The following is a 288,358-nucleotide window of genomic DNA, read 5'->3' as shown; positions in this document are numbered from 1 at the left end:
AATAAATGAATTGGGTAATCTAAATTTTTTTTTTTTTAAAAGAAAAAAAAGTCCTGTTGAAATGTTGCAGTGTAGTAAATATGGCAACCACTTGCTGCACAGTGCGATCCCACAACCAGCGATGAGTTACCGTTGACTGTGGTACAGAGGAGAACTCCTGATCTTGGGGAAAGTGTACAATAGGGGTACAGCAGGGCCCCTCACCCCACCACGCCCCTCACCCCTCACCCCACCATGCCCTCTAACAGTGCGGCAAACCAACAGGTGGAGAGTAGGGAGCCTTTTGGATGATGTGACATGCTAGCCCCTGTGTCCGTGAATGGCCCACTGAAGAAGATCATTTTCCTGGCGTTGAGACTAGCCTGCATGCCACCTGATACCTCAGCCAGGGGCTGATGACTGGTGGGTGGCAGCGTGGAGTGGGGAGGGGGGGGGGGGGTACATCGCGGAGGTGAAAGTTCAAATGCCTGAAAAGAACTGAGGGCGAATGCACCCAAAAATGACTGTAAAACGTACGTCGTTATTGTCTTGTTTCTAAACATCTGAATTTTTTCAACAAGGAATTAACTCCTCCGCATGTCTCTCGGGCTCTTCCTTCATCCTCATTCCTTCGTCGCCTAACCCGCCCCATCTCGATTTTGGTTGCTTGTCACCCTCTCGGTGCCGCGGAGCGCCAATCGGTGCTTGCTGCCCCTTCTCTCTCTCTCTGTGTGTGTGCGTGTGTGCTGTCTATCCCCTATGTCCTCCCCTTCCTTGTCGGTGGCCTGCTCTCGTCACTTTGTCCCGCCGCCTCTTGTTTCGTCGCTGTGAAGCCAATAATACATGCTCCAATTTTTCCCCTTCCCTGACGACCGCAGCCTCCTCATCATTCATTGCGAGGACCAGATCTGACAGAGTATGAAAAGAGTTACGTGGTAAGAACTGATCCCTACCTGCATCGCAGAAGGCCCTGGCCGGGCCGTAGCACATCACAGCTTGAAAGCCAATGAGTTGAACTAATATCAGTAATTGGGGGTTTCAAGCTGGACTTGCGATGTGTTTAGAATGGTAGATGTTAGTGGTGAGGGTAATGACTCTGCGTTGGTTGGTTTGTCCACTGTGTTTGACCGGGTGCATGGAATTCTGAGCTTTGCCGTAAATAATGGTCTGGTAGCCTGCATGATTATTAATGGTGAACACTAACCTCTGCTTCTTTGTGCTACACTTTTTAATCCTGGAATTAAATCTGCGATTCTTCTATATCTTGCCTGTCTTTCCATGCTGACCTGTGGACTCATCTACACTCCGATTTCCTGGAACTCTGGTTAACCTGCTGGATCCTCGCGATGCGTGTGGAATGCTCTCCCCCCCCCCCCCCCCCCTTGCTTCTTTCTGACCCCTTTGCCCCTCGCTGCCCTCGGATGGCGCCGCTGACAGGAGGCGGTCTGTAATGAGATCATGAACATTGCAGAGAAGTCTGTCCATTACTGCAGTAACCTTTCCCACCCGCTTCACTCTCGACACAAGATGTCTCCTCATGACAGTAAACAATCTTTCATCATTTCCCAGCAACCTCGGGGCCAGCATCGAGGGACCAGCCAAGAGAGGACGCAGGCTGCCACTCTCCTGTGAGTACCTCATCCGATTGGATTCCAATTCACGGTCCTTCCTTTGTTTCTAAGTTTTCCCAATTAAGGGGCAATGTAGAACATAGAACAGTACAGCACAGAACAGGCCCTTCGGCCCTCAATGTTGTGCCGAGCCATGATCACCCTACTCAAACCCACGTATCCACCCTATACCCGTAACCCAACAACCCCCCCCTTAACCTTACTTTTTAGGTCACTACGGGCAATTTAGCATGGCCAATCCACCTAACCCGCACATCTTTGGACTGTGGGAGGAAACCGGAGCACCCGGAGGACACCCACGCACACGGGGAGGACGTGCAGACTCCGCACAGACAGTGACCCAGCCGGGAATCGAACCTGGGACCCTGGAGCTGTGAAGCATTTATGCTAACCACCATGCTACCCTGCTGCCCCTGGCCAATTTAGACTGGCCAATCCACCTAGCCTGCATATCTATGTGCAAACTCCACACGGACAGTGACCCGGGGCCGGGATCGAACCCGGGTCCTCAGCGCTGTGAGGCAGCAGTGCTAACCACTGCACCACCGTGCCGCGAATCCTTCCCTTTTTAAGGGTGGCACAGTGGTTAGCACTGCTGCCTCACAGCAGCAGACGTGGCGTTATGATAAATGTACAGAACTGTAAGAATTAATGTTTTGGGCAGCATGGTGGCATAGTGGTTAGCACTGTGGCTTCACAGCGCCAGGATCCCAGGTTCGATTCCGGCTTGGGTCACTGCCTGTGCGGAGTCTGCACGTTCTCCCCGTGTCTGTGTGGGTTTCCTCCGGGTGCTCCGGTTTCCTCCCACAGTCCAAAGACGTGCAGGTTAGGTGGATTGGCCACGATAAATTGTCCTTTGTGTCCAAAACAGGTTAGGACGGGTTATTAGGTTAGGGGGATAGGATGGAAGTGAGGGCTTAAGTGGGTCGGTGCAGACTCAATGGGCCGAACGGCCTCCTTCTGCACTGTATGTTCTATGTATGTAACTATGTCCAAATCAACCACCAGAGGGAGCTAGATGCAGAACTATATAAAGCATCGATGCTAAACATAGAACATAGAACATAACATAAGAACTAGGAGCAGCAGTAGGCCATCTGGCCCCTCGAGCCTGCTCCGCCATTTAATTAGATCATGGCTGATCTTTTGTGGACTCAGCTCCATTTTCTGGCCCGAGCACCATAACCCTTAATCCCTTTATTCTTCAAAAAACTATCTATCTTTACCTTAAAAACATGTAATGAAGGAGCCTCAACTGCTTCACTGGGTAAGGAATTCCATAGATTCACAACCCTTTGGGTGAAGAAGTTCCTCCTGAACTCAGTCCTAAATCTACTTCCCCTTATTTTGAGGCTATGCCCCCTAGTTCTGCTTTCACCCGCCAGTGGAAACAACCTGCCCGCATCTATCCGATCTATTCCCTTCATAATTTTAAATGTTTCTATAAAATCCCCCCTCATCCTTCTAAATTCCAATGAGTACAGTCCCAGTCTACTCAACCTCTCCTCATAATCCAACCCCTTCAGCACTGGGATTAACCTAGTGAATCTCCTCTGCACACCCTCCAGTGCCAGTACGTCCTTTCTCAAGTAAGGAGGTGTGGCCTCACTAACACCTTATACAATTGCAACATAACCTCCCTAGTCTTAAACTCCATCCCTCTAGCAATGAAGGACAAAATTCCATTTGCCTTCTTAATCACCTGTTGCACCTGTAAACCAACCTTCTGTGACTCATGCACTAGCACACCCAAGTCTCTCTGCACAGCGGCATGCTTTAATATGTTATCGTTTAAATAATAATCCCATTTGCTGTTATTCCTACCAAAATGGATAACCTCACATTTGTCAACATTGTATTCCATCTGCCAGACCCTAGCCCATTCACTTAACCTATCCAAATCCCTCTGCAGACTTCCAGTATCCTCTGCACTTTTCGCTTTACCACTCATCTTAGTGTCATCTGCAAACTTGGACACATTGCCCTTGGTCCCCAACTCCAAATCATCTATGTAAATTGTGAACAATTGTGGGCCCAACACGGATCCCTGAGGGATACCACTAGCTACTGATTGCCAACCAGAGAAACACCCATTAATCCCCACTCTTTGCTTTCTATTAATTAACCAATCCTCTATCCATGCTACTACTTTACCCTTAATGCCATGCATCTTTATCTTATGCAGCAACCTTTTGTGTGGCACCTTGTGTGGCTTTCTGGAAATCCAGATATACCACATCCATTGGCTCCCTGTTATCTACCGCACTGGTAATGTCCTCAAAAAATTCCACTAAATTAGTTAGGCATGACCTGCCCTTTATGAACCCATGCTGCGTCTGCCCAATGGGACAATTTCTATCCAGATGCCTCGCTATTTCTTCCTTGATGATAGATTCCAGCATCTTCCCTACTACCGAAGTTAAGCTCACTGGCCTATAATTTCCTGCTTTCTGCCTACCTCCTTTTTTAAACAGTGGCGTCACGTTTGCGAATTTCCAATCCACCGGGACCACCCCAGAGTCTAGTGAATTTCGGTAAATTATCACTAGTGCATCTGCAATTTCCCTAGCCATCTCTTTTAGCACTCTGGGACTGTAGAACTGTACAGCACAGAACAGGCCCTTCGGCCCTCGATGTTGTGCCGAGCAATGATCACCCTACTCAACCCACATATCCACCCTATACCCGTAACCCAACAACACCCCCCCCCACCTTAACCTTACGTTTTTAGGACACTACGGGCAATTTAGCATGGCCAATCTACCTAACCCGCGCATCTTTGGACTGTGGGAGGAAACCGGAGCACCCGGAGGAAACCCACGCACACACAGGGAGGATGTGCAGACTCCGCACAGACAGTGACCCAGCCAGGAATCAAGCCTGGGACCCTGGAGCTGTGAAGCATTTATGCTAACCACCATGCTACCGTGCTGCCCCTAAACCTTCTGGGAGAGTTGAGGAGAAGGCTAGACGACAGACTGTAGGAAAGATCGTGTGAGTGAGAGCAGATCATAGTTGTATTAGTGTAGAGATTAGTGGTAGCTGAATGTAGATTGCATGTTTACTATCAACTGTTTATTATATAGAAGTGTCTAATCCAATTAAGTAGTGGAAATAAATCTTTAGCTTTGTTTAATATAAAAGCTAGTTGTGGTCTTTGTGAACACTACGCCAACCATCCTAGGATCTGAATCGCATAGAACATCACACCAGGGTCCCAGGGTTCAATTCCCTCCTCGGGTCACTGTCTGTGTGGAGTCTGCACGTTCTCCCCGTGTCTGCGTGGGTTTCCTCCAGGTGCTCCGGTTTCCTCCCATGGCCCAAAGATGTGCCAGTTAGGTGGATTAGCCAGTATAAGTTGTCCCTTAGTGCCCAGGGATGTGTAGGTTAGGTGGGGTTAGGGGGATGGGGGTCTGGTAGGGGAGCAGAATCTGCAAAGGAGACACAGGGCAGAAATTATTCTCGTAATCCTACATCTCAAAAAACGTTGACATCACCGAAGTTATAGATTTTTTACAGCTTTTGATTTGAATTTTTCTCTCCTCCGCTTCCAGCTTCCAAGCCTTGTACAGTTACATCCCACAGAATGAAGACGAGTTGGAGCTTCGAGAAGGCGATATTGTGGATGTATTGGAAAAATGCGATGATGGTTGGTTTGTTGGTACGTATTGGATCATCACTGCCACAGAACAGTTTGTGAATGAAATAACGGGAGTGTTGGAGTGATGCCCTTGTCAGGTTCAGGAAACCCATCATAGCAAATAGTAATAATAATCATTATTGTCACAAGTAGGCTGACATTGACACTGCAATGAAGTTACTGTGAAACGCCCCTAGTCGCCACAATCCGGCGCCTGTTCGGGTACGCAGAGGGGGAATTCAGAATGTGCAAATTACCTAACAGCACGTCTTTCGGGACTTGTGGGAGGAAACCGGAGCACCCGGAGGAAACCCACGCAGACACGGGGAGAACGTGCAGACTCCGCCAAGGCAGTGGCCCAAGCCAGGAATTGAACCCGGGTCCCTGCCGCTGTGAAGCAACAGTGCTAACCACTGTGCCACCATAAAGATATAAAGAACCTGCATTCCTTTTTAGGCCTTCATGGGATGTGAGCGACGCTGGCAAGCCCAACATTTGTTGTCCATCTCTAAGTGCCCTTCAACTGAGTGGTTTGTAGAATCCGTTTCTCACGCCATTTCAGAGGGGTGGCACAGCGGCACAGACTGGCGTTGCTAAATTGCCCTCAGTGTCCAAATGAAAAATGAAAAAATGAAAATTGCTTATTGTCACAAGTATGATTCAAATGAAGTTACTGTGAAAAGCCGCTAGTCGCCACATTCCGGCACCTGTTTGGGGAGGCTGTTACGGGAATTGAACCGTGCTGCTGGCCTGCCTTGGTCGGCTTTCAAAGCCAGCGTTTTAGCCCTGTGCTAAACCAACCCCAGTGTCCAAAATTGCCCTTAGTGTTGGGTGGGCTTACTGGGTTATGGGGATAGGGTGGAGGTGTTGACCTTGGGTAGGGTGCTCTTTCCAAGAACCGGTGCAGACTCGATGGGCTGAATGGCCTCCTTCTGCACTGTAAATTCTATGATAATCTAAATCTCTATCTATGTAGCATCTTTCAGTAATCTAGGTGGGGAAATACAGAACGAGGTGAACGAGGGATGTGCAGTGAATGTCAGTCGGTGGTGTTGAGATACAGAGCAGTCAGGGCCTGACTGAGCAGGCCCATGGGCTAAATGGCCTCTCCCTGTTCCCAGTTTACAAACTGAGACATTATTGCAGGCAGCTTGGGAACAGCATCATCTGGAAGCTGTACACACGTGTCTGCTGCAAACCTCCAACCTGGGCAGAGGCAATCTCCACCGTGCTCCCTCGCATCCCCCCCCCCCCCCCCCCCACTCTGACTCCGCATCTCTCTGAGGCTGCAGGCCCCTCGATTGGACCCCCAGTCTCAGGGACCCACCCACCATCCTTACCTGGACAGCCGGCGCAGTCTGGACCCAAAGGAGGTCTCAACAGATGCTCAATATCCTGCCCCGTGACTCAATGACTCTTTGAGGCAATGTCGACCTGTTTAACAAACATGTCGCCGCTATTTTTCTGGCCTTTCTGTCCCTGTCACGTCTGTGGGATGTTCCAGTTTTTTTAAGTTGCTCATGGGACGTGGGTGCAGACTTGATTAGAGTTGCTCCCTGGGCCATTTCCTTCCCGAAAGAGCATTAGTGACCAGATGTGTTTTCACGACAATCGACGATGGTCGTTGTTGGATTTTTAATTCCAGATTTTTATTGAATTCAGCTTTCACCATCATGTTAGGGGATTCAACATCCTGGGGGTTACCATTGAAACTGAACTGAATTAGTCACATTAATACTGTGGCTACCAGAGCAGGTCAAAGGCTAGGAATCCTACGGCGAGTAACTCACCTCCTGAACCCCCCAAAGTCTGTCCACCATCTACAAGGCACAAGTCAGGAGTGCAATGGAATACTCTCCACTTGCCTGGATGAGCGCAGCTCCAACAACACTCAAGGGGCTGGTTTAGCTCACCAGGCTAAATCGCTGGCTTTTAAAGCAGGCCAGCAGCACGGTTCGATTCCCGTACCAGCCTCCCCGGACAGGCGCCGGAATGTGATGACTAGGGGCTTTTCACAGTAACTTCATTGAAGCCTACTCGTGACAATAAGCGATTTTCATTTCATTTCATTTCAAGAAGCTCGACACCATCCAGGATACAGCAACCTGGCTTGATTGCTCCTCCTTCCACAAACAGTCAAATCCTCCACCACCGATGCACAGTGGCAGCCGCGTGTACCATCTACAAGATGCCCTGCTGGAACTCATTGAGGTTCCTCCAGCAGAACCTCCCAAACACGCGGCCACTACCATCGAGAAGGGCAGCAGATACCTGGGAACCCCACCATCTGGAGGTTCTCTCTTCCCCCCCCCCCCCCCCCCCCCCCCCCCCCCCCCCGCCCCCCCAAGTCACTCACCATTCTGACTTGGAAATTTATCGGCTGTTCCTTCACTGTGGCTGGGGCAACATCCTGGAACTCCCTCCCTAACAGCACAGTGGGTGTACTTACAGCTGAAGGACTGCAGCGGTTCAAGAAGGCAGCTCACCACCACCTTCTGAAGGGCAGCTAGGGGCGGGCAATGAATGCTGACCAAACCAGCGACGCCCACATCCCGTAAATGAATTAAAAGGAAAACCCTGGTCCCCAGAACATCGGTCTGGGTTACAAGTCCAGTGACCATGCCAGAGAAGAACTGCCTTCCCTCCAACTCAATTTGACCAGGAGAGGCTTTGGTTTAGAAGATGCCATGTAGCATTGCCCAGGGAAGTGAAAACCCTGGATTGTCCCCTCTAGTTGCTGGTGTGAACCTTAAATCTTACTAACTGACTGAGCTGAACTGACATTTGAAGCTGAACGTATTCAGATTGATTCAGTTGTTTCCCCCTCGCCCAATGCAGGAACGTCCAGAAGATCTAAACAGTTTGGTACCTTTCCTGGAAACTATGTAAAGCCGCTGAATTTGTAGAACCTGAGGACCGATGTGGACTGCAGAGGAATAAACAGACGCCGCCCCTCAACTTTTGTGGAGGATCTTTTTGAGCTGTTGATTGGATGGACGGGACAGTAAATCGGAGTCTGTGGCTTGGCATAAACATTCTGCTGCTTACAATATGAAGTGTCTTTACTTTCACGACAACACACGGAACTGCGAGGAGCGAGAGAGAAAGTGCTGAGTGGTACGTGAGCTTTTAGGGTGTGGAGTTGCTGGACATGGAGAATGTACCGACCGTATTGGCTCCACTGCGGGTGGGCATGGGCACGTTCTGCCCACGCTTGGTGGGGGGGGGGGGGAGAAGACAAATAGCACTCGTGGCTTAAAGCCCAACTCTCCCCCCCCCCCCACCCCCAAATTTTTTTTTTACATTGAAGACCGCGCCCACGGATGAGAAGCCCTGCGTTGGCCAAGGTATACGGTATGGCGGAGACACGGGAAAGGAGGAGGTTTGGTGGACTGACGTTTGTGGTGGGTGGGTGGGGTGGGGAAAGGTGCGAGACCAGAAGGCGGGGCCGGCTGCTTGAACGAGCCCCGACCTTCTCCTGATGTGGAGAACGGGATGGAACTCCAAAACGCAGAAGAGTTTATAGCCACTGCTGTCCGTTTACTGGATAAAAGCAAATTACTGCGGATGTCGGGATCTGAAACCGAACGAGAAAATGCTGGAAACTCTCAGCAGGTCTGGCAGCATCTGGGGAGAGAAAAGAGTCCAGGTGACCCTTTGTCAAAGCTTTGACTCGAAACGTTGGCTCTTTTCTCTCCCTCCTGTCGCCGCCAGACCTGCTGAGATTTTCCAGCATTTTCTCCTTTGGCATCCGTTTACTGCCTGACGCAGCACTTGTCCTCTGATAGCCACCTTGTAACCTCTCCATTTGTACCGTCTGCTCTTTGGAACTGCTTCAGTTTAAACACAAACCGAACACGCAGACAGGAGACGAAGAAAGCCCACTTTCCCCCAGGTGAGGAAATGTCACCCCAAATATAACAAACATATCGCGACAATTTCTCGGGTTGGCGTTTAAATTATTTTACAGCAAGTTTCATGAATGGGTTTGTTAACCGTTGATAATATTCACTTCGAACCGCTGGTTTAGCTCACTCGGCTAAATCGCTGGCTTTTAAAGCAGGCCAGCAGCAAGGTTCGATTCCCGCACCAGCCTCCCCGGACAGGCGCCGGAATGTGGCGACTAGGGGCTTTTCACAGTAACTTCATTGAAGCCTGCTCGTGACAATAAGCGATTTTCGTTTTTTTCATTTCACACCTTTCACATTTTACAGCCTCACAGACAATATATTTATATGTAAAAGATTAGCACACTATTCCCCAAGGGGAAATCAACCCATTGCTGAGGTAAAGCTTTGTGTAAATATGTACATTTTGATTTTGTACAAAAACGTATACTTATCCTGTATAGAGAATAATTTAACAAAAAGCAATTTAAACGGCTGACTAGAAAGCAGAAGACAAAAGCACTCCCTCGGAGCTCTTTAATTTTACAATTCGCCTGAGAGAAGAGGGACCCTCAGTGTCGTTATCTGAGGGGAGTACTTGGCACCCAAATGCGGCATGTGCAAAAGTTGTGTGTTTCTGAAGAAGAAGATCACCACCCGCTGGGGAATTAGCCTGTGCGTGCAGGAGGTTGGACAGCGGAATCACTTTCTGTTTGACATACGGTTAATGTCCCCTTTAGCTGTCCCAGTTAGTCAGCGACTGACTTGCAGCATTACCGTTCTCACATCATCAAAACACTTCCATGCATTTTATTTAGCACTTTTCTGTGAGCTGCAAGTCTTTATAACCGGATGTTGCAGCCCACCTTCTGTTGAGCTATTTACTTTATTGCCGTGCTTTGTGATTTGATAATGAAGATAAGAGCCTCTATTTACTGCTGTGGTTGCAAAATGCAATATTTAATAAACTTTATTCAAGCCACTGATGTGCCTTGGAACATGTGTGTTCCTTGTTTTTATTTTTGCTAATATGATGGGGGCGTTGGCAACTGCATCTGTGCCATTCCTGCCAGCACGGTACTGGTGGCGGCCCTGAGAGTCTGGGGGCAATGGAGGAGACATGTGGGAGCAGAGGGAGCATCGGTCTGGTCCCCTAATCTGTAATAATCAACGGTTTGCCCCGGGAAGTATGGATGGGGGGGTTCCGGATATGGTGGAGAGCCGGGATTGAGAGGATGGGGGGATATGTTTATAGAGGGGAACTTTCCAAGTATGAGCTGGAGGAGAAGTTTGGGTTGGCGAGGGGAAACAAATTCAGGTACCTGCAGGTGCGGGACTTCCTACGTAAACAGGTGTCAACCTTCCCGCTCCTACCGCTAAGGGGGATTCAGGACAGGGTAGTTTCCAGAGGGTGGGTCGGAGAAGGGAGCATCTCGGACATTTACAAGGTACTTATGGGGTCAGAGGAGACACAGATCAAGGAGCTGAAGCGCAAGTGGGAGGAGGAGCTGGGAGGAGAGATAGAGGATGGTCTATGGGTGGACGCGTTGAGTAGAGTCAATGCGTCCGCAACATGTTCCAGGCTCAGCCTGATACAATTTAAGGTCGTTCATCGGGCTCACATGACAGTGGCCCGGATGAGCAGATTCTTTGGGGTGGAAGGCAAAATGTGCGGAGGACCAGCGAACCATGCCCACATGTTCTGGCCATGTCCGAAGCTTAGGGGATTTTGGCAGGGGTTTGCAGATGTCATGTCCACGGTGTTAAAAACAAGGGTGGCGCTGAGTCCAGAGGTGGCGATTTTCGGGATGTCGGAAGACCTAGGAATCCAGGAGGAGAAAGGGACAGACGTTCTGGCCTTTGCTTCCCTGGTATCCCGGAGACGGATACTATTAGCTTGGAGGGACTCAAAGCCCCCGAAGTCGGAGACCTGGCTATCGGACATGGCTAGCTTTCTCTGTTTGGAGAAAATCAAGTTTGCCCTGAGAGGGTCACTGTTAGGGTTCACCCGGAGGCGGCACCCGTTCGTCGACTTCTTTGCGGAAAATTAATCGTCAGCAGAAGGGGGGGGGGGGGTTAGTTTAGCTTAGAGTAGGGGGTTAATAAAGGTGGGACCTGTAAGGGGGGAGATGGCTTTTGCACTATGTTTATAGTTTCATGTACATTGTTTGTTAGGGTGTTGTTATAATACCTACAAATACCTCAATAAATGTTTATTTAAAAAAAAGATTTAAGGTAAGGGGCAGGAGGGTTCGAGGGGATGCGAGGAAGATCTTCTTTACCCAGAGGGTGGTGGGAGTTTGGAACTCGCTGCCTGAAAGGGTGGTGGAGGCAGAGACCCTCGTAACATTTAAGAAGTATTGGGATGTGCACTTCCTATCACAAGGAAACAAGGCCAAGTGCTGGGAAATGGGATTAGGATAGTTAGGGGGTTGTGTTTGACCAGCGCAGACGCAATGGGCCAAAGGACCTTTCCTGTGCTGTCCGACTGTGTGACAGCCCCCGCAATCCTGTTTACAGAATACCGCAGTACCCCAGAAATAATGTTTAAAAAAATAACATTTTCTTCACAAAACCTCTGCACTTTTCCCACAATCGTTCGCAATTTTCCCTTCAAGAATCTCTCAAATTGCCTATGGAAGGTTCCACCCTCACTGACGCCCCATTCCAAACACAACCTCTTAATGCGCAACATGTTTTTCCTCCCCCTCCCTTCCCGTTCTTTGTTCTTTCACGGGATGTGGGCGTCTCTGGCTGGGCCAGCATTTGTTGCCCACCCCTAATTGCCCTTGAACTGGACATCTCAGAGGACAGTTAAGAATTGCGACGTATGTGGAGACATTGAGTCGTTTAGGATTGTATTTGTTGGAGCTCAAAAAAAATGAGGGGATCCCCAAGAAACCTACAAAATTCTAACAAGACTAGACAGGGTAGATGCAGGAAGGATGTTCCCGATGGTGGGGGTGTCCAGAACCAGGGGTCACAGTCTGAGGATACGGGGCAGACCATTTAGGACTGAGATGAGGAGAAATCTCTCCGTCCAGAGAGTGGTCGGCCTGTGAATTTGTTACCACAGGAAGTAGTTGAGGCCAAAACACTGAAGTTTTTAAGGAGTAGTTAGATATAGCACTTAGGGCGAAGGGGATCAAAGGTTTTATGGGGAAGCGGGATTAGGCTATTGAGTTGGATGATCAGCCATGATCATCATGCATGATGGAGCAGGCTCGAAGGGCCTCCTCCTGCTTTTATTCTCCATGTTACCCCCCGGTACCATTCCGATAAATCTGTGCATCCTCTCCAAGGCCGTTACATCATTTTGAAAGTGTCAGGTCTACAATTGGACATAATGCTCCAGTCAAGGCCTAAGTTGCGGTTTGTTAAGAATTAGCATAACTTCCTTTGCTTTTTTTTTTACTCCATTCCTCTACCAATAAAGTCCCCATATGCATTTTTAACAACCTTCTCAAATTGTACCCACATTGTGACTTGGTCGATATGACCTCTCTTCATTCTTCCTATAAAATGTATCGCTTCACCCTTCCTGGTGTTACATTCCCGGTGTTACGTCCAAAGGTTAGATGAGGTTACAGGGATAGGGTAGAAAAGTGGGCCTGGATAGGGTGCTCTTTCGGATAGTCGGTGCAGCCTCGATGAGCTGAATGATCTTGGTACTGTAAGGATACTATGGATTCGACAAATTCTGAGTTTTGTGCCATCATTGAGCTTTGAAATGATGCCCCCTCTGCCATTATCCCGATCATCAATGTACAAAATCTGTTTGAACAAGCAAAGAATACAGCACAGGCCCTTCGGCCCTCCAAGCCTGTGCCGACCATGGTACCTGCCTCAACTAAAACCTACTGCACGTATGGAGTCCGTATCCTTCCATTCCCACCCTATTCATATATTTGTCTAGATGCCCCTTAAATGCCGCTATCGTACCTGCTTCCACCACCTCCCCAGGCAGCACGTTACCACCCTCTGTGTAAAAAAACGTGCCTCGCGCATCTGTTCTAAACTTTTCCCCCCCCACGCACTTTAAACCTATGTCCCCGAGTAAGTGACTCTCCTACCCTAGGAAAGAGCATCTGACTATCCACTCTGTCCATGCTCCTCATAATCTTGTAGACCTCTATCAGGCCGCCTCTCAACCTCCTTTGTTCCAGTGAGAACAGACCGAGTTTATCCAACCTCTCCTCATAGCTAATGCCCTCCATACCGGGCAACATCCTAGTAAACCACCACTGCACCCTCTCTAAAGTCTCCACATCCTTCTGGTAGTGTGGTGACCAGAATTACACAATATTCCAAATGAAGCCTGTGATATATATTATTATAAGAAAATCACAGTACTGCAGATGCTGGAATTCTGAAATAAAAATAGAAAATGCTGGATAAACCCAGCCTGTATGGCAGTATCTGTGGACGGAGAAACAGGGTTAATGTTTCGAGTCCATATGATTCTTCTGGGATATGTTGGAGTACTAGCAGGAGGCAGTGTGCACTGGAGGGATATAGAACCATAGAAAGGTTACAGCACAGAAGGAGGCCATTCGGCCCCTCTTGTCCATGCCAGCCCAAGGACACCCAGGCACCCTTTCTAATCCAACCTTCCTGTACCCAGTCCACAGCACTTAAGGTGCAGATCCAGGTACGGTTTAAAAGAGATTAGGGCCTCTGCCTCCACCACCAACTCAGGCAGCGAATTCCAGACACCTCTGCACAAAAAAAGATTAGGGGCTGGTTTAGCTCAGTGGCCTGGACAGCTGGTTTGTGATGCAGAACAAGGCCAGCAGCGCGGGTTCAATTCCCGTACCGGCTGAGAATTCTGAATTCTCCCTCCGTGTACCTGAACAGGTGCCGGAATGTGGCGACTAGGGGCTTTTCACAGTAACTTCATTGCAGTGTTAATGTTAGCCTCCTTGTGACAATTAAAAGATTATTATTATTATTCCTCATGCCTCTCTAATCCTTTTGCCGCTTATCTTGAATCGAAGTCCCCTGGCTCTAGAATTCTCCACCAAGGGAAACTATTTTATCCTGTCCACCCTATCTCTTCTCCTCATAATTTTGAACACCTCAATTAAGTCACCCCTCAGCCTTCTTGGTTCCGAGAAAAATAACCCCAACCTCTGCAATCACTCCTCGTAGCTACACTATTCCAGCCCTGGCAACATTCTTGTAAACCTCCTCTGCCCTCTCTCCACCCTCTCTCCAGAGCAATAACCTCCTTCCTGTAATGTGGTGACCAGAACTACGCACAATACTCCAGCTGTGGCCTCGCCAGTGTTTTATACAATTCCACAGGGCTAAATTGCTGGCTTTGAAAGCAGACCAAGCAGGCCAGCAGCACGGTTCGATTCCCGTAACAGCCTCCCCGGACAGGCGCCGGAATGTGGCGACTAGGGGCTTTTCACAGTAACTTCATTGAAGCCTACTCGTGACAATAAGCGATTTTCATTTCATTTTCATTTCATTATATCATCACTTTTATATTCTATACCTCTGCCAATGAAGGAGAGTGTTCCATCTGCTTTCTTTACAACCTGGTCTACTTGAACTGCTGCCTTTAGGGAACTGTGTACTTGCACGCCAAAACCTCTCCCTTCATCTACCTCTCGGTATATCCTCATTTATTGTGTATTCCCTAGAACTGTTTGACCTCCCTTAATGCATGACCTCACACTTCTCTGTGTTAAATTCCATCGGCCATTTTATCGCCCACTCCACCAACCCATCTGTATCATTTTTAAGATTATAGCTATCCTCTACACTGTCCACCACTCGGCCAATCCTTGGTCCATCTGCAAATTTCCCAATTGTGCCCCCAACGTTCACGCCCAAATCGTTAATATACAACACAAACAGTAAAAGTCCCAACACCGAGCCCTGTGGAACACCACTTGAAACAACTTTTGATTTGCAAGGGCAGCCATCGACCTTTGTTTCCTGTTACTAAGCCAACTTTTTATCCAGTTTGCCACATTGCCCTTTATCCCATGAGCTTTCACTTTCTTGACCAATCTGCCATGTGATACTTTGGCAAACATCTTGCTAAAATCCATGTACACCACATCCACTGCATTACCTTCATCAATCCTTCTTGTCACTTCCTCAAAGAATTTGATCAATTTTGTGAGGCAAGACCTTCCTTTAACAAATTCATGCTGAATATCCCTGTCTAGTCCATGCTTTTCTATGTAACAATTAGTTCCAGCCCTCAGAATTGATTCTCCTAATTAGTCCACCACGTAAGGCAACTGGTCTATAATTGTTCGGCATTTTCTTCGATCTCTTATTAAACAATGGAACCACGTTTGCATTTCTCCAGTCCTCTGGTACCTCCCCTGTATCTAGTGAGGATTGGAAAATCATTCTCAGAGCATTTGCTATCTCCTCCCTGACCTCCTTCAGTAGCCTCGGAAACAATCCATCTGGCCCTGGCGACTGATCAACTTTCAAGAATTTCAACCCTTCGAGTAGTTCCACTCTCTTTATGATTATTGATGTGGAGATGCCAGGGTTGGACTGGGGTGAGCACAGTAAGAAGTCTTACAACACCAGGTTGAAGTCCAACAGGTTTGTTTCAAACACGAGCTTTCGGAGCACTGCTCCTTCTTCAGGTGAATGGAGAGGTATGTTCCAGAAACATTTATATAGACAAAGTCAGAGATGCCAGACAATGCTTGGAAAGCGAGCATTTGCGGGTAATCAAATCATTACAGATCCAGAGATAGGGGGTGATCCCAGGTTAAAGAGGTGTGAATTGTCTCATGCCAGGACAGTTGGTAGGATTTTGCAAGTCCAGGCCAGATGGTGGGGGGTGAATGTAATGCGACATGAATCCCAGGTCCCGGTTGAGGCCGCACTCATGCGTGTGGAACTGAGCTATAAGTTTTTGCTCGGCAATTCTGCGTTGTCACGTGTCCTGATTATTCTGTTTATTATTATTCAGTGTTCCTCCTGGACTACTCTGTCTGCACCTTCCATTTCCTTTGTAAATACGGAGACAAAATATTCATTTAATACCCTTCCCACAGCCTCTGCATCTACACACAAGTTCCCTTCTTCATCTCTGTTTGTTCTCACTGGAATGACAGAGGTTGAGGGATGACCTATAGAAGTCTACAAAATTATGAGGGACATGGGCAGGGTGGATAGTCAGAAGCTTTTTCCCAGGGTGGTAAAGTCAAGGGGATATAGGTTTTTGGTGCAAGGGGCAAAGTTTAAAGGGCAAAGGACATTTTTTACACAGAGGGTAGTGGGTGCCTGAAACTCGCTGCCGGAGGAGGTGGTGGAAGCAGGGACGATGGTGATGTTTAAGAGGAGTCTTGACAAATACATGAATAGGATGGGAATAGAGGGACACGGACCCCGGAAGTGTAGAAGGTTTTAGGTTAGACGGGCAGCATGGTCGGCACAGGCTTGGAGGGCCTAAGGGCCTGTTCCTGTGCTGTACTTTTCTTTGTTCTTTGTTCGCTGATGGTCCCATTTTTTGCTTAACTGACCCTTTACCGTTAATATACAGGCAGCAGGTGGAGGAATTCACTTCGCTTCCCGCGAGGGGGGTGAGTGACAGGGTGCTTTCGGGGGTCTGTGTCGGAGAGGGGAAGATATCTGATATCTACAAGGTTATGCAGGAGGCGGAGGAGGTGTCAGTAGAGGATCTGAAAGCTAAGTGGGAGGGGGAACTGGGGGAACAGATCGAAGACGGGACATGGGCTGATGCCCTGGAGAGGGTTAATTGTTCCTCCTCGTGTGCGCGGCTTAGCCTCATCCAATTCAAGGTGCTGCACCGGGCCCACATGACTGGGACGAGGATGAGTAGGTTCTTTGGCGGTGAAGACAGGTGTGTCAGGTGCTCGGGGAGTCCAGCGAACCATGCCCATATGTTCTGGGCATGCCCGGCACTGGAGGAGTTCTGGAAGGGGGTGGCGAGGACGGTGTCGAGGGTAGTGGGATCCAGGGTCAAGCCAGGATGGGGACTCGCGATTTTTGGGGTTGGGGTGGAGCCGGGAGTGCAGGAGGCGAAAGAGGCCGGTGTGCAGGCCTTTGCGTCCCTAGTAGCCCGGCGAAGGATCTTGCTACAATGGAAGGATGCGAGGCCCCCAAGCGTGGAGACCTGGATCAATGACATGGCGGGTTTCATTAAGCTAGAGAAGGTCAAATTCGCCCTGAGAGGGTCGGTACAAGGGTTCTTTAGGCGGTGGCAACCTTTTCTCGACTTTCTGGCTCAACGATAGGGTACGGGGACAGTAGCAGCAGCAACCCGGGGGGGGGGGGGGGGGGTGGGGGGAGGGAAAAGGTGGGGGGAGGGAAAAGGTAGGGGGAGGGAAAAGGTGGGGGGAGGGAAAAGGTGGGGGGAGGGAAAAGGTGGGGGGGGGTGGCGGACGATGACTATGTTTGTTTATTTAATTTAAATTTATTTTTAAGTTCTTTTGTTGTTCATTGGGGCTGGGGGGGTGGGGGGTGGGGGATGGGATACATGCGTCGATACGGTCTGGGGGTGTTACAGTTATTATGGGTTATTTTGTTGCATTTCATAGAACATAGAACAGTACAGCACAGAACAGGCCCTTCGGCCCTCGATGTTGTGCCGAGCAATGATCACCCTACTCAAACCCACGTATCCACCCTATACCCGTAACCCAACAACCCCCCCCTTAACCTTACTTTTATTAGGACACTACGGGCAATTTAGCATGGCCAATCCACCTAACCCGCACATCTTTGGACTGTGGGAGGAAACCGGAGCACCCGGAGGAAACCCATGCACACACGGGGAGGACGTGCAGACTCCGCACAGACAGTGACCCATCCGGGAATCGAACCTGGGACCCTGGAGCTGTGAAGCAATTATGCTAACCACCATGCTACCGTGCTGTAGTGCTCTTTGTGCCTATCATACGCTTTCTTTTTCTGTTGAGCTTCCCCTGTATTCCTCTAGATAAACAAGGGGGTCTAGATTTGGCAGTACCACTCGTATTTTTGGACATGTGCTGTGACTATTTTCCCTGGGCCAGACATCCAGGGATCTACTTGGCCTGCCTCAAGCTGAGGTTCCAAGTTGTGCTTTTTGACTGAGGCCTGTGATCTAGGAGCACAGAGTTGCTGGACAGACAATCCAGTGAATGAGGTGAGGTGACATTTGAAGAGGAAAACGTTCAAGTGTTGGCTTTGGCTGGTACGTTAGGAGCTCACAGGTTAGTTTTTGCAAATCTTCACTCCCAACACAAACCTTTGACCAATGTCAATAATGGCGGCATTTTCCACCCTTCCCCAGGAAGGTGATCTTCATTCTCTGACTTATCTATGATCCTTGAGGAGTGGTTGAAATGTCCTGAATATCTCAGACACTTTTGAATGGTGAAAGCAATAGATACATTGAAAAATCTGAGAATATCTCTGCAATTCTACAAGCTTGGGAACCGAGAATTAAGAGCCACAGCGATCCAAAGCACAGAAAAGGCCCTTCGGCCCATTGGGCCTGCGCTGGTCAAAAACCTGACCAATCTAATCCCATTTTCCAGCACTATTCCCTTGGCTTTGTATTCCTTGGCATCGCAATACTTCTTAAATGTTATGAGGGTCTCTGCCTCCATCACTATTTCAGGCAGCGAGTTCCAGACTCCCACCACCCTCTGGGTGAAAGGTTTTCCACAAATCCCCTCTAAATCTCCTGCCCCTTACCTTAAATCTCTGCCCCCTGGTCATTGACCCCTCCCCCAAAGGGAAATGTTTCTTCCTGTCTATTCTATTGTCATGGTAGTGTCCCTTTAAGAAATGTTTTTGCCTCATCACATGGCTTCAGCTATGTCATTGTGTGGGTGGAGTTGAGCTGCGGATCTGTGAGTTTTTACTTTCATTTTGAGTTTGGACTGGCTGTTAACTGCACAGGTTAAAAGAACTCTCTCTCTGTCTTCATATTAAAAGCTGTTTTCAGACTGCCTCTTTAGAACAGGTCGTTATTACGAGGGAGGCAGTGTTAGAAAGCATTAAAGGTAGACAAATCCCCAGGGCCAGATGGCATCTATACTCGATTACTGAGGGAGGCAAGAGATGAAATCGCTGGGCCTCTGACAGAAATCTTTGTGTTGTCATTTGCCACAGGTGAGATCCCAGAGGATTGCAGGATAGCCAATGTTGTCCCGTTGTTTAAGATTGGATTGGATTGGATTGGATTTGTTTATTGTCACGTGTACCGAGGTACAGTGAAAAGTATTTTTCTGCGAGCAGCTCAACAGATCATTCAGTACATGGGAAGAAAAGGGAATTAAACAGAATTCAAGAAAATACATGAGAATACATAATAGGGCAACACAAGATATACAATGTAACTACATAAGCATTGGCATCGGTTGAAACATACAGGGGTGTAGTGTTAATGAGGTCAGTCAATAAGAGGGTCATTTAGGAGTCTGGTGACAGTGGGGAAGAAGCTGTTTTTGAGTCTGTTCGTGCGTGTTCTCAGACTTCTGAATCTCCTGCCCGATGGAGGAAGTTGGAAAAGTGAGTAAGCCGGGTGGGAGGGATCCTTGATTATGCTGCCCGCTTTCCCCAGGCAGCGGGAGGTGTAGATGGAATCAATGGATGGGAGGCAGGTTCGTGTGATGGTCTGGGCGGTATTCACGACTCTCTGAAGTTCCTTGCGGTCCTGGGCCGAGCAGTTGCCATACCAGGCTGTGATGCAGCCCGATAGGATGCTTTCTATAGTGCATCTGTAAAAGTTGGTAAGGGTTAATGTGGACATGCCGAATTTCCTTAGTTTCCTGAGGAAGTATAGGCGCTGTTGTGCTTTCTTGGTGATAGCGTCGACGTGAGTGGACCAGGATAGATTTTTGGTGATGTGCACCCCAAGGAATTTGAAACTGCTCACCATCTCCACCTCGGCTCCGTTGATGCTGACAGGGGTGTGTACAGTACTTTGCTTCCTGAAGTCGATGACCAGCTCTTTAGTTTTGCTGGCATTGAGGGAGAGATTGTTGTCGTTACACCACTCCACTAGGTTCTCTATCTCCCTCCTGTATTCGGACTCATCGTTATTCGAGATCCAGCCCACTATGGTCGTATCGTCAGCAAACTTGGTGGAGTTGGAACCAAGTTTTGCCATGCAGTCGTAAGTGTACAGGGAGTAGAGTAGGGGGCTAAGTACGCAGCCTTGCGGGGCACCGGTATTGAGGACTATTGTGGAGGAGGTGTTGGTGTTCATTCTTACTGATTGTGGTCTGTTGGTCAGAAAGTCAAGAAGGGTTGCAAGGGTAATCCAGGTAACTATAGGCCAGTGAACCTGACGTCACTGATCGTGAAATTGTTGGAAAAGATTCTCAGAGATAGGCTCTATGCACATTTGGAAGTGAATGGTCTTATTAGCGATAGGCAGCATGGTTTTGTGTGAGGGAGGTCACGTCTCACTCATTTGTTTGAATTTTTTGAAGAGGTGACAAAAATGATGTGATGAGGGAAGGGCTGTGGAGGTTGTCATGGACTTTAGTAAAGCATTTAATAATGTCCTCCATGGCAGCCTGGTGCAAAAGATTAGATCACATGGGATCAGGGGTGAACTAGCCGGCTTGGCTATAGAAGACAGAGGGTAACAGTGGAAGGGTGTTTTTCCGAATGGAGGTCTGTAACTAATGGTGTTCCACAGGGATCAGGTCTGGGACCTCTGCTCTTTGTAATATATATAAATGACTTGGAAGAAGACATAGCGGGTCTGATTAGCAAGTTTGAAGATGATACTAAAATTTCAGGAGTTGCGGATAGTGATGAAGATTGGTTCAGTGGAGATGTGCGGGCAAAGTTTTTTACACATAGGGTGGTGGTGGCCTGGAATACACTGCCAAGTGAGGTGGTTGAGGCAGATACGTTAGCGACCTTTAAGACTTATCTTGATAGGCACATGAACAGACGGGGTATAGAAGGATACAGGCAGTTGGTCTAGATAGGACATGTATTGGTGCAGGCTTGGTGGGCCGAAGGGCCTGTTCCTGTGCTGTATTGTTCTTTGTTCTTTGCTTGATAACATAAAAAAGATCATTTTTTTCTGGGAGGAATTCAAATCAGCTGTTGAAAAGGAGAACAAAGTATCACTAACAAGTCTTATAACAGTAAGGGTGCCGTGTGCTGGGCCACTCCCTTGAAAAGGGGTATCTGGTTTTACTTGGATTTTGTTATTGAATTGGAACAGTTAAGGGGGGAATTCATCAAGGGTTATACATAGCTGTGTGGGGTCTTTATGTTTGTAGTTGATAAACATTCTTACTGTGTGTGTTTATACAAATGTTAACTAACTTTGTAGAATGAAACTTGTTTCTTGATTAAAAGCGCTTACGAACTCTGTTGAATAACACCTGAAGGCAGGCTCTTGTGCTCACCCTAGCAAATTCAATAAACAGTTAGAGGTCAAATGAACTCCAGAATATATTTTGGAGTTTTCAAAACCCGGGCCCATAACACTATCTGTGCCCCTCATAATTCTCTACAACTCTCTTAATCATGTCCCCCCTCAGCCTCCTCTGCTCCAAGGAAAACAACCCCAGTCTATCCAATCTCTTCACAGCTAAAACTCTCCAGCCCAGGCAACATCCTGTTAAATCTCCTCGGCACCCGTTCCAGCGCTATCACATCCCTCCTATAATCTGGATTCTGGAACCGCACACAATACTCTCAGCGGCTCACTCGGCTAAATCGCTGGCTTTTAAAGCAGACCAAGGCAGGCCAGCAGCACGGTTCGATTCCCATACCAGCCTCCCCGGACAGGCGCCGGAATGTGGTGACTAGGGGCTTTTCACAGTAACTTCATTGAAGCCTACTCGTGACAATAAGCGATTTTCATTTTTCAAACCTATTAGGGAACAAGCACAGGAACTTCAGATTTGACTTCAGATTGTGTGGGACAGCTGTCCAGGACTGGAGTGGGGAGGCAGAAGGTACAAACGCTTGAGGGAGATAGACGTTGGAGGGTGAATTAGATCTGATGACTGCCTATCAGGATTGAAGCACGTTTCAGCACCTTTCCCACACATCCCTCTGTTTTCTTGAATGTTCTTTAACCGGTACTAACGGCGTCTCCTTCAGCAGCTATCGATAAAGTTATTTTTATCAAGCTCTTGATTGTCTGCAAGCCAGTTCCCTTCACAGGGAGTCTGTACCACATCACCACGCAATTGGGAAAATACTTTTCTGGGCTCCAAACTTGGTCAAGGCTTCTGGATTTTGTATTCCTGCCGTGTTATTGCTCCTTGTCTCTAGTTTAGTAACTGGTTTACTTTAGCCTTATCTGTCCACTTATCACCTTCCTCTCAGTCCTCTCCAACCAAAATAAATGCAGTCATCAAGCTTTTCTATCTAATTACATCTCTTGAGGCCTAGAAACATCCTGGTATCTCTTCCTGAACCTTATCTCGACATCCATTATGACTTAGGGTGGGTGAGTTGAAGATAACATTTCATAGAAACTCATTTCTTTGTCAAGCGGGCCAAGGGAGAATATCCAGCTTCTCAATTAGAATCATAGAATAGAATTACTACAGTGCAGAAGGAGGCCATTCGGCCCATCGAGTCTGCACCGGCCCCTTTAAAGAGCACTCTACCTCGTCCCATGCCCCCATCCTATCTCCGTAACCCAATCTTAGCTTTTGGACAATAAGGGGCAATTTAGCATGGCCAATCCATGTAATCTGCCCATCTTTGGACTGTGGGAGGAAACCAGAGCACCCGGAGGAAACTCACGCAGACACGGGGAGAACGTGCAGACTCCGCACAGTCACCCGAAACTGAACCTGGGTCCCTGGCGCTGTGAGGCAGCAGTGCTAACCACTGTGCCACCATGCCACCCAGTGGCCTGGCTACAGTATATAGACCAGTGATGGGTAACCTGGGCCAGTGAGTGAGCCTCATGAGTGACCCTCCCTCATCTCACTGGGCCGCAAGATTGAAATCGGTACGTTCACGGCCCGTGAATAAGATTAAATACATTTAATACACGCTGAATATTTCATAACGAGTTATAGAAAATGCTTTAAATCATTTATATATTTTTTTTATTATAAATTTAGCGTACCCAATTATTTTTTCCAATTAAGGGGCAATTTAGTTTGGCCAATCCACCTATCCTGCGGGTTGTGGGGGTGAAACCCACGCAGACACGGGGAGAACGTGCAAACTCCACACGGACAGTGACCCAGGGCCGGGATTCGAACCCGGGTCCTCAGCGCCGTAGGTAACAATGCTAACCACTGTGCCACCGTGCTGCCCTAAATCATTTATATATTAAGGGAACTGTCATCAATGACAAATGGTAAAACAAAATAAATATTTACCCTTTGGACACAGAGGGAGCGCACGGATCTCACACTCAATGTTGTGAGCGATCAGCTCGCTCCTCACTTCACTCTCCCTCGCTTGACATGCAAATCACTTCAGTCATCCCGGTCGGAATAAAATCTAGGTGGACGGGAATCAGCGGAATGTGGTGACCCTGCGCCTGGGCAACGGTCAACAAAACATTTTGTGGTCCGCACTCCGAACCCTGATGGACCACGTGTGGCCCCTAGGCCGTAGGTTACCCACCACACGTGTAGACCTTGACTAACATTCATCTGTGGGTGGAGTTCTCCGTTTGTGAGACTGCTGGGCTGGTTTAGCTCAGTGGGCTAGCCAGCTGGTTTGTGACGCAGAACAAGGCCAGCAGCGCGGGTTCAATTCCCGTACTGGCTGAGAATTCTGAATTCTCTCTCTGTGCGTACCTGAATGCGGCGACTAGGGGCTTGTCATAGTAACCTCAATCCAGTGTTAATGTAAGCCTATTTGTGACAATAAAAGATTATTATTATTATTATTATTAAGTGGTGGCTCCAACGGAGAACCCGTGGACTTTTGCGACAGAAACACATTCGATTGTGGAGCTGAATCCACAAAAGATCAGCCATGATGTCATTGAATGGTGGAGCAGGCTCGAGGGGCCAGATGGCCTACTCTTGCTCCTAGTTCTTATGTTCTTATGTTCAATGAGAAATGGTGCGGGATTGGCCAGGTCCGAGATTGACACTCGGGAGGCTGACAAGCTGCAGCCGCACATACACATTACACTCCCCACACACACTCATCCCAGCCCCACACACACATTACACTCCCCACACACAATCATCCCAGCCGCACACACACATTACACTCCCCACACACACTCATCCCAGCCGCACACACACATTACACTCCCCACACACACTCATCCCAGCCGCACACACACATTACACTCCCCACACACACTCATCCCAGCCACACACACACATTACACTCCCCACACACACTCATCCCAGCCACACACACACATTACACTCCCCACACACACTCATCCCAGCCACACACACACATTACACTCCCCACACACACTCATCCCAGCCACACACACACATTACACTCCCCACACACACTCATCCCAGCCACACACACACATTACACTCCCCACACACACTCATCCCAGCCACACACACACATTACACTCCCCACACACACTCATCCCAGCCGCACACACACATTACACTCCCCACACACACTCATCCCAGCCGCACACACACATTACACTCCCCACACACACTCATCCCAGCCGCACACACACATTACACTCCCCACACACACATTTATCGAAGCCAAAAAGGTGGCACTGATGGTGCTGGAGCATGCCCAAACAGCTGATGGGTCGGCTGGGGCCAGAGGGCACCTGGGGGGGTACCATGGGTGGACACCCATACGACCCCTGGCACTAAGTTTAAAGCGAGCTGTTAGCGGTGTGCTGTTAGCATTGCTGCCTTGCCGGCTGCAGTAATGGTGTTCCGTGTCCGTCTAACCTCAACCCCATAGCCTGGCTGCCCCCCACCAGTCCCCTCCCATTCCTGCTCACTTCGGGAGCAAAAGTTGTTTGTTTCTTTTTAAAAAGGTCTAATCAGTTCTTAACGATCTATCTGTGGTTCAGCAGCTCGGAGTCAGGAGGCTCAAGGCCCACTCCGGAGACATGACCACCTCTGCGGCCACCTCCAGTGCAGTGCAGAGGGAGTGCTGCACTGTCGACAGTGCAACCTCCAGTGCAGTGCAGAGGGAGCGCGGCACTGTCAACAGTGCAACCTCCAGTGCAGTGCAGAGGGAGTGCTGCACTGTCGACAGTGCAACCTCCAGTGCAGTGCAGAGGGAGCGCTGCACTGTCGACAGTGCAACCTCCAGTGCAGTGCAGAGTGAGCGCTGCACTGTCGACAGTGCAACCTCCAGTGCAGTGCAGAGTGAGCGCTGCACTGTCGACGGTGCAACCTCCAGTGCAGTGCAGAGGGAGCGCTGCACTGTCGACAGTGCAACCTCCAATGCAGTGCAGAGGGAGCGCTGCACTGTTGACGGTGCAACCTTTCTGACAAGCTGTTAAATTGAGGCCCTGCCTGCCCCCTCGGTAAAAGCTCTCATGGCGTTATTTCAAAGAAGGGCAAGTCGAACTTGCTGGTTATTTATTCCTCAGCCGCCATCATGGGAAGAGTTCTTCCGATAGTTACTTTATTCCTATTTGTTGGACCTTGCTGTAGACTAGTCAGCATCCCCACATCATACCACTTCAATAAAGTGTTTAATTGGCTGTGATGTGCCTTGGCCTATTCGGAGGTCAGGATAGGTGGTTTATAAATGGTCGTAAACTCTTTCTGTCGAATGCACAGCCCCTTGTCCACCCAGCGTTCAATTGGCCCCAAATGTTTTTTTCAGATAGCTGATTTGGGGGGTCAGCAAAACTGTGACTGGGGTCACGGGCTCCCCCCTGCTTCAAGGCCGCGCCCTACCCTGGCACCAAATCTCCAACTGTGCGCGACCCTATCTTTGCCCCACTTGTCTCTCTGCCTCCCCCTCTGTGCCACGCTCTCCTCCCTCCGTGGTTGCTTCACCAAGTCTTCTGTTGCCGGGGAACATGGAAAGCTCGGCTGGAATGCCAGTGGCCTGTGACGATCGGGCCTTTTTTTTTGTTCGGCCGTATTCCAGTTTCCTCGCAAAACTCCGACCTTGAAGGAGGCAACGCGGGTGCCTGAGCCCAACACTATCTTCCCAACATTGCGGAACAACCTGGGCTCCAACGTCAGTCACCTGAAGATCCTCAACCTGGGCTGCATTGCTTTGCGGCCCAGGACCATGAGTTGGAACAGATTCCGCACAGACAGTAACCCAAGCCGGGAATCGAACCTGGGACCCTGGAGCTGTGAAGCCACAGTGCTACCCACTGTGCTGCCGTGCTTGAGAAGCGCTATTCTATATGTTGTATGTGGTGAACCACTGTGTGCACCTGTATTAGGGGATGTAACGTAGGACCTGTACTACAGGTTCGCCGGTAGCCCCTGCCGGCTGGCTCCGCCCACTAGGAGTGGTATAAATATGGGTGTCCTCCATTGATCTGCCATTTCGCCAGCTGCAGTAGGAGGCCAGGCATCTGACTGCAATAAAGCCACAGTTGTACCCAATCTGAGTCTTTGTGCAATTGATTGTGCATCATTGTACACTGCTGCCATTGTGCATCAGTGATGGAGGTGAAGTTACAGCGCACAACGACATGCATTCCAAGCACCAGAATCACCATGTGATAGACAAAGTTAAGTGTTTCCACAACCAATGGATCAGATTGATGCTGTGCAGTCCTGCCACATCCAGTCATTCAATTCAACTACTACCTAGAGGAGGAGGCTCCACAAACATCCCCGTGCTCAATGCAGGGAGTGTCCAGCACACCAGCGCAAAAGGCCAAAGGATTTGTAACCACCTTCAGGACTCATTTCTAACCCATCATGTAGGGGAGCTCAGCAAGACGGGATTCACTACTGCATCGGTAATTGGGAATGACGCAAAGCAGTTAAGAGACGTAAAAGTAAGAAGATATTTCGTTAAAAAAAGAGCAATCAATTTCAATTATCAAGGAACATAACATTAGTGAGACCAAACCTCGGATATTGTGGGCAGTTTTGGTGCCCTTCTCTGAGGAAGGATGTTCCTGCTGTAGAGGGAGAGCAGCGAAGGTTCCCCAGACTGATTCCTGGGATGGCGGGACTGACGTGTGGATTTGGATCTGATTCATTGTTACGGGTACCGAGGTTCAGTGCAACGTATTGTTCTGTGTACAGTCCAGACAGATCACTCCAATGAAAAAGCCATAGGGCATACATAAATACAAGTATGAGGAGAGATTGAATCGGTTAGGATTGTATTTTACAAAATGATCAGAGGGTTAGATAGGGTGGACAGCGAGAGCCTTCTCCCGCGGATGGAGGTGGCTAGCACGAGGGGACATAGCCTTAAATTGAGGGGTAATAGATATAGGACAGAGGTCAGAGGTGGGTTTTTTACGCAAAGAGTGGTGAGGCCGTGGAATGCCCTACCTGCAACAGTAGTGAACTCGCCAACATTGAGGGCATTTAAAAATTTATTGGACAAGCATATGGATGATAAGGGCATAGTGTAGGTTAGATGGCCTTTAGTTTTTTTTTTCCATGTCGGTGCAACATCGAGGGCCGAAGGGCCTGTACTGCGCTGTATCGTTCTATGTTCTATGTTCTATTCGCTGGAGTTCAGAAGAATGAGGGAGGAATCTCATAGAAACCTATAAAATTATTATTTTTTTAATAAACATTTTATTGAGGTATTTTTGGTAATAAACAATGTACATGAAACTATGAACACAGTGTAAAAGCCGTCTCCCCCCTTACAGGTCCCACCTTTATTAACCCCCTACTCTAAGCTAAACTAACCCCCCCCCAACCTACTGCTGCCGATTAATTTTCCACGAAGAAGTCGACGAACGGCTGCCCCCTCCGGGCGAACCCTAACAGTGACCCTCTCAGGGCGAACTTGATTTTCTCCAAACAGAGAAAGCTAGCCATGTCCGATAGCCAGGTCTCCGACTTCGGGGGCTTTGAGTCCCTCCAAGCTAATAGTATCCGTCTCCGGGCTACCAGGGAAGCAAAGGCCAGAACGTCTGCCTCTTTCTCCTCCTGGATTCCCGGATCTTCCGACACCCCGAAAATAGCCACCTCTGGATTCGGGGCTACCCCTGTTTTTAACACCGTGGACATGACATCTGCAAACCCCTGCCAAAATCCCCTAGTAAGAAGTCTTACAACACCAGGTTAAAGTCCAACAGGTTTGATTCAAACACGAGCTTTCGGAGCGCAGCTCCTTCCTCAGGTGAATGGCGAGGTATGTTCCAGAAACATTTATATAGACAAAGTCAGAGATGCTGGACAATGCTTGGAATGCAGGCATTTGCAGGTAATCAAATCATTGCAGATCCAGGGAGAGGGATAATCACAGGTTAAAGAGGTGTAAATTGTCTCAAGCCCGAACAGTTGGTAGGGTTTTGCAAATCCCCTAAGCATCGGACATGTCCAGAACATGTGGACATGGTTCGCTGGCCCTCCCGCACATTTTGCACACCTTCTTCCACCTCAAAGAATCTGCTCATCCGGGCCACTGACATGTGGGCCCGATGAACGACCTTAAATTGTATCAGGCTGAGCCTGGAACATGTTGCGGACGCGTTGACTCTACTCAATGTGTCCACCCATAGACCATCCTCTAGCTCTCCTCCCAGCTCCTCCTCCCACTTGCGCTTCAGTTCCTCAATCTGTGACTCCTCTGACCCCATAAGTTCCTTGTAAATGTCCCAGACGCTCCCTTCTCCGACCCACCCTCTGGAAACTACCCTGTCCTGAATCCCCCTTAGCGGTAGGAGTGGGAAGGTTGACACCTGTTTACGTAGGAAGTCCCGCACCTGCTGATACTGAATTTGTTTATCCTTGCCAACCCAAACCTCTCCTCCAGCGCCCTGATACTCGGAAAGCTCCCCTCTATAAACATATCTCCCATCCTCTCAATCCCTGCTCTCCGCCATATCCGGAACCCCCCATCCGTACTTGCCGGGGCAAACCGGTGATTATTACAGATTAGGGGACCAGACCGATGCTCCCTCTGCTCCCACATGTCTCCTCCATTGGCCCCAGACTCTCAGGGCCGCCACCACCACGGGGTTGGTGGAGTACCGTACCGGCAGGAACGGCAGAGGCGCATTTACCAACGTCCCCAAACTGGTGCCCTTGCATGAAGCCGCCTCCATACGCTCCCATGCCGACCCCTCCCCCACCACCCACTTCCTGATCATGGCTATATTCGCTGCCCAGTAAGTTACTAAAATTTAGCAGCGCCAGCCCCCCCTCTCCCCGACTCCGCTCAAGCATTACCTTCCTTACCCGCGGGGTCTTGCCCGCCCAAACAAAGCCAGTGATCACTTTGTTGACCCGTTTAAAAAAGGCCCGCGGAATAAAGATGGGGAGACATTGAAACACAAACAGGAATCTCGGGAGGACCGTCATCTTCACCGTCTGCACCCTCCCAGCCAGTGACAACGGGAGCACGTCCCACCTCCGAAAATCGTCCTTCATTTGGTCTACTAGTCGGGCCAGATTTAATTTATGCAGCCGGTCCCATTCCCGCGCCACTTGAATGCTTCGGTACCTAAAGCTTCCCCCTACTAATCTAAACGGCAGCTCCCCCAATCGCCTCTCCTGTCCCCTCGCCTGGATCGCAAACATCTCACTTTTCCCCATATTTAGCTTCTACCCCGAAAACCGGCCAAATTCCCCCAGAATCCTCATGATTTCTTCCATCCCCTCTAATGGGCCCAATACATACAGAAGCACGTCGTCTGCATAGAGCAAGATTCTGTGCTCCCCCCCACCCCCCTCCCCGCCCCCCGACATTCTTCACTGAGTCCAAAATAAAAAACAGCAAAGTGTTGTTCAATAGCGTTGTCTTCCCGTAATAGCCTCCCCCAACAGGCGGCGGAATGTGGCGACTAGGGGGCTTTTCACAGTAACTTCATTTGAAGCCTACTCGTGACAATAAGCGATTTTCATTTCATTTCCACCCCCACTGCCGGCGAATGTTTGGTGCGTTTATGCTGAACTGAAGGATGCAACATCGGCCACCAGAGGGAGCTATAGTCAGCTTGAGCCACCTCCCTCTGGGCCCTGGTTGAAGCGTCTCCCGATTTCACCGCCCGACTGCAAGTCTGCATCCTCCGGAAAAGCCGGAGAAGCGAGGAATTGGTCAGCAGCTGCTGAAGTCTGGGCTTAGTTATTTCTGTTTGTTTGTTGTGACTGAGAGTGGAGGAGTAGAAATCTGGAGATCAGAAAGCCCCGAGTGACTTTGAGGGGGGGGGGGGAGAGCTGACTGGTGATGATTTAACCTGAGGGTCACCACACCTCAGGCGAGGGGCATTTAACTCACCTCAAAGCTCTTTACTGCAATAAACCCCACCGCCCGCCCGACAAAAAAATGTTAATTTTCAAGAACTAGGTTTTTCGAGATGAAAAAGCCTCACAAGACGATCAAATGGAACGCGACTGACCCCAGAGATATTTGGGAGCATTGCGGAGAAGCAGACATATTGGGCGGGATTCTCCGATTGCCGACTCCGGCGATTGGCCGGAGAATTTGTTTTTACGCCAAAATCGGGGGCGGCGACGTTTCTCGGACGCTCCCCCCCCCCCCCCCTCAAAAACGGCGCACTCGAGGAATACGCCGCGTGCCGTTGGGACGACCTCAGGACGTCGCCTGAGGCCCTCCCCCGATGCTCCGCCCCTGATGAGCGTCGGTCACGCGGCCTCTCAGTTTTACGAGGACCTCGCTTGGCGGCTGCGGTTCCGTCTCCGGCTGCAGGTCACCGCCGTGCGCCTGCGCGGCAATGGACCCGGCCATTCTGCAAGGAAAGCCGGGGGTCTCTGCGTGGCGCGGCTGCTCGCCTCCGTGCGGGGGCTCCGCCGACATTTCTGGCCGTAAGACCAGACGCTTCCTCCACAAAATAGAGGCAAAATCGGAGAATCCAGCTCATTAAATTACAATCAAAAGATTTGTTCTTTGAAAGAAATGTACTTTTGTATTTGGTGATTTAATAAACAATTGCTCATTTGTAAAGAAGCAAACAAATTGGGATATTGGTGCATTGGGTAAAAGTAAGTCAAGGTGAAGTCGCTACAGTCCATGGTCACCACAGGCTGCTTTCCCCTTTGAGGGGGGGGGGGGGGGCGGACTGGCGGTGATTTAACCTGAGGGCGAGGTTGAAAAGGCAGGGCCTTCATGGCTAACCTCAGCCGGTACGGGAATTGAACCCACACTGCTGGCCCCGCTCCACATCACAAACCAGCTGTCCAGCCACCAGAGCTAAACCAGCCCTTGGTGCCCAGGGTAATGAATCAGTTGTACCTGGAATAGAGGCCCAGAAAGGGCATCTGTGTGGGTGGAGAGCTTCAGAAAGGTTAGTGGAGATAGGAAGGGTCAGGGTCAGGATGGTGTCTGAGGCAGATTAACAGTATCCAGTCGTTAAGGCACCTCCTAGATCTAACACTCTTCAGTTCCCTTTACCTGACAGGAATTACTCGGTCTGGAAAAGTCAGCCAGTGAGTTAAAGTTAAGATGGTGGCTAATTCTAATGCTCGCAGCAATTATAAGACATCAATAACCTGCAAGTGGTTGGTTGTCCACGTCTGCCCCTATCGTGCTGTATGCTGCCGTTGCGACCGTTTTGTTTGATCTAAAGAAACTTCCGTTGACTTACCTTTGTGGGACTTCTGGGTCTCCATTGAAGCACAGTGCAAAGTTGGATTTGATGGAGTCTGAGACCTGGATGCAGAAATCCAGAAAGAGTAAGTTTGTTAGAATCAGTTTGTCAAACAGGGTCTTTGCAGGTGATGCAATGTATATGGTCTACAAATATCAAAGAGACTTTGCTAGTTAAGGGCACTCTTGGCCTAGTGGTATCATAGAACATAGAACAGTACAGCACAGAACAGGCCCTTCGGCCCTCGATGTTGTGCTGAGCAATGGTCACCCTACTCAAACCCACGTATCCACCCTATACCCGTAACCCAACAACCCCCCCAACCTTACTTTTTAGGACACTACGGGCAATTTAGCATGGCCAATCCACCTAACCCCGCACATCTTTGGACTGTGGGAGGAAACCGGAGCACCCGGAGGAAACCCACGCACACACGGGGAGGACGTGCAGACTCCGCACAGACAGTGACCCAGCCGGGAACTGAACCTGGGACCCTGGAGCTGTGAAGCATTTATGCTAACCACCATGCTACCGTGCTGCCCCTATCGTCGTGCGACTAGAGCGACCCAGGGTAAATGCTCTGAGGTCCTGGGTTCGAATCCCACCGGGATAGATGATGAAGCTGGAATTGAATATAAATCTGGATAGAAAAGTCTAATGATGACCATCAAACCATTGTCGATTGTCATAAAACCCCATCTGGTTCATTCCCTAATGCCCTTTTGGGAAGGAAATGTGCTGCCCTTACCTGCCACCCTTACCTGGTGTCCATACCCACACCAATGTGTTTGACTCCCTTCAAGGGCAATTAGGCATGGGCAATAAATCCCATGGAAGAGTAAAAACCTGAAGCTAGAAATCCACTGGTGGAGGTGAACAATTTGAGGGATCTGAAATCAAGTTACCATCCTAAATAAATCTCAACACCATGAGAGAGGACATGCCCCCGTCACACCAGAGGAATACCAGAGGGGCAAAGGAGGATCAATGGGAGACACTGGCCTCGTGGTATTGTTGCTGGACTAGTAATCCAGAGACCCAGGGTAATGTCTGGAGAACTGGGTTCGAATCGCACCACTGCAGATACTGGAATTTGAATTCAATACAAATCTGGAATTAAAAGTGACTATGGCGGCATTCCCGATCGCGGGAAGAAGTGCTTTTAAAAATGCCGGCCGTGACCGGCTTTCAGAATGCCGGCTGTCAGACAGCGTGCCCCCTCGGCAGTGCACAGGCCCGCAGCCCAAGGGTGCAGATCACCTCCTCCTGATGGTCAGCACACTGACCCAGGAGCAGATTATTTCTTAAAATCGATGGAGTCTCCTCTCCAGATGCAGCGGCAGAGAGCAGGTCACAAACCCCGGACACTGACGTCACGTGCTCTGGGCGCGAGAGAGATTCTTCCATTTTGTAGCTGTCGGCAGTGCTGGTGGGGGCTCCAGGGCCTCTGGTGAACAACCCATGAAGAGGAAGCTGAAAACAGGAACAAGGCAGGTAAAGATAAATACTTGCGGTGTGGGTTATTAATTGTGCCAGTGGAAATCAGGATGCAGAGTCCATGTGTGTTACATGCAGGGAAGCACTGGCAAAACCCTCAAAACTTCAAAGACATTTGAAAGCTAAGCATGGCAAGTTCGAGGACAACCCTCATGATTTTGACTTAAATCATCAGCTGAAGCCCTCATCAGAAGCGTAACATTGAATGACAAAGCAAATGAGATCATGAGGACCAAAAAAGCTCACCTATCACATTAACGATAAGCGCAAATGGTGGGTTGTGTATGTCGGCCACCGTGGGTTACTAAGGATGGCCGGTTGGTCAAATTGGGCCCCGGGTGATGCACTATCAATTACCACAAGGACGAGAGTAGTGGAGTAATCGAGGCTTTATTGAGCGAAGATGTTGTGCCTCCTGTAGCTGGAACCAGAATGGCTGCAGCACCGGCGAGCACACACATTTATACTCCGCCTACTGGGCGGAGCCAGCAGGCAGGGGTTTACCCATGTACCTCTACTATACGGGCCTTACCGTAATACATGTAATACTGTAGAAGTGGATTTCATTTGGAACTTAACTGATAGGGTTAATATAACAGTTCTGAAAAGCTCTGTGAAAGAGATGTCAACAGGTTATGGGATGGAATATAGGGAGTGTGGCATTGGTACTAATTAATGTTCTGACCCGTATCTGTAAAAGCAGAGAGGTCAAAAAGGCAAAGAATGGAATGAATGGGAACCGTTACTTTATTGCAGAGATAACATAATTAAGCTCGTTTGACCAGTTGGAACAAATAAACATTGAAATATAAGAGGGACTGTCTTTGGAGTGAGTTGACCCATATGGCCATGGGATACAAAAACCTTTGTATTAATATTGATAGTGACTTGTGCTAATGATTATGTCAAAAATAACCTCCCGACCTCGAAGAATAATTCCATATATGTACATGTTCTGGATCCTTGCCAAATCATAGGTGTATCTAGGAATTTAAAGGGACCACCCCTAAGCTGTAAGATGTATAAAGATACCGTCCTTATTCTGGGATTTTGGCACTTCTCGAAGGTGGTTACCCGACTGCTTAGAGATTTGTCCCGGCCGTAAATAAACGAATATTCGTTACTGACGTGTTCGAGTGTTTTACTTCTGGACTGACGATCAGATACGTGAAAGCGCAATTCACATTTGGAGGCACGGACGGGGTTGCCAGGACTGCTGGGGGCAGCCTGAGGAGCCGCCGTGATTCCAGGCAGCGTTCGCTGGAGTTACGGGCGGGGTTCTCAGGATTGCTAGGGGACGGTTAACGGGCTGTGGGCAGCCTGGGACTGCCGCCGTGATTCCAGGCAGCGTTCGCTGGAGTTACGGGCGGGGTTGCCAGGACTGCTAAAGGCAGCCTGAGGAGCCGCCGTGATTCCAGGCAGCGTTCGCTGGAGTTACGGGCGGGGTTCTCAGGATTGCTAGGGGACGGTTAACGGGCTGTGGGCTCTGGACGGGACTGCCGCCGTGATTCCAGGCAGCGTTCTCTGGAAGTTACGGGCGGGGTTCTCGGAGCCTATCCCCCGGTGTAACCCATACCTTCACTGAAGAATTTTACCTACTTACCCCTTAATAGCATTGGTGTCCTGGGTCCTGTGTTATTAAGGAAGTAAAGTAAGCTAATAACCACTTAAAATCTGGTCTTCTTGAGTTGAATTAGCTGTTTAAACTCGGCTGCTTTCCTTGTCTTTCTCCAGCAGGCTGTGTCTCTCTCTCTCTCTGTCTCTCTCTCTCCTGTTGCTGTTGCAGAGTGCTGCTGCTTCTGCTCCCTGGGTTTATATTCTCTTTCGAAGAGTTATTAAGTTTTAACGACTGTATTGTATATGGGCTTGTTTCACTTTGATAGTTTAAAAGTATCTTTGATGTAAACATCTTACTACAACTAATTATTCATTTCAGGCATATCGTCTCCTCTCAGATCTGATTTTAAAAAATGCTTTTGTTTCAATAGTTAACTTTTATTTCTGTGGTTTCAAATCGTTTAATTTTCCAATTGTCCCCAGTTCATAACTTTGCCTTTGATTTTGACTTAAATGATGTTTCTCGTAGCCAGGTCATCTCCAATTTTCTTTTAATTAACTTGATGTTCGTAGAATTTTACCCCTGAAATTGACACTAAATTCGACTGCGCATCTTCCATTCTTTCCAGCTGTTTACTAAGAGAGTTTATTTCAATTAAGGTGTGAAACTTTGCCCTTAGCTGTATGCTAAAATTTAACTTGGTTGTGACTTGAAAGACTTGCCTGTTTTAAACATTCATCACTTAATGCAATTGAAACTCTCATCCATGCTTTTTCAGATGCTTTCTGAGATAGTTACATTCCATGAAGGTGTGAGCCATTGTTTTAGCTTACCACATGAAGCCTGTGTGTCTGCTGAGGCCTGCTTGTGAGCAAGTATCTGCATTTTATAACCCTGCTCTTTGCAGCTGCTATTAACCTTTTGTGGGATCTTTCCCTGTACCCTCTCAAACCAGATATTGCCAGACTTTCATGTTTCAAATGACACATTTTTCTGTATTATCAAGAACCCACCGCAAAGAAATTAATTGCCTTGTGGAGGGAATACTGTCAGTTAATGAAAGATGCATCTATACTGGCTAGCTGGCAGGAAAATGCCTCAAAATTGGGTATTGGCCTCACAAAAGGGGGAATTGTTAAAACAGTAGAGGTCTTAAAAAGGGAATGTAAAGAATATAAGAAACGTAAGAATGCTAATCCTACCCTGGCGCCAGTCAGCAATGCGAAGCAAGGTTGGGAGGAGGGGGACGATGGGGATGAGGAACATCTGTTCAATTGCGGGGGACGTCAGAAGCCCCCACAGCCCCCACAGCCCCCACAGCCTCCACAGCCCCCACAGCCACCTCCGCCACCGCCCCTGGAATGTGATCAGTATTATGAGTAACTCAGTATGTTCAGAACTACATTGGTCTCAGAATAAACAGATAAAGAATTTGTGCTGGGCAGTTTCGAAACTGCTGCGTTGAAATTGACACTGCATGGCTCCGCAGGGTCCTAGTGCCCGCAGATCACAAACAGTCACTAGCAGAACCGCCTCAAGGAGGCACTCCTCCAGGCCCCTGCCCTTGGTCGACCCTTATATGATTGCCCTTTTCAGCTCTATTGCACAGTCCTTGCCGACTGCGCCACAGCTGTCCTGACCCAACGCCACGGCGACCGCTGTCGCCCGGTTGCATACTACTCCTCTAAACTCGATCCGGTGGCCCTTGGCTATCCTATCTGTACCCAAACTCTTGCAGCTATCTACAACAGCCTGCTATCGGCTGCTAATATTACCCTCCAATAAGATATCACTGTCTATAGTTCCCATTCTGTTACGGCCCTTTTGGGACAGCTACAGACTCAGCATCTCACGATGGCTCGTCAGAACAAATATGATATTGCTCTCCTTAATAACCCAAAGGTCCAGTTTGCCCACTGCACCACTATCAACCCTGCTAACTTTTTGACGCATCCTCCCACAGACATGCGCGACCCAACTCATGACTGTCTGCAACTGTTGCAGGAAGTCTCCTCGGTTCGAGACGACCTCTCCGATATACCCCTCCCAAGTGCAGATTGTTCCTTTTTCACCGATGGAAGTTCTTCCGTCGGCGAAAGGGGGGATAGACAATCTGGCTATGCAATCATCGATCAAGACGGTGACGTAGTAGAAGCAGCAGCATTTGAAGTTCCCTTTTCTGCCCAACAGGCAGAATTGTTTGCGTTAATACGAGCATGCATATTGGCACAGGGGAGGAAGGTTAATATTTATACAGATTCCCGATACGCCTTCGGGGTAGTACATGATTTCGGGCAATTATGGAAAAACAGAGGATTTCTAACCTCCGCTGGTACACCCATCTCACACCAGCAGTTAGTAACCCAGTTATTGCAGGCCCTTATGCTCCCAGACAAGATAGCGGTGATAAAATGCGCAGCGCATACAAAAGGCACAGGACTGGTGGAAACGGGCAACAGGAGAGCGGACGAGAAGGCAAAAGAAATTTCTAAATCTGGCAAACTAATGGTGCCTAGAATGATGAGGCAGACTAAAACCCCCTCGGGAAAGTCCCCCTCTGAAAAACCTATGCCAACCATTGCTGACATAATCCAAATGCAGGAGGACGCTCCTGCAACTGCTGTAAATATGTGGAAAAACTTAGGATGTATATATGATATCGAAAATAAGCTGTGGGTCACCCCGGTAGGACAAACATGTATGACCGATGCATTAGCAGCCTGGGTGACCGAATGTGTACACTTTGCAACTCACTGTGGAGCTCGTGCCACAGGGGACATATTGTTAAAAAGCTGGTGGCACCCACGACTGCAAGAAATGGCCCAACAAATTAGCAGTCGGTGCCTAATCTGTCAACAGCACAACCCCGGTAAGGCCGTCCCCTGTGATCCTGGCACAACCCCCTTACCTGAGGGTCCATTTGAGACCCTGCAAATGGATTACATTGAGTTGGAAAGATGTCAATGCTATAAATATGTGTTAGTCATTGTGGACACTTTTAGCAAATGGATCGAGGCCTACCCGACTACGGATAACAAGGCCTCGACAGTAGTTAAGGTGTTAATGCGAGAAATTGTTCCGCGATTTGGAATTCCAGCCCGGCTGAGCTCTGACAATGGTCCCCACTTCATAGGTCAAATCAATAAGGAATTCTGTGCTCTGCTAGGAATAAAGCAACAGTTTCATTGTGCCTACAGACCACAAGCCGCTGGAGTGGTGGAAAGGGCTAATCAGACTCTAAAGACTAAACTCGCTAAACTACAAGCAGACACTGGGGCCACTTGGCTCAAACTCCTGCCTTTAGCACTCTTCCAGCTACGTGCCACCCCCGCAGGAAAAACTCGCCTAAGCCCAGCGGAAATACTATATGGCAGACCCTTTCGAACGCCTTGGGACAGCAGTGTTCCACGGAATGTTCAATTCCATTACATGACTACCGAGATGGCTAATTATATATTAACACTAACTAGAATTTTGAAAGGATTACACTCCCGAGTTCGTGCCACCCAGGAAGAAGTCCCATCCATTACTCATGACGTCTCCATCAACCCTGGGGATTATGTCCTAATTCGAAATTGGACACGTAAAGGTTTGGAACCTCGATGGGAGGGTCCCCTACAGGTTCTACTCACTACCCCCACTGCAGTAAAAGTGGAGGGCCGGAACGCATGGGTACATATGCACCATTGTAAGTTAATTAAGTATCCATGATGTTCTAAACTTTTCCTTTAAGTCCTAGGAACACGAGTACCAGGATGAAGTCCCTCTTCACCGTCACAATACTCGCCACCCTGCTCTCTCTCGCTGCATCCGGAAGAAGGAGATGCCCGTATGGAAGCCGACGTCCACCCCTGTGCCGAGAAGGAACCCCACGATGTGGAACAACGACAGGTCTCCGATGGATCACCACCCCTATCAACACCTGCCCGACCACCGTTCATCCCGACGACCAGAAGCCCCGATTCCTGACTACGTACATGGTTCTGATCTACGATCGCCGCACATGCCGGTGGAACCACCGGTGCATTGATAAGGACAGGGTACAAATTTTACCATCAAGGACTACTCACCCCTACTCGCCTTCCAGAAGGAAGCGGGCAACGCACCATGTAACGGCAAATTCATTTCTGTTTATGTCCTATGTCTATGCTAAGAAAGTGGGTGTCTCCTCTTGCTGGGTATGTACACAGGTCCCGACCCATGCCCATGGAGGCGTTCCCTTGATATCTGTTCCTTTCTCGATCGAACAGACGGCTGCATGGGTTATATTCCAGACAGTTCAGAGAATATCACGCGTCTGGTAACCCATATCAGAGATGGAGTACAGCGCTTGCGACTCGCCGGTCAGGCTGACTGGTGGAGCTGGATGTGGTCCAATTCTTGGGCCACTTACCTATTCCATGGGCTCATTATCTTCGTTACCATCTGTTTGTTGCTCTGTATCATAGCTACTGGTGTGAAATGCCTATGCAACCGTTTGGGTGCCACTGCATTACCACAGATGCTTCAGAGATCCGCCCTAGATGAAAAAGAAACACTGGTTCCACCTACCCCTGACCTATATGAGGAAGTGGCATCCTGCCGGAGCCTAGTAGAGGAGGAGTACCTCCGCCTCGCTCTCATTTCCATCTAAAGTATCCTGAGTGTTATGTGATCAAGGAATGATCAAAGGGGGGAATGTAGAAGTGGATTTCATTTGGAACTTAACTGATAGGGTTAATATAACAGTTCTGAAAAGCTCTGTGAAAGAGATGTCAACAGGTTATGGGATGGAATATAGGGAGTGTGGCATTGGTACTAATTAATGTTCTGACCGTATCTGTAAAAGCAAAGATGTCAGAAGGTTATGGGATGGAATATAGGGAGTGTGGCATTGGTACTAATTAATGTTCTGACCCGTATCTGTAAAAGCAGAGAGGTCAAAAAGGCAAAGAATGGAATGAATGGGAACCGTTACTTTATTGCAGAGATAACATAATTAAGCTCGTTTGACCAGTTGGAACAAATAAACATTGAAATGTAAGAGGGACTGTCTTTGGAGTGAGTTGACCCATATGGCCATGGGATACAAAAACCTTTGTATTAATATTGATAGTGACTTGTGCTAATGATTATGTCAAAAATAACCTCCCGACCTCGAAGAATAATTCCATATATGTACATGTTCTGGATCCTTGCCAAATCATAGGTGTATCTAGGAATTTAAAGGGACCACCCCTAAGCTGTAAGATGTATAAAGATACCGTCCTTATTCTGGGATTTTGGCACTTCTCGAAGGTGGTTACCCGACTGCTTAGAGATTTGTCCCGGCCGTAAATAAACGAATATTCGTTACTGACGTGTTCGAGTGTTTTACTTCTGGACTGACGATCAGATACGTGAAAGCGCAATTCACAATACTACTTAGTGGTGACTACCAAAAAGTTTGAAAAACACGGCCAGAGGGGAGAGAGTCCCAGATTACCACTTTATGTGGAATAATTGTTTCCTGATTACACTGCTGAATGGCTTAGTTTCAATTTCAAATTATGTTTGTCAGATTCCCCACCCCCTTAATGACCCCCTTCACCACCCCTCCACCACCCCCTCGACCATATTTCAGTCAAGTTGTCTTTCTGGGCAGTGGACGAACTCGCACTTCCCCATGTTGTGTTCCATCTGACTTATTTCCTCTCGTTTCCTTAACTTGTGCTCGGAGGAGTTCTTGTGGCTCGCTCAGTGGTCGGCCCGACGTTCCGTGTTCGACTCCCACCCCAGGGCCTGGTGGTCGCAGAAGGAGCTTTCACAACGCGGTTCATAGTCAGCTGGGGAATCCTACCCACCACTTCCCCAATCCGGTCTCCGATTGGAGAAAAATCTATGTGTGGAAGTGCACTTAAAAAAAATGTGTGCTGATCGCATTATAGACTCTCACTCCCAGCTACTGTACGTGCTAACTCAGTGTCACCCACATACTATTCCTTCATCCAAGTCATCAATAAATAAAGGCCTCAATGCCTGGAATGCCTCATAAATCATGAGTCAAATTCTTAAAAATCAAGAGATTTGATTTAAAAATTATGAGTTGTTAATTTTTTCAATTGGAGCGAGTTAGATGGCCGAGGTAGAGTGCTCTTTCCGAGGGTCGGTGCAGACTCGCTGGGCCGAATGACCTCCTTCTGCAAATGAATTTGTACATATCTGTTGCTTACTTTACAAGTAAGGGGCAGCGTGGTGACACAGTGGTTAGCACTGTGCTCCGGTTTACTCCCACAGTCCAAAGATGAGGGAGCTTGTCAAAGGCCTTACTGAAGTCCATGTGGGTATCATCCATTGCCCTACCCTCATCAATCATCTTTGTCACTTCCTCGAAAATCTCAATCAAGTTGACCTCCCCTTCACAAAACCGTGTTGCCTCTCGCTAATACGTCCATTTGCTTCCAAATGGGAGTAAATCCTGTCTCGAAGAATTCTCACAGGTAATTTCCCTACCACGTAAGGCTCACCGGCCTGTAGTTCCCTGGATTATCCTTGCTACCCTTCTTAAATAAAGGAACAACATTAGCTATTCTCCAGCCCTCTGGGACCTCACCTGTAGTCAGTGAGGATACAAAGATTTCTGTCAAGGCCTCAGCAATTTCCTCCCTAGCCTCCTTCAGTATTCTGGGTTAGATCCCATCAGGCTCTGGGGACTTAGCCACCTTAATGTTTTTCAAGACGCCCAACACCTCCTCCTTTTTGATCTCAATGTGACCCAGACTATCTACACAACCTTCCCCAAACTTATCATCCACCAAGTCCTTTTCTTTGGTGAATACTGATGCAAAGTATTGTAAATTGGGAGAGGGGAGTGTGCAGCGGGACCTAGGTGTCCTTGTGCACCAGTCGCTGAAGGTAAGCATGCAGCAGGTGGTAAAGAGGCTAATGGTATATTGGCCTTCATTGCGAGACGTTTCGAGTATAGAAGCAGGGATGTGTTGCTGCAATTGTACAGGGCCTTGGTGAGGCCACACTTGGAGTATTGTGTTCAGTTCTGGTCTCCTTTTCTGAGGAAGGATGTTCTTGCTCTTGAGAGAGTGCAGCGAAGGTTTCCCAGACTGATTCCAGGGATGGCGGGACTGTCATATGAGGAGAGATCGATTAGGTTGGCATTGTTCTCGCTGGAGTTCAGGAGAATGAGGGGGGATCTCATAGAGACTTATAAAATTCTAACAGGACTAGACAGGGTAGATGCAGGGAAGATGTTGCCAATGATGGGTGTGTCCAGAACCAGGGGTCACAGCCTGAGGATTCAAGGTAAACCATTTCGGACAGAGATAAGGAGACATTTCTTCACACAAAGAGTGGTGAGCCTGTGGAATTCATTACCACAGGAAGTGGTTCATGCTAAAACTTTTAACATATTCAAGAGGCGGCTGGAATGACGCACTTGGGGTGAATGGGATCAAAGGCTATGGGGAGAAAGCAGGATTAGGCTATTGAGTTGGATGGTCAGCCATGATGGTGATGAATGGCGGAGCAGGCTCGAAGGGCAAAAAGGCCTCCGCCTGGTCCTATCTTCTATGTATGAAAATGAAAAATAAAAACCGCTTATTGTCACGAGTAGACTTCAATGAAGTTACTGTGAAAAGCCCCTAGTCGCTACATTCCGGTGCCTGTCCAGGGAGGCTGGTACAGGAATCGAACCATGCTGCTGGCCTGCTTGGTCTGTTTTAAAAGCCAGTGATTTAGCCTGGTGAGCTAAACCAGCCCCTTATGTATCCATCTATGTATCTAAAATGCTCATTCAGTATCACGCCCATTTCCTCTGGCTCCATACATAGGTTCCCTCCCCTGTCCATGAGTGGGCCAACCCTTTCTCTGCAGGTTAGGTGGATTGGCCATGCCAAGATTTCCCCTTAGTGTCCAAAAATGTGCAGGTTAGGTGAGGCTGCGGGGGTAGGGCGTGGGATTGGGCCTGGGTGGGGTGCTCTTTCAGAGGGTTCGGTGCAGACTCGATGGGCCGAATGGCCTCCTTCTGCACCGTCGCGATTCTATGACTCTACTCTGCATGTTTTTACCTGTGTGTGTCGTTTATAACTTGATCAGTGATCGGTCTGTCGGCTGTAAATGTAATTGTGTGAGACATTCTTCCCCAATCTTCTGCAGTTTAAACATTTCCTGTGGTGTGAGCGATGGCTTATTTGTCATCATTTCTCTTCACGATATCCGGACCACTTCCCTTTTTGACTTTCTCTCCTGAGGCAGCTGTGCAGACAGAAATTCCCCATCCCAGCCACCTGCCTTGGGAAAACGGCCTCTCAGTCACGACAGGGGGGTTATTACATGCAGGCTACTTGCCCCCTCCCCCCCCCCCCCCCCCCCCCCCTCCAACATCCGAAAACCCGTCGAAAGGCCACCCCGCAGGAGGAGAGGACCGATGTAAAAACTAAAGGACAAAATCGGGATGACAAACGCAAGGGCCGGGCACCAACACAAAAGATACGAGGCGTTTTGGACTGCAGGAGGCGCCACTGAAAGGGTGGGGGCGGGAAGCAGGACGGACCAGCGTACGCCTCGCTCGATATTAAGGGGCTGGTTTAGCTCACTGGGCTAAATCGCTGGCTTTTAAAGCAGACCAAGGCAGGCCAGCAGCACGGTTCGATTCCCGTACCAGCCTCCCCGGACAGGCGCCGGAATGTGGCGACTAGGGGCTTTTCACAGTAACTTCATTGAAGCCTACTCGTGACAATAAGCGATTTTCATTTTCATTTCATTTCACATTACGCCTGGCCCCGCACCTGCACCGGACACACACACAAAGGGCGAAGTCGCTACCGGTCTGACCCATCGACCCGAGGTAGTACCGGCACAGCGTGACGTCCGGCCACAGAGGGACTGGGTGGGGGGTGGGGGGTGGGGGGTGGGGGGGGGGGGGAGTCCAGCTCTGCACCTCGCACACCCCTAACGCCTGCCACACCGTCAGTTTACGAAAGAGCGGGGTGGGGTGGGGTGGGGGGGGGGGGGGGGGGGGGGGGGGGTTTACCCGTCCACCGAAAACGCTCAAGAAGCCGTCACTCCAAGATTTTGCGCACAAATTTGAGCACAAAACAGAGCCCCGTGAAGAACATCACAAGACTGGCATTCCCACCCGGAACGTCCAGTCAACACAACGTAAATGTCACACGCACATTAATTGTGTATTCTTAAGGAGTACGCGTCAAATCCGAATTAGTAGTGTTAATAAATTTATAGCTTTGTTTAAGTTAAAGCTACTTTGTGGTCTTTGTGAACACGACGCCAACCATCCTGAATTAGGCAACACAAAGATCACACACTGACCATCCAGTAGATATTGTTCACCTAATACAGAACTGGAGACTGCTAACTTGCCCCAACTCTCTGTCACTTGCATGACTGTTTTGGCCCCACAACTGGAACCTGGGACGGAATTCTCCAGGTCCGGCGTCAATCCCGCCCCCGCCGTGGCCCGAATGCTCCGCCACCCGGGAATCGGCGGGGGTGGGAATCGCGCCGCGCCGGTCGGCGGGCCCCCCCGCGGCGATTCTCCGGCCCGCGATGTGCCGATGTTCCGCCGCTGACAGGCCTCTCCCGCCGGCGGGAATCAAAACACCTACCTGACCGGCGGGAGCAGGCGGCGCGGGCGGGCTCCGGGGTCCTTTGGGGGGCGCGGGGCGATCTGACCCCGGGGGGTGCCCCCACGGTGGCCTGGCCCGCGATCGGGGCCCACCGATCGGCGGGCGGGCTTGTGCCGTGGGGGCACTCTTTTTCAGAGAATTCCGCACCTTTGGGGAGACCCGACGCCGGATTGGTTGACGCCACTCCGACACACCTGGACCCCCCGCCCTACCGGGTAGGGGAGAATCCCGGCACTGGTTTTCATTTCAACCTTGTGCGTAATTAAGAAGGATCGTAAAGCCTTAGGGAAAATCCAATAAAATGGCTTTTGTTATTAGAATATAATTCTTGCACGTGGCACATGTGGGCTCTCGTGCTTCAAGATCCATCTTTGTCCCAGCTGTGGTTTCGATCCGGCACATTCCGTGGGCGTCCACCACTCCCGTTCTGAAGGGGAATGCAGGCATTGTGGTCACACGGCCCACCAGAGCTGGAACAGGTGGCTGCAACCTAAGAACGGAGTGTTTTTCAATGCCTGTCCAAAATCCCGATATTTCAGGTCCCTCTGACGAGTGAGGAGTTGTGTCTCCCCCTCACAAACCTGCAGAGAGTTGGCACGTCTACGGTGCAGACCCCTGAGGAAGATCACTTGTCGTATTCCATCAACCACAGTACACACTCTCCGCTCTCCTACTCTCACCTTCCAACCAATTGCCTGTCCATGTCGCGAGGCTGGATGCGGTGGAAACTCAACTCATGCGTAGATATCGTGGGCGGGGATTCTCCACCGGCCGAGGCCGGAATCGGGAAACGCGATTGGGCGGAGAATTGGTTTTGATGCCAAAATCGTGGCGGTTTGGTCGATTGGCCGGGCTAAATTGCTCCTTAGTCAGTCCAAAGAAGTGCAGGTTAGGTGGGGTTTCGGGGAAGTGATAGGACCCCCTATTTTGGGGTGTCGGTGTAGATTTGATGGGCCGAATGGCCTCCATCTGCTCTGTAAGGATTCTAAAAGTACATGACAAAGCATTTTACAGCCAAAACAGCGTAGAAACTATTGCGTTGGCGGAAATGTGGCAGCCATTTTGCACAAAGTAAGATCCCACAAACAATGTTGGTTGAAGAATAAAGATTGGCATTGCGGGTTCCTCTGATCCTCTTCAAATTGTACCTTCTGGGTTCTTTTACATCGATGGGAGCGGGCGGAGCGTTTAATGTCTCATTTGAAACACAGCACCACCAACACTGCAGCACTCCCTCAGCACAGCACACCGGATCGTCAGCCTGCTTTATGTTCCCAGGTCTCTGGAGTGGGATTGGAATCCACAACAATTTGGCTTGGAGGCAAAAAAGTGCTACCCACAGAACCACTGCTGACACAGCCTTTGCAACAGATGGAAATAACTACGTTCGCCGCAACCTCAACGAAATACTTACTGGATAACAAAGTCATCTTAGGATGAAAGCAGAGAATTCTCTGTCAGTGATGTGACAAAGTGAAGAGTTTAATAACTTTCAGCTGTTGCTTGCGTTTGCTGCACAGTGGTGTGGAACCCTGATTCAGAACATTCTCGACACCCAATTATTCTCCACCGTTCATTTCAGCCTCGCTGTCCACCTCCAGGAATTAAAGTTTTAAGGTTGGGAAATCCTTTAGCTCGCCTTCAAAACTCCTTAACACTGATACTTGCAATGGTTCGACTAAGATATCTCAAGCTACCCTGACGCAGGGTTAGTGTTTTTTTATATATGTAAATTCTTTAAAAAATTATATTTTAATTTTTCCAATTAAGGGGCAATTTAGCGCGGCCAATCCACCAACCCTGCACATCTTTTGGGTTGTGGGGGTGAGGGTTATGCAGACACGGGGGAATGTGCAAACTCCACACGGACAGTGATCCGCGGCCATCAGCCGTAAGTGCTAACCACTGCGCCACCATGCCGCCCAGACAAGGATAGTGGGCGGCACAGTGGTTAGCATTGCTGCCTCACAGCGCCAGGGACCCGGGTTCGATTCCGACGTGGGATGACTGCCTGTGTGGAGTCTGCACTTTCTCCCCATGTCTGCGTGGGTTTCCTCCGGCTTCTTCCCACAATCCAAAGATGTGCAGGTTAGGTGAGCTGGCCATGGTAATATTCCCCAAAGGTTAGGTGGGGTCAAGGGGATAGGGGCGGGGGTTTGGGCCCAGCTCGTGTGCTCTATCGGAGCAAGGGCCGGTGCAGACCCGATGGGCCGAATGGCCTCTTCTGCTCTGTCGGGATTCTGTGACTACGATTCTATGAAGGACAATGGTGACGAGATAAACCCTTAAATGAAGAGGGAGATTGGAATCCGATCGCGTGGGTTTTGCGGTCAACGGGCGCATTGACCACTCTGCCCCTCATCTGAGCAAAAAAGGGATAGCAGCGCATCCTTGCCCATGTTGGATCTGTGAGAGGCAAAGTGGGCATTGGCGACCTGACACGAGAGGGTAGAACACCAGACTGACACTCCACCAGATTTGACTTGCCATTTTGCTACGAAAAAGGTGCTAAATAGATGCAAGATTTTTAAGTTCTTGTTGACTTCATTGGAGACTAAACTGGGTGAGGGGGCGACCGCTTTTCGAACCCAACTCTGTCGATACCTCGTCGAACAGGTTATGTTAGAATTAGTTGGCGAGTGCTAAAACCGCGTGGTGTCGGGCAACATGACTAATAGTTTTGCGGGTAGCTTGCAGCAATGTTTAATCAACACTTCCATTGTCCTGTGGCTCACTGGGAAACATTTGAGAAATGCTGAAATCAGGGAGCCGCGAATATAGACGAGCTTTCTGCTTAATTAATTGAGATGGAGACTAAACACAACAATCCCGAGGCGGTTGAGGTCATGTCGGCCGTACGCAAGGTCCCAGATCAATGGGAAAGAAAATGATGCAAATTCCTTTCTTATCAATGCAGCCCTTTCAGTTCAGGCTTTTGTTGAAAACGATCATTACAAAGCGGGAACGGTGGTATCTCAGACCCTTTAACAGCTTATCAGATTCAAAAGAATGCAAGAGATGGAGCAGACCGACTGACTGTAGCTTCTCAACGAGTTCATGAATCGATGCTGCCATTGATTGATCCTATAATGATGTCAGTAAATAGAAGGAGCATCTAACAAGGTCTCTGATTTTAAAAAAAATGCGTTATATTATGGAAAAAGATTTGAGCAACATCTCGGAACACATCACCAGGGACAATGCACAATCCAAAATAACAGAACATGTGAGCTAGGAGCAGGAGGACGCCATTCGGCCCCTTGGGTCTGCTTGGTCATTCAATAAGATCTCAGTTGATTGGGGCAGGATGGCAGCACAGTGGTTAGCACTGTGGCTTCACAGCTCCAGGGACCCAGGTTCGATTCCCGGCTTGGGTCACTGTCTGTGCGGAGTCTGCACGTTCTCCCCGTGTCTGCGTGGGTTTCCTCCGGGTGCTCCGGTTTCCTCCCACAGTCCAAGATGTGCAGGTTAGGTGGATTGGCCATGCTAAATTGCCCTTAGTGTCCAAAAAAAAAAGGTTAGAAGGGGTTATTGGGTTACGGGGATAGGGTGGAAGTGAGGGCTTAAAGTGGGTAGGTGCAGACTCGATGGGCCGAATGGCCTCCTTCTGCACTGTATGTTCTATGTCCACTAGTTTTGCACTTTTCCTCCTGTAGAAACACCTTCTCTCTAGTCACTATCAGACCCCTCATAACATTGACCAGTAATATTGAAGACATCAGGATTGTATCATAGAAACCCTACAGGGCATAATCATAGAATTTACAGTGCAGAAGGAGGCCATTCGGCCCACCGAGTCTGTACCAGCTCTTGGAAAGAGCACCCTATCTAGGCCCAACCCCCCCACCCTGTTCCCATAACCCCACCTAACCTTTGGACACTAAGGGGGAATTTAGTACGGCCAATCCACCTAACCTGCAAATCTTTAGGGCGGCACGGCGGCGCAGTGCTTAGCACTGTCGCTGCACGGCGCCGAGGACCCGGGATCGATCTCGGCCCTGGGTCACTGTCCGTGTGGAGTGTGCACACCCTCACAACCCAAAGGTGTGCAGGGTGGGTGGATTGGCCACATTAAATTGCCCCTTAATCAGAAAAATAAAAATTGGGCACTTTAAATTTCGGGGGAAAAAAAACAAGGATATCTTTGAGCTGTGGGAGGAAACCAGAGCATCCACGCAGATACGGCGAGAACGTGTAAACTCCACACAGACAGTTGCCTGAGGTCGGAATCACCTGGGTCCCTGTCGAAGTCAACTGTTTCCAGGCACACCTAATAGGTAGAGGATAGTTATTTAGGATAAATATTAAGTCCCAGTTTTACCCATTTTAAATTAAGGATTTCAACAATTTTATAACCTCAGGACATAACAGTTTACAAAACAGCACAGAAGAAGCATAATTCACTTTATTAGATTAAAACAAACACTTTAACTGATTTAATGAATACATTTTTCAAGACAGTGTCCAAGGACAGAGCAGGATCCATAGCAACAGCCATAGCAACAGGGTGGCACGGCAAGGTGACATGAAGGCTCTATTGTTATAACAGCTAAGCCAGCAAAAGGCCAGTTCAAACTGGCCTTGATAACAGCACACGATCTCATTCTTTAACATACACAAGTATGCAGATACGAAACAATTAGAACTAATGGTGTATGTTAAAGATGGACAGCTTGCCATCACATCATAGAACATAGAACATTACAGCGCAGTACGGGCCCTTCGGCCCTCGATGCTGCGCCGACCCTTGAAACCATCTGAAGCCTATCTGACCTACACTATTCAGATAGGCTTCAGATGGTTTCACGGGTCGGTGCAACATCGAGGGCATGTTTAAATCTAACCCAAACCAATTAGGATTATATTGGGGTGTGGTTAAATGCCTTAAGACAGATATGCAACAGTATAGCTGTAAGCTTCGTTCGGCCATTTTTAGTGTTTGAAGCTGGAGCTGGGCTGGATGATTAGCTGGATTTCTTTCTCTCTTTTTCTTGAATCATCTATACTTTGATCTGAACTATTCACTGTCTCCCTGTATTCATATTTCATTTTCAGACTTTGACTTTTAAAAGTCACTGCGAGCTGTTTGCCTGAGCAAGAAGATAATTTCCGTGATTCTTTGAAAGCTTCAAATTGTCTACGGATTGCCTTTTAAATGACTTTCAAATTGTAATCAATAGAAGACAAATAAAACAATTCCTATTTGCACCTGAGAAGTTTTCACTTAAATGTTTACTGAGTTCCAGTAATCGCAAAGTACTGCTGAAACCAAATGGTGAAATCTATCAGTCCCTGGCACTATGAGCAGCGCTAACCCGTTGTAAATGCTGAATGTTACTGACTGGGAGCTCAAGGTAACTGGGGAAAAGGTGAGCCGCTCAGACAGGTAATAGCAGCTCCCGATTACTGTAATTTGACAACCATTGAGGGTGTTGACATTCCAGAGTGGACAGCTCTGTGACTTGAAAAGAAAAGGAAAGTGCAAACACATTCAGACAAGTAGGAACTCGCGGCTTCTCAAGGAGCAAGTTACAAGGAGACATCCGTTTGCGTTGCAAATTTACGCCCGAGTCAAAAACCGGGGCTGGATACGCTTGGGGAATTGTACACCCTGCTCTGTACGGGGTGCGGGAGAGGACTGTAGCACTGAATCTCCCCAGTCACACCCCCTCATTTACCTTGCCCCCAATGCACGATAAATGTAATTCAAGAAGACAGCCCTTACAAGCTGCCAGCTGCATCATGGGTGGAGGGACAGCATTTAAATGGACGGTACTCATTCGTTAACTCCCAGCTGCGAAAGGCTACACTGGAAGCTACAACATGGACAATACGCCTTTAGGCAAAGCCCTAGGGGTCCTCTGCAACACAGAAAGGTTATTTGTAGGGTGTGGGTTTGTATGGTCTGCAAAGAGAGGACGCTGTGTGTATGGAGGCAGGTCAACACCATTTTGTATGCCCAATGGAACTGGTAGCAAGACGTTTGCATTGATCCCAGCAGCCAAACATAGGAAATAGGAGCAGGAGGAGGCCATTTGGCCCCTTGAGACAGCTGTGCCATTCAATCATATCACTGATGATCTGATTTTAACCTCAACTTCACATTCCCTGCCTAACCCCGATAATCTCTCACCCCTCTTGCTAATGAAGAATCTATCTAACTCTACCTTAAAAAAATATTCACGGACTCTGCAACCACTGCCTTTTGAGGAAGAGGGTTACAGAGACTCACGGCTCTCTGAATGTCACGTGGGTGTCCCTTTCAGAAAGGTTTGGTCTAACCACATGACTTGTGGCACGGCTTCAGTGATGTCATTTGTGGGTGGAGCTGGGCTGTGGCTGTCAGGCGAGAGGGGGTGTCGGTGTTGGGGTTTCAGTTTCGGTTTGTTGCTTTGGACTGCAGAAGAGAGGCAGTGTTTTCATTTTCAAGCTGTTCCAGTGAACTGAAAGCACATTGGGCGCGGCAAACTACCTCGGCGACTTTAGAGACAGAGCTGCTTTCCGGAAGGAGTTTTGAATCTGCTGGTTGGAACTGGATCCGAATCTCAGGGAAAGGACCAATCCCATTGGAGTGAGATTACAGTGTGCTGGGCCGCGCCCTTGAAAGGGGTTTTGGTTTATTGGATTTTGTTATTGAATTGGAACAGCTAAGGGGGAATTCATTAAGAGTCGGATACATGGATTACTGTAGCTGTTGTGTTATCTTTATGTTTATAAGTAATAACAAATTCTTGCTGTGTTTTATATATGTGAACTACATTCTTATAATAAATTTTTTTTTGATTTAAGCGCCTAGGAAGTCTGACGAATCACACCTGAAGTGATTATCCTAGCCAAATTCAACATAAATGTTATGGGTCAGGTGTGATTCATAATACACTTTAGAGTTTCTAAGCCCTGGCCCATAACACTGAGAGAAAGGTTTTCACCTAATTTCTGTCTTAAATGGGCAACACATTTAAACAGTGAACTCCCTAGTTCTGGGTTCTCCCGAATGAGGAAACATCCTCTCCATATCCACCCTGTTAATACACCTCAGGATCGGACATGTTTCAATCAAGTTGCCTCTTAATCTTCTCAACTCCCAATCTCACCAGGCTTTCCACATGGGCGGCACGGTGGCACAGTGGTTAGCACTGCTGCCTCTCAGTGCCAGGGACCCGGGTTCAATCCAGCCTCGGGTGACTGACTGTGTGAAGTTTGGGTGGGTTTCCTCCCACACTCCAAAGATACAGCACGGTAGCATTGTGGATAGCACAATTGCTTCACAGCTCCAGGGTCCTAGGTTCGATTCAGGCTTGGGTCACTGTCTGTGCGGAGTCTGCACATCCTCCCCGTGTGTGCGTGGGTTTCCTCCGGGTGCTCCGGTTTCCTCCCACGGTCCAAAGATGTGCGGGTTAGGTTGATTGGCCACGATAAATTGCCCTTAGTGTCCAAAATTGCTCAGTGTTGGGTGGGGTTCCTGGGCTATGGGGATAGGGTGGAGGTGTGGGCTTGGGTAGGGTGTTCTTTCCAAGAGCCGGTGCAGACTCGATGGGCTGAATGGCCTCCTTCTGCATTGTAAATTCTGTGAAAAAATATGCAGGTCTAGTAAACCTTCTCTGAACAGCTTCCAACACATTTAAATATTTTCTTAAATAAGGAGACCACTCGAGATGTGGTCTCACCAATGTGTCGTTTACCACTTATCCATGACAAAGCAGCCAGCTGGATTGGCACCTCATTCACCACCTTAATCATTCACTCCCTCCACCAACGCACAGTGCCAGCCGTGTGCACCATCTACAAGATACACAGCAGCAACTCAGGCAGCTCCTCAGGCAGCACCTTCCAAATCCGCAGCCTCTATTATCTCGAAGGACAAAGGTAGCAGATTCCAGGAAACACCTGACTTGGAAATAGATCACCATTCCTGACAGGATTAAAATACTGCAACTTAATATCTCTCTGGGTGTACGTACACCACCTGGACTACAACACGTTCTCAATTTATATGAGGCTTGGCCCTTCTGCCGATTCAATAGATTTTCACAACAGATAGCGGAATATTTGGCTAATGGTAAAATTCTTGGTAGTGTGGATGAGCAGAGGGATCTCGGTGTCCATGTACATAGATCCCTGAAAGTTGCCACCCAGGTTGATAGGGTTGTGAAGAAGGCCTATGGTGTGATGGCCTTTATTGGTAGAGGGATTGAGTTCCGGAGCCATGAGGTCATGTTGCAGTTGTACAAAACTCTAGTACGGCCGCATTTGGAGTATTGCGTACAGTTCTGGTCGCCTCATTATAGGAAGGACGTGGAAGCTTTGGAACGGGTGCAGAGGAGATTTACCAGGATGTTGCCTGGTATGGAGGGAAAATCTTATGAGGAAAGGCTGATGGACTTGAGGTTGTTTTCGTTAGAGAGAAGAAGGTTAAGAGGTGACCTAATAGAGGCATACAAAATGATCAGAGGGTTAGATAGGGTGGACAGCGAGAGCCTTCTCCCGCGGATGGAGGTGGCTAGCACGAGGGGACATAGCCTTAAATGGAGGGGTAATAGATATAGGACAGAGGTCAGAGGTGGGTTTTTTACGCAAAGAGTGGTGAGGCCGTGGAATGCCCTACCTGCAACAGTGGTGAACTCGCCAACATTGAGGGCATTTAAAAGTTTATTGGATAAGCATATGGATGATAAGGGCATAGTGTAGGTTAGATGGCCTTTAGTTTTTTTTTTCCATGTCGGTGCAACATTGAGGGCCGAAGGGCCTGTACTGCGCTGTATCGTTCTATGTTCTATGTTCTATAGCGATCCAAATGAACAAACAAAGAACAATGCAGGACAGGAAAAGGCCCTTCGGCCCTCCAAGCCTGTACCGGTCATTATATTAACCTTGGCCAAAACCCTCAGCACTTCCTTGTGTTGTATCCCTCTATACCCATCCTATCCATGTATTTGTTGAGATGCCTTTTGAACGCCGTTAATGTATCTGCTTCCACAACATCCCTTGGCAACGCGTTCCAGGCACTCACCACCCTGTGCGTAAAAAACCTGCCTCGTACATCTCCTCTCAACTTTGCCCCAGGGACCTTAAATCTTCACGGTAGCATGGTGGTTAGCATAAATGCTTCACAGCTCCAGGGTCCCATGTTCGATTCCCGGCTGGGTCACTGTCTGTGCGGAGTCTGCACGTCCTCCCGGTGTGTGCGTGGGTTTCCTCCGGGTGCTCCGGTTTCCTCCCACAGTCCAAAGATGTGCGGGTTAGGTGGATTGGTCATGCTAAATTGCCCGTAGTGTCCTAAAAAGTAAGGTTAAGGGGGGGTTGTTGGGTTACGGGTACAGGGTGGATACGTGGGTTTGAGTAGGGTGATCATTGCTCGGCACAACATCGAGGGCCGAAGGGCCTGTTCTGTGCTGTACTGTTCTATGTTCTATGCCCCCTGGTGACTGACCCCTCAACCCTGGGAGAGAGTCCCTGCCCATCCACTCTATCCATCCCCTCCATAATCTTGTAGATCTCAATCAGGTCGCCCCTCAACCTCCGTCGTTCTAATGAAAACGGTCCGAGTCTATTCAGCCTCTCCGAATTGTTAACACCCCTCAGACCAGGCAACACCTGGTAATCCTGCTCTGCACCCTCTCCAAAGCCTCCAAAGTAGTGTGGCGACCAGAACTGTGTGCAATATTCCAAGTACGACCTGACCAAGGTTCTATACAACTGCTTCAATGTTGAACAGGGGCTGTTTAGCACAGGGCTAAATCGCTGGCTTTTAAAGTAGACCAAGCAGGCCAGCAGCACGGTTCGATTCCCGTACCAGCCTCCCCGGACAGGCGCCGGAATGTGGCGACTAGGGGCTTTTCTCAGTAACTTCATTGAAGCCTACTCGTGACAATAAGCGATTTTCATTTCAAATGGTTTGAGCTGAGCATCAGCAAATTCTCCAAGCGAATGTTGTTTTTTATTCCTTCTTGGGGTGTGGGTGTCTGTGGTAAAGCCAGCATTTGTTACCCATCCCTAATTGCCCTTGAACTGAATATTCCAGAGGGGGCAGTTAAGCGTCAGCCACGTTGCTGCGAGTCTAGAGTCACATGTAGGACAGACCAGGATAAAGATGGCAGATCTCCTTCCCTAACGGACATTAGATTTGCTGGTGAGGTGTGTAACAATTTAAATGTATTCAAACTAAGATTTATGAGCTTCACTTGTGCGCAATACCCCCCCCCCCCCCCCCCCCCCCCCCACCCCCGCAAGCAGCGGGTGACTTCTCCGCCACCCCAGTCGAGTGTTTCTCGCTGGCGCACCATCGCTGGCGGGGGGTTCTCCGTCCAGCCGCTGACCAATGGGATTTCTAATCATAGTCGCTCCATGCTCGGGAAACCCGTGGACGAGGGCGTGCTGCCAGCAGTACAGAGAAGCCTGTCGACGGAGAATTCACCCCCGCATCAGCTTCGAGAGACTTAACCATCTGGCAGGAAAGAACACTTGAATGATGAATTCAGAACGTTTGCAGATTTGCGGAGTCTGCAGTAACTTGCTGGCGCAGTTCTGGGTGCGTTGATCTCAGCTAGACTGAGGGTGGGTGTACACTGTCCTGAGATCGGACATTCAACACCTATAACACAAACTGGGAGATGTTGGATGAGGATATCATAGCATTTACAGTGCAGAAGGAGGCCATTTGGCCTATCGAGTCGGCACCGGCCCTTGGAAAGAGCACCCTGTTGAAGCTTAAGCCCAGGCATCCACCTTATCCCTGTAACCCAGTAACCCCACCTTTCTCTTTTGGGAAACGGGGAGAAAGTGCGTGGGTTTCCTCCGGGTGCTCCGGTTTCCTCCCACAATCCAAAGATGTGCAGGTTAGGTGGATTGGCCATGCTAAAATTGCCCTTAGTGTCCAAAATTGCCCTTAGTGTTGGGTGGGGTCACTGGGTTATGGGGATAGAGTGGAGGTGTTGACCTCGGGTAGGCTGCTCTTTCCAAGAGCCGGTGCAGACTCGATGGGCCGAGTGGCCTCCTTCTGCACTGTAAATTCTATGATAATCTATGATTAATCTAGGACCAAGGTTCAGCACAACATCGTGGGCCGAAGGGCCTGTTCTGTGCTGTATTTTTCTATGTTATCTATGTTTTACCCACACAGACAGTCACGTGAGGCAGCAGTGCTAACCACTGTGCAACCCACTGAAAGCTCCCCATAGCAAAATCATGCACGTAATCCTCTGTAAATCTATGCAGGGTGACAAATGTGCGGAAGAGAAAGACAGCGAAAGGGGATGGCGTTGGCAAATTTAAGAGGAGCTTGTTTGATTTACGGAAAGGAGAGGTGAAGGGGTTGTGAGGACCCAGTGCTCTGTGGGAATTTTTGACGTTATCACACACATTCCTGCATCGCTAATGAAATGATGTTATCTGCAAGGGCTGTTCATTCTAATCAGGGTACTAAATGCGTAACGTGTCAGATTTACCCGACACATGGTAACATTTTCCAGAATTGTGTGCTTCCGCTGTTTGATCTCCTCGGTAGGCTTTGTGAAAGGGGAGGAATGCCCCTGGGGGGTCCCTGCAGCCCTCCCAAATCTGCCGGATTTCTCTCCATTTCCAACTGTTTGGTTTAACACAAAGAACTGGCCTTGGGTCACTGTCTGTGTGAAGTTTGCACATTCTTCACAAGTCTGCGTGGGTTTCCTCCGGGTGCTCCGGTTTCCTCCCACTGTCCAAAGGTGTGCAGGTTGGGTGGAGTTACGGGGATGGGGTGGGGGAGTGGGCCTGGGTAGGGCCCTCTTTCGGAGGGTCGGTGCAGACTCGATGGGCCGAATGGCCTCCTTCTGCACTGCAATGATTCTCCAAGCCTAACGAAGTGAACACAATCAAATGAAGTGAGGGACAAATTAAAGGGACAGTCCCTTAAAGGGGAACTGCCTTAAACAAAGAGCAAATCGCAAATAAAACTTCAGACATTAAACCGTTGCCCAGGGGACATGCAGGGGTACGTCTCTGTTAACCCCATGATGCCTCGTGGGGCAGCCTGGGGGCTGTTTGAATGACAGGTTTCCCTGGATTCTAACCATTGGTGCCCAACACCCATTATGGTTGACCTCCTGATACCTGCACCCAGAAGCTAATGGTTGTGAGGAGCTGATCCCAGGAAAAGATTTCAACCCAGGACAGAGTAGAATAAATTGCTGACTCTCATGGGCAGGTCGGGAGCAGAAAGTCCTGCTTCGCTGCCTTGATCGTGATTGGATTTCGCAGAACTGGTGACGAGACTGTGAAATATCAGAATTATCATCCGCTCGACACACATCGAGAAGACTAGAAACTTTAGTAATGTAAGTCAAGGGCAGCACGGTGGCCTAGTGGTTAGCACAACCGCCTCACGGCGCTGAGGTCCCAGGTTCGATCCCGGCTCTGGGTCACTGTCCGTGTGGAGTTTGCACATTCTGCGTGGGTTTCGCCCCCACAACCCAAAAATGTGAAGAGTAGGTGGATTGGCCACGCTAAATTGCCCCCTTAATTGGAAAAAATAATTGGCTAATCTAAATTTTAAAAAAAAAGTAATGTAAGTCAGAGATCTCGAGTAATCTCTGGGCACATCATCAGCCCGGATATTAACTCTGCCATCCATTCTGACTTGGAAATATATCAAGCGTTCCTTCACTGGATCTCCATCCCTAACAGCACGGTGGATGTACCTACGTATGGACTATAGCGACTCGAGAAGGCAGCTGAACGCCACCTTCTCAAGGGGCAATTAGGGATGGGCAATGAATGCTGGCCTAGCCAACGCAATGAAAAAATCAGGAGAGGGTCAGGGCAGAGATTGAGGAGTTAAATTCAGACAATGAGATCCTGACACATCGCAAATGCCCGTTCCCTTTATACCCCTAGTGGGGGACCAAGATGCCCAACTGTCTTGCCATAAAGTGTCCAGCCACAGCCTCCTGACGTGGCCACCATCTTCACCGTACCAGTCTTCAACTAATTCAACTCACTCCACATCAAGGAGCAGTTAAATGCCTTGGATATAGCAAAGGCTAATGGGCCTGGCAACATCTCAGCAGTAGGATTGCAGACCTACGCTCCAGAACTAACCATTCAGCACGGTAGCACAGTGGTGAGCACAGTTGCTTCACAGCTCCAGGGTCCCAGGTTCGACTCCCGGCTTGGGTCACTGTCTCTGCGGAGTCTGCACGTTCTCCCCGTGTCTGCGTGGGTTTCCTCCAGGTGCTCCGGTTTCCTCTCACAGTCGAAAGATGTGCAGGTTAGGTGGATTGACCGTGCTAAATTGCCCCTTAGTGTCCAAAAAAAAAAGGTTTGGAGGGGTTATTGGGTTACGGGATAGGATGGAGATGAGGGGATGGGGTGGAGGTAGGGGCTTAGGTAGGGTGCTCTTTCTAAGAGCTGGTGCAGATTCGATGGGCCAAATGGCCTCCTTCTGCACTGTAAATTCTATGAAATTGAATGAAATTCCCCCAGCACAGCTACAATACTGGCAAATGGAAAATTACCCAGGAATGTCCCTGCCAGAGAGAGCAGGATAAATCCAACCTGACCAATTAGCACCACATCAGTCTTCTCTCGATCATCAACAAAGTGATTGAAGGTGTGTGTCTGCAGTGCTGCTGTCAAGCGGCAGCCACTCAACAATAACCTGCCCACAGGTGTTCAGGTTGGGTTCCACCCTGGCCACTCCGTGATACGTACCTGCCGCACTACGGGCTGGGGGCACTGGGTTGGCAGTAATAGCGGGCCTGGCCCATGGGATGGAGGATGATGACAACCCGCTCTGCGGTGGGCTCTGGTGAGCCTGTGGAAAAGCAAACTCAGCACAGGCGGTGGCCCAAGCCGGGAATCGAACCTGGGACCCTGGCGCTGTGAAGCAACAGTGCTGCCCACTGTGCGCTCTTGCTAGCAATTTCCGCCTGAGTCTGACAACTGTGGGTCCACGTTCCACTCCAGGGATTGGAACCCCTGGTTTAGGATGATGTTTCAGTGCAGTGCTGAAGGAGCGCTGCACCGTCAGCGATGCTGATTGTCAGAAGAGTCTTTAAAACATCCAAAGGCTCCCAGCTAACTTTTAAACCCAGTGAGCTATAATGTCGGTCTACGGACTTGTGAGTTGCAACAACAATTTTTTGCAGAGTTGCCTGATCTCAACCAGGCCAACAGTTTGAGTATCATAGGATCATAGAATTTACAGTGCAGAAGGGGGCCATTCAGCCCATCGAGTCAGCACCGGCCCTTGGAAAGAGCACCCTACTTAAGGCACAACTCCACTCTATCCCTGTAACCCAGTAACCCCACCTAACCTTTTTGGACACTCAGTGCAATTTAGCATGGCCAATCCACCTAACTTGCACATCTTTGGACTGTGGGAGGAAACTGGAGCACCCGGAGGAAACCCACGCAGACACGGGGAGAACGTGCAAACACCGCACAGTGACCCAAGACAGGAATTGAAGCCAGGTCTCGGATGCTGTGAGCAACAGTGCAAACCACTGTGCTACCGTGCAGCCCCTGTTTCAGCGGTCCAGTGACCTCTGCAGGAGGTTATTGGTCAATATGGAGGGGCTGGTTTAGCTCACAGGGCTAAATTGCTGGCTTTTAAAGCAGGTCAGCAGCACGGTTCGATTCCCGTACCAGCCTCCCCGGACAGGCGCCGGAATGTGGCGTCTAGGGGCTTTTCACAGTAACTTCATTGAAGTCTACTCGTGACAATAAGCGATTTTCATTTCAATATGGTGAGGGTTGACTGTCTAAACCTCCACAATCAAATTGCCCACCAAAGCCGTCTTAAGTCACTCGTAAAAGGGGGCCGTTCTAGAAACCTGCTGACACCGGGTAACTTAGTGCCATGGGTTTGGGGGGGGGAAAAATGTCACAAAATGTTCAGGAAAGATCCAATGCTGAGGATCTCTAGCTTGAATCTTCTGGGAATCTTTTCCTTATTGGTTTATGGGAATCATTGGCAGGGCCGGCATTTATTACCCATCCTAGTGGCCTGCGAGGCTGTTTCAGAGGCCATTTGGGAGTCAGCCACATTTCTGGATCTGGAGTCTCACGTGGACCAGACCAAGTGAGATGGCAGATTTCATTCCCGAAAGACCTGAGTGAATCTCGGTGGGTTTTGATGACAATGGTTTCATGGGTCATCATTAAATCTGAAGGACATACAGCAGGACATTGATCGTCTGGAGACTTGGGCAGAGAAATGGCAAATGGAGTTTAATCCGGAGAAATATGAGGTAATGCATTTTGGTAGGTAGAGGGTAGTCAGAGAGATCTGGGCGTGCATGGCCACAGATCTTTGAAGGGGGCAACACAAGTGGACAAGGTAGCCAAGGAAGCATACGGAATGCTTGCCTTCATTGGACGGGGCATCGAGTATAGAAACTGGCAAGCCATGCTACAGTTGTATAGAACCTTGGTCAGGCCGCACTTGAAATATTGCGCACAATACTGGTCGCCACACTACCAGAAGGATCTAGAGGCTTTGTAGAGGGTGCAGAGCAGGTTTACCAGGATGTTGCCTGGTCTGGAAAGTGTTAGCTATGTGGAGAGGCTGAATAGACTCGGATTGTTTTCATTAGAATGACAGAGGTTGAGGGGTGACCTGATAGAGGCCTACAAGATTATGAGGGGCGTGGATAGAGTGGATGGGCAGGCACTCTCTCCTAGGCTTGAGGGGACAGTCGCCAGGGGGCATAGGTTTAAGGCCCATGGGGCAAAGTTTAGAGGAGACGTGCAAGGCAGGTTGTTTACAGGGTGGTGAGTGCCTGGAACACGTTGCCAGGGGAGGCTGTGGAAGCAGATACATTAACAGAGTTCAATAGGCATCTTGACAAACGCATGGCTAGGATTGATATAGAGGGATAGGGCAGAAGGAAGTCCTGGGGGTTTTGGCAAGGGTTGGTATCGTGACCAGTACAGGCTTGGAGGGCCGAAGGGCCTGTTCCTGTGCTGTATTGTAGGGGCTGGTTTAGCTCACTGGGCTAAATCGCTGGCTTTTAAAGCAGGCCAGCAGCACGGTTCGATTCCCGTACCAGCCTCCCCGGACAGGCGCCGGAATGTGGCGACTAGGGGCTTTTCACAGTAACTTCATTGAAGCCTACTCGTGACAATAAGCGATTTTCATTTTCATTTCATTGTTCTTTGTTCTTTGAATTTAAATTCTGCCATGCGCCGTGTGGGATTCAAAACGAGGTCCACGGAGCATAGCCCTGGCTCTCTGGGTTGCTAGTCCAGTGCCAAACATCCCTGGCACCGCCTCCCCATCGACACCACTGCATCCACGCAAAACATGGCCTACTCACAGCTGGAAAATGAGAAAGACTCCACTCTGTGACTGTGGTGACACAGAATAGACCACAAAACATGTAACAACTCAGTGTCCAATTGACAAATGCACAGGAGGCCTCAGAGCAACACCTCCCCCCACTAATCCAAATGCACTTATTTCCTTTAACAGCCTGAATGCTCAATTCCAGTTTGTGCTCCACGTCTCCACCAATCAGAAGCTGAGACTGAGTTAGTGACTCCAGGGAGAAGGTTATAACTAAAAATCAAACAGTGGCACGCGATTGAAATCACAAAATAACTTTATGGACACTCCGTTAAAATCTGCCATTATATTATTCATCTGTAGAGTGTGACTGTCGCTGGTAAAGCCATCAATTATTTTCCTTGAGATGGCCACGATGAGCTGCTTTCTTGAACCGCTGTAATCCATGTGGTGTAGGTACACCCACTGTGCTGTTAGGGAGGGAGTTCCAGGATGTTGCCCCAGCGACAGTGAAGGAACGGCCGATGTATTTCCAAGTCGGGGCGGTGAGTGACTGGGAGGGGAAACCTCCAGGTGGTGGGGCTTCCAGGTATCTGCTGCCCTTGTCCTTCTAGATGGTAGAGGCCGTGGGCTTGGAAGGTGCTGCCTAAGGAGCCTTGGTGCATCTTGTAGATGGTACACACGGCTGCTACTGTTCATCGGTGGTGGAGGGAGGGAACGTTTAAGGTGATGAATGGGGTGCTGATCTAGCAGGCAGCGTTGTCCTGGGTGGTGTCGAGCTTCTTGAGTGTTGTTGGAGCTGCGCTCATCCAGGCAAGTGGAGAGTATTCCATTACACTCCTGACTTGTGCCCTGGGGGGTCAGGGGTGGGATTCCCTCGGGGTGTCGCCGATGTGGCCTGTGCCCACCGATTGGCGGGCCAGCCTCTTTGGATGGCGGCTTCCATTCTTCCTGAATTATTTCCCAGGTGTTGAATTCTTATTACCGCAACTCGCTGCCTTCACAGTCGTGCGAGCGGAGAGGGCCAATGGTTTTCAAAGGAATTTGGATGGGAAGGTGAGGTCAATAAACATCTCGGGTCTGAGGGATAGAGAGGGAGCTGGCGGGCAAAACGTTAGGTCTTCGCCCATCCGGGCAGACTCCAGAATTGTCAAAGTTCAGATCATCGCAACAATTTCGACTCCCCTTCAGTATCAATTGTCGGTGAGCGTTTGAGATGTGACTGAGAGGCAATGCTTCAACAACGTGTCCAGTGATATCCAAGTTCTGCACTCCAAGGCTGACGAGTGAGGTGCCGAGAGTGAGATCAATCTCGGGTGGCATTGGCAACACCTGCGATTGGCAGCCCACCCCATTGATTCTCTGCATCGAGGCTGCCCATTTCCCTGCCCTCGTGTCCCTGTCCTGAGCTACCACGCCAGATTAAAGTCCCCGGTCTTGGTGTCGGAATCGGATGGTCACAGATCGAGCACGCTGCTGTTAAACACAGAATCCATAGAATCCCTACAGTGCAGAAGGAGGCCATTCGGCCCATCGAGTCTGCACCGACTCTCTGAAAGGTCACCCTACCGGGGTCCACTCCCCCCCCCCCCCCCCGCCCTATCGCCTTAACCCCACCAGAGTGAGCTTCGTACCCCTGCAGTGCACCAGCTCTGTCCCAACCTCAGCAGCCACTCTCCGGCCCTTTGGAACCAGGCCGGTAAGTCCAAAGATGTGCGGGTTCGGTGGATTGGCCATGATAAATTGCCCCTCAGTGTCCAAGGATGTGTAGTTAGGTGGGGTTATGGGGCTAGGGTGGGGGAGTCAGCCTTAGGTAGGCTGCTCTTTTGGAGGGTCAGTGCAAACTAGATGGGCCGAATAGCCTTTTTCTGCACCTGTCGGGATTCTCTGATCTGACACTATCTCAGAACTTCTAAATCAGATTCCATTCCCTGTGGACAGATGGGGCGGGATTCTCCCATCCCGCCGGCAGAGTGTCCACGCCGTCGTAAACGCCGTTGTGTTTTATGACGGTGTGAACGGGCCGCTGCCAGGAGTAATGCTGGCCCCTCCAGGGGGCCAGCACGACGCTGGAGCGGTTCACGCTGCGCCGTGGGATCCGCGCATGCGCAATGGCGCCGTGCCAACGCTCGCACGTGCAGTGGCAACCTTCAATGCGCCGATCCCGACGCAACATGGCGCAGGACTACAGGGGCCGGCGCTTTAAAGGAAGCCACTGCGCATGTGCGCGTTGGTGCTGATGCCACTGTACATGTGCGCGTTGGCGCCAGTGCCTCTGCGCATGCGCGGACCCCGCGGTGCCCAGTTGACGCCGGGATCAGCAGCTGGAGCGGCGTGAACCGCTCCAGTGCCGTGCTGACCCCCTGTAGGGGCCAGAATTGCTGATCCTGTGGCCGTGTTGACACCGTCGAGAAACGTGACGGCATTTCCGATGGCGTCAACATTTCGCCTCAGGATCACAGAATCCCGTCCCGGGATCTTAGATCAATACCTTATTTAAACACAGCCACCATTGACTTATGCTTGTAACCACAGTAATTATCTGGCTGATCCAGTTAAGTTTCTGGTCAATAGTAACTCCCAGGAGGCTGACGTGGTGGGGGACTTTTTAATACCAAGGTGAAATTAATTAGATTCTCACTTGTTGGAGATGATCATTGATTGGCACGTGTGAAGTGTGAATGTTACTTGACACATCCCAGCACAACTAAAATATCAGGAAGAGCATCATTCATAGAATCCCTACGATGCAGAAGGGGGCTGATGTGACCATCAATTCACTAGACACACGATTGGAAGTAAACTGTGGTTTTAATAGTCTTACAACTAAGCCAGCCTGCGACCAGAGGAACTGAGAGCAGGCTTACGGCTGCAACACTTTATACTTCCGGTTAGTGGGAGGAGCCATGGGCGGAGCCATGGGCAGAGCCAAGGGTGGAGCCCAGTGCAAACTCCTTATCTCCCCCTATGGGTAGAGCCATGCAACGGCTCGTATACAGAGCCCACAAGGACACAGTACAATGCAATGCAATACAGTGTGAATTACAATGCAGTATAATTCACAGGGGCCATTCGGCCCATCGAGTCTGCACCGACCCCCTGAAAGAGCGCCCTGACTAGACACACTCCCCCGCCCTATCCCCGTAACTCCACCCAACCTGCACATCTTTGGACACTAAGGGGCAATTTTAGCATGGCCAATCCACTTGCACTGCACACCCCTGGGTCATGCGTTCCCTCAGCAAGGTAAACTCCTCCACAAACATGAGAACTATCCTATTACTGAAGTCAGAGGGAGTTCCTGGGACAGAGAGAAACTCAAAATGCTACGTCGCTGAAGTTGCTTGCAGGAATTTCAGCTCAAAATCCAAAAATATCCTCGTCTTCGAACGGAGCTGGGACACGTATTGGGGGTGGTGTCCAACTGAGATCATTCATGAGAAGAAAACGATTGAAAGGCCTCTGGAATTTGGCGAGTTTTGAAAAATAAAAATAGCGGGTTTGAGAAAAAAAATAGTGCAGTGTGTGTGTCTGTATATATATTTATAAAGTTGAACAACACATACTGGGTAAGGTTACACACAGTTTCAGTCTGACTGACAACAAGGAATGCAGGAAGAGTCAGCACACATGGGCAGGGCCTGGCAATGCCCCCATTGTATTTTGCATGGAACCGGTTTCACATTATTATGGTCTGAGCTGGGGCAGCACCTTGGCACGGTGGTTAGCACTGCTGCCTCACGGCGCCCAGTTCAATTCAAGCCTTGGGTCACTGTCTGTGCGGAGTCTGCACGTTCTCCCCGTGTGTGCGTGGGTTTCCTCCGGGTGCTCCGGTTTCCTCCCACAGTCCAAAGATTGTGCAGGTTAGGTGGATTGGCCATGATAAATTGCCCCTCAGTGTCCAGGGATCTGTGGGTTAGGAGGGGTTACAGGGATAGGACGGGAGAGTGGCCCAAGATAGGGTGCTCTTTCGGACAGTCAGCACAGACCGATGGGTCAAATAGACAACATCGAGGGCCGAAGGGCCTGTTCTGTGCTGTACTGTTCTATGTTCTATGTTCTATGGTCTCCTTCTGTGCTGTGGAAAGTCTCGGGGATGTGGGAGGTGGGGGTAAGAACTCGTACCAGGGAGGTAGAAGTAGGAGAGGTAGCAATATAGAGGCAGGGTCAGACAGAGAGAGATAGAGGCAGGGGAGACAGTGAGAGAGTGAGGCAGGGGAGACAGTGAGAGAGAGAGACAGGGAAGACAGAGAGAGAGAGACAGGGGAGACAGAGAGAGATAGAGGCAGGGGAGACAGTGAGAGAGAGAGGCAGGGGAGACAGAGAGAGAGAGACAGGGGAGACAGAGAGAGAGAGAGGCAGGGGAGACAGTGAGAGAGAGAGGCAGGGGAGACAGTGAGAGAGAGAGGCAGGGGAGACAGAGAGAGATAGAGGCAGGGGAGACAGAGAGAGAGAGAGGCAGGGGAGATATAGAGAGAGAGAGGCAGGGGAGACAGAGAGAGAGGCAGGGGAAACAGAGAAAGAGAGAGGCAGGGGAGACAGAGAGAGAGGCAGGGGAGACATAGAGAGAGAGAGGCAGGGGAGACAGAGAGAGAGAGAGGCAAGGGAGGCAGAGAGAGAGAGAGATAGATGCAGTGGAGAGAGAGAGAGGTAGAGGCAGGGGAGGCAGAGAGATAGAGCAGTTGGGCAGCATTGTAGTACAAGTGGCTAGCACTGTGGCTTCACAGCACCAGGGTCCCAGGTTCGATTCCCCGCTAGGTCACTGTCTGTGTGGAGTCTGCACATCCTCCCCGTGTCTGCCTGGGTTTCCTCCGGGTGCTCCGGTTTCCTCCCACAGGCCAAAGACGTGCAGGTTAGGTGGATTGGCGATGATAAATTGCCCTTGGTGTGTAAAAAAAGGTCAGGAGGGGTTATTGGGTTACGGGGATAGGGTGGAAGTGAGGGCTTAAGTGGGTTGGTGCAGACTCGATGGGCCGAATGGCCTCCTTCTGCACTGTATGTTCTATGTTCTATAGACACAGAGGAGACAGAGAGAGAGAGAGGCAGGGGAGACATAGAGAGAGAGAGGCAGGGGAGACAGAGAGAGAGAGGCAGGGGAGACATAGAGAGAGGCAGGGGAGACAGAGAGAGAGAGAGGCATGGCAGGCAGAGAGAGAGAGAGAGAGAGAGAGAGAGGCAGGGGAAACAGAGAGAGAGGCGGGGAGACATAGAGAGAGAGAGGCAGGGGAGACAGAGAGAGATAGAGGCAGGGGAGATAGAGAGATAGAGGCAGGGGAGGTAGAGAGAGAGATAGAGGCAGGGGAGGCAGGGGATAGAGAGAGAGGAAGGGGAGAGAGAGAGAGAGAGATAGAGGCAGGGGAGACAGAGAGATAGAGGCAAGGGAGGTAGAGAGAGATAGAGGCAGGGGAGGCAGGGGATAGAGAGAGAGGAAGGGGAGAGAGAGAGAGAGATAGAGGCAGGGGAGACAGAGATAGAGGCAGGGGAGATAGAGAGAGAGATAGAGGCAGGGGAGATAGAGAGATGGGGGTGGGGAGACAGAGAGATAGAGGCAGGGGAGACAGAGAGAGGCAGGGGAGATACAGAGAGATGGGGAGGGGGAGGCTTCAGTTACTGAGAGAGGTCGCTTGCCCTTTTTGGTGTTTTTGCAGCAAGTGGGAATTTTTGTACCAGAAAAACCCAAAGACAGATAAGTAGTGAAAGGGTGTGGGTGCAACCCACTGTGTAGAGAGAGAGGGCGGATCTGTGTTAGGAACACCATAGAAGGCAGCAGGGTTGGGGCACTGGCTGACGTGTTGTTTGGAAACACAATAAAACTGAGCCGAAGCTCGGAAATGACTCCAGTCCTGGGAAGCTGATTCACAGGCTGCCAGCCAGGAGGAGGAAACTGTGTTCCTGGGATCAGGCAGTGAGTGTGGATAGAGCTCCCCTGCCACCCTCCACTCCCTCCTCCAGCCCTCCCTCCCTCCTCCAGCCACCCTCCACTCCCTCCTCCAGCCCCCCTCCACTCCCTCCTCCAGCCACCCTCCACTCCCTCCTCCAGCCCTCCCTCCCTCCTCCAGCCACCCTCCACTCCCTCCTCCAGCCCACCCTCCTCCAGCCACCCTCCACTCCCTTCTCCAGCCCACCCCTCCCTCCTCCAGCCACCCTCCACTCCCTCCTCCAGCCCACCCCCCTCCTCCAGCCCACCCCTCCCTCCTCCAGCCACCCTCCACTCCCTCCTCCAGCCCTCCCTCCACTCTCTCCTCCAGCCCCCCTCCACTCTCTCCTCCAGCCCCCCTCCACTCCCTCCTCCAGCCACCCTCCACTCCCTCCCCCACTCCCTCCTCCAGCCCACCCCTCCCTCCTCCAGCCACCCTCCACTCCCTCCTCCAGCCCACCCTCCACTCCCTCCTCCAGCCCACCCTCCACTCCCTCCTCCAGCCACCCTCCACTCCCTCCTCCAGCCACCCTCCACTCCCTCCTCCAGCCACCCTCCATTCCCTCCTCCAGCCCACCCCTCCCTCCTCCAGCCACCCTCCACTCCCTCCTCCAGCCACCCTCCACTCCCTCCTCCAGTCACCCTCCACTCCCTCCTCCAGCCCACTCCTCCTTCCTCCAGCCCACCCCTCCCTCCTCTCTCCCACCCTCCCTCCTCTATCCCACCCTCCACTCCCTCCTCCAGCCCACCCCAGCCCCTCAATTCAAGCCCATCCACAATGTCCCAGTTTCGGATCGATCTACTTGGACCTTCGCCCTGGGGATTCAGGCTGGTCGGAGGGAAGGATTTCGAACAGCCGCTGACTATCTCCCGGGTAAGGAACGGGCCAGGAGAGCCCTGCTCCGGGGAACTGTTTCAACTCTTGTTAATTTCAGAAACTGACTCGACTGGGAAATCCCCACCCGGGCAACTAGAAACTGACTTACCCCCTGGGGGAAGGGAGGTTCAGGATTTATCTATCCTCCTGCCTCTATCTCCCTGCCCCCCCCCCCCCCCACCCCCAGCTTCTATCTCTCTCTGCCTAACCCTGCCTCTATCCCCCTGCCTGCCCCTGCCTCTACCCCCCTACCTCTCTCTGCCTGCCCCTGCCTCTACCCCCCTGCCTCTATCCCTCTCTGCCTGCTTCCGCCTCTATCGCCCTGGCTCCCCTGCCTCTGTCTCTGGCAGCCCCTGCCTCTGTCTCTGGCAGCCCCTGCCTCTGTCTCTGGCAGCCCCTGCCTTTATCCCCCTGACGATATCCCCCCCTCTCCCCCATCCCTGAGACTTTCCATATTGCAATTGAAACTTCAGTCTCTCTGAAGGAGGGAGTTATTTTCGACAAGAGTTCACTGGTGCCTCGGCCGAGTACACCCGGCCTGGGCGCTTTCTGCTGCCAGTAGCTTTGGGTGTGAGTGAGGTGAGGTTGACACTGGGGGTGGGGGAGTGGGTGGGGGTGGGGGGGGGGGGGGGTTGGAAATGGATTTTGTGTCTGTACCCTGTGTCTCATCAAAACAGCAAAGGCATGGGTCTGTGTGTGTGTGTGTGTGTGTGTGGAGGGGGCTGTGGGTGAGCGGGTGGGGAGGGAGGGTGGGGAGTGGCAGTGTTCGTGGCTATAGTCTTTGCAAGGGGGGGGAGGGGGCACCTCTGAAGGTCAGATGAGTGGACTGCAGCGGCTCAAGAAGGCGGCTCACTTTCTCGAGGGCAATTGGGGACGGGCGGTGAGGGAGGCATTGGCGTTGTGGTATTGTCACTGGATTAGTAAACCAGAGACCCAGAGTCATGCTCTGGGGTCCCGGGTTCAAATCCCACCTCGGCAGATGGTGACATTTGAATTCAACAGAAAAGGGATTAAAAGTCTAATGATGACCATGAAACCATTTCCGATTGTCATTAAAACCCATCTGGTTCACGAATGTCCTTCAGGGAAGGAAATCTGCCGTCCTTACCCGGTCTGGCCTACATGTGACTCCAGACCCACAGCAACGTAATTGACTCTTAACTGCCCCCTCAAGGGCAATTGGGGATGTGCAGTAAATGCTGGCCCAGCCTGCGACGCCCACGTCCCATGAACGAGTGGGAAAAAAGCAGAAGATGGGACTGAAAAGGCTTCCTATGTGATCTGGGCATGACTGGCAAAGTTAGCATTTAGTGTCCATCTCCTTTGAGAAGCTGCTTTCCGGAAACGCAGCAGCTTTCAATGCGTTAGGGCCGGAAAGTGGAGCTGAGTCCACAAAAGATCAGCCATGATCTAATTGAATGGCGGAGCAGGCTCGAGGGGCCAGATGGCCTACTCCTGCTCCTAGTTCTTATGTTCTTATGTTCTTATGTTACTCCGGAATTCTGTCTCGTTGATGATAGGGGGCTTTGTTTTCAACCCAGATGCAAGTCCCATTAAAATAGCATTAGAACATAGAACAGGCCCTTCGGCCCTCGATGTTGTGCCGAGCCATGATCACCCTACTCAAACCCACGTATCCACCCTATACCCGTAACCCAACAACCCTTAACCTTACTTTTTAGGACACTACGGGCAATTTAGCATGGCCAATCCACCTAACCTGCACATCTTTGGACTGTGGGAGGAAACCGGAGCACCCGGAGGAAACCCACGCACACACGGGGAGGACGTGCAGACTCCGCACAGACAGTGACCCAGCCGGGAATCGAACCTGGGACCCTGGAGCTGTGAAGCAATTGTGCTAACCACCGTGCTACCGTGCTGCCCATTATTATCATTTACTGACACAGACTGTGAACTTTATCCACCAGTTGAATATTTATTTCTCCCTATGAAATATTATTTGCCGAGACATTGGCAGGTTTATACGTTATTCCCAGAGAGCTCAGTGGCTCATGAGCAGTAATCTATTGGTTACGCTCGAGGACAATCTGAGCAGGTGGTGCCAGAGCACTTTCAAAAAGGAATTGGATGATTACTTGAATGCAGAGGAAATTGTGGCTTATGGGGAAAGAGTTGAACGAATTAGATAGCATAGATGTGATAGGCCAAATGGCGCTCTGTGCTGAATCATCCTGTGATACTTGTACAGGCGGGTGAAGCTGGCCTGCTGCTGATCTCATAATCCAGAGAGGGGACTGAGTAAGAGACCAGGTGCTTCCCAATAAAAGAGAGGAAGGAAAATCGAATGAGAAATCCTCCTTCGTCATCTTGTTGGTGTTTAGCTCCTTGCGCTAGCTGAGGTCTGGGGTTAAAGTGCGAGCCTAGCCCTGACCACAACTGGTGTCTGATGTGGACAATTACTGAGAGAAAACACACAGTGTCATACCGAGAATAGCGGATCCTTAGAATAGCAGAGTGCTTAGAAAGAAAGTATTGCCTCGCAACTTCCCCCAGTGAACTGTTAAAGTGTTGAATGGACGATGAAGCTGGCAGCACAGCAGTTAGTACTGCTGCCTCACAGCCACAGTGATCCAGGTTCAATTCCGACCTCGGGTCACGTCTGTGTGGTGTTTGCAAGTTCTCCCCGTGCCTGCGTGGGTTTCCTCCGGGTGCTCCGGTTTCCTCCCACAGTCCAAAGATGTGCAGCTTAGGTGGATTGGCCATAATCAATTGCCCCGTAGTGTCCAAATATGAGGTGTGGTTACGGGGTTGCAGGGATGGGGTGGAGGTTAGTGGGTAGGGTGCTCTTTCGAGGGTCGGTGCACACTCGATGGGCTGAATGGCCTCCTTCTGCACAGTAGGAATTCTATGAAGTACTGTTGAAGCGGGGACCAGTTTCGCTGAGTTGGCTGGATGGCGGATTTGTGATGTGGAGCGACGCCAACAGCGTGGGTTCAATTCCCGCACCGGCTGAGGGTATCCATGAAGACCCCACCTTCTCAATCTCGCCCCTCGCCTGAGGTGTGGTGTCCCTCAGGTTGAATCACCACCAGTCAGCCCTCCCCCCTCAAAGGGCAAAGCATAATCTGGGACTATGGAGACTTTATTTTTGAAGTGTAGTTGCAGTTATATTCTGGGAAAACAACAGATAATTCGTGCACGACAAACCCCCGATCTTAATAACAGCCAATCATAGACATAGAATTTACAGTGCAGAAGGAGGCCATTCGGCCCATCGAGTCTGCACCGGCTCCTGGAAAGAGCACCCTACCCAAGCCCATACCTCCACCCTATCCCCATAACCCAGTAACCCCACCCAACACTAAGGGCAATTTTGGACACTAAGGGCAATTTATCATGGCCAATCCACCTAACCTGCACATCTTTGGACTGTGGGAGGAAACCGGAGCACCCGGAAGAAACCCACGCACACACGGGGAGGATGTGCAGACTCCGCACAGACAGTGACCCAAGCCAGGAATCGAACCTGGGACCCTGGAGCTGTGACGCATTTGTGCTAACCATTATGCTACCGTGCTGCCCAATCATCTGCTTTCCTAACATTACTCGGCAGCTAAATATTGGCCAGGGTGCCACCTTTCTTCAACGAGTGCTGTGGCATCATTTAACATTTTCCTCCGGGTACTCCGGTTTCCTCCCACAGTCCAAAGATGTGCAGGTTGGGTGGATTGGCCATGAAAAATTGTCCAAAATTCTATGATTAACCTAGGACAAAAGTTTGGCGCAACATCGTGGGCCGAAGGGCCTGTTCTGTGCTGTATTTCTCTATTTATGAACATTGAACATAGGAACAATGGTAGGCCATTTGGCCCCTCGAGTCTGCTCTACTATTTAACTGAGTAAGGTTGATCTTTGACCTCAACGCCATCTGCCCGCACTGTTCCCATACCCTTGATGTCATTGGCATCTATAGCCACGGAAGGAGCATTCATTTTTTTTTTTTTTTTATATAAATTTAGAATATCCAATTCATTTTTTCCAATTAAGGGGCAATTTAGCATGGCCAATCCACCTAACCTGCACATCTTTGGGTTGTGGGGGTGAAACCCACGCAGACACGGGGAGAATGTGCAAACTCCTCACAGACAGTGACCCAGGGCCGGGATTCGAACCCGAGTCCTCAGCGCCGTAGGCAGCAATGCTAACCACTGTGCCACCGTGCCGCCCAGGAAGGAGCATTCATAACGTTCAACGGTCTAATAACCATCTCGGGAGCACTTCCACCACTTCCCCACTATTCCCAATAGGGGAGAAAGAGAAAGAGTGTGTGTGAAGATGTGCTTAATCAAATTGGCACCTAGAGGTCTCTCAAAGCTGACGTTGAACATACTCAACAACTGAATCTCCACAACCGTCCGGGCCAGAGAATTCCGAAGGCCGGAATTCTCCGGCCGTTGGGATTCTCTTTTCCCGTCGGCAGTGCACGCCCGCCCGTGGGTTTCCCGGCGGTGCGAGGTGGCTTCAGTGGGAAATCCCATCGACAAGTGGCGGAGATAGAGAATCCCGTCAGCCGTGAACGGCGCGATGCCGAGGAACATCCTGCTGGGGACCCGGAAAAAATCCTGCCCGATGTTTCACCACATTCCGAGTGAAGAAGCTCCTCCTCATCCTCAAGGACCTGCCCCTTATTCTGAGGCTGTGACCTTTGGATCTAGACGCCTGCCAACCAGGATATCAGTCCAGCTGGAAGGGGAGCCTCATTTCAACATATATAAACACAGAAAATATTGGAAACGTTCAGCATGTTTGCCAGCATGTGCGGAGAGAGAAACGGGGCTAATGTTTCAGATCAATGTCCTTTTCCCCTTTATTACCTCACCTGAAAATACAGTCGTCCCCCCAGCATTACACTGAAGGGCTGGCCTTGATTTATATTCAGCATATTGTGGGGTAGGACTTTGACCAAACAAACTTCTGGCTCTCAGGCGTGAGTGCTGCCGTTGCCAGAGTTCGATAAATGATTTACATATTTGGGACCAGCAGAGAGTTGCTTCCAGTAAATATTGGGCAGAATTAAGCCATTTGCTGAGGCTTTCCAGCCCCACCCCTTTCCCCGTGGTTGGCACGGCGATCCATTCAAAACTGGATTTAAAAAATATTGGGCTGGTTTAGTTCAGTTGGCTGGACGGCTGGTTCGTGACGCAGGGCAAGGCCGACAGCGTGGGTTCAATTCCCCTACCGGCTGAGGTTATTCATGAAGGCCCAGCCCCTGAGGTGTGGTGATCCTCAGGTTAAATCACCACCAGTCAGAGCTCCCCCCCCCCCGCCCTCAAAGGGACCATGGCAACTAAATATATATGTGTATATAGACCACCTATTTCCATCACCCATCCCCACCCCTTCTACTGCTGAAATCTTGTCCATGCTTTGTTATCTCCAGACTTAACCATTCTAATGCATCGCTGGCCGATTTCCCACATTCCTCCCTCTGTAAACATGAGGTCATCCAAAACTTTGTCCCAACTTGCACCCAATGTCATTTCCTCATTACCCCTGCGTACGCTGACTGGCTCCTGGTTAGAGAACGCCTCGATTTTCAACAATCCCGTACTTGTTCTCAGATTCCTCCATAGCCTCGCCCCTCTCTCTATGTCAACCCTGGAGCGCTCTGTTATATCCGCTCTCCTCTAATGCCTCAGGGGCTGTTTAGCACAGGACTAAATCGCTGGCTTTGAAAGCAGACCAAGGCAGGCCAGCAGCACGGTTCGATTCCCATACCAGCCTCCCCGGACAGGCGCCGGAATGTGGCGACTAGGGGCTTTTCACAGTAACTTAATTTGAAGCCTACTTGTGACAATAAACCATTTTCATTTCTTGGGCATTCCTGATTTTAATCGTTCCACCTGCTTGGCCCTAACCTCTCAACTTCTCCTTTCCCGTTTACAATACTCCTTCAACCCAATCTCCTTTGGTCATCTTCCTTAACGCCTCCTTATGTCAACAGTGAGGAGGACAGTATGATATCACAGCGCCGAGGACCCGGGTCCGATGCCGGCCCCGGGGTCACTGTCCCTGTGGAGTTTGCACATTCTCCCCGTGTCTGCGTGGGTCTCACCTCCATGACCCCCAAAAATGTGCAGGGTAGGTGGATTGGCCACGCTCAATTTCTCCTTAATTGGGAAAAAAAAGAATTGGGCACTCTAAATTTTTTTTTTTTACAAAGTATTTAGATGTGCGCTTGCAATCCCAGGGCGGCCAAGACTATGGGCCAAATGCTGGGAAATGGGATTAGAATGTGGTTGTTTTTGGCTGGCGCAGATGCGATGGGCTGAAGGGCCTTTTGTGCTGTAAACCTCGATGACTCTATGTGGTTTCGCATAGTATTTACTTTATAATGCATCTGTGAAGTGCCCTGGGGGTGTTTAATTCTGCTGAAGGTGCCATATAAATCCAATTGTTGTTGTATTGGTGATTATGATGCAATATGCTGGACGGTGTCTGGGGGCAGCACAGTGGCATTGTGGATAGCACAATCGCTTCACAGCTCCAGGGTCCAAGGTTCGATTCTGGCTTGGGTCACTGTCTGTGCGGAGTCTGCACATCCTCCCCGTGTGTGCGTGGGTTTCCTCCGGGTGCTCCGGTTTCCTCCCACAGTCCAAAGATGTGCGGGTTAGGTGGATTGGCCATGATAAATTGCCCTTAGTATCCAAAATTGCCCTTAGTGTTGGGTGGGGGTAATGGGTAATGGGGATAGGGTGGAGGTGTTGACCTTGGATAGGGGGTAGGGTGCTCTTTCCAAGAGCCGGTGCAGACTCGTTGGGCCGAATGGCCTCCTTCTGCACTGTAAATTCTATGTAATTCTATGTATGTTTTAAGACTGGGCGAGGAATTGTAACACAAAGCTCGTGTGTTTGGAGAACTGTGATTACATAGAATAGACTTTACAGTGCAGAAGGAGGCCATTCGGCCCATCGAGTCTGCACCGGCTCTTGGAAAGAGCATCCTACCCAAAGTCAACACCTCCACCCTATCCCCATAACCCAACACTAAGGGCAATTTGGACACTAAGGGCAATTTAGCATGGCCAATCCACCTAACCTGCACATCTTTGGACTGTGGGAGGAAACCGGAGCACCCGGAGGAAACCCACGCACACACGGGGAGGATGTGCAGACTCCACACAGACAGTGACCCAAGCCGGAATCGAACCTGGGACCCTGGAGCTGTGAAGCGATTGTGCTATCCACAATGCTACCGTGCTGCCATGATGGTACCGTGCTGCCGCTACATGATGGCGTGCTTTCATCCTAAAGTGGGATTTGGACTAGGTTCCAATTTTATCTGATAGGACAGGAAGGCTCCTTCCTGTTCGATGTTGACCCTCCCTCCATGCCTGACCCCGGATCTCCTGGGAATGAACCCACTGCACAAAATCAGCCCTAAACGGACGAGGCTATGCAGAAGATGCAAAGAGGAGGCCGTGCGTCAGGAAAATATCGAATACATAACAAAAACCAGAAAATGGATGAATTTTAGCCCCCCCCCACCAATGTATTTGAAGGTGGGGGGGAGGGGGGGGGTGTGGGCAGCCTGCCATCTTCTTGCCCATCCCCAACCTTGACCTCCACATGACAATGGATGCCGAGTGTGATATCGATCTTCAGCAGCCATGGCACAGTTGCTAGCACATCATGACTGAGCCAGAACGTCGTGGGGTCAAGTCCCACTCCAGGACTGAGTGCAGACTCATAGCTGATACACCTGCGTGCAGTACTGAGCGTTACAATTAAAGGGTTATAAAATTGTTACATTTTGGAGCAGGAACTTTAAATTTCGGGTCAATGAAGCAGGTCTCGTGACCTGTTCTACAGTCTCCCTGACGGTTATTAGGGATCAAACGAAAGCTTAGACTGTTTTACCGAGAAGAAGGTGCAAACTGGTTATGCTTGAAAAGAATAGGCTCAGTCTCTTGAGTCTCCCAAAGTCCCAGAATTGTATCGTAGGTAGAAGGTTATTAACAGTTGTGCTGCTAAACTGTCCATTGACTTTTCAACCCAGAAAGAGTTGTGGTCAATAATAAGTAGTCAGCAATTCTACCAGGATGGAATAATGCGTTTCATGTTGCGACAGGGAAGAGGGCAGAACAGCCATTTTTGTGATCAGGTTACAAGCTTCCCTAAAATCAACGAATATTACAAGCAGTCAACAGTTCTGTGAGATCAGCAGAGAGAAAAGGCTGCTTGACCTTGGGATCTACCACTGCCAGACATAGGTTCGGGGAGATGGTCTCTCGTTGAAGAGATGCCTTCTACAGATACTGGGAATCTTGTCCTGTTATGGCCAGAGGGAGGTAGAATCTTTGGGGAGTTCCAGGATTTTGACCCAGAGACAGTGAAGGAAGGGGGGATATAGTTCCAAGTCAGAAGTCAGGATGCTGTGTGACTTGGAGGGAGACTTGCAGGTGGTCATGCCTAATGCATGTTCTGCCCTTGTCCTGTCAGTGAAACAAGGTGGCAATTGGAAACTGGGAGCAACCGGGAACTGTTTGTTGTATTAACAGTAATTTTGTGGGGACTAAGATTTGTGATCAGTATAAAAGGGGATTGTTCCTCTTGTAATTGAAAGTATAAGTTGCCTGCAATATAAAAATATTGTTTAGTCAATAGTGCTTTTTGTCATTTGTTACAATAAGAATTTTAAAATGTGAAATCTTGCTATACCATACATTCAGCTAGTTTGTCATTCTCACAATACTGAGAGAGTGCGGCATGGTCAAAGGTGCTGAGATTTGGAATCCAAAACCCTGTCTGCTGTCTCAGATGGCCATGAAACAACCAATGGCACTATTTTGAGGCAGAGCAGGGCCTGGTGGCAGGGGGCAGCACGGTAGCATCGTGGTTAGCATAAATGCTTCACAGCTCCAGGGTCCCAGGTTCGATTCCCAGCTGGGTCACTGTCTGTGTGGAGTCTGCACGTCCTCCCCGTGTGTGCGTGGGTTTCCTCCGGGTGCTCCGGTTTCCTCCCACAGTCCAAAGATGTGCGGGTTAGGTGGATTGGCCATGCTAAATTGCCCGTAGTGTCCTAAAAGGTTAAGGGGGGGTTGTTGGGTTACGGGTATAGGGTGGATACGTGGGTTTGAGTAGGGTGATCATTGCTCGGCATAACATCGAGGGCCGAAGGGCCTGTTCTGTGCTGTACTGTTCTATGTTCTATGTTCTATGATGATTTGGCCAATACCTATCTCTCAATCTGCATCACAAAAAACAATTGTCTGATCATTATCACATTGCTGCTCGTGGGAGCTTGCTGTGCACACATTGGTTGCTGTGTTTCCGAGATTGCAAAACAGTGACCACACTTCAAAGGTACTTCGCTGGCTGTAAAGGACTGTGGGATGCCCAATGCTGTATCAATGCAAGTCTTTCTTTTTTAATTACTGCTGACAGTTCCTCTGTTTGAACTTCTTCACTGATAACCAGGGCAATATATCTATCCATATCCCTGCCGTGTCAATACCTCTGTGAGTTTCTCTTGTACTTCCTTTACTGGTCTAGTTCCTCTTAATTCCTCTTGCATTATGAAAATGAAAATGAAAATCGCTTATTGTCACGAGTAGGCTTCAAATGAAGTTACTGTGAAAAGCCCCTAGTCGCCACATTCCGGCGCCTGTTCGGGGAGACTGGTACGGGAATCGAACCCGCGCTGCTGGCCTGCCTTCGTCTGCTTTCAAAGCCAACGAATTAGCCCAGTGTGCTAAACAGTCCCTTATTTATTATTTATTTACTAGTAGAATATTTTACTCGTTTTATATCCTTTGATATTTTCATCTAATTTTTCCTCTTTCCCTTTCTGATTTTCCTTTTAATCTCTTCCCCCAAGATCGGTACGTTCCCTTTTGCCATCCTCTCCCTGAATTCAAAATAAATATTTATTCCTTCACAGGCTGTGAACACCACTGGCAAAGCCTAAATGTTACTGCCCATCCCCAATTGTCCTTGAGAAGATGGTGGTGAGCTGTCTTCATAGAATTTACAGTGCAGAAGGAGGCCATTCGGCCCATCGAGTCTGCACCGGCCCTTGGAAAGAGCACCTGGCCCTAGCCCACACTTCCACCCGATCCCCATAACCCAGTAACCCTCCCTAACCTTTTGGACACTAAGGGGCATTTTATCACGGCCAATCCACCTGACCTGCACATCTGTGGGAGGAAACCGGAGCACCCGGAGGAAACCCACGCAGACACGGGGAGAAAGACGGTGATCCGAGGCCTGACTGCAACCCAGGAACCTGGAGCTGTGCTGTGAGGCTAATCACTGTGCCACCGTGCGGCCCCTTCTTGAACTGCTGCAGTCAATGTGGTGTAGGTACACCCACAGTGCTGTTAGGGAGGGAGTTCCAGGATTGTGATCCAGTGACAGTGAAGGAACGGCCAATATATTTCCAAGTTGGGGTGGTGAGTGACTTGGAGGGGAACTTGGAGGTGGTGGGGCTCCTTATGTTGTCCTTCCAGCTGGTAAAGGTTGCCCGATTGGAAGGTGTTGTTCATGTATCGTGGCACAGTGGCTAGCCCTGCTGCTTCACAGTGCCAGGGACCCGGGTCTGTCTGTGTGGAGTTTGCACATTCTCCCTGTGTCTGCGTGGGTTTCCTCCGGGTGCTCCGGTTTCCTCCCACAGTCCAAAGATCTGCAGGTTGGCTATCCTAAAGTATTCAAAAGGTTAGGCGAGGTTACAGGGTTACAGGGATAGGGTGGAGGTGTGGGCTTAAGTAGGGGGCTCTTTCCAAGGGCAGGTGCAGACTTGATGGGCCAAATAGCCTCCTTCTGTAGGGAGTCTGTGATTCTATGCAGGTTAGGTGGATTGGCCATGCTAAATTGTCCCTTACTGTCCAAAGGTTCGTTGGGGTTACATGGAAAGGGTGAGGGATTAGGCTTAGGAAAGAGGGTCCTCTTTCGAAAGATCATGGCAGACTCGATGGGTTGAATGGCCTCCTCCTGCCCTTGTAAGGATTTTATGATGTGTCTCGCATATAGTCTTTAATTCAAATTAATCTTTGCTCCTCTTTGCTTAACCACAGCATCCTTTACTTGCTAACTTGTTTTTATTTTTAGCGGAATATTAGTTTCCTGAACTCCTTCGGTGCCTTCCTGAAATGCTGTTCCAGCTCTTTTTCTGTAGTTTATTCCCGTTCTACCCCTTCTCACTCCATCATAGCTGATGGTCCCCATACATTGACCTTTGTACTATCATTATCTCACACCTTACGACTGCGCCTCCCTGGATGGTCCAACCGCACTCACTTCCTCTATCGTTGCACTTCACAATGCTGGATCAAAACGGAGGTTTTTCACACCGTTCTTGAAGTACATCCAAAGTTATTGGTTTAATTTAATTGCTGCTGCTCGTTTAGGAGCGGCATTAGGTTTTTGTGACGGCTTTCAGCGAGAGGAATACTTCTGAGAAATCCAAGACAGGATGTGGTTTAGGGCAGGAATGTTGTGCCTTTGAAGCTTACCTTCTGTGTATCCTGGAGGCACTGATTGACATAAAAGTGCAGAGCTACCAATCCTGAACGTCTGTGGTCGCTCTGTGCCTGAGGACAGTGGCTAGGCTGAGCTCAATCCTTCCTCGACACAGGACCCCCAATAGATGCTGATTCAAAGCCGATACGGAGAGCAGGATTTTCCGGTCGCGCTCATTCCCAAGCCCGGAAATTCCCATCTCTGAGGTCAACCTTTAAACGATCTGACAAATTTTCCGTGTCACCCGCGATGCTTCCTGTGATGGGTGTGTGAGACTGGAAAGTTTACCTGGGCAGGTGCACTGTTGAACGTCCAAACTTTTAACTGAGGAATTTGTCCATCAAATCCATCTTCTTATACATTATTTAAAAATTCTTTATTGGGATGTTTGGCAAGGTCAGTATAAAAATCCCTGGTGGCACAGTGGTTAGCACTGCTGCCTCACGGCGCCGAGGACCCAGGTTCGATCCCGGCCCCGGGTCTCTGTCCGTGCTGAGTTTGCACATTCTCTCCGTGTCTGTGTGGGTCTCACCCCCACAACACAAAAAGATGGGCAGGGTAGGTGGATTGGCCACGCTAAATGCCCCTTAAAAATACGTACATAGTGCAGAAGGAGGCCATTTGTCGCAGTGGGTGTACAACAATCCTCTGAAAGAGCACCTTACATCGGCCACTCCCCCCACCCTATTCCCATAACCTCACCAAACCTGCACAGCATTGGACACTAAGGGTCAATTCATCATGGCCAATCCACCTAACCCGTACATCTCTGGACTATGGGAGGAAACTGGAGCACCCGGAGGAAACCCACGCAGACACGGGGACAACTTGCAAACTCTACAAAGACAGTCACCCAAGTCTGGAATTGAACCCGGGTCCCTGGAGCTGTGAGCCAGCAGTGCTAAGGGCAGCATGGGAGTACAGTAGTTAGCACTGTTGCTTCACCTCGCCGGGGTCCCAGGTTCAATTCCCGGCTTGGGTCACTGTGTGGAGTCTGCACGTTCTCCCCGTGTCTGCGTGGGTTTCCTCCGGTTTCCTCCCACAAGTCCTGAAAGACGTGCAGTTAGGTGAATTGGACATTCTGAATTCTCCCTCCGTGTACCTGAACAGGCGCCGGAATGTGGCGACGAGGGGATTTTCACAGTAACTTCATTGTGATGTTAATGTAAGCCTACTTGTGACACTGATGAAGATTATTATTATTAACCACTGTGCTACTGTGCCGCCCTGTTGCTGCTTGTCCCTGATGGCCCATACTGGCTGGTTTAGCACACTGGGCTAAATCGCTGGCTTTGAAAGCAGACCCAGGCAGGCCAGCAGCACGGTTCAATTCCCGTACCAGCCTCCCCGAACAGGTGCCGGAATATGGCGACTAGGGGGCTTTTCACAGTAACTTCATTTGAAGCCTACTTGTGACAATAAGAGATTTTCATTTTCAATTCATTTCATACCTTCAAGAACTGTGTTGCCGAATGTGTCTCGCTCTCCTGTCCAATCCACATATCCCACTTTTTCGAGCAGTTATCAAATTCTGATAGAAGTTATGGCCTCTGCTGCAACAACAGATTTGTACATAGCCGAAAATTCCACTTTATAGCCCCCCTTTATAATAAAGTTAAAACTCCCCCCACCCACCCCCAGCAGCCGGATCGGTTAGTTACCATCTTGTAGCCCTTTAACCTTCCTTTGTGTGAAAACCTTGAGTTTTCAAGTCTCTCTCTTTGTTACTGTAACCTTTTTGATCTCTGGCCTCACAAACAGCGATGGGGTAAATTTACCCCACGTCTGTTGAGACGTCAGTTGCAATAGATGTGGATAGCGGCGTGAAATTCCCAGCTCTCCTTCGGAAAAGGGGGCCTCGGCACTTCAACATACACCTGGAGAGGACAGATGTCGCGCCCACAGAAAGCAGCAATCTCTGAGAGTGCAGTGTACTCCCCCAGGACTGCACTGGAATGTCAGACCCTAAGCAGAGTCCGCACGTTCTCCCCGTGTGTGTGTGTGTGGGTTTCCTCCGGGTGCTCCGGTTTCCTCCCACAGTCCAAAGATGTGCAGGTTAGGTGGATTGGCCGTGATAAATTGCCCTTAGTGTCCAAAATTGCTCTTAGTGTTGGGTGGGGTTACTGGGGTATGGGTTAGGGTGGAGGTGTTGACCTTGGGTAAGGTGCTCTTTCCAAGAGCCGGTGCGGACTCGATGGGCCGAATGGCCTCCTTCTGCACTAAATTCTATGATTCTATGATTCTAGAGTATGTCCTCAAGTCTGTGGGGTGAGGCGCAAACTCACAGACAACTGACTCAGAGGCAGGGTTGCCGCCCACTGATCCACAGCTGTTTTGCGGTCTTGCGGCAGGGGGGAGGGGGCGGGGTGGGGGGGGGGTGGGGGAGTGGGGTGGGGGGGAGGTTGGTGGACGGGGAGTGGAGAACGTTCAAATTATTCACCTTCGGTCATGAGGCGGGGTGTAAAACTCTGGAGTGCTGACAAGCGTGCAGTCAAATCCAGTCATGTCCAAACATTTCTCTCCCAGTCCTGGTTTGCCCACAGCGAATTAACGTCACCGGAACCTGGGAATATACACATGACTTTTTTCCCGACCAGTTCCCTTCTGGGCACGGTTTGCAGTTTGCAAGTTTCTAATGGGAGCTCGCATTGCTCTCCCAGTTCATTAGCTGCTTGTTTATAACTGGCAATTCTAGCTTTCCTGTTAATTAAAAGAGCTAAACTGTTTAACTGCAGGCTAAAAGGTCAGAGTGCGGAAAGTCGAAGAATGTTTGAACAAGCAAGTACACAATGTGAGCCAGTATTTTAATTGGATGAGGTGAAACCAGAGGGTGAGGTAATCTTTCAGGCTTTTATTTGTTGGATACTTGCCTTTATTAGCCGAGGCATAGAATAAAAGAGTCGGGAGGTTATGATGAAGCTGTATAAAACGCCAGTGTGGTGTTCCCTGTGTTGCAAAATTCAGGATGGTTGGCGTAATGTTCGGAAAGATCACAAAGCTTTAACTTGAACAAAGCTCTAAATGTATTAACACTACTAATTTGGATTCGATGCTTATTCCTATACAATACACGGTTGATAATTAACATATAATCTACACTCATCTACTGCTAATCTCAACACTATTACATTAACTATGATCTGCTCTCACTCACACTATCTTTCCTTTAGTCTGTACTCTAGCCTTTTCCAGGACAGCACGGTAGTATTGTGGATAGCACAATTGCTTCACAGCTCCAGGGTCCCAGGTTCGATTCCGGCTTGGGTCACTGTCTGTGCGGAGTCTGCACATCCTCCCCGTGTCTGCGTGGGTTTGCTTCGGATGCTCCGGTTTCCTCCCACAGTCCAAAGATGTGCAGGTTAGGTGGATTGGCCATGATAAATTGCGCTTAGTGTCCCAAATTGCCCTTAGTGTTGGGTGGGGCTACTGGGTTACGGGGATAGGGTGGAGGTGTTGACCCTGGGTAGGGTGCTCTTTCCAAGAGCCGGTGCAGACTATCTGGGCTGAATGGCCTCCTTCTGAACTGTTAATTCTATGATAACTTCTCACCCACAAGGCTTAGCATCAATGCCTTTATATAGTTGTACCTCCAGCTCCCCCTAATGGTTGATTTAGACATTTCATTAACCCTTACAGTTTTTACATTTATGATAATGTCACAACCAGGATGTTGCCTGGAGCTGGAGCGTTTCATGTATGAAGAGAGGCTGTTTTGGCTGGAGCAGAGAAGACTGAGAGGGGACCTGACTGAGATGTACAAAATTATTATTTAAAAACAATATATTATTAATGTATTTGTAAAATAAACATCCCCCCCCCCACCCCGGCCGCAGCCCAATCCTCACACACCCCAACCATACAACAACAATCCCACCCCCCCTTTGGAATTCTGCATCTGCTGACATTTTAATTTTCCCCGAGAAAGTTGACGGACGGCTGCCACCTCCGGGAGAACCCTAACATTGACCCTCTTAAGGCAAACTTTATTTTCTCGAGACTGAGGAACCCAGCCATGTCACTAACCCAGGTCTCTACACTCAGGGGCTTTGAGTCCCTCCACATTAGGGTGGAGAGGAAGGAACCTTTAGTCGAAGGGTCCATAACCAGGGGCGGAGATTTAAGGTAAGGGGCAGGAGATTTAGAGGGGATTGAGGAAAACCTTTTCCACCCAGAGGGTGGTGGGAATCTGGAACTCGCTGCCTGAAAGGGTGGTAGAGGCAGGAACCCTCACAACTGGTTTAGCTCACTCGGCTAAATCGCTGGCTTTTAAAGCAGACCAAGGCAGGCCAGCAGCACGGTTCGATTCCCGTGCCAGCCTCCCCGGACAGGTGCCGGAATGTGGCGACTAGGGGCTACAGTAACTTCATTGAAGCTTACTCGTGACAATAAGCGATTTTCATTTCATTTAAGAAGTATTCAGATGAGCACTTGAAACACCAGAGCATATTAAGCTATGGAGCAGGTGCTGGGAAATGAGATGAGAGCAGATAGGTGTTTGATAGCCAACACAGACACGATGGGCCGAAGGGCTTTTTTCCATGCTGTAAACCTCTCTGACTCTCTGATTCATTCCTGAAAAAAGCAGGAATGCTTTACAACTGGTTAGATGGCAATTTGTTAAAAAAAAGTAATGTTTGTTTTTTAAAAAATAAATTTAGAGTACCCAATTAATTTTTCTAATTAAGGGGTAATTTTCATGTGGCTAATTCACCTACCCTGCACATCTTTGGGTTGTGGGGGTGAAACCCACGCAGACACGGGGAGAATGTGCAAACTCCACACAGACAGTGACCCAGAGCCGGGATCGAACCTGGGGCCTCGGCGCCATGAGGCAGCAGTGCTAACCACATGCCGCCACCCAAAAAGGTAATGTCGCTATTGTCCTAGATGACCACAGGCTGCTTTCCCCTTTGAGGGGGGAGAGCTGACGGGTGGTGGTTTAACCTGAGGGTCACCCACACCTCAGGCGAGGGGCGAGGTTGAGAAGGCGGGGCCTTCGTGAATAACCTCAGCCAGTATGGGAATTGAACCCACGCTGCTGGCCTCGCTCCACATCACAAACTAACTGCCCAGCCAACTGAGCTAAACCAGCTCTTTCTGGTGGGTCTAGAGGATCCCATGGTGAGGAATTGAACAAACAAATGTGATATAAAATAGGATTATTAGTTAGAATAAAGTAGATGTGAGCCAGTCTGATAGTAGTGAGCTCACAGACAAAGGACAAAGGGATTCAGCAAAGCATGGCTAGGGGGGGGAGGGGGGGGAAGGGATCCTCGTGCAGGGTGGTGAAAAGGATGCTGGGTAACAAGAGGCCCAGGGTTGAGGAATGCAAAGTGAGCCAATCAGGATATATGGCCAGGTCAGGAGGTATATAGGATGACCTATGGGAATCTTGTATGTGAAACTTGATGCCTTTTGAATGGTCTGTGCAGAGTTCTCTTTGTCTCTGATTTCACTTGGCTCTAGGAGCTTCAGGAGACTGCCTGTGTTCTGAATCTCTATAGAGCGGGTCAGCCTTGCAAGTTGTTTAAAAATAAATAATACTATACCTACAAATACCTCTCGAGTTTTATTGAGGCCAGACTGACGGGTAAAGAACTTGATTTGTCAATGGCACCTTTCAAAGACTGGGGCGTTTTCCCCGGTGCCCACTGAAGATATTTCTTCCCCAACCAACTGCAGAAAACAGGATAATATAAAAACAGGAAATGCTGGACAAGCGCCAGTGGACAGAGAAACAGAATCAATGGCCAGAATTCCCCGGCCGCTCACTTGCGGTGGGTTCTGTGGCCCTGTTGGTAGCAGACTCTCTCCTGCGGGTTTCCCGGCAGCCAGGGGTGGCTTCAATGAGGATTCCCATTGACAGCAGCGGGAGCAGCGAATCCCGTCGCCAACAAACGGCGGGCCCCCTCCCTCCCGCTGAGAATCCCTCCCAATGTCTCGAATCCATTATGACCCATCTTCAGAACTAAAACCAGATTGTCGGGTTGTTATCATCGTGGCATCACTGGTTCTGGATTAATAAGGGGATCAGGGGTCATGTGGAGAAAGCCGCAGAATGGGGATGAGACACATATCAGCCACAATCGATTGGCTGAGCAGACTCGATGGGCCGAATGGCCTAATTCTGCTCCTGTGTCTTATGGTCCTGTGGTGGGAGCTTGCTCTGCATGAATTATGGCTAACTACAAAGAGAATTGTAAGTGAATTTGGTAAAATGTCAGTCAGTCAGGGGCTGGTTTAGCTCACTGGGCTAAATCGCTGGCTTTTAAAGCAGACCAAGCAGGCCAGCAGCACAGTTCGATTCCCGGACAGGCGCCGGAATGTGGTGACTAGGGGCTTTTCACAGTAACTTCATTGAAGCCTACTCGTGACAATAAGCGATTTTCATTTTCATTTCAGTTGGTTAATTGAACGAACAAGTTGGATGAAACTTAAGTTGGGGAAATAGGTAAAGTGATGTATTTTGAGAAGGAGAGAGAGAGAGAGAGAGAGAGAATGCTCCGGTTTCCTCTCACAGTCCAAAGATGTGCGTCTTAAGTGGGGATAGGGTGGGAGTGTGGGCCTCGGCGTTGGCGAGGGTTGGCGCAGACTCGAAGGGCCGAATGGACTCCTTCTGCTCTGTAGGAACACTTTGGAGATCATTCTAAAGCTAAACAAGTTGTTGGTTAAGGCACAATAAGAAAATAGAAAATGCTGGGAAGGCCCAGCAGGTCAGGTAGCTCCTGGGGAGGTGAACGTAGAGTTAAAGGGCCTGGTTTTCTTAGGCTGAATCAGGTTGGAATGGAGGCTGGTGACCACGAGAATGGCAATGATGTCATACGTGACAATGTCCAAAATTGAGTTGAGGGCAGCGTTAGACTGTAGCATTAAAAAAATTACTTCATGAGATGTGTCCACCCAAACACCCTTTGAACCCAGTGACCTGCTCGGCCATTTCACTACCACAGAAAGGAGTTGAGGCCAAAACGTTGTGTAGTTTCAAGAAGGAATCAGATAGAGCTCTTGGGGCTAAAGGGATCATAAGACATAGGAGCGGAAGTAAGGCCATTCGGCCCATCGAGGGACATGAGGGGAAGGTAGGATCAGGGTATTGAACGATGATCAGCCCTGATCTTAATGAATGGCGGAGCAGGCTCGAAGGGCCGAATGGCCTCCTCCTGCTTCTATTTCTGTTTCTGTGTATTTCAGAAGGCAGTTAAGTCACACGTTAGCCAGAACAGAGAAGGACGACAGATTTCCTTTCCCCCAGGGGCATCAATGAACCAGATGGGTTTTTACAACAACTGATGATTGCTCTTGGCCACCATTGCTGAGGCTAGCTTCCAATTATAGGTTCTTTCTTTTTAATTAATTGATTGCATTTAACCTTCAGCAGCTCCATGGTGGGATTTGAACCCATTTCGTTACTGGTTTATTTACTGAATTGCTAGTTAAGTGACAGAATACCCTGCCACCTTCTCTCCTATTGGCTGAGGCCAATTAAGGCGGCTGAGGGACTTGTTAAAAGCTTGACTTCCTGCTGCTGCTGGACCATTGTGGAGGTGCCAACATTCAACAGAAGGATAGAACATTACAGCGCAGTACAGGCCCTTCGGCCCTCGATGTTGCGCCGACCTGTGAAACCCCTCTAAAGCCCATCTACACTATTCCATTATCATCCATATGTTTATCCAATGACCATTTAAATGCCCTTAATGTTGGCGAGTCCACTACTGTTGCAGGCAGGGCATTCCACGCCCTTACTACTCTCTGAGTAAAGAACCTACCTCTGACATCTGTCCAGCACGGTAGCATTGTGGATAGCACAATTGCTTCACAGCTCCAGGGTCCCAGGTTCGATTCTGGCTTCGGTCACTGTCTGTGCGGAGTCTGCACATCCTCCCCGTGTCTGCGTGGGTTTCCTCCGGGTGCTCCGGTTTCCTCCCACAGTCCAAAGATGTGCAGGTTAGGTGATAAATTGCCCTTAGTGTCCAAAATTGCCCTTAGTGTTGGGTGGGGTTACTGGGTTATGGGGATAGAGTGGAGGTGTTGACCTTGGGTAGGGGGCTCTTTCCAAGAGCCGGTCCAGACTCAATGGCCCGAATGGCCCCTTCTGCACTGTAAATTCTATGACTATATCTATCTCCCCTCAATTTAAAGCTATGTCCCCTCGTGGTAGACATCACCATCCGAGGAAAAAGGGTCTCACTGTCCACCCTATCTAATCCTCTGATCATAGAACATAGAACAGTACAGCACAGAACAGGCCCTTCGGCCCTCAATGTTGTGCTGAGCCACGATCACCCTACTCACCCCTATACCCAACAACCCCCCCCCCCTTAACCTTACTTTTATTAGCACACTATGGGAAATTTAGCATGGCCAATCCACCTAACCCACACATCTTTGGACTGTGGGAGGAAACCGGAGCACCCGGAGGAAACCCACGCACACACAGGGGGAGGACGTGCAGACTCCACACAGACAGTGACCCAGCCGGGAATCGAACCTGGGACCCTGGAGCTGTGAAGCATTTATGCTAACCACCATGCTACCCTGCTGCCCCATCTTGTATGCCTCTATTAAGTCACCTCTTAACCTTCTTCTCTCTCACGAAAATAGCTTCAAGTCCCTCAGCTTTTCCCCATAAGATCTTCCCTCCATACCAGGCAACATCCTGGTAAATCTCCTCTGCAGCCTACAGCATGGGGTTAAATACTAACTTGGACTTTCCACTTAACTGCACTGGTTTCTTCCGCACAATCTGTGATATTGGTGTCGACGCAAATGATTCTGGAATTTTCAGCACCATTGCGAAGCCAGGTACCAAAGTATTTTGCGTTAGTTTTAAAGGGAAGATTGTGATCGAAGAAGGCCATACTCCCTTACCATAACCCCAGCTTGCATTAGGGGCTGGTTGAGCTCACTTGGTTCGACAGCTGTTTGATGGTGCAGAGTAAAGCCAGCAGTGTGGGTTCAATTCCCTTACCGTCTACTCAACCTTGCCCCTCGTCTGAGGTGTGAGCCTCAGGTTAAATCACCACCTGTCAGCCCTCCCCCCTCAAAGGGGAAAGTAGCCCATGGTCACCTGAGACTATGGTGACTTTCCCTTTCCCCATACTACCACCCAGAGATTCCGGTCAGTATGGAGGCTTAAGAAGTTCAAGATGCTTCTTTTGGAGCACAGGCACTTTTAGACAATATGGAACAGTATGTCAATGAATTCTTCAAAAAGAAAACTAAGTAAGTCACTGCTGTACTCTACCTAAATCTAACTCCCTTTAAAGTTATTCTCAGTCATTTAAAAAAATTGATTACTCACAGGTGCTGTATGATTCAAAATACTTGTTTGTGATAAACTCATTTCAGCGACATTAAACAAAGTTTACCAAGTTATTATTATTGTTAAATAGATAAGAACAAAGAAAAGTACAGCACAGGAACAGGCCCTTCAGCCCTTCAAGCCTGTACCGACCATGCTGCCTGTCTAAACTAAAATCTTCTACACTTCCGGGGTCCGTATTCCTCTTTTCCCATCCTATTCATGTATTTATCAAGATGCCCGTTAAATGTCACTATCGTACCTGTTTCCACCACCTCCTCCGGCAGCGAGTTCCAGGCACCCGCTACCCTCTGTGTAAAAAAAACCTTCCCCCGCACATCTCCTCCGAACCTTGCCCCTCACACCTTAAACCTATGCCCCCTAGTAATTGACTCTTCCACCTTGGGGAAAAAGCTTCTGACTATCCAATCTGTCCGTACCCCTCATCATTTTGTGGATTGCTTTGAGGTCGCCCCTCAACCTCCTTCGTTCCAGTGAGAACAAACCGAGTTTATCCAACCTCTCTTCATAGCTAATGCCCTCCATACCAGGCAACATCCTGGTAAATCTCTTCTGCAACCTCTCCAAAGCCTCCACATCCTTCTGGTAGTGCGACAACCAGAATTGAACACTATACTCCAAGTGTGGCCTAACTAGGGTTCTATACAGCTGCAACATGACTTGCCAATTCTTATACTCAATGCCCCGGCCAATGAAGGCAAGCATGCCTTATGACTTCTTGACTACCTTCTCCACCGGGTTGCCACTTTGAGTGATCTGTGGACCTGTACACCCCATCCCTTTGCCTGTCAATACTCTTAAGCGTTCTTCCATTTACTGCATATTTACCACCTGTAATAACACTGAGCAGGAGTAGGCCATTCAGCCCCTCGAGCCTGCTCCACCATCCAATACTATCATGGCTGATCTCATCTCGGCATCAACTTCACTTTCCTGCCCATCCTCCATAATCCTTTAACCCCTTAGTAATTAAAAATCTGTCTATCAACTCCTTAAATTTACTCAGTGTCCCAGGATCCACCGCACTCTGGGGTAGCAAATTCCACAGATTCACAACCCTTTGGGAGAAGTAATTTCTCCTCATCTCTGTTTTAAATTTGCTGCCCCTTGTTCTAAAACTATGACCTCTCGTTCTAGAACACCCCACAAGAGGAAACATCCACTCCACGTCTACTTTATCAATACCTTTAACCATCTTGTATACCTCATTTAGATCACCCCTCATTCTTCTAAACTCTAGAGAGTACATTTTTTAATGAATAAATAATCTTTATTGTCACAAGAAGGCTTACATTAACACTGCAGTAAAGTTACTGTGAAAAGCCCCTAGTCGCCACATTCCGGCGCCTGTTCGGGTACACTGAGGGAGAATTCAGAATGTCCAATTCACCTAACAATCACGTCTTTCGGGACTTGTGGGAGGAAACCGGAGCATCCGGAGGAAACCCACGCAGACACGGGGAGAACGTGCAGACTCCGCACAGACAGAGACCCAAGCCGGGACTCGAACCCGGGACCCTGGAGCTGGCCTAAACTGCTCCATCTCGCTGAATAAGACCAACCCCTCGTCTCTGGAATCAATCCAGTGAACCTCCTCTGAACTGTCTCCAATGCCACTACATCAACTATATCAAGGAACGTATTTTAAAAAGCAACATTTCTTTTTGAAGCGTTATATTTTCGCCATGTTGCTTGACGGTGCCGGTTTTGGGTAGATTTTGTTTTTTACCGTACCGCAATGTGTTTGAGGAAAAATGTGGGAGGTGGTGGGGGACATTTCTCAAAGCAAAGCGAGGTAATGAAAGATGTCAAAAGGACATTGGATTGGCATTTGAGGGAAATAAACCTCCAGGGCAGGGCGAAAAGAGTGGAGAAACAGGCCTGTATGGATTGCTCGATAGAGAGCGGGCCAGGACCCGATGGGCTGAATGGCCTCCTTGTGTTACATATGTTTCAATAACTCAAATGGGTGTTTGGGCATAGTTTGCGCCAGATACTCTACCTCAGGTTAAACCTCTCCACATTGTCCCAACGAGCTCAACCCAGAAGGACTGTTCTTTCTGGAATCTCGCCATAGCAACCAGACAAGGCCTGAATTAAAACCACAATGCCATCAGTGATTCCAAATGCAAGACATAACTTTAACCTGAGGTAGAGTATCTGCCGCAAACTATGCCCAAACATCCATTTGAGTTGTTGAAACATATGTTACACAAGGAGGCCATTCAGCCCATCGGGTCCAGACAGAATTTGTGGCTGCAAACTGTGCAATTAAGATGTTGTAAAAGTAAGATCATCTTTCTTTCAACCCCAACATTTGCCACGATACCGCAATCACTTGCTTTTATGTTTGCAAAGAGTGGCCCAATTGAATTTTACTATGATTTCCGGGGAGTAGATGATTAGAGACATTGGGCGAGATTCTCCGTAGCTTGATGCCAAAATCGAGAACAGCGATCGGGTGGAGAATGGATCGCAATGATGCCGCACTTGGGGCAGGTGCCGGTTTGATGTCGGTTGCCGATTCTCTGCCTCCTCCAAATCAGTGTCACTGGGACGCACGCCGGCCCACCCGCGATGCTCCGTCTCTGATGGGCCGAGTTCCCGATGGTGCAGGCCACGCGTGGTCCCAGTGGTCGTGAGGTTAGCGTGCCGGCTGCGGACAGTGTCCAGCAGTGCCACACCCGGGCGAGATCCGTGCCGCTGACTGGGGTGCTTCTGCAAGGGCTGGGGGCGAGTGGTGGAGGTAGCCAGGTAGTGGGCTGTGGGTCAGGGTTGGGGTAAACGGTCCAGCACAGCTGGTGCCATGTTTTCTGGCACGACCGGTGCATGCGTGAGGGGTGTTGCAGTGCTGTCCGGCGCGGAGCGCGACCTACAATGGGTATGGGAAGAAGGGACACTTTGTCTCCGTTTGCCTGGCCCAATCGGTCGCTGCAGTTTCCAGGCCCAGCATTGCGAACACCCACAATGTGCGATGTAGGGGCGCCGCCATCTTCTCCACCACCTGTCACGTGCAGCCTGTGGGCGCCGCCATCTTGGATGCCGCCCGCTCTGTGCGCCCCGTGGGTGCCGCTATCTTCGGCACCATCTTGGACCATGCCTCAGGACCTCTGCTCGCCTGGCCGTTCACGGCCTGCTGTACCTCCACCACCGCCGATCAGCCCAGCATCTCCCAACAAGGGGCAGCACGGTAGCATTGTGGATAGCACAATGGCTTCACAGCTCCAGGGTCCCAGGTTCAATTCCGGCTTGGGTCACTGTCTGTGCGGAGTCTGCACATCCTCCCCGTGTGTGCGTGGGTTTCCTCCGGGTGCTCCGGTTTCCTCCCACAGTCCAAAGATGTGCAGGTTAGGTGGATTGGCCGTGATAAATTGCCCTTAGTGTCCAAAATTGCCCTTGGTGTTGGGTGGGGTTACTGGGTTATGGGGATAGGGTGGAGGTGTTGACCTTGGGTAGGGTGCTGTTTCCAAGAGCCGGTGCAGACTCGATGGGCCGAATGGCCACCTTCTGCACTGTAAATTCAATGATCTATGATCTTCCGCAGCTCGCCTCCATCACCCTCGATCAGTCTCGGCCCCGCAAACTCGCGACCGCTACGACGACTGTGAAGATCAACGGGCACGAGACGACCTGACTCCGGGAACACAGAGAGTTTCATCCACCCCCACTACGATAAAGCGCTGCTCCCTCCCGGTCCTCCCCGTCACCCAGAAAATCTCCCTGGCCTCCGGATCCCATTCTGTACAAATCCAGGGGGTACTGCGTCATCACCCTCTCCGTTCAGGGCGTGAGTTCAGCAACTTCAGACTCTATATCCAGCGCCGGCCCTAGGGTTGCTGGCGCCCCGGGCAAGCTCAACTTCGGCGCCCTTGGGGGGCCGGGGGGGCGGGGCCTGGGGGGGCCGGGGGCTGGGCGGGGCCGGGGGGGCGGGGGGGCGGGGGGGGGCGGCGGGGGGGGCGGGGGGGCGGGGTGGGGGGGGCCGGGGGGGCGGGGGGGCGGGGGGGTGGCGGGGGGGGCGGGGGGGGCCGAGGGGGGGCGGGGCCAGGGGGCGGGACCGAGGGGCGGGACCGAGGGGGGGGGCGGGGGGAGCGGACCGAGGGGGGGGCGGGGGGGAGCGGACCGAGCGGGGGGGGGGGGGCGGACTGAGCGGGGGGGGGCGGACTGAGCGGGGGGGGGGCGGACCGAGCCAGGGGTGGGGGGCGGACCGAGGGGGGGGGGCGCCCTGGGGGAGGGCGGCCACCGCGCATGAGCTGGTTCGCACCGGCCCAACTACGCATGCGCGGAACCCGAGTCTCTGGCGCCCCCTAGCACATGGCGCCCCGGGCGACTGCCCGAGTTGCCGGTGCCTTGAGCCGGCCCTGTCTATATCCTCCCCCATCTCTGTGCTGCCCTGTTACTAGATCTCGATTTGCAATGCCACCTCCAAAGCCTTACTCTGAAATTCGACAGCCCCCTGCCTCCCTCACCGTCTGTGGCCTCATGACCCTTGAGGTCGACCCGCCTTTACTTTTTGCAAACCTCACACCAGACTGCAAACCCGTCGCCACGAGGTGCAGACGGTACAGCGCACAGGACAGGACCTTCATCAGGTCGAAGGTCCCACGGCTGCTGTGGGAGGGGGGTCATTGAGGCCAATAACAGCCCCTGGAGAGCTCAAGTGGTGGTAGTGAAGACTGGGGAGAAACACCGGATGGTCATTGACTACAGTCAGACCATCGATCGGTACACGCAGCTCGATGCGTACCCCCTCCCCCCCATATCTGACATGGTCAATCAGATTGCGCAGTATCGAGTCTTCTCCAGTTGAGTTGAAGTCCGCATACCACCAGCTCCCCATCTGCCCGGAGGACCGCCAATACACTGCCTTCGAAGCAGATGGCCGCCTCTATCACTTCCTTAGAGTTCCCTTCGGCGTCACCAATGGGGTCGGACTTCCAGCGAGAGATGGACCGAATCGTTGACCAGTACGGGCTGTGGGCCACGTTCTCGTACCTAGATAATGTCACGATCTGCGGCCACAATCAGCAGGACCACGACGCAAACCTCCAAAAATTCCTCCATACCGCCAACCTCCTTAACCTCACGTACAATAAGGAGAAATGCGTTTTCCGCACCAACCACTTAGCCGTCCTTGGCTACGTTGTGGAAAATGGAGTCTGGGGCCCGACACCGACCGCATGCGCCCCCTCCCGGAATTCCCTCTCCCCCACTGCCCCAAGGCCCTGAAACGATGCCTGGGGTTTTTCTCATATATTAGGCTCAGTGGGTCCCTAATTATGCGGACAAGGCCCCGCCCACTCATCAAATCCACAGTTTTCCCTCTGACGGCCAGGCCTTCAACCACATCAAGGTCGACATCGGTAAGGCCACGATGCATGAGGTCGACGAGTCCCTCCCCTTTCAGGTGGAGAGCGATGCATCGGGCGTGGCTCTGGTCGCCACCCTCAACCAGGCGGCCAGGCCCGTGGCTTTCTTTTCCCGCACTCTCCATACCTCAGAAATTCGGCACTCCTCTATCGAAAAGGAGGCCCAAGCCATTGTGGAAGCTGTGCGGCATTACCTGGCCGGAAGGAGATTCACTCTCCTCACTGACCAATGGTCTGTTGCCTTCATGTTTAGCAATACGCAGCGGGGCAAGATCAAGAACAACAAGAACTTGAGGTAGAGGATCGAGCTCTCCACCTTTTACTACGAGATCTTGGATCGCCGGGGGAAACTCGGTACATGTGCCAGTGCACAAGTGAGCCGACTCCGGGCTCTCCACGATGACCTCTGCCACCCGGGGCTCACCCAGTTCTTCCATTTTATCAAGGCTCACAACCCGCCCTACTCCATCGAGGAGGTCAGGACCGTAACCAGAGACTGCCCAGTCTGCACGGAGTGCAATCCGCACTTCTACCGGCCAGATCTAGCGTACCTGGTGAAGGCCTCCCGCCCCTTTGAGCGCCTCAGCATGGACTTCAAAGGGCCCCTCCCCGCCACCGACTGCAACGTGTACTTTCTCAATGTAATTGAGTACTCCCCTTTCCCGTTCGCCATCCCATGCCCCGACATGACATCTGCCACGGTCATCAAGGCCCTGCACAGCATCTTCACTCTGTTCGGTTTCCCCACCGACATCCTCAGCGATCGGGGATCCTCTTTCACGATTGATGAGCTGCGTCAGTTCCTGCTCAGCAAGGGCATCGCCTCGAGCAGGATGACCAGCTACAACCTCCAGGGAAACGGGCTGGTGGAGAGGGAGAACGGGACAGTCTGGAAGGCCGTCCTGCTGGCCCTTCGGTCAAGGAATCTCCCGCTGGCAGGAGGTCCTCCCCGATGCGCTCCACTCCATCCGGTCGCTCCTGTGCACTGCTGCTAATGAGACCCTCACGAGCATGTGTTTGCTTTCCCTAGGAAGTCCACCTCCGGGGTCTCGCTCCCAACCTGGCTGACAGTTCCTGGGCCTGTCCTGCTTTGGAAGCATGTGAGGAGTCACAAATCGGATCCCCTGGTTGAGAAAGTCCACCTCCTCCAAGCGAACCCACAGTACGCCTACGGGGCACACCCCGACGGGCGACAGGACACCTGGCAGCGGCTGGGTCCCCACCCACAACTGTCCCCACCCCCGACCTGGTACCGTCCCCTTCCCCTCTGGTTGCTCCCCTCACCCCTGCGCCGCCCACCCTCCCACCAGCGAACCTCACCGCGGCCCCCCACCCCAGCAGCGTCCGCCCCCTCTACTACGGATCCACTACTGGGTGACAAAGGAGAGGACAACGCGCTCCCGGAGTCGCAGGTAACCACATCGTCGCTCAAATCACCACCAGGACTGAGGTGATCGCGGTGGAGGGTCAAGGCCCCCGACAGACTCAATCTGTAACATTGCACCCTCACTGGACGTTTTTCTAAACGGGGGTGAATGTGGTGAACACCACTGGTAACTCACTACGCGTATTACGGTACTGCCACTGTACTACAGGTAGCACGGTAAATACGGCGACGTATAAAAGTGTGAGCTCCTGCTCTGTTCCCATTCTGGTTCCAGCTACAGGAGGCACAACATCTTGTGTAATAAAGCCTCAGTAGTTTCACCATTTTCATCTCGTGGTTATAGATGGTGCATCAGGCTCTTACCAGGCCCCTCTTCCCGAGGCCGGGTCCTTCCATCAGGCACTGGGTGCCTTTGAATGAGAGACCCATTCCCCCATAGCCCGCACAGAATGTTGTGCACGCCACATGGTGAGTTCCCCAACACCCACCTATCGGTTAATGTGATGGGATGAGGCCCTTAAAGTGGTCTTTAATTGCTCACTGATGGGCTTCGATTGGCAGCAGGGTGGGAAGGCGATCCACCAGACCTCCTTTAATGGAGGTAATCGGAGTGGAGGTGGGATGACAGTGGTTAGCACTGCTGCCTCGCAGCGCAGGGACTCTGGTTCAATTCCTGCCTCGGGTGACTATCTGTGCGGAGTTTGTACGTTTTCCCCGTGTCTGCGTGGGTTTCCTCCGGGTGCTCCGGTTTCCTCACACAGTCCAAAGATGTGCAGGTTAGGTGGATTGGCCATGCTAAATTGCCCTTAGTGTCCCAAGGTTGGGTGGGGCGGGGGATGAGCCTGGGTAGGCTGTTCCGTCAGAGGGTTGGTGCAGACTCAATGGGCTGAATGGCCTTCTTCTGCACTGTAGGGATTCTATGATTCTTAACACCCATTACATACCCTCTGCAACCTACCTCGCTATGGGGGAGTGCTCATGATTCCACCCTCTGGCCTTCACAAAATAGGGAGAGTTTTCATTGTTCCTGCGGTGTCATGGCTGGCTGATCTGTGGTCATCGGATAATCAATCATCCAGCGGGCTGCAAACAGCTGGCCAAATCCTTTCCTCTCTGACCCCATTGTTCTATATTGGGAATTCTACATGGGAAGCCTTCAGTCTCTAGCAACATCCTGGTCTTGTTGTGACGATGGACGACTGCCAAGTTGGAATGGCTGACTTTGAGCCAAAGCATTTATCCATCGGTATTTCTGACAGTGAAGCCTGGGATGGGCTTTGTGTGAGGTTGCTGATACTGAGCTCCTAAACCAAACTGAAGCTGGATCTTGCCTTTTATTTTTGTTCTTTCCTGGGCTGTGGTTGTCACTGGCTGGGCCAACATTTGGTGCTCATACCTAATTGCCCTTGAGCTGAGTGTCGGAGCTTTTTCAAAGGGGCAGCTAAGAGAGACCTATTACCGTGGGTCTAGACCACGTGTCGGTCAGACCGGGTAAGGACGGCAGATTAACTTTCCTAAAGGACATTAGTGAAGCAGAAGGGTTTTCATGACAATCGCTGGTAGCTTCATGGGCCTGAATCTTAAACTTGCCAGGCCTGAATCGGCCCCCGATCATAGATTTCAGGCTGACTGGCCAATTAACCGGCAAGGTGCACTGTGAAGTCGCAAAACAAGGCCAGATCGGTGGCTTCATTTTCCTTAACATGGCCTTGACCATCTGGACCCATCCAGTTTGGCCTCATCGTTGGCCTGTTGGTATCTAGGTGAGCTGGTGATGTGTACGGAACTCTACGATTGAGTGAAATGTTTGAATAATAATAATAATAATAATCGTTTCTTGTCACAAGTCAGCTTCAGTGAAGTTACTGTGGAAAATCCCCAGTCGCCACATTCCGTCGTCTGTTCGGGATACATCATGGTGAATGTGGAAGTTAATGGCGTTGCCCCTCCACGTTGTCCAAGGAAGTGTCCCAGCCTTGTCTGTTGGATCATGGATGAGAAAGATGAAATTCAACTGGGCCGTTGTGAATCAACTGGTTGATTCAAAGAATGATCAGCAACAACTTCTGAACAAGTATGAAAAGGTCTTTGAAGAGTCACTGGGTTCAATGGCAAAGTTAAAGTTAAGCTCAAGGGGCGGGATTCTCCGACCCAACACCGGGTTGGAGAATTGCCCGGGGCCAGCGTCAATCCCGCCCCCGCCATGTCCCGAATTCTCCGGCACCCAACATTCGGCGGGACGGGAATCATGCCGCGCCAGTCGGTGGGCCCCCCACGGTGATTCTCTGGCCCGTGATGGGCCGAAGTCACGCCGCTGACAAGCCTGTCCAGCCGGCGTGGATTAAACCACCTACCTGACTGGCGGGATTGGCGGCGCGGCCGGGCGCCGGGGTCCTGGGGGGGGGGGGGGGGCGTGCGGGGCGATCTGACCCTGGGGGGTGCCCCCACGGTGGCCTGGCCCACGATCGGGGCCCACCGATCAGCGGGCGGGCCTGTGCCGTGGGGGCACTCTTTTGGGCGGTATGACATCAGCAGCCGCTGACGCTCCGGTTCATGTGTGGACTTACGCCGGCCGGCGAAGTCCTTTCGGCCCCGGCTGGCGTGGCGCCAAAGGCCATTCACACCAGCCGGCGGAGCGGGAACCACTCCAGCGTGGGCCTCGCCCCTCAATGTGAGGGCTTGGCACCTAAAACTTCCACATGTTTGGGGTGGCCCGACGCCGGAATGGTTCACACCACTCCAACACGCCGTGACCCCCCGCCCCGCCAGGTAGGGGAGAATCCTGGCCAAGATCACTTGAGACTGTGTACCTAAATCTCTCAAAGCAAGAACTGTACCATATGCCAACAGGCCAAAATTAGATGAAGAACTTGTAAGATTAGTTCAGACGGTGGTCATTGAACTCATTACCACGAGTGACTGGGCGACACTATTAGTTCCTGTGTTAAAGCGTAGTTCAGTAAGAATATGTGGAAATTCTAAAATGGCAATTAACCCAGTATTGTGTGCAGACGGCTATCCTGTACAGCTTATTGAAGATGTTTTTGCTGCACTCTCAGGAGACCAAACATTCAGCAAAATAGATCTTTCACAGGCATATCTAGCAATGAATCTGGCTGCAGAATCACAACTTAGTGACACATAAAGGTCTTTTTCATTATAGGAGACGTCAATGGGATAACTTCGGCACCTACTCTTGTTCAGAGATCCATGGATCAAATTCTGAGTGGGCGGTCTGGCGTGTGATGTTTCAGAGATGACATTCTTAATACGGATTCAAATGATGAAGAACATCAAAGAAATTTGGAAGCTATTCCAAGACAATTACAAACTCACAATCTCAGAGTCAAGAAAGAAAAGTAGAAACGTTTTAAGTCGTCCATCAACTAACTGGGTCATATCGTTGACAAAGGTGGTTTCCATAAAGGGCCAAAGACGGTGGCTGAGATGATAAAAGCCCCACATTCGCAGAATGTGTCTCAGTTGAGGTTGTTTTTGTCATTGCTCAATTATGGCAATTTCATTCTCAACTTAGCAACGAGGCTGAAGCCATTCCCAGTGTTGTGTATCAGTCAGGCATGGCAATGGACCGAAGTATGTGAAAATTCTTATAAATATGTCAAAGAAGATTTAAAGAAGTGAGAGTTATTTTCCACTACAATTTAAATCTGAGGTCACAGCTTGCATGCGACGCATCACCCGATGGGGTTGGTGCAGCTGTCTCGCCCATAATGCCCTCGAGATGAACGACCAATAGCAATGGCCTCGAACACAAATTACCGTAGAATAGAATTCTGGTTAGCTTGAAAAAGAAACTTTGAGCATCATTTTCTGATAAAGTTTCACTAGTGCTTTTTTATTAAGTTGTTTGGTTGTTCTTCTGATTTTGTTGGTGTACATGAAAATGCCTTGAATAGAAAGAATTATTTTTAAAAAGAGAAAGTTTCACCATTATCTGTATGGACGTCATTTTCCACTTTTGACTGATCATGAACTCTTACCTAAAAACTTTTGGGCTGTATACAGAGGGTAGTGGGTGCCTGGAACTCGCTGCCGGAGGAGGTGATGGAAGCTGGGATGATAGTGGCGTTTAAGCGGCATCTTGACAAATACAGGAATAGGTTGGGATAGAGGGATACGGACCCTGGAAGTGTAGAAGATTTTCGTTTAGACGGGCAGCATGGTCGGCACAGGTTTAGAGGGCCGAAGGGCCTGTTCCTGTGCTGTACTTTTCTTTGTTCTTTGTTTGTATAAAGGTATTCCTTCTTTACAGAATCACACAGAGCAGAAAAGGCCCTTAAGCCCATTGAGTCTGCACCGATGCATGAAAGGCCCTGACCTGCCAACCTAATCCCATCTCCCAGCTACTTGGCCCACAGCCTTGAATGTTATGATGGGCCAAGTGCTCATCCAGGTACTTTTTGAAGGATGTGAGGCAACCCGCCTCTACCCCCCTCCCAGGCAGCGCGTTCTAGACCCTCACCACCCTCTGGGGAAAAAAACATTTCCTCAAATCCCCCCTAAACCTCCCCCACCTCCTCACCTTGAAATTATGCCCCCTCGTAACTGACCCTTCAACTAAGGGGAACAGCTGCTCCCTATCCACCCTGTCCATGTCCCTCATAATCTTGTCCACCTCGATCAGGCCGCCCCTCAGTCTTCTCTGCTCCAGAGAAAACAACCCAAGCCTATCCAACCTCTCTTCATAACTGAAATGTTCCATCCCAGGCAACATCCTGGTGAATCTCCTCTGCACCCCCTCCAGTACAATCACATCCTTCCTATAATGTGGTGACCAGAATTGCACACAGTGCTCCAGCTGTGGCCTCACCAAAGTTCTATACAACTCCAACATGACCTCCCTGCTTTTGTAATCTACGCCCCGATTGATAAAGGCAAGTGTTCCTTATGTCTCTTTCACCACCCTATTAACCTGCCCTCTGCCCTCAGAGACCTATTTACAAGCCAAGGTCTCTTTGTTCCTCGGAACTACCCAGTGTCAGGCCATTCATTGACTACCTCCTTGTCACATAACTTCTTCCAAATTGGATAACCTTAATTGATTACAGAGATGGGGCGAAATTCTCCCCTACCCGGCGGGGCGGGGGTCCCGGCGTAGCGGAATGGCGCCAACCACTCTGGCGTTGGGCCTCCCCAAAGGTGCGGAATTCTCCGCACCTTTAGGGGCTAGGCCTGCGCTGGAGTGGCTCCCACTCCGCCGACTGGCGCCAACGGCCTTTGACCAATTGGCTTCTTTTATATTAAAACAAACTGTATTCTTAACACAGGATTAAACAGATTAACATTGCTATGATATGTGGAGGAGGAAGGGCAATTCAAATTCTGTGCTATACTGAGGAATATTGCACCTCTGTAACCACTACATCCATGGAAATAGCCAACACAGTCTTGGCAGGGACCACACATAGACATTCCAATTCAACTGGGGGGAATATGTTCCACGTGATGGTTGACGCACGCTCAAAATGGTCAGAAACTGCAACACTGAAATCCACGGCAATTGAACAGACAATTAAGAGACTAGATGAGGTATTGGCCAGGTTTGGAAGGCTGGAGCAACTTATTGCATCAACAGTTCGAAGATTACTGAAAGAAGATTAGTATTCAGCATCTTGACATATCAAATCTGCTCCACGTCACCCAGCAACAAACGGGTTGGCCGAGTGATTGGGGCAGTCAATCAAACACGCAGTTAAGGCATCGAGAGATCAAGGCTCTTTTTTAAAGATGTGTTAACAACTTTCTAATGCCGTATAGAAATTCCGCACGTGCAACAACGCAGAGCTCATTGGCTAGGCAGCTAGTTCATGATGCAGAGAAAGGTCAGCAGCGTGGGTTCAATTCCCGTACCGGCTGAGGTTATTCATGAAGGCCCCGCCTTCTCAACCTTGCCCCTCGCCTGAGGTGTGGTGACCCTCAGGTTAAACCACCACCAGTCAGGTCTCAAAGGGAAGAGCAGCCTATGGTCCTTGTGAACTATGGCAACTTTACCATACCTTAAACGAGACAAACTCCAAAGAGATTGTCTTTCTAATGTGTATATGTATAAATAACATAATGGTGTAATGTAATGAATATTTAGCTGGGTCAGCTGTTGAAGTATTTAAAATAAAAGTTGTTTGTACGAAATGAGTAAAGGGGAGGGGTGTTACGTATTCAAGTATCCATCTAACGGTAGAATATCATGTGGTCTGTAGTGATGTCAGTGAAGCTCTTGCATGAGTTTTTGGTTCACCATCTTACCCTATACAAACTACAAAGAAAAGTACAGCACAGGAACAGGCCCTTCGGCCCTCCAAGCCTGCACTGACCATGCTGCCCATCTGGTCTAAAACCTTCCACACGGCACAAAAGTAGGCCATTTAACCCCTCGAGTACTGCCGTCCAGCCCACCATTCAAAGATCTAGATTTTAATATAACTGGTCCAAAACATCCGGGGTCCGTATCGCTCTATTCCCATCCTATTCATCTATTTGTCAGAGGTACCCCTTAAACGTAACTATCGTCCCTGCTTCCACCACCTCCTCCGGCAGCGAGTTCCAGGCACCCACTACCCTCTGTGTAAAAAACTTCCCTCTCACATCTCCTCTAAACTTTGCCCCTCGCTCCTTAAACCTATGTCCCCAAGTAATTGACTCTTCCACCCTGGGAAAAAGCTTCTGACTATCCACTCTATACCCCTTATAACTTTGTAGACTTCTATCAGGTCGCCCCTCAACCTCCGTTGTTCCAGTGAGAACAAACCGAGTTTATCAAACCTCTCCTCATAGCTAATGCCCTCCATATCAGGCAACATCTTGGTAAATCTCTTCTGTACTTTCCCGAAAGCCTCCACATCGTTCTGATAGTGTGGCGACCAGAATTGAACACTATCTTCCAAGTGTGGCCTAACTAAGGTTCTGTACAGCTGCAGCATGACTTGCCAATGTGTATACTCAATGTAGAAGCAATATATTTAAATAAGCCCTGAACTACGTTTTTACAAACTTAGAATGTGGCTTGCTGCAGAGTTTTGGATGGTACCTTTCCCTGGTCTGTACTCTTGTTGGGTTTCAAATTAATGTGGGAGTTGGAGGCTCTCAGGACTTCTCTGTATCCAACAGTTGACTCGTTGACCCGCTGTTGTCTATCCGAATGATTTCAGCTCAGTTGCTGATTGTGTACAGCAGCACACTGACCTGGCTTCTCCACGAGTCCAGAGATGGTGCGTTAGTGGTAGAAGAGATGGTGTCTGTTGATCCAGTTAGAGGCGTGGTTGAGGCCGCCCACGGGTTTCGTAGCTCTGCGCGCTGCTGCTACGGGCGTTTCTCGAGTTTGGTATGCCGAGCTCACTGCTTTTCCAGTTTCCTGCCTTTTCTTGGTGATGATGAAGATATTTTAAAAGACAGTCCGCAAACTGCTGCCATCATATAAGATTATCACGAGCTGGATAGCGTTGATGAAAGAATATTGGAAACCAAGCTGTTGCAAGCTTAAATCCATAGAAGCGCTGCAGTGCAGAAGGAGGCCATTCAGTCCATCGAATCTGCACCGCCCCTCCGAAAGAACACTGTACCCAGGCCCACATCCCTTCCCCATTCTCACAACCCGCGCATTGATCACCTAACATCTTTGGACTGTGGGAGGAAACTGGAGCACCCGGAGGAAACCCACACAGACACGAGGAGAAAGTGCAAACTTCACACATTCGAGGCCGGAATCAAACCCGGGTCCCTGGCGCTGGGAGGCAGCAGTGCTAACCATTGTGCCAGCGTGCCGCTAGTGATCCTTAATTTGTTATTTCAATTATTTACAGAGACATACTTCGGCAGGACCCCATTAGAACATTCTTCCCTCAGGTTCCAGTCACACATGATCTGATATTGCTGGTGATGGACTTCAGATATTAACACTTTACACTATACGATGTAATCAGAAAGGAATTGACTGAACTTTAGCAAATGAATATTAAAATCTAGATCTTTGAATGGTGGGCTGGGCGGCAGTACTCGAGGGGTTAAATGGCCTACTTTTGTGCCGTGTTCCTAGTTGTCTTTGAGCAGATGTCGCTGGGTCTTCATGAACCCAAAGCTCCACATGAGGCAGGTCTCCATTGTTGTTTGGTAGAGAGATTTTGACCCAGCGACGATGAGGGAGCGGCATAGTACATCTGAGTCGGGATGACATGGAGGTAACGGTGCTCTCGTGTGCCTGCTGTCCTTATCCTTCTCTGCACCGGAGGTCATGGGTCTGAAAGATGGTGTTTGCTTCTCAGAGAAGTGAGAAAGGTGTCTGGGCAGAATCCTCCCCTTCTCAATCCACGCTGACTGTTCTTTACTGGGTCATTCTTTTATGGACAATCCTCACATTCATTCGTGATCATGAAGTCCATTATGGTCCACATTGAGGATGACTTTTGGGTTTGCTTTTCCACACCTCCAATATGGCACCATATTAGATTGCTGTCATTTTATTGATGTTCTCTCACTGTCCGATAATGACTCACATACAGAGATGGTTAAAGGCATATTAATCTCCAGCACTCTGAGATAATAAGTGTCCTATGTTGTAAAGTCTCCATAGTCCCAGATGACCATAGACCCTTTGAGGGGGAGAGCTGACTGGCGGTGATTTAACCTGAGGGTCACTGCACTTGGAGGTTGAGAAGGCGGGGTCTTCATGAATCAGCCGGTACGGGAATTGAACCCGCGCTGCTGACCTGGCTCTGCATCACAAACCAGCCGTCCAGCCAACTGAGCTACAGGAGTAGCAAAGTCTTGTTTCAATTCTATAGAACTGATGTACCATCAATTGAACGCGAGACGAGTTGCTGTACAAAAGTATGGCTTTAATCAGCTAAATGTTAGCCCTGCGGTCGACTACAGTAAATGGACGACCGCCGGGAGCACTGGGTATTTATACCCCGCCCTGGAGGCGGGGTTAACTCAGCCTCTCGGCCAATCGGGGAGCCGTCACATGACTGGTCTCAACCAATCGGTCGAGAGGCACATGACCGACCAGGGCCAATGGTAAGCCGGTGTTCTGCACCAATGGCAGGCAGCTTTGTTAATCATACCACCACAAGAACCTTGGCTGGAGTGGACCTGGAGTACTGGGTGAACGTTTTGGTCCTCTTACCTAAGGAAGCATAGTATTGCCATAGAGGGAGTGCAATGAAGGCTCACGAGACTTGTTCTGGGGCTGGTGGGACTGTCTTACGAAGAGAGATTGGGGAAATCGGGGCCTGGGTTCTCTGGTGTGTCCTGTGGGGAACTGTAAGCACAGTCCCAAGCCCCCATTCCTGGAGGTGACCCTGAGGGAAGATATTGGGTTGGGTTTTGACATGTTTTTTATTGTGACAAGTCAAGGCCCATGGTGAAGCACACCCAGCAAGTGCAACGATTAAAAGCGATGGGGGTAAACCCAGAAGTGGTGGTTGTGTGACACCCACTTGAGGAGAATCGGGTTGGTAAAGCGGTGAATTGAACTGCGCATGGCTCGGAATGTAATCCTTCTCTGCAAATCTGTGTTCCGTCAGTGCTCCAAACACTCACGTTTCTGGCAACGCATCTTGGCATCTTGGAAGATATAAAGCAGTTTTGGAAACTGGAATTAATGTCAGAGGTTTTGTACGTAAATACAATCTCTACCAGATGTTTAAAACATTCTTCATACCAAATGCGTCAGCCTTTCTGTCCCCTAGCCGCCTGATTGCATTTAAGTTTTCAAAGTGAGGGAGCCACGATATTGTATTTAACCTTGTACATTCAGAAGGAAGTGGGGATTATGTTTCATAGAATCAGCATAAAATACTCGAATCGCACAACACAGGAGGGGAGTATTTGGCACATCCAAGTCCGTCTGAAGATCTACCCAATTAAGTCCTCCTCTCCTGCTTGCTCCCTCTTCCTGAGCATTGTGCTGTGTCTACACCATTTGGTTGAAACTGTCTACAGGGGGTGAAACTGTCTTTCACCATTAATTATTGCTGGAGACGCTATTGGTGAAATGGGATATGAGATGGGCACTTTGCCAATGTTTTTTCAGGGTAATGTGGTTTATGCTGTGCCAGCTAAGGAGGTGGAGCATTCAAGTACGATAAGTATGGGAAAAGATTCAATACTGAGAAAGATTCTGAAATGTTACAGAGTTGGAGAGCAAATAATGGAGTTTCCAACTGTAGACTTGCAAACATGCTTAGATATGGAACATGTGCCAGGAACATGTGGTGTCAGTGTAAATCTGCTCACTAAATTATAAACTGACTCATTAGAGACGTGCCGAGGATTGTTGATGTGTGAGCTTCTATGGGTGGTATTTAATGGAGGCCAGGGGGTGTCGCCCGCTGGCTGGTGAGCTGGCAAGAGCCCAGTGTTCCTCCAATGGGGAAGGCCTGCTGAACATAGAACATAGAACATACAGTGCAGAAGGAGGCCATTCAGCCCATCGAGTCTGCTGCGACCCACTTGAGCATTCACTTCCACCCTAGAACATAGAACATACAGTGCAGAAGGAGGCCATTCAGCCCATCGAGTCTGCTGCGACCCACTTGAGCATTCACTTCCACCCTAGAACATAGAACATACAGTGCAGAAGGAGGCCATTCAGCCCATCGAGTCTGCTGCGACCCACTTGAGCATTCACTTCCACCCTATCCCCGTAACCCAATAACCCCTCCAAACCTTTTGGACACTATGGGCAATTTATCACGGCCAATCCACCTAACCTGCACATCATTGGACTGTGGGCGGAGCACCCGGAGGAGACCCACGCAGACACGGGAAGAACGTGCAGACTCCGCACAGACAGTGACCCAGCGGGGAATCGAACCTGGGACCCTGGTGCTGTGAAGCCACAGTGCTAGCCACTTGTGCTACCGTGCTGCATTAAGGTGCTCTTTGGCGCCACGGTAGCACATTGGTTAGCACTGTTGCTTTACAGTACCAGAGACCCGGGTTCAATTCCTGGCTTGGGTCACTGTCTGTGCGGAGTCTCCACGTTCTCCCCGTGACTGCGTGGGTTTCCTCCGGGTGCTCCGGTTTCCTCCCACAGTCCAAAGATGTGTGGGTTAGGTGGATTGGCCGTGATAAATTGCACCGTGGTGTCCAAATATTAGGTGGGGTTGCTGGGTTACGGGGATAGGGTGAAGGCGTGGGCTTAGGTCGGGTGTTATTTCAGGGGCCGCCGTAGACTCGATGGGCCGAATGGCCTCCTTCTGCGCTGTAAATTCTATGAAGTGACAATCAGGCACTTGACTGGCTAGCTGTGGGCGTTCCCGAGGATCAATCACCACAGGGGTGGAAATCCTGCCCAACGAGGGCTATTGGCCAATCAGAGGCTGGCAGCTGTTATTGTAGGCAGCGCCATTGGAGTACGGTGGTCGCTGTGGGAAATGTGTGGGCACCCAAGGCGCAGGGGGCTGATGGGCCCCACGCCACAAGTGAACACGCCATAAGTAGGGTAGCACAGTAGCATTGTGGATAACACAATTGCTTCACAGCTCCAGGGTCCCAGGTTCGATTCCCGGCTTGGGTCACTGCCTGTGCGGAGTCTGCACATCCTCCCCGTGTGTGCGTGGGTTTCCTCCGGGTGCTCCGGTTTCCTCCCACAGTCCAAAGACGTGCAGGTTAGGTGGATTGGCCATGATAAATTGCCCTTAGTGTCGAAAATTGCCCTTAGTGTTGGGTGGGGTTACTGGGTTATGGGGATAGGGTGGAGGTGTTGACCTTGGGTAGGGTGCTCTTTCCAGGAGCCGGAGCAGACTCGATGGGCCGAATGGCCTCCTTCTGCACTGTAAATTCTATGAATGATACCATCAGCATCATGATAAAAGAAAATTACCGCAGATGTTGGAATCTGAAATGAAAACGGAAAATGCCGGAAGCTGTCAGCAGGGGTTGGCCATGCTAGATTTCCCCTTAGTGCCCAAAGGTTGGGTGGGGATTTGGGGATAGGGCGGGGAGTGGTCCTAGGTAGGGTGCTCTTTAAGAGGGTTTGTGCAGTCATGATGGGCCGAAAGGCCTCCTTCTGCACTGCAGGGATTCTATCAATCCATGAGCTGGAAATGCGATGAAATTTGACAGTCATCCAGACTCTCAACATTAGCTCCCTTCTCTCTCCCATCGATGCTGTCAGACAGGTTGAGATTGTCTGGCATTTTCTGTTTTCGTTTCAGATTCCAGCATCTGCAGTAATTTGCTTTTAATCTTTTATGAGACCTATTGTGCGGCGGGAGGAGGGGGTGGGCGAGGTTTGGCGGCAAGGGTGGAAAGAGGGCCACCGATAGACCTTTGCACTTTAAGAAAGATTTTAACCCACCCCATGAGACCGCCACCACCTGCTTCTCCCTGCAGCCTCGACCTCTCTTGGTAGTGTTGGCGAGGCTGTTGGACTGTCAGAGCGCCACGAAAATGGGGTGCCCGAAATCTGACACTTGCTGGCTCAGAGGTGCATTACAGCCAACCCCAATCCTGCCCTCACCCAAGCATGCGGCCGTCCCAGCAGGAGTCACTGGTCAAGCAGCAAAGAGCAAACATAAGAACATAAGAACTAGGAGCAGGAGTAGGCCATCTGGCCCCTCGAGCCTGCTCCGCCATTCAATTAGATCATGGCTGATCGTTTGTGGACTCAGCTCCACTTTCCGGCCCGAACACCATAACCCTTAATCCCTTTATTCTTCAAAAAACTATCTATCTTTACCTTAAAAACATGTAATGAAGGAGCCTCAACTGCTTCACTGGGCAAGGAATTCCATAGATTCACAACCCTTTGGGTGAAGAAGTTCCTCGTAAACTCAGTCCTAAATCTACTTCCCTTTATTTTGAGGCTATGTCCCCTAGTTCTGCTGTCACCCGTCAGTGGAAACAACCTGCCCGCATCTATCCTATCTATTCCCTTCATAATTTTAAATGTTTCTATAAGATCCCCCCTCATCCTTCTAAATTCCAACGAGTACAGTCCCAGTCTACTCAACCTCTCCAAACATCTCTGAATAACCTGGGGACTGCTGAGCACAATGGTAACTCCCATTGCTCAGCCTACCCCAGCGAGCTCATCAGAGGCAAAGAACTAAACCTGGATTCGGTGAGGAGCCGTATTTCAATCCTGATGGGATGGGATGAATCAATGAAAGTAAAAAGTTGGATGAAATACTTGTAAATTCTGAAAGATTTCAGGCACAAATAATTTGGCAGCGCTGAAATTGGAGATGTTAGTTTTGTTTTGTTGCATAGAGGTGGTGGGCATTAGCTGGAGCAATTTTTAGCATGGCTAATCTACCTAACCTGCACGTCTTTGGACTGTGGGAGGAAACCGGAGCACCCGGAGGAAACCCACGCAGACACGGGGAGAACATGCAAATGCCACACAGTCACCCAAGGCCAGAATCGAACCTGTGGCGTAATGAGGCAGCAGTGCTAATCACTGTCACCTGGACATTAACTGGGAATATTCACTGGAGATCCTACAAATAGATGTTGTGTTAGGAGATGCATGCTTGTGATGCATAACTCTGTAAATAAATGAGCATAAAGATTGGATTCAGTTCTATCCTTCACCAACTGGAGAGACGATCATTTATTCAGCAGAAACTCAGCCCTTCCCCACTATTCATTTACTTATAGTGTTTAGTGACTCCAGGTTGATGGGGCAGGAACAAGTAATTTCAAGATCCTGAAACCCCTTCCTTAACAGCATTGCGGAGTACCTTCACCACATGGAGTATGGTGACCCAAGATGGGGCACACGGGCAGCACGGTAGCACAAGTGGATAGCACGGTGGCTTCACAGCACCAGGGTCCCAGGTTCGATTCCCGGCTGTGCCACTGTCTGTGCGGAGTCTGCACGTTCTCCCCGTGTCTGCGTGGGTTTCCTCCAGCTGCTCTGGTTTCCTCCCACAGTCCAATGACGGGCAGGTCAGGTGGATTGGCCATGCTAAATTGCCCCTTAGTGTCCAAAAAGGTTAGGAGGGGTTATTGGGTTATGGGGATAGGGTGGAAGTGAGGGCTTAAGTGGGTCGGTGCAGACTTGATGGGCCGAATGGCCCCCTTCTGCACTGTATGTTCTATGTTCCATGTACATCACCATCTGGGGATGGGCACTAAATGCCAGCCTTTCTGATGGTGCCCACATTCCGGGGGTACAGTCAGGAGAGCTTCAGCGTTGCCAACTGGGGAGATGGCAAAGGCTTGGATTGGGCTTTGAGCAACTGAGGGCAAAGTTCAGGGTAGGGGTCAGAGGTCTTCGTGATGGAGAATGTAAAGCAGGGGTGGGCAAACTACGGCCCGCGGGCCGCATGCGGCCCGCCAAAGGTCTTTATGCGGCCCACCCACCAAGTCATTAAAAAAAAAAAAAAATTTTTTTAAAAAAATGTTTTAAATTATTTTTTTTAAGGTTAATGGGGGGGGGGGGGGGGCTGTTGGGTTACTTACTGGTATAGGGTGGATACTTTGACTTGAGTAGGGTGATCATTGCTCGGCACAACGTCGAGGGCCGAAGGGCCTGTTCTGTGCTGTACTGTTCTATGTTCTATGTTCTATATGAGGCGCCCAGAATCATAACCGGGTGAAGTAATTATTTTACTTAATATACTATGTGGCCCTTTACAATTGTGAATTTCTGAATGTGGCCCTTGCACTGAAAAGTTTGCCCACCCCTGATGTAAAGTGTCGGGGGTTTAGCTCAGAGTGAAACATGATGCTGAGGTTACAAAAACAGACAATGCTGGAAAGTCTCAACAGGTCTGACAGTATCAATGGAGAGAGGACAGAGCTAATGTTTTGAGTCAGGATGGCACGTCATCAGAGCTGGAGAGAACCGGAAATAGGATGATATTTATATCACTGTTGGGGGGGAGCGTAGGCTAATGCTGGTAAAGTGCCTGAAGGGGCGTATGACACCTCAACGTCAGCAAAACGACTTTATAAAGCCAAGTATCGTACACACCCCTGTCTGCATCAATGGAGCAGAGTTGGAGATGGTTGATAGGTTCAAATTCCTGTACCTTGGTACATGTGACAATAAATCTAAATCTAAAATGGCTGTTAATAGGCCAGTTAATTGGACTAATGGGTTGCCCACCACTGGTTGTTAGGAGGCTTGAGCTGCTATAATTCCCGCTTTACAAAATGCCCTGGGCCAGGGGTAAGGATCGGACTGACCTCTCCTCCCCTTCCGGCAACACCTTACCGGCTTCTCCACCCGGCACGAGCTGGCGAATCTTTATCTATCATCGTCCAATTCAGGAGGGAACTAGGAATAATACAACTGGCCTCTGCCAGTCTCTTTGATACTTCATCTTTGGTAAACAAACATCCCCACCCCTGTGAACCACCCCCCCCCTCCATCATAGCCTGGCAAACAAAGCTGACAGCGGAATGCCAGCCCATGGGTGAACCAGGTCCTTCTTGTTGCCCTCCTGGGCTGTTAGGTTTCGCAAAGCTCACAACCGCTCATCACCGGAATGAGACATCTCTCGCTGTTTGACGAGGAAACCCTTGGTCTGGATTCTCCGATTTCCAGGATATGTCCGGAAGATCCGTGGTGTTTTGCGGCAAAATAATCGGCGCCGCTCCAGTACCGATCCTCTGACCGGTGAGGGGCTAAGCAGTCGCGCTACGTAAAACGCCCGGCCTTCACGATATAAACGGCTGGGGAATTACCGGGTCCGAGGCCGACCTGCCAGATAGTGCTCCCTGGACACCCCCTCGCGACCTCCCCCCACCCAGCCCTCGCCGGAGCCCCCCCCCCCCCGGCCAGCAGCCCGGCTCCCGCCCGACTCTGGCGACGCTGGACACAGTCTGCAGCCGCCAGGCTGCGTTCCTGACCGCTGAGACCACACGTCGACCGCGCCGTCGGGAACTCGGCCCATCCGGGGGGGGGCGGAGCATCGGGGGGGGGGGAGGGCCTTCAGGTATCGTCCTGAGGCCGTCCCAACCGAGTGCGGCGCGCTCCTCGACGCCGCCGTTTTGGAGGGGGCTGAGCATCCGAAAGCAGGCGCTGCCCCCGATTCCGTCGTAAAAGGAGATTCTCCGCCCGATCGCCGATTACGGAATCGCCGCGGGGAACGGAGAATCACGCCACCTTTTTTTTTTCCTTTTCCTTATCTTTGGTGTATTATCGGAAGAGCAGAGAACTGGATGAAGCTGCTGCATATTCCACAGGCAGAGAGATTGTGGCCAAGTTGTGAAGGCTCCAGAATTCTCATGAGCAATTGACGATCAACATTCATTGCCAGGAATGTATTTCGACATTTTTTTCCAAGGCCCAAAGTAGGCCACCCACACAAGGCTGGAGAAAAGCGACACGGACCGCTTTCTGCTGCCTCGCCAGCTTTGCCCTGTGACATTGACACCTGCGATTCCACGCCCCTTCCTCTGGTTTTGCTGGCCTGGCAATGTGCTTGCGGCCTCGGCAAATCCGCTGGCATCGCGGGACAGCTTTCCTCAGCTTTCCTTTGCACCAATCAAGCTGCCCCGAGGCGACTTTGAACACTCCCTGATCTCAGACACTCCTTTTTCTGCCCTTTAAGTGGCAGCGATACTTTATCTTGAATAACCCTTGAAGTAGGGCAAGTGGAGGGTGCGAGATCATCCATCTCACAGCGAGCTTAATGTGTCTTGATATAGAATAATTATGGAAGAGACCGGAAAATATCAAATGTACCTAGCTGGGATTTGAGAAGGGATTATTGAAGGGAAAGAAGCAAAGTTGCAGTGGAGGACACGCAGGGAAGATATAGTTCCGATACAGACTGGGTATATTTCCTTGCCTGGCTAAGGAGCTGGGGCATCCAAATGCCCCCTGAATGGGGTGCATCCTGTAGTAGTGAGGAGCAAGGCCTTAAATTACAGGACAAGCTGGTTAGATGGGCTGAAGAGTGGCAAATGGAATTTAACCATGAAAAGTGTGAGGTGATGCATTTTGGGAGGACGAACGAGGTTTGATTAGATTTGATTTATTTGATTTATTGTCACATGAAAAATGAAAATGAAAATCGCTTATTGTCACGAGTAGGCTTCAATGAAGTTACTGTGAAAAGCCCCTAGTCGCCACATTCCGGCGCCTGTCCGGAGAAGCTGGTACGGGAATCGAACCGTGCTGCTGGCCTGCTTGGTCTGCTTTAAAAGCCAGCGATTTAGCCGAGTGAGCTAAACCAGCCCCTATGCACCGAAACATGCACCGAAGTACAGTGAAAAGCATTTTGCTGCGGCCGAGGGAACGTATACGGTACATACGTATACGCCTCACGGTAGCATGGTGGTTAGCATCAATGGTTCACAGCTCCAGGGTCCCAGGTTCGATTCCCAGCTGGGTCACTGTCTGTGTGGAGTCTGCACGTCCTCCCCGTGTGTGCGTGGGTTTCCTCCGTGTGCTCCGGTTTCCTCCCACAGTCCAAAGATGTGCGGGTTTGGTGGATTGGCCACGATAAATTGCCCGTAGTGTAAGGTTAATGGGGGGATTGTTGGGTTACGGGTATACGGGTTACGTGGGTTTAAGTTGGGTGTTCATTGCTCGGCACAACATCGAGGGCCGAAGGGCCTGTTCTGTGCTGTACTGTTCTATGTTCTATACATAGTGAAGAGAATAATCAACAGAAAACATTGACAAATGGTACATCGACAAACAGTGATTGGTTACAGCGCAGAACAAGGGGCCGAACAAAGCAAACACATGAGCAAGAGCAGCATAGGGCGTCGTGAATAGTGTTCTTACAGGGAACAGATCAGTCCGAGGGGGAGTCGTTGAGGAGTCTGGTAGCTGTGGGGAAGAAGCTGTTCCTATGTCTGGATGTGCGGGTCTTCAGACTTCTGTACCTTCTGCCCGAAGGCAAGGGATGAAACAATGAATGGCTGGACCACAGGGAGCACAGAGGATCAAAGGGACCTTGGTGTGCAGGTTCACAGGTCTCTGAAGTCGGCAGGCCAGGGAGATAAGTTGGTTAAGAAGGCCTATGGGATTCTTGCCTTTATAAACTGAGGCAGTGAATATAAAAGCAAGGAGGTTATCCTGGAGCTGTATAAAACGCTGGTTAAGCCACAGCTGGAGTACTGTGTGCAGTTCTGGTCACCACACTGTAAGAACACTATAAGAACAATGTGATTGCACTGGAGAGGGCGCAGAAGCGATTCACCAGGATGTGGCCTGGATTGGAGCCTTTCAGCTATGTAGAGAGGCTGGTTAGGCTGGGGTTAAGAACAAAGAACAAAGAAAATTACAGCACAGGAACAGGCCCTTCGCCCCTCCCAGCCTGCGCCGATTCAGATCCTCTATCTAAACCTGTCGCCTATTTTCCAAGGATCTACTTCCCTCTGATCCCCACCCGTTCATATATCTGTCCAGATGCATCTTAAATGATGCTATCGTGCCCGCCTCTACCACCTCCGCTGGCAAAGCGTTCCAGGCACCCACCACCCTCTGCGTAAAAAACTTTCCACGCACATCTCCCTTAAACTTTCCCCCTCTCACCTTGAAATCGTGACCCCTTGTAACTGACACCCCCACTCTTGGAAAAAGCTTGTTGCTATCCACCCTGTCCATACCTCTCATAACTTTGTAGACCTCTTCCCCACAGGTCCCTCCTCAACCTCTGTCTTTCCAACGAGCAGAGAAGGCTGAGGTGAAACCTGATTGAGGTGGACAAGTTTATGAGGGACATAGTCAGGGGAGATAGGAAGACACTTTTCCCCTTAGCAGTAACCAGGGGGCGTGGATTTAAGTTCAGGGGCAGGAGATTTTGAGGGAATTTAAGGAAAAGGTTTTTCACCCAGAGGGTGGTGGGATTCTGGAACTCACTGCCTGAAAGGGAGGTCGAGGTGGGAACCCTCACAGCATTTAGATGAACACCTGAAATGCCAGAGCATACAAGACTACGGAGCAAGTGCTGGAATAGGGGATGAGAAGAACATAAGAACATAAGAACTAGGAGCAGGAGTAGGCCATCTGGCCCCTCGAGCCTGCTCCGCCATTCAATGAGATCATGGATGATCTTTTGTGGACTCAGCTCCACTTTCCGGCCCAAACACCATAACCCTTAATCCTTCAAAAATTCTTCAAAAAACTATCTATCTTTACCTTAAAAACATTTAATGAAGGAGCCTCAACTGCTTCACTGGGCAAGGAATTCCATAGATTCACAACCCTTTGGGTGAAGAAGTTCCTCCTAAACTCAGTCCTAAATTTACTTCCCCTTATTTTGAGGCTATGCCCCTAGTTCTGCTTTCACCCGCCAGTGGAAACAACCTGCCCGCATCTATCCTATCTATTCCCTTCATAATTTTATATGTTTCTAGAAGATCCCCCCTCATCCTTCTGAATTCCAACGAGTACAGTCCCAGTCTACTCAACCTCTCCTCGTAATCCAACCCCTTAACCTAGTGAATCTCCTCTGCACACCCTCCAGTGCCAGTACGTCCTTTCTCAAGTGAGGAGACCAAAACTGAACACAATACCCCAGGTGTGGCCTCACTAACACCTTATACAATTGCAGTATAACCTCCCTAGTCTTAAACTCCATCCCTCTAGCAATGAAGGACAAAATTTCATTTGCCTTCTTAATCACCTGTTGCACCTGTAAACCAACTTTCTGTGACTCATGCACAAGCACACCCAAGTCTCTCTGCACAGCGGCATGCTTTAATATTTTATTGTTTAAATAATAATCCCGTTTGCTGTTATTCCTACCAAAATGGATAACCTCACATTTGTCAACATTGTATTCCATCTGCCAGACCCTAGCCCATTCACTTAACCTATCCAAATCCCTCTGCAGACTTCCAGTATCCTCTGCACTTTTCGCTTTACCACTCATCTTAGTGTCATCTGCAAACTTAGACACATTGCCCTTGGTCCCCAACTCTAAATCATCTATGTAAATTGTGAACAATTGTGGGCCCAACACTGATCCCTGAGGGACACCACTAGCTACTGATTGTCAACCAGAGAAACACCCATTAATCCCCACTCTTTTCTTTAACCAATCCTCTATCCATGCTACCACTTAACCCTTAATGCCATGCATCTTTATCTCATGCAGCAACCTTTTTTGTGGCACCTTGTCAAAGGCTTTCTGGAAATCCAGATATACCACATCCATCGGCTCCCCGTTATCTACTGCACTGGTAATGTCCTCAAAAAATTCCACTAAATTAGTTAGGCACGACCTGCCCTTTACGAACCCATGCTGCATCTGCCCAATGGGACAATTTCTATCCAGATGCCTTGCTATTTCTTCCTTGATGATAGATTCCAGCATCTTCCCTACTACCAAAGTTAAGCTAACTGGCCTATAATTTCCTGCTCTCTGCCTACCTCCTTTTTTAAACAGTGGTGTCACGTTTGCTAATTTCCAATCCACCGGGACCACCCCAGAGTCTAGTGAATTTTGGTAAATCATCACGAGTGCATCTGCAATTTCCCTAGCCTCTCTTTTAGCACTCTGGGATGCATTCCATCAGGGACAGGAGATGGGTGCTTGATGGCCCACGTGGATGCAATGGGGCGAAGAGCCTCGTTCTGTGCTGCAAAACCACTTGGACTCTATGACTGGCAAAGGAGATGAAACTTTTAAATAGTAAAAGGAGACTTATTACAACTGTCAGGAGCGTGATTCAGTTTAATTGTGAACTTTCCACAACTTTCTGATTATTAAACTGAATTGTGGAAAGTGCAGCAGAGAATTCAAAAAAAGTTAGGACGGAGGCAAAGAAAGATTGCGAGAAAAGATTAAAAGGCAAATATTTTGGGGCGGCACGGTAGCACAGTGGTTAGCACTGCTTCCTCACAGCGCCAGGGTCCCAGGTTCGATTCCCAGCTTGGGTCACTGTCTGTGCGGAGTCTGCATGTTCTCCCCGTGTCTGCTTGGGTTTCCCCCGGGTGCTCCGGTTTCCTCCCACAGTCCAAAGAGGTGCTTGTTAGGTGAATTGGACATTCTGAATTCTCCCTCATTGTACCTGAACAGGTGCCGGATTGTGACGACTAGGGGATTGTCACAGTAACTTCATCGCAGCGTTAATGTAATCCTACTTGTGACACTAATAAAGATTATTATTATTAACATTTTTATGAATGGAAACGACATGATTTTCCTGGCCCTGTGGCGACAGGCTGGGAGGTGTGGTTGAAGGGGCAGTGGGCATGATGGTGGAGACACGATGGTGGGGACACAGTGGAAAATTGCAGTGAACTATTATTTCTGACCAACTTGATTGAAGTTTTTTAGGTAACAGGAAAGGTTTCTCAGGGTGGTGCAGTGGATGCTGTGTCTACGGACTTGCAGAAGGCATTTGACAAAGTGGCACACGGGAGGCTGATTAAGAATTTGGGAGTGAGGGGAATAGCGGTGGTTTGGAGATGGAATTGGCTCAGTGACAGGAGGCGCAAGGGGTGGTGGTGGATGGGTGTTTTTTCGGCTGAGAGGTGGTTTGCAGTGGAGCTTTCAGTGTCAATTTGGTCTCCACGCTCCTCGCTTTTTATGAACCAGTTGGCCTTGGGTGTGGGGAGTGACCTTGTAGAGTTTTCAGGTGGGAGAGGAAACTGGGCACCATAGTGTTCAGCGATTAGGACAGTGGTAGAGTTCAGGTTGTTACAGACAGAGTGGAGAGATGGGCAGATGCATGGCGGATGCAGTTCCATTGCGGAGATGTGAGGTGAGGGCTGGTTTAGCACAGGGCTAAAGAGCTAACTTTTAAAGCAGATCAAGGCAGGCCAGCAGCACGGTTCGATTCCCGTACCAGCCTTGCCGAACAGGCACCGAAATGTGGCGACTAGGGGCTTTTCACAGTAACTTCATTTGAAGCCTACTCGTGACAATAAGCGATTTTCATTTTTTTCATTTCATGTCCTTTGGCAGCACTGATATGGAAAGACAGTGGAGTAAATTTTCCAATCCTGCCCCTTATGGGATTCGTCGTGGGGTGGGGCGGTCAGTTTGACGGATCATTGAAAGGTCCATTGACCTCGGGCGGGTATTTCGGGAAAGTTGTCGCCCCCTCCTGCAATAAATGGAGCAGTTTTGACAAGTGTGGATGGGCAGAGGTCTTGATGTTCATACATACAGATCCTTGAAAGTGGCACAATTAGCTGGTAAGAGAGGTAATGCACATTGTTTACAAATAGAGGAACAGAATACTGTTGTTATTTACATCACAGAAGGAGGCCGTTCGGCCCATTGTGTCGCACCGGCTCCCGAAAGAGCTACCTAGCTAGTCCCATTCCCCAGTCCCCCCAGCCCTATCTCCGTAGCCCTCTAAATTCATCCCTTTCAAATATATATCCATCTCTTGTGAAGCCCCCTGTGGAATCCACCTCCACCACTCTCCCAGGGAGCGCATTCCAAACCCCAACAACTCTCCCAGGCAGCACATTCCAAACCCCAACAACTCTCCCAGGCAGCACATTCCATCCCCAACAACTCTCCCAGGCAGCGCATTCCAAACCCCAACAACTCTCCCAGGCAGCGCATTCCAAACCCCAACAACTCTCCCAGGCAGCGCATTCCAAACCCCAACAACTCTCCCAGATAGCACATTCCATCCCCAACAACTCTCCCAGGCAGCACATTCCATCCCCAACAACTCTCCCAGGCAGCACATTCCAAACCCCAACAACTCTCCAAGGCAGCGCATTCCAAACCCCAACAACTCTCCCAGGCAGCACATTCCATCCCCAACAACTCTCCCAGGCAGCACATTCCAAACCCCAACAACTCTCCCAGATAGCACATTCCAAACCCCAACAACTCTCCCAGGCAGCACATTCCAAACCCCAACAACTCCCCCAGGCAGCACATTCCATCCTCAACAACTCTCCCAGGCAGCGCATTCCAAACCCCAACAACTCTCCCAGGCAGCGCATTCCAAACCCCAACAACTCTCCCAGGCAGCGCATTCCATCCCCAACAACTCTCCCAGGCAGCGCATTCCAAATCCCAACAACTCTCCCAGACAGCGCATTCCAAACCCCAACAACTCTCCCAGGCAGCGCATTCCATCCCCAACAACTCTCCCAGGCAGCGCATTCCATCCCCAACAACTCTCCCACACAGCACATTCCATCCCCAACAACTCTCCCAGGCAGCACATTCCATCCCCAACAACTCTCCCAGGCAGCACATTCCATCCCCAACAACTCTCCCAGGCAGCGCATTCCAAACCCCAACAACTCTCCCAGGCAGCACATTCCATCCCCAACAACTCTCCCAGGCAGCCCATTCCAAACCCCAACAACTCTCCCAGGCAGCACATTCCAAACCCCAACAACTCTCCCAGGCAGCGCATTCCAAACCCCAACAACTCTCCCAGACAGCACATTCCAAACCCCAACAACTCTCCCAGGCAGCACATTCCATCCCCAACAACTCTCCCAGGCAGCACATTCCATCCCCAACAACTCTCCCAGGCAGCACATTCCATCCCCAACAACTCTCCCAGGCAGCACATTCCAAACCCCAACAACTCTCCCAGGCAGCACATTCCAAACCCCAACAACTCTCCCAGGCAGCACATTCCAAACCCCAACAACTCTCTGAGTAAAGAGGTTGCTCCTCATCTCACTCCGAGCGAATATCCTCCTTTACCCTGGCAAAATTGTTCAGAATTTCAACACCTCAATAAAGTCTCCTCTTAATCTTCTCTGCTGCCTCTGGATTTCTCTTCAGTCTCTGCTGCCTTGGCCTCGATTTTGTCCAGGTCAGGATGACTCGGGACCCTTTAGAATTGGGAAGCAGGGCCGGCTCAAGGCACCGGCAACTCGGGCAGTCGCCCGGGGCGCCATGTGCTAGGGGGCGCCAAAGACTCGGGCCCCGCGCATGCGCAGTTGGGCCAGCGCCAACCAGCGCATGCGCGGTAGCCGCACTCCCCCAGGGTGGCCGCACTCCCCCAGGGCGGTCCGCCCCCTCGGTCCGCCCCCCCCCCCCGCTCGGTCCGCTTCCCCCCCCCCCCATCTCGGGTCCGTCCCCCCGCCCCCCCCCCTCGGGTCCGCCCCCCCCTCGGGTCCGCCCCGCCCGCCCCCCCCCTCGGGTCCGCCCCCCCCTCGGCCTGCTCCCCCCTCCTTGGGTCAGCTCCCCCCCCTCGGGTCCCCCCCCCGGGTCCGCCCCCCCCCGGCCCCCCCCCCCCCGGCCCCCCCACCGCCCCCCCCCCCTTCCCCCCCGCCCCCCCCCCCAAGGGCGCCGAAGTTCAGCTTGCCCGGGGCGCCAGCAACCCTAGGGCCGGCGCTGTTGGGAAGGACCCGATTCTGGGTTTCCTGACCCCATTCTCAGGCTTGGCGATTTTCACCAAGGCCTTTTTAAGGGAGCTGGGTTTGGATCAAAAGCCCGTGCTCTCATTCACTCTGAATTGAGACTTTAAAAACTTACAATGCTCCATTGGTCCTTCCTTCCCTCTTACAACCTTCAGGTCTTTAAAATGCAAACTTTTCAACATCAATTCATGACTCAACAAATTATCTTATCCCTCTTTCCCCGGTACCATGACACAGCAGTTTGCACTGCTGTCTCACATCACCAAAGACCCGGGTTTGATTCCGGCCTTGGGTGCCTGCCTGTGTGGAGTTTGCGCATTCTCCCCGTGTGTGCGTGGGTTTCCTCCGGGTGCTCTGGTTTCCACTCACAGTCCAAAGATGTGCAGGTTAGGTGGATTGGCCATGCTAAATTTGCCCAGAAGTGTCCAAAGACGCACGGGTTGGGGGGGATTAGCGGTGGGGTGGTCCGAGGTAGAGTACTATTTCAGAGCGTTGGTATACTCTCATGGACATAGACTTGGAATTTTCACAATTTACAGTGCAGAAGGAGGCCATTCGGCCCTTCGGATATGCACGGGCCCTTGGAAAGAGCACCCTACCTAAGCCCACACTCCCACCCTATCCCCATAACCCAGTAACCCCAACCAACACCAAGGGCTATTTTGGACACCAAGGGCAATTTATCATGGCCAATGCACCTAACCTGCACATCTTTGGACTGTGGGAGGAAACCGGAGCACCCGGAGGAAACCCACACAGACACGGGGAGGACGTGCAGACTCCGCACAGGCAGTGACCCAAGCCGGGAATCGAACCTGGGACCCTGGAGCTGTGAAGCAACTGTGCTAACCACTGTGCTACCATGCCTCCCGATGGGCTGAATTGTCTCCGTATGTGCTGTAAGAGACCTATGAATTCATGGGGTTATGGAGATGGTGGATGTAAAACAAATGGAAGTATATGATCAGTCATAATCATGCAAAAACGGCTCAGCAGACATTTATCAGTGATAAACACACACTGAACAAATCAGTGGTAAATACACACACTGAGGGTATCAGTCATAAACACACATCATGAACATATCAATGATAAATACACACACGGAACATATTGGTGATAAACGCACACACTGAACATGTCAGTGATAAACACACACACTGAACATATCAGTGATAAACACACACACTGAACATATCAGTGATAAACACACACTGAACATATCAGTGATAAACACACACACTGAACATATCAGTGAGAAACACACACACTGAACATATCAGTGATAAACACACACACTGAACATATCAGTGATAAACACACACACTGAACATATCAGTGATAAACACACACACTGAACATATCAGTGATAAACACACACACTGAACATATCAGTGTTAAACACACACACTGAACATATCAGTGATAAACACACACACTGAACATATCAGTGATAAACACACACACTGAACATATCAGTGTTAAACACACTGAACATATCAGTGATAAACACACACACTGAACATATCAGTGTTAAACACACACACTGAACATATCAGTGATAAACACACACACTGAACATATCAGTGATAAACACACACACTGAACATATCAGTGATAAACACACACACTGAACATATCAGTGATAAACACACACTGAACATATCAGTGTTAAACACACACACTGAACATATCAGTGATAAACACACACACTGAACATATCAGTGTTAAACACACTGAACATATCAGTGTTAAACACACACACTGAACATATCAGTGATAAACACACACACTGAACATATCAGTGATAAACACACACTGCACATATCAGTGTTAAACACACTGAACATATCAGTGTTAAACACACTGAACATATCAGTGGTAAACACACACACTGAACATATCAGTGATAAACACACACACTGAACATATCAGTGATAAACACACACTGAACATATCAGTGATAAACACACACTGAACATATCAGTGATAAACACACTGAACATATCAGTGATAAACACACACACTGAACATATCAGTGATAAACACACACACTGAACATATCAGTGGTAAACACACACTGAACATATCAGTGATAAACACACACTGAACATATCAGTGATAAACACACACACTGAACATATCAGTGATAAACACACTGAACATATCAGTGATAAACACACACACTGAACATATCAGTGATAAACACACACACTGAACATATCAGTGATAAACACACACTGAACATATCAGTGATAAACACACACACTGAACTTATCAGTGATAAACACACTGAACATATCAGTGATAAACACACACACTGAACATATCAGTGATAAACACACTGAACATATCAGTGATAAACACACACACTGAACATATCAGTGATAAACACACTGAACATATCAGTGATAAACACACTGAACATATCAGTGATAAACACACACACTGAACATATCAGTGATAAACACACTGAACATATCAGTGATAAACACACACACTGAACATATCAGTGATAAACACACACACTGAACATATCAGTGATAAACACACTGAACATATCAGTGATAAACACACACACTGAACATATCAGTGGTAAACACACACTGAACATATCAGTGATAAACACACACTGAACATATCAGTGATAAACACACACACTGAACATATCAGTGATAAACACACACACTGAACATATCAGTGATAAACACACACTGAACATATCAGTGATAAACACACACACTGAACATATCAGTGATAAACACACTGAACATATCAGTGATAAACACACACACTGAACATATCAGTGATAAACACACACACTGAACTTATCAGTGATAAACACACTGAACATATCAGTGATAAACACACACACTGAACATATCAGTGATAAACACACTGAACATATCAGTGATAAACACACACACTGAACATATCAGTGATAAACACACTGAACATATCAGTGATAAACACACTGAACATATCAGTGATAAACACACACACTGAACATATCAGTGATAAACACACTGAACATATCAGTGATAAACACACACACTGAACATATCAGTGATAAACACACACACTGAACATATCAGTGATAAACACACTGAACATATCAGTGATAAACACACACACTGAACATATCAGTGGTAAACACACACTGAACATATCAGTGATAAACACACACTGAACATATCAGTGATAAACACACACACTGAACATATCAGTGATAAACACACACACTGAACATATCAGTGGTAAACACACACTGAACATATCAGTGATAAACACACACTGAACATATCAGTGATAAACACACACACTGAACATATCAGTGATAAACACACACTGAACATATCAGTGATAAACACACACACTGAACATATCAGTGATAAACACACACTGAACATATCAGTGATAAACACACACACTGAACATATCAGTGGTAAACACACACACACTGAACATATCAGTGATAAACACACACTGAACATATCAGTGATAAACACACACACTGAACATATCAGTGGTAAACACACACACTGAACATATCAGTGATAAACACACACACACTGAACATATCAGCGATAAACACACACACTGAACATATCAGTGATAAACACACACACACTGAACATATCAGCGATAAACACACACACTGAAAATATCAGTGGTAAACACACACACTGAACATATCAGTGATAAACACACACACACTGAACATATCAGCGATAAACACACACACTGAACATATCAGTGATAAACACACACACTGAACATATCAGTGATAAACACACACACTGAACATATCAGTGATAAACACACACTGAACATATCAGTGATAAACACACACACTGAACATATCAGTGATAAACACACACTGAACATATCAGTGATAAACACACACTGAACATATCAGTGATAAACACACACACTGAATATATCAGTGATAAACACACACACTGAACATATCAGTGATAAACACACACACTGAACATATCAGTGATAAACACACACACTGAACATATCAGTGATAAACACACACTGAACATATCAGTGATAAACACACACACTGAACATATCAGTGATAAACACACACTGAACATATCAGTGATAAACACACACACTGAATATATCAGTGATAAACACACACTGAACATATCAGTGATAAACACACACACTGAACATATCAGTGATAAACACACACACTGAACATATCAGTGATAAACACACACACTGAACATATCAGTGATAAACACACACACTGAACATATCAGTGATAAACACACACTGAACATATCAGTGATAAACACACACACTGAACATATCAGTGATAAACACACACTGAACATATCAGTGATAAACACACACTGAACATATCAGTGATAAACACACACTGAACATATCAGTGATAAACACACACTGAACATATCAGTGATAAACACACACACTGAACATATCAGTGATAAACACACACACTGAATATATCAGTGATAAACACACACACTGAACATATCAGTGGTAAACACACACACACTGAACATATCAGTGATAAACACACACTGAACATATCAGTGATAAACACACACACTGAACATATCAGTGGTAAACACACACACACTGAACATATCAGTGATAAACACACACTGAACATATCAGTGATAAACACACACACTGAACATATCAGTGATAAACACACACACACTGAACATATCAGTGATAAACACACACTGAACATATCAGTGATAAACACACACACTGAACATATCAGTGATAAACACACACACTGAACATATCAGCGATAAACACACACTGAACATATCAGTGATAAACACACACACTGAACATATCAGTGGTAAACACACACACACTGAACATATCAGTGATAAACACACACACTGAACATATCAGTGATAAACACACACACTGAACATATCAGTGATAAACACACACACTGAACATATCAGTGGTAAACACACACACTGAACATATCGGTGATAAACACACACACTGAACATATCAGTGATAAACACACACACTGAACATATCAGTGGTAAACACACACACACTGAACATATCAGTGATAAACACACACACTGAACATATCAGTGATAAACACACACTGAACATATCAGTGATAAACACACACACTGAACATATCAGTGGTAAACACACACACACTGAACATATCAGTGATAAACACACACACTGAACATATCAGTGATAAACACACACACTGAACATATCAGTGATAAACACACACACTGAACATATCAGTGGTAAACACACACACACTGAACATATCAGTGATAAACACACACACTGAACATATCAGTGGTAAACACACACTGAACATATCAGTGATAAACACACACTGAACATATCAGTGATAAACACACACACTGAACATATCAGTGGTAAACACACACACACTGAACATATCAGTGATAAACACACACACTGAACATATCAGTGATAAACACACACTGAACATATCAGTGATAAACACACACACTGAACATATCAGTGATAAACACACACTGAACATATCAGTGATAAACACACACACACTGAACATATCGGTGATAAACACACACTGAACATATCAGTGATAAACACACACACTGAATATACCAGTGATAAACACACACACTGAACATATCAGTGATAAACACACACACTGAACATATCAGTGATAAACACACACACTGAATATACCAGTGATAAACACACACACTGAACATATCAGTGATAAACACACACACTGAACATATCAGTGATAAACACACACACTGAACATATCAGTGATAAACACACAAACTGAACATATCAGTGATAAACACACACACTGAATATATCAGTGATAAACACACACACTGAACATATCAGTGATAAACACACACACTGAATATATCAGTGATAAACACACACACTGAATATACCAGTGATAAACACACACACTGAATATATCAGTGATAAACACACACACTGAATATATCAGTGATAAACACACAAACTGAACATATCAGTGATAAACACACACACTGAATATATCAGTGATAAACACACACACTGAATATATCAGTGATAAACACACACACTGAATATATCAGTGATAAACACACACACTGAATATATCAGTGATAAACACACACACTGAATATACCAGTGATAAACACACACACTGAATATATCAGTGATAAACACACACACTGAATATACCAGTGATAAACACACACACTGAACATATCAGTGATAAACACACACACTGAACATATCAGTGATAAACACACACACTGAACATATCAGTGATAAACACACACACTGAATATACCAGTGATAAACACACACACTGAACATATCAGTGATAAACACACACTGAACATATCAGTGGTAAACACACACACTGAACATATCAGTGATAAACACACACTGAACATATCAGTGGTAAACACACACACACTGAACATATCAGTGATAAACACACACACTGAATATATCAGTGATAAACACACACACTGAATATATCAGTGATAAACACACACACTGAATATACCAGTGATAAACACACACACTGAATATATCAGTGATAAACACACACACTGAATATACCAGTGATAAACACACACACTGAACATATCAGTGATAAACACACACACTGAACATATCAGTGATAAACACACACACTGAACATATCAGTGATAAACACACACACTGAATATACCAGTGATAAACACACACACTGAACATATCAGTGATAAACACACACTGAACATATCAGTGGTAAACACACACACTGAACATATCAGTGATAAACACACACTGAACATATCAGTGGTAAACACACACACACTGAACATATCAGTGGTAAACACACACACTGAACATATCAGTGATAAACACACACTGAACATATCAGTGGTAAACACACACACACTGAACATATCAGTGGTAAACACACACACACTGAACATATCAGTGGTAAACACACACACACTGAACATATCGGTGATAAACACACACACACTGAACATATCAGTGATAAACACACACACACTGAACATATCAGTGATAAACACACACACACTGAACATATCAGTGATAAACACACACACACTGAACATATCAGTGATAAACACACACACTGAACATATCAGTGGTAAACACACACACTGAACATATCAGTGATAAACACACACACTGAACATATCAGTGATAAACACACACACTGAACATATCAGTGATAAACACACACTGAACATATCAGTGATAAACACACACACTGAACATATCAGTGATAAACACACACACTGAACATATCAGTGATAAACACACACTGAACATATCAGTGGTAAACACACACACACTGAACATATCAGTGATAAACACACACACTGAACATATCAGTGATAAACACACACTGAATATATCAGTGGTAAACACACACACTGAACATATCAGTGATAAACACACACACTGAACATATCAGTGATAAACACACACTGAACATATCAGTGATAAACACACACACTGAACATATCAGTGATAAACACACACTGAATATATCAGTGGTAAACACACACACTGAACATATCAGTGATAAACACACACACTGAACATATCAGTGATAAACACACACACTGAACATATCAGTGATAAACATACACACTGAACATATCAGTGATAAACACACACACTGAACATATCAGTGGTGAACACACACACACTGAACATATCAGTGATAAACACACACACTGAACATATCAGTGATAAACACACACACTGAACATATCAGTGGTAAACACACACACACTGAACATATCAGTGATAAACACACACTGAACATATCAGTGATAAACACACACTGAATATATCAGTGGTAAACACACACTGAACATATCAGTGATAAACACACACACTGAACATATCAGTGATAAACACACACACTGAACATATCAGTGATAAACACACACTGAACATATCAGTGATAAACACACACACTGAACATATCAGTGATAAACACACACACTGAACATATCAGTGATAAACACACACACTGAACATATCAGTGATAAACACACACACTGAACATATCAGTGATAAACACACACACTGAACATATCAGTGATAAACACACACACTGAACATATCAGTGGTAAACACACACTGAATATATCAGTGATAAACACACACACTGAACATATCGGTGATAAACACACACACTGAACATATCAGTGATAAACACACACTGAACATATCAGTGATAAACACACACACTGAACATATCGGTGATAAACACACACACTGAACATATCAGTGATAAACACACACACTGAACATATCAGTGATAAACACACACACTGAACATATCAGTGATAAACACACACACTGAACATATCAGTGATAAACACACACACTGAACATATCGGTGATAAACACACACACTGAACATATCAGTGATAAACACACACACTGAACATATCAGTGATAAACACACACACTGAACATATCAGTGATAAACACACACACTGAACATATCAGTGATAAACACACACACTGAACATATCAGTGATAAACACACACACTGAACATATCGGTGATAAACACACACACTGAACATATCAGTGATAAACACACACACTGAACATATCAGTGATAAACACACACACTGAACATATCGGTGATAAACACACACACTGAACATATCAGTGATAAACACACACACTGAACATGTCAGTGATAAACACACACACTGAACATATCAGTGATAAACACACACACTGAACATATCAGTGATAAACACACACACTGAACATGTCAGTGATAAACACACACACTGAACATATCAGTGATAAACACACACACTGAACATATCAGTGGTAAACACACACACTGAACATATCAGTGATAAACACACACACTGAACATGTCAGTGATAAACACACACACTGAACATATCGGTGATAAACACACACACTGAATATATCAGTGATAAACACACACACTGAATATATCAGTGATAAACACACACACTGAACATATCAGTGATAAACACACACTGAACATATCAGTGATAAACACACACACTGAACATATCAGTGATAAACACACACACTGAATATACCAGTGATAAACACACACACTGAACATATCAGTGATAAACACACACTGAACATATCAGTGATAAACACACACACTGAACATATCAGTGATAAACACACACACTGAACATATCAGTGATAAACACACACACTGAACATATCAGTGATAAACACACACTGAACATATCAGTGATAAACACACACTGAACATATCAGTGATAAACACACACTGAACATATCAGTGATAAACACACACACTGAACATATCAGTGATAAACACACACACTGAACATATCAGTGATAAACACACACTGAACATATCAGTGATAAACACACACACTGAACATATCAGTGATAAACACACACTGAACATATCAGTGATAAACACACACTGAACATATCAGTGATAAACACACACTGAACATATCAGTGATAAACACACACTGAACATATCAGTGATAAACACACACACTGAACATATCAGTGGTAAACACACACTGAACATATCAGTGATAAACACACACACACTGAACATATCAGTGATAAACACACACACTGAACATATCAGTGATAAACACACACACTGAACATATCAGTGATAAACACACACTGAACATATCAGTGATAAACACACACACTGAACATATCAGTGATAAACACACACACTGAACATATCAGTGATAAACACACACACTGAACATATCAGTGGTAAACACACACTGAACATATCAGTGATAAACACACACACACTGAACATATCAGTGATAAACACACACACTGAACATATCAGTGATAAACACACACACTGAACATATCGGTGATAAACACACACACTGAACATATCAGTGATAAACACACACACTGAACATATCAGTGATAAACACACACACTGAACATATCAGTGATAAACACACACACTGAACATATCAGTGATAAACACACACACTGAACATATCGGTGATAAACACACACACTGAACATATCAGTGATAAACACACACACTGAACATATCAGTGATAAACACACACACTGAACATATCAGTGATAAACACACACACTGAACATATCAGTGATAAACACACACACTGAACATATCAGTGATAAACACACACACTGAACATATCGGTGATAAACACACACACTGAACATATCAGTGATAAACACACACACTGAACATATCAGTGATAAACACACACACTGAACATATCGGTGATAAACACACACACTGAACATATCAGTGATAAACACACACACTGAACATGTCAGTGATAAACACACACACTGAACATATCAGTGATAAACACACACACTGAACATATCAGTGATAAACACACACACTGAACATGTCAGTGATAAACACACACACTGAACATATCAGTGATAAACACACACACTGAACATATCAGTGGTAAACACACACACTGAACATATCAGTGATAAACACACACACTGAACATGTCAGTGATAAACACACACACTGAACATATCGGTGATAAACACACACACTGAATATATCAGTGATAAACACACACACTGAATATATCAGTGATAAACACACACACTGAACATATCAGTGATAAACACACACTGAACATATCAGTGATAAACACACACACTGAACATATCAGTGATAAACACACACACTGAATATACCAGTGATAAACACACACACTGAACATATCAGTGATAAACACACACTGAACATATCAGTGATAAACACACACACTGAACATATCAGTGATAAACACACACACTGAACATATCAGTGATAAACACACACACTGAACATATCAGTGATAAACACACACTGAACATATCAGTGATAAACACACACTGAACATATCAGTGATAAACACACACTGAACATATCAGTGATAAACACACACACTGAACATATCAGTGATAAACACACACTGAACATATCAGTGATAAACACACACACTGAACATATCAGTGGTAAACACACACTGAACATATCAGTGATAAACACACACACACTGAACATATCAGTGATAAACACACACACTGAACATATCAGTGATAAACACACACACTGAACATATCAGTGATAAACACACACTGAACATATCAGTGATAAACACACACACTGAACATATCAGTGATAAACACACACACTGAACATATCAGTGATAAACACACACACTGAACATATCAGTGGTAAACACACACTGAACATATCAGTGATAAACACACACACACTGAACATATCAGTGATAAACACACACACTGAACATATCAGTGATAAACACACACACTGAACATATCAGTGATAAACACACACACTGAACATATCAGTGATAAACACACACTGAACATATCAGTGATAAACACACACACTGAACATATCAGTGATAAACACACACACTGAACATATCAGTGATAAACACACACACTGAACATATCAGTGGTAAACACACACTGAACATATCAGTGATAAACACACACTGAACATATCAGTGGTAAACACACACACTGAACATATCGGTGATAAACACACACTGAACATATCAGTGATAAACACACACTGAACATATCAGTGATAAACACACACACTGAACATATCAGTGATAAACACACACACTGAACATATCAGTGATAAACACACACACTGAACATATCAGTGTTAAACACACTGAACATATCAGTGGTAAACACACACACTGAACATATCAGTGATAAACACACTGAACATATCAGTGATAAACACACACACTGAACATATCAGTGATAAACACACACACTGAACATATCAGTGATAAACACACACACTGAACATATCAGTGATAAACACACACACTGAACATATCAGTGATAAACACACACACTGAACATATCAGTGATAAACACACACACTGAACATATCAGTGATAAACACACTGAACATATCAGTGGTAAACACACACACTGAACATATCAGTGATAAACACACACACTGAACATATCAGTGATAAACACACACACTGAACATATCAGTGATAAACACACACACTGAACATATCAGTGTTAAACACACTGAACATATCAGTGATAAACACACACTGAACATATCAGTGATAAACACACACACTGAACATATCAGTGTTAAACACACACTGAACATATCAGTGATAAACACACACACTGAACATATCAGTGTTAAACACACTGAACATATCAGTGTTAAACACACTGAACATATCAGTGTTAAACACACTGAACATATCAGTGTTAAACACACACTGAACATATCAGTGGTAAACACACACACTGAACATATCAGTGATAAACACACACACTGAACATATCAGTGGTAAACACACACTGAACATATCAGTGATAAACACACACACTGAACATATCAGTGATAAACACACACACTGAACATATCAGTGATAAACACACACACTGAACATATCAGTGGTAAACACACACACACTGAACATATCAGTGATAAACACACACTGAACATATCAGTGATAAACACACACACTGAACATATCAGTGATAAACACACACTGAACATATCAGTGATAAACACACACACTGAACATATCAGTGGTAAACACACACACACTGAACATATCAGTGATAAACACACACTGAACATATCAGTGATAAACACACACACTGAACATATCAGTGGTAAACACACACACTGAACATATCAGTGATAAACACACACACTGAACATATCAGTGATAAACACACACACTGAACATATCAGTGTTAAACACACTGAACATATCAGTGGTAAACACACACACTGAACATATCAGTGGTAAACACACACACTGAACATATCAGTGATAAACACACACACTGAACATATCAGTGATAAACACACACACTGAACATATCAGTGATAAACACACACACTGAACATATCAGTGTTAAACACACTGAACATATTAGTGATAAACACACACTGAACATATCAGTGATAAACACACACACTGAACATATCAGTGTTAAACACACACTGAACATATCAGTGATAAACACACACACTGAACATATCAGTGTTAAACACACTGAACATATCAGTGTTAAACACACTGAACATATCAGTGTTAAACACACTGAACATATCAGTGTTAAACACACACTGAACATATCAGTGGTAAACACACACACTGAACATATCAGTGATAAACACACACTGAACATATCAGTGATAAACACACACACTGAACATATCAGTGATAAACACACACACTGAACATATCAGTGATAAACACACACACTGAACATATCAGTGGTAAACACACACACACTGAACATATCAGTGATAAACACACACTGAACATATCAGTGATAAACACACACACTGAACATATCAGTGATAAACACACACTGAACATATCAGTGATAAACACACACACTGAACATATCAGTGGTAAACACACACACACTGAACATATCAGTGATAAACACACACTGAACATATCAGTGATAAACACACACACTGAACATATCAGTGGTAAACACACACACTGAACATATCAGTGATAAACACACACACTGAACATATCAGTGATAAACACACACACTGAACATATCAGTGGTAAACACACACACACTGAACATATCAGTGATAAACACACACACTGAACATATCAGTGATAAACACACACACTGAACATATCAGTGGTAAACACACACTGAACATATCAGTGATAAACACACACACTGAACATATCAGTGATAAACACACACTGAACATATCAGTGATAAACACACACACTGAACATATCAGTGATAAACACACACACTGAACATATCAGTGATAAACACACACACTGAACATATCAGTGATAAACACACACACTGAACATATCAGTGATAAACACACACACTGAACATATCAGTGATAAACACACACACTGAACATATCAGTGATAAACACACACACTGAACATATCAGTGATAAACACACACACTGAACATATCAGTGATAAACACACACACTGAACATATCAGTGATAAACACACACACTGAACATATCAGTGATAAACACACACACTGAACATATCAGTGATAAACACACACACTGAACATATCAGTGATAAACACACACACTGAACATATCAGTGATAAACACACACACTGAACATATCAGTGATAAACACACACTGAACATATCAGTGATAAACACACACTGAACATATCAGTGATAAACACACACACTGAACATATCAGTGATAGTCCCCACACACACACTGAACATATCAGTGATAAACACACACACTGAACATATCAGTGATAAACACACACTGAACATATCAGTGATAAACACACACACTGAACATATCAGTGATAAACACACACTGAACATATTAGTGATAAACACACACACTGAACATATCAGTGATAAACACACACACTGAACATATCAGTGATAAACACACACTGAACATATCAGTGTTAAACACACACACTGAACATATCAGTGTTAAACACACTGAACATATCAGTGATAAACACACACTGAACATATCAGTGTTAAACACACTGAACATATCAGTGTTAAACACACTGAACATATCAGTGATAAACACACTGAACATATCAGTGATAAACACACTGAACATATCAGTGTTAAACACACTGAACATATCAGTGATAAACACACACTGAACATATCAGTGATAAACACACACTGAACATATCAGTGATAAACACACACTGAACATATCAGTGATAAACACACTGAACATATCAGTGTTAAACACACTGAACATATCAGTGATAAACACACACTGAACATATCAGTGATAAACACACTGAACATATCAGTGTTAAACACACTGAACATATCAGTGATAAACACACACTGAACATATCAGTGATAAACACACTGAACATATCAGTGATAAACACACTGAACATATCAGTGATAAACACACTGAACATATCAGTGATAAACACACTGAACATATCAGTGATAAACACACTGAACATATCAGTGATAAACACACTGAACATATCAGTGATAAACACACTGAACATATCAGTGATAAACACACTGAACATATCAGTGATAAACACACTGAACATATCAGTGATAAACACACACTGAACATATCAGTGATAAACACACACACTGAACATATCAGTGATAAACACACACTGAACATATTAGTGATAAACACACACACTGAACATATCAGTGATAAACACACTGAACATATCAGTGTTAAACACACACTGAACATATCAGTGGTAAACACACACTGAATATATCAGTGTTAAACACACACACTGAACATATCAGTGATAAACACACTGAACATATCAGTGTTAAACACACACTGAACATATCAGTGGTAAACACACACTGAATATATCAGTGTTAAACACACACTGAACATATCAGTGATAAACACACACACTGAACATATCAGTGTTAAACACACACTGAACATATCAGTGATAAACACACACACTGAACATATCGGTGATAAACACACACTGAATATATCAGTGATAAACACACACTGAACATATCAGTGATAAACACACACTGAACATATCAGTGATAAACACACACACTGAACATATCAGTGTTAAACACACACTGAACATATCAGTGATAAACACACACTGAACATATCAGTGATAAACACACACTGAACATATCAGTGATAAACACACACTGAACATATCAGTGATAAACACACACTGAACATATCAGTGATAAACACACACTGAACATATCAGTGATAAACACACACACTGAACATATCAGTGTTAAACACACACTGAACATATCAGTGATAAACACACACTGAACATATCAGTGATAAACACACACACTGAACATATCAGTGATAAACACACACTGAACATATCAGTGATAAACACACACACTGAACATATCAGTGTTAAACACACACACTGAACATATCGGTGATAAACACACACACTGAACATATCAGTGATAAACACACACTGAATATATCGGTGATAAACACACACACTGAACATATCAGTGATAAACACACACTGAACATATCAGTGATAAACACACACTGAACATATCAGTGATAAACACACACACTGAACATATCAGTGTTAAACACACACACTGAACATATCGGTGATAAACACACACACTGAACATATCAGTGATAAACACACACACTGAACATATCAGTGATAAACACACACTGAATATATCAGTGATAAACACACACACTGAACATATCAGTGTTAAACACACACTGAACATATCAGTGATAAACACACACACTGAACATATCAGTGATAAACACACACTGAACATATCAGTGATAAACACACACACTGAACATATCAGTGTTAAACACACACTGAACATATCAGTGATAAACACACACTGAATATATCAGTGATAAACACACACTGAACATATCAGTGATAAACACACACACTGAATATATCGGTGATAAACACACACTGAACATATCAGTGATAAACACACACACTGAACATATCAGTGATAAACACACACACACTGAACATATCAGTGAGAAACACACACACTGAACATATCAGTGATAAACACACACACTGAATATATCGGTGATAAACACACACTGAACATATCAGTGATAAACACACACACTGAACATATCAGTGATAAACACACACACTGAATATATCAGTGACAAACACACACACTGAACATATCAGTGATAAACACACACACTGAACATATCAGTGATAAACACACACTGAACATATCGGTGATAAACACACACTGAACATATCAGTGATAAACACACACACTGAACATATCAGTGATAAACACACACACTGAATATATCGGTGATAAACACACACTGAACATATCAGTGATAAACACACACACTGAACATATCAGTGATAAACACACACTGAACATATCAGTGATAAACACACACACTGAACATATCAGTGATAAACACACACTGAACATATCAGTGATAAAACACACACACTGAACATATCAGTGATAAACACACACTGAACATATCAGTGATAAACACACACTGAACATATCAGTGATAAACACACACACTGAATATATCGGTGATAAACACACACTGAACATATCAGTGATAAACACACACACTGAACATATCAGTGATAAACACACACTGAACATATCAGTGATAAACACACACACTGAACATATCAGTGATAAACACACACACTGAATATATCGGTGATAAACACACACTGAACATATCAGTGATAAACACACACACTGAACATATCAGTGATAAACACACACACTGAATATATCAGTGACAAACACACACACTGAACATATCAGTGATAAACACACACACTGAATATATCAGTGATAAACACACACACTGAACATATCAGTGACAAACACACACACTGAACATATCAGTGATAAACACACACACTGAACATATCAGTGATAAACACACACTGAACATATCGGTGATAAACACACACACTGAACATATCAGTGATAAACACACACACTGAACATATCGGTGATAAACACACACTGAACATATCAGTGATAAACACACACTGAACATATCAGTGATAAACACACACTGAACATATCAGTGATAAACACACACTGAACATATCAGTGATAAACACACACTGAATATATCAGTGATAAACACACACACTGAACATATCAGTGATAAACACACACACTGAACATATCAGTGATAAACACACACACTGAACATATCAGTGATAAACACACACACTGAACATATCAGTGATAAACACACACTGAACATATCAGTGATAAACACACACTGAACATATCAGTGATAAACACACACTGAACATATCAGTGATAAACACACTGAACATATCAGTGATAAACACACACACTGAACATATCGGTGATAAACACACACACTGAACATATCAGTGATAAACACACACACTGAATATATCAGTGATAAACACACACACTGAACATATCAGTGATAAACACACACACTGAATATATCAGTGATAAACACACACACTGAATATATCAGTGATAAACACACACACTGAATATATCAGTGATAAACACACACACTGAATATATCAGTGATAAACACACACACTGAATATATCGGTGATAAACACACACACTGAATATATCAGTGATAAACACACACACTGAATATATCAGTGATAAACACACACACTGAACATATCGGTGATAAACACACACACTGAATATATCGGTGATAAACACACACACTGAATATATCGGTGATAAACACACACACTGAATATATCGGTGATAAACACACACACTGAATATATCAGTGATAAACACACACACTGAATATATCGGTGATAAACACACACACTGAATATATCAGTGATAAACACACACACTGAATATATCAGTGATAAACACACACACTGAACATATCGGTGATAAACACACACACTGAACATATCAGTGATAAACACACACACTGAATATATCAGTGATAAACACACACACTGAATATATCGGTGATAAACACACACACTGAACATATCAGTGATAAACACACACACTGAATATATCAGTGATAAACACACACACTGAATATATCAGTGATAAACACACACACTGAACATATCAGTGATAAACACACACACTGAACATATCGGTGATAAACATACACACTGAACATATCGGTGATAAACACACACACTGAACATATCGGTGATAAACACACACACTGAACATATCGGTGATAAACACACACACTGAACATATCAGTGATAAACACACACACTGAACATATCGGTGATAAACATACACACTGAACATATCGGTGATAAACACACACACTGAACATATCAGTGATAAACACACACACTGAACATATCAGTGATAAACACACACACTGAACATATCAGTGATAAACACACACACTGAACATATCAGTGATAAACACACACACTGAACATATCAGTGATAAACACACACACTGAACATATCAGTGATAAACACACACACTGAACATATCAGTGATAAACACACACACTGAACATATCAGTGATAAACACACACTGAACATATCAGTGATAAACACACACACTGAACATATCGGTGATAAACACACACACTGAACATATCGGTGATAAACACACACACTGAACATATCAGTGATAAACACACACACTGAACATATCAGTGATAAACACACACACTGAACATATCAGTGATAAACACACACACTGAACATATCAGTGATAAACACACACACTGAACATATCAGTGATAAACACACACTGAACATATCAGTGATAAACACACACACTGAACATATCGGTGATAAACACACACACTGAACATATCGGTGATAAACACACACACTGAACATATCGGTGATAAACACACACACTGAACATATCAGTGATAAACACACACACTGAACATATCAGTGATAAACACACACACTGAACATATCAGTGATAAACACACACACTGAACATATCAGTGATAAACACACACACTGAACATATCAGTGATAAACACACACACTGAACATATCAGTGATAAACACACACACTGAACATATCAGTGATAAACACACACACTGAACATATCAGTGATAAACACACACACTGAACATATCAGTGATAAACACACACACTGAACATATCAGTGATAAACACACACACTGAACATATCAGTGATAAACACACACACTGAACATATCAGCGATAAACACACACACTGAACATATCAGTGATAAACACACACTGAACATATCAGTGATAAACACACACACTGAACATATCGGTGATAAACACACACACTGAACATATCGGTGATAAACACACACACTGAACATATCAGTGATAAACACACACACTGAACATATCAGTGATAAACACACACACTGAACATATCAGTGATAAACACACACACTGAACATATCAGTGATAAACACACACTGAACATATCAGTGATAAACACACACTGAACATATCAGTGATAAACACACACACTGAACATATCAGTGATAAACACACACTGAACATATCAGTGATAAACACACACACTGAATATATCAGTGATAAACACACACTGAACATATCAGTGATAAACACACACTGAACATATCAGTGATAAACACACACACTGAACATATCAGTGATAAACACACACTGAACATATCAGTGATAAACACACACACTGAACATATCAGTGATAAACACACACTGAACATATCAGTGATAAACACACACTGAACATATCAGCGATAAACACACACACTGAACATATCAGTGATAAACACACACACTGAACATATCAGTGATAAACACACACACTGAACATATCAGTGATAAACACACACACTGAACATATCAGTGATAAACACACACACTGAACATATCAGTGATAAACACACACACTGAACATATCAGTGATAAACACACACACTGAACATATCAGTGAAAACACACACACTGAACATATCAGTGATAAACACACACACTGAACATATCAGTGATAAACACACACTGAACATATCAGTGATAAACACACACACTGAACATATCAGTGATAAACACACACTGAACATATCAGTGATAAACACACACACTGAACATATCAGTGATAAACACACACTGAACATATCAGTGATAAACACACACACTGAACATATCAGTGATAAACACACACTGAACATATCAGTGATAAACACACACACTGAACATATCAGTGATAAACACACACACTGAACATATCAGTGATAAACACACACACTGAACATATCGGTGATAAACATACACACTGAACATATCAGTGATAAACACACACACTGAACATATCGGTGATAAACACACACACTGAACATATCAGTGATAAACACACACACTGAACATATCAGTGATAAACACACACACTGAACATATCAGTGATAAACACACACACTGAACATATCAGTGATAAACACACACTGAACATATCAGTGATAAACACACACACTGAACATATCAGTGATAAACACACACACTGAACATATCAGTGATAAACACACACTGAACATATCAGTGATAAACACACACTGAACATATCAGTGATAAACACACAAACTGAACATATCAGTGATAAACACACACACTGAACATATCAGTGATAAACATACACACTGAACATATCAGTGATAAACACACACACTGAACATATCAGTGATAAACACACACACTGAACATATCAGTGATAAACACACTGAACATATCAGTGATAAACACACACACTGAACATATCGGTGATAAACATACACACTGAACATATCAGTGATAAACACACTGAACATATCAGTGATAAACATACACACTGAACATATCAGTGATAAACACACACACTGAACATATCAGTGATAAACACACACTGAACATATCAGTGATAAACACACAAACTGAACATATCAGTGATAAACACACACACTGAACATATCAGTGATAAACACACACACTGAACATATCAGTGATAAACACACACTGAATATATCAGTGATAAACACACACTGAACATATCAGTGATAAACACACAAACTGAACATATTAGTGATAAACACACACTGAACATATCAGTGATAAACACACACACTGAACATATCAGTGATAAACACACACTGAACATATCAGTGATAAACACACACACTGAACATATCAGTGATAAACACACACACTGAACATATCAGTGATAAACACACACACTGAACATATCAGTGATAAACACACACACTGAACATATCAGTGATAAACACACACTGAACATATCAGTGATAAACACACACTGAACATATCAGTGATAAACACACACACTGAACATATCAGTGATAAACACACACACTGAACATATCAGTGATAAACACACACACTGAACATATCAGTGATAAACACACACACTGAACATATCAGTGATAAACACACACACTGAACATATCAGTGTTAAACACACACTGAACATATCAGTGATAAACACACACACTGAACATATCAGTGATAAACACACACACACTGAACATATCAGTGATAAACACACACACTGAACATATCAGTGATAAACACACACTGAATATATCGGTGATAAACACACACACTGAACATATCAGTGATAAACACACACACTGAACATATCAGTGATAAACACACACACTGAACATATCAGTGATAAACACACACACTGAACATATCAGTGATAAACACACACACTGAACATATCAGTGATAAACACACACACTGAACATATCAGTGATAAACACACACTGAACATATCAGTGATAAACACACACACACTGAACATATCAGTGATAAACACACACACTGAACATATCAGTGATAAACACACACTGAACATATCAGTGATAAACACACACTGAACATATCAGTGATAAACACACACACTGAACATATCAGTGATAAACACACACACTGAACATATCAGTGATAAACACACACTGAACATATCAGTGATAAACACACACTGAACATATCAGTGATAAACACACACACACTGAACATATCAGTGATAAACACACACACTGAACATATCAGTGATAAACACACACTGAACATATCAGTGATAAACACACACACTGAACATATCGGTGATAAACACACACACTGAACATATCAGTGATAAACACACACTGAACATATCAGTGATAAACACACACACTGAACATATCAGTGATAAACACACACACACTGAACATATCAGTGATAAACACACACACACTGAACATATCAGTGATAAACACACACTGAACATATCAGTGATAAACACACACACTGAACATATCAGTGATAAACACACACACACTGAACATATCAGCGATAAACACACACACTGAATATATCGGTGATAAACACACACACTGAACATATCAGTGATAAACACACACTGAACATATCAGTGATAAACACACACTGAACATATCAGTGATAAACACACACACACTGAACATATCAGTGATAAACACACACTGAACATATCAGTGATAAACACACACACTGAACATATCAGTGATAAACACACACTGAACATATCAGTGATAAACACACACTGAACATATCAGTGATAAACACACACACACTGAACATATCAGTGATAAACACACACTGAACATATCAGTGATAAACACACACACTGAACATATCAGTGATAAACACACACTGAACATATCAGTGATAAACACACACACTGAACATATCAGTGATAAACACACACTGAACATATCAGTGATAAACACACACACTGAACATATCAGTGATAAACACACACTGAACATATCAGTGATAAACACACACACTGAACATATCAGTGATAAACACACACACTGAACATATCAGTGATAAACACACACTGAACATATCAGTGATAAACACACACACTGAACATATCAGTGATAAACACACACACTGAACATATCAGTGATAAACACACACTGAACATATCAGTGATAAACACACACTGAACATATCAGTGATAAACACACACTGAACATATCAGTGATAAACACACACACTGAACATATCAGTGATAAACACACACACTGAACATATCAGTGATAAACACACACTGAACATATCAGTGATAAACACACACACTGAACATATCAGTGATAAACACACACACTGAACATATCAGTGATAAACACACACACTGAACATATCAGTGTTAAACACACACTGAACACATCAGTGATAAACACACACTGAACATATCAGTGATAAACACACACACTGAACATATCAGTGATAAACACACACTGAACATATCAGTGATAAACACACACTGAACATATCAGTGATAAACACACACTGAACATATCAGTGATAAACACACACACTGAACATATCAGTGATAAACACACACACTGAACATATCAGTGATAAACACACACTGAACATATCAGTGATAAACACACACACTGAACATATCAGTATTAAACACACACTGAACATATCAGTGATAAACACACACTGAACATATCAGTGATAAACACACACACTGAACATATCAGTGATAAACACACACACTGAACATATCAGTGATAAACACACACACTGAACATATCAGCGATAAACACACACACTGAACATATCAGCGATAAACACACACACTGAACATATCAGTGATAAACACACACACTGAACATATCAGTGATAAACACACACACTGAATATATCAGTGATAAACACACTCACTGAACATATCAGTGATAAACACACACACTGAACATATCAGTGATAAACACACACACTGAACATGTCGGTGATAAACACACACCGAACATGTCAGTGGTAAACACACACACTGAACACATCAGTGATAAACACATACTGAACATGTCGGTGATAAACACACACCGAACATATCAGTGATAAACACACACTGAACATATCAGTGATAAACACACACACTGAACATATCAGTGATAAACACACACACTGAACATATCAGCGATAAACACACACACTGAACATATCAGCGATAAACACACACACTGAACATATCAGTATTAAACACACACTGAACATATCAGTGATAAACACACACTGAACATATCAGTGATAAACACACACACTGAACATATCAGTGTTAAACACACACTGAACACATCAGTGATAAACACACACACTGAACATATCAGCGATAAACACACACACTGAACATATCAGCGATAAACACACACACTGAACATATCAGTGATAAACACACACACTGAACATATCAGTGATAAACACACACACTGAATATATCAGTGATAAACACACTCACTGAACATATCAGTGATAAACACACACACTGAACATATCAGTGATAAACACACACACTGAACATGTCGGTGATAAACACACACCGAACATGTCAGTGGTAAACACACACACTGAACACATCAGTGATAAACACATACTGAACATGTCGGTGATAAACACACACCGAACATATCAGTGATAAACACACACTGAACATATCAGTGATAAACACACACACTGAACATATCAGTGATAAACACACACACTGAACATATCAGCGATAAACACACACACTGAACATATCAGTGATAAACACACACACTGAACATATCAGTGATAAACACACACCGAACATATCAGTGATAAACACACACACCGAACATATCAGTGATAAACACACACTGAACATATCAGTGATAAACACACACACCGAACATATCAGTGATAAACACACAAACTGAACATATCAGTGATAAACACACACTGAACATATCAGTGATAAACACACACTGAACATATCAGTGATAAACACACACACTGAACATATCAGTGATAAACACACACTGAACATATCAGTGATAAACACACACTGAACATATCAGTGATAAACACACACACCGAACATATCAGTGATAAACACACACTGAACATATCAGTGATAAACACACACACTGAACATATCAGTGATAAACACACACTGAACATATCAGTGATAAACACACACTGAACATATCAGTGATAAACACACACACCGAACATATCAGTGATAAACACACACACTGAACATATCAGTGATAAACACACACACTGCACATGTCAATGATAAACACACACTGCACATATCAGTGATAAACACACACACTGAACATATCAGTAGCTGTGTGAATTGGAGAATCATCATGCATGTGTCAGGATTAAGTTTCAAACCTAGCTTGCTCCCAGGTTTTGTAACACTGCGTGGACCATTGCTGCTATTTGCTAAAGCCTTGCTTTCTTCAGTGGTATGTGCTTCAGTAAGTCGGCCAATCCTGTGTCAGACAGATATATAATTGTCGTCTGGAGCTGCCAATTCGATGTAAAACCAAATCCCACATGTTTGCCAGGTTTTCAAAATCCTGTACATGGCGAAATAGTTTTACTTGGACCTTGAACTTTATTTGTTTTTTAAAAAAAATATTTCTTTATTCCCCTCCTTTTTCGCATTTTCTCCCCAATTTACACCCACCAACAGTAAGCAATAATCAGTAACAAATATGTCAATCCCCATATCAATAACAACGATCCCATCCTCCCAAAACCCCCAAACATTCACCCACATGTTGAACTTTATTTGTTTTTGCAGGTTTTGTTAGCTGCGTCTGTGTTTTGCGTGTAATTCGCGTGTAATTCGCGTGTAATTCGCGTGTAATTCGCGTGTAATTCACGTGTAATTCGCAGCACAGAAATGGGCCACTTGATGTCACATGTCCGTGTCGTGTTCATGCTTCACATGAGCTTCCGCCCACTCGTTTACTTACTCCATCTGGTATCCTGTTCTACCATTCAAAGCTATTTCGTAGTCTGCAAACTACTTTATTTTTATTTTCATTGCAACTCGGACTTTATTTGGAATTTTGCTATCTTCCATGGTGGACTTTACACTGTCATTAGCCCAGCTCATCTTAAGAAATGTCCTAATTCAACCACAGCAGATTATACATAAATAGCGCCTCAAATGTTGTAAAGTGGCCCAAGGCACTTCATAGGAATTCCATAGTAACGTAAGGAGCAGAATTAGGCCATTCGGCTCATCGAGTCTGCTCCGCCATTCAATCATGGCTGATATGTTTCTCATCCCCATTCTCCTGCCTTCTCCCCATAACCCCTGGTCCCCTTATTGATCAAGAACCAATCTCTGTCTTAAAGACACTCAGTGATTTGGTCTCCACAGCCTTCTGCAGCAAAGAGTTCCACAGATTCACCATCCTCTGGCTGAAGAAATTCCTCCTTATCTCTGTTTTAAAGGATCGTCCCTTCAGTCTGAGGCTGTGTCCTCTGGTTCTAGTCTTTCCTACCAGTGGAAATATGCTCTCCACGTCCACTCGATCCAGGCCTCGCAGTATCCTGTAAGTTTCAATAAGATCCCCCCTCATCCTTCTAAACTCCAACGAGTACAGACCCAGAGTCCTCAACCGTTCCTCATACGACAAGCTCTTCAATCCAGGGATCATTCTTGTGAACCTCCTCTGGACCCTTTCCAAGGCCAGCACATCCTTCCTTAGATATGGGGCCCAAAACTGCTCACAATACTCCAAATGGGGTCTGACCAGAGCCTTATACAGCCTCAGAAGTCCATCCCTGCTCCTGATTCTAGCCCTCTCTACATGAATGTTAACATGTGGTTTAACACATATTGCCAATTTGAGGAGTTCACTCTTCAATTGCTAGACCCACTGATTAAACCAGAATAAGAAGTCTTGAAATCCATTCAAATATATTTGATTAAAATTGGACACAAATCCATTTTACAAAGAGGCCTCATGGTCGGGAGCGTGTGTGTGTATGAGAGAATGTGTGAGCATTGAATGTTTGACTTTTTTTGAAGATCTTTCTAATTAGAGTGCAGGAAGACATTTTTATACTTGATATAGGATAAGAATTATTGGCATAAACTGGCTTTATTTGATATATATTTCTGTACAGACATGATAGAATGTGAACATTTCGTTAGGTGTTAATGGCCAGTCATTTTTCACACTGACTATGAACCCGAAGATGAAATGGGAGTGAAGGGCAAAGGCTGGAGTTTTTGTGAATGAGTGATGAACATGGGTTTCCTCCGGGTGCTCCGGTTTCCTCACACATTCCAAAGATGTGCAGGTTCGGTGTATTGGCCGCGCTAAATTGACCTTTAGTGCCCAAAGATGTGCACGTTAGGTGGGGTTACGGGGATAGGGCGGGGGAGTGGGCCTGGGTAGGGTACTCTTTCAGAGGGTCGGTACAGACTTGATGGGCTGAATGGCCTCCTTCTGCTCTCTCGGAATTCCTAGGTTCTATAGTTTTATGTATGCCCATGTTTTTAATGTTAATTGTCTATGTAAACTTGTCACGCTGTAATTATGCCCTCCCGCCATTAGGGTGACAGTAAGTCCTTGTTTTTAAGTTCTGAAGAGTCATACGGCCTTGAAACTTTAACTCTGTTTGTCTCTCCTCAAATGCAGCCAGTCTTGGAGAGTTGTTTTCCAGCATTTTCTGTTTTTCTTCCTGTTTTAAGGTTGTCTCGTTCTGTATTCTTCTGCTTTAGCATCACAGATATATTGGGGCTGGTATTCACATCAACATCCGCTTTAGCATAATTTCACGTCGAGGCCTGACATCATGTCACGTGACCTGATCGCCACCATTTTGGAGCAGCCCATATCCATCCACCCGACCTCACCCCCCCCCCCCCCCCCCCCCCCGGCTCCCCGATTCACCCCCTCTCACCGGCCACACCTGCTGCCGGCTTCCCCCATTCCAGACCCTTCTGTTCACTGTGGTATTATCAGAAATGTAAGAACTGCAAGAGTTAATGAAATGTCTAGATCAGCCACTAGAAGGAGCTAGAGTTACAAGCATATAAGACATTGATGCTAAGCCTTGGGGGGGGGGAGAGAAGTGAAAGAGATAACCAGAGTATAGACTGAAGGAAAGATAGTGTGAGTGAGAGCAGATCATAGTTTATAATAGTGTAGAGATTAGTAGTAGATGGGTGGAGATTATATGTTAATTATCAACTGTGTATTATATAGGTGTAAGTGTTGAGTCTAAATTAGTAGTGTTAATAGCTTTGTTCAAGTTAAACCTATTTTGTGGTCGTTGTGAGCACTACGCCAACCATCCTGAAATACGCAACACCACATTCACCTCTTCCCTCCCTGAAACTCCCATTCGCCACTCCTCTCACGCCTTTGCACAACTTGCCTCTCCCCCAGGGAAAGAACTCCAGGGAGGGAGGCTGCAGCAGGAGGATTGTCCAGTGGGAGAGAGCCAGCAATCGAGAGGAGGGAGTGAGGGGGAGATAGAAAGAAAGAGTCAGCATATTTCTTTTATATTTTTTACGTTATTTGATTCAAAAATTATTTCAGTTGTGATTGTAAGAATTTTGAAATATACAGGGCGAGATTCTCCCCACTCCTGACGGTGCGGAGAATAGAGTGGCTCGTAAAATTTTACGGCCACGCTGTTCCGACGCCCTCCCGCTATTCTCCCCCCCCCCCACGCCCAACTCCCGACACGAATCGCTGCCGCCGTTTTTTTACGGCCGGCAGCGATTCACAGCTGATAGATGGGCCGAGTTCCCAGCCCTTTACGGCTGTTTTTACGAACGGCAAACACACCTGGTTTGGCCGGTCGTAAAAACGGCCGTAAACACTCGCATTTTATAACCATGGCACCGATTGGCACGGCAGTACCACGGCCGTGCCAAGGGTGCCATGGGCCCGCGATCGGTGGGCACCGATCGCGGGCAGCGGGCCCGATGCCCGCGCACTATTTGTCCTTCCGCCGCCCCGCTGTATCCATTCGCGGGGCGGATGAGGGGCCTCCCGGCCCGCGCATGCGCGGGTTTCGCGCAAATACGCGATGACGTCATCCGCGCATGCGCAGGTTGGAGTCTTCCAATCCGCGCATGCACGGCTGACGTCATATGACGCGTCAGCCGGCGCTAACTCGGGCAAGCGGGCTTAACGAAATTCATTAAGCCCGTGATGCCGGAGCTTACGGCGTCGGGCTGCTAGCCCCGACCGGGGACCAGAATCAGTTCCCGGTCGGGAAGGGGGGGGGGCTGGCGTCAAACCCGCCCGGATTTGACGCCAGCCTTACGATTTCTCCCCATATGGGAGAATCTCGCCCACAGTATTTCAACTTACAGGCTATAATGTTTGTTCTAATGTCATACAGAACTTAATTACAGCTTTAATATTGGTTGTAATGGGAACACTTTATCCACTTGAAGTTGTCACACGTAAAGTTACACTTTTTAGGAGTTTAACGACAACGTTTAGTCAGGAATTAATGTTTGGATAATTAATGTTTTTTTTTCCAAAAAAGATTAAACCACCAGAGTAAAGGATCAAAAACAAATGTGAACAACACTGGGAGAGCTATAAATAAAAGTACTTTCGCTTTTCCCATCACTCATTTTCTGTCATTATTCCAGCATTCTACAGTTGCAGCTGTATGTTTTCTGGGCAGCAGAATTTCGGTTCTGTAAATCCTGGAGTAAAAACTTGATTCCGTCTCTTTCCTTGGATTTCCTGCCCGCCCTCACTGTTGACGACCTGCATTGCCTGCTACATTCACCCCTCCTGTTAACTGGTGTCTGCCCATACCACCTGACACCAGCGCTCCCTTCACCACTGCAAGGTGGAGGCAAGAGATCCCATGGCACTGTTTCAGAGAAGCGTTCTCGCTGTTGTCCTGCTCTAATGTTTACCCCTCAAAACTGATTGTCATATTGCTGTTTGTGCACAAATTGGCCCCAACATTTTCTTTCCACGTTGACGCAGGGGCTACACTCAAAAACTCTCCTTCAACGTGGAATATTCTGAGGGTGTAGGTTGAGGCGAAGCAGTTGTGCAATTTCAAGAAGGAATTAGACATCGCTCTTGGGGCTAAAGGGATCGAGGGATATGGGGAGGAAGGCGGGATCAGGATATTGAACTTGACAATTAGCCATGACCACAATGAATGGCAGAGCACGCTCGAAGGGCTTCTATTTTCTATGTTTCAATGTGCTGATTATTTCCTGGTTGGAAAGGGTTCCTGACCAGAAATAAAAGATCAGAAAATACTCTCTACTCTGGCAGCTCAAACTGCGGAAGATAGCCAGTTTGTACCTGTACTCGTAAAAAAGAAATCTGCATCAGATCCTTCCAAATTTGGGTCGTGTCTGTCAAGCTACAAGCCTACTGATTTTTATACTTATTAAAGAATGTTGCCCAACTCTGCAATTCACTCCAGCCCGAAAGCTCACTAATAATCCGACATTCCACCAATTCTACACTCCCCATTGAATAGTATGCTATCTCCCACTCTCTGGACTCTCACAGGGAGCACGGCCTCTTGGGCGATATCCAAGAATGCTCCAGTTATCTCTGGAACTGTGTCCCGGCAATGGTCAGCAACGTCGGTGAAAACCGAAAAGAAAGGATCGCATTTCTATCCCGCCTTTCCTGACCTCAGGACGCCCCAGTTAAGTAAACCCTTTCGAAAATTCTATAAACAGAGGCAGAAGATGTTTAGTTGCCATGGTGATGCAGGAAACATGGCAGCCAATATGTGCATGGCAAAATCCCACAGACAACTACGTGAAAATAGCCTGTTGCAATGATGTCGGGCGATGAATAAATATTGGCTGGGACACTTTGGGGAACCTCCCTCCTCTTCTTCCAAATTGTATCCGAGAAACATACATAGAAACATAATAGAAAATAGATGCAGGAGGAGGCTATTCTGCCTTCAAGCCTGCTCCCCCATTTATGATCATGACTGATCATCAAGTTCGATACCCTGATCCCGCCTTCCCCTATATCCCTTGATCCCTTTAGCCCCAAGAGCTATATCTAATTCCTTCTTGAAATTACACAACGTTTTGGCCTCAACTACTTTCTGTGGTAGTGAATTCCACAGATTCACCACTCTCTCTGGGTGAAGAGATTTCTCCTCACTCAGTCCCAAAACGTTTACCCCTTATCCTCAAACTATGACCCCCTTGTTCTGGACTCCTCCCACTATTGGGAAAATTCTTTCTGAATCTGCCCTGTCCAATCCTGTTAGAATTTTGTAAGTTTCTATGAGATCCCCTCTCACTCTTCTAAACTCCGACGAATATAATCCTAACTGACTTACTCCCTCCACATATGACAGTCCCGCCATCCCAGGAATCAGCCTGGTAAACCTTCGCTGCACTCCCTCCATAGCAAGAACATCCTTCCTCAGATAAGGACACCAAAACTGCCCACAATACTCCAGGTGTGGCCTCACCAATACCTGATACAATTGCAGTAAAACATCCCTATTCCTATACTCAAATCCTCTCGCTATGAAGGCCAACCTACCATTTGCCTTCTTTACCGCCTGCTGTACCTGCACGCTTACTTTCAGCGACTGATTCACAAGGACACCAAGGTCTCGCTGACTATCCACCTCTCTCAATTTACAAACATTCAAATAATAATCTGCCTTCCTATTTTTGCTACCGAAGCGGATGACCTCATATTTATCCACATTATACTGCATCTGCCATGCATGTGCCCACTCACTCAGCCTGTCCAAATCCCGCTGAAGCATCTCTGCACCCTCCTCACAGCTCACCCTCCCACCCAACTTTGTATCATTTGCAAATTTAGAGATAATACATCTCGTTCCCTCGTCCAAATCATCAATATATAATGTGAACAGTTGGGATCCTAGCACTGATCTCTGCGGCACCCCACTAGTCACTGCCTGCCAATCAGAAAAAGACCCATTTATTCCAACGTTTTGCTTCCTGTCTGCAAACCAACATTCTACCCATTTTAAGACACTGTCTGAAATGAAATGAAATGAAATGAAAATGAAAATCGCTTATTGTCACAAGTAGGCTTCAATGAAGTTACTGTGAAAATCCCCTAGTCGCCACATTCCAGCGCCTGTCCGGGGAGGCTGGTACGGGAATCGAACCGTGCTGCTGGCCTGCTTGGTCTGCTTTAAAAGCCAACGATTTAGCCCAGTGAGCTAAACCAGCACCTTTAATCCCATTTGCCTTAACTTTACATAGTAATCTGCTATGTGAGACCTTGTCGAAACCCTTCTGAAGGTCTAAATAAACCACATCCACCAGTTCTCCCTGGTCAACTCTTACCAGTTACATCTTCAAAAAAATTCTCGTAGATTTGTCAAGCGTGATTTCCCATTTCGTAAATCCATGCTGACTTTGTCTGATTACACCCCTGCTTTCCAAATGCTGTGCTATGAAATCTTAGATAATGGACTCCAGCAACTTTGCTACGACCGGCGTTAGGCTGACCGGTCTATAAATCCCTGTTTTCTCTCTACCTTCCTTTTTGAATAGCGGGGTCACAGGGCCAGATGCCTGACTAGAGTTCAGCTTTGGCTGATATGTGAGGGAAGAGTTAGGGAGCAGGAGATGTTGATCTGAGCTTTGAACCTTTGGTGATCACAATGTCCTCCTCTTCCCTTTGTCAGATAACTCCAGGGAGCAAAGCCGATGCTGCCAAGCTCTGCATTGGGGATATGATCGTGTCCATTAATGGGGAGACAACCGAAGGAATGACACACTTGGAAGCTCAGAGCAAGATCAAGGGATGTGGAGATGAACTGAACTTCCTGATTTCCAGGTACAGCTTAAAGTTTTGCATTGAAAAGGGAAATATTTCGCTTCTTTTTTTGTGGCTGGACATTAGCTCAAATGGTCCGCCAGTGATAGGCTCACAGGTTGGCTGAAGTTACTCTCAGCTGCTTCCGAGGTGTGGCCAGAGCCAGCAGGCTGGTCCCTGGGTCAGAAGGTGCCCGGTTGAAATCCCACTCCAGAAGGCTCCAGCTCTAATCTGAGGCTAGCAGGCCCTGAAGGAATGCTGCGCTGTCGGAGATGCTGTTGTCGTAGCTGAGGCGTTGAACGGAAGCCCTGACAGGGGGGGTCGGCAACTATGATTAAATGTATTTCTGGAGGTTTCATCACATGATCCGTATCTCACTCCTCCCCCCCCCCCCCCCCCCCCACCTCCACACCCCCTCCACACCCACCAATGCTTCAGCCATTTGTCGGCCATCTTTGTGCTCTCCTCTGCCAACTGGACGATGTCTACAACCTTTTTCGAGGGAAAAACGGAAAGAGAATGGCAAAACAATCGGTTAAAAAAAAAAAAATCTCCTAATGTTTTTCTTGCCAGGGTCGCACACAGCAATTCTGGAGATTGACCTTCAATTTCTGGAGACTCCAAGCCAGTCCTGGAGGGTTGGCAACCCTGTGAGTCTCCTCGGGTGGGTAAAACATCCCATGATGCTCGTGGAGGCGAAGGGTGTCCTGGCCAATATTCCTCCCAAGACCAAAACTACATATCAGTTTATCAGGCTAATTCATTTCTGCTTGCATTTCGAAAGTATTGAACTGACTGTAAAATGCTTTGAGGCATTGTGCAAAGGTGGTTTTCAATTCTTTTTCTCAGTTTCACAAAGTCATGCAAGGCATCTTAGTTTGCCTTTTGTAACTGCACGCACTTAACGAACATTTAACAATCCCTCCCTCAACCCTAAAACAATTCATCGACTACCTACTCCCCTGCTTTTAGCTCCTGACTGAGGCTAATTCCTTAAAGTGAGATATGAACGGACGGTATCTATTGCGAAATCCCTCCTCAATCCCTCTCAAGCTCAGTTTAACCTTCTCTAGGCTCAGGCACTCCCTTAAGTCTCCCAGCCATGCGGAGGCTCAGGGTGGAGCAAATGGCCTCCATCCCAATAGGATCTGCTTCCTCGGAGGCGAAGGCTAAGAGATCTGCCCCCGCCCTTGTTGGGCGCTCCGTCAAGTCTGACACCCCGAATATGGCCCTCAGGGGACTGGGTTCTCGGTCCATCTGTAACACTGCCAACATGGCACTAAAGAAGATGCCCCAGAACTTCCTCAGTTTTAGGCACAATCGAAACGTGCACATGATTGACTGACGCCCTCCCGCACCTTTCACAAAAATTCTCAACCTCTTCCAACAGACGACTCATACTCAACCTCGTCAAATATGTTCTGTGAACTACCTTCAACTGTATTGGTGCCAACCTTGCGCAGGAGGTTGATGCATTTACCCTCCGTAAAATCTCGCACCAAACCCTTCCTCCAAGTCTCCCCCAATTCCTCCTCCCATTTGGCTTTCACCCCATCCAGGGATTCTGATCCTGCTCCCATAATGTCCGCACAAGTAGCCGAGGTAACTCCCCCCTCTATTCCCAACACCACCAACACCTCTTCCAGCAAAGAAAAAGGGGTAACTGGGAATGTAAGGACGGTCTTCTTTACGAAAGCCCGTACCTGAGGCTTCAGATGGTTTCACAGGTTGGCGCAACATTGAGGGCCGAAGGGCCCGTACTGCGCTGTAGTGTTCTATGTTCTATGTTCTATCTAAAGCCCTTCCTCCTCGGGAGCTCCTATTTCTCCCTCAATTCTTCAAATATTACAAATGCCCTTAGAACATAGAACAGTACAGCACAGAACAGACCCTTCGGCCCTCGATGTTGTGCCGAGCCATGATCACCCTACTCAAACCCACGTATCCACCCTATACCCGTAACCCCCCCCCTCCCCACCTCCCTAATCTTACTTTTTTAGGACACTACGGGCAATTTAGCATGGCCAATCCACCTAACCCGCACATCTTTGGACTGTGGGAGGAAACCGGAGCACCCGGAGGAAACCCACGCACACAGGGGGAGGACGTGCAGACTCCGCACAGACAGTGACCCAGCTGGGAATTGAACCTGGGACCCTGGAGCTGTGAAGCATTTATGCTAACCACCATGCTAATGTGCTGCCCTTCCAGGAACAAGTCTTTCAATGTGATCACACCTTTTCCCTCCCAGTCTTGGAATCCAGTGTCTATTTTTGGCCGTTCAAACAGATGGTTTTCTCGGACTGGCATCGGTTTCGATCCTGCCGTCAACTTAAGCTAACTTTTGCGAAACTGCTTCTGTATCTTCAGTGTTGCCACAACAATCAGGCTCTTCGAGCATTTCCACGGTGCCCTTAAAGAACAAAGAACAATACAGCACAGGAACAGGCCCCTCGGCCCTCCAAGTCTGTACCGGTCATGATACCAACCTTGGCCAAAACCCTCAGCACTTCCTTGTGCCGTATCCCTCCACACCCATCCTATCCATGTATTTGTCGAGAAGCCTTTTGAGCGCTGTTACTGTATCTGTGTCCACTATCTCCCCTGACAGCACGTTCCAGCTGCTCACCTGCATCGCACATCTCTAAACCTTGCCCCACGGGCTTTAAACCTATGCCCCCTGGTGACTGACCCCCTTCACTCTGGGAAAGAGTGCCTGCCCATCTACTCTATCCATGCCTCTCATAATCTTGTAGACCTCTATCAGGTCACCCCTCAACCTCTATGTTAGACCTACCAAAATGCAATACCTCACATTTGTCCAGATTAAACTCCATTTGCCACTTCTCTGCTCAAATCGCCAACCTATCTATGTCCTGCCGTATCCCCTGACAATCCTCAACACTATTTGCCACTCCAGCAACCTTGGTGTCATCTGCGAACGTACGAATCAGACCAGCTACATTTTCCTCCAAGTTTTAAATACTGATGTGTTGCTGACCTACAGGAGCTTGGGAGTAACTGTCTTAAAATTACAGTGAACGAGCGGACGGGGCAAGGTCTTAATCCATCTCATTGCTGGCTCCAAAAACCAGTTCAAATCCAAGCGGGATCCAATTCATGGTCTCCACAAGAGAGACATACAAGATCCAAGCTGACGCGAAAAGGCGTTTCACCTCATCCTGGTCTTGATCTGATGCTTCGTCGGAGCCAAAAGGCCCAGAAGCGAATGGAGATAATTCCTCTGCACCTGGAGTCACTGTGCTGAACTGCAATGTGGCAACTTAACTCACGCTGATCTGGGACCTTGGTACCTGCACAGTTTGACCATACAACCATAAGACACAGGAGCAGAATTAGGCCTCTCGGCCCATCGAGTCTGCTCCGCCATTCAATCATGGCTGATATTGTTCTCATCCCCATTCTCCTGCCTTCTCCCCATTTTACTCACTAACCCATCAGTGAAAGATAGATAGAGATAGAGAAATACAGCACAGAACAGGCCCTTCGGCCCACGATGTTGCGCCGAACTTTTGTCCTAGGTTAATCAAAGAATTTTGGACAATTTTTCATGGCCAATCCACCCAACCTGCACATCTTTGGACTGTGGGAGGAAACCGGAGTACCCGGAGGAAACCCACGCAGTCACGGGGAGGATGTGCAGATTCCACACAGACAGTGACCCAAGTCGAAATTGAACTTGGGACCCTGGAGCTGTGAAGCAATTGTGCTATCCACAATGCTACCGTGCTACCCTTAAGAAGTTAACCTACACTCCATTATTCTACCCTAATCCATGTACCTATCCAATAGCCGCTTGAAGGTCCCTAACGTTTCCGACTCAACTACTTCCACAGGCAGTGCATTCCATGCCCCCACTACTCTCTGGGTAAAGAACCTACCTCTGACATCCCCTCTATATCTTCCACCATTTATCTTAAATTTATGTCCCCTTGTAATGGTGTGTTCCACCCGGGGAAATAGTCTCTGACTGTCTACTCTATCTATTCCCCTAATCATCTTATAAACCTCTATCAAGTCGCCCCTCATCCTTCTCCGTTCTAATGAGTAAAGGCCTAGCACCCTCAACCTTTCCTCGTAAGACCTACTCTCCATTCCAGGCAACATCCTGGTAAATCTCCTTTGCACCTTTTCCAAAGCTTCCACATCCTTCCTAAAATGAGGCGACCAGAACTGCACACAGTACTCCAAATGTGGCCTGACCAAGGTTTTGTACAGCTGAAAGAAAGCTAGAAACTGTGTCAATCCGGGAGTGGGCCACATCGACGCAAATCGACAACACTAGGGTAGCTGGGCTGCGGTGTATTGTTAAAATATTTGGAGTGCTTTGATGTTCTGATTTTGTTGGTTTTCATGTTGCACTCCCTGGATATTATCTGTGTGTCTGTGCAATGTGTTTTTATTGGCTCTCACTTCTATCACATTGAATTGGCATTTTCCCAAACATGTTTCTTTGCTCCAAAACCTGGCATGTTGCGTGAATCCAAGTGCTTCGATATCGGAATACCATCGGAAAAAGCATCCCAGTGCCAGCATTCCCCCCGGATTTGTGTGGAGAGTGCAAATTGTGAAAAGATGGGATTGGGTAAATTCAGCTTTGCCTTGTCAATAGCAACAATGAGAGAAGACAATGGTCAGCAACATTGGGAGAGAGAGGGACAGAGATGGCCAGGGAGAGAGGGGAGGGAGAGAGATAGGGACAGAGATGGCCAGGGAGAGAGGGGAGGGAGAGAGAGAGGGACAGAGATGGCCAGGGAGAGAGGGGAGGGAGGGAGAGAGAGGGACAGAGATGGCCAGGGAGAGAGGGGAGGGAGAGAGAGAGGGACAGAGATGGCCAGGGAGAGAGGGGAGGGAGGGAGAGAGGGACAGAGATGGCCAGGGAGAGAGGGGAGGGAGGGAGAGAGGGACAGATGGCCAGGGAGAGAGGGGAGGGAGAGAGAGAGGGACAGATGGCCAGGGAGAGAGGGGAGGGAGAGAGAGAGAGGGACAGAGATGGCCAGGGAGAGAGGGGAGAGAGAGAGAGCGAGAGGGGACAGAGATGGCCAGGGAGAGAGGGGAGGGAGAGAGAGAGAGGGACAGAGATGGCCAGGGAGAGAGGGGAGAGAGAGAGAGAGAGAGAGGGACAGAGATGGCCAGGGAGAGAGGGGAGGGAGAGAGAGAGAGGGGACAGAGATGGCCAGGGAGAGAGGGGGAGGGAGAGAGAGAGGGACAGAGATGGCCAGGGAGAGAGGGGAGGGAGAGAGAGGGACAGAGATGGCCAGGGAGAGAGGGGAGGAAGAGAGAGGGGGACAGATGGCCAGGGAGAGAGGGGAGGGGAGAGAGAGGGACAGAGATGGCCAGGGAGAGAGGGGAGAGAGAGAGAGAGGGACAGATGGCCAGGGAGAGAGGGAGGGAGAGAGAGAGAGAGAGGGGCAGATATGGCCAGGGAGAGAGGGGAAGGAGAGAGAGATGGGCACAGAGATGGCCAGGGAGAGAGGGGAGAGAGAGAGAGAGGGGGACAGAGATGGCCAGGGAGAGAGGGGAGGGAGAGAGAGAGGGGACAGAGATGGCCAGGGAGAGAGGGGAGGAAGAGAGAGGGGGACAGATGGCCAGGGAGAGAGGGGAGGGGAGAGAGAGGGACAGAGATGGCCAGGGAGAGAGGGGAGAGAGAGAGAGAGTGACAGATGGCCAGGGGAGAGGGAGGGAGGGAGAGGAGAGAGAGGGGACAGAGATGGCCAGGGAGAGAGGGGAGGGAGAGAGAGAGAGGGACAGAGATGGCCAGGGAGAGAGGGGAGGGAGAGAGAGAGGACAGATGGCCAGGGAGAGAGGGGAGGGAGAGAGAGAGAGGGACAGAGATGGCCAGGGAGAGAGGGGAGAGAGAGAGCGAGAGGGACAGAGATGGCCAGGGAGAGAGGGGAGGGAGAGAGAGAGAGGGACAGAGATGGCCAGGGAGAGAGGGGAGAGAGAGAGAGAGAGAGAGAGGGACAGAGATGGCCAGGGAGAGAGGGGAGGGAGAGAGAGAGAGGGACAGAGATGGCCAGGGAGAGAGGGGAGGGAGAGAGAGAGGGACAGAGATGGCCAGGGAGAGAGGGGAGGGCGCGAGAGAGGGGACAGAGATGGCCAGGGAGAGAGGGGAGGGAGAGAGAGAGAGGGACAGAGATGGCCAGGGAGAGAGGGGAGGGAGAGAGATAGGGACAGATGGCCAGGGAGAGAGGGGAGGGAGAGAGAGAGGGACAGAGATGGCCAGGGAGAGAGGGGAGGAAGAGAGAGGGGGACAGATGGCCAGGGAGAGAGGGGAGGGGAGGGACAGAGATGGCCAGGGAGAGAGGGGAGAGAGAGAGAGAGGGACAGATGGCCAGGGAGAGAGGGGAGGGAGAGAGAGAGAGAGAGAGGGGCAGATATGGCCAGGGAGAGAGGGGAAGGAGAGAGAGATGGGCACAGAGATGGCCAGGGAGCGAGGGGAGAGAGAGAGAGAGGGGGACAGAGATGGCCAGGGAGAGAGGGGAGGGAGAGAGAGAGAGGGGACAGAGATGGCCAGGGAGAGAGGGGAGGGAGAGAGAGAGAGGGACAGAGATGGCCAGGGAGAGAGGGAGGGAGAGAGAGGGACAGAGATGGCCAGGGAGAGAGGGGAGGGATAGAGGGACAGATGGCCAGGGAGAGAGGGGAGGGAGAGAGAGAGGGACAGATGGCCAGGAAGAGAGGGGAGGGAGAGTGAGAGGGACAGAGGTGGCCAGGGAGAGAGGGGAGGGAGGGAGAGAAGGACAGATGGACAGGTAAGGAGGGGAGGGAGAGAGAGAGGGACAGAGATGGCCAGGGAGAGAGGGGAGGGAGAGAGAGGGACAGAGATGGCCAGGGAGAGAGGGGAGGGCGCGAGAGAGGGACAGAGATGGCCAGGGAGAGAGGGGAGAGAGAGAGAGGGACAGAGATGGCCAGGGAGAGAGGGGAGGGAGAGAGAGAGAGAGGGACAGAGATGGCCAGGGAGAGAGGGGAGGGAGAGAGAGGGACAGAGATGGCCAGGGAGAGAGGGGAGGGGATAGAGGGACAGATGGCCAGGGAGAGAGGGGAGGGAGAGAGAGAGGGACAGATGGCCAGGAAGAGAGGGGAGGGAGAGTGAGAGGGACAGAGGTGGCCAGGGAGAGAGGGGAGGGAGGGAGAGAAGGACAGATGGACAGGGAGAGAGGGGAGGGAGAGAGAGAGGGACAGAGATGGCCAGGGAGAGAGGGGAGGGAGAGAGAGGGACAGAGATGGCCAGGGAGAGAGGGGAGGGCGCGAGAGAGGGACAGAGATGGCCAGGTAGAGAGGGGAGGGAGAGAGAGAGAGGGACAGAGATGGCCAGGGAGAGAGGGGAGGGAGAGAGATAGGGACAGAGATGGCCAGGGAGGGAGGGGAGGGAGAGAGAGAGGGACAGAGATGGCCAGGGAGAGAGGGGAGGAAGAGAGAGGGGGACAGATGGCCAGGGAGAGAGGGGAGGGGAGAGAGAGGGACAGAGATGGCCAGGGAGAGAGGGGAGAGAGAGAGAGAGGGACAGATGGCCAGGGAGAGAGGGGAGGGAGAGAGAGAGAGAGAGGGGCAGATATGGCCAGGGAGAGAGGGGAAGGAGAGAGAGATGGGCACAGAGATGGCCAGGGAGAGAGGGGAGAGAGAGAGAGAGGGGGACAGAGATGGCCAGGGAGAGAGGGGAGGGAGAGAGAGAGAGGGACAGAGATGGCCAGGGAGAGAGGGGAGGGAGAGAGAGAGAGGGACAGAGATGGCCAGGGAGAGAGGGGAGGGAGAGAGAGGGACAGAGATGGCCAGGGAGAGAGGGGAGGGATAGAGGGACAGATGGCCAGGGAGAGAGGGGAGGGAGAGAGAGAGGGACAGATGGCCAGGAAGAAAGGGGAGGGAGAGTGAGAGGGACAGAGGTGGCCAGGGAGAGAGGGGAGGGAGGGAGAGAAGGACAGATGGCCAGGGAGAGAGGGGAGGGAGAGAGAGAGAGGGACAGAGATGGCCAGGGAGAGAGGGGAGGGAGAGAGAGGGCCAGATGGCCAGGGGGAGAGGGGAGGGAGAGAGAGAGAGGGGACAGAGATGGCCAGGAAGAGAGGGGAGGGAGAGAGAGAGAGGGACAGAGATGGCCAGGGAGAGAGGGGAGGGAGAGAGAGAGAGGGAAAGAGATGGCCAGGGAGAGAGGGGAGAGAGCGAGAGGGACAGAGATGGCCAGGGAGAGAGGGGAGGGAGAGAGGGACAGAGATGGCCAGGGAGAGAGGGGAGGGAGGGAGAGAGGGACAGATGGCCAGGGAGAGAGGGGAGGGAGAGAGAGAGAGGGACAGAGATGGCCAGGGAGAGAGGGGAGAGAGAGAGAGAGGGACAGATGGCCAGGGAGAGAGGGGAGGGAGAGAGAGAGGGACAGAGATGGCCAGGGAGAGAGGGGAAGGAGAGAGAGGGGGACAGAGATGGCTAGGGAGAGAGAGAGGGACCCAGAGAGAGTAGGAGATGGACATAAAAACAGGGATTGAGACAGACAGAGATAGACAGAGAGAGAGGAGGCAGAGAGAAAGAGACGGAGGTGGGCAGAGAGGGAAATAGAGAAGGAGGTGGACAGAGAGAGAGAGATGGAGATGGACAGAGAGAGGATGGAAATGGACAAAGAGAAAGATGGAGATAGACGGAGAGAGACAGAGATGGAGATGGACAGAGAGAGGAGATGAGACCGTTGCCCAGATTTGCAGACATGTGTGACTAAATATTTTTCTCCTGGGTTTAGATAATGATCTTGAGCTGATTGCTGTGAAGAGCTCTCTCTGGTGTTTATACTGCCACTTTAAAAAAAACGCATTTATGGGATGTTAGGTCAGCATTTACTGCCCATCCCTAGTTGCCCTTCAGAGTGTGGTGGTGAGCTGCCTTCTTGAACCACTGCAGTCCTTGAGATGTAGGTACACTGACTGTGCTGTTAGGGCGGGAGTTCCAGGATGTTGCCCCAGCAACAGGAAGGAACGGCCGATATATTTCCCAGTCAGGTTGGTGAGTGACTTGGAGGGGAACCTCCAGGTGGTGGGGTTCCCAGGTATCTGCTGCTCTTGTCCTTCTAGATGGTAGTGGTCGTGGGTTTCGAAGGTGCTGCCTTGATGAGTTACTGCAGTGCATCTTGTAGATGGTACATACGGCTGCCACTGCTCGTCGGTGGTGGAAGGTTTGAATGTTTGTGGAAGGGGAGCAATCAAGCGGGGCTGTTTTGCCCTGGATGGTATCGAGCTTCTTGAGTGTTGCTGGAGCTGCACTCATCCAGGCAAATGGAGAGTATTCCATCACACTCCTGACTTGTGCCTTGTAGATGGTGGACAGGCTTTGGGAGGGGTCAGGAGGTGAGTTACTTTCCGTAGGATTGCTAACCTTTGACCTGTCCTGGTCGCCACAGTATTAATGTGGTTAGTCCAGTTCAGTTTCTCATCAATGGTAACCCCCAGATGTTGATTGTGGGGGATTTAGCGATGGTAATGCCACTGAATGTCAAAGGGCGATGGTTAGATCCTCTCTTGTAGGAGATGGTCATTGCCTGGCATTTGTGAGGCGTGAATGGTTTGTCACTTGTCAGCCCGAGCCTGGATATTGTCCAGGTCTTGCTGCATCTGGACATGGACGGCTTCATTATCTGAGGAGTCATGAATGATGCTGAACATTGTGCTGTCATCTGCAAACATCCCCACTTCTGACCTTATGATGGAAGGGAGGTCATTGATGAAGCAGCTGAAGATGATTGGGCCGAGGACACGACCCTGAGGAACTCCTGCAGTGATGTCCTGGAACTGAGATGATTGACCTCCAATCACCACAATCATTTTTCTTTGTGCCAGGTATGACCCCAACCAGCGGAGAGTTTCCCCCCTGATTCCCATTGACTCCAGTTTAGCTAGGGCTCCTTGATGCCAAACTCGGTCAAATGCCGGCTTGATGTCGAGGGCAGTCACTCTGACCTCACCTCTGGCATTCAGCATTTTTGTCCATGTTTGAACCAAGTCTGTCATGAGGTCAGGAGCTGAGTGACCCTGGTGGAACCCTAACTGAGCGTCCGTGAGTTAATTGCTGAGTTAATGCCGCTCAATAGCACTGTTGATGACTGTGTCATCCATTGTGCTCTCCTCTAACGTCAATGGGAAGCGAGTCTGAGTGTTCTTAAAAGATCTGGGATAAGTGGGGAGTACAGACACTGGGTAATGAAGTTAAATGAAATTGTCAATATTTGGTGTAAGGTTAAACCGATTGGCCTGTTTCACGCCACCTTGCATCATGACTTTGGCATTTTGCATGGGCTCAATGCTCAGGGAGGGAGAGCGGAGGGAGTTTGGATTTCTGCTGTGAGATCGGAGACCCAGGAATGAGTGGGCTTTCCTGTCAGCTGATCAGTTGTGGTGGGATTCCGTCTGACGTTGCCTTGCTTTCCATGTGGGTCCTTTGGTTAGTTCAGTGGGCTGGACGGCTGGTCCGTGATACGGAGTGGCGCCAACACCGTGGGTTCAATTCCCGTACCGGCTGAGGTTATTCACGAAGGCCCCGCCTTCTCAACCTCGCCCCTCTCTGAGGTGTGGTGACCCTCAGGTTAAATCACTGCCAGTCAGCTCCCCCCCCCCACTCAAAAGGGAAAGCAGCCACTGGGAATTAGAATTAGAACAGTACAGCACAGAACAGGCCCTTCGGCCCTCAATGTGGTGCCGAGCAATGATCGCCCTACTCAGGCCCACGTATCCACCCTATACCAGTAACCCAACAACCCCCATTAACATTATTTTTTAGGACACTAAGGGCAATTTAGCATGGCCAATCCACCCAACCTGCACATCTTTGGACTGTGGGAGGAAACCGGAGCACCCGGAGGAAACCCACGCACACACGGGGAGGACGTGCAGACTCCGCACAGACAGTGACCCAGCGGGGAATCGAACCTGGGACCCTGGAGCTGTGAAACATTGATGCTAACCACCATGCTACCGTGCTGCCCCTAATGTGGAGACTTCACATATCTTCATGAACTAATTAGCCTCCAGCTACACGAGCACATTCAATACGGAACATGTCAAAGCCTGGGAACAATTTGCACATAGGGAAATGCGGTGCCGTAGGTCTGTAGGTTTACAGCTGGTTTATTTTTTAAGTGCCAGCAAACACATTTTGCTCATGAAGACATTGTCTCCCACATTCCTGAGGCTAATCCAGGGACTGAGATGTGCTTTTATTTTCTGGGCAGTGTGTCATTTCTCCTCAGCCGGGGAAGCCGACTGATGTTCAGTTTTTATTAGTTCCTTTTTCATTCGGCTTCCGATTTCCACGTGCCCCTCACCTTCACTAGAAAGCCTCTTCCCATCTTACGGAGATTCTGAACGTCACCCCTTAGTGTTCAGTGATATTGGGCCGGATTCTTCAGTCTCCCAACCCTGCCGGAGGAACCAGAGATTTGCAGAATTCCAGCCATTATCATCATTCAAACTCCCCTCCCCCTCCCCCATTTCAACATCCTGAGGGTTGCCATTGACCAGAAACTGAACTGGACTAACCATATTGATACTGTGGCTGCCAGAGTAGGTCAGTACGTTGTGTAATGTCGTAATATACACACAAGTATATGATGGTGCACAGACAGACACTGACTGACACACTGAATGACCAATCAACACACAGAACACAGCAGCCAATCACCATACAGGACACGGCCACTATAAAGCCAGAGGGCGCTAGTTTTCCCGCTCATTCGGGATGCAGCCTCTGAGACAGCCAGAGCCCGTGAGCAGCAATAGGAACATCCACCATGTGCTCGCAGTATAGTCTGGTCAGGTTAGCCTCAGGTCTCCAGTCAACTTAACATAGTGTCAACCCACAGTGCAAGTATGTTTAACAGCTCATAGTTAAATAAAATAGAGTTGTACTTCTACAAGTGTTGGTAGCCTGTCTCTCTCATTGCTATGGTAAACACAGTCCTCGCAGACCCAGCATACACAACACATCAAGTAACTCACCCCTTCTGACTCCCCAAAGCCTGTCCACCATCTACAAGGCACAAGTCAGGAGTGCGATGGAATACTCTCCACTTGCCTGGATGAGCGCAGCTCCAACAACACTCAAGAAGCTCGACACCATCCAGGATAAAGCAGCCCCGCTTGATTGGTGCCCCATCCACAAGCATTCACTCCCTCCACCATAGACGGCAGCCGTGTGTACCATCTACAAGATGCACTTCAGAAACTCATCAAGGCTCCTTAGACAGCACCTTCCAAACCCTCGACCACTACCATCTAGAAGGACAAGAGCAGCAGAGACCTGGGAACCCCACCACCTGGAGGTTCCCCTTCAATTCACTCACCGCCCCAACTTGGAAATATATCAGCCGTTCCTTCATCATTGAAATCCGGGAACTTCCTTCCTAACCGCACAGTGGGTATACCTACACCAGAGGGACTGCAGCGGGTTCAAGAAGGCAGCTCACCGCCACCTTCTCAAAGGAATTATTGAACCTCTGTACAATTTGTAGAACCAGGAATCATCAGCGATTCACAGAAAAGTATGCTTGCAGATGATGCTGATTTATAAGTTGATGAAATATAAGATGCGTAGCCAAGTAGTGTATTCAGAAATGAATTCCCATTCCTGTTTTCAGGATTAGGAAAACTGAAAACAGAATATCACATCACCCTCAGGGTGGATGATATGCCTCTGGGTGGATCTCTCCGACTTCCCAGCCGCGTGGTTCTGGATTGCGGGATTCTCTGATCTTGTCGATGGGAATTCGCATTGAAGCCATCCACCGGGAAACCGGTGGAGGGGTACCCCTCCAGCGAGTAGACAAAAAGAAAGAGGAGTTTGAACACTCAAGGAATTGCTGAAAAAGAATGAAAATATTAACTTAGTTCTTCTGAACTGCAGAATCTCACCGCTTAAAATAAAAAAGTGTTCTTGCCATCAGAAATATTAGACCATAAGACCATAAGACATAGGAGTGGAAGTAAGGCCATTCGGCCCATCGAGTCCACTCCGCCATTCAATCATGGCTGATGGGCATTTCAACTCCACCTACCAGCATTCTCCCCGTAGATAAGAAAATATTGATGGGAAGATGGGCGTGAACCCAGCTTCCAGCCCCACAACAATCACGACAACTGAACATTACCTCAGACGACCGTGAGGAAGTTAGAACAAAGAAAAGTACAGCCAGGAACAGGCCCTTCGGCCCTCCAAGCCTGCGCCGACCATGCTGCCCGTCTAACCTTAAATCTTCTACACTTCCGAGACCCATATACCCTCTCAGGAAATGGGAGGAGTAACAAAGAGGCTGTCAAGCTCTTCATTTTGACTTCAGGCACAGAGCAGGGAGACTGGAGAGGGCTACACCCCGGGGAGAGAGTGAGGACATGGGATCAGGAGGACACGGGATGCAGCATTCACGTAGCTTCTGCTTGTACCTGGTTTTCTACGAGGACAGGCACCTCAATGTCATTAATTTCGACTTTGGGCGGCTGCCTGTGTGGAGTTTGCACTTTCTCCCATCTGGAGAAAATGGTGGCTAATCCATAGAATCCTTACAGTGTAGAGGGCCATTCGTCCCATCGAGTCTGCACTGACTCTCCACAGGAGAACCCTACCTAGGCCCACTTCCCCGCCCTGTGACCCTGCACATTGATCATGACCAATCCACCTAACCTGCACATCTTTGGGCTGTGGGAGGAAACCGGGGCACTCGGAGGTAACCAACGTAGTGTTATGGGCCAGGGTTTAGAGAACCCCAAAGTGTACCATGGAGTTCACCTGACCCACAAATTTTACTAGATTGTGGTATGGGGAGCACATGGCCCACTCTACAGGTGTGGTACAGCAGAAATGGAAAAGTATTTTTTAAAGCAAAACAATGTTTATTCTATGAACTCAAGTTAATCTTTTTAAAACAAACAGTGAACATCTTAGCAACCACCAATTCAAATACAACCCCCGATGTATACAACACTAAGGAATCCTGAATAACTTCCCAAACAACATCCAGAAGACAAAAGAAATACCTTTTAACAGAAGCACATCAGGTTTACATTCACTACTGAGAACATTTACAATTCTGAATTCACCAAATGATCAAGAGGCCATCTTTTCATGGCAGAGAGAACAGCAGTACACTTGCTTTGGCTGGCTTCAGCTCCAACACTGAAAACAAAACCAAAAAAACACAGACACGTCCAAGCTTTTCTCAAAGTGAAACTAAAAGCAGAGGCAGATCTCAGTTCCACCCACCCTCTGACATCACTGCCATGAATGTCACTTTAAGAAATGTTTGTTACTTGCAGTAACATGAGCAGGCAAACATTTCTTAAAGTGACATTCTCATGACAGCAGATAGGGGGAGAAAGTGCAGACTCCGCACAGACAGTGACCCAAGGCCGGAATCGAACCCGGGTCCCTGACGCTGTGAAGCAACAGTGCTTTTTTTTTTATAAATTTAGATTACCCAATTATTTTTTCCAATTAAGGGGCAATTTAGCGTGGCCAATCCACCTACTTTGCACATTTTTGGGTTGTGGGGGCGAAACCCACGCAGACACGGGGAGAATGTGCAAACTCCACACGGACAGTGACCCAGAGCCGGGATCGAACCTGGGACCTCAGCGCCGTGAGGCGGTTATGCTAACCACTTGGCCACCGTGCTGCCCGTGAAGCAACAGTGCTGACCACCCGTGCCACCCTCAGGACAAGCTCATGTATTAAAGCGAGCTTCGCGGGGGCCCCCCTTTTGCATTACTCCTCTGAGGGGGGGGGGGGGGTGGGGGGGAGAATATTCCAAAACCCAGTCACACCGGAGAGAATGACATTTTTCGATGCTCTGCGGATTTTGAGCCTGTGGAGAGTGCGGCCTATGTGCCTGGAGAATGGACTAAGAGCAGGGTTGCAGGTGGTAGTGGTGGTGGGGGTAGGGGGGGGGGGGGGGGGGGGGTGCAGTGTCAACTGACGCAAACTGCAGGAAAACACTCAACCAGTCTTGCCAACCCTAGCCTAATGCAGCTGAAACACTGCGGAAGTGTGGCCATGTTGGATGAACATTCCGGAAGGTTTTCTTCGTTCCACGTTTCTGACAAGACACTTTTGCCCTCCTGTTCTCCTTATTGAACTTCCCACTGGTTAATCTGAGTCCTTTTCAGCTGTTGCACTTCATCTCTCTTTTTATCAGCCCCGTGCACTCATTTCCTTTCCAGCATCCTGCCGTTGACAATGTTTCCTGTGGGTGTGGTGGCTCTGTGCTCTGCTCGACTGTCTCCGCTGCCCGCTGTGGTCATGTCCTATCCACCATCGCCGAATTGCTGCGGACGCCTCACGGTCGCTGTGCCTAGCTCCGGGATCTCATACCAGGCTGGAGAAGGAGTCCCCTGGGGTGTGGCCCTCACTCAGCAGGCCAACATTCTGCGCCCTTTCCTGGCTACCCGAAGACGGTGAAGATAGGGTATCGTCTTCTGTTGCTGCAATCCGTATCGCTACCACTGAGCTGAGTCTGCTATTCACTCGGTCAATATGTTCAAGAGAGAGGTCAATAGATTTTTGGCCACTCAGGAAATCAAGGGATATGCAGATAATATGGATTGAGATACATTATCAGCCATGATCTTATTGAATGGTAGTGCAGGCTTGATGGGCTGAATGGCCTAATCCAGCTCCTTCTTCCACTCTTTAAATGGGTTCTGAAGGGTGAGGGCAAAGGTCATGTCACTTAGAATAGATCACAGAATCCCGACAGTGCAGACGGAAGTTATTCGGCCCATCAAAAGAGCACCCTACCTCGGCTCAAACCCCTGCCCTACCCCAGTAATCCACCCTAACCGTTGGACATTCAGGGGCAATTTATGACGGCCAATCCACCTAACCTGCACATCTTTGGACTGTGGGAGGAAACCGGAGCACCCGGAGGAAACCCACGCAGACACGGCGAGAAGGTGCAAACTCCACATAAAACTCCCAAAGCCGGAATCGAACCTGGGCCCCTGGAGCTGTGAGGCAGCAATGCTAGCCACTGTGCAACCGTGTTCCCCCGCGTTGTGCCTTTGCTCCAACGTCTCGCCTGTTGTGACTGCAATGTTTTGTGGAGTTTATATAATACAAATGGGGGAGTGGGACTGGGTAGGGTGCTCTTGCAGAGGGATGGCGTAGACCAGGTGGGCCGAATGGCCACCTTCTGCAGCATAGGAATTTGACGATTCATTAAAGCCGTCACCCAGCCGTCGCTAACCCCAGTTTGCCGGTTGTGGTTCATGAGAAAAGACTTGCATTTATTGAACTGCTGACCCCATCCTCCTCCCCTATCTCCCCCCCCCACCCCACCACCTCCAGTAAAAACACAACGTTTCCACCCTGCGAACCACCCTGTGCCAAGTTTGTTCCTGGCAGAGGGCATTGAGGGGGAGGTGCCCCTGCTTTTCTGTCAAGCGTGCTTCGCAATCCAAATGGTATGAAAGGAATTTTGTGTCAAACAATGCCCAGGTCTATCGCAAGGCATTCTGGTCCGTCTCCTTGTGTTGGTGACCATTCTGGGGAAGCAACGTTGTGAGTAAATTGCTGGAGGAGGCTAACAATAGAGCAGACCTTTTCTGTACCCATATACAGACACAAGACTGTCTCTATTGATCCATTTTCCCGGCTCGTTCCCATTTAAGGGGTGGGCTAGCCTGCACTGATAGAGTTCGGCTCTCGCTGATTTATATCAAATTCATATTTAGAAGCCTTGGATGTGTGATGGTTTTGGCGTCTCTGTTATTTCGCCAGCATCGGGTTGTTTTAAATAGAGTTAGCTGAGCTGTTTTTTTCCAGCTGTTAATGTGAGCTTTCCCTTGTCACACTCTGCACGGAGCAGAAAGAAAGTCCTTTTTCTCCCCCGAACGTGACCAAAGATCGTACTACCTCCGCTCGTTTATGGTTTTGAGAGCAGAGTTGGCCTCGGTGGCTGGCCGAGGATTCCTTTTTGACCTGTGCTCGCAGTCCGCCCGACCCTCCATTTTAAAATTCTCAGCCTTGTGTCCAGATGCCTTCCTGGCCTCATCTCTGTAACCTTTTCCAGCCCTGTGACCCTCAAAGATCATTTCAACCCCTCCAATTCCAGCCTCTTGCTCACCCGCAATTTCCTTCAGTCCGCCACTGACGGTCAGGTCTTCCCTCAACTCTTTCACGCACGAACATACAAACGCAACGGCAGGAGCCACTAGGCCCCTCAGGCCTGCCCCACCATTCCACACGATGGTGGCTGATCTGACTGTGACCTCGACCCCACATTCCTGCTGACTCCCAGTGACCTTTTACCCCCCTGTCAATCAAGAATGTTTTATCAGCCTTAAAAATATTCACGGATTCTGTTTCCACTGCCTCCTGAGGAAGAGAGTTCCAGAGACACACCACCCTCGGAGAGAAAAGATTTCTCCTCATCTCGGACTTGGACGGGCGACCCCTTATTTTGAAACAGTGACCCCGAGTTTTAGATTCTCCAACAAGAGGAAACATCCTCTCCACGTACACCCTGCCAGGATCTTGGCAGGGATTCTACCCTACCCGACGGGGCGGGGGGGGTCCCGGTGGGCCGGAATGGCGACAACCACTCCGGCGTCAGGCCTCCCCAAAGGTGTGGACCTTTGAGGTTAGGGGCTAGGCCCGCGCCGGAGTGGTTCCCGCTCCGTCGGCCGGCGCGAATGGCCTTTGGCGCCCTGCCAGCCGGGGCCGAAAGGCCTTCGCAGGCCAGCGGACGTCCGCGTATGCGCCGGAGCGTCAGCAGTCATCCCGGCGCATGCGCGGGGAGGGGGTCTCTTCTGCCTCCGCCATGGTGGAGGCCGTGGCGGAGGCGGGAGAACAAGAGTGCCCCCACGGCACAGGCCTGCCCACCGATCGATGGACCCCGAACGCGGGCCAGGCCACTGTGGGGGCACCCCTCGGGGCCAGATGACCCCGCGCCCCCCCCCCCAGAACCCCGGCGCCCGCCCGCGCCGCCAATCCCGCCGGCACCAGACGTGCTTTGATTCCCGCCGGCGGGAACGGTTTGTCAGCAGCGGGACTTAGGCCGATCGCGGGCCGGAGAATCGCCGCGGGGGGCCCGCCGACCAGCGCGGCGTGTTTCCCGCCCCCGCCAATTCCCGGGTGGCGGAGAATTCAGGCCACGGCGGGGGCAGGTTTGACGCCGGCCTGGGGATTCTCCGACCCCCCGAGGTTAGAGATCCCAGGACCATGGGCGGGATTCACCCCTACCCGGCGGGTCCCAGTGTAGCGGAGTGGCGCCAACCACTCCGGCGTCAGGCCTCCCCAAAGGTGTGGAATTCTCCGCAGCTTTAGGGGCCAAACCCTCATATTGTGGGTCTAGGCCTGCGCCGGAGTGGCTCCCGCTCCGCCAACTGGCGCCAAAACCAGCACCAACGGCCTTTGGCGCCTGCCGCCCGGCATCGGGGCTGGTCGAAAGGCCTTCGCCGGTTCGCGCATGCGCGCATCCGGCGGATGAAAAAGAGTGCCCCTACGGCACAGGCCCGCCCACCGATCGGTGGGCCCCGATTGCGGGCCTGGCCACCGTGGGGGCACCCCCCCGGGGGCCCGCTCACGCCGCCAGTCCTGCCGCCACCAGAGGTGGTTGAAACCACGGCGGCGGGAGAGGCCTCTCAGCGGCGGGACTTCGGCCCATCGCGGGCCGGGGAATCACCGCGGGGGGCACGCCGATCGGCAGGGCGTGATTCCCGCCCCCGCCAATTCCCAGGTGGTGGAGAATTCCGGCCACGCGGGGGCGGGATTTTCGCCAGTCCCGGGCAATTCTCCGACCCTGCGGGGGGTTGGAGAATTTCGCCCCAGATCCCAACATCTGTTAGGATACATTTTTTTTTAAATTTGTAAAAATGTGAGGAAAGGATACTTCACTCCAGAGTGATTCCACTGACCAATAGAACAAAGATCAAAACAACACGGGAACCGACCCGTCCGCCCGCCAAACCTGTACCAGTCATGATACCAAACTCTTCCAAAACACTCAGCACTTCCTTGAGCCGTATCCCTCTATACCCATCCATCCATGTGTTTGTCAAAATGCCTTTTGAACGTCGTTAATGTATCTGCTTCCACAACCTCCCCTGACAACGTGTTCCAGGCACTCACCACCCTCTGTGTAAAAACCTGCCTCTCACATCTCCTCTAAACTTTGCCCCATGGACCTTAAACCTATGCCCCCTGGTGACTGACCCCTCCACCCTGGGAAAGAGTGCCTGCCGATCCACTCTATCCAGGCCCCTCATAATCTTGTAGACCTCTTATCAATTCACCCAACTTTCCACGATGGTCCTCGAGGAACGAAAGATTATTCTACTGGGCACCGTAGCGAGCTACCGGGGTGAAATATTGCATTTTGTACAATAGGTCTCTTTTACATTAAAACAAACTTTATTCTTAACACAAGTTTAAATGCATGAACACCACGGAAAATAGTTTTCCAATTAACAGTTAAACAATTCTGAATAATAAACGGAAACACTTTAACTTCTAACTGATACCTCTTCTATCTCGAATTAAGCAAAGTCCATCAGAGGTCAAAAGCCACTTAGAAATAAAGTTAGCAATCAGAGGGATTCTTGCTCACCCTTGGATGGAGATTTCTTGGAAAGATTCCTTGGAGAGAGAGAGAGAGAGAAACATGGTCAGACACCGGCTGCAAGTCTTGCTGTCTTTGGGAGACTAAAACGAAACTGTCTGCTGCAGACCTGGTTCCTCTGATTACTTACATCATCCTTATCCCACTCACTTGCCCTGATCTGCGTACCGAAATGTAAACACAAATATCTCAAATTATCTACTCCTCAGGGAATCTCCAGCAATCAATACAAAATTTTTTTAGGCCTTAGATGAACATATACATGGTTGGAATGAATGATAATCACACCTTTATGACATCTTAATTGCACCTTTTGCAGACACAGAGTCGTTCTGCGATGGCTCTGCCATCATCAGCTAAGACCTCAACAGATAACCTTTGTCCCCAAAAAGCCACCCCTGCAGCCTGGGGTAACCCTTGAAAATTCCAGGCATTTGCAGTTGCCCCCGGTTGAAGCTGTCATGCCCGCTCCCAGGGAAAATTCACACACGTGGTCACCTTATCTAGTGGTCACACAACAGCTGGACATTGAGGGAGTGGAACCCCTTCATGCTGATGAAGGGGACTCTCTGATGCCATGGGGCGCGTAGAGCGACGTGGGTGGTCGATCATTGACTGCCCCCTGTGGCAGACCAGCTATTGTGCCAGATTCGGTAGCCCCCCTCGTCCTGCTGGGCCTGGTCCACGTCAAAATGAATGAACTCCAAAGCCCTCGAGGTCACGGACGCACCTATGGGCGGATAACTGCTCAGCCCTGGAACGAACCCATCGGATGGAAGTTGAGGGCAGTCGTGACCTTCATGGTCACAGGGAGAGGCTGTCCTCCACCGCCACATGCCGCCAAGTTGAACAGAATGTAGCACAGATTCCCCACTGTCTCCCTGGTGAGGCGGTCTCCTGGTGAGGCGGAGTCTCCTGCGGCACATGTTGTGCTACCACTCAATGAAGGACACATGGGTCCTGTGCACCCTCGCTCTCCACCTTCGCCTTCGAGGCCCGTGTTCGGCTGGTGTGGTCTCCAGCCCTTCAGCCTGCCCTGAACTCGCCCCACCAGTCACCTTTGGCCTCCTGCCAAGTTGGCCCCTCCTTTATTCCCAGGGTTCAGGCAGGAGGTGACTATGGTCGCCAGTCCCTCATGGACAGGGCCAAGTGGATGGCGGTGTCCACTCCGGGGACTAATGAAACCTCATGGCAGACACTTGTGTCTGGCACAGAGGCAGTCACAGTCCCTCTCGACCCCTGAACCCTGAACTTTCACCCCTACCCTGGCCGTCGAGACTGTAGCCAGCTGACATTAACTCTTTTCATTTACAAGTACATTTATTGAGATTTTCCATTTTAAAGAATAACGTCAGCTTTGCCAAATGCACCTGTCACAGCCTCCTCTCGTTGTGAATCAGGTCCATCTGCGGTCAGGGGAAAGGGAGATCGGGTTTATCCTTACAAAACAAAAGAAAAAAAACATGAAAACCCCAGTGCTCAGAGTAGGGAGTTACGTATAAGCTCCATGACGCAACTGAACCTCAATCCAGGCTCTGGACGGAAGCAAAATCACTCCAGGCAAATGTCAGGAGAGGAGCGTCACGGACACGTTGGCATTACGATCAAACTGACCAGGGTCTCCCAGAGAAGCAAGAGGGAGAGAGAGAGACTCCAGCAGTGAGAAAACAATCCCAACCTCGAGGGAGGGCCTTGAGAAACTTTGTCCTCACGAAAGATAAAGATACGGGACGGAATTTTCCATCCTGCCGCCCCCATTTTCTGGTGCGTCGAGCCCCCCCCCCCCCCACCACCACCGGCAGCGGGATCCTCCGTCCCATCAGCCGGCTAATGGGGCTTCCCACCGGGAAATCCGCGGGCTCGAGTGCGCTGCCGGCGAAACGGAGGATTCCGCCGACGGTGAATCCAGCACGCGGATTCTTATTTAAAAAAAATAAATTTAGTGTGCCCAATTCTGTTTTCCGATTAAGGGGCAATTTAGCGCGGCCAATCCACCGAGCCTGCACATCTTTTTGGGTTGTGGGGGGCGAAACCCACGCAGACACGGGGAGGGTGTGCAAACTCCACACGGACAGTGACCCAGGGCTGGGATCGAACCTGGGACCTCAGCGCCGTGAGGCAGCAGGGCTAACCCGCCCACGGATTCTTAAATTCGGTAACATAAAACGACACAACGTAAATAATGCCAAAACGAAACCCACCATCCTATCCCCACTCATCCTCCCCAATAACAAAACGGAACGAAACTGCACAGGGCAGGGAGTGGGCCCAGGTAGAACATAGAACATGCAGAGCAGAGGGAGGCCATTCGGCCCATCGAGTCTGCACCAACCCACTTAAGCCCTCACTACCACCCTATCCCCATAACCCCAATGACCCCACCCAACACTAAGGGCAATTTTGGACACCAAGGGCAATTTAGCATGGCCAATCCACCTAACCTGCACATAGAACATAGAACATAGAACAGTACAGCACAGAACAGGCCTTTCGGCCCTCAATGTTGTGCCGAGCCATGATCACCCTACTCAAACCCACGTATCCACCCTATACCCGTAACCCAACAACCCCCCCTTAACCTTACTACATCTTTGGACTGTGGGAGGAAACCGGAGCACCCGGAGGAAACCCACGCAGACACGGGGAGGATGTGCAGACTCCGCACAGACAGAGACCCAAGTCAGAATCGAACCTGGGACCCTGGCGCTGTGAAGCCACAGTGCTATCCACTTGTGCTACCGTGCCGCCGCTCTTTTGGGAAAGAATGAGAAACAAATTATCAGATTGTTTGTGGAACCTTGTTCTGCACAAACTACAATGTCCTTTTAATACGGTTAAGTCGCCATAGTCCCAGATGACCACAGGCTGCTTTCCCCTTTGAGGGGGGGAGCTGACTGGTGGTGACTTAACCTGAGGATCACCCACACCTCGGGCGAGGGGCGAGGTTGAGCCGGTGCAGGAACTGAACATGCGTTGTTGGCCTCGCTCTGCCTCACGGACCAGCTAGCCAGCTAACTGTGCTCAACTGGCCTCCGTGTCCTATATTACAATAGTGAACATACTTCGGAAGTGCCACATTGGCTGTAAAAGGCTTTTGGGCCTGTCATATTTTTCAGGCTTATTGGCTGCTGCAGGAACTGCTCCACAGGAAAATGAAGTCTCTATATCTTTTGGACACCGTGCAAGTTCTGCCAGAATCACAATCAGAATACAGCTCCGTGGGAAACACGGGTGATTGCAAGTCTCTGGGAAGCCCATCTTGTGGCTGGCAGATTCTAAAGCTGGCAGAAAAGCAACAATCTTGCGCGATTGGGACTGGGGTTTGCTCTCCTGAACTTCTTGGCATCCACCGGTTTAAAAATAGTTGCAAGCTCTCCGGAGTGAGGGATGTATTCGCTGCACAAACATGACTGTGATGCACATCGCGAAGGGATTTCAAATCGGGGTTGTCTGCGATCCCGGGAAGTAAAAGTCCACAAACCAGAGAACAGGGTCCTGAGGAGATTGCCAGTGTTCGGCTTCTCTACGCTGACGTGTTCTGATCAATATGATGTTGGCTTGAATCTCCAAATTAAGCAAGTCATCAAAGCACGTCGTCGGGCGGGATTATCCTGGTCTTGTCAAAGGCGACGTTCCCCAACCCCCCCACCCCCCGATGTCCCCCCCCCCCCCCCCCCCCCCCCCCCCCCCCCCCCCCTGGATACACACACACACACAGCGGGCTCCCCTGCAATGGGGCAGTCATACAAAACGCCATAGTCTTCGGCCAGACGGGAAGATACCACCAGTTGGGTGACCAATGACGAGCTGCTTCTGCAACTGGAAAATCCCGGCCTTAGTCTCGGTTATGTGGCCATTAAATACCTTGTGAACCCACTTCGCAATCTCCGGAGGAAACCCACTGGATCGCCTCGGAAACTGTTGGCCTGGCAACGTGTGACCAGCTGAACTCCAATGACAGGTTGCCACATCTGACATATGTTCCGATTCATCTGTCCTGATTGGTTTGAAAGATCCTCAATACAGATTCTCAAAGAGCTTTGCAGGGCAGAAGGAGGCCATTTGGCCCATCGAGTCTGCACCGCACCTCAGAAAGAGCACCCTACCTAAGCCCACTCCCCCACCCTATCCCCGTAACCCCACCCTTTCTTTGGAGACCAAGGGACAATTTAGCATGGCCAATCCACCTAAACTGCACATCTTTGGACTGTGGGAGGAAACCGGAGCACCCGGGGGAAGCCCACGCACACACGGGGGAGAAGGTGCAGACTCCGCACAGTCACCCGAGGCAGGACTCAAACCCTGTATAGAACCTTAGTTCGGCCACACTTGGAGTATAGAGTTCAATTCTGGTCGCCACACTACCAGAAGGATGTGGAAGCTTTAGAGAGGGTGCAGAAGCGATTTACCAGGATGTTGCCTGGTATGGAGGGCATTAGCTATGAGGAGAGGTTGAATAAACTTGGTTTGTTTTCACTGGAACGAAGGAGGTTGAGGGGCGACCTGATAGAGGTCTACAAAATGATAGTCAGAGACTTTTTCCCAGGGTAGAGGGGCCAACTACTAGGGGGCATAGGTTTAAGGTGCGAGGGGCAAGGTTTAGAGGAGATGTACGAGGCAAGTGTTTTACACAGAGGGTAGTGGGTGCCTGGAACTCGCTGTCGGAGGAGGTGGTGGAAGCAGGGACGATAGTGACATTTAAGGGGCATCTTGACAAATACATGAATAGGATGGGAATAGAGGGATACGGACCCCGGACGTGTCCTAGATTTTAGTTTAGACGGGCAGCATGGTCAGCACAGGCTTGGAGGGCAGAAGGGCCTGTTCCTGTGCTGGACTTATCTTTGTTCTTTGTCTCTGTGAGGTGGCAGTGCTAACCACTGTGCCACCCATGTTGTAAATTAAATTAATTTGATCCGTCAACCCATTCTCAGTCTATGCTTAGGAAATAAAGGCTATGGGCCAAGTGCTGGTGAATGGGATTAGGTGGGCAGCTCAGATGTTTTTCGCGTGTCAGTGCAGACTCGATGGGCTGGAGGGACTCGTCTGCGCTGTGTGATTCTGTGATCTTTTATTTACAAAGCACTCACCCACACTGCTAAGACATTTTGAACTGTTTTGCAACCAATTAAGCATTTTTTTGAAATGTAGTCCCTATTTTGCAGACAAACCCATTAGCCAATGAGGTAAGCAGCCAGGCGAAGCATAGAAACACAGGAAATTGGTGCAGGAGGAGGCCATTCGGCCCTTCGAGACTACCCCACCATTCAATATGATCATGGCTGATCATGCAAATTCAGTATCCCATTCCCGCTTTCTCTCCATACCCCTTGATCCCGTTCAGCTGCAAGGACCACGACCAGCTCCCTCTTGAATATATCCAATGAACTGGGTGGGCAGCACGGTAGCATGGTGATTAGCATAAATGCTTCACAGCTCCAGGGTCCCAGGTTCGATTCCCGGCTGGGTCACTGTCTGTGCGGAGTCTGCACGTCCTCCCCGTGTGTGCGTGGGTTTCCTCCGGGTGCTCCGGTTTCCTCCCACAGTCCAAAGATGTGCGGGTTAGGTGGATTGGCCATGCAAAATTGCCCGTAGTGTCCTAAAAAGTAAGGTTAGGGGGGGGGGGGCGGTGTTGGGTTACGGGTATAGGGTGGATACGTGGGTTTGAGTAGGGTGATCATGGCTCGGCACAACATGGAGGGCCGAAGGGCCTGTTCTGTGCTGTACTGTTCTATGTTCTATAACTGGTCCCAACAGCTTTCGGTGGTCGAGAATTCCACAAGTTCACAACTCTCTGAGAGAAGAGGTTCTTCCTCATCTCAGTCCTGAATGGCTGACCCCTTATTCTTAGGCTGTGACCCCGAGTTATGGATGTACCCCAACGTCGGGAACATTCTTCTCCTGTCCTGTCCCATCAGGATTTTATATGTTTCTGTGAGATCCCCTCTCATTCTTCGAAAGTCCAATCAGTACAAGCCCAGCCGATCCAGACTTTCTTCATCTGTCAGTCCTGCCATCCCGGGAATTAGTCTGGGGAACCTTCGCTGGACACCCTCAATAGCAGGAATGTCCTTGGTCAAACTAGGAGACCTAAACTGCGCACAATGCTCAACGTGTGGCTGGTTTAGCTCACTCAGCTAAATCGCTGGCTTTTAAAGCAGACCAAGCAGGCCAGCAGCACGGTTCGATTCCCGTACCAGCCTCCCCGGACAGGCGGCGGAATGTGGCGACGAGGGGCTTTTCACAGTAACTTCATTGAAGCCTACTCGTGACAATAAGCGATTTTCATTTCATTCATTTCATTCACCCAGGCCCTCTATAACTGCAGCAGGACATCCCTACTCCTGTACTCAAATCCTCTCGCTATGAAGGCCAGTATGCCATTAGAACATAGAACATAGAACAGTAAAGCACAGAACAGGCCCTTCGGCCCTCGATGTTGTGCCGAACAATGATCACCCCACTTAAACCCACGTAACCCGTATACCCGTAACCCAACAATCCCCCCATTAACCTTACACTACGGGCAATTTAGCATGGCCAATCCACCTAACCCGCACATCTTTGGACTGTGGGAGGAAACCGGAGCACCCGGAGGAAACCCACGCGCACACAGGGAGGACGTGCAGACTCCACACAGACAGTGACCCAGCCGGGAATCGAACCTGGGACCCTGGAGCTGTGAAGCATTGATGCTAACCACCATGCTACCGTGAGGCCCCATTAGCTTCCCTCACCGCCTGCTGTACTTGCATGCCAACCCTCAGCGACTGTTCCACCATCACACCCAGGTCTCGTTGCACTTCCCCTTTTCCCAAACTGCCGCCATTCAGATAATAATCTGCCTTCCTGTTTTTGCCACCAATGCGGCTAACCTCACATCTGTCCAGTAATTGCCCACTCAGCCAGCCTGTCCAAGTCACCCTGCCTGCAGCCTCTTTGCATCCTTACATGGCTGTGGGTCTGGAGTCACATGTAGGCCAGACCGGGTAAGGACGGCAGATTTCCTTCCCTGAAGGACATAAGTGAACCAGATGGGTTTTTACAACAATCGACAATGGTCATTATTAGACTTCTTTTTTTAAATTCCAGATAATTTATTGAGTTTAAATTCCATCACCTGCCGTAGTGGGATTCGAACCCGGGTCCCCAGCTCATTATCCTGGGTCTCTGGACAGCGACAGTACCACTTTGCCACCGCCTCCCCTCTTTCTGGGCAGAACTGTTTCTGTTCTGTTGTTTGAGGGGTAAATATTGCCAGGACTACCTTCCTTTTTGGTTACACTTTGCTGACGTGAATTCGGAAAATCAAATAAGAAAGGTTTGCGACTATATAGTACCTTTCTCATCCTCAGGGTGCCTCAATGGGCCGAACCCACTTTGAAGCGCAGTTACTGTTATCATGTGGCAATTGTGTCAGATAATTAGTGCACGGAAAGCTCCCACCGATCGTAATGAGATGCGCGAGGGAGTCAAAGGGAAGGTGGAATCGAGGCCACACTCAGATCAGCCATGATTTTATTGAATGCTGGAGCAGGCTCGAGGGGCCGAATGGCCTCCTCCTGCTCCTAATTCACAGGATCGTAGGAGGGATAAATATTGGCTAAATCCCTCCTTTCCCTTCTCTGAATTGTGCGATAGAGAGAGGTATAATGTCATCTCAAGGACAGCGTGACACTCCATATTGCACAAGAGAATCAATCTGCATTTCATCCTCAAAGCACTGAGGTAATTAGCTATTGTCCACAACGGAGCTCCATTAGAGAAAGGTAATTGGTTATGTATAGCTTGGGGGGGAGCATTCCGCATTGTGGGCCAAGGCCGGGATGCAGGGCCTCCATCACAGTCGGTCCGGGGATTGAACCATGCCACTGGTGTCATTCTGCATCACACTCACTTAACCGTTTTTTTGCATTAATGTTAGTCAGAAGCTCGCAGAACAGCTTCCTCATGATGTGTTGGGTAAGCTGGGTCTGCGAGGACTGCGTTTACTGCAGTGGTGACAGAGACAGGCTGCCAACACTTGAACAAATGCAACCCGATTTTATTGATCACTTAACTATAATACGTGCTTTAACTGTGGGCTGACACTATGCTGAGTTGACTGGAGACCTGAGGCTAACCTGACCAGACTATCTGACTACCACATGGTGTTTGTTCGAGTTGCTGCTCACGAGCTCAGACTGTCTCAGAGGCTGGATCCCGAGAGAGCGGGAAAACTGGTGCCCTCTGGCTTTATAGTGGTTGTGTCCTGTCTGGTGATTGGCTGCTGTGTTCTGTGGTTCACTAGTCATCCTGTGCGTCAATCACTGCCTGTCTGCACACCATCATATACCTGGATGTACATTATGACACCTCACATCATTCCCGAAAGAGCATGACGGCAGACGAAATTTCACTCTTAAAGATATTGGAATTTACCAATATTGATATTGATTTATTGGGCCTGGGCTGGATGGAAGATGTTGAGGCAGCACTTTGAGAGACTTCATTGGCTTGGAACAGTTGTACGAATTTGATTGTTTTGTAAAAATTGAATAATTGATGCAAATCTTGATCGTGTGTCCTTTCTTCCTTTTCTGCTAGGTCTGAATCCAAAATGTGGTCACCTATGTCACATGAGGAGGGAAAACAGAATCCCTATAGGATGAACCTGGCGTCTGATCAACAGGTAAAGAAAGACGGGAGATCTTTCTCTGAATCTACAGCCGCAAGATGTTCTTTGCGTTGAGATTACAGCCTTTTCAATTCACAGGTCACCTAATCCTGACTGTTTCACCAAGAAAATACATTATTTGTGTGAAATATTCTTTTACCTCTTAGGAACATTGGAATTCGGAGCAGAAGTCGGCAATTCAACCCTTCGAGCCTGCTCCGCCATTCAATCAGATCATGGCTGATCTCTTCCTGGTCTCAAATCCACCTCCCATGTCCCTTTAACCCGTTTTTTAAAAATTAGAAATATATCTATCTCCTTTTTGAAACTATTCAATGATTCGGACTCCACCGCACTAGGGGGCAGCGAGTTGCACAAATTTACCACCCTCTGCGAGAAGTAGTTCCTCCTCGTCTCAGTTCTAAATCTACCGCTTCTCAACCTGTATCTGTGGCGTTCAAGCCATTACCAAGTGTTGCTTAAAATTTGCTTAAAGTGTTCCCGTACCAGCCTCCCCGGACAGGTGCTGGAATGTGGCGACTAGGGGCTTTTCACAGTAACTTCACTGAAGCCTACTCGTGACAATAAGCGATTTTCATTTTTCATTCATTTCATTTCATTTCAAATAAAAGGCACAACTTGCGTTTTTTACATAAAGGAAGTTTAAGCTTGTGTGTCCAGGGGGCTCCTTCCTGCAAAAACATGTCAGTTAACTAAATGCGTACATAGGATTAGATAGGATGTAGAACACAGAAACAGACCATTTGGCCACCCAGTCCATGTCAGTGTTCATATTCCACTTGACCCCACTCCAAACCTTGCCTCAAGCAAATTTATCATTGGAACCCTCTATTCCATCCTCCGCTATATGTTTGCCCAGCCTTCCCTGAGTTCCATCTATGCTGTTCACTTGAACCACTCCCTGTGGTAATGATTCGGGCAGCATGGTGGCACAGCGGTTAGCACAGTGGTTAGCACAGTTGCTTCACAGCTTCAGGGTCCCAGGTTCGATTGCCGGCTGCCCTTTTCCCAGACTGCACGTGAAGGCCATTGTAGTAATCCACGGGAGACTTCCGTCACCACACCAATATTTATTTACAATAACGATATTACAGGAGCAGCTACAAACAGTGCTGCTAGCAGTCCAGTCAACTCAAGACTGGCTCACAAAGCCTACACAGGTGATTATATGGGCCCCCTCAATGAGCTATCATTGAGGGAGCTCATACTCCAATTGGCCAACCAATAAAGCCAATTGGAGTTTATTACAGCCGCCATGAACGGTCAGCCGTTTGTCCGTTTGAAAATGCTTTCCAGCCCTGCTGTATCCGTGCTGCGGGTCACGAGGGTTCAGGACCATCTGGGAAAATGAAGCTACCCAGCCTCATCTCAATGCTGCCGGTTGTTTGGTTGTGTTTTAGGAACTGTTGCCCCTGGCAACGCGATAGGGTTGCCTTGGGTTTGTCTGTGAGATTGTCAGCTTCAACAGAAAAGTTAAGTCCGGGTTTGATGCTGACAAGCTGCTGGCAGGCAACAGCCACAAATCAGGGGTGCATTGCTGCTAACTATTCTGTTCTGTTTCCAGGGCCCCATCTCTGTCCCCCCCCCCCCCCCCCCCCCCCCCCCACCCCCAGCGACTATGTGATCCTAAAATTAACCTTCCTGTCGCCTCAGCAGAGGTTTGAGAGTTAGCCCAGCCTCCCTCCGCTGTAGGCTGCTGACAGTTACCGACTGTGGCTAACTCTAACACTGCCGGAATAAAAGACTACAGGAGCTGTGATATGCCCCCTGGTCTGCGTTGGGCAGGGGAGGTGTACCAGAGCTTTGCGATGGTGCGGAGCTGGAGGCCAAGTCAAAAGCAGAACAGAATCAGGAATAGAGAATGCTGCCCTCGATTATCAGACTGAATGGCGTTCAACATTCCACTCTAATTGCAAGGAATTTGGGACAAATTGATCTCCTGCTTGACCCTGTGACTGCCTAGTATTGATCAAACTGTGAATATTACTGAGGAAAAGTGAGTTAGAGGGGAACCCAACAGTGTGATGGGCCTGAACGATGTACAGACATTCTGTGGACTTCGAAGAGGGTTATGAACAAAGACGTACTAAGAACAATACAGCCACAGGAAGAGGCCCTTCGGCCCTCTAATCCTGTACCGGTCATACCATCCTGGGCCAAAACCTTCAACACTTCCTAGTCCCTCTACACCCATCTTATCCATGTATTTACATAGAATTTACAGTGCAGAAGGAGGCCGTTCGGCTCATCGAGTCTGCACCGTCTCCTGGAATGAGCACCCTACCCAAGCCCACACCTCCACCCTATCCCCATAACCCAGTAACCCCGCCCAACACTAAGGGCAATTTTGAACACTAAGGGCAATTTATCATGGCCAATCCACCTAACCTGCACATCTTTGGACTGTGGGAGGAAACCGGAGCACCCGGAGGAAACCCACGCACACACGGGGAGGATGTGCAGACTCCGCACAGACAGTGACCCAAGCCGGAATCGAACCTGGGACCCTGGAGCTGTGAAGCGATTGTGCTATCCACAATGCTACCGTGCTGCCTTTTGAACGCCGTTAATCTGCTTCCACAACCTCCCCTGGCAACGCGCTCCAGGCACTCACCACCCTCTGTATAAAAAAACCTGCCTCGCACATCTCCTCTAAACATTGCCCCACGGACCTTAAACCTATGCCCCCTGGTGACTGACCCCTCCACCCTGGGAGAGAGTGCCTGCCCATCCACTCTATCCATGCCCCTCATAATCTTGTAGACCTCTTATCAGGTCACCCCTCAACTCTCCACTGTGGCCCTAGAGGAAGTAAAGATTATTCCTTTGCCACCGAGGAGAAACATTGCATCTTTAAATAATAGTAACAATAATCGCCTATTGTCACAAGTAGGCTTCTATGAAGTTACTGTGAAAAGCCCCTAGTCTCAACATTCCGGCACCTGTTCGGGGAGGCTGGTACGGGAATTGAACCCGCGCTGCTGGCCTTATTCTGCTTTACAAGCCAGCTGTTTAGCCCACTGTGCTAAAGCAGCCTCTATTATCATAGAATTTACAGTGCAGAAGGAGGCCATTCGGCCCATCGAGTCTGCACCGGCTCTTGGAAAGAGCACCCTACCCAAGGTCAACACCTCCACCCTATCCCCATAACCCAGTAACCCCACCCAACACTAAGGGCAATTTTGGACACTGAGGGCAATTTATCATGGCCAATCCACCTAACCTGCACATCTTTGGACTGTGGGAGGAAACCGGAGCACCCGGAGGAAACCCACGCACACACGGGGAGGATGTGCAGACTCCGCACAGACAGTGACCCAAGCCAGAATCGAACCTGGGACCCTGGAGCTGTGAAGCAATTGTGCTATCCACAATGCTACCGTGCTGCCTGGCTATTCCTGTTGCTTTCCTTTTTTTTATCTTCTTTGAACACTTGTGAGACAATTTGACTATGTGACGTAAGGGGATTGTGCGATGAAAATTCTAAGATTACATCCAACTAGTTAGTGCTGGAAATCCTACCCAAGTCCTGCGCTCAAATTAAAATCCTTAGGACCGATAGGCCAGTAGTTGAGATTACCAGGGCTGGGCCTGAGGGTGAGATCATAGCTTAATTTCCATAATTTTCCGTCAGAATAACCCGGAATAGCCTCAATTACTACTTCCTGAGTGGCAGTGGCTGGAAAAATGGAGGGTTATTTCAAATGCCAGGCCCTTTCTGAATGAATAACTGGGCTGTCAGACACAAAACTGTGACAATCCAATTTGTCACCTTTTCAAACCAGATCTTGCGCAGACTCAGTTCTGCGATTGGGATCTTTTGGATTGGATTCTAGGGGCGATATTCTCCCATCGGGAGACTAAGTCCCGACGGCGGATTGAAAACCGGAGTGTTTCACTCCGGCGTCGGAGGCCGCTCCCCACCCCCATCCTCCCATCTCTGGGGGCTAGGAGCGGCGCTGCGTCATGATGTCACCCACGCATGCGTGGTTGCCGTTCGCCCCGTGGCCGCCCCACGTGAAATGTTGGATGGATCTTGCGGGGCGGCGGACGATAGGAGGTCCTCCTTCAGAGAGACCGGCCCGCCGATTGGTGGACACCGATCGCGGGCCAGACCCCCTTTTGAGCCCCCCCCCCTCCCCCGGTGCTGGATACCCCCTCCCCACCCCCCCGCCCACAGGCCGCTCCCCCCCCCCCCCAGCGTTCCCGCGCTGTTCCCGCCGGCAGCGACCAGGTGTGGATGGCGCCGGCGGGAACCTGTCGTGTTGGGCAGGCCGCTCGGCCCATCCGGGCCGGAGAATCATCGCTCACCTGTTACAAACGGCGAGCGCCGATTCTCCGAGCGGCCAGCCGTGAATCTCGCTGCGCCGGTTTGAGGGGGGGGGGGGGGGTGGGAGAATCGCATGCGGGTGCCGGGGCAGCGTGGATGGACTTGCTCGGCACCCCAGCGATTCTCCCACCCGCCGTTGGGGGGGGGGGGGGGTAGAAATCCGCCCTCGGTGTGGGACTTGGTTCTAAGACTGGAGACGTGCTCTGGTATCTGCTTAACTTTTACTGAGCAGCTTCCAGAGTAAACACTAACCTCTCTCTCTGAAAGGTCTAACACATTTTTTTAAATTTTTTTAAAATAAATTTAGATTAGCCAATTATTTTTTCTAATTAAGGGGCAATTTAGCGTGGCCAATCCACCTACTCTGCACATTTTTGGGTTGTGAGGGCGAAACCCACGCAGACACGGGGAGAATGTGCAAACTCCACACGGACAGTGACCCAGAGCCGGGATCGAACCTGGGACCTCAGCGCCGTGAGGCGGTTGTGCTAACCACTAGGCCACCGTGCTGCCCTGAAAGGTCTAACACATGATTGACTACGTCAGTAGCCCATTATCATCTACGTCATACGTATCCCATCTGTTAACGCTTTATCCGACAGATTCTGTCCAATCACATCAATACTGATCATTCAATGGTGCATTATAATGAGGTTCAAATTACCTGGCAAGATTGAACAGGCTGAGACACATTTCTCCAGAAAAGAGAAGGCTGATAGGTTGTCAAATAGAGGTCTTGGATCATAGAATAGAATCCCCACAGTGCAGAAGGAGGCCATTCGGCCCATCAAGTCTGCACCAACCCTCTGAAAGAGCACCCTACCTCGGCCCACTCCACCGCCCTAATCCCATAACCCCACCTAAACTTTGGAAACTTGGGGGCAATTTGGCATGACCAAGCCATCTAACCCGCACGTCCCAATGTACCTCCGCCCGCACTGTAGGGATCCCTATGATTCTCCGATTATTGGACTGTGGGAGGAAACCGGAGCTCCCGGAGGGGGTGGAACTCACGCAGACACGGGGAGATCATGCAAACTCCACACAGCCAATCACCCGAGGCCGGAATTGAACCCGGTCCCTGGCGCCGTGAGGCAGAGAATGGCCGTGCTAAATGCTCCCTAGTGTCGGAAAGGTTAGGTGGGGTTACTGGGATACGGGGATAGGCTGGAGGCGTGGGCTTAAGAAGGGAGCTCTTTCCTAGGGCCGGTGCAGACTCGATGGGCCAAATGGCTTCCTTCTGCACTGTAAATTCTGTGCTTCTATAACACTGGCATTGATCTGTTGGTCACAAGGCCGACTCTCATCTGTTCCCGTAGCAAATCTTTTATTGGAAAAGATCGCTAATCTGCCACCAGGGGCTTTTAGCTTGCGGGACACTACTCCCCCTCAAGTATAGCTGACAAGGAATCTCACCTGCTTTTACCGGTAGCACGGTAGCATTGTGGATAGCACAATTGCTTCACAGCTCCAGGGTCCCAGGTTCGATTCCGGCTTGGGTCACTGCCTGTGCGGAGTCTGCACGTCCTCTCCGTGTCTGCGTGGGTTTCCTCCGGGTGCTCCGGTTTCCTCCCACAGTCCAAAGATGTGCGGGTTAGGTGGATTGGCCATGATAAATTGTCCTTAGTGTTGGGTGGGGTTACTGGGTTATGGCGATAGGGTGGAAGTGTTGACCTTGGCTAGGGTGCTCTTTCCAAGAGCCGGTGCAGACTCGATGGGCCGAGTGGCCTCCTTCTGCACTGTAAAGTCTATGATAATCTATGATTAACCTAGGGCAAAGGTTCGGCACAACATCGTGGGCCGAAGGGCCTGTTCTCTGCTGTATTTTTCTATGTTCTACCGCCAGCCATTGGCATGTTTGGAGGGATTTTGCAGGTTGACAATCTGTTTGACCGCGTTATGAACGCGCCTTTCCAGTCCTGGGGTGGGACTCGAACCGGAGATTCCGGCTCAGAGGCAGGGAGACTATGCACAAGACCTCTGCCCATTGCTTTGACCAACCCATTTCTCTGTTATAAGCTCTGTGTAACTTTTGTCGATGTTTCCCACCACAAGTAGGTATTTGAGAAATGTGGGCAGTATCAGTGAGATTTTCAGAATCTCACCGATCCTGGACAGGCTGCCCTCACAGAGCTGCGGAATCACAAACCCCGACAAATAAGTCTTGAATTGTTATGAGGTACAATCCTAGCTTTTGCTTCAACCAAAATTCTGCCCAGTTCCCTGTGTGGGTGTGACATTCGGGACATCCTCTATAATTCGAGCGACCTTGTAATGGGCTTGATGGGCAGCACGGTGGCACCGTGGGTTAGCCCTGCTGCCTCACGGCGCCGAGGTCCCAGGTTCGAATCCCGGCTCTGGGTCACTGTCCGTGTAGAGTTTGCAAATTCTCCCCGTGTCTGCGTGGGTTTCGCCTCCACAACCCAAAGATGTACAAGCTAGGTGGATTGGCCACGCTAAATTGCCCCTTAATTGGAAAAAAGGAATTGGGTCCTCTAAATTTATGAAAAAAAAGTAATGGGCTTGATTTTCTAATGTATATTTATGAAAATGACAGTCCCTCACTATGTTAGGGAGTTTTCTCAGCTCTCGCTGGTTAGGGAAGGCTGTGAGAATGGACCTTGGGCCCCATCTAGTGAGCACTGGCAAGAAGTGCAGCTAGACTCGGTTTGCCAGTGATGGCCTCCACAAGCCCTCTTTGTTTCGAATTTACTGTTACTCTATAAAAAGAGGAACCTGATTTTGTTTTTTTTTGTTCACACGACATTTGACGAAGGTTTACTTTTGTTTCACCAATAGTGAGACCCCTGCTGACCATTTGTCAATGCTTTTCAATATCTCAAAGTACACCACCACCTGGAAGAAAGCGGTTGCATTTTGCTTTACAGAGGGGAGAGAGCGCGGCTAAAGTACTCTAAATTTATGGAAAAAAAGTAATGGGCTTGATTTTCTAATGTATATTTGTGTATAATGACAGTCCCGCCTCACTATGTTAGGGAGTTTTCTCAGCTCTCGCTGGTTAGGGAAGGCTAACAAATTTCACAAATTTCGAATAGATATTGAGAGGTTGTTAACTCTGGCTGGAGAGTCTAGATGGGTGGCACAGTGGTTAGCACTGCTACCTCACAGCGCCAGGAACCCGGGTTCAATTCCGGCTTCGGGTGACTGTCTGTGTTTAGTCTGCACGTTCTCCCCATGTCTGCGTGGGTTTCATCCGGGTGCTCCGGCTTCCCCCCACAGTCCAAAGATGTGCAGGTGGATTGGCCATGATAAAATTATCTCTCAGTGTCCAAAGGTGTCCAGGTTAGGTGGGGTTACGGGAGTGGATCCAGGAAGTGGGCCTGGGTTGGCCGCTCTTTCGGAGGGTCGGTGCAGGTTCAATGGGCCGAATGGCTTCCTTCTGCACTGTAGGGATTCAATGGCAGGAAAATGGAGCTGATTTAGAGAAGATCAATCAATATCTTGTCAGCTGATCAGTCCCAGTAGAATCTCCTCCTGCTCCCATGTCATATACCCATGGAATCGCACACTCACAACGTCGTTCACACAGGCCGACCCTGAGGCCCAGTAACTCTAAAGCGATCAGCAAACGACTGCCAGGGAATTTAGCATCAACAGCCGGTCGAGAGGATATCTCCTGGGCCCTAGCCAGGATAGAGTGCCCTGGACAGAGGTGAGAAGCCCCATCACCAGGCATCGCAGACCCCAAAAAGGGAGCCTGCGGCCTTGTTCGTCAGGCACCAGCCGTTAAAGGTGGTTCACTAAAAGTTGCGTTCCGTTTCTGTTGTGTTCGAATGATGCCGACACTCCCTCTGCCGGTGAGGTCCCTGTGAGGTCGCTGTGCTTTGGCCTGGCCTGGGTATCCACGGTGCTGGGCTGCACAGCAACGGATGCTGGTTAGAAACCCTCCCACTGCCTGCTGGCTCACGGCTCCAGTCGCGGGCATATCCAACGTTATCTTGGAGAGCAACCATCAAATGGTGACCTCGCTCAAACAACCTCTCTTCTCCTCAAACAAAACGTTCTCTTAAACCACCTGAGCGCCCGCTCCATACTCTCATCTCCAACACGATTAGCATGGAGCTCGGGCCTTGTTACTCAGGCTGAGACTTTACGTTTAGCAGCCCCTTAGTGCAAACCCTTCTCCCTTCTCTAAACTTTCTTTTTTTTCCCCCCTTGTGTCTTTGTGGCGTTCCTTCGGCTGTTGCTTCAACGAGAATATTTATTCCAGGTTACAGACACTCTGTAAGTGGGGGTTACTGTATCGCGTGTATGGATTCACCCTCGCTTGACCCTGGCCTCTTTCTGCAGTGTGCAGTGAGCTGTTGTTTCTCCGGTTTCACCAATCTGCTTTTGCACAAAGCTGGAGTAGAGGAGAGTAAGTGATCACTTCGATTAGGGATGTGTCATCACTGTTGGGGCCTATCCAACTTGAATATTGGCGATTGGGTTTCCCGGCCCGCTCCGCTCCCCGATTAACTGTGTGGATTCAGTCACTGGCTTGCGAGGAAGACGGAGTGCACAGGAAGTTAGCCTATCCTTGAGGAGGTGGGGTGGGGGGGGGGGGGGGGGGGGGTAATTCCAACTGAATTCACCTGTTGGGAAACTAACGGAATTAGGTGCCACGCTGATTTCACACCCTGCCCGATTTTAACCAGTATATTGAGTGAAGAGTGAGACTTGGTGTTTCAGCTGATCTCATGGCTTGGGTTTAGAATTTCCCGCTTTGAGTACAGAAGGAGGCCACCCAGCCTGTCATGTTAATGCAAATGCTCGTGCTAGAGCTACTCAAAGAGGCCCCTCCCATCGCCTTTTGGCTAAAATGAGCGTGAGGTCAGGTGTGATGCCTGGATCTGGGCTGTCTCTCATGTGGGGACCATGAATTGGATTCAATTTGAATTGGTTTTTTGGAGCAGGCAAGGAGCTGGATTAGGGGTTTGCCCCTGTCCACACTCTGACCTCTGGCTTTGTAACTCTGATAAAAGTTAGTCCCTGATGATTGAGAGGCACAGTGGTTAGCACTGCTGCCTCACAGCGCCAGGCACCCGGGTTTGATTCTGGTCTTGGGTGGCTGTCTGTGCGGAGTCTGTACATCCTCCCCGTGTCTGCGTGGGTTTCCTCCGGGTGCTCCGGCTTCCTCCCACAGTCCAAAGATGTGCAGGTTCGGTGGATTGGCCATGATAAATTGCCCTTTGGTGTTTGGGTTGGGTGGGGTTACAGGAATAGGGCGGGGGAGTGGACTGGATGGGGTGCTCTTTCCAAGGGTCGGTGCAAGCCTGATGGGCCGAATGGCCTCCTTCTGCACTGTCGGGATTCGATGATTCTATATTCTCCAAATAAATCTTCCTTTTTGCTATTCGGACCTGTTTGATGGGCAGGCAGTGATTGCACATCCCTAATGGTGTAGACGTTGTGTTGCATGTTACTTGGCCATCACCCCACGCCTGCATGTAGCCATTTCTCTTTGTCCCTTGCACGCAGGAGGCTAAACACATAGGAAGTGCTCACAATCGGAGTGCTAAGCCATTCTCTGCTGCTTCCAGCTCATCTCCCAAAGTCATTACCTCACAGTACAACAGCCCGGCTGGTCTTTACTCTGTGGCCAACGTGGAGAAAGTCAACAGTGCCGTCGAGTCCAGGGTAGCCTCCAGCAACCCCGAGCCAAGCAAACCGTAAGTACCCTGTAGTCTGGTGTCTCTGGGTTCCGGCCTACGCGAATGTCGAAATACACGCGGCGCACACCTTCACGCTAAACACCCTTTGGTTGTCACACACTCCTCTCTGGTCAGGTATTTGAGCTTTACGAAAGCGGGGGGGCAAGTTTAATTGTTTTATTGGGACGTGTGTCATGTGGGGGGGGGGGGAGGGAGAGAACAAAAAAAATGTCAAGAGCCATTCTGAATCGGTACAACGTGACTCTCAAACCCAGAATGTGGGCCTAAATTGATGAGAAACGTTGGAGGGAGGGGGTGGGAGTGAGTGAAGGATGGATCGTGATCGTGTTCTCCTTCGCCTGAGGATCTGGAGATTAATTTTGGCACAATGCGTGATGCACGTTTTTATCCTTCAGAGTGGCAGTTGGAGGGGACCTTATGGAGTTTAGCGGTCTGCTCCCTTCGAGGGACCTCGCACTCGGCTGCTCCCTCATCCAGTCACCGCTCAGAAATTTTATAAAAAAACTCATCTCTTCAGTTTTCTCCTTGCAGATACCTGGCGGAGACAGTGCCTTGTCTGGTAGCCGCTGTTGGATTTTTGCTTGACTTTAATTTGGAGCGCTGACTTCCTGAAGGGCGAAGCAACAGTTAACTCCCGTCTCTGTGTTTGCTGTTCCCTTTCTCCAGGGACCGGCTCACTTGCGGCGCACGTTCAGTCTAGTCCATCCACCCGTTAAACGGTCGCCCGGTGCAAGCAGGTGCCTGAAACTTTGCTCTAGCGTGGCCTCCCAGCCAAATACCGCGTGGCTGTCACGGTCTGCACCTTCGCGATGGACCACACTGTCGGGTGAAGTTTATTGTCTGCACCGCCTGTATGCAGCTTCCCTGGCTTATGGGGTGAATCCCGTTCCACTTGCGTCCTGGTTTCCCAGGTAGACGACTCCACCCAGGCCGTGCAGACCGTGAACTTCAGTTCCCCCGCACAAATCTGCTCCAACTTTTCTAAATTAGTCGCTAGCAATCTTACCACACTCACTGCATCGTGTCATTTTTAAAAAAAATGTAAATTTAATGTTAAACAAAACTGCATGACTAGAAGCCATCCATGTTAAACTACTGAGTAACAGCAACATCATGATTCAATTCGCTTACAGTTTTTTAATTTAACTCTCTTTGCATGCCCAGGCACGCTATCCTGTACCCAGGCACGCTATCCTATCGTTACCTCCTTTAATAAACAGTGTTGTCACTCAGATTTCAGTAACGTTCAACAACAGAGCCACTGTGTCCCTTTGAACTCTGAAAATCAATCGCTGCTGGTTGCAGACAGTATAACACTGGGGTACAGTACTGGTGGGGACGGGTCTGTCGCTGTATAATACTGGGGTACAGTACTGGTGGGGATGGGTCTGTCACTGTATAACACTGGGGTACAGCACTGGTGGGGACGGGTCTGTCACTGTATAACACTGGGGTACAGTACTGGTGGGGACGGGTCTGTCACTGTATAACACTGGGGTACAGTACTGGTGGGGACGGGTCTGTCACTGTATAATACTGGGGTACAGTACTGGTGGGGACAGGTCTGTCGCTGTATAGCACTGGGGTACAGTACTGGTGGGGATGGGTCTGTCACCGTATAACACTGGGGTACAGTACTGGTGGGGACGGGTCTGTCATTGTATAACACTGGGGTACAGTACTGGTGGGGATGGTTCTGTCATTGTATAACACTGGGGTACAGTACTGGTGGGGAGGGGCCTGTCACTGTATAACACTGGGGTACAGTACTGGTGGGGATGGGTCTGTCATTGTATAACACTGGGGTACAGTACTGGTGGGGACGGGTCTGTCACTGTATAACACTGGGGTACAGTACTGGTGGGGACGGGTCTGTCACTGTATAACACTGGGGTACAGTACTGGTGGGGACGGGTCTGTCACTGTATAACACTGGGGTACAGCACTGGTAGGGATGGGTCTGTTACTGTATAACACTGGGATACAGTACTGGTGGGGACGGGTCTGTCACTGTATAACACTGGGGTACAGCACTGGTAGGGATGGGTCTGTTACTGTATAACACTGGGATACAGTACTGGTGAGGACGGGTCTGTCAATGTATAACCCTGGGGTACAGTACTGGTGGGGACGGGTCTGTCAATGTATAACCCTGGGGTACAGTACTGGTGGGGACCGGTCTGTCACTGTATAACACTGGGGTACAGTACTGGTGGGGACGAGTCTGTCACTGTATAACACTGGGGTACAGTACTGGTGGGGAATGGGTCTGTCACTGTATAACACTGGGGTACAGTACTGGTGGGGATGGGTCTGCCACTGTATAACACTGGGGTACAGTACTGGTGGGGATGGGTCTGTCACTGTATAACACTGGGGTACAGTACTGGTGGGGGCGGGTCTGTCACTGTATAACAGTGGGGTACAGTACTGGTGGGGACGGGTCTGTCGCTGTATAACACTGGGGTACAGTACTGGTGGGGATGGGTCTGTCACTGTATAACACTGGGGTACATTACTGGTGGGGACGGGTCTGTCACTGTATAACACTGGGGTACAGTACTGGTGGGGGCGGGTCTGTCACTGTATAACACTGGGGTACGGTACTGGTGGGGACGGGTCTGTCAATGTATAACACTGGGGTACAGTACTGGTGGGGGCGGGTCTGTCACTGTATAACACTGGGGTACAGTACTGGTGGGGAGGGGTCTGTCACTGTATAACACTGGGGTACTGTACTGGTGGGGGCAGGTCTGTAACTGTATAACACTGGGGTACAGTACTGGTGGGGATGGGTCTGTCACTGTATAACACTGGGGTACAGTACTGGTGGGGATGGGTCTGTCAGTGTATAACACTGGGGTACAGAACTGGTGGGGATGGGTCTGTCACTGTATAACACTGGGGTACAGTACTGGTGGGGGCGGGTCTGTCAGTGTATAACACTGGGGTACAGTACTGGTGGGGATGGGTCTGTCACTGTATAACACTGGGGTACAGTACTGGTGGGGATGGGTCTGTCAGTGTATAACACTGGGGTACAGTACTGGTGGGGATGGGTCTGTCACTGTATAACACTGGGGTACAGTACTGGTGGGGATGGGTCTGTCACTGTATAACACTGGGGTACAGTACTGGTGGGGATGGGTCTGTCAGTGTATAACACTGGGGTACAGTACTGGTGGGGATGGGTCTGTCACTGTATAACACTGGGGTACAGTACTGGTGGGGGCGGGTCTGTCACTGTATAACACTGGGGTACAGTACTGGTGGGGATGGGTCTGTCAGTGTATAACACTGGGGTACAGTACTGGTGGGGATGGGTCTGTCACTGTATAACACTGGGGTACAGTACTGATGAGGACACATTTCTTTCTGATGGAAGCAATTTAAGGACCTAGTTTAAGAACTAGGTCCTTATGATGAGTCCCTTGTGGGATTTCATCCCACTGCCGTCCATCAATCAGTAACTGACCCTTGGGGATACAGAACTGTGTAATTATCCCTAGGATATGTATTGCACAAACATACGAGGAATAGTGAGGGGGGGTTTCTCACTCTATAAAATAATAATCCTGGTGACAACACTGTGACTTTATGGTTCTTTTCTGAGATGTGAGCGAGGGCGTTTTGCTGACATATTAATACTTCCTTAAAGTCCTGACGGTCAATCTCTCCTTTTTTCATCATCATATCATCATGCTGAAATCATTCTTCTGTTTTCTTCAAAATTCATCCATTCTCATATTGTAAAAAAACCCATCATTTTTATGCTCTAGTCCTCTGTCTCCCATGGGGATCTTTAGAGCTCCCATTGCCACCGTCTATGCTCCTTCTGCCCCATGCTCTACATCAGCTTTATACAGACGGCACAGCACCTCCTCCATCCCCAGCCGGCTCAGGGTGGGACCTGACGAGTTGAAGCAAGCTGCCCAGTGTTGCCCTGCAGGCCACGTGGAGGTGGACGTGCCTGGGCTGCGAGTGCTCCACACTCAGTTTAACTCTCCTCTGCAACTTTACTCTCAGCAAAACATTGTGGACAGTTTGCAGGGACAGATATCGTCACTAAGCCCTTCTGCGATCAGGTAACAAGCCCCAATTCCGCGTTCTGCGGCGTTTTTTTCTTCCTGCTGGACACTTGCCTGAGCTCATGCACGCTTTCTGTTCTTGCTTCGGGATTGGATAAACTCAGCCTGCCGTGGACCGGGAAGGGAGGATTGAACGGCTCCACCGATTGTAGAGGGATCAAACTCTGCAGCCTTTGCTTACACAGTATGCTCAGCACGGAGGGACAGGCCATTGGACCCATCTACACTGGCGTCTGTGCTTCACACGAGCTTCCACCTATCCTTTCTCCCTCATCTGCTCATCCAGCCTCCCCTCAAACGTCACTGGGCGATTTGCCGCTGCTACTCCTCGTGGGAGCGAGTTCCACATTCTCACCTCCCCCTCCCCTCCCCTGTGTGCTGATATGCATCACTGTAGATACAAAAGGGGTTAATGTAGGTACACTGCAACTAGGTAAACACTAGAGGGAGCACCAGAGACATCGTGACACACAGACATTCAACATGTGTTATGCTTCTTCATGTCAGCATAAGCTGCTTCCTTGATGTACACTCTGACAAAGGAAGGTTCAGACTTGGAGATGGGTTTAACACATTTATTGAACAGTTAACAATTCTCCTACTTGGGTTCGACTCTCCTGCTGATCTTGCTATAGTAACTCAATCTAACTAACCAGTCTGCTCTAAGCCATGCGGTGGGTGTGATGCTTCCCTGATCTGCCCCTGTCTCTCTGGGTGTCGCCTATGGAAATAGAAAGAGCATGTGTGCCCTGTCCTTTTATATGGGTAGCCCCCTTGAGGTAGTGTCACCTCTGGGTGTGTCTTGACTGCCCATTGGTCGTGTCCTATCTTACTGACCTATTGGTTGAATGTCTGTGTGTCACGATGTCTCTGGTGCTCCCTCTAGTGTTTACCTAGTGGCAGTGTACCTACACTAACCCCTTGTGTATCTACAGTGATGCATATCACCACACCCTGCACCCGAGTCCTCAGCCTCCTGTCTCCCATCTGCAGTTATTATTGAAGGAGTTGAAACCATCGGCCTTCCTCTTGAAGATCATTGAGGGCGATGAGAAATTTAAAGTGGAGGTGACGGGATGTGTGAGTGCACGCAGTCCCATCCTACGCTTTTCTATGTTGAAGCAAAAGGCTTGCTGGGCAGCACGGTAGCGCAGTGGTTAGCACTGTCGCTTCACAGCGCCAGGGTCCCGGGTTCGATTCCCGGCTTGGGTCACTGTCTGTGCGGAGTCTGCACGTTCTCCCCGTGTCTGCGTGGGTTTCCTCCGGGTGCTCCGGTTTCCTCCCGCGAGTCCCGAAAGACGTGCTGTGAGGTGAATTGGACATTCTGAATTCTCCCTCAGTGTACCCGAACAGGGGCGTGGGTCATTCTGACTTGAGACGATGGTGTCAAAGGTGTGAATTTGGTCATGTGTTGAAATAGTGAAAATGGGGGTTAGATGAGCTGATAGTACACACTTTTGCGTCGCAAGTCAAAATGAGACCCAGAGTGTTGCCCAGGAGGGGGAACGACAGGTTAAGAGGCTTGTGTGGAACTCCCCTTTTCCTGCAAGTGTCACAATTTCCCATTCACACTTTGCTGACGGCACCTATATCGTTGCACCACTCTTGTGTCCTTCCCGTTCACCGTGCGCTGCCTCACGGGCGAGGTTTTGCGTTTCTACCTGCCAGAATGTCCAGATGTTTGTTCATTTTATCAGCATATTATCTGTGTGCCGCTGCTTTTGTGAGCTCTTTTAAAAACGTGCTGGTGATTTGCGTTAAACAATCGGCTGCTGACGAATGGTTTGGTGAAGGGAGTCCGACGAGTGAGCAGAAGAAGGCGTTTCTTTGTAAGAACAAGTATTTACATGGGGCCCGGTTACCTCACCAGGTCCTCTCTCCATATCGGCTCCTGACAGCCCAATCTTTTATACAACATGATTATCAGCCCCTAGTTAGTGGGGAGCTCATTCTCCTCGAGCCACATGGGGGGAAACAATCGACCTCCCCCCTCCGTGTGTGTCCCGTGCCGGTTATAATCGTGACCGCTCCCAGCAGCTGACCCGCAGACTGTCCTCTATTGAGTTCGCTGGATCTCCGCAGTGACTGATGCCGGTGTTGCTGGACTTACTGCTTCCTGGGGATAGCTGCCGACTGACTGGCTAATATCCAATGATGGGCAGAGCCCCAAGTGAGCGCAGGATTGGACTGGGCTGAGCACCCACCCACGGTAGAATAGCCAACGCTGCTCACCATCTGAGTGACGCATGACGAACTCATGAGGGTTGAGGTGTGGGAGAGGGGATGTGTGGCTGACTCTCAAGGAAAACAATCCTGGGAAGGTTTGCTGAGTTCTCCTAATGGCCGTATTGGAGGGCGGGGGCGGGGGCGGGGGGCGGGGGGGGGGGGGGGGGGGGGGTGGATCTGATTGAGGTGTGCAAAATTATGAGGGACCGAGATCATAGATAGGGTGGATAGAAAGAAAATACGCCACAGGCCAAGGTGGGGGGGTCAATAACCTGTGGGCATAGATTTAAGGTAGATTTAGAGGGAATTTGAGGAAAAGGTTTTTCACCCAGAGGGTGTTGGGAGTCTGGAACTCGCTGCCTGAATGGGAGGTGGAAGCGGGGACCCTCACAACATTTAAGAAGTATTTAGATGAGAACCTGATACACCAGATAGCTATACAATGCTATGGAGCAAGTGCTGGAAAATGGGATTAGGATAGATAAGTGGTTGATGGCCGGCGTGGACCAGATGGGCCGAACGGTCTGTTTCTGTGCCAGAAAACTTGATGACTCTGTGAGAGAGACAGAGTTCTGAAACCCATTCTTCAAGGTTGACCAACCAACCGGAAAATTCAAAGATCAAGATGACGTTGCAGAGTTGAGAGAGTGCTTCCCTTGAACAGGAAGACTTCCCTTCTCTTCATCGCCTCTCTGCGATGGGTTCTGATTTCCCCTCGTACATTATTCCTTTGCAACTGGTGGTGAAAGATTGGCTACTTTCCCTTCCTTGGACGTTTCCGTTTTGTGAGTGGGGTCTGTCTTCCCAGTTATTTTCCCCAACCTTCTCCATTGGGTGATAATGGGATGAGCACCATTAGCGCTGGATTGCTGGCCCGAACGACCATTGTCTTGTGCGCGGGTTGAGTCTATTTGAAGCCGTCGGGCTTTTGTAGGGATTTACAATTCGTGGCCAGGGTGCAGGCCCACCAGCCGGTTAAGGATGGAGGGGAGGCTGCCAAGGCCAAAGGGTCAAAAGGAGGCCTTCCAGTAATGGCTCATCATTGCCTCACAGGCCAAGGTGGGAGCTGCCGAATCCTATGAGAGGGACAGAGGTGGGAGATGGAGGGTGGGTCGGGGGGGGGGGGGGGGGGGGGGGGGGGAGAAAATCCGTTGAGTTTTCAATTTAATAAGGCCATAGCTTATAAGGGGCAGCACGGTAGCATGGTGGTTAGCATAAATGCTTCACAGCTCCAGGGTCCCAGGTTCGATTCCCGGCTGGGTCACTGTCTGTGCGGAGTCTGCACGTCCTCCCCGTGTGTGCGGGGGTTTCCTCCGGGTGCTCCGGTTTCCTCCCACAGTCCAAAGATGTGCAGGTTAGGTGGATTGGCCATGCTAAATTGCCCGTAGTGTCCTAATAAATGTAAGGTTAAGGGGGGGGGGGGGGGGGGGGGGGGTTGTTGGGTTACGGGTATAGGGTGGATACCTGGCTTTGAGTAGGGTGATCATGGCTCGGCACAACATCGAGGGCCGAAGGGCCTGTTCTGTGCTGTACTGTTCTATGGTCTATGTTCTATAGCTGCCAAGTCATCACCTGGCCATATTTCAGCCTCAATAGAGAGTCTGTGGGCTTCTGCTCAGTGGCCTGAATAGACTATTGATCGAACAGGTTCAGATTATCACATCCGATAGGAATCCAGAATTCAACCCTGGGTGTCCGAAAAGGAAACTATCCCCTTTTCCTGCCTGAACATCCCTCACGTGGAGAAGGATGTCGCAAAATCCTCAGCGCTGTAAATATAGAAGTTGATGAGCTGTGATAATCAAATGATTCCTCTGTGCCTCAACCCTGTGCTGTTCCTCAACCCTGTGCTGTTCCTCAACCCTGTGCTGTGCCTCAACCCTGTGCTGTTCCTCAACCCTGTGCTGTGCCTCAACCCTGTGCTGTGCCTCAACCCTGTGCTGTTCCTCAACCCTGTGCTGTTCCTCAACCCTGTGCTGTGCCTCAACCCTGTGCTGTTCCTCAACCCGGTGCTGTTCCTCAACCCTGTGCTGTTCCTCAACCCTGTGCTGTGCCTCAACCCTGTGCTGTTCCTCAACCCTGTGCTGTTCCTCAACCCGGTGCTGTCCCTCAACCCGGTGCTGTTCCTCAACCCTGTGCTGTTCCTCAACCCTGTGCTGTTCCTCAACCCTGTGCTGTTCCTCAACCCTGTGCTGTTCCTCAACCCTGTGCTGTGCCTCAACCCTGTGCTGTGCCTCAACCCTGTGCTGTTCCCAAGGGTCTGGCTGGATCTTGATTGGATTTGGAAAACCAACAATGATTGAAAAAGAGGGAAGCCTTTTGGATCCACTGGTAGGACCAAAGTGCGGAGGAACTCTTGAGCCAGGAATAGACCATAGAACATAGAACAGTACAGCACAGAACAGGCCCTTCGGCCCTCAATGTTGTGCCGAGCCATGATCACCCTACTCAAACCCACGTATCCACCCTATACCCGTAACCCAACAACCCCCCCCCCCTTAACCTTACTTTTAATAGGACACTACGGGCAATTTAGCATGGCCAATCCACCTAACCCGCACATCTTTGGACTGTGGGAGGAAACCGGAGCACCAGGAGGAAACCCACGCACACACGGGGAGGACGTGCAGACTCCACACAGACAGTGACCCAGCCGGGAATCGAACCTGGGACCCTGGATCTGTGAAGCATATATGCTAACCACCATGCTACCCTGCTGCCCCCAGAATGGTCTGGGTTAAGGAAGGGAGGAATAAGGAAATGAGCTGGCATTCCCCCCCCCTGATTACTGCCCCTGCTGGGAATTCCTTATGCAGTCGAGTAGCCCGCTCGCCATGTTCACAGTTTTAGGTGAGATTCCGGGAGTTTGACATCAGCCACCGAGTCCTCCCCCAGCAAGCATTAACTCATAGAGAGCGAGCAGGAGAGGAGTGAAAACTGGGAAGAGGGAAATTTAAAAGTTCATCTGTCTTTGTTGAATTGTACTGCGTGAGACTTTTATAGCACGGCGAGAGGCCATTCAGTCCATTCTTCCTGTGCCAGGATCACGCTGCTGGGATTCAGGGCACTGGGCGCTTTCAAAATGAACCAACCTAATCCTAAAGAACCATAACTGCTGAACAGATTGGTTTAAGACCATTGTAACACCTTTCACATAAGACATGATGACTGAAAAACCATCCCTACAATTCTGGGCGGAATTTGACTCCCTTCTCGCAGTGTTAATGGGCTGCGAAGCTTTCCTGTTCAAAAATAAAACCTCTTCAATCAGTTTGGATGAGGGAGCCACTGCGGTCATCATTTCCCCTCCAAAAAGGAGATTTAATTTGAGAATTTTATCGGTCTGTTTTAAATGCTTGTTGGAATCGGATAGTTCAGTGCGCTGTAATATTCTTTACAGGGGCGGCAGCGTGACGTCATTAGAAGGGAAGCGTGTCATGCGATCCGTTCTGGGAGTAGAACCTTCCAGCCCTTTCCGTGCGGAATCTTCCACCGCCATCCTGGATTCCCCGGCATGGGTGAATAATGTAAATCATCGTCGACTTTGCCCCCCCCCCCCCTCCCACCCCGCACCCACCCACCCCCCCATGATGGAGGTGGCTGGTGGTGGGACTCCAATCCTGGAGATATCCAAGACATTTTGCGTGGCTCACCCACCCTGCCCCCCCCCCCCTCCCCTCCCCTGGGAATCCCACTGCGGCGGGTCACTTTTGGAAGGACTGGAAGATCCTGCTGATGGGAAGATCCTGAAAGCCCACCCCCCCCCCCCCTCCCCCCCCAAGTTCTGTCAACTGGCAAACAAGACTCTTGAGTATTCATTGCACCACTCTGTCTGCCAGTGAGTTGGAGTTAGGGCAGGACGTACCGCAGGACTTCAAGTTGGTCTATTTTAAAGCAAACAGTGTCTATTTAAACAGCACAATCTAGCAAACAGTCTACAGAGTCTATTTAAGAAGAGTCTAGACTACAGCAAACGGGGTTCATGGCCAAAGTCACAGCAACGTCTCCCAACAAGCAAAGCAGGGTGATTTCACGAGCAAAGGTCAGCAAGTGGAGGGTAGTTACATAACAGGGATCTTGAGCGTCAAAACAATTCTGTTTGCTTACAGCAGTGTAGCCTCCAGGCAGGGGATTCATCCAATCATCTCCACTGAGGCAGAATTCTGGTACAGCCAACAGAAATTGGCCACTCTGAGCACAGGTTTGCGATCGCCCTTCATTGCAACGCTCTGTAGGTTGAGGAAACATTTTGCACCCTTGGGTGCCCTGAATTTAACCGGATGCCCTGATCCTCTGGATTGTCTTTTGTTCCTGTTCTCACATTCAGCTTGGAACCAGTCAAGCAGCCGTGCAAACCCGTGGTCGACACGGAGTCTGAAGTTTACAAAATGCTGCAGGACAACCAGGAACCTGAGGAGTTACCCAGGCAGTCGGCCTCATTCCGCGTGCTGCAGGAAATCCTGGAATGTGAGGACAATGGTAGGATCACGACACGGGCAAGGGGGCGGACAATACCCGCCCATCACCCATCTGTCCGTATTCCTTTGGGTGTGGAAGGCTGAGGAGATTCTGATTTGAGCTGTTTGAAAGGCTAACTTAATCAGGAGAGTTTAAACAGCCCCGCTTGACCCGGAGTCGCAACACAATTGAAATTAACTCTTAATTTTAAAAATACCCAAAGTATTTGGTTTATGTCTGCCCAATATTTAGTCACCAGGTTTGCAAATTCAAACAGTTAACATTTATTAATAGCAATAACTATAATTAAATGGGCAACAAATGCAACTGGTTAACTATTATCTAATTCCTAACCCCCCCCCCCCCCCCGCCTTGAACTTGCTCCACACTCTAACAACACACACACAAGACAGACAAACACAGAGGGGAAAGAGGGGTGAAAAAAATGATACCAAAAGGGAAAGGATAAGAGTCTCAGTTTCAGTTCGACATCTTCCAGTTAGATTCTCTCAGTCCAATCCCCCAGTTGGATATCTTTCCTTTCAGTCTGTAATGGTTTTCACTGCAGATTCATCAGAGTCACAAACCGTCTCTGCAGACTCAGAAACAGCAGGCAGGAAACATTTGGGAGAAAGAGAGAGAGATCGATCAACACATGGCCTCTCCTCTCAGCGTCCAGGAGCTTCCTGAAAACCCCACCTGGCAGGACCCAATCATCGTCTGTTAGAACATAGAACATAGAACAGTACAGCACAGAACAGGCCCTTCGGCCCTCGATGTTGTGCCGAGCATTGTCCGAGACCAAGATCAAGCTATTCCACTCCCTGTCATTCTGCTTCCACATCCTTCCTAACGTCTTACTAAAATCCATGTATACGACATCAACTGCTCTACCTTCATCTACACTTAGTTACCTCCTCAAAGAATTCAATCAAATTTGTGAGGCAAGACTTATCCTTCATGAATCTGTGTTGGCTATCCAGGCAGGATAATGTCCTTGGCCAACCCATTGGCCACCAGCCAACCAATCAAACCAAATCCCTCCAATCTCTCGGGTGCCATAAAGTCTGAGTTCTTCTGTTCAAAATCTAAATCTTCATAGCACAGTAGACTATTTAGAAACTTTTGAGTTCCTCACTTCCCCTGCGCGACTTAAAGGTATGTCTCCATTAAAGGTCCATGGACCAAAAATGATAACGGCAGAAAAAAAGAAATAATAATGATAATCTTTATTATTGTTATAAGTAGGCTTACATTAACTCCTTCTTCCCACAAATCAGCCGAGTGAACTGCTTCCACTGCAACCATGTCCCCACTTAGGTAAAAGGTGAAGTCTCCACAGTCCCAGCTGACCACAGGCTGCTTTCCCCTTTAAGGGGGGAGAGCTGACTGGTGGTGATTTAACCTGAGGATCACCACACCTCAGGCGAGGGGCAAGATTGAGAAGACCGGGGGGGGGCAGGGGGGGGGGGGGGGGGTGCTTAATGAATAACCTCAGCCGGTATGGGAATTGAACTCACGCTGCTGGCCTGGCTCCGCATCACGAACCAGCCGTCCAACCTGCCGTGCTCTTTGTGAGTGTTGTTATCAGGATGGATGTCGTAGTGTTCTCAAAGATCACCGAAGCTAAGTTCATTCACAAAGCTAACATTTATTTATACTTATGAATGAAATGAATGAATGAAAATCGCTTATTGTCACGAGTAGGCTTCAAATGAAGTTACTGTGAAAAGCCCCTAGTCGCCACATTCCGGCGCCTGTCCGGGGAGGCTGGTACAGGAATCGAACCGTGCTGCTGGCCTGCTTGGTCTGCTTGGTCTGCTTTCAAAGCCAGTGATTTAGCCCTGTGCTAAACAGCCCATATAAAATCGCTTATTGTCACGAGTAGGCTTCAATGAAGTTACTGTGAAAAGCCCCCAGTCGCCACATTCCGGCACCTGTTCGGGGAGGCTAGTATAGGAATTAAACCGTGCTGCTGGCTTGCCTTGGTCTGCTTTAAAAGCCGGCGATTTAGTCCAGTGTGCTAAACCAGTAAGCCTATTAAAACTCAACCACTTACTCCTAGAGTAAACAATAATCTATTAATCTACACTCACTAACATTAGTCTCTATACTCTATCTGTACTCTGATCTCTCTCACTCCGATGCTGTCTTCTCCAGCCTTCACCCAGAAGCCTGTGAGTCAGTGCTTTATACAGTTCTGCATCTAGCTCCATCTAGTGGTTAATTATGATATGACATTAACCCTTTGTATTCTGAACATTTCCCACAATGTCACACAGCCAACTGAACCGGCAAAAAAGGTGACCAAAACTGCGCACAGTCCTGAAGGGGCAGTGTTGCCAAAGCCCTCTACAGTTGTAGCAAGACTTTGCGACTTTAACTCTTCAACTCCTTTGCAATAAAGACCAACATTAAATCTGCCTTACCGAACACTTACCGCACATTCATGCTCATGTTTTGTGATTCATGTACAAGGACACCAAAGTCCTTCAGACAGCCGCATTCTGCAGTCCCTTCATTTTAATAATATTCTGTTTTCTATTCTTACTTCGAAAGTAAGTTATTCGATTATTCCATGGTCTAATGTGCTTCACATCCAGAGATTGATTTCAAAGTGCAGCCATGCTTTGCAGGCAAGTGAGGTGCTGCTAATTTATACACAGCAAGATCTCAAAGTGATAAATGAGAGGAACGAGCAGCTAATCGCTTTTTGAAGGATGGCTTGGAGGCAGAGGTTTGGTTGGGGGAACTAGGAGAGCTCCTAGTTCATCGATGTCAACTGACATAAAGCAGACAGGCTAAAGGGTCCGAAAGAGGGCGCGCGGGACAGAGCAGCGGACCCTCAGGACTACACTGATGGAGTCAAAGTGGATCCCAGACCCCCCTGAGTTGGACAAGAGTTTGACCAACTGAAGGATGAGCCAAGATCATGTGGGTCAGAGAGAGACTGATGGAGATCACTGGGGCTGGGGGAGGGGAGGAGTGACTGATGGAGATCACTGGGCCAGAGGGAGTGACTGAGGGAGATCACTGGGACAGAGGGAGTGACTGACACAGATCACTGAGACAGAGGGAGTGACTGACACAGATCACTGGGACAGAGGGAGTGACTGACACAGATCACTGGGACAGAGGGAGTGACGGATGAAGATCACTGGGACAGAGGGAGTGACTGAGGGAGATCACTGGGACAGAGGGAGTGACTGACACAGATCACTGAGACAGAGGGAGTGACTGACACAGATCACTGAGACAGAGGGAGTGACTGACACAGATCACTGGGACAGAGGGAGTGACTGACACAGATCACTGGGACAGAGGGAGTGACGGATGAAGATCACTGGGACAGAGGGAGTGACTGAGGGAGATCACTGGGCTGGGGAGTGACTGATGGGGAGTGACTAGGGAGTGCTGAGGGTTTTGGCCAAGCGTGGTATCACGACCGGTGCAGGATTGGAGGGTCGAGGAGCCTGTTCCTGTGCTGTATTCTTTGTTCGAGACAGTTGGTCACCCTGTAGGTAGGTGCCGTGGGAAATGCGTTGGTAAGATGCTACAGTGCCTCCTGTGTGTGTGGTGCACTCTTCAACCCCTCCGCACCAAGCTAATATTCAAAACATGAAATGGAATAAAAGGGTGCTGCAGTGGTTAGCACTGCTGCCTCACAGCGCCAGGATCCCAGGTTCGATTCCCGGCTTGGGTCACTGCCTGTGCGGAGTCTGCACTTTCTCCCCGTGTCTGCGTGGGTTCCCTCCGGGTGCTCCGGTTTCCTCCCACAGTCCAAAGATGTGCAGGTTAGGTGGATTGGCCTTGCTATATTGCCCCTTAGTGTCCAAAGATGTGCTGGGGTTTTGTGGGTGGGGTGGGTGATTGGGTCTCGGTGGGGTGCTGTTTCAGAGTGTCGGTGTAGACTCCGATGGGCCGAATGGTCTCCTTCGGCACTGTAGAAATTCCGTGGCTGTATGCTAGTCCGGAATGGTGACCCTGTCATTGTCCCTATGTTTACAGAGCAGTCGGATAAGCCCTCAGGAATCCGTACAGTGAAAGCTCCAGTCACGAAGGTCGGCTCCTCGGTCGGGAGTGTGCAGAAGTTGCCTGTGTGTGAAACGTGTGGCTCTGGAATAGTGTAAGTGTGAAATATCATTTGTACCATTGTGCGGCACGGTGATGGCCCTGGGGCAGGCGGACGCTACAATCGACCTCGGCACCCATGGGCTGGGATCCTGCTCCTGATCATTGCCAGTGTGACTGCTCCTGAACCTGACCACGGGTCCAATGATACACTTTCACAGACGTCATTGGAAACAAAAAATGGGTTTATTCATAAGAATTGTACAGCTGTACAGCAGCCACACGGCCGCACCCAGCTCCCTACATGTCTCCTGCCTCAGCGAGGACTCCACCGCCTGGGATCATTACCCACTCTGAGCCCCAATTGGTCCCCTGAGACAGGTGACCCTTACTCTGCTGTGTTGCCCTAAAAGGGACAAGTACCACAAATCACCACCAGGGGACACCACCAGGAGCTGAAGAGGGGGGTGATGATCTGGATGGGGTTCACCCAGGGAAACATTGTAAACATGTCTTTATGTAAATAAATCGGCGATTTTAGCTGTGTTTAGAGGCAAATCTCCCAGTGTTCAAATGTAAATATTGGTCGGGACATCATTGAGATCCCCCTGCTTATCCTCACAGTAGTTCCACTGGATCTTTCGTGGACAACATGGCCGGCACGTGGCACAGTGGTTACCACTGCTGCCTCATGGCGCCAGGGACCCGGGTTCGATTCCGGCCTTGGGTCACTGTCTGTGCGGAGTCTGCACGTCCTCCCCGTGTCTGCGTGGGTTTCCTCCGGGTGCTCCGGTTTCCTCCCACAGTCCAAAGATGTGCAGGCTAGGGTGGATCGGCCGTGATAAAGTTGCCCCTTGATGTGCAGGTTAAGGTGGGGTTACGGAGATCGGGGAGAGGGCCTAGGTAGGGTACTCTTTCAGAGGGTGCAGACTCGATGGGCCGAATGGCCTCTGCAGTGGCCAAATAGGCATGGAAACTCCCAATGCCTATTTAGCGGGCAGACAGCTTTTGGGAGGTGTTATACTGTCCCCCTAATATGCACCCCCCCCCCCCTCAGCTAAAAGGTCAGTCAGGAGCCCACCCACCAAAAACCTGACTGCCCCGCAACCATTTTACGCTTGGGGTGGCATCGTGGCATCAATTGGCAACGGGTAAGATTCCTCCTCCTACCTGGGGGAGGAGGAAGTCCTCTGTGAGCGAACTGCTGGCCAAAGGGATTGGCACTGCCCAATGCCTGCCGGGTTGAATTTAGCAGCGGGACTGGGGTGCGGCACTCAAGCGGCCATTTATTGGTCGCTTCGAGGCTTGAACCAACCCATGGAAGGGCTGGCTATTCGACAATGCCGCCATCCCCGCTGGGAGGCAGGTCAGGGGTAGATGTGGGAGGGCAGTTGTCAGACCACATGCTGAATTATACCTCCCCAGTGTTTTGCTGTTTCACTGGACTAATTATCGTTGGTCTTTGGTCTGAACCATTCAACTCGCTCAGTCCTGAGCAGGAACGTTGGAATGTTTGACACTTGCTCAGCTTTGGAGGAAGAGCTCCCCCTGCTGGCGCTCCCTTTATATGACACCGTGTACCTGAGCCAAGGTTTTCTCGGCCGAGCAGCCACTTCAGCAAAGGACTGGGGTCCGTGGATCCGGTACAACAGCTGCAAGGGACAGGACGCCACAGTTGGGTCTCAGCATCTTTTTTTTAAATAAATTTAGGTTGCCCAATTATTTTTTCCAATTAAGGGGCAATTTAGTGTGACCAATCCACCTACTCTGCACATTTTTGGGTTGTGGGGGCGAAACCCACGCAGACACGGGGAGAATGTGCAAACTCCACACGGACAGTGACCCAGAGCCGGGATCGAACCTGGGACCTCAGCGCCGTGAGGCAGCTGTGCTAACCACTAGGCCACCGTGCTGCCCTAGGCCTCAGCATCTTGAAGCCAAAACCCAGCTTGAAATTGCTGCGCTCTGACTCAGTCCAGCTTTACACAGCTCAACTCACTGACAGGAATGATTAAACAGGAACATAAGAACATAACATAAGACCATAAGAACTAGGAGCAGGAGCAGGCCATCTGGCCCCTCGAGCCTGCTCCGCCATTCAATGAGATCATGGCTGATCTTTTTGGACTCAGCTCCACTTTCCAGCCCGAACACCATAACCCTTAATCCCTTTATTCTTCAAAACACTATCTATCTTTACCTTAAAAACATTTAATGAAGGAGCCTCAACTGCTTCACTGGGCAAGGAATTCCATAGATTCACAACCCTTTGGGTGAAGAAGTTCCTCCGAAACTCAGTCCTAAATCTACTTCCCCTTATTTTGAGGCCATGTCCCATAGTTCTGCTTTCACCCTCCAGTGGAAACAACCTGCCCGCATCTATCCTATCTATTCCCTTCATAATTTTATATGTTTCTATAAGATCCCCCCTCATCCTTCTAAATTCCAACGAGTACAGTCCCAGTCTACTCAACCTCTCCTCATAATCCAACCCCTTCAGCTCTGGGATTAACCTAGTGAATCTCCTCAGCACACCCTCCAGCGCCAGTACGTCCTTTCTCAAGTAAGGAGACCAAAACTGAACACAATACTCTCGGTGTGGCCTCACTAACACCTTATACAATTGCAACATAACCTCCCTAGTCTTAAACTCCATCCCTCTAGCAATGAAGGACAAAATTCCATTTGGCTTCCTAATCACCTGTTGCACCTGTAAACCAACTTTCTGTGGCTCATGCACTAGCACACCCAGGTCTCTCTGCACAGCGGCATGCTTTAATATTTTATCGTATAAATAATAATCCCGTTTGCTGTTATTCCTACCAAAATGGATAACTTCACATTTGTCAACATTGTATTCCATCTGCCAGACCCTAGCCCATTCACTTAACCTATCCAAATCCCTCTGCAGACTTCCAGTATCCTCTGCACTTTTCGCTTTACCACGCATCTTAGTGTCATCTGCAAACTTGGACACATTGCCCTTGGTCCCCAACTCCAAATCATCTATGTAAATTGTCAACAATTGTGGGCCCAACACGGATCCCTGAGGGACACCACTAGCGACTGATTGCCAACCAGAGAGACACCCATTAATCCCCACTTTGTGTGGCACCTTGTCAAAGGCTTTCTGGAAATCCAGATATACCACATCCATTGGCTCCCCGTTATCTACTGCACTGGTAATGCCCTCAAAAAATTCCACTAAATTAGTTAGGCATGACCTGCCTTTTATGAACCCATGCTGCGTCTGCCCAATGGGACAATTTCTATCCAGATGCCTCGCTATTTCTTCCTTGATGATAGATTCCCTACTACCGAAGTTAAGCTCACTGGTCTATAATTGTCTGAAGATGTCTTAAACAGCAGGAGGGGAGGGTTGGAGATGCAACAACAATGAACAGTGGTCCTACGACCAGTCCCTAGATGAGGTCCCCTAATTGTTTAACCTCCCAAATAGGACCCCAATTTTGTCATGCACCCAGTCGAGGAGGAACAAACTAGTTTTGTTTCTTTATTCAATCCCCTTAGTTGGTTCCAACAAGATTATTTAAAGGGATCTCCCTCCCACCCCTCATGGATACCGTTCCCCAGTCAATATGCATTTTTTTTTTAGAAGGAGTTGATTTAACCAGACACTCTTGGCCGGGATTCTCCCCTACCCGGTGGGGCGGGGGGTCCCGGCGGGTTGGAGTGGCGCCAACCACTCCGGCGTCGGGCTGCCCCAAAGGTGCGAATTCTCCGCACCTTTAGGGGCCAAGCCCTCACATTGACGGGCTAGGCCCGTGCCGGACTGGTTCCCACTCCGCCGGCTGGCATGAACGGCCTTTGACACCACGCCAGCCGGGGCCGAAAGGACTTCGCCGGCCGGCGTAAGTCCGCGCATGCGCCGGAGCGTTAGTGGCTGCTGACGTCATACCGGCGCATGCGCAGGGGAGGGGGTCTCGTCCGGAAGGAAAAGAGTGCCCCCACGGCACAGGCCTGCCCGCCGGTCAGTGGGCCCCAATTGCGGGCCAGGCCACCGTGGGGGCACCCCCCAGGGTCAGATCGCCCCGCGCCCCGCCTCCACAGGATCCCGGAGCCCGCCCGCGCTGCCAATCCCGCCGGTCAGGTAGGTGGTTTAATCCATCGTGGCCGGGGGGGCCCGCTGACCGGCGCGATTCCCGCCCCAGCCGAATATCGTGGGTCGGAGAATTCCGCCCCTTGAATCAACGAAAGATTAAGTTTAGTTCCTCAAAACCCGCAATAAATAATGAAAATGCAACACACGCACACACTCTGACTAGAAGTGAGAAATTAAATGTCCAAACAAAAATTATACAAATCCTTCTTTGGCTTGTCCACGGATGTAGATGGCCATACGTTGCGGCCGTTAAGTTGGGTAATTCTGGTTGAGCTGACGTTGGCAGTAAATTCAGCAGGAAATAGGAAAGGCAAATGGAATGTTGGCCTTTATTCCAACGGAAATGGAATATAAAAATAGGGAAGTCTTGCTAAAACGATACAAGGCACGAGTTAGACTTGGACCTGGACCTGGACCTGGACCTGGAACACTGCGAGGACTTTTGGTCTCTTTATTTAAGGAAAGATAGACTGACATTGGAGGCAGTAAGGAGAAGGTTGACTAGGTTGATCTCGGGTATGGAGGGATTTTCTCATGAGGAGAGGTTGAGTAGGTTGGGCCTGTGCTCATTGGAGTTTAGAAGAATGAGAGGCGACCTTATTGAGACATATCGGATTCTCAGGGGGTTTGACAGGGTCGATGCTGAGAGGTTGTTTCCCCTTGTGGGAGAGTCTAGGGCCAGAGGGCATCATCTCAGAGTGAGGGAGTCGCCCATTTAAGACAGAGATGAGGAGGAATTTCCACTCTCAGAGGGGAGTGAATCTGTGGAATTCTTTACCGCAGAGAGGCTGGGTCGTTGAGTATGTTCAAGGCAGAGATAGGCAGAGTTTTAATCAGTGAGGGAATCAAAGGTAATGGGGATAAGGGGGAAAGTGGAGTTGAGGATTACATCAGATCAACCATGATCTCATTGAATGTCAGAGCAGATGGGCCGAGTGGCTTACTTAAGCTCCTAGATCTTATGGTCTTATGACGTCTGTGCCACTCACAAACTGACAGCCCAAAACACACAGATCATTCCTGCAGCTAACTTTAGAACCCATTTCCCTGCGCATTCCTGGAAGGGAAAAAGAAACAAGTCCCTCACCCAGAGTCTATTTTCTTTCTCACGCTGAGATGGGCTTTGGGCGGCTGCCGGGAGGTAACAATCGGTCTCCATTGTCTCTACAATCACGGGAGATGAAAGTGCAGTCGAAGTGGGCCTTGACGCCTTTTTTGGTGTGACAGCCATGTTCTCCTGGGACGAGTCGGTCAGACGTAAGCCACAAAGGAATTTTCCAGAAAGTGTTTCCGTTAAATTCCCAACCCCGCATTTCTTTTTTTTAAAAAACATGGCTTTCTTACAAAATTCACGATGACTGTACGCAATTAGAACATTAATTCTAATTAATGTGGGCAGCATGGTAGCATTGAGAATGAGAATCGCTTATTGTCACGAGTAGGCTTCAATTAAGTTACTGTGAAAAGCCCCTAGTCGCCACATTCCGGCTCCTGTTCGGGGAGGCTGGTACGGGAATCGAACCGTGCTGCTGGCCTGCTTGGTCTGCTTTAAAAGCCAGCGATTTAGCCAAGTGAGCTAAACCAGCCCCTTGTGGATAGCACAATTGCTTCACAGCTCCAGGGTCCCAGGTTCGATTCCGGCTTGGGTCACTGTCTGTGAGGAGTCTGCACATCCTCCCCGTGTGTGCGTGGGTTTCCTCCGGGTGCTCCGGTTTCCTCCCACAGTCCAAAGATGTGCAGGTTGGGTGGATTGGCCATGATAAATTGCCCTTAGTGCCCAAAATTCTATGACAAAGGCTCGGCACAACATCGTGGTCTGAAGGGCCTGTTCTGTGCTGTATTTCTCTCTGAATTCGGGGTATAATCTATTTTGCATGGCCATCTGAGGTAAGGGCAATTCGATGGTTTGTCAAAATGCGAATGATCTGGTTCGAAGCTGGATATTGCTGGCCGTGTTGAATTTGTTTTTTCCCGCCTTATTGTCGATTCTTTCCTCATCTGTTTCAGGGGAATGATTGTCAAAGTGCGCGACCAGTACCGCCACCCCGAATGCTACAATTGCACAGACTGCGGGACCAATCTGAAGCAGAAAGGACATTTCTTTGTGCTGGACGCGATCTACTGTGAACAGCACGCCAGGGAGCGGAGTGCTCCCCCTGAAGGCTATGATGTGGTCACCGTCTTTCCCAAGTCATAAGCCACAACCCAAAGCTACATTTCCTCAAACCCTGTGAAATAAGCCTGCATGCCTACCTATGTACGTTTATGTTTGACACGCCATTTTTCTAAACCGGAAGTAACAAATTTCTGTATTCACACAGCACAAATGCCTCGCTCATGTAACGAGAAACCATTAAACTACCATTGGTTACTGCTTGGTTTCTTCGATCTTGATGTTTTTTCATCCAAGTCTATCCTTTAGGTTTCCTCCGGGTGCTCTGGTTTCCTCCCACAGTCCAAAGATGCGCAGGTTGGGTGGATTGAGGGCTGAACTTAGGAGGAATTTCTTCACCCAAAGGGTTGTGAATCTATAGAATTCCCTGCCCAGTGAAGCAGTTGAGGCTCCTTCATTAAATGTTTTCAAGATAAAGTGCGGTAGTAACGGGGAGCCAATGGATGTGGTATATCTGGATTTCCAGAAAGCCTTTGACAAGGTGCCACACAAAAGGTTGCTGCATAAGATAACGATGCATGGTATTAAGGGTAAAGTAGTAGCATGGATAGAGGATTGGTTACTTAATAGAAAGCAAAGGGTGGGGATTAATGGGTGTTTCTCTGGTTGGCAATCAGTAGCTAGTGGTGTCCCTCAGGGATCCGTGTTGAGCCCACAATTGTTCACAATTTACATAGATGATTTGGAGTTGGGGACCAAGTGCAATGTGTCCAAGTTTGCAGATGACACTAAGATGAGTGGGAAAGCGAAAAGTGCAGAGGATACTGGAAGTCTGCAGAGGGATTTGGATAGGTTAAGTGAATGGGCTAGGGTCTGGCAGATGGAATACAATGTTGAAAAATGTGAGGTTATCCATTTTGGTAGGAATAACAGCAAACGGGATTATTATTTAAATGATAAAATATTAAAACATGGTGCTGTGCAGAGAGACCTGGGTGTGCTAGTGCATGAGTCGCAAAAAGTTGGTTTGCAGGTGCAACATGTGATTAAGAAGGCAAATGGAATTTTGTCCTCCATTGTTAGATGGATGGAGTTTAAGGCTAGGGAGGTTATGCTGCAATTGTATAAGGTGTTAGTGAGGCCACACCTGGAGTATTGTGTTCAGTTTTGGTCTCCTTACTTGAGAAAGGACGTACTGGCACTGGAGGGTGTGCAGAGGAGATTCACTAGGTTAATCCCAGAGCTGAAGGGGTTGGGTTATGAGGAGAGGGTGAGTAGACTGAGACTGTACTTGTTGGAACTTAGAAGGATGAGGGGGGATCTTATAGAAACATATAAAATTATGAAGGGAATAGATAGGATAGATGCGGGCAGGTTGTTTCCACTGGCGGGTGAAAGCAGAACTAGGGGCCTCAAAATAAGGGGAAGTAAATTTAGGACTGAGTTTAGGAGGAACTTCTTCACCCAAAGGGTTGTGAATCTATGGAATTCTTTGCCCAGTGAAGCAGTTGAGGCTCCTTCATTAAATGTTAAGGTAAAGATCGATAGTTTTTTTGAAGAATAAAGGGATTAAGGGTTATGGTGTTCAGGCCGGAAAGTGGAGCTGAGTCCACAAAAGATCAGCCATGATCTCATTGAATGGCGGAGCAGGCTCGAGGGGCCAGATGGCCTACTCCTGCTCCTAGTTCTTATGTTCTTCTTGCCCACAATCAATGCGTAGGGTTATGGGGATGTGGCAGGGCCTAGGTAGGATGCTCTTTCAGAGGGTAGGTGCTGATTCGATGTGCCGAATGGCCTGCTTGCACTGCAGGGATTCTATGGGTTTACTCAACATCCATTTTGAAAGGCGTTAGCTATCATGGAGGCTACAGTCCCAGTGGGACCCGGCTCTCCCCGTCCCATCGCTGATCCCCCCCTGTTGGGGTACTATGGGTCTACAGCTTCATTAAGCCTCCATTATTCATACACAAGCTTGGTGAGTGAGTATTGAGAGGCTATTGAACAGCAGAAGGCATCATTATGGAGCCAGTTCCGGGTGACGCACAATCTTTGGCATCACGAGCCTTCAGGTCTCCGAAGAGCAGTCAGCATTGGCCCTCTCGGGCGCATTCAAGTTCGTCACAACGGCCAAATTAAGTCCTAGCTCCGACGAATTAACATGATCGAATGGTGGAGCAGACTCGATGGGCCAAATGGCCTAGTTCTGCATCTATATCTTGTGAAAATGAAATTAAATGAAAATCGCTTATTGTCACTAGTAGGCTTCAATGAAGTTACTGTGAAAAGCCCTTAGTCGCCACATTCCGGCGCCTGTCCGGGGAGGCTGGTACGGGAATCGAACCATGCTGGGTCACTGTCTGTGTGGAGTCTGCACGTCCTCCTCGTGTGCGCGTGGGTTTCCTCCGGGTGTTCCGGTTTCCTCCCACAGTCCAAAGATGTGCGGGTTAGGTGGATTGGCCGTGCTAAATTGCCCGTAGTGTAAGGTTAATGGGGGGATTGTTGGGTTACGGGTATACCGGTTACGTGGGTTAAGTAGGGTGATCATTGCTCGGCACAACATCGAGGGCCGAAGGGCCTGTTCTGTGCTGTACTGTTCTATGTTCTATGTTCTATGCTGCTGGCCTGCTTGGTCTGCTTTAAAAGCCAGCGATTTAGCCCAGTGAGCTAAACCAGCCCCTTATGGGTCTTATGGGAAATAGTTTTGGAGAAATTGATGGGATTGAAGGCCGATAAATCCCCAGGGCCTGGTAATCTCCATCCCAGAGTGCTTAAGGAGGTGGCCCTGGAAATAGTGGGCTCATTGGTGGTCATGTTTCAAGATTCTATCGACTCTGGAACAGATTGGAGTGCAGGTAATGTCGTTCCACTATTTAAAAAGGCAGGTAGAGGGAACACAGAATTGTAGACCACTCGGCTGACGTCGACAGTGGGGAAAACTCTGGAGTACATTGCAAAAGATTTAATGAAAATGAAATGAAAATCGCTTATTGTCACGAGTAGGCTTCAATGAAGTTACTGTGAAAAGCCCCTAGTCGCCACATTCCAGCGCCTGTCCGGGGAGGCTGGTACAGGAATCGAACCGTGCTGCTGGCCTGCTTGGTCTGCTTTATAAGCCAGCGATTTAGCCGAGTGAGCTAAACCAGCCCCTTAAACCAGCGCTTAAAGCTGAGCACTTGCAAAACAGGCAGAATCGGACAGAATAAGCATGGATTTGCAAAAGCGAAATAAATCAGGTTTGACAAGGCTACTGGAATTCTCCGAGGATGTAATTAGGAGAAGGCGGTGGCATAGTGGTGTAGTCACTGGCCTGGTGATCCAGAAACCCAGGGTAATACGCTAGGGACCCGGCTTCAAATCCCTCGAAGGCAGATGGTGAAAACTGAATCCAAGAAATATCTGGGATTAAAGGTCAATTGTTGTAAAGAAAAACCCAGCTGGTTCATTAATATCTTCAGGGAAATCTACCAGCCTAACCTGGCCTATATGTGACTCCAGACGCACAGCAATGTACTCGGAAATAGCCCAGCAAGCCACACATTTATAGAAAATCGCTACAAAGCCAATAAGAAAGAAAGAAATTGAACAGACCACCCGGCTTTGACCCAGGAACTGGAAACGACAACTGTAAACCCAGCCCCGTCGACCCTGCAACGTCCTCCTTACTAACATCTGGGGGCTTGTGCCAGAAGTGAGAGGTGTCTCACAGACTGGTCAAGCAAAAGCCTGACATACCCACCATTCGCATCTTACAGATAATGTCCCAGACACCACTGCCACTATCACCAGCAGAGGAAGGTGACACAGCGGTATACAGTCGGGAGGGAGATGCCCTGGGAGTCCTCAACATCTGGACCCCATGAAGCCTCATGACTTCAGGTCAAACATGGACAAGGAAGCCTCCTGCTGATCGTCGTGCACTGTTCACCAGCAACTGATGAATCAGTACTTGGAGGAAGCACTGAGGGTGGCAAGGGCACAGAATAAGCCCTGAGATGGAGGGGGACTTCAATATCTATCACAAAGTGGCTTGACAGCACCACCTCTGATCTGGGTCCCGAAGGACATAACGCCTAGACTTGGTTCATAGAATTTACAGTGCAGAAGGAGGCCATTCAGCCCATCAAGTCTGCACCGGCTCTTGGAAAGAGCACCCTACCCAAGATCAACAACTCCACCCTATCCCCATAACCCAGTAACCCCACCCAACACTAAGGGCAATTTTGGACACTAAGGACAATTTATCCTGGCCAATCCACCTAACCTGCACATCTTTGGACTGTGGGAGGAAACCGGAGCACCCGGAGGAAACCCACGCACACACGGGGAGGATGTGCAGACTCCGCACAGACAGTGACCCAAGCCGGGAATCGAACCCGGGACCCTGGAGCTGTGAAGCGATTGTGCTATCCACAATGCTACCGTGCTGCCCTTGTTCCGGGACAGGTGGTGAGGGAATCAACAGGAAGCAAAAATGTAGTGGACCTCATCCTCACCAACCTGCCTGCTGCAGATGCATCTGTCCATGACAGCATCGGTAGAAGAGGTCACCACACAGTCCTTGTGAAGACATAGTCCCATCTTCACATTGAGGATATCGTCCATCGTGTTGTGTGGCACTACTATCAGGGATGGATTCAGAACAGATCTAACAACTGGAGACTGGGCACCATGAGGCGCTGTGGGACATCAGCAACAGCAGAATTGTATTCAACCACAATCTGTAACCTCATGGCCCATCATATCCCCCACTCTACCCTTACCACCCAGCCAGGGGATCAACCCCGGCCCAATGAAGAGTGCGAGTGGACATGCCAGGAGCAACATCAGGCAGACCAAAAAATGTGGTGTCAACCTGGTGAAGCTGCAACACAGGACTACAAGTGTGCCAAACAGCAAAAGCAGCAAGTGACAGACTCAGCTCAGATCTAAGCTCTGCCGTCCTGCCATATTGAATTGTGAATGGTGGTGGACAATTAAACAACTCACTGGAAGAGGAGGCTCCACAAATATCCCTATCCTCAAAGATTGGGGAGCCCAGCACATTAGTACAAAAGACATTCGTTGATGTCCAAAGATGTGCGGGTTAGGTGGATTGGCCATGCTAAATTGCCCGTAGTGTCCTAAAAAGTAAGGTTAAGGGGGGGTTGTTGGGATACGGGTATAGGGTGGATACGTGGGTTTGAGTAGGGTGATCATTGCTCGGCAGAACATCGAGGGCCGAAGGGCCTGTTCTGTGCTGTACTGTTCTATGTTCTATGTTCTATGTACTCTGGATCTGTGGAGACTGCGTTTACCTGAGCAGTAACATAGACAGGCTACCAACACTTGTAGAAGTACAACTCTATTTTATTTAACTATGAGCTGTTAAACATACTTGCACTGTGGGTCGACACTATGTTAGGTTGACTGAAGACCTATGGCTAACCAGACCAGACTATGCTGCTAGCACATGGTAGATGTTTGTGCTACTGACTGCGGGCTCTGTCTGTCTCAGAGGCTGCATCCCAAGTGAGCGGGAAAACTAGTGCCCTCTGGCTTTATAGTGACCGTGCCCTAACTGGTGATTGGCTGCTGTGTTGTGTGTGTTGATTGGTCTTGCAGTGTGTCAGTCAGTGTGTGTCTGCACCATTATATACTGATGTGTATATTATGACATTCGTAATAATCTTCAGCCAGAGGTGCCGAGTGGCTGATCCATCTCGGTCTCCTCCGGAGGTCCCCAGCATCACAGTTGTCAGTCTTCAGCCAATTCAATTCACCCCACATGATGTCAAGAAATGGGCTGATGGCACTGGATACTGCAAAGGCTATGGGCCCTGACAATATTCTGGCAATCGTATTGAAGACTTGTGCTCCAGAACTTGCCGCACCCCTAGCCAGTTGTTCCAAGACAGCTACAACACTGGCATCTACCCGGCAATGTGGACAATTGCCCAGGTATGTCTAGTACACAAAAAGCAGGACAAAACCAACCCAGCCAATTACCGCCCTATCAGTCTACTCTCCATCATCAGCAAAGTGATGGAAGGGGTTATCAAGCGGCACTTACTCAGCAATAACCTGCTCACTGATGTTCAGTTTGGGTTCCGCCAGGGTTAATCAGCTCCTGATCTCATTACAGTCTTGGTTCAAACATGGACAAAAGAGCTGAACTCCAGAAGTGAGATGAGAGTGACTGCCCTTGACATATTTAGAACTTAGAACATAGAACAGTACAGCACAGAACAGGCCCTTCGGCCCTCGATGTTGTGCCGAGCAATGATCACCCTACTCAAACCCACGTATCCACCCTATACCCGTAACCCAACAACCCCACCCCCCCTTAACCTAACTTTTTAGTACACTACGGGCAATTTAGCATGGCCAATCCACCTAACCCGCACATCTTTGGACTGTGGGAGGAAACCGGAGCACCCGGAGGAAACCCACGCACACACGGGGAGGACGTGCAGACTCCGCACAGACAGTGACCCAGCCGGGAACCGAACCTGGGACCCTGGAACTGTGAAGCATTTATGCTAACCACCAAGCTACCGTGCTGCCCTAAGTTTTGACCAAGTTTGGCATCAAGGAGCCCCAGCAAATCTGGAGTCAGTGGGAACTAGGGGGGGAAACTCTCCGTTAGTTGGTGTCATACCTGGCACAAAGGAAGACGGTTGTGGTGATTGGAGGTCAGTCATCTCAGTCCTGGGACATCAGTGCAGGAGTTCCTCAGGGTAGCGTCCTAGGCCCAACCATCTGCAGCTTCCATCATCAGGTCAGCAGTGGGGATGTTTGCGGATGCCTGCACAACGTTCAGCACCATTCGCACCTCCTCAAATACTGAAGCAGTCCAAGTCCAAATACAGCAGGGCCTGGATAATATCCAGGCTTGGGCTGACAAGTGGCAAGTAACATTCGCGCCACACAAGTGTCAGGCAACAACACACTCTAACTTGTGAGAATCTAACCACCGTCTCTTTACATTCAATGGCATCACCATGACTGAATCCTCCACTACCAAGATCCTGGGGTTTACCATTGACCACAAACTGAACTGGACCCAGCCATATTAATACTTTGGCTAGCAGAGCAGGTCAGGGTCTCGGAATCCTGAAGTGACTAACTCACCCCCTGACCCCCCCCCCAAAGGGTGTCCACCATCTCTCAAGCCACAAGTCAGGGGTGGGATTCTCCAATAATGGGGCTATGTCCCCACTCCAGCATCAAAACGCGGGTGAATCACTCTGGACTTTCCTGATGAAAGTCTGGAGTGAATTTCCTACCTGAAGGGAGCTAGCAGGGCCCCGGAGAGCAGCTGGCAGCTCCGGCTGCCGATACGGGGCCCTGCACTTCTGGTCGGGTGTCCCCCACGGCATGGCGGACCCACACCGCGGACCGGCACTGAAAAGATAGGCCCACCCAAGATCGTGCGTGCTCCCCCGTTTGGTGGCATCCGATCAATTGCCTGGTGAAGGATCCCCCTCGCCCCCAACAGGGCGGCCGCAGACTGAGTCCGCAGCTGCCACGCCACGATCCCGACGGGTGATAGACCCAGGCCATTGGGAACTTGGCCGGTTACACTTGGAGAATCACCTCGGGGGGGCCTCTGTCAATGGCCCCCTACCTGCGCTGTGTAGACCGTTTTGCGGCGATTCTCCGAGGACCGATCGCGATTTCGACACGGAGGCACGGAGAATCCCGCCCCGGAGAATGATGGAATACTCTCCACTTGCCTGGATGAGTGCCGCTCCAACAACACTCAAGAAGCTCAACACCATCCAGGACAAAACAACCGGCTTGATTGGTACCTCATCTACTAAACCTTCAATCCCTCCCCCTCCCACCGACGCACAGTGGCAGCCGTGTGTACCATCTGAAATGAAAATCACTTGTTGTCACAAGTAGGCTTCAATGAAGATACTGTGAAAAGCCCCTAGTCGCCACATTCCGGCGCCTGTTCGGGGAGGCTGGTACGGGAATTGAACCGTGCTGCTGGCCTGCCTTGGTCTGCTTTCAAAGCCAGCTCTTTAGCCCTGTGCTAAACCAGCCCCGAATAATAATCGCTTATTGTCACAAGTAGGCTTCAATGAAGCCACTGTGAAAAGCCCCTAGTTGCCACATTCCAGCACCTGTTCTGGGAGGCCGGTACGGGAATTGAACCGTGCTGCTGGCCTTGTTCTGCATTAAAAGCCAGCTGTTTAGCCCATTGTGTGCAACCAGCCCCTGCAAGATTCACTGCAGCAACCCATCAAGGCTCCTCAGACTGTACCTTCCAAACCCACACTTTCCAGTTTTACTAGGGTTCCTTGAAGCTGCAGTGTCAAATGCCTTGATATCAAGGACAGTCACAAAGCTGAGTGACTCAGGCAGAACCCAAACTGAGCATCAGCGAGCAGGTTATTGCTGAGCAAGCGCTGCTTGAAGACGCCGTTGACGACACCTTGCTGCGGACTGTTGCAATTCACCTGAGGAAAAGAGTTCCGGCGCTGGATTCCCCGATTCTGTAACTGTGTCCGCAGGATTGGTCTGGTCCGCAGAATGGCCGGGTCCGTGACCGCGGTCATGTGACAGTCCCTTTAAGAAAAGAGGGTTTTATCAAATGGCTGCAGTGATGTCATTGTGCGGGTGGAGCTGGAATGTGATTCTGCTTTTTCCTTGCGTTTTGAGCTGGGAGCTCTTTTTGGCTCTGTGTTTTAATTTAATTTTCAGTTGGACAGCTGTGTTCAAACCAAGCAGACTTATACTGGTCTCTCACTGTATGTTAAACAAGGTGTTTAGATCACTTGATAATTTAAAATTGATAACTGTTCTCTGTGAAGAATTCAAACCTACTGTCTTTTGTGTTTTGGCTTATGGATGTTGTTGGGAAAGTTATTAAGGGGTGCCTATAGAGTACTGTATCTTTTTGGGGGTTTATCAGTGTTGGTAGTTGGTAAGATGTTCACTGTGGGTTTATAAAATGTTAACCGGATTTATCGAATAAACATTGTTTTGTTTTAAAGATACTTAAGATCTCAGTTGCATCACACCTGTAAAGTGGGCCCTTGTGCTCCCCATAACCAAAATCCATGAAACGTTGTGGTCAGGTGAACTCCATGATATACTTTGGTATTCTTTAAACTCTGGTACATAACACCGCGCATGCGCATTGCGGCTCCTGCGCTGTGCAACATGGCGCCGGCCATGCACGGACCTGGCTTGCCAAACACTGCCCCCCTGAAACCCACCTCACCACCCCCAGACCATCCCCCGCCAGTGCCCCCAGCCCCTGCCGAAGCTCCCCTGCCAGCGGTACGGCTCCCCCTCTACCGTGACTGTGGTGGTGCTGGACACAGTCCGCAGCCGTCACGCGAGGTCCCCGAACGTCGTGGGCGCACGCGCCCCACGTCGTCGGGCACTCGGCCCATCGGGGGCGGAGCATGGGGGAAGGGCCTCAGGTGACGTCCTGACAGCGTGCAGCGTACTCCCTGAGTGTGCCGTTTTTGAGGGGGCGAAGCATCGCAAAAACAGCGCCGTCCCCGATGCCGACGTGAATGTGGAATCTCTGGCCGATCGCAGAACGCGATTTTGCCGCTGCCGATTGGAGATCCAGCCCCTGTCTCTAGAATGTAGTCTTTATTTGAAAGGCCTTTAACCAACTACAGAATGTTTTATGATCCTGGGGAGCTGGAAATACATTCGGGGGCTTCTGGTTTGATATTAATTATAATCTGTCGTGTGTAAAGTTGCACTCTGACTTTCAAATCCTTGAGTCTGAATCGAGGAAGTGCACTGATTGACCTCAAATGAATTCACTGAGATTTTATTTATAGATTCAAATCTGTCAACTATGAAGCAAGCACTTGTTTTGGAAATTCATTCGAAAGCAACATTTTAAGTATGATATTCACAATTTACAGGGGCATGTGAGGAGCAGTTGGGAATGTATACTGGAGCAGGTACAGGAGGAGGGTATGGGAGTGGAGGTGCTGGGGGGAGGGGGAGGAGGAGGTTATACTTGGGGGAAGGAATTTTACATTTGGCCCGCGGTCACACTTATAACCTTGGGTGCCAAGTAAATCCAAATAAGCCCCCATTCAAGTTGGAATCTGGGCAGCAGGGCGGCACAGCGGTTAGCACTGTTGCTTCACAGCGCCAGGGACCTGGGTTCAATTCCGTCCTTGGGTCACTGTCTGTGCGGAGTCTGCACGTTCTCCCCGTGTCTGCGTGGGTTTCGTCCGGGTGCTCCGGTTTCCTCCCACAATCCAAAGATGTGCAGGTTGGGTGGATTGGCCGTGCTAAATTGCCCCTTGGTGTCCAAAAGGTTCGGTGTGTGAGGATTCTGGACAATGGATTAAGATTCTGGACCATGTGTGTGAGGATTCTGGACCATGTGTGTGAAGATTCTGGAGAATGTGTGTGAGGATTCTGGACAATGGGTGTGAGGATTCTGGACAATGTGTGTGAGGATTCTGGACAATGGGTGTGAGGATTCTGGACAATGTGTGTGAGGATTCAGGATAATGGGTGTGAGGATTCAAGATAATGGGTACGAAGATTCTGGACAATGTGTGTGAGGATTCTGGAGAATGGGCACGAAGATTCTGGACAATGGGTATGAAGATTCTGGAGAATGGGCACGAAGATTCTGGACAATGGGTATGAAGATTCTGGAGAATGGGCACGAAGATTCTGGATAATGGGTACGAAGATTCTGGACGGACAATGGTGTGAGGATTCTGAACAAAGGAACTAGATTCTGAACAAATGGCTGTGAGGATTCTGGACAATGCATTTGATGAGTTAACCGGCCAGCTGGTTTCTGAAGATTCCTCTTCAAAAGAAGTATATAGCGCTAAGATATTTCTTTTTAATTATAAATAATAAAGGAGAGACACATTAAGGGCTGAGGCTACTCTCCACTGAAGATATTAAAATCCATCAGAGACTGATTTTCCTTTTAATGGAGCTTCCAATAAATCAGGAGATTTGTGACCTACACACAGTTTGCATGTATCTCGATGGCAATAATGATCAGAGAACATTGGCATTCTATCAGTCCCGCAATAGTTAACCATCGTCACCCAGGCTGTGATTTGTAGCCTGATCTGTAAAGAATAACTTGCGTTTCATTAAAATATTTAACATTAAGGACATCGATCTTCTGCATAATGTTGGTTGAAGACAATATAAAGTCAAAGCGTCCAACTTATTGAAGATCATTATTATTTTTTTCCTATCATTTATCATTCCAAGCAATACCCTGCCCCCCCCTCCCCCCCATCCCAACCCAGAACCTGCAAAAGTGATAAATGCTAATACAATTTATCCTTTACTAAGATAATGAGCATAAAATAGGAGCTGAATAGTTGATGGAGCTCAAACTAATGCACTCCATCATACATGATTATTGGAACTCCAGTAAAGCAGTAATATCCTATCCGGAGGTAAGAATGAGACAATTTATAGCCAGGGATGAGAATCAATGTTTATACTACTGTGTGTAAGTTATGTGTTAATGATATGGAAGAGCAAAGTTTGATGATGGAACCGTTCTAATTAGTAGCGATGGCTCTGCAGTGGAATGCAGCTTTGTAAATGTGCTCAATGGATTTCAATGTAGGCAAGTCCACTTTGGACCCAAAGAGAATGGAACTTCCTGAGAGATGAGACCCTGGAATTGTTAGAGGTGAAAGGGTGTCAGGTACATAGATCATTAAACTGTTATGGAGGAACCCAGGAACTGATCATCGACTGGAGGATAGCAAATGTTGTCCCCTTGTTCAAGAAGGGGAGTAGAGATAATCCCAGTAACTATAGACCAGTGAGCCGTACTTCTGTTGTGGGAAAAGTCTTGGAAAGGTTTATAAGAGATAGGATGTATAATCATCTGGAAAGGAATAATTTGATTAGAGATAGTCAACATGGTTTTGTGAAGGATAGGTCGTGCCTCGCAAACCTCATTGAGTTCTTCGAGAAGGTGACCAAACAGGTGGATGAGGGTAAATCAGTTGATGTGGTGTATATGGATTTCAGTAAAACGTTTGATAAGGTTCCCCACGGTAGGCTATTGCAGAAAATTCAGAGGCATGGGATTCAGGGTGATTTAGCAGTTTGGATCAGAAATTGGCTAGTTGATAGAAGACAAAGGGTGGTGGTTCATGGGGAATGTTCTGACTGGTGGCCAGTTACTAGTGGTGTACCACAAGGATTTGTTTTGGGGCCGCTGCTGTTTGTCATTTTTATAAACGACCTGGAGGAGGGCGTAGAAGGATTGGTGATGAAATTTGCAGATGACACTAAAGTCGGTGGAGTTGTGAACAGTGCAGAAGGATGTTACAAGTTACAGAGGGACATAGATAAGCTGCAGAGCTGGGCTAACAGGTGGCAAATGGAGTTTAATGCAGAAAAGTGTGAGGTGATTCATTTTGGAAGGAATAACAGGAACATAGAACATAGAACAGTACAGCACAGAACAGGCCCTTCGGCCCTCGATGTTGTGCCGAGCAATGATCACCCTACTCAAACCCACGTATCCACCCTATACCCATAACCCAACAACCCCCCCCCCCCCCTAACCTTACTTTTTAGGTCACTACGGGCAATTTAGCATGGCCAATCCTAAATTGTTCGGAGACTCCGCACAGACAGTGACCCAAGTCGGGAATCGAACCTGGGTCCTTGGAGCTGTGAAGCAACAGTGCTAACCACTGCTTAGTTTCATCCATTATCTTCGGCCCCCACATTAAATTGCCACGGGCAATTTAGCATGGCCAATCCACCTAACCCACACATCTTTGGACTGTGGGAGGAAACCGGAGCACCCGGAGAAAACCCACGCACACACGGGGAGGACGTGCTGACTCCGCACAGACAGTGACCCAGCCGGGAATCGAACCTGGGGCCCTGGAGCTGTGAAGCATTTATGCTAACCACTATGCCACCGTGCTGCCCCAAGATTTACAAGGAAGACAGAGTACTGGGCTAATGGTAAGATTCTTGGTAGTGTGGACGAGCAGAGAGATCTCGGCATCTATATCCATAGATCCCTGAAAGTTGCCACCCAGGTTGAGAGGGTTGTTAAGAAGGCGTACGGTGTGTTAGCTTTTATTGGTAGAGAAATTGAATTTCGGAGCTATGAGGTCATGTTGCAGTTGTACAGAACTCTGGTGCGGCCACATTGACCCCTCTACCCTGTGAAAAAAGCCTCTGACTGTCCACTCTGTCTATGCCCCTCATAATTTTGTAGACCTCTATCAGGTCGCCCCTCAACCTCTTTCGTTCCAGTGAGAACAAACCAAGTTTATTCAACGGCTCCTCATAGCTAATGCCCTCCATACCAGGCAACACCCTGGTAAATCTCTTCTGCACCCTCTCTAAAGCCTCCACATCCTTCTGGTAGTGTGGCGACCAGAATTGAACACTGTACTCCAAGTGTGGCCTAACTAAGGTTCTATACAGCTGCAACATGACTTGCCAATTCTTATACCCCGGCCAATGAAGGCAAGCATGCCGTATGCCTTCTTGACTACCTTCTCCACCTATGTTGCCCCTTTCAGTGGCCTGTGGACCTGTACACCTAGATCTCTCTGACTGTCAATACTCTTGAGGATTCTACCATTCACTGCATACTTGACACTTCAATGAGTTCCTATTTGAGCTTCAATCCCCATGGCGACCAGATCATCTGGAAAATTCTCTGAACTGAGATGTTTAAAAGGGGCATGTTAAAACATCACATAAAGTCTAACTGGGTGCCCAGACCTAATGGTGACCGAAAGTGCTGGAAATACTTTGCAGGTCACACAGCACCTGTGGAAAGAGAAACTGAGTTAATGTTTCAGGTTAATGGCCCTTCATCAGAGCTGGTAAAAGTTAGAAATGCAATAAGTTTTTAGCAGGTGAAATGGGGGAAGAAAAGGAATAAAATCACATGTCGGCCATCAAACCCCTATCTATTCTAATCCCATTTTCTAGCACTTATGACATGACATAAATTGAGTGTGGAATTGTTAAACTTAATGTTGAAGCCGGCGATGTGCCGAATTGCAAGATGACGTGCTATTCCTCAATAGAATAGTGCAGCAGGCCAAGGATACAGAGGTCAGAGTGGAAGCAAGTTGAAGAATTAAAATAGCAGGCTAAACTGGAAGCTCATGGGGCGCGATTCTCCGCCCCCCACGATGGTTCGGATAATAGCGGGAGGGCCTTCCCGACATTTTTCCCGACCTCCCGCTATTCTCACGAATCTCTGCTCGCCGTTTTTTACGGATGATGATTATCACCAACCTCCTCCCTTTAAATTGAAGAAATGGGAAAAAAAAAGTCAGCAAAAACACGAAACCTTCCCCAATAAGACCACAAGAGCATACGACATAGAAGCAGAATTAGGCCACTCGGTCCATCGAGTCTGCTCCGCCATTCAATCATGGCTGATACTTTCTCATCCCCATTAGAACATAGAACAGTACAGCACAGAACAGGCCCTTCGGCCCTCGATGTTGTGCCGAGCAATGATCACCCTACTCAAATCCACGTATCCACCCTATACCCGTAACCCAACAACCCCCCCCCCCCCCCAACCTTACTTTTTTTAGGACACTACGGGCAATTTATCATGGCCAATCCACCTATCCCGCACATCTTTGGACTGTGGGAGGAAACCGGAGCACCCGGAGGAAACCCATGCACACACGGGGAGAACGTGCAGACTCCACACAGACAGTGACCCAAGCCGGGAATCGAACCTGGGACCCTGGAGCTGTGAAGCATTTATGCTAACCACCATGCTACTGTGCTGCCCTATTCTCCTGCCTTCTCCCCATAACCCCTGAACCCCTTATTAATCAAGAAATGCCTCCAATCACCCTTTGGGTACGGCTTCCCTGCGACATTACCCAGAGCCATCACTAGATGTCAGTGTTGATTTGCAATTGGCATCGGGTGAACTTTTTAATGCGTTTGCTGCTACTTTCTTTGTTCCACGCAAACATCTCTTAAAAAGTGCAACCAGATTTTTGATTCATGCACCCATGGCTGATGTCCCTTCCTTGCGACAGAAAACCATCCAGGAGGGAAAGGAATGACATTAAAAAAGTGTAAAACAACCAGCCCCTCCCGACGTGGTCAGGTAATTCTGAACGAACCAAGTTCAGCTCTCCATGACCCCTCCAGATCTTTGCCAATTGTGCTGTGTCTTTTAAGCCAGGGCGGTGTGGGCCAATTTTTATTTCAACTTTGGGGGAGGGCTTCGCCGTTTCAGAGACTCAGTGTTGACGCCGGAACCAGAATCGGCGAATTTCTACGACAGCAAAGTTGGTGCCGCTCCCAGAGGAGTTCCGGAACCGTTAGTGGGCCACCTGGAACACGTGCGATTCCAGGGAAAAACGGTGTTGGATTCGCCGGGGGCGGGATTGGCACTCGGGAGGCTGAGAAGCTTCGGCTGCATATTAGCGCCCCACTCCCCACACACACTCATCCCAGCCAACAGGACAGCACTGGTTGCGCTGGAGTGCGCCCATCCCTTTGATGGGTGTCTGGGGCCAGGGGGCACCTAGGGGAGGTGGCCTGGTGGGGTGGGGTGGGGGGGGCACACATACGACCTGTTGGCCTAAGTTCACAGTGGGCAGTAAGTGGCGTGCGCAGCTGCATGGCTGCCTTGCCGACTGCAGCAATGGTGTTCCGCGCCCGTCCACCGTGACCCCACGCCCCACCTTCTGACCACCCCCCCCCCCCCCCCCCCCGGGCCCTGGCAGAAGCCCCCTGGCCAGCGGCACACTGTCAGCAAGCTATGGCGATGTTGGACTCGTTCCGTAACCCCTCTCCGTCCCTCAGCAGCCGCGACGCAGATTTCACCATTTTCCAAACCACAAGTGAATCTCGCCGTCGGCAATTCCCCTCGGTGGAGGCTGAGCACTCGGAGGTCCCGGTGATGATCTGCGGATGGCTTTTACTGTGCGTGCAGAGTAGAACACACTGTGGAGGCATTGGAGCGTGGCATTCTGTCGGGTTGCCCGATGCCGGCGTCAGTTTGGCCTGAAGACTGATTCTCCGCCAAATCGCCTTTGCCGATTTTGGCGTTGGCCGATGGTATTTGGGGGCGAGAGGATTATTACTCAACATGACATTCTTCTTCCTGTTCTGCTTTGAGTTATCGAAGTTCACAGAAACGCTTTCAACGTATGTTGAAATTAGCTTGAATTTCCCGTCGGGTCGGGGAATCCCGGGGGGGAGGCGCGAATCCCACCCTGCCTCCCCGACGGCGGCTGCTCTATCCTTCGGCACCGTTTTTCGGGCAGCGGTGGGATTCCCGCCACGCCGGTTGGGGGCCGTTGACAGCAGCCACCCCCCCCCCCCCCCCCCCCCCCCAGCAATTCTCCTGGTCCAGATGGGCTGTCCATTTTTGGCCAGTTCAGCTAGTGTGAATTACTCACCTCACACATGGTGGGACCCAGCAGGTGAGTGTGCGGGGGCGGTCCTCAGGGGAGCGCGGGGGACCTCCAACCCCGGAGGTGCCCCCACGGTGGCCTGGACCGCGATCGGAGGTACTGATCTGCGGGCGGGCTGGTTCCGTGGGGGCCTACTTTCCTTTGCGCTGGGCCCCTGTAGGGCTCCGTCATTTTGCCCGGGGGCCGGCGCGGTGAAGGGAACCCCCACGCATGCGTGGAAATACACTGGCTGGTTCGCACATGCGCAAGATCACGTCGGTCGTTCCACACATGCGCGAACTCGCGCCGGCCCTTCGGCGCCGGCTGGAGCGGCGCCAACCCCTCCGGAATCCACCTAGCCCCCCAGAAATGTGAGCATTCCTCACCTTGGGAGGGGGAGGGAGGTGGGCTGTTGACGCTGGAGTCGTTGCTGCCGGTTTTGCCGCCGGAGTGGGGACATAGCCCCATTTTCAGAGAATCCCACCCGGTATCAGCACTGTGGAGGAATGGACAACCTCAAAATAAATCTTATCTCTTACACCATCCAAATTCAGTGTCGCTGCACACTGCACCCTGACACACACCACTACATTACACCCCAATACACTCTCATTGGGAAAATGTTAGAAATAATATAAAGGAGGTAACATTTAAAAAGACATAATACATTTTCAGCACTGCTTCACAAAGGAGAAATCATGTCGGACATATTTATACAAATTCTTTGAGGTGGTAATGAGCAGGATAGATAAAGGGTAACTGGTAGATGTAATCTATTTGGATTTCCAAAACGTGATTGACAAAATAAGGCTACTTAATAAGATAAGAGTCATGGTTTTGGGGATAGTGCATCAGCATGGATAGAGGATTGGCTAGCTGAAGAAGACAGAGTTGGGATAAGAGGGGCATTTTCAGGATGGCGACCTGTAATGAGTGGAGTGCCAGAGGGATCTGTACTGGGGTCATACTTATTTCCAATATGTATTAATGACTTGGATGGGGGTATGTGAATGTACTATTGCCAAGTATGCGGATGACACAAAAATAGGTGGGAGGGTGAGTGGTTTTGACAACACAAAGGCTCTAAAAGGGGATATGGACAGGTTAGGTGACTGGGCAGAAACTTGGCAGATGGAATATAATGTAGAAAATGCGAAGTTGTGCACTTTGGTAGGAAAAATAAAGGAGCTGAATATTATTTAAATGGAGAAAGACTGCAGAAAGCTGCAGCACAGAGGGATCTGGGGGTCCTCGTGCATAAATCACAAAAATCTAGCATGTTCATTCAACAGGTAATAGGAAAGACAAATGGAATGTTGGCGTTTCTTTCAAAGGGAATGGAACATGAACATAGGGAAGGCTTGCTGAAACTATACAAGGTTAGACCACACCTGAAATACTGGGAACAGTTTTGGTCCCCTTATCTAGCGAAAGATATACTGACCATGGAGGCAGTCCGGAGAAGGTTCACTAGGTCGATCCCGGGTATGGAGGGGATTTCCTATGAGGAGAGGTTGAGTACGTTGGGCCTGTGCTCATTGGAGTTTAGAAGAATGAGAGGCGATCTTATTGAGACATATCGGATTCTCAGGGGGTTTGACAGGGTCGATGCTGAGAGGTTGTTTCCCATTGTGGGAGAGTCTAGGACCAGAGGGCATCATCTCAGAGTGAGGGAGTCACCCATTTAAGACAGAGATGAGGAGGAATTTCTTTGTACCAAATCAATCATGATCTCATTGAATGACAGTCAAATCCTGGTCGTACGTCTTATGGTCGATACACACTGCACCATAATGCTGATAATTTCAAATGTTGGTTTATGATGAAGGAACGACGTAACAGCTTGTCTTTTACCTTCAGCAAGTTTATTTGGACCACAGCTCGGCAGAGACACAAACTCCTTCTGGTTTCCCCACAGCAACTGTTCCACTTATGAACTTTAGTGGGTGCAGTCACTAACCATTACCTGTCTTTAATAAGGCAATTAGCTTGACTGTCAAAGCATATACCTGCTGATACATCGGCCACTGAACTGGGACATACTGCACCCCTCACACAATGGGCCCGATTCTCCCAATAGGGAACCAAGTCCACGAGCGGGCGCGTTTCATAGAATTTCATAGAATTTACAGTGCAGAAGGAGGCCATTCAGCCCATCGAGTCTGCACCGGCTCTTGAAAAGAGCACCCTACCCAAGATTAACACCTCTACCCTATCCCCATGACCCAGTAACCCCACCCATGGTTAGCATAAATGCTTCACAGCTCCAGGGTCCCAGGTTCGATTCCCGGCTGGGTCACTGTCTGTGTGGAGTCTGCACGTCCTCCCCCTGTGTGCGTGGGTTTCCTCCAGGTGCTCCGGTTTCCTTCCACAGTCCAAAGATGTGCGGGTTAGGTGGATTGGCCATGCTAAATTGCCCGTAGTGTCCTAATAAAAGTAAGGTTAAGGGGGGGTTGTTGGGTTACGGGTATAGGGTGGATACGTGGGTTTGAGTAGGGTGATCATGGCTCGGCACAACATTGAGGGCCGAAGGGCCTGTTCTGTGCTGTACTGTTCTATGTTAACACTAAGGGCAATTTTGGACACTAAGGACAATTTATCACGGCCAATCCACCTTACCTGCACATCTTTGGACTGTGGGAGGAAACCGGAGCACCCGGAGGAAACCCACGCAGACACGGGGCGGATGTGCAGACTCCGCACAGACAGTGACCCAAGCCGGAATCGAACCTGGGACCCTGGAGCTGTGAAGCAATTATGCTAACCACCATGCACTCGTAGTGCCGAGAAACACATGGCTATTCAACCTGACTCACATTGAATAAGCGGCCTGAATGGGGTACAAGGGGCTGAGGCACATTTTTAAATGACGTTCTGATCTCTGAAGTTCCCAAAACCTCCAGCCCAAACACAATATGGGAGTAGGTGGATCGTCAGCTTCGCCCCCCCCCCCACCCAGCACCCATGTCGGACAACCCTGACCCAATCATGTGCGCGCAGAAAATGCAAGCTTGACACCTTGGCAGTGCTAACTTGGCAGTGCCCATGTCAGCTGGCAGTGCCACCCCGGCACCTTGTCAATGCCAAGCTGGCACCCAGGTGGTCATGCCAGGGTGTCAGGTTGGCACTGCCAGGGTACCAAGGTGGCAGCAGCAGTGCCAGGGCATCATGCAGCTGGGGGCCTCTGACCCCCTTGGAGACCCCCACGAGTGCCGTTCCATCCGGTCCCAGTTTGTGCTATACGACACTCACCACTCTGAGGCGAAGGGGTTGAATTCCAAAGCCTCAGGCACCTCGGGAATCTGCGCACTAAAGTCAGACTTTACTGCCCCGCTGTAATACGCAGGTTTGCTAAAAAGTGATCCCGCTCACTGAGGGCGGGATTTACATCGCAACGTCTCGCGAGATTGTGTTGCACCTCGCAAAGCGTGGCGAGCCGGGGTCGATCCCGGGAGTGGGGTCTCAACGGTTTTCAACGGCCAGGCTGCTCCGCGGCGAGCTGATTTTCCGGTGGTGTGGCTGTTGGATTGCGCCCAACTCCACCCTGACACACTGAACACGGTCCTATAGACACCATGCCCCATGCACTGCACCCCGATGCACCCTGCACCTTGATACGTTACACTGCAGCAGTATGGAGCCAACGTGGGCAGCACGGTAGCATGGTGGTTAGCATAAATGCTTCACAGCTCCAGGGTCCCAGGTTCGGTTCCCGGCTGGGTCACTGTCTGTGCGGAGTCTGTACGTCCTCCCCGTGTGTGCGTGGGTTTCCTCCGGGTGCTCCGGTTTCCTCCCACAGTCCAAAGATGTGCGGGTTAGGTGGATTGGCCATGCTAAATTGCCCGTAGTGTCCTAATAAAAAGTAAGGTTAAGGGGGGGTTATTGGGTTACGGGTATAGGGTGGATACGTGGGTTTGAGTAGGTTGATCATGGCTCGGCACAACATTGAGGGCCGAAGGGCCTGTTCTGTGCTGTACTGTTCTATGTTCTATGTCTGCAGCCCTACTGCAGCCACACAAACATCCCTCAGCTAAGAATAACGGCAGAAGAATATTTGGGGTTTAAAAGATAAATTGAGAGCACTGAAGGGAATGGGAGGAGATTTGAAGCAAACGGAAGAGGGACTATCAATGAAGCAATGCCGACGTCGCAGGATCTGAGGTAATACTGTGAGGTTTTGCAGCAATATTGGAGAGGCTTTTCAGGATTCTGTTGTATTGAAAGGAAATTGCGGAAAAGAGTGACATGCTGCCAAAGCTGACGCTCTGCCTTCCCAAGCGATTGGAAGGATCTTGTGGTGATTCCCCCTCAGCGTGAGCACTAAGCACCTGCTCCTCTGTGCAGGTCCGACGAAACCAGTCATCTACTCGAAAACCAGCCTTGCCAATTTGGTGCCAGCTTTCATCGCGCTTCATGGCCATACAGTCATAGAATTTGCAGTGCAGAAGGAGGCCATTCGGCCCATCGTGTCTTCACCGGCTCTTGGAAAGAGCACCCTACCCAAGCCCACACTATCCCCATAACCCAGTAACCCCACCCAACACTAAGGGCAATTTTGGTCACTAAGGGACAATTTAGCACGGCCAATCCACCCTAACCTGCACATCTTTGGACTGTGGGAGGAAACCGGAGCACCCGGAGGAAACCCACGCACACACGGGGCTAAACCCAAAACCAACCTTCGGCCCTATTCAGGCAGCGGACACATTCGTCCCCTTTGCCTGAAATGAAATGAAAATCGCTTATTGTCACGAGTAGACTTCAATGAAGTTACTGTGAAAAGCCCCTAGTCGCCACATTCTGGCGCCTGTTCGGGGAGGCTGTTACGGGAATCGAACCGTGCTGCTGGCTTGTCTTGGTCTGCTTTCAAAGCCAGTGATTAGCCCTGTGAGCTAAACAGCCCCTTAGAACCGAACTCAGATCTCAACACCAATGGATCTCTGCACGTTTGGTTATTTATTCCTATAGAGTCAGAGCCAGCGAACCGAATGACAGGGGATCCTGTGGAAGTGACTCCGCCAGCCACTCTGCACTGGCATCGATTTCACTGGGCAATGAGGACACAGTGTGTTAACACAGGCGAGACAAATTCTGTTTGCTGATCGAATGAACGTTCCGAGGTGTGGAAGAATTGCCAGCCTAACTAACATATTCGGTCTGTTGTAAACAAATGGGGCACTTGTCCGAATTATGGATCAATAGCCGTTGATGATCTTGTTTTTATGTTAAGCTGTAATGAGCTGTGAGTCCCCTCATTGGCGATGTGATATTTCTGCCTTTGGCCCTAGCTGAGATGGGCCATCTCAGGGGGGCAAGTGCTGAACAATAACATTGCTCTGAAGCCCCTCGGGGTCAGCTATGGAACAGAGAGAGCTGCCGGAATGGCAACTCTCTCTGGAGTGGATACTCACCTCCTTGCGCCTTTCGGGGCAAGGTCCAACGCTGGAGTGCCTTCAACATCCCAGAATGATTCACTGGAGCATAATCAAAAAAATAAATATTTTTTTTAATTCATGGCTTTTTACACAGAGGAGCAAATTATCAGAGGAACAACACATCATTGTAAACACGCTGACAACCTGTTTGACTATCGGTTAAAATGGCCTGGATTCTTGCTCCAATAGGAACATAGGGAGCAGGAGTGGGCCATTCGGCCCGTCGAGTCAAACAGATCAAGGTTGTTCATCTACTTCTGGACCATTTTCCCGACACGATCCCCATATCCCTTGATGTTGTTGGTTTCCAGAAATCTATTTGAGCTTCCAGAGCCCTCTGGGATAGGGAATTCCAAAGATTCACCAGCCTTTGAGTGAAGGAATTCCTCCTCATCGCAGTCTGAATGGCCTGCCCCTTATTCTGGAACCATGTCCTCTGGGGTTCCAGACTCCCCAATCAGGAGAAACATCCATCCTGGCATACCCTATAAAATCTCGAACCTTCAATGAGATCACCTCGCATTGTTCAGCGCTCTGGAGGATGCAGGCCCAGCCTCCTCAATCTCACCTCAGATGACATTCCCATCATACCATTAGCCTGGTGAACCTTTGCTGCACTCTCTGTATGGTAAGTACATTCCTCCTGAGATAGGGAGACAAAAACTGTACACAATAGCCCAGGTGTGGTCTCACCAAGGCCCTGTGCAGGGCCCTTTCCTTTTTGTTGACTTTGCAGCAGTTTGATACAACTTGCTCGGCCATTTCAGAGTCAACCACATTGCTGTGGATCTGGGGTCACAAGTAGGCCGGACCAGGTGAAGACTGCAGATTCCCGAAAGGACACTATTGAACCAGCTGGGTGATTTTACACAACAGTTTCACAGATTATATTTATTTATATTATATTGTATTTCATTAAAACACTAGACTTTTAATTCCAGATATTTATTGCATTCAATTTCTACCATCTGCCCTGTGTTGCTCGTTCTGGGTGAGTGTGCTTAACACTCAATTTGGCTCTGTTTCGTTACTTAATTTTGGAGTCGCCAGGTACCGTTAAGATACCGCCACAAGTTTCAAGGTCAAGTTCAAAGCAATAAAACCATACACCAATTAGTAAATTCAAACAAATGAGTTTATTATAATACAATTATAATTTACCCATGCACACGCTAAGGTGACTAAGCTATTCCTACCACTAAATAAAGCAATACTTATCTTAAAGGGAACTGCCGGATCAGGGGACAAGGCCTCTTGCTCTGCACTGGTCCGCAGACTTCAGGTTGGTACGGGTTAAAAAGGGGTCAGGTGTGTCTATCTCTGGTAGCGATCGTTGTGAGACACTTACTTGCTGGTGGCTGCTGTCCCAAACCTCTCCTCTCTCTTGGTCAAGGTCTTCTTTGGTAAAAGGCTGGTCGAGAGGGCTGGTCCAGAGAGGAACATAGAACATAGAACAGTACAGCACAGAACAGGCCCTTCGTCCCTCGATGTTGTGCCGAGCAATGATCACCCTACTCAAACCCACGTATCCACCCTATACCAGTAACCCAACAACCCCCCCCCCCCCCCCCCCCCCCCTTAACCTTACTTTTTAGGACACTACAGGCAATTTAGCATGGCCAATCCACCTAACCCGCACATCTTTGGACTGTGGGAGGAAACCGGAGCACCCGGAGGAAACTCACGCACACACGGGGAGGACGTGCAGACTCCGCACAGAGAACAAACTAAGTTTGGGACCTGTCTTTTATAGGTCCTAGGGCTTCGCGCCCTTTTGGGCGGGCCCTCTACCTGCTGGGAATCGATTGGGTCTCTTCCCAATCGATTTGTTTGAATCCCCCCAATACTGAGGCTATCTCTTGGCTACTGGGCGGGCCTTCAGGTGCTTTGTTTTCGAACCCTGCTGGTGCCGGGGTGTCTGGTTTCCCATACACTGTTGCAATCACTTCCCCATTTGTGTCCATTGTCCCTGGGATCGTTCCATTACTATGTTAACTATCCCGGAGATTGCCTCATTAGTATGCGGAATGTTCGTTTCGGTGCTGTCTGCTCTCTTAGCAGACAGAATACACATTGGCTTGGTGCAGCCTGCTTGTGCTGCAAACTTTGTCCATTTTAACCTGCAAGCTTTGCGTTCCTCCATTTTGTATTGAGGGAATGGCCAACTTCGGTGGCTACACCTGGCTGGATTTGAACCCGGGTGCCGAGATTACCCAGGGTCTCTGAATCACCAGCCCAGTGACAATGCCACGACGCCACTGCCTCATGAACAAGGACCTCCAGGTGCTTTTGGACCTCAGAGTTTCCTCACCTTTCACCACCTGAGAAATGTTTTGTCTTTCAAAGGCGGCACGGCGGCGCAGTGGTTAGCACTGCTGCCTCCCGGCGCCGAGGTCCCGGCGTTCGATCCCGGCTTCGGGTCACTGTCCGTGTGGAGTTTGCACATTCTTCCCGTGTATGCGGGGATCTCACCCCCACAACCCCTTGTGTATCTGCAGTGATGCACATCACCACATGAGTGTGGTGGGCTGGTGTTTAAATATGGCCCCAGAGTGGCGGTTCGGGCCAATCAGAAGGCAGCCGCTCTAGTGAATGACAGTGTCATGGGGGAGGCACTGGTTGCTGCTGGTGTAACACTCACCCAACCTTAGCTGGAATTCCTCCATTTCAGGGGGCAATGGGGACTCTTGCTCGCTCTCGCCAGTGGGCGAGACCCCAGTGGATTCCATTAACTACCCACCCTTGATTTCCCTTAACTCTGCAGTGCTACCTTGTGGCCCTTCCCCAGACCTGCAAGCTGAAGAACTCACCCCCGAGAAATAATCCCCGGTTCTCTGCCCCCCCCAGCATCAGTTCACAGAGGTGTCATTTAGCTTTGATCAAAACCGGAATAAATAACCCACCAATCTGGGAAAGCTCTCACTGGAATGAATTTGTGCAGTGGGAGAGGATCACACACGTTAAAAGCCAATTCTTGGCGTCCCACATTCCCCACTATCCTTTGGCACAGCACGCCATATCCAAAGCAGGACCATAACATAGGAAGAAACTCCACGTTTTACATGGGCGGGATTCACCGTTCTCCGACGCTGATTCCGTAATCGGTGATCCGGCGGTGAATCCCTTCGGGTGCCAAAATCGGGGGGGGTTGGCCCCTGTTTGACGCCGATTGTGTACCCTCCGCCCCCTCCAAAATGCCGTTACCGCGTCCACCGCGCTGCACGTCGTTGGAACGACGTCAGCGCGCCCCCCACCCCCGATGGGCCGAGCTTCCGACCGCGCGGGACACGTGTGGTCTCAGCGGCCAGGAGCCCAGTGCGGTGTCCGCAGACCGCGTCCAGCGCCGCCACCGTTGAACGGGAGCCCTGCTGCTGGCCGGCGTGGCTTCCGCGTGGGCTGGGGGGGGGGGGGGGGGGGAACTGGTGGAGAGTGGCCAGGGGGTGACTATCTGGCAGGTCGGGTCGGCGCACAGCCGCCGCCATGTTTTACCGGCGTGACCGCTTCAGGTCGTCGCTGTGCGCCTGCGCGGCCATGGACCCGACCATTCTCTGGCCGTTTATATCGTGGGAACCGGGGGGTTTACTCGGCCCGGCTTCTAGCCCCTCACCGGTGCAGGGTCGGTGAGGGGGCGCCGCCGATACTTCCGCCGTAAAACGCCACAGTTCCTCCGCTGGCGTCAACACTTAGCCTCAGAAATCCAGCTCTTGTCTCTGACGGACGTGCTCAATTAGGCCGCGGTAGTTTAAAGTTCGTCTCCACTAAGAACGACCTCCCTGCGGTAGGAATATTAATGCTGAAATCCACTGGCACACGGGGAATGTAACAATGCTGTGAGAAGTAGGCCTGAAACAATGCAGACAGCAAAACTGATAGAATGAGACACCAAGTCTTGTTCAATAGCTGCTGGCATGTTTATGGTGTAAAGTTGACACTTAATCCTTTAAACGGCACAAAATCAAGATTGCAGCTTTTTTCTCTCCCCCCCCCACCCCGGGTGGCTGGTGTGCCCCAGGAGTCAGATGGCTTGCTTTGATGATTCATGGACAGGAAGAGTCTCTCTAATGTCGTCCTCGGAGTTTCCTCACCTTTCGATGCCTGTAGGTCAGGTGCTATTTGTCTTGTGTCACAGGCTGATAGAAAACCCCTGGGTCATTCTCCAATTGGAGTGTCCAATTCAATAACAAAACAGGGGTCAGTTTGTATCTCTGCGCTGGGAAACCATGAGGGCAGCCTTTGAGAGGTAAGATAATTATATTTATACAGCGGATTTCACATGGGGGGGGGTTGGGTGGGGGGGGTAGAGAGAGAGAGGGCTGGGATGAGGGTGTAATTTTGAAGATCGAATCAGGCAGACAGTTCAGTTCCTGGTGGACCTCCTTAAGCCAAGATGATCGCAGCAAATCTCAAAATGCCTTATTCAACGAATGACCCTTTCCAGCACTGTCGCTTCTTTACATCCAGGGGATAAGGCTGCTGTTTTGCACACAGAGCAATCCCCCACAGGGCTCTAAGATACAAATAACCGCCGCTGTTACACTGAATAGTCCAAACTCACAGCACAGAAAGAGGCCATTCGGTCCTCATACCTTGTGCTGTCTCTTTGAAAGTGCTTCCAGTCACTTCCACAATTTTCGTGCGAAATCCTGTCAGTCTCTCCTTCGTAAATCATCCCTTCGACTCTCCTTTAAAACTATTTATGCGCTCAGCTTCGACCGGGTACAGTATTCCCCATCCCGATAAGTCGAAGTCTTTCCTTGCCTCCTACCCCAGTGTTTTTTTGCTGATGATTTTAAGTGCGTGCTCTCCACTTATTCACTCACTCATCCAACCGCAAGAGTCAACATTAATTAAGGTGACGGAAGGAATGCTGACTGGGACACTTTGTCTTGAGTGGTGCCATCTCCAATGTCTGAATCATTGGAACAAAGGGACGAGAAAACACACTTAATGTCTCACACAAAGGACAGCCCCTCCAATGATGTAGCACTCCCTTGGCACTGCGTAGCACTGTCAACCTACATCATCCAGTTAAGCCCGCGTTAGGCCAGGAAACCACAATTATTTAAGGCCCCCAACAGTGCCGTTCGAATAAGTAAATGTTGGTACAAAAGGTGACTTGTTTTTTTTAACAATGGGATATGGCCCTGTTATGTTTGTTTGCATTATTGTGTGTGCTATGCACAGTGTAGTGATGAACTTCTGGCCTGGATTAAACAGGCTGTCAAGATTTGAAATTTGCAGTGGAACATGCTCCCACTAGGATTCCATCCCTTGTTTTCATTCCGGGTAAGAGCCGACATGAACTCCTCTGAAGCCTTTCATTAATAATAATCTTTTTATTATTGTCACAAGTCGGCTTACATTAACGCTGCAATGGAGTTACTGTGAAAATCCCCCAGTCGCCACATTCCGGCGCCTGTTTGGGTACACGGAGGGAGAATTCAGAATGTCCTATTCACCTGACAAGTAATAAGTTAGGGCAGCACGGTAGCACAAGTGGATAGCACTGTGGCTTCACAGCGCCAGGGTCCCAGGTTCGATTCCCTGCTGGGTCTCTGTCTGTGTGGAGTCTGCTCGTTCTCCCTGTGTCTGCGTGGGTTTCCTCTGGTTTCCTCCCACAGTCCGAAGACGTGCAGGTTAGGTGGATTGGCCACGATAAATTGCCCTTAGTGACCAAACAAGGTTAGGAGGGGTGATTGGTTACGGGGATAGGGTGGAAGTGAGGGCTTAAATGTGTCGATGCAGACTCGATGGGCTGAATGGCCTCCTTCTACACTGTATGTTCTCTGTTCTGTGTACCCAACAGGTGCCGGAATGTGGCGACGAGGGGCTTTTCACAGTAACTTCATTGCAGTGTTAATGTAAGCCTACTTGTGACACTAATAATGATTATTATTTGGGCAGCATGGTAGTATAATGGTTAGCAATATGGATTTACTGTGCCAGGGTCCCAGGTTCAAATCCCGGCTTGGGACACTGTCTGTGCGGAGTCTGCACGTTCTCCCTGTGTCTGCGTGGGTTTCCTCCGGGTGCTCCGGTTTCCTCCCACAAGGTTATTTGGACATTCTGAATTCTCCTGGAGAAAGTCGAGTGATTCTCCTACCTGAGGGGAGCTGGCAGGGCCCCGGAGTGATCCGCGCAGCTCCGGCAGCCGATACAGAGCCCTGTATTTCCGGCCGGGGGGCATGCGTGCGGCGGCGGACTGCGGCAACGACCCCGTGCAACATGGAGCACCCACACCACGGACCGACCTCGACAATATAGCCCCCCCCCCCCCAGATCGCAGCCGCCACCCAGTGCCCGGCAGGTGATACCATGGTCAAAATTCTCCGACCCCAGCAGGGTCGGAGAATCGCCTGGGGGCGCCTAAAATCCCGCCCCCGCCGTGGCAGAGATCCTCCGCCACCCGGGAAGTGGCGGCGGCGGGAATCTCGCCACTCCGATTGGAGAGGCCCCTGCGGCGATTCTCCGGCCCGGATGGGCCGAAGTCCCGCCGCTGGGAGGCCTCTCCCGCCGCCGAGTTTTAAACCACCTCTGGAACGGCGGGATCAGCGGCGCGAGCGGGCCCCGGGGTCCTGGGGGTGCGGGGGGTGATTGAACCCCGGGGGGTGCCCCCATGGTGGCCTGGCCCGCGATCGGGGCCCCCCGCTCAGACTCCGGGCCAGTGCCCTGGCTGCTCTATTTTCTTCCGCGTCCGCCATGGCGGAGACGGAAGAGAACCCCACGTTGCGCATGCGCTGACAGTGATGTCAGCGGCCAGCTGCCGCTGATGTCACTGCCGGCGCATGCGCGGACCGGCGAAAGCCTTTCGCCAAGCCTCGCTGCCGGGGGCACCGGTTTTTTGCGCCGGTCTTCCTGTGGCAACCGCTCCGACCCCTGAGTGGTTGGCGCCACTCCCCTACTCCGGGACCCTCCGTCACGCCGGGTAGGGGAGAATGCCGCCCCTGAATTGCGTCTGAGTCAAGAGGTTGTGGACAGTCAGGTGATGAATACCCAGCCTCTGATCTGCTCCCGCAGTCACTTCATCCAGCCAAGCATCAGGGCTGTGGCACACACAGGATGTTGAAGGGCCAGGAACCCACAATGAATGTGGAGGATGTCAGCAATGGGCAGCACGGTAGCATAGTGGATAGCACAATTGCTTCACAGCTCCAGGGTCCAAGGTCCAAAATTGCCCTTAGTGTTGGGTGGGGTTACTGGGTTATGGGGATAGGGTGGAAGTGATGACCTTGGGTAGGGTGCTCTTTCCAAGAGTCGGTGCAGACTCGATGGGCCCAATGGCCTCCTTCTGCACTGTAAATTCTATGAAATAGTCAAATAATCCAAACACCAGAAAATCTTTGTGCTGTTGTTTTGACCCTGAGTTGAGTTTTTCACCTTATATTCATGTCATCTCGAAGACCATTTATTTCCACCTCAGTAATATCACTGAGTTTCACCCCTGTCTCAATGTTTCTGCTGCTACTACCCTTCGCATCGATGCATCTGTGCCTTCTTTATCTGTAGGCTTGACTGTTTCAATGCACTCCTTGCTGGCCTCTCACATTCTACCCATTGGAAACTTGAATTGATCCAAAACTCTGCTTAACTCACAGCAAGTCTTGTTCCTGGTGAGACCATCAATTCACAAGACACGTGGTTGGAAGTGAACAGTGGTTTTAATAGTCTTACAACTGAGCCTGCCTGCGACGAGATGAACTGGCAGCAGGCTCACGACTGCAGAGCTTTATACTTCCGGTTAGTGGGAGGAGCCATGGGCGGAGCCAAGGGTGGAGCCCTGTACAAACTCCTCATCTCCCTCTATACCGAGCCCACAAGGACACAATACATATAATACAACACAGTGTGAATTACTAGGTTTATTATTCACCACAGTTCCGCAATCACTCCTGCGTCTGCTGATCGACATTGGTCCCGAGTCAAGCGATTTGAAAATTCTCATTCTTGCTTTCAAATCGCTCCATGGCCAGGCCCCTCTGGAATCTCCTCCAAATCTACGGCACTCTCAGATAGTTGCACTCCTCTAATGCTGACCTCTGTACCCTCGGTTTTAATCGCTCCAGTACCGGTGGACTTGGCTTCAGCCGCCTCGGCCTCAAGCTCTGGAATTCCCTTTCTGCACCTTTTAAAAAATTAACTCGCGGGATGTGAGCGTCGTTGGCTCGACCAGCATTTATTGCCCATCCCTAATTGCCCCTTCAGTAGGTGGTGGTGAGCTGCCTTCCTGAACCGCTGCAGTCCCTGAGGTGTAGGTACACCCACAGTGCTGTTAGGGAGGGAGCTCCGGGATTTTGGCCCAGTGAGGGTGAAAGAACGGCCGATATATTTCCAGTAAGAAGCCTTACAACACCAGGCTAAAGTCCAGCAGGTTTGTTTCAAACACGAGCTTTCGGAGCGCTGCTCCTTCCTCAGGTGAATGGAAGGAGCAGCGCTCCGAAAGCTCGTGTTTGAAACAAACCTGTTGGACTTTAACCTGGTGTTGTAAGACTTCTTACTGTGCCCACCCCAGTCCAACGCTGGCAACTCCACATCATGACATATTTCCAAGTCGGGGTGGTGAGTGACTCGGAGGGGAACCTCCAGGTGGTGGGGTTCCCAGGTATCTGCTGCTCTTCGAGATGGCAGAGGTTGTGTGTTTGGAAGATGCTGGCTAAGGAACCTTGACGAGTTACTGCAATAAATCTCTGCCTTTCTACCTTGCCTAACTCCTCCTTAAATCCCTCCTCTTTGACCAAGATTATGGTTGCCTCACCCACAATCTTTTTACATGGCTCCATGTCATCCATTGATTTATATTGGCGTAGTGAAACACCTTGGGACATTTGTTCCTAACTTGACACCAATGGTAGCTGGGAGAAACAGTTTTGCCGAGAACTCTACACCTGGCAAGCACCGGCAATGACTGAAAGATGGCTCCGATTGGTTCACATTATTTATTAACCCAGGATTCCTCCAACTGCTTTGGCCGTTTTCAGCTTGTTTACCGGCCTCCACCGAACTATCTACCATCTACGTCAGTCGAATTGGAGCCAAAAACCCCAAAGCATTACCCGTGGTTTGTGGATTACCAATTCAGTGACCAATACCACCACGCCACAGGGGGAACCCCAACTGCGACGGGCGTGTACAATCCATCCCATGTGGCGCTCTGCGTCAGCTGTGGTCCAATTACATTCCCGCGAAGGCCCCTGGAGACATTTTATTCGTTAAAGCTCTACATCGTTGTTGCACCTCCTCCTGATCTTGTCACCTCCCTCCTATTGAGCAGCAGCTTGAGCAGTTGGCCATGGGTTGGCCTGTGGCCTGTTGGAGAGTTGTGACGCATTGTGGGACAGTATGCATGATTGGAGGAAGCCAAAAGATGCGCAGGTTAGTTGGATTGGCCGTGCTAAATTGCCCCTTAGTGCCCATGGGTGTGCAGGTTAGATGGATCGGCCGTGCTAAATTGCCCCTTAGTGCCCATGGATGTGCAGGTTAGGTGGATTGGCCGTGCTAAATTGCCCCTTAGTGCCCATGGATGTGCAGGTTAGATGGATCGGCCGTGCTAAATTGCCCCTTAGTGCCCATGGATGTGCAGGTTAGGTGAGGGGGTAGAACGGGGTGGACGAAAGGGTGGACCAGGATGGGAGTGCTCTTTCGGAGGGTCAGTGCAGATTCGATGGCCGCAAACCTTGAATTGCCCCTTACCCAACATCCTTCGTTCCTGCAGGAGCCATCCCAGCATCTTGGTTTGGCTTCACCTCCACGATGAATGGTCCTGAATAAAGGTCAATCGGGTCCATTTTGACACGTCGGGTGGCCGCTGCTTGCCTGTTTTCCCAGTGATAAGGCACCTGAGCCTCTGAGACCCCAGCCTCCTTTACATCAGGGTACCAAACCAAGAGGCAGTGTGGCGGATATAAGATGGCCAATATTCCGGCGCTTTGCTAGATGCCGGGGTGCTGAGGTTGAGGGGCCTCGATTATTTCTGCGAGGCCCTTCGCAAGTTCGGGCCGGGAAAAATCGAACGCCGACATATCTCAGCTGATCAGATTCCATCGGCCTCCATTAGACATACTTGCCAGAGTTGAACTCCTTTGTCAAAATGCAGAGCTTTGCTAACTTGCCTTTGCAGAGGTTGTACATTGGTTAGCACTGCTGCCTCACAGCGACAGGGTCCCGGGTTCAATTCCAACCTCGGGTGACTGTGTGGAGTTTGCATGTTCTCCCCGTGTGTCTGCGTGGGTTTCCTCCGGGTGCTCCGGTTTCCTCCCACAGTCTAAAGATCATAGAATTTACAGTGCAGAAGGAGGCCATTGGGCCCATCGAGTCTACACCGACCCTTGGAAAGAGCACCCCACCCAAGCTGACACCTCCACTCTCCCTGTAACCCAGTAGCCCCACCCAGATGTGCAGATTAGGTAGGGTTCCGGGGCTAGGGCAGGGGAGTGAGCCTGGGTAGGATGCACTTTCAGAGGATCGTTGTAGACTCAATGGGCCGAATGGCCTTCTCCTGCACTATAGGTATTCCATGGATATTTACGGTGGGTTTGCACCCGGAATGATAGTTGAGCATCTTATCGAGCATACGTTTGATGAAAGCGAAAGGCGGATGCTTGTAGTTCAGAGACTGTGTCACGAACATTAATTCTTGTCAGGGCATTTCCTTTGAGCTATTGGCCCTTTAGATTGACAGTTAATAGAGGCCCTGATTACATGCTTCCATCCCTTATCTCCAGTTCATTCTCCTTCCACTTCCCCGATTACCTGATCGGGTTTCAGAGCTCTCTCAGATGGCAACACACCTGTGCTCCAAGTCCTTTGTTTTACGACGAGGTACAAAGCCTTAATTAAAGGCACAATGTCTCTTTCATTGAACGACATGGGCCGTATTTCACAGTTTATTAAAATGTGGGTCAACCATACACAGAGTGCCCCTGTATGCTGTGGCTCGATAGAAGGCTGTTGCAAAGTTTATTGGTAAGCAATGGAGACAGTGCGACAGGGTTAGCCCTGGATCAGAGTGTAAGTGACAGGCTGTGTTCCCAGGCCGAAGGGGAGGCTTTAATTGTGAACACCGTTCGGGCAGGTTGGGGAACTCGGATGCCGAGCATTTTGGCAGCGTGTTTGCCCGGTGATGTTAATGCTCTGGTTCTCCTCCAATTAACCGCTCACCCAGAACGCCTGGAAGTGGGAGCTGACAGGAACCGGTGCTCCGCAGGCTGCTGTGGAGGGACGGAGATTTGTTACTTTAAAATAAATTTGGAGCACCCAATTATTTGTTTTTCCAATTAAGGGGCAATTTAGCGTGGCTAATGCACCTAGCCTGCACATCTTTGGGTTGTGGGGCGAAACCCACGCAAACACGGGGAGAATGTGCAAACTCCACACGGACAGCGACCCAGGGCCGGGATCGAACCTGGGTCCTCGACACCGTGAGGCAGCAATGCTAACCACTACGCCACCCTGCTGCCCCGAGGGAAGAATTGTGTGAGATTTCCCTTGGCGCCGTGGCTTAGTTGGTTAAAGCACCTGTCTAGTAAACAGGAGATCCTGAGATCTAATCTCATAGATATAGATATAGAACAGTACAGCACAGAACAGGCCCTTCGGCCCTCGATGTTGTGCCGAGCAATGATCACCCTACTTAAACCCACGTAACCTATATACCCGTAACCCAACAATCCCCCCATTAATCTTACACTACGGGCAATTTAGCATGGCCAATCCACCTAACCCGCACATCTTTGGACTGTGGGAGGAAACCGGAGCACCCGGAGGAAACCCACGCACACACAGGGAGGACGTGCAGACTCCACACAGACAGTGACCCAGCCGGGAATCGAACCTGGGACCCTGGCGCTGTGAAGCATTGATGCTAACCACCATGCTACCGTGAGGCATTTGTTTTTTGAGGCAGCGGTGCCTTTATACGTTTTGGGCGGCACGGTAGCACAGTGGTTAGCACTGTCGCTTCACAGCGCCAGGGTCCCAGGTTCGATTCCCAGCTTGGGTCACTGTCTGTGCGGAGTCTGCACGTTCTCCCCGTGTCTGCGTGGGTTTCCTCCAGGTGCTCCGGTTTCCTCCCACAAGTCCCGAAAGACGTGCTATTAGATAATTTGGGCATTCCGAATTCTCCCTCAGTGTACCCGAACAGGTGCCGAAGTGTGGCGACTAGGGAATTTTTTGTTTAAATCGAGAGAACCCAATTATTTTTTTCCAATTTAGGAGCAATTTAGCGTGTCCAGTCCACCTACCCTGCACATATTTGGGTTGTGGGGGTGAAAGCCACGCAGGCACGGGAAGAATGTGCAAACTCCACACGGACAGTGACCCGGGGCCGTGATTCGGATCAAGGGTCCTCAGCGCCATGAGGCAGCAGTGCTAACCACTATTCCATGCGCCGTCCTGACTCGGGGCTTTTCACAGTAACGTCATTGCAGTGTTAATGTCAGCCTACTCGTGACACTAATAAAGATTACTATTATTACGCCAGGGAAGTTCCAGAAACCTCCCACAGAACCCGGGGGGGGGGGGGGGGGGGGGGGAGAAAATCACGCCCCTCCACTCCTCACAAAGAGAAGGGAAGGTTACATACAACAGCTTCGTCTGGGGGAAGAGAAGCGGCACAGAATCAGCGCACAAGCCAGGGTTAACTCGGAGCGGCAGGATAAGCTCAGCATCAGCGGGAATCGGCGGGAAGTCAAACTACTCTTCCTTGGAACTTGTTGTGCCAATTGACGTGTATACCTTCAATTTAGTACAGTCTGCCCGCTGCTTGTGACATTCTCATTGGCAGCAGCGGGAAGAGAGGATCCCGCCACCAGCAAACGCACTCCGCCTCCCTCTGCCGAGAAACACGCGGCTGGGGGGAGGGGGAGGGGGGGGGGGTCCTGGAGAATCCCGCCCATGGTCTCTCTTGTAGCCACCTAAGATGGACACTGGGCTACAAAATGGAGAACTGCTAAGGCTGCAGGGAAAAAACCAGTCTTAGCAAGGACAAGCAGTTTGCAGAAGGCTAATTAGCATTCTGCACGTACAGAAACCAGTTTGTGGCCAGGTGCAGAGTCTCAGCCAAAGGTGTAAATGGCAACAAGATCTACATAGTAATGAGGTGATCCAGATCCAGACCCCACACAATAGAAACATTTAAGTATGAATGGATACTTTTGAGTAGACGCCCAGACAGAACGGCACCACTGTATCCAACACAAAGAACCATAGGGACAGCCCACCCATCGAGAAACGACCCTCAGATTGGGGGGGTTTGGAAGATATCGATTGGGAAAGGCCCAATCGATACATGGCAGGTAAAAGACCTGCCCCGAAGGGGCACGGACTTCTAGGGACTATAAAAGTAGACCCCGCACATGGTTCGGTCTGTTGCTTCCAGACTCCGGCCCAGACTTGTTACATCGCATCCTGACTCCAGTTTCAGCACCGGCCGTTGAGCATCAGCCATCGAACTGTAAGTGCCAATACAACGATCGCTACGTGATCCAGACCTTGCTAGATCCTGACAACTTTAAGTACCTGAGAGTTGAAGACCAAGAACGGGACGAAGGCCTTGCTCCCTGACCTTGCCTGTTCCTGTCTAGATAAGTATTTTAGTTGTTTAGTATTAGAAGTAAGTTAGTCTCTTTAGCGTATGCATGTGTATTTATTATATTTGTCATAATAAATATCAATCGTTTGGACTTACTAATCGGTGTACAGATTTATTACTTTGAACCTGACCTTGATATACTTGTGAGGTGTCTAAATATGGCACCTGGCGACTCCTGAGCATAATTACATACACAGAGCCATAGCAGTATTAAGCACACGGCCTTTAAACGGAGGCGTGTTAATACACTCCAGTAAAACGAGCAACACTCTCTTGGGAAAACTAAATATACGATTTTGCATCTAGTCTGCCAGTGTGATCCTTGAGCTTAAAGTCACCTGGCATCTTAAATCTCCCTCCTGCTCTCACTCTCAGCTCCAGGCCTCAGGCTTCAAGTCAAATGGAGGATCCGTCGATCGAGCCATTTCACAGTTTTCCAGATCTGGTGAGTTTGGGAATTTTTAATCGCCGCCCCCTCCCCCCATTTCTTTTTGCTTTTCACGCAATCGTTGGAGCGCAGGAGGAAGCCATTTGGCCCATCGTGTCTGCGGCAGTCCTTTGAATGGGCCCTCCACCGAGTGCCATCTCGCACCTTCTCCCCGTAACCCTGCACCCCCCCCCCCCCCCAATCCCAGGCAACGCATAACCGTAACCACTCGCTGTGTGGCAAAGCAGTCCCTCAAGTGGTTTTTGATTCATCTGCAATGACCTCAAACCTCTGCCCCCTCGTTCTAGATCCTATCATGAGTGTCACTGTCTTATTAGTTATATCATTAAGCTCCAATAGCAATCTCTTTCTTAAACAGTAATTACAGGATAATAGAAAATAGGAGCAGGCCATTCAGCCCTTCGAGCCTGCTCTGCCAAACATTATTAGTCATGGTTGATCATCCAAATCAGTAAACTGTTCCTGCCTTCTCCCTATAACCTTAGATCTCTTTAACCCTAAGTGCTACATCTAACTGCTTCTTGAAACTATACAATGTTTTGGCCTCAACTACTTCCTGTTGTAACAAATTCCACAGGCCGACCACTCTCTGGGTGAAGAAATGTCTCACCATCTCTGTCCTAAATGGTCTACCCCGTGTCCTCAGACTGTGACCCCTGGTTCTGGACACCCCCCACCATCGGGAACATCCTTCCTGCATCTACCCTGTCCAGTCCTGTTAGAATTTTCTCGGTTTCTATGAGATCCCCTCCTCATTCTTCTGAACTCCAGAGAACACAATCCTAACCGACTCAATCTCTCCTCAATCTCTCCTCATATGTCCAGACTTGCCATCCCAGGAGTCAGTCTTGTAAACCTTCTCTGCACCCACTCCGTAACAAGAACATCCTTCATTAGATAAGGCGACTACCACTGATAATAATAATAATCGTCGGCTTCAATCAAGTTACTGTGAGAAGCCCCTAGTCGCCACATTCCGGCACCTGTTCGGGGAGGCTGGTACGGGAAGTTAACCCGCACTGCTGGCATTGATCTGCATTACAAGCCATTATAGCCCACTGTGCTATACTCCAGGTGTGGTCTCACCACGGCCCTGTATAACTGCAGCAAGACTTCTTTCAGAGGATAGTGAAACTGTGGAAACATTGACCACAGAGAGCTGTCGAGGCCGGGTTGTTAAGTACGTTCAAGGCTGAGAGAGACAGGTTTTTAATCAGTGAGGGAATCGAGGGTTATGGGGATAAGGCGGGAGAGTGAAGTTGAGGATTATATCAGATCAGCCATGATCTCATTGAATGGAGGAGCAGACTCGATGGGCTGAGTGGTCTGCTTCTGCTCCAGCATCTTATGGCGTATGGTCTTACCCCGGCTCCTGTACTCGAATGCTCTTGCCTTGAAGAACAACATACCGTTTGCCTTCTTCATTGCCTGTTGCACCTACATGCTTACCAACTGGTGTTGCACTTTCCCCTCTCTCAATCCATCGCTATTCAGATCTTGCTGTTTATGCTGGCAAAGTGGTCAACCTCACATTTATCCACATTTTACTGCATTCGCCATGCATTTGCCCACTCGCTCAACTTGTCCAAATCACACTGAAGGAAACTTTGCATCCACCTCGCAGCTCACCCTCCCACCCAGCTTTGTGTCATCTGCAAATTTGGGTATTGGTCCACCTGGAAATGATGACCTTCCATGCCCGGTGGGCACTCTGGGGCTGGGGTCTGTTATTGACCCAGTTAATCACATTTTGATTTGATGTTGTCCGTTTGTAACAGGAATGCAGAGTACTGGGCTAATGGCAAGATTCTTGGTAGTGTAGATGAACAGAGAGATCTCGGCATCCAGGTACATAAATCCCTGAAAGTTGCCACCCAGGTTAATAGGGCTGTTAAGAAGGCATATGGTGTGCTAGCCTTTATCAGTAGGGGGATTGAGTTTCGGAGCCACGAGGTCATGCTGCAGCTGTACAAAACTCTGGTGCGGCCGCTCCTGGAGTGCTGCGTGCAGTTCTGGTCACCACATTATAGGAAGGATGTGGAAGCTTTGGAAAGGGTTCAGAGGAGATTTACTAGGATGTTGCCTGGTATGGAGGGAAGGTCTTACGAGGAAAGACTCAGGGACTTGAGGTTGTTTTCGTTAGAGAGGAGAAGGCTGAGAGGTGACTTAATAGAGACATATAAGATAGTCAGAGGGTTAGATAGGGTGGACAGTGAGAGTCTTCTTCCTCGGATGGTGATGACCAACACAAGGGACATAGCTTTAAATTGAGGGGTGGTAGATATAGGACAGATGTCAGAGGCAGTTTCTTTACTCAGAGAGTATTAGGGGTGTGGAACGCCCTGCCTGCAACAGTAGTACACTCGCCAACTTTAAGGGCATTTAAGTGGTCACTGGATAGACATATGGATGAAAATGGAATAGTGTAGGTCAGATAGGCTTCAGATGGTTTCACGGGTCGGCGCAACATCGAGGGCCGAAGGGCCCATACTGCGCTGTAATGTTCTATGTTCTATGTTTCCTGGGAGATTGTTTGTTTTGATGCAGTGCATCTTTAATTTGTCCTCGATAGTTACTTTAATTGGTTCACCTAAAACTGCTACTTTTCTTTGCTGTCTTGGGAACAAACCTATTTAAGGCACAGGCTAGGTTTAGACTCATTCTTCCTCAATATATAATTATTAGGATTAACGAGCGTGAAAAGTTGCTCCCTATCTACTATGGTGCTGCCTGCCCATGACTTTGAACACCTCGATAAAATCTCCTCTCCGCCTTCTCTTCTCCAAGGAAAAATGTCCCAACTTCTCCAATCCATCTTCATGACTGAAGTTCCTCATTCCTGAAACCATTCTCCTGAATCTTTTCCACGCCATCTCCAATGCTTTCACATCTTTCCGAAAGTGCGCCACCCAGAATGGATTGCGGTACTGCAGCTGATGTTGATCCAGTGAGCCTGTAGCCTCATTAAGGAAGCGAGGGTACTATCTGCTTTACTAATGGGCTGGCTCAGCCTCAGAGAGTTGCCAGGGTAGGGATGAAGCTGATGGCGAGGGGGCAGATTTCGGGGTCGGAGACCTTTGGGGAAAATCTGCTCTGAATGGTCAACCAATGCTCAAACCACGACCTCATTCCTGGAATGAGCATATGGAGAGAATGGTACAGGGATGAGGAACTTCAGTTATGAAGATAGATCAGGGAGGTTGGGACTGTTTCCCTCAGTGTTGTGTTTGACCATGTGATGGGCTTCTGACTACATCCCCACGCACTCACTATGATCGCCCAGTTCCATGTCTGTAACATTTCCTGACTCTGACCAGCTTCAGCTTGTCTACTACTGAAATCCTCATCTGGGCCAATGTGACCACAGACCATATAACCCCTACAGTGCAGAGGGAGGCCACTCAGCCCATTGAGTCTCTACTGATGCTCCGAAAGAGCACCCCACCCAGGCCCACACCCCTGCCACCCCAGCTAATCTTTTAGCACAGTGATTAGCACAGTTGTTTCACCGCTCCAGGGTCCCAGGTCCAATTCCTCGCTGGGTCACTGTCTGTGCAGAGTCTGCACGTCCTCCCCGTGACTGCGTGGGTTTCCTCCGGGTGCTCCGGTTTCCTCCCACAGTCCAAAGATGTGCAGGTGAGGTGGATTGGCCATGATAAATTGCCCTTTGTGTCCAAAAAGTTAAGGTGGGGTTACTGGGTTATGGGGATAGGGTGGAGGTGTGGGCTTGGGCAGGGTGCTCTATCCAAGGGCCGGTGCAGACTCGATGGGCCGAATGGCCTCCTTCAGCACTGTAAATTCTTTGATACCTATGATATCTTTGGACACTAAGGGTAATTTAGCATGGCCAATCCACCTAACCTGCACATCTTTGGGCTGTGTGAGGAAACCGGAGCACCCGGAGGAAACCCACGCAGACACGGGGAGGACATGCAGACTCCGCACAGTCACCCGAGGCCGGGATCAACCTCAGGTCCTGGCGCTGATAGGCAGCAGTGTTAACTACTGCACCGCCGTAACGTCTCATCAGGACCCGCTTGGATTCCATTAACATCACCTCCATCAAAGTCAGCTGCAGTGACTGATGGAACAGTCAGTCTGCCAGACATTGCCTGGAGAATGGATGTGTCTGTCTTTGCTGTAATTCACCAGTGACAACCTGCACTCCCTGTCCCCATGCGATGGGCCAGAGCAGCTGAGGGGGAAGAAGGGTGACACTTTTTGATTTGGAAAATGAAATTGGAGGTCCTGTGGTTGAGTGGATCGCCAGCCAGATGTCCCGACCTCAGGCCCCACTCCAGAACCTGACGGCCTGCAAAACTGTTTGAGTGTCAACTTGTGAATCCTTCCAACACACGCCAGTGGCAGGTGTTCAGATCCAGGAGAGATTCCTGGTCAGCTATGTGTCTGCAGAAGGCAGCAGCCAACCACTGCAATATCTCGGCAGGCCTAACAATGGACGAAGAAGTCCATGGTTGCCAACGCCCCCTCAGCACATGGTACCTGAAGAAAAAGGCCTGAAGGGTAACAAAAGCGACACAAGAAAGGCCACTGGATACAATCTCTACAATGTGCTTACTCCCACCAGCAAAAAAGAACAAAACAGGGCAGCACATGCGATGCGCGATCAATGAACACAGAAACAAAGGAGTAGTCCGAATCAAAGGCTTTAATCTACAAGAACTGTGCCCAGCAGCAGGAGTACAGAATGAAATATGGCTGCTGGGAAACACGGGTTCTTATACTCCGCCTCGTAGGCGGAGCTACCTTCCTCTCGACCAATGAGAAGACAACACTTGGGCCAATGGGCAGCGAGCCTTCTCCACCAATAGCAGCTCACACTCCCAGGTACTGTAGTACCTCTAGTCATACCACCACAACGTGGCACAGTGGTTAGCACTGGGACTGCGGCGCTGAGGACCCGGGTTCGAATCCCGGCCCTGGTTCACTGTCCGTGTAGATTTTTCACATTCTCCCCGTGTCTGCATGTGTTTCACCCCCACAACCCAAAGATTAGGTGGATTGGCCAGGCTAAATTGCCCCTTAATTGGAAAAGAAATAATCAGTACTCTAAATTTATATTTAAAAAAAAGAAGAAAGCAACCTGGACCTAACTTGTACCTTTCACGATTTTCCTCCAGTGAAGTATTGTTGAAGTGTGATCACGAAAACAGCAGTCAGTTTGCACATCGCAAGTTCCCAAAAACAGCATTCACCAAAAGGCCGAATGGCCTCCTCCTGCTTCTATTTTCTATGAGCGTTTCGAACCCGATCACCTGTTTCGGCGGTGTGGGTCGAGGGGTAAAAATTGGTCAGGCCAGCGGGAGAACTCCACTGGTGATCTTTGAACAAGTGACATGGGGTCCGGTGTGTCCACCTGAGAGCACAGGCAGGGCCTCGGTTCGATACCACAGTCGCAACTCCCAACAATGCAGCACTCGCTCAGCACTGCCCCCCGGGGAGTGTCAGCCTGGATAGCATTTTGTGCTCAATCCTCTGGAAGGGAAGTGGAACCCGCCAACCTTGAGATTCAGAGGTGAGAATGTTACTGATTAACAATGATCTTTTATTAGCGTCGCAAGTAGGCTTACATTAACACTGCAATGAAGTTAGTGTGGAAAGCCCCCAGTGCGACAAGGCCGTACGATCGCGCCCTCTGTCTAAATACTGTTTGCAAATAAACCATTCTAATTCATTTGCATACTGACTGATGGTTGCCCATCTTTCCTTTACCACAACCACCATCCCCCCCCTCACCCCCCCCCCCCCCCCCCGGACATAATCGGATGGGCTCCAATTCTAGTCCCTCTGGAAGCTTGTACAACATCAACTTGTTCACAACATGGGCCTCCAGAGAGGAGCCAGTGTCGGCAGTACCCTGGATCCAGATTTCCAACTGCATGTGCCTCGCAAGGGAATGTTGGGATTCCCCCCCCCCCCCCCCACCCCCCTGCAAAATCTCAGGCATTCGGCACAAGAGGCGCGGGGAAGCAATTGCGTGAGGGAATCAGAGGTGTGCCGTCTCAAAATGTAGATGAATAAATGTGGTGGGATCATTATCTACCTCTCTGGCAAAGCTGGCCGTTAAATCCCCCCCCCTTCCCCCCCTTTTTCAAGGGTTGCTAACGACGTGACTGTCCCTTTAGTCCTCTGGCCGGCTTCTATGATCCAGCTTGAATGTTAGCCTTAGTTATTTGGAAGTCTTCCGCATTTGGGAAGAAAGATCGCCTTTCTCACATCGATACAGTGGGGAAAGGAAGACCTGCAGGGCTGGATGTTGATCCAAAATCCTGGGCTGAAAGCAGGAGGTCACGACCCTTTGCTTGTCATCTTCCTCGGGCAGCGTTGTTAATGAAGGTATAACAAACCCTGCCTGCGGCTAATTTGTAGTGGCATTTCCTGCCCCCTTTGGGTCCAGGCTGCTCTGTTTCATTTAACTCTTATCAGCATTATAGTCATGTGGTTTTCCGCTTGAACGCCTCTTGTCTCCTCATCAATTGGCAAATGGAATCTTCATTAATACTCTTGATCTACTGGCTAAGGCGACGAGATAAACAAACTGGCTCCAGGGCAGGCGTAAAAATATATCGGGGGATTTGTTGTGGGTCCATTCTTAAAGAAGAAGCCTTGAAAACATTTCCGCACCCTTTAACCCGTGCTGAACAAGGCGCTGGATCCCGGGCTCGTTATCGCCGCAGTCCATTCCTCATTACGGGTGGCATCCTTTGCGCCTTTTCCTGTCGGGTTTTCGTTTCGAGGTCTGATCTCGATCCTTGAAAGGATTTCGCAGTCGGAGTGGATATTCCTGTTGGCCCTGCAGAAGCGATCTTAAAAGTGTAACAACAGGACAAGCAAACACAAGTCATATGAATTTTACTAGTTGCTGGTGAACAATGGGGGTGAAATCTCCCTCTTCATGGAAGTCCGACGTTAAATCCACAGGCAATAAATTGATTACCGGTACATTTAATGAACATTATAGGGGCAACCTAAAGGTGACAATTTGGGCAACCCATACGTTGGACTCGGCACCATAAATTTACCAAAAGTGCAAACGCCTGCATTTTAATGAATCAGAATTCGAGATACCGACTGTGGTTGAGCGGGCGCTGAAGGCAGATTGGAGACACCTGAAGAGCAAGGCTATGGGGAAAGAGCGCAGGTGTCGGAGGAGCTGAATTGAACTTTTGCAGAGAGCTAGAATGGGATTGATGGGCCAGATGGCCTCCTTTTTAAAAAATTCCTGCATTTATTGCCCTTCAACTGAATTTTTAATTAAAAAAAAATAAATTTAGAGTACCCAATTATGTTTTTCCAATTAAGGGGCAACTCCACATGGACAGTGACACAGGACTGGGATCGAACCTGGGACCTTGGCGGCGTGAGGCAGCAGTGTGCCTCCGTGTTGCCCTGTCCTTGAACTGAGTTGCAGTCAAAACCGCTGTAAAGTTCCAGGTGAGCGATCACACTGGAAGCAATCTCAATCAGCGGACTTCTCCGTTCCTGAGACTAAGTGTTGACGCCGGGGCAGGACTCGTGGTCTTCCACGACAGCAAAACTGGCGGCGTGCCTGGGCTGATTCAGTAATCGGAGGGGCCAGCACTGGCGCCAGCTGGAACACAATCGATTCCAACGAGAAACGGGGCCGGATGGGTCTTCACAACAATTGTTCCATGGTCTTCACCATCAGACTTTTAATTCCCGATTCCTTTCATTAAATTCAAATTTCACCATCTGCCATGGTGGGATTTGAACCAGGGCTCTCAGAGTATTTCCCTGGGTTTCCGGATCACTACTCCAGTGACAATGCCACCACGCCACCACCTCCTGCTGCCCTGTAGCCATTTCATGGTTGCTATATATTCTTTGATGTTTCACCACCTCATCTCCTCCCCCCGGCTGCCCCACTTGGTCAGAGTGCTTTTTTTAAAATTGCAGATCCAATAGTGTGACGACGAGTAAAGCAAAGTGTTAAAAAATTCATCAGAAATAAAAACAAGAAACTTTTGAATTGCCCTTCCTCTTGGCTTGATCACAACCGTGCCCAAGAACTTACACTGCAATTCCAGGAGGATTTGATTGTCCAAATTGTGCCCACAGTTGACTGCTTCTTTGCCCAAACACATCTAAGTTAAACCATCTCCAAAGGGATTGTTTAACTCATGCTTTGTTTTATTATCAGGAACTGTGAGGGGTCCAGCTTCTGCTCTGGTTAAGTTCATGTGTTAACTCGAAAAGCTGTAAAACCTAGATAAGCATGAGATATAATTTATCAGCCAACATTTACCATAGCTGGCCGACTTTAAAAACCTTCATTTGGGAATACTGAACGATGAGAGTGAAGTGGGGATTTTTGTGCGGTAAGAGAGATTGCTGTTAAAATTGGGATGCTCACTCAGAATTCATCACACAGGTTATCTTGCGTAAACAGGCTCGCACTCTGATTATATTAACTTTATTTGTAACAGTGTTGATGCCCAATAGCCTGCGAGTGCTGGAGCATTCATCAGGCTACCCAGCTGACCTCTCTGATAAGAGAAAGCACACCATGGCGAGAGACCACACGCTTCAGGCTCGGCTGCAAATTGGCATTTATTGGAAAATGTAAATTTATGCAGAGGCGGGTAAAATTGAGATGTCGGCTGGGATTCTCCACTGAATTCCCGATATGCTGGACAATCTCGTGTCGGGCAAACGGGATCGGCGTTGCTGAAATGGTCTGGTCCCCCACTGGTGGCGGCACTGATATTTGTGCCCCACGCTAGCGGGGTTATGAAAATGGATCATTTGAACCCATTTGCATCCTATTAATGGGTTGGACACTGGATTCTCCATGCAACTGTGATACTCCGGCCCTCTAGGCCAGGATTCACGTGGGCATGGATTGGTACAACTATTTGCCAGCGTGGCCCTAACCCGGTGGATGCCGGGTGAACCAAGGGTGTAAGTATTTATTGTAGGTGCCACCAAAGTCCAGCTAAGCCTAACCCTAACCCTCCTCCCACAATGCAAATCCTGTATCGAGGAGTTAATTGCTTTCACTACTTCTTTTACTCAGCAGAAAGCACTGAACTGCTTTTTGTGTGGTCAAGAGCTGTCAATCATACCTAGATCTTTTTAAACACTGTGGTTAGGTTCACAGCAATGTCTTTGAAATGCATTCAAGTGTGAAAGGAAATTATAATAAATGATCCAGATACCTGGCTGTCTCAGATGTCAATTATATGTCACTTAAAGCCTCCTAAAAGCTCTTTCTCTTTGAAAGTGAACAGAAGCCTTGCAGATTAAAGGATCTGATGGGGTTTAAAGCCTGGTGATCTAGTTTTGTCTTTCTATGAAATTAACAGCTGCTGCTTTTTACACCACTGTCTGAGGCAGCAGATGTAAGGGCAGATCAATGAAAGCTATTTAGCTTCCAGGCCAGGGGTGACTGATGGGGGTAAAGGGTCTCTGATATGGGTGGGGTCTCTCATGGGGGGTCTCTGGTATAGAGAAATCTGATGGGGGGTCTCTGATGTGGGGGTGTCTGATGGGGGGGTGTCTCTGATATGGGGGGCTTTGATGGGGGGGTCTCTGATATGGGGTCTCTGATATGGGGGGCTTTGATGGGAGGGGGCTCTTGGGGGTGGTCTCTGATGGGTTTTTTCCCCCATAACTCCTGATTCTTGGAAGCAGAACTAAAAGCACAATGGGCTAACCACCCATAACCAGCCGATTGAGCTAGATGGTCAATTAAGGCCCATAGCCAAGTGGAAGTTTCTTGTGGCTCCCTCAGAGTATGGGAAACAGGCCAATTGCATGGAGGTGGCCTCCTAGTTACAGTGCTCCAGGTAGGCTTTCAAGCCTTCACCTGCCTGCCCTCAACCTTGACCACAGGCTGCAGTAGAGGGGCACCCCCTCATCTCCCATCCCCGCCCAAACTGGTAGTCTGGCTGCAGTGGCCATTATTCACCCCAGATCTTTTGTTTTAAGTTTCTGGGAGGGTGTCTCCATCCCACTTGCCTGAACCTGCAGTCTGCAACTCCTTCTGAGCTGGGGAGGCCTCCGATTAAACCTCCAACTAGGAGAGCTCATCTGCCAGCCTTAATTGGAAGGGGGATGTGGTGATATGATTTGCATAGCTGTCTGCCATTGGGGCAGAACACCAGCTTACCATTGGCCCTGGTCGGTCATGTGCCTCTCGACCGATTGGTTGAGACCAGTCATGTGACAGCTCTCCGATTGGTCGAGAGGCTGAATTAACCACGCCTCCTTGCCAAGGTATAAATAGTCAAACGCCCGGCGGTCGTCCATTTTATTGTAGACAACCGCAGGGCTAAGTTCTAGTTTATTAAAGCCTAACTTTTGCAAAGCAACTCGTCTCTCGTGCAATTGATGGATCATCAGGGGACCCACCCTCTGCCGGGTGACTATTCCTCACAGCGTGGGGGTGAGGCGGGGTGGGGCGTGGGAGGGGCGGGGGCGCGGTGTAGGGTAGTGCCGTCAGGGTCTTGACACAAAAGGCTAAAATAACCTGTTTCAAATGATAACCAAATGCAAACGCAAATCGCTTATCGTCACGAGTAGGCTTCAAATGAAGTTACTGTGAAAAGCCCCTAGTCGCCACATTCCGGTGCCTGTTTGGGGAGGCTGTGATGGGAATCGAACCGTGCTGCTGGCCTGCCTTAGTCTGCTTTCAAAGCCAGCGATTTATCCCAGTGCTAAACAGCAAATACCCTTGGGTGGTTTTCGTTGTGTTTGCCGTGTGACACAGATTGGCCACTGTGAGTGAATGATTTGAAATCAGACCCAGCTCTGTCAACAAGCAGTCATTCTTAATGTTTGTATTTCCAGGCTCAACGTGACTTCATTCACATTTATTTCAGTGAACCGGACCAGGAACCTCCACAATGTTCCTCCCCTGCCACATATTCCTTGACCTCCCTTTTGTGCCTCCATTATTTTTGTAAACACAAGCTGCTCTCAATCATCTACAAGTGTCACAGAATCACAGAATACTACAGTGCAGAAGAGCCCCTTCGGCCCATCGAGTCTGCACTAACACATGAAAGCCACCTGACCTGCCCACCTAATCCCATTTTGCCAGCACTTGACCCACAGCCTCGAATCTGATGACGTGTCAATTACTCATCCAGGTACTTCTCCCACCCCCCCAAGCAGTGCATTCCAGGCCATTCCAGGGGGGGGGGGGGTTGGCGGGCCTGTGCCGTGGGAACACTCCTTCCTTCTCCACGCCGGCCATGGCGGAGCCCTACAGGGGCCGGTGCGGAGAAGAGAACCCCCCGCGCATGCGCCAAAATACGCCGGCCAGTCTGCGCATGCGCGGAACCACGGCGGCGGTTCCACGCATGCACGAGATCACGTCGGCCCTTCAGCGCGTGCGCAAACTCGCCCTTTGGCGCTGGCTGGAGCGGCGGCAACCCATCCGGTGTCCACCTCTGCCCCGGAAGTGCGGAGAGTTCCGCACTTTCGGGCGCTGTTGACGCCGGAGTGGTTGGCGCCGGTTCTCCCACCGGCGTGGGGAGTCCCCAGAAGGGAGAATCCCGCTGATGATCGATGATCAAAACCCCCCCCTAAACCTTCCACCCCTCACTTTGATCTTGACCCCAGCGCCGGCCCTAGGGTTGCTGGCGCCCCGGGCAAGCTGAACTTCAGCGCCCTGGGGGGGAGGGGGGGCGGGGCCGGGGGGGGGGGGGGGTGGGGGGGGGCGGGGGCGGGGGGGTAGGGCCGAGGCGGGGGGGGAGGGCCGAGGCGGGTGGGGCGGGGCCGAGGCGGGGGGGGGAGGGGCCGAGGCAGGAGGGGCGGGGGCGGGGCCGCGGGGGGGGGTGGGGGCCGAGACGGGCGGACGGAGGGGGCGGCGGACGGAGGGGGCGGTGGACGGAGGGGGCGGGGGCCGAGGGGGGGGGGCCGAGACGGGCGGGGGAGGACGGAGGGGGCGGCGGAGGGGGCGGGGGCCGAGGGGGGGGGCCGAGACGGGCGGGGCGGGGGCGGACGGAGGGGGCGGCGGAGGGGGCCGCCCTGGGGGAGGGCGGCCACCGCGCGTGCGCTGGTTGGCACCGGCCCAACTGCGCATGCGCGGGACCCGAGTCTCTGGCGCCCCCGAGCACATGGCGCCCCGGGCGACTGCCCGAGTTGCCGGTACCTTGGGCCGGCCCTGCTTGACCCCCCCTCATAACTGACCCTTCAACGAAGGGGAACAGCTGCTCCCTATTCACCCCTCATGATCTTGTGTCAGGGTGCGATTTCCGCTCCCAGCTGCGAAGCGACAGTTTGGACAGGGGCTCAACTCCCACGAGAAACCTCCACTCTGCAAGCTGCCCATGCGACAGCGTTTGAATTTACATCACGTGTTGACATGAATTCACTTGTTCCTCATTCCACCCCCCCCTCCACCGTCAGCAGCGGATGCTTTTGGAAGAACGGCATTGCCACATGATGCTATTCTGAAAGGTGCAAGCTGACAGAAATATGTTTGTGTTGGGCAGAAGGGAAATGAAGAAGGCTAAAGAGAATCTCTTTACGTTTTATTCTGAAAGGATTGCGCAAGGTACTGCAGATGGTTTTGTTGAGGTCCCTTGCTTAGATCAACAGGAAGGATTGTTTGCCATTCGTTTTCAGCTCGAGCGCCTCTCTGAGTGAAGCCAGCTGATTTGGTGTCAGCCTTCTGGACCTGGAGATCCAGGTTATTAACTTTCAGATGAATACGCCGGTGAGTATGTCAGTGTGTGTTGGTCGGAGGGTGAGTCTACGGGATTTGCCGGCCCCTCCAATGGTTGGGTCTTCCGGTCCCACTGAAGTCAATGGGGATTGAATTGGTACGCTGCATCCGCATGGGAATACCTGCCAAAAAGGGGCTGGAAAGTCTCGGTGTGGGTGCTTCTGTGAATGGGTGTGTATTTTTTGGGCAGCAGGGTAGCATGGTGGTTAGCATAAATGCTTCACAGCTCCAGGGTCCCAGGTTCGATTCCCGGCTGGGTCACTGTCTGTGTGGAGTCTGCATGTCCTCCCCTGTGTGCGTGGGTTTCCTCCGGGTGCTCCGGTTTCCTCCCACAGTCCAAAGATGTGCGGGTTAGGTGGATTGGCCATGCTAAATTGCCCGTAGTGTCCTAATAAAAGTAAGGTTAATGGGGGGGTTATTGGGTTACGGGTATAGGGTGGATACGTGGGTTTGAGTAGGGTGATCATGGCTCGGCACAACATTGAGGGCCGAAGGGCCTGTTCTGTGCTGTACTGTTCTATGTTCTATGTTCTATGAATGGGGCAGCACAGTGGTTAGCACTGTGGCTTCACAACACCAAGGTCCCAGGTTCAAATCCCAGTTTGTGTGGAGTCGGCACGCTCTCCCCGTGTCTGTGTGGGTTTCCTCCGGGTGCTCCTGTTTCCTCCGACAGTTCAAAGATGTGCAGGTTAGGTGGATTGGCCATGCTAAATTGCCCTTAGTGTCCAAAAATGGTTAGGAGGGGTTATTGGGTTACAGGGATAGGGTGATGGTGTGGGCTTGGGTAGGGTGCTATTTCCAAGTTCTGGTACAGACTCGATGGGTTGAATGGCCTCCTTCGGCACTGTAAGTTCTACGACTCTATGTTTCTATAAGAATGTTTATGGAACCTGCTCGTTTAATTGACCACCGCCATTCACGACAGGATGTCGCAGAACTAATCAGAGCTGTTTGAGTTGGGGGATTGCTTAGCTCTGTTGATGCCATTTTGTTTCCGTGTTACTGTGTAAGCGTGCATGCATGGTGTGTGTGTGTGACTGTGAATGTATGTGAGAATTTGTAAGTGTGTGTGTCCATGAATGTGAATTTGTAGGGGCAGCACGGTGGCGCAGTGGGTTAGCCCTGCTGCCTCACGGCGCCGAGGTCCCAGGTTCGATCCCAGCTCTGGGCCACTGTCCGTGTGGAGTTTCCACATTCTCCCCGTGTCTGCGTGGGTTTTGCCCCCACAGCCCAAAAGATATGCAGGGTAGGTGGATTGGCCACGCTAAATTGCCCCTTAACTGGGAAAAACTGAATTGGCTACTCGAAATTTGTCAAAAAAAAGAAAAAAAATGAATGCGAATTTGTGCTTGGGAACGCGTATGTATGACTGCGTGAACGTGAGTCTGTAAATACTTGCGAGCATGTAAGCAAGGCTGTGGACGTGCGTGTGACTGAGGAGGCTTTAAGGCGTAGTGAGTCACGGCCCGACCACTGGACTAGAAGCTATGGATTTGAGTCCCATGCCTGGACCTGTCCACCAAGGGAAGAGCGTTCAACATGGTTCAATGGGCTGATAGCTCAGAAATCCTTCCACTATTCCCCAAAGGGTGAAAACAACAGTATATGTGTATGAAGATATGCTAACTACAAGTTCATAGAATCTTTACAGCGCAGAAGGAGACTATTCCACCCATCAAGTCTGCACTGACCCTCTGAAAGAGCACCTTACCTTGGCTCACTCTCCAGCCTTATCCCTGTAAACCCATCTAACTTGCACACTTTTGGACACTGAGGGACAATTTTAGCATGTCCAATTCATCTAACCTGCTCATCTTTGGACTGCGGAAGGAAACCGGAGCACCCGGAGGAAACCCACGCAGACAGGGGGAGAACGTGCAGACTCCGCACAGACCCGAGGCCAGAATCGAACCCAGGTCCTCGGCGTTGTGAGGCAGCGATGCTAATCACTGTGCCGGCCCATTGTGTGACTGTGTAATTAAATAGGTGCATGCGAGCGAGTGTGTATGCGACTGCGTGCCGGAATGAGCATGTGCGAGTGAGCATGTCGGTTTGTGCGTTTTGGCCACATCATCATGATTCAATCTGGGGTCGACGTTGGTGGAACTCAGTTGAACTTGAAGGCTGTGAAGTCAAACCGTGAAGTGGCTGCAGACATGGGCAGAGAGCAGTAGGGGGCCATAGAGAGAGCGGGAGGGACGGAGTCAGGGCTGCACGAAATGCCCACTTGACAACTTCCAGAGTTTACGAGTTCCAGGACTTTGTTGTGTACATAATAACACTTCCTCTCTGATTGATGCTGGCTGTGGAACTATGACCTCCAAGTGGTCAGGAGCAGAAGTTCAAGTCGTAGACTTTGCGGGGAGATTGTTAACGGCGACATCTCCAATTGAACTGCCTGTCACTGCAGGCATCAGTCAGTGCATGGGCTGAGATTCTGAGGGATGTCTGGCGAAACCCAATACTTAAAGTATCTGAGCTGACAAAATGAACATTTCCTCATTCTCAGTCGGAACTAGGGAATCTTGTACAAACATTATGCTAGTTCTGGGTCAGGAGGTTTTGTTTTCCCTGTCGCTCCTTTTAGGTGGGTTAAGAATTTTGATAGTGAGAGCTGATCAATTGCACCATTATCTTCAATTATTTGCATTGCGATTGTAATGTGCAACTGTCTGAATCGGTCTATGGCGGGTGTCTCATTGGGACTGATCCTCACCCGAAGCACTTGGGTAATAACCCCACAGAGCGGATCGCTTGTCCCTTACCGAACGCACCTGCTGAAGAACCTGTGTGCTATCGGTCTATCAACGATAGACCTCGTGCGTTACAGAAATGGCTGGGATAGTAAGTTGCAATGAGGAAATAAGAAATTTACAAATGGCTATAGGTAGTTCAGGTGAGTGGGCCAAAATTTGGCAGGTGGAGTTTAACGTGGAAAAGTATAAGGTTATCCATTTTGTTTGGAGGAATATGCAGGCAACCTATTATCTAATTGGGAGAAATTTCAAAGTACATTGGTGCAGAGGGATCTGGGTGTCCTCGAGCAGAAAGTTAGTATGCAGGTGCAGCAGGTAATAAGGAAGGCAAATGGCATTTTGGTATTCATTGCTAATGGAATAGAAGAGCAAAGTAGGGAAGGGCTGTTACAACTGGTGCAACCACCCCTGGAGCACTGTGCGCAGTTTTGGTCCCCTTATTTGAGGAGGGATAAGACCATTAGACCATAAGACATAGGAGCAGAATTAGGCCACTCGGCCCATTGAGTCTGCTCCGCCATTCAAGCATGGCTGATATTTTCTCATCCCCATTCTCCTGCCTTCTCCCCATAACCCCTGATCCCCTTATGTAGTTGCATTAGAGGCAGTTCAGAGGAGGTTAATTCGATTGATTCCAGATATGAGTGGTTTGTTTTAGAACATAGAACAGTATAACACAGTACAGGCCCTTCAGCCCACGATGTTGTGCCGACCATTTATCCTAATCTAAGATCAACCTAACCTACACCCCTTCAATTTACTTCTGTCCATGTGCCTGTCCAACAGCGTTCCTTCAATGTCTGACTCCACCACCTCTCCTGGCAGTGCATTCCACACACCCATCACTCTCTGTAAAGAACCTACCTCTGACATCTCCCCTATACCTTCCTCCAATCACCTTAAAATTATGTCCCGTCATGACAGCCATTTCCACCCTGGGGAAAAGACTCTGGCTATCCACTCTATCCATGCCTCTCATCACCTTGTACACCTCTATCAAGTCACCTCTCTGCCTTCTTCGCTCCAGAGAGAAAAGCCTTAGCTCCCTCAACCTTTCTTCATAAGACATGCCCTCCAGTCCAGGCAGCATCCTGGTAAATCTCCTCTGCACCCTCTCCAAAGCATCCACATCCTTCCTATAATGAGGCAACCAGATCTGGACACAATATTCCAAGTATGGTTAACTAGAGTTTTATCAAGCTGCAGCAAAACCTCGCAGCTCTTGAACTCAATCCCCCCTGTTAATGAAAGCCAACACACCATACGCCTTCTTAACAACCCTATCAACCTGGGGTGGCAACTTTGAGGGATCTATGTTCATGGACCCCAAGATCCCTCTGTTCCTCCACACTTCCAAGAATTCTGCCTTTAACCCTGTATTCAGCATTCAAATTTGACCTTCCAAAATTAATCACTTCACATTTATCAAGGTTGAACTCCATCTGCCACTTCTCAGCCCAGCTCTGCATCCTGTCACTGCCCTGTTGTAACCTGCAACAACCCTCAACACTATCTACAACGCCACCAACCTTCATGTCATCGGCAAACTTACTAACCCACACTTCCTCATCCAAGTCATTTATAAAAACCACAAAGAGCAGAGGTCCCAGAACAGATCCCTGCGGTACACCATTGGTCACCAACCTCCAGGCGGAATACTTTCCATCCACTACCACTCGCTGTCTTCTTTCGGCCAATTCTGTATCCAGACAGCCAAATTTCCCTGTATCGCATGCCCCCTAACTTTCTGAATGAGCCTACCATGGGGAACCTTATCAAATGCCTTACTGAAATCCATATACACCACATCCACTGCCCAACGTTTATCAATGTGTCTCGTCACATCCTCAAGGAATTCAATGAGACTTATGAGGCAAGACCTGCCCCTCACAAAGCCATGCTGACTATCTTTAATCAAACTATGTTTTTCTAAATAATCATAAATTCTATCTCTCAGAATCCTTTCCAATATTTTGCTCACCACTTTAAGACTGATGGGTCTGTAATTCCCAGGGATTTCCCTATTCCCTTTCTTGAACAGAACAACATTCACCTCCCTCCAATCATCCGGTACAACTCCAGTGGAGAGTGAGGACGTAAAGATCATAGCCACCGGGCAGCAATCTCCTCCCTCGCTTCCCGTAGTAACCTTGGGTATATCCCGTCAGGTCCAGGGGACTTATCTATCCTGATGCTTTTCAAAATTTCCAGCACATCCTCCTTCTTAATATCAACCTGTTTGAGTCTGTTAACATGGTTCACACTTTTCTCATGGGCAACAAGGTCCCTCTCTTTAGTGAATACTGAAGCCAAGTATTCATTTAGGGCCTCCCCCAACTCCTCAGACTCGAGGCACAATTTTCCTCCACTATCCCTGATCGGCCCTACTCTCACTCTGATTATGCTCTTATTTCTCACATCACACCTTGGGGTTTTCCCTAATCCTTCCCGCCAGGGCTTTTTCATGCCCTCTTCTAGCTCTCCTCAGCTCATTTTTTGAGTTCCTTCCTGGCTACCTTGTAACCCTCTAGAGCCGAGTCAGATCCTTGCTTCCTCAACCTTACATAAGCTTCCTTCTTCCTCTTGACTAGAAGCTCCACTTCTCTTGTCATCCAAGGCTCCTGCACCTTACCATTCTTCCTCGTCTCAGTGGGACAAAACAATTCAGCACTTGCAGTAAGTGCTCCTTAAACAATCCCCACATTACTGTTGTGCATTTCCCCAAGAACAATTGTTCCCACTTTAAGCTCCTCAGTTCCTGTCTAATAGCAGTATAATTTCCCCTCCCCCAATTAAATACCTTCCCATACTGTGTGTTCCTATCCCGCTCCATGACTATGGTAAAGGTCAAGGAGTTGTGGTCACTGTCACCGAAATGCTTTCCCACCGAGACATCTGACACCTGGCCTGGTTCGTTGCTGAGCACCAAGTCCAATTTGGCCTCCCCCCTCGTCGGCCTATCTACATATTGAGTCAGGAATCCTTCCTGTACACACCTGACAAAATCTGCTCCATCCAAACCATTTGCACTAAGGAGGTTCCAGTCAATATTAGGGAAGTTGAAGTCACCCATGACAACATCTTTGTTACTTTTGTACTTTTCCAAGATCTGCCGCCCAATCTGTTCCTCCATCTCTCTGCTGCTATTGGGGGGTCTACAGAAAACTCCCAATAAAGTGACTGCTCCTTTCTTGTTTCTGACTTCCACCCGTACTCACTCAGTCGACAAACCCTCCTCAGCTACCTCCTTTTCTGCAGCTGTGGTGCGCTCCCTAATTAACAGTGCCACTCCCCCTCCTCTTTTACCTCCCTCCCTATTTATGAAGAGAGATTGAGCAGTTTAGGTCTATATGTGGTGGCATGCTGGCACAGTGGTTAGCAATGCTGCCTCACAGTGCCAGGAACCCGGGTTCGATTCCAACCTTGGGTGACTGTCTGTGTGGAGTTTGCACATTCTCCTCGTGTCTGCATTGTTCCGGATTCCTCCCACAATCCAGAGTGTGCGGGTTAGGTGGATTGGCCATGCTAAATTGCCCCTTAGTGTTCAGGGATGTACAGGTTAGGTTTAGGAGTTATGGGAATAGAGCAGGGTGGGTGGGGGAGTGGACCTAGGTAGAGCGCTTTTGCGGGGGGTTGGTGAAGCCTCGATGGGCCAAGTGGCCTCCTTATGCACTGTCGTGATTCTATAGTCTCTCTCGAATTTGGAAGACTGAGAGGAGATCTAATTGAGGTATATAAGCTGATAAAAGGTATTGACACAGTAGACGTGGAGCGGATGCTTCCTCTTGTGGGGTAACCTGGAATGAGAGGTCATAGTTTTAGGATAAGGGGGAGATTTAAAACAGAGATGAGGGGAAATTACCTCTCTCAAAGGGTCGTGAATCTGTGGAATTCATTACCCCAGAGTGTGGTGGATGGCGGGACATTGAGTAAATTTGAGGAGGAGATAGACAGATTTTTAATGTTGAAGGGTTGATGGACGATCAATTGCACAAAGACGAGGGTTGGATACAACTGAGGCTTTATTGCTCTAAGGTGTGTGACCTCCCACAGCAGCTGGCGAAATGGCTGCAGCATGGGGGACACACATATTTATACTCCGCCTACTGGGTGGAGCCAGCAGGCAGGGACTACCATCGTGTCTGTAGTACAGGTCCTACCGTACATCACCTAATATAGGTGCAACAGTGGTTTACCACAAGGGTTATGGAGAACGAGTAGGTAAGTGGAGATGAGGCCGAGAGGAGATTAGCCAGCATCGCGTTGAATGGCGGAGTGTGTTCGAGGGGCTGAATGGCCGACTCCTGCTCCTTATGTTCTTAAGAATCCACGCTATTTTCATCCCAGTTAAGCCAATTGTAGTTGTCATCTAATTCCACCACACCCTGAGTGTCCATCACCCTGCTCAATCAACCAGCGGAAATGAAAATTTACCTCATTTCCACGTCACGTCACCATAAACCTCCAAATGAAGAGGAAAACTGGAGTAAGTGTCACACGGCAACATCTATATATACACATTCACTCACAAATATACTCACGCAAAGAAATAGTAAATGGCTACCAGAAAAACCTGTCCAAACTGGTCTCGTGGATACCTTGAAATGGAACTCCATAATACCGGTGCCACAGTATAAGTAGGGCTGGTTTAGCTCAGTGGGCTAGACAGCTGGTTTGTGATGCAGAATAAGGCCAGTACCAGCTTATCCGAACAGGCGCCGGAATGTGGCGACTCGGAGCTTTTCACAGTAACTTGTGACAATTAAAGATTATTATGATTACTGCTTTTTAACTGAGATTTGAAAAATTTGAATTGATTTTTCCTTCACACAGAGCACGCACACTCGTATGTGCTTGCACAGAAATACAGCCTCCCTCGCATTGTCCCTCTTCTTCTCTCCCGGTTGACGCTCGCATCTTCTCTTCATTCCCCTTCAGCCGGTGTTGAGACTCTCCTGATCCCAGTCAAAGCTGCCAACCCAGTTCTGTCTTATCCCCCACTCAGTTCTTCCCAATGGGTCGACGGTGTCAGGATTTTAGAAGAATGAGAGGTGTTCCTACTTGTCCCCTGAAGGGCGACACAGCAGAGTCAGGGTCACCTGGTCTGGGCGACCAATTGGGACTCAGAGTGGGGAATCTCCCCAGGGTGAAGAGTTCTCTAAGACAGAGACATTCCAGAACTAGATGCAGGTATTTAAAAAAACTTTATAAGCATACTTTGTTAAAAGAAATTTAAAAATATTTAAACTTTTAAGCTTCAACTCTGACAAGAGCAGATTACAGCTAGTTTCTTGACCTTAACACATTAGTTCCCATTAAACAGCACTTTACAGTGCATGCAGCTCTCATGCCACTTATACTGGCAGACAAAGGCATTTAGGAAGCATTTTTTCTTCTGTTAGGGACATCCGTTCTGAACCCTTTTCCAAATCGTGCCTTGGTGGCAACTTTCATGACGTCTGTCGGTTTTCAAAACCTTCCCATCTGCAACTTTCATATCTCTCGATCGATTTCCAAAGCCTTCTCCTGTACCTGTTTAAAACCAGCATTCTTTCTCTCTCTCTCTCTCTATGTCAGCTCTGCCCAGTCCCTCAAACAAGCAGACTTGAACCTATCATCGTTATCTGGGCAGTTTGATGGCCCACTCCCATTTCTACAAAAGAACAGAGCCATGCTATTGACATGCAAACTAGCTGAAAACATGCTGCTGCTCTTGTAGATTCTTATAAATAAATCCTTTATTGTTCACTGAAAGAGCATCAATGTACGATTGAAGGATGCAAGATTCTGAACGAGCTTGGAGGTTGCTTCCCTTGGCTGGGGGATCTAGAACCTAGGATAAGGGGGTCCATCAGTTAGGACTGATTGCAGAAGTGAAGTAAATGCTTCTGAAATGTGTGGGTTCTCGTCTCTACCATCCTTTCAGGCAGCGAGTTCCAGATTGCAACAACCCCCTGGGTGATAAGGTTTTTCCTCTAATCTATCCCTTACCTTAAATGTATGCCGCCTGCTTATTGACCCTTCTACAGAGGGGAAAAGTTCCCTCCTATCTACCCTATCTATGTTCCTAATAATTTTGTACACCTCAATCAGGTCCCCCCTCAGCCTTAAGAACATAAGAACATAAGAACATAAGAACTAGGAGCAGGAGTAGGCCATCTGGCCCCTCGAGCCTGCTCCGCCATTCAATTAGATCATGGCTGATCTTTTGTGGACTCAGCTCCACTTTCCGGCCCGAACACCATAACCCTTAATCCCTTTATTCTTCAAAAAACTATCTGTCTTTACCTTAAAAACATGCAATGAAGGAGCCTCAACTACTTCACTGGGCAAGGAATTCCATAGATTCACAACCCTTTGGGTGAAGAAGTTCCTCCTAAACTCAGTCCTAAATCTACTTCCCCTTATTTTGAGGCTATGCCCCCTAGTTCTGCTGTCACCCGCCAGTGGAAACAACCTGCCCGCATCTATCCTATCTATTCCCTTCATAATTTTATATGTTTCTATAAGATCCCCCCTCATCCTTCTAAATTCCAATGAGTACAGTCCCAGTCTACTCAACCTCTCCTCATAATCCAACCCCTTCAGCTCTGGGATTAACCTAGTGAATCACCTCTGCACACCCTCCAGCGCCAGTACGTCCTTCTCTGCTCTAAGGAAAATAAACCCAGCCAATCCAGTCTCTCTTGACAGCCGAAAGGCTCCAGCGCAGGCCACTTCCTGGTGAATCTCCTCTGCACCCTCTCCAGTGCAACCACAACTTTCCTCTCGGATGGTCACCAGTACGGCACACAGTGCTCTAGCTGTGGCCCAACGAGCGTTTTATACATCTCCATCATAACCTCCCTGCTCCCAAATTCTGTGCCTTGGCTATTCAATGCAAGTATCCTATATGCCTTCTTAACCATCCTATCTACCTGTCCTGTTGCCTTCAGGTATCAGTGAACATTCACCCCAAGATCCCTTCTTGATCAGTCTCCCATGTGTGACCTTGTCAAAAGGGCAGCATTGTGGATAGCACAATCGCTTCACAGCTCCAGGGTCCCAGGTTCGATTCCCGGCTTGGGTCACTGTCTGTGCGGAGTCTGCACATCCTCCCCGTGTGTGCGTGGGTTTCCTCCGGGTGCTCTGGTTTACTCCCATAGTCCAAAGATGTGCGGGTTAGGTGGATTAGCCGTGATAAATTGCTCTTAGTGTCCAAAATTGCCCTTAGTGTTGGGTTGGGTTATGGGGATAGGGTGGAGGTGTTGACCTTGGGTAGGGTGCTCTTTCCAGGAGCCGCTGCAGTCTCGATGGGCCAAGTGGCCTCCTTCTGCACTGTAAATTCTATGAAAAGCCAAACTGAAGTGCCACGCTTGATGTAGCGTGACGTCCCTCAAGCTATAAGCTCCTGGTGACAGAAGAGCGACCTGTTCCAGGAATTACTAGCTATGGAAACAGATTCATAGAATCATAGAATTTACAGTGCAGACGGAGGCCATTTGGCCCATCGGGTCTGCACCGGCCCTTGGAAAGAGCACCCTACCCAAGGTCAACACCTCCACCCTATCCCCGTTACACCGGTAACCCCGCTTAACCTTTTTGGACACGCAGGGCAATTGATCACGGCCAATCCACCTAACCCGCACATCTTTTGGACTGTGGGAGGAAACCGGAGCACCCGGAGGAAACCCACGCACACACGGGGAGGACGTGCAGACTCTGCACAGACAGTGACCCAGCCGGGAATCGAACCTGGGACCCTGGAGCTGTGAAGCAACTGTGCTAACCACTATGCTACCGTGCTGCCCTAGAGTGTGCCGTACTGTACCACTAGGTATGCAAAAAGAATTGGAATAGAAGGTTCCTTTCCCATTAACCAATTACCACCAGCAAAGGTTTCTCCACCATGATCAAACATTACACTCTTGTGGGATATCGTCCTTGTAGATATTGTCCAAATCCTCCCAGTGTTTCAACAGGCTCCCTTCTCCCTGTCACACCGGGGTGAATCTTACAGTGTCCTTTTGAAAGTCACTTCACAACATCTTCCAGCACTTCCGGCAGCAAGACATCCTCTGGCTCCTCCTTAGTTCCATCTCTCCAGCTCTCGAAGGTTATCTGAGTTTGAGAGTCAATGTCCAGCAAGACCCACTGCCCTTCATTTTGTCTCAAGGCATTAAAACTGGCGCTTGAGCTTCTGTGGGTTTTGACCTGGACCGCTGGCCCCATGGCAACCAGTTCACCTGGGCATGTCTCCAGGCAGAATTCAGGCTTATTACCATACCCCTCCTTCAGGACATTCTGCATTTTCCTTAAATTCATGGAAATATTCTAAAGATAACCGTGAGACAGTTTTATTTCCCTATCTCTCGAGGTTTAAAACTCTGTTAAAAGATGCAGGTGCGTTCGATGAATTGTATACAAGTCCAATCGAAGAGATAAGGGCTGTTTAGCACAGGGCTAAATCGCTGGCTTTGAAAGCAGACCAGCGCAGGCCAGCAGCACGGCTCAATTCCCGTAACAGCCTCCCCGAACAGGCGCCGGAATGTGGCGACTAGGGGCTTTTCACAGTAACTTCATTTGAAGCCTACTTGTGACAATAAGCGATTTTCATTTCATTTCATAGAACATAGAACATAGAACAGTACAGCACAGAACAGGCCCTTCGGCCCTCGATGTTGTGCCGAGCAATGATCACCCTACTCAAACCCACGTATCCACCCTATACCCGTAACCCAACAACCCCCCCCCCCCAACCTTACTTTTTTAGGACACTACGGGCAATTTAGCATGGCCAATCCACCTAACCCGCACATCCTTGGACTGTGGGAGGAAACCGGAGCACCCGGAGGAAACCCACGCACACACGGGGAGGACGTGCAGACTCCGCACAGACAGTGGCCCAGCCGGGAACCGAACCTGGGACCCTGGAGCTGTGAAGCAATTGTGCTATCCACCATGCTACCGTGCTTCATTATTGAGGAGTCTGAACTCTGCACATAGTTTTGGAAGACATCACCGTGTTCTATTGGCATAATATTTTAGCCGGGTACTTGTCATGGATCTAAGGATATGGAACAAAGACAGAGATATTTTCATTCTGCATTTTACAAATGTGGTCAGCTGTTTGCAAAATAATGCATAGTCATCAAAAGGGTGATAAAGAACAAGTACAGGCCATTCGGCCCTCCAAGGCCGTGCAATCACGTGTGCTATGTAGACCAACCGCCTGTATCCTTCTACACCCCGTCTGTTCATGTGCCTATCCAGATAAGTCTTAAAGATCGCTAACGTATCTGCCTCAACCACCTCACTTGGCAGCGCATTCCAGGCCACCACCAGCCTCTCTGTAAAAAACTTCCCCCGCACATCTCCACTGAACCTATCCCCCCTCACCTTGAACTTGTGCCCCCTTGTAATTGTCATTTCCGCCCTGGGAAAAAGCCTCCAACTGTTCACCCTCTCTATACCCCTAATAATTTTATAAACTTCTACCAGGCGCCACTCAGCCTCCGTCTCTCAAGGGAGAACAATCCCAGTTTATTCAATCTCTCCTCATCGGTAATACAGTACCCTCCACACCAGACAACATCCTGGTAAACCTTTTCCATACTCTCCCCAAAGCCTCCACGTGCGGTGACCAGAATTGGACACAGTATTCCAAATGTGGCCTAACCAACATTCTATATAATTGGAACATAATTTGCAACTTTTATACTCAATGCCCCGTCCGATGAAGGCAAGCATGCTATCTATATGCTTTCTTTGCCACCATTTTCACCCATGCTGCCACTTTTAAGATGTGGAGATGCCGGCGTTGGACTGGGGTGAGCACAGTAAGAAGTCTTACAACACCAGGTTAAAGTCCAACAAGTGTGATTCAAATCACTAGCTTTCGGAGCACTATAAATGTCGATGTTGTAAATGACCATCATTCTGGCCAAGGGCTGTTTGGAATTCTGGTGTCGTTTTGTGGTCAAGAGGTTTTCTGACACATTCTCCCCAGGTCTGCATGGGTTTCCTCTGGGTGCTCCGGTTTCCTTCTGTTGCTCTGTTTATCTGGTTCTAAATCTGGCAGTCAATATGGTTGCCTTTCTTAATCCTGATTACGCTTGCTCTAGAGTCGCCAGGTATAGGTATTGTACAGGGCCTCACGGTAGCATGGTGGTTAGCATCAATGCTTCACAGCTCCAGTGGTCCCAGGTTCGATTCCCGGCTGGGTCACTGTCTGTGTGGAGTCTGCACGTCCTCCCCGTGTGTGCGTGGGTTTCCTCCGGGTGCTCCGGTTTCCTCCCACAGTCCAAAGATGTGCGGGTTAGGTGGATTGGCCATGCTAAATTGCCCGTAGTGTAAGGTTAATGGGGGGATTGTTGGGTTACGGGTATACGGGTTACGTGGGTTTAAGTAGGGTGATCATTGCTCGGCACAACATCGAGGGCCGAAGGGCCTGTTCTGTGCTGTACTGTTCTATGTATCTCTCGATACCGCCACAAGGTTCAAACCCGAATACTGATCAAAGAACCAATGCACCAGTTAGTTAGTTCAAAGTCAATACTATTTATTTACACACACAGTAATATCTACTCATGCACAAAATACCATAAACTAAACTATCTCTAACGCTAACGCCTACACTTAACTTCGGGTGCCCACTCAGTCAGAGGAACAATGGCCGTTGTTCGGATTTGAAGCTGTTGGGTGCGAAGGTGTAACAGGAGAACAGCTAAGGTCGTCCGTCTGATGGCGAGCATTGACGTTGGACTTACTTGCAGCTGGTGGACGGGCCACTCCACTTCGAGAGCCGGGTCCAAGAGAGCGATTCTCTCTCGAGGGCTTCTTATACCTGAAGGGGGCTTTGCGTGCTTTTGGGCGGGCCTTGAACTTGGCCCCAATTAATTGGACCCACACCTTGATCATCGGTATCGATCTCGACCAATAAAGGGGTGGGTGCCCTGATGGCTGGGCGTGTCTTTGGTAGCCGTTGGCCTTGCTTTGTTTGTGTCTTTTCTGGCACCGGATGTCTGCAATAGTATTGGTTACTTGAATGTTATTCCTTTGTTCCCGGAGATGGGCCATCAATATGCTAATTGACCTACAGTTTCAGTCTAAAAGGTCGCTAACATATATGCCTCAACCACCTCACTTGATAGTGCATTCTTTTGTTCCTGATATACCTATAGAAAGCCTTAGGGTTTTCCTTGATCCTATCCGCCAACGACTTTTCGTGTCCTCTCCTCGCTCTTCTTAACTCTCCCTTTAGGTCCTTCCTGGCTAACTTGCAACTCTCAAGTGCCCTAACTGAGCCTTCATGTCTCATCCTAACATAAGCCTTCTTCTCCCTCTTGACAAGTGCTTCAACGTCCTTAGTAAACCACGGTTCCCTTGCTCGACAACTTCCTCCCTGCCTGACAGGTACATACTTATCAAGGACACGCAGTAGCTGTTCCTTGAAAAAGCTCCACATTTCGATTGTACCCATCCCCTGCAGTTTCCTTCCCCATCCTATACATCCTAAATCTTGCCGAATAGCATCATAATTGCCTTTCCCCCAGCTATAATTCTTGCCTTGTGGTATATACCTATCCCTGCCCATTGCTAAAGTAAACATAACCGAGTTGTGATCACTATCACCAAAGTGCTCACCTACATCTAAATCTAACACCTGGCCGGGTTCATTACCCAGTACCAAATCCAATGTGGCCTCGCCCCTTGTTGGCCTGTCTACATACTGTGTTAGAAAACCCTCCTGCACACACTGCACAAAAACTGACCCATCTATAGTACTCGAACTATAGTATTTCCAGTCAATATTTGGAAAGTTAAAGTCCCCCATAACAACTACCCTGTTACTCTCGCTCCTGTCGAGAATCATCTTTGCAATCCTTTCCTCTACATCTCTGGAACTATTCAGAGGTCTATAGACAACTCCCAACAGGGTGACCTCTCCTCTCCTGTTCCTAACCTCGGCCCATAGTACCTCAGTAGACGAGTCCTCAAACGTCCTTTCTACCGCCGTAATACTTTCCTTGATTAACAATGCCACACCCCCCCTCTTTTACCATCTTCTCTGTTCTTCCAGAAACATCTAAATCCTGGAACCTGCAACAACCATTCCTGTCCCTGCTCTACCCATGTCTCCGAAATCGCCACAACATCGAGATCCCAGGTACCAACCCATGCTGCAAGCTCACCCACCTTATTCCGGATGCTCCTGGCGTTGAAGTAGACACACTTCAAACCAGCGTCTTGCTTGCCGATGCCCTCTTTCGAACTTTTAACCCTATCCCTGACCTCACTACTCTCAACATCCTGTACACTGGGACTACAATTTAGGTTCCCATCCCCCTGCTGAATTAGTGGATAGGGCGCGGCGGAGGGGGGGAGTGGACATGGGTAGATCTCTCTTTCGCAGGGTCGGTGTAAACCCGATGGACCGAGTGGCCTCCTTCCGCACTGTCGGGATTTTATGATTCTATGTCATGCATTTGTCCACCGATATCGCCAATGATCATTTTGAGGCTATATTTATTATTGCAAAAAAGGATGCTGTAAATTGGGAGACAGCATTATTCAGGCAGCACTTATTGCAGTGTCTTGCAAAGTGAAGCATCACAGGAAGCACTCTATTGTTATTAAAAGCTGATTGTTTAGTGCGAGGAGATTATAAAACCGGTTTGGCATCTGAACGGGCTGGGGGGACAGCAATAGTTGCCAGGTGGAGGTGTGGGTTTAAGTAGGGTGTTCTTGCCAAGGGATGGTGTAGAATCGATGGGCTGCACTGTAAATGCTATGATTCTATGAAACGGTATCATCATTATTGTTTCCAAAGCATCAAAGGAATCCCAAACTGATAGAGGCTGCATGACCGCACGGTATAGATTTGGTCTCCAAGACTGTGTCACCACCTTGAGTGTTGAATGCCAACTTAAGGTCAGCACCTGGGCACTTAGAGATGGACTGAGGTCTGGTCTGACAGTGGGCGATCTCAGAAGTAAGGACGAAGCAGTCTGGAGTCGAGGTGAAATGGTACTTTACGAGCCGGTTAAAATGAGCGCAAAGGGTAAGTAGAGAGGAGGGATTGCTGAAGGATAGCGAAGAACATAGAACATAGAACAGTACAGCACAGAACAGGCCCTTCGGCCCTCGATGTTGTGCCGAGCAATGATCACCCCACTCAAACCCACGTATCCACCCTATACCCGTAACCCAACAACCCCCCCCTTAACCTTACTTTTTAGGACACTACGGGCAATTTAGCCTGGCCAATCCACCTAACCCGCACATCTTTGGACTGTGGGAGGAAACCGGAGCACCCGGAGGAAACCCACGCACTAGACGGGGAGGACGTGCAGACTCCGCACAGACAGTGACCCAGCCGGGAACCGAACCTGGGACCCTGGAACCCTGGAGCTGTGAAGCATTTACGCTAACCACCATGCTACCGTGCTGCCTAGAGGCGGGGTTCAATCTAGAAAGCTGGTCGCCTTGGCGATCTGGAGGTAGCAACGGGAGGGCAAATGTCCACAATCAGCTACAATAGGCGGTGGAAAGCCGGGGAAGACAGGCGGCGGGATCGAAAGTATTCAGCAAAGTCTGATAATTCATTGTGATTCTGGACCAGGTTTACTTTATGCATTTGAGTTAGTCAATAATTTGCTGAGACTAAAGCTGATTGATTTGATTCGCTGAGTGGCCCCAGAATCAATTTGAGAAAGAAGGATTAATTCTGTCCTGATTTGGTAATTCAGAGTCAAATAGTGAAGAACTTGCTTGTGTATTAATTTATGGTGTTAAACTGGAGCGGGAGGGAAGCTAATTATTTATTTGTACATTGACTTAAGTATAACACATTGCCAATCTCTTTGGATAACATGCTTACAATCTTTGTTATTATCTGTATAATTCATTTCCAGTCCCTGTTATTCTTTATCCAAAACACCTTCAGTCACCCTTATTATCTCAGCTAAGCTTGGCTAAGTTAATAGCGTGCCTTCCCAGAGGCACAGTTTAAACTCTGCTCCAGAGCTAAGGCACGCAGCAATGGGAACAGTAGTTATGAGGGTGCCTCACTGACAGAAGGAGGTAGCATATTTGATATGTCCGGGTAAATGTTAAAGGCCCAGGCACAGGAACCCTGCTGCTGGCTGTGCAGGTTCGGAGTTGGCGCTGGAAGTTGGAATTATGTTGGGGCTCGACCTAAAGGATGCTGCAACGGCTGGGGGCTGGTTTAGCTCAGTGGGCTGGACAGCTGGTTCCTGATCCAGCAGAGGGCAGCAGAGCAGAGCTACTGATTGGCTGTTCCGGGGAAATTTGCAAACGTGCAGTGCGGTCAGCCTAATTTGAAGGTGTACCTGCGAAAGAGACCCGAGGAGTTCGAGTGAAGGCAAGCATCCAGCAGAGGGCAGCAGAGCAGAGCTACTGATTGGCTGTTCCGGGGAAATTTGCAAACGTGCAGTGCGGTCAGCCTAATTTGAAGGTGGTTTGTGGAGGGGCTGTTGTCAAGTGACAGTTAAACCCGAAACACTTCCTCAGTGTTTCCCCCCCTACCTCCTCCTCTAACCAAAAAAAAACCCATGGTCATTGGGAAGCGGGAGCAGGGGCCTGTCGTGAAGGTGAGTGCCTTTAAATTTGCTTGCCTTTCAGCGGGAGCAGGCTCCGGATTCTCGGTGGGAGCAGGGGCCTGTTGGGAAGGTGAGTGAGTGCCTTTAAATCTGCTTACCTTCCAGCGGGAGCGGCCTCCGGATTTTTGGCGGGAGCAGGGGCCTGTCGGGAAGGTGAGTGCTTGTAACAAGTCGGGTGGTTGCTAAACCCGAGACACTACACTTGCAGTGTCCCCCACCCTTCCACCTCCTCTAACCTAAGGGTTTGAGGGAATATCAGGTAAGCTCTTCCTTTCTTTTTCTTTTTCTTGTTTTTTTAAATCTAGAGGTGCTGTCAGGGAAGGCAGTACAATGCTCCTCCTGCAGAATGTTTGAGGTGAGGGATGCCGTCAGTGTCCCTGCTGATTCCATCTGTGGGAAGTGGACCCAACTCCAGCTCCTCAAAAATCGTGTTAGGGAACTGGAGCTGGAGCTGGATGAACTTCGGATCATTCGGGAGGCAGAGGGGGTCACAGATAGAAGCTTCAGGGAGGTAGTTACGCCAAAGAATAAAGATAGATGGGTGACGGTGAGAGGGGCTGGGGGTAAGCAGTCAGTACAGGGATCCCCTGTGGTCGTTCCCCTTAGTAACAGGTATACCGCTTTGGATACTGTTGGGGGGGGGGGACATACCAGGGGTCAGCCATGGGGTACTGGTCTTTGGCACAGAGTCTGTCCCTGTTGCTCAGAAGGGAAGGGGGGAAAGGAGTAGAACATTAGTCATTGGAGACTCCATAGTTAGGGGGATAGATAGGAGATTCTGTGGGAACGGGAGAGACTCGCGATTGGTGTGTTGCCTCCCAGGTGCCAGGGTCAGCGATGTCTCAGATCGTGTTTTACAGGTCCTTAAGGGGGAGGGGGAGCAGCCCCAAGTCGTGGTCCACATAGGTACAAACGACATAGGTAGGAAAAGGGATAGGGATGTAAGGCAGGAATTCAGGGAGCTAGGGTGGAAACTTAGAGCTAGAACAAACAGATGTATTATCTCTGGGTTGTTGCCCGTGCCACGTGCTAGCGAGTCGAGGAATAGGGAGAGAGAGCAGTTGAACACGTGGCTGCAAGTATGGTGCAGGAGGGAGGGTTTCAGATTCCTGGACAATTGGGGCTTATTCTGGGGTAGGTGGGACCTCTACAAACGGGATGGTCTACACCTGGACCAGAGGGGTACTAATATCCTTGGGGGGAGGTTTGCTAATGCTTTTCAGGGGGGTTTAAACTAGTTCAGCAGGGGATTGGGAACCTGAATTGTAGCTCCAGTACACAAGGAGCTGAGAGTAGTGAGGTCATGAGTAAGGTTTCAAAGTTGCAGGAGTGTACCGGCAGGAAGGAAGGTGGTCTAAATTGCGACTACTTCAATGCCAGGAGCATCCGGTGAGCTTGCGGCATGGGTTAGTACCTGGGACTTTGATGTTGTGGCCATTTCGGAGACATGGATAGAGCAGGGCGAGGAATGGTTGTTGCAGGTGCCGGCGTTTAGATATTTCAGTAAGCTCAGGGAAGGTGGTAAGAGAGGGGGAGGGGTGACATTGTTAGTCAAGGACAGTATTACGGTGGCTGAGAGGACATTTGATGAGGACTCAAATACTGAGGTAGTATGGGCTGAGTTAAGAAACAGGAAAGGAGAGGTCACCCTGTTAGGGGTTTTCTATAGGCCTCTGAAAAGTTCCAGAGATGTAGAGGAAAGGATTGCAAAGATGATTCTGGATAGGAGCGAAAATAACAGGGTAGTTGTTATGGGGGACTTTAACTATCCAAATATTGATTGGAAACACTATAGTTTGAGTACTTTAGATGGATCCGTTTTTGTCCAATGTGTGCAGGAGGGTTTCCTGATGCAGTATGTAGATAGACCAACAAGAGGCGAGGCCGTATTGGATTTGGTACTGGGTAATGAACCAGGACAGGTGTTAGATTTGGAGGTAGGTGAGCATTTTGGTGATAGTGACCACAATTCGATTACGTTTACTTTAGCGATGGAAAGGGATAAGTATATACTGCAGGGCAAGAGTTATATCTGGGGGAAAGGCAATTATGATGCGATGAGGCAAGACTTAGGATGCATCGCCTGGAGAGGAAAACTGCAGGGGATGGATACAATGGAAATGTGGAGCATGTTCAAGGAACAGCTATTGCGTGTCCTTGATAAGTATGTACCTGTTAGGCAGGGAGGAAGTGGTCGAGTGAGGGAACCATGGTGTTACTAAAGCAGTTGAATCACTTGTCAAGAGGAAGAAGGAGGCTTATGTGAAGATGAGACGTGATGGTTCAGTTGGGTCGCTTGAGAGTTACAAGTTAGCTAGGAAGGCTCTAAAGCGAGAGCTAAGAAGAGCCAAGCGAGGACATGAGAAGTCTTTGGCTGGTAGGATCAAGGATAACCCTAAAGCTTTCTATAGGTATGTCAGGAAAAAAAGAATGACTAAGGTAAGAGTAGGGCCAGTCAAGGACAGTAGTGGGAAGTTGTGCGTAGAGTCCGAGGGGATAGGAGAGGTGCTAAATGAGTATTTTTTGTCAGTATTCACACAGGAAAAAGACAAAGTTGTCGAGGAGAATACTGAGATACAGGCTACTGGACTAGAAGGGCTTGAGGTTCATAAGGAGGAGGTGTTAGCAATTCTGGAAAGTGTGAAAATAGATAAGTGCCCTGGGCCGGATGGGATTTATCCTAGGATTCTCTGGGAAGCTAGGGAGGAGATTGCTGAGCCTTTGGCTTTGATCTTTAAGTCATCTTTGTCTACAGGAATAGTGCCAGAGGACTGGAGGATAGCAAATGTTGTCCCCTTGTACAAGAAGGGGAGTAGAGATAACCCTGGTAACTATAGACCAGTGAGCCTTACTTCTGTTGTGGGAAAAGTCTTGGAAAGGTTTATAAGGGATAGGATGTATAATCATCTGGAAAGGAATAATTTGATTAGAGATAGTCAACATGGTTTTGTGAAGGGTAGGTCGTGCCTCACAAACCTCATTGAGTTCTTCGAGAAGGTGACCAAACAGGTGGATGAGGGTAAAGCAGTTGATGTGGTGTATTTGGATTTCAGTAAAGCGTTTGATAAGGTTCCCCACGGTAGGCTATTGCAGAAAATACAGAGGCTGGGGATTGAGGGTGATTTAGCAGTTTGGATCAGAAATTGGCTAGCTGATAGAAGACAAAGAGTGGTGGTAGATGGGAAATGCTCTGACTGGTGTCCAGTTACTAGTGGTGTGCCACAAGGATCTGTTTTGGGGCCGTTGCTGTTTGTCATTTTTATAAATGACCTGGAGGAGGGCGTAGAAGGATGGGTGAGTAAATTTGCAGATGACACTAAAGTGGGTGGAGTTGTGGACGTGCAGAAGGATGTTACAAGTTACAGAGGGACATAGATAAGCTGCAGAGCTGGGCTGACAGGTGGCAAATTGAGTTTAATGCAGAAAAGTGTGAGGTGATTCATTTTGGAAGGAATAACAGGAAGGCAGAGTACTGGGCTAATTGTAAGATTCATGGTAGTGTGGACGAGCAGAGAGATCTCAGTGTCCATGTCCATAGATCCCTGAAAGTTGCCACCCAGGTTGAGAGGGTTGTTAAGAAGGCGTACGGTGTGTTAGCTTTTATTGGTAGAGGAATTGAGTTTCGGAGCCATGAGGTCATGTTGCAGTTTACAAAACTCTGGTGCGGCCGCATTTGGAGTATTGCGTGCAGTTCTGGTCGCCACATTATAGGAAGGATGTGGAAGCATTGGAAAGGGTACAGAGGAGATTTACAAGAATGTTGCCTGGTATGGAGGGAAGATCATATGAGGAAAGGCTGAAGGACTTGAGGCTGTTTTCGTTAGAGAGAAGAAGGTTAAGAGGGGGCTTAATTGAGGCATACAAAATGATCAGAGGATTAAATAGGGTGGACGGTGAGAGCCTTTTTCCTCGGATGGTGATGTCCAGCACGAGGGGACATAGCTTTAAATTGAGGGGAGATAGATATAGGACAGATGTCAGAGGTAGGTTCTTTACTCAGAGAGTAGTAAGGGCGTGGAATGCCCTGCCTGCAACAGTAGTGGACTCGCCAACACTAAACGCATTCAAATGGTCATTGGATAGGCATATGGACGATAAGGGAATAGTGTAGAGGGACTTTAGAGGGGTTTAACAGGTCGGTGCAACATTGAGGGCCGAAGGGCCTGTACTGCGCTGTAATGTTCTATGTTCTATGTTCTATGATGCAGAAACAAGGAAAGCAGTGTGGGTTCACTTCCCGTACCAGCTGGGAATATTCATGAAGGCCCTGCCTTCTCAACCTCGCCCCTCACCTGAGGTGTTACCTCCGTTCTACCATTCTGATGTCACAATGTGACTCTGTCAGCACCCTTTCTTAGCCATCATCACCCCCATTTGCATTCCCTTTATCTTTCTGCCAATGACATCTTTGCCAATCACCAACTATCCCTGGCCCTCAATCCTGCCCCATTGCTCCATGTCCGCCCCCGCCCCCCACTGACTCTATTTCCAGTTCTCTCGGGCTTTAAACAGAGTCATCCAGCCTCGAAACGTTAGCTCCCTTCTCTTTCCACAGATGCTGTTTTTGTTTCAGATTCCAGCATCCGCAGACACTTGCCTGTACCCTCTATGAACAGGTGGTCCTGCGGGAGCCCCTCTTTGACACCCTCTGAGCCGCTGTTATAAAGAAAGAGTCAGCATTTATACAGCACTTCATCCAACCTCAGGACAGCCCACAACACTTTACAGCTAACAAGCTACCTTTGAAGAGGAGCCACTGCTGTAATACATGGGACATGGAGGTCAGTTTGCATATAGAAAGCTCCCACAATGTTCTTCAAGTGTTATTGGTCGAGGGATAAATATCTACCAGGACTTTGGGGAGAACTCTCTTGCTTTTCTTGAAATTGCAATGGTGGCATTGTAGCACAGTGGTTAGCACTGTTGCTTCACAGCGCCAGGGTCCCAGGTTTGATTCCCAACTTGGGTCACTGTCTGTGCGGAGCCTGCGCGTTCTCCTCCTGTCTGCTCCTCCGGTTTCCTCCCACAAGTCCCGAAAGACGTGCTTGTTAGGTGAATTTGAACATTCTGAATTCTCCCTCCGTGTACCCGAACAGGCGCCGGAATGTGGCTTTTCATAATAACTTGACTGCAGTGTTAATGTAAGCCGACTTGTGACAATAAAGATTATTATATATTATTAATTAATTAATAGAGCAATGGGTCAACAGGGTGGCACGGTGGCACAGTGATTAGCACTTGCCTCACAGCGCCAGGGATCCGGATTCGATTCTGGCCTTGGGTCGCTGTCTGTGCGGAGTCTGCCCGTTCTCCCCTGTGGTCTGCGTGGGTTTCCTCCGGGTGCTCCGGTTTCCTCCCACAGTCCAAGAATGTGGGGGTTAGGTGGATTGGCCGTGATCGATACGCGGGGTTACGGGGATGGGGCGGGGAATGGGCCTGGGTAGCATGCTCTTTTGAAGGGTCGATGGTCTGAATGATCTCCTCCTGCACTGTAGGATTCTTTGGATTTTAAGTTTACCTGAGTGGGGAAGGTGAAAACTCGGTTTACCAGCTCATCCAAATGGCCGTTCCCCCTGAACTCTGGTGGAGCGCCACCTTATCCGCAAGTCCCTGGAGTGGGGCACGGATCCACAGCTTCCTGACGCACAGGCTGGAGTGGAACCTCTGAGCCACACTCCTCCGCCGCCCCAGGCTGTTGTTGTCTATTTGTCATTTTCTCAATGGTATCCCCAAACATTCTGACACAGCAAGCTCTGCAGCGATGGTGACACGCAGACACGTTTGGTGACACCGAGGTTGGCGTCATGTCATGCTTCAATGTGGTGCAAACAAGTGTTAAGTCGCTGTTTGCTTTCGATAATGAATTGTTCAGACTGCTTTAATCCAAGGGTGAGGCGACCCCTTTGGAGAAATGACTCGGAATACCTAATTAAACTGTCTCCCCTCAGTCTCACTCTTCTATCCGCTCGCCAAGACTTAATCTCCCATCGCGCAAAACTGCAGGGGGAAAGGGACAGGGCATCGGAGACAAAGAGATGCTTTCCTTTCTACTATTAAAACAAGAGGCCACTATAAGCAAACATAATGACCAGTCAGCTGACCCCATAGGGGTCCCCGCCTAATTAAAAGCTGCATTCACACATTCCTCCTTCCATTCGTTGAATAGGGAATGTCAGAACCCAACTGTCGTAAACTTACATTCGCATAAAAAGAGGGAGGATGAGAGAAAGTCACCTTTGTCCCTGTGCCATCTGTTGGGGGGCCCCCAAACACCAGAAGGTTTGTCCTGCCCTGACCGCCCATGTATTCGAAGGCCCGACTTCTTCCCATTAAGGATCTCGTAATTAGGAGGATCCGAAAGATTTGACGGGTTGTTAGTGCTCACCAGCCGACTGCATGCCCAGACCAATTAAGAGACGTTTCGAGCGGGGGGGGGGGGGGGGGGGGGGGGGGGGGGGGGGGGGGGGAGGTGGGGGGGGGGGGGGGGGAGGTGGGGGGGTGAAAGGATGTCCCCCGACTCAGTGATGTCGTCCGCAAATTGACGCTCAGTGAATGGAAAACCGCGATTAATATTTGGGGCACTCTGGCGTGGGGCTCACTGGGCACCAACTCCATCGTTCTGTAAAGTCTTTTGTTTTTTGGAAAACATTTTATTGAGGCATGAGGGGCTGGTTTAGCACAGTGGGCTAGACAGCTGGCTTGTATTGCAGGACAAGGCCAGCAGCAGCACGGTTCGATTCCCGTACCGGCCTCCCCGAGCAGGCGCCGGAATGTGCCGACTCGGGGCTTTTCACAGTAACTTCATTGAAGCCTACTCGTGACAATAAGCGATTATTATTATTATTATTTTGACATTCTCAACAACAGAGCAATCCAACACGCACAAAACACCGGTATATTAGATTCCCTGCCCTTATTTTTCACTTCCATGCCTCCACCCCCCCCATTCCCCCTCCACCCCCCCACACCCCCACCCCCCGCCCTGCTGATGGTCAATGTTCCTTGAAGAAGTCAATGAACGGCTGCCACCTCCGAGCGAAATGAACCCCTGAAGGCAAACTTAATCTTCTCTAGCCTCAGAGACTCTGTCATGTCACTGACCCACACCCCCGAATTTGGAGGCTCTGAGTCCCACTATCCCAGCAAAATCCGTCTGCGGGCCACCAGGCAGGCAAAGGCCAAAATGTTGGCCTCTTTCCCCAATAGGCTCCCGGAGCTTCCGACACTCCAAATATTGCCATCTCCGGACTCGGAGTCACCCTCCCTTCCTGAACCTCTGACATGACATCTGAAAATCCCTGCCCGTCATTCATTGCTCACCACCCAAACGGGCCTTGGCGTTCACCCGTGGCTACCCAATAAACTGGTAGATGCTGATGATAACAGGGACTGGAGAAGCAAACAACAGTACTAGCTCTCCTCAGCTAACAGTGAGGCTGATTAACGTCTGCTCCAGTGGGAGCTCGAGGCGAGATTTAAACAAACACTAACAGTGGTTTGGGAACAAATGACGATTCTTGCAGTTACAGTTCTCAATCGGAAGAAAAAAACATTATTGCAGACATCCGGGTAAAAAACTAAATGACAGGTTATTTGTTGGATAATTGATGTTGAAGTTTGCTGTATATTGGATCGGGTACAGTGTGATTGAGATACGTCACAGTCTGAAACATAACCGGCGGACTGTGTGGAAAGGGGCAGCGACAGTGGGGTAGAATATTTTTGTGGAGCTGGAAGGGGGACATTGAAGTGCTTCACCAAAAGACCTCTGGCATTTTGAGCTTTCCACCAACTGCTGTCGGGTAGAGAGATATTTCCTTCAAAGAGAAGTGTAATGGCCCACAAGGGCCCATGGTGTGTGAATGATTATCTTCCCTGTCGCCCTTGAGCTCCCCCACGAGGGGCAGGCGATCTCTATTGACCTCTGGATAAAAGATCAGGCAGTAAGGCACTAACCACACAGGAACACCATAGGGATCTACCGGGCCGAGTATGTATCGTGCTGGAAATAAATACTTTCGGCAGGATTCTCCGTTCCTGGGACAAAGTGTTGACACTGGGGCAGGACCGCACCTGGACCGATTCAGCGATCGCTAAGGGGCTAGAACCGGCGCCAGGCGGAACACATTCCATCCCAACGAGAAATGTTGCGGGATTCGCCGGGTCCGTGATTGACACTCGGGAGGCTGACAAGCTGCAGCCGCACATACGCATTACAAGCCCCGCACACGCTCATCCGAGCCAACAAGATGGTACCGGTTGCGCAGGAGCATGCCCATCCCGCTGATGGATCAACTCGGGCCAGAGGGCACGGAGCGGGAAGGGGAGGGTTGGTTTCCTTGTGGGGAGATCCATACAACCTGTGGCCCTAAGATCACAGTGGGCAGTCAGTGGTGTCCGCAGCTGCACAGCTGCATTTGCCGTGCCTGTCCACCCCGAACCCACAGCCCACCCCCTGCCTGGCCCCTCCCCCCCCCCCCCCCCCCCCCGCAACTTCCCCCAGCCCTGGCAGAAGCCCCCCCCCCCCAGGCAAGCGGCACGACAGTCAGCAAACTATGGTGGTGTTGTACACTTTCTGTACCCTCTCTCTCCCTCAGCAGTCACGGTCACCGTTTCCCGATTTTTAAAAGCACAAGTGAACCCCATCATGGGAAACCCACCCCTATGCAGGCGGAGAATCGCGGAAGCCCCGGAGAATACCGACTCAGACCCGATAATGATATGCAAACGGTGTTTACGGTGCGTGGGGAGAGAAACGCACTGCCCGGAGAATTGCGATATGGTGAGAAACCGGCATCCGCCATGATTCTGACGGCAAAACTGGTTCTCCGCCAAACGCATTTCCCAATTACGGCATCAGGCGACGGAGAATCCAGCCCTTTGTACTTTATCTCAACTCGGTGTGGACTCCCCGGCCGGGATGGTCCGACCCCCTGCCGGTCGGAGAATCCCCGGGGGGGCGCGAATCCCTGTCCAATCCATACTGTAGGAGTTACACTGTCTAATCCATACTGTAGGAGAGTTACACTGTCTAATCCATACTGTGGGACAGTTACACTGTCTAATCCATACTGTGGGACAGTTACACTGTCTAATCCACACTGTAGGATAGTTACACTGTCTAATCCATACTGTGGGACAGTTACACTGTCTAATCCACACTGTAGGACAGTTAGACAGTATAATCCATACTGTGGGACAGTTACACTGTCAAATCCATACTGTGGAACAGTTACACTGTCAAATCTGTACTATAGGCCAGTTACACTGTGTAAAATATTCTATTGGGCAGATACACTGTGTAACCCACACTATAGGACAGTTACACTGTCTAATCAATACCGCAGGACAGTTACACTGTCTAATCCATACTGTGGGGCAGTTACACTGTCTAATCCATACTGTGGGACAGTTACTCTGTCTACTCCATACTGTGGGACAGTTACTCTGTCTACTCCATACTGTGGGGCAGTTACACTGTCTAATCAATACCATAGGACAGTTCCACTGTCTAATCCATACTGTGGGACAGTTACACTGTCTAATCCATAATGTGGGACAGTTACACTGTCTAATCCATACTGTGGGACAGTTACACTGTCTAATCCATAATGTGGGACAGTTACACTGTCTAATCCATACTGTACGACAGTTACACTGTGTAATCCATACTGTGGGATAGTTACACTGTCTAATCCATACTGTGGGACAGTTACACTGTCTAATCCATACTGTGGGACAGTTACACTGTCTAATCCATACTGTACGACAGTTACACTGTGTAATCCATACTGTGGGACAGTTACAAAGTCTAATCGATACTGTACAACAGTTACTCTGTCTACTCCATACTGTAGGACAGTTACACTGTCTAATCCATACTGTAGGACAGTTACACTGTCTAATCAATACCGTAGGACAGCTACACTGTCTAATCCATACTGTGGGACAGTTACACTGTCTAATCCATACTGTAGGACAGTTACACTGTCTAATCGATACTGTACAACTGTTACACTGTCTAATCCATACTGTAGGGCAGTTACACTGTCTAATCCATACTGTGGGGCCATAAACACAGTCTAATCCATACTCTAGGACAGTTACACTGTCTAATCCATACTGTAGGACAGTTACTCTGTCTAATCCATACTGTAGGACAGTTACACTGTCTAATCGATACTGTACAACTGTTACACTGTCTAATCCATACTGTGGGGCAATAAACACAGTCAAAACCATATTGTGAGAAAATTACACTGTCTAATCCTGTACTGTAGGACAGTTACACTGTCAAATCTGTACTATAGGCCAGTTACACTGTAAAATATTCTATTGGACAGATACACTGTGTAACCCACACTATAGGACAGTTACACTGTCTAATCAATACCGCAGGACAGTTACACTGTCTAATCCATACTGTGGGGCAGTTACACTGTCTAATCAATACCGTAGGACAGTTACACTGTCTAATCCATACTGTGGGACAGTTACACTGTCTAATCCATACTGTGGGGCAGTTACACTGTCTAATCCATACTGTGGGGCAGTTACACTGTCTAATCCATACTGTGGGACAGTTACACTGTCTAATCCATACT

General features: G+C 49.0%; 2 protein-coding genes across 39 annotated transcripts in view; both read left to right on the top strand.

Moving 5' to 3' along the window:
• LOC119956189 (sorbin and SH3 domain-containing protein 1-like) overlaps positions 1-10,135 on the top strand; it is a 108,037-nt gene extending 97,902 nt beyond the window's left edge. For 33 of the 37 annotated variants that reach the window (XM_038783177.1, XM_038783170.1, XM_038783176.1 and 30 more), the window contains 4 exons: positions 858-914; positions 1,417-1,607; positions 5,165-5,271; positions 8,089-10,135. In XM_038783177.1, coding sequence (XP_038639105.1) covers positions 858-914; positions 1,417-1,607; positions 5,165-5,271; positions 8,089-8,156 — 423 coding nt within the window. In that variant the 3' untranslated portion in view covers positions 8,157-10,135. The remainder of the gene's footprint in view (positions 1-857; positions 915-1,416; positions 1,608-5,164; positions 5,272-8,088) is intronic. The other 4 variants (XM_038783172.1, XM_038783138.1, XM_038783140.1 and 1 more) reach the window with 3 other exon arrangements.
• A 57,182-nt stretch (positions 10,136-67,317) lies between these two features.
• Positions 67,318-212,082, top strand: pdlim1 (PDZ and LIM domain 1 (elfin)). 2 transcript variants are annotated; one of them, XM_038783021.1, is made up of 7 exons: positions 67,318-67,485; positions 152,333-152,484; positions 180,647-180,731; positions 190,549-190,739; positions 201,384-201,535; positions 205,523-205,640; positions 211,716-212,082. In XM_038783021.1, the coding sequence occupies exons 1-7, from the start codon at positions 67,390-67,392 to the stop codon at positions 211,903-211,905; spliced, it is 984 nt and encodes a 327-aa protein (XP_038638949.1). In that variant the 5' UTR covers positions 67,318-67,389; the 3' UTR covers positions 211,906-212,082. The 2 variants fall into 2 exon arrangements, with proteins under 2 accessions (XP_038638949.1, XP_038638950.1); XM_038783022.1 differs by lacking the exon at positions 67,318-67,485 and adding an exon at positions 81,783-81,801.
• The last annotated feature ends 76,276 nt before the right edge of the window (positions 212,083-288,358 follow it).

Source organism: Scyliorhinus canicula, chromosome 22 (assembly GCF_902713615.1).
Source record: "Scyliorhinus canicula chromosome 22, sScyCan1.1, whole genome shotgun sequence".
Taxonomy (NCBI): domain Eukaryota; kingdom Metazoa; phylum Chordata; class Chondrichthyes; order Carcharhiniformes; family Scyliorhinidae; genus Scyliorhinus; species Scyliorhinus canicula.
The sequence above is the reverse complement of the archived record's forward strand: the minus strand, read 5'-3'. Positions and strand labels throughout refer to the sequence as shown.

Coding starts and splice junctions, on each gene's coding strand:
- pdlim1 (XM_038783021.1), top strand. CDS start 67,390: ATGTCCCAGTTTCGGATCGATCTACTTGGACCTTCGCCCTGGGGATTC. Junction 152,485..180,646: donor CTGAACTTCCTGATTTCCAG/GTACAGCTTAAA, acceptor CTTTTCTGCTAG/GTCTGAATCCAAAATGTGGT. Junction 180,732..190,548: donor ACCTGGCGTCTGATCAACAG/GTAAAGAAAGAC, acceptor CCTTGCACGCAG/GAGGCTAAACACATAGGAAG.